This window comes from Homalodisca vitripennis, chromosome 5 (assembly GCF_021130785.1).
Source record: "Homalodisca vitripennis isolate AUS2020 chromosome 5, UT_GWSS_2.1, whole genome shotgun sequence".
NCBI classification, from domain to species: domain Eukaryota; kingdom Metazoa; phylum Arthropoda; class Insecta; order Hemiptera; family Cicadellidae; genus Homalodisca; species Homalodisca vitripennis.
Window position 1 is genome coordinate 66,522,908 of NC_060211.1, and position 221,533 is coordinate 66,744,440.

Sequence of the window (221,533 nt, forward strand, 5' to 3'; positions counted from 1 at the left end):
TTTATAACTGAGTACAATCAAACTAAGTCCATGTTTTCAGAAATTTCTTAATATGGTTAAAATAATTAAATGTTGTAAAGTGTCACAATTATGGAGTTCTTACATGTTTGAAGGCGTTTATGAATATATTAAGCCAGCCATTAAAGAGTTGTTAAAAATCAGTGTTGTGCAATATCTTTTAAAATATTTTGAGATGAAAGTCACATACGACATCTACTTTGCTTTTAATGGTGCTGTAAGAGACTTTTTTATATAATGAAGGTAAAATAAATAACAGCTTCCTAAGGGCAAAGGAACATTCACTTATAAAAAGTAAGTAAACAATTGACAAAGGCTTGAAACTTTAACAGTGTAAATCCATTAATTATTTGGAGAGAAAAGTTGCTTTCAGCCACTGAAGAATAAAGTGAAGTTACCTTGTTAGAGAAACAATTTACTGCATTATTTATGAAGGTCCTAAGCTTTCACAATGCTGGAATGAATATTTTATAATGTAAGGAAAACCTATTGTTCTAATTGAATACTAACTTAATGTCTAACACCAATACCTGCAGAAATAACACATTTCTGGATGCCACATTTTATCCGAAGTTAGTACTTGTTTTGATCAGTTTAAATTAATGAACTGATTACATGATTTTTGGAAAGCTTTAATTAAAATGATTGTTTGGTCACAATTTGTAATGGTTTGATATTTCACTCCACAACTAGTAGTAGAGTTACATAGTTAAACGTGGTCCTGTTATCCAGGACAGGGAAACAATATATTGAGAATGGTTTGAGGTTATGTTGTAGTGAAAAAATTTAATATGTCTAACGAACTTATTGGTTCTTGTCACCAACTCATTTGGTGACATTTACCCTTTGGAGGGTGCCCAGAACATTTTAAAGTGGTGAATAGATGTTGCGAAGATGACTCCATGTAAAACTGTAGGACACCCTTGGTTGACATATTGGGCTATTCATGAAACTTGTTAAGAAAGATCAATCTGTATTGTCAACAAGGCTATACCTCTTATTCACTCATTGAAATTGTTCTTTATTCATTGACTTTAATACAAGTATATGATGGATGTCTTGAGAGTTCCACCAATCCACGGTATCTTTTGAGTTTTTGACAGTTTCAATAATCTCTGTATTGGGAACATGTAACAACATTACCTAAATGTTTCTGATAGTTTTTTAATTACTCCCCACTTTCCCAAAATGAGGGTATGGGGCAAGTAAACATTTTTAAACAGCATGATCCACTGATTAAAATCTAAAATTATGAATCATCAAGAAGAAAATCCAATGTCACAAAAATACAACAAACAAATTTTTTACCAATCTGTTCAAAGTTGACTTCATCAAATATAGCACCTAACTATAGTTAGAATTTTACCTTTGTTAAAATATTACTATTAAGAAAATTACTCTGGATGTACCTTATTGTTTTTTATTTTTATTCATCAAGACTTTTAATTCTTTGGATACCAACGTCTAATTGACCAGACCACCAAGGTTCAAGGTAAAACAGACAACTTCTGATTTGATGAACCGTTTAAGAAAAATATTATTTTAAACTTTATTTACAACCTTTAAAGTTTGTTTTGAAGTAAATAACTACCTTATCAATTTTAAAGTTGGTACCACTAATGACCTTGACACAGCTCTAGGATTTTAGTTATGCTACTCTTTTTTTTTGTACTTCATGCTTATTACAAGAATTTCTTGTCAATCTACTTTAAAAAATTTCTGTAATTTCGTAATGCTGTAAGACATCACCACTTTATCAATTAAAAATATTCCCAATGAGTAAAAATATTTTTAACAGATATTGTATAGGTCTCAAGTGATTATTTTATAATTATACATTTCGGTAATTCTGAGCAATTACTTGGTCAAGCCCAAACTTTTGTATATTTTATTACGGTCATAAGGATGTTCTCAGAAAGCAAGAAACATATAATTCAAGCCCCGCGAGGCCGTCCTACAGGTTGCCAAGCGATAAGAAGGTTCAAAGTCCACGCGATAACAGTGGCTTGCGGGAGACGCGCGGAAGGCCAGTTGTGACAGTACCGTTATGGCTAGTGGTTCCTCCAATAATCCTTTTTTATGTGACGGGTGTGAGAACACGTTACTTACAGTAGTTTCACGGTTTCAAGTGAAGATCAGGAAAAATTAAAACGTTTTTTGTACGAACACGGCATTTTGCAACGCACCGCGCTAATGGCCGGAGGCACTTGTCTCAACTCGATAACAACTAATTGATTTGTAGCTCGAAATTTAAGAAAAGCATTGTTCCTTTGGATCAAAATTATGCTCATTTCAGTATTATTTTTCATTTACGTTAACTTTCCAGGGCCTAAATTATGTTTTTTTAATTTCACATACACCTGTAGATTATCGTAGTAATATATGAAAATGTTTGGGGTTGACCAAGTAGTTGCTCAGAATTACCTACATTTCTTTGCAATTACCAAATACATTATATACATAATACACTTTTAATTTATGCTAATCGATAGCCAATCTAAATATGCTATATAAAAGCAAAAGATCATTTAATTTACATAAAATCTAAAGGCAATACAGAGCGAAGTGTAAAGCATTGTACAAGTGTACAAATAGGTCTTGATAATTTTGGGTAGTACAGGTGTTCAGGGCAGCAGCCTCCAGCACAGGCCTCTAAAGAATTAATATGAGGTATATTACTCAATGGGCTGTTCCATTTTAAAATATTACAATGTATACTCACCATTCTCATTTTTAGAGAGAGATGGTAATTTTTAAGTCCTTCAAAAATGTCCTCAAATAATGTTATTACATGTCATACAAAGGAAACATTAAACATTCTCAACTATTTGAAAGGTAAGATAGGAGAATACGTTTTATACACCTGAAAGTATCAGATTGATAATTTATCGATAATTATATCTGTAAAACATAAGGAAATCAGAAAACAATATTTAGGCAAAGTTTATTTTCATAAAATATTTACAATCATATCTATTAAATACAAAAAATATATAAGCTTCTAGTATAAAAATACACACAAATGTTCATGAAACACTCGATATTATCACTTACACTAATTATATTTTATAAAGCTCTTAAGCACATACTTTCGTTGTAAATTAAACACAATAATATGCTAAAAATAAACACTAATATTTACATACATTGCACACTTTATACGATATTTAATAATAATAATAGAGAATAGTTTTCTCTGATCACAGATAAATATAGAAATTAGACACCTAATCCAAATCAATACATAATTTACATTAGGTTCAGTACAGTACTTATGTTTAAAACCAACTTTATATACTGTTAAGACTCAAATTGCAATTAACAAACTATTTGCTATGGGCTAGTACTTGTTTATTAGTATAATAGTACATAATTAGTTTAAATTTTTTAATCAACTTTGATTTGTATTAAAATTTTACATGTGAACTTCACATTAACAAAACTTAATTGAACCTTTAAAAAGTAATGAATTTAATTTTACTGTAATACATTATTTGTACTTTTAACTCTTATTTTCAAAATAATAAATAATTTACTATGTTGGCTAAAATATCAAAATTAACATTAGTTCTATGATATGTATAAATAAGAAATACAAATAAATATAAACAATTTATAAATATTTAGTAAAGAAAAGAAAATGGAAAAAGAGTAAATAAACATTGAAGACTCAAACAAACTTGGTTTTTTTTATCTAAGCATCGAATATATCTTTATATAAATATAATTTCAGAGATTTGGATTCAATTTTTTTTGTGAACAGTGATTTTTTGTAACTACAGTACAAATTGAATTTACTCAAAATATTTTAGGACATGACACTTTCAAAAATGTAAAGATGTGTTTAATGGTTTTAAAACAATTTAAGATTTAAATATACAATCACATAAAGAACTCCACGTTCATTAGGTTATAACTTACTCCAAGTTGATCAACATTTGTAAAAGTAGGAGGAGATGTGACATATCCAATTTTGTCATGTGTACATTTTTGCAAGAGCCATTAGTAGTTATTGCAAGTGTCCTTTTAGTTTCATTTTATAGTACACATTTACAGTAAAAAAACATTTTAAGTCTGTTAGAATAATTTCATCCAAACTAAGACACAACTTTGCCAAAGTTTGTTTTTCTTAAAACTGGAAACTTTCAATACTTTCCACTATGCCTACCAAATATGAGAGTTTTCCACAACCAAAAAACATTAAATGTATAGCAACCAATCAAAGTGAGGTCCACTAAATTTTTCTTAGCAGCATCTTTTAGCATGTCTTGAATGATGCAATTATCTATTAATCTTGTTTTACTAATTTCAGAAGTTAATGAGTTTTTCATCACATATTTCTTATGGAGGATAACTTTGATACGTACAGTATCTTGCTAATAAAATTTAAAAGTTCACACAAATAAACAAACATTACAGCATTGGGTATAAATTACACAAATGACAGGAATGTACTAAACAGGTTCTAAAATCTAGAAGAGATCAAAGGAAGCTTAAAAAAAGTAAAGAACCTATTTCTATAGCTCTGTTGTTTCCAACTTTTTTGCTATGAGAGGGTTGCTGAGCTTGTCCAGGTGCTGATAGAGGTTCTGATGGTATACACCGCTTTTGCTATTCAGATCGTTTTGTTCCTTGACAGTTCGGCGTTCTGGTTTTATTGTGTTGGTTTGACTGTAACACATTAATAATTACATTCAAAAGAGTATGTTGGCTGTGATTTGTTCCATTGTTCAACTTTATTGGTGAAGAAACTTGAAAATGAACATAGATGAACCTGATTAAACTTGCAATAAATGAGTTATTTTTTATCTAATTTCAACCTTTGAAATATCAGTCAATTTGTTAATAAATTTTCTACAAAATGTTACTATCCTCACTTTTTTGTAAAATTATAAATTTTTTAGATACATTAATTTTGTTTAAACAATTAAATGGCCCTAATTATTAAAATTCTATTGAATTTTTTTATTGATACATCCTGTCAACATAGAGTTTACTACAATTTGGTTAAAGTTGGTTTATTAGTTGGTAAAATGATGACCTTTTATATAGAAACCCCATACGTACAGACAGACTAGGAACAAGATGAGATACACCAATAGATTGATATCCTAAATCTTGTAGTGAGAGTTTTGCACCAATCTGCACATTCTCAAACACTATTGACCATTGTGCTTATTTTTCCTAGAATTCAAACTCACTGTACTCTTTCCCTATATTCCTTTCCTATTACGCTCAAGTACATAATTTATATTTATCATTCAAATTGCTATCGTTTTGACCATAAGCCACTCTGAGCAAAAATTTAAACACGCATCCCATTACAACAAATTGACCGAATTTAAATTTTATATTACATCTTTCCTACCATTTCTAAAGGCACTCTTAAAATATTAATAATGATGTAAAATGAAGCAGAACAGAACCTAGTTTATCTGGAGTTGGTAACATTTATCGAAAAATATTTCATGTGGCAGCACTGCAATATGTTGTTAATACTCTAGCGTGTTTTATGACAATACACCTTATTCCAACTGTGCCACTTCTCATTGTACTGTCAACCCTGTTCTGTTACCAATCTTTTTTACTCTGTTTGATAGGTTCTTTGTACACGGCAGAGTAGAGCTAAAAATGGGATCAGCCTCTCTTTTGTAAATGTTTTCAGTTCATCTCTTGTCTCAACATTAGGGAATTACTTTGTTATGGAGTCATTCAACTCTGACAAGGATGTATAACACTACAAAGAGGGCGAGATGTCACCCATTGGGGAAGGCATACGCGTTGGTTACACGCAAAACAGCCCGGACTAAGTGTTAAACCACACATTGGTTACGTTGTCTATGTTTATTGTTTACTCATTATTGTTATAGGCGGTTGTAGTTCTGAAAATATCCAACAGATATCGTTGCCATGGTCTACTGGGTTCTTTACTAAGAAGATAATACATTTCATTTCTTTCTTTTACTGGCAGTACTGAAAATGACCACCTGTTTGTTGGAAGATTTCATCATTGTTTGTCAGCTGCTAAATGCGAGATTATGACTTGTTTGTTCTTGTTTAGTTGTAAAATTGAATGTAATGGATGTAAAAAAAACTGTGGTTTCTGTTGTTGGTTTGTTATTAGACAGTGATTACGAGTGCAATTCTAGCATCAGTGATAGTGATGGAAGTGTGCAAGACGTAATTATTTCCCATGCGAAAAAATCATTTGCTGACTCATAGTTTGTGCGAGGATGAGGAACTTGAACGTCAATATGATGGTTGTTTGAATTATTTTTCAATTGTGCAGTACGTTTAATTTATTGTATATGGTGTGCACTGAATAAAAAAACAATGAGTTTACTACAAAACAAGAAGTTTAAGTAAACGTCTAGAAAAATTGTAAAAACATTACCTCAATATGTGCCTTTATTTTATTTTAATTATAGATTCATGCATGACAATTTTTATTTATGTAAAAAGCACTATAATATTTTGTGTAAAGTATGTTAAAGTTAGTTACTAAAAATTATAAAAACGTTTATTTTCTAATTTGTTTTTAATGATATAAAAATATTTACAATATTAACAATCTGTCTAATTAATAATTATATTACAAATATATTATTTACTATAATCAACAAAGATTTTGCTGTAAAGACACTGGTAAAATATCAATGGTCTATCGTTTATGGATTTTGTTTTAGAAAGCTTTAACCAAAGTGTTGCATTATTGCCCAATTTAAATGCAGCTACCGATACTGCAGATGCCTCAATAAATGCTTCTTCAAGGGGTTAGCTATTTACACTGCATTATGTTAGAAAATAATCCAGCAGTTATTTGTCAATGGCCTCAACTCACCTGTTACAGGAAGAATTGGCTCCTCCATCTTGAGTCTGGACACTAACAACTGCGTTTTCATCCAGCGAGTCTCTCTCAGACGTTTGACTGAAACAGGAAACTGCGATATATGTCATCCACCACATTCAGAGTTACTCATCAAATACTATTTCATCAGATTTATCTATACTGAATATTAATCACTGAGAGATTTTTATAAATTTACTAATGTAACAAATCATAGCAACACCAGTAACTGCTGTATGATAATGAAGCAAAAATTAAGTAGATTTTATAGATGATTGTCAGTAATAAACTAAGACCTATAAATACGGATATCACGAGTTACATTTTAAAAGTTTATAAATGTATATAATTTTACATGCACTACGTCATTGCAGAGAGGGACATGTATTAATGTTTAAAATGTGACAACCTGCCTTCATGGTATTAGGGGTATCATAGTCTCAGTAGAACAGATAAGAAGAGATAGTTTAGTCTAAAGAACTGCATCAGAAGTATTTTAGAATAATATAAGTTAGTTATAACTTTTCTCTTCGAGTTTTGTAAGATAAGATGGTTTTACTATTTTAAATAGTTTTAATCCTTATTAAATTACCTTTTATAGCCAAGGCCATTGTACTATAAAGTAAAATTTCGTGGCGTAACAAATGATGGGGACAAAACCTCATTCTGCCTAAAGCCTTAAAAATTTTTTTATATATATCTATAATATACAACTTGTTTGAAATACACCATTGGAGAGTTTTACTTTGAATTAGGCCTATATATTAAATTTTTTATTTATTCAGATTTATTCCATAACCCCCATGCAGTGTGCCAATTCGGCTTCAGTCAGATTCATGCCCTCCCAAAGCCAAATCCTAGTTACACCAATGGAAAGCTGCTCAGAATAAATACACAGATCTGGCCGTAGGAAAAATTAGTTAAAAAATATTTTAGAAAATTTTACTTTGAATTTTTCCACATTAACATTCAAAACTAATGTAACTTGAATCTAATGTGTCTGATAATTCAAGGTTGTAGCAGTAAACAAAATGTTCCAATGTTTCAAAATTTGCAAGGGATTTAGCAAATAATTTTCAGTCTTGCTAATACCATATAATGAAACCACACATTGAAAATCATTAAAATAAGAAATAAAACTGTTCCTGCAAAATTGATCGTCAACTGTTTTTACAAGATATGAATACCTCATGGAGTCGTCCTCCTTGTACCACTCGTTCTCGTAGGCCTGCATCCAGATAGGGTTTGAGCCTTCAGTGCTGTGAAGATTGGTGTTGGGCAATCGTCCTGGTCCTGATCCGGTTACTCGTGTCATGTCCGAGTCTGCTGATCCTGCTAGTACACATTCGCTAGTTATAGCTGTATATTTATTATCCCAAAATCATATGATCCAAATGTTTTCAGTATTTCCATAATGTTGTCTATTTGGTTTTATCTTACTTAATACTAAAAGCATATATTTTACACAAGTTTCTTTGTTTTGTAAATAAAAAAGTGCTAAATACCATGGTAAAACACTAAGTAAAACAAAAGAAATAAGATGATGCACCTAACTAACTTTCCAAGAAATTAAGCACGTACTCTTTTTAAGTAGTAACCAATATAATCCTCAGGAGGTTTTACTTCTGGTTGGGTTATACTTTCGTGTTGAACCTACACTGGGTACAACAAAAACTTATGCATCACTTACATCTGGACAATCCCTTGGAAGTCCAGAAGTGGCATGTCAATAATCGCAAATGTCAAGATATTTGTATAAAATGGTTGATCGATAGTTCTGCTTACTGCGGAGAGTGACTGTAGGAGAGGGTGGAGCTCCCTGATTTTTTAAAGTTGGTAATTATACTAAACATGATTGAATAATGTACTCTATTCGCTTTGATTGGAAGAGGCTGGAGTAGATCTAGCCTCCTCTGCTCCTACGGCCAAGGATGGTTTCATATTTTTCTCTACCGGACTTGGATAGTACTACAGTAAATGAAAACAGAACTGGAGCAAGTTCAAGTTTGAAAATTAACATTTAAAATGTTATGAAGAATGATCAGTTGACTTGTTTTAAACCTTCACCAACCAGTTCTATAATTTGAGTTTACTCTGAGGGTGATTTTAACAAATCTTTTTTCACTATATGAATATGCTATTGATAAATGTAATCCGAAACAATACAGAGAATGGTAATATTTGCTTTAAATGAAGATTTATCCTGAGAGTATACGAATCTTATAGCATTACAGTTAGGTAATGTTTAAGAGAGCTAGTGTTTTGAGACTTTTGGCACTAATCCACCTATAACATTACAAACTTTGGTGTCTCCATCAAACGTTACTCACATGTTTATTCTGATATTGAAATAATGTTTATAAAACCAACGCTTTCTCCCAGTGGGGTTCATTTCTGACTTCTGGGGTTATAACTTCCAGTAGAATATACACTACATATAGCAATATCCGATCTGTCACTTACATATAGGCAACTCCATGGATGTTCAGAATCTGTACATGACTCAAGATTCAATATTCAAGATCTTTATTGGTCTTTAAACACATTCAGTAGTGCAATAGACATCGTCAAGTTACTAAAATACTCTAAACTAAAACTAAAACAAACAATTCAGATTCTACCTACTCAATCCAGCCTACCAGTAAATATATAGATCTATATAATTAATAACAACAATAACCAAACAACCAACAGATCTATATAAATTAACAATAATAAATAACTATTAACACATTTAACATGGATAAAATTTTAAAACTTAACAATATTAAAACTGGATAAATAAATACATTAAAAGACAAAATTTTAAATAATTATTGTTGTGGTATCACAATTTAAGAATTCATCAACACAATAAAATATATTAACTTTTAACCAGCACTTCAAAACTGTTTTAAATTTGACTAAAGATACAAATCAAATTTAAGATTTGATTTGATCTAGCATTTAATGGTAACTTATTAAACAATTTAATTTTCATAAAAAGATGACTGCATATTGCTTTTGTTAATTTAACTGGTAAGAGTTGTAACAAATGTTTTTGTTCTAGTAGGATAATCATTAATATCCTGCCTAGTTGTAAATGTTTCAAGTTGTTCCTTTACACTTATAAGTGTAGAATATGTACATATTAGGAGTAGTCATTATTTTTAATTCCTTAAAAATTGGAACACAAGTCTCTCTTTTTGAAACAATTTTCATAACACGTAATGCATTTTTTTGCCATTCCAATACTCTTACTGCACTACTACTGTTCCCCCATAGAGTTATACTATAACTTAAGTGTGAATGGAAAAATGCGTAATAGGAGGCTAGGAGCATATCCATAGTTATACAATGTTTCAATTTACTCAAGAGATAGACTACCCTAGATAATTTTTTACACAATTGATCTATGTGATGTTCCCAACTTAATTTGCTGTCAAGGTATACCCCTAATAGTTTTACAGGTTTACTAACTTCATAATTCCTGTTAAAACGAACAGTATTTTCTCAGTCTTTTGATCATTTACTACTAAGTAGTTTGTCTCAAACCATTCCATAGCCGATTTTACTGCATATTTTTCTTCCATAATAAGATTCTCATAATTTTCACTGAAATTCAAGAGTGTGGTGTCATCTGCATATAATACTGAGGAGAATAGTACATTAAATGAGAAATCATTAACAGCAACAACAAACAAAAAATCGACCTATGACAAAACCTTGTGGGACTACAATTTCAATAGTTTTTAGTTCAGATCTATTTTTATTTTGCACAACTATCTGCTTTCTGTTTTTAGATAGGACATTATTAATTGCAGTTCTTTGCCTCTAATACCATATCTATAGAGTTTGGATAGTAATAACTCATGATCTATGCAGTTAAATGCTCTGGTCAAGTCGATTAATGTTGCAGATGATAACAACCCTCTTTCAAAATTCGCTAAAATTGTATCTACAATATTTTCAACTGCTTTTCTTGTCTTTTGGTTTTGTATGAACCCAAACTGTTCTTTACAAAATAGATTATTATTTACAAAAAATGAATTTAGTTGCCATTTTATACGTGTCTCAAATATTTTACTAAAAATTGGTACTAACGAAATCGGCCTGTAGCTAGATGGGCTAAATTTGTCTCCTTTTTTGCACACAGGAGTTACTTTAGTAACCTTAAGGGCATGAGGGAATAAACCTTGCTTTATTATCATATTAAACAATAATGACAATGAATCAGCAATTTCATTTATAATGTTCTTCACAAGCATATTATAAATACCATTAATAGTCTTCACTACATGATAGGTTTAGATTGGCAACAACTTTTAATACATCAACTTTTGTAATTCTTTGCCATGTTAGAGTGTCACAGTCATTAAAATTAGATAAATAGTTTTCTACCAACTCTATGGCGCGGTTTTGAGGTGGTCTCATATTGGTTGGTTGGATTTAAGATCCAACTCACTTATTAAATTAGTAAAATAGTTATTAAAAGAACTAGAATTTATTACTGAGTCACTGTAATTTCTTCTACTGTCTGATTCACTCTTAAATAACTTTCCATACAGCCTTGCATTTATTAGAAGAGTTTTTAATATATTCTTCATTTGCTACTTTTTTAAGGTAATTTATCCTATTTCTATACAGTTTTTTAACATTTGCATAATCTTTTTTTATAATTACTTTCATTGCTTGTTTCTTTACTATTTTTAAATCTATCATAAAATGTTACGACAAACTTTTTAATTTCTTGTAATTCTGGTGTATACTATTTAATATTAGGCCTTTCAACAGTGTTTATCTTAATTTCCTTTAATTTACAGCACTCATTGAGAGAATTTGTCACTAATAACATAAAATTGTCAAAAGCTAGTTCTGCATGTTTATTCAGTTGTGATAAGCTGGACTGACCTAAATAATCTCTAAACTTAAATATTGCTCCTGGTGTCAGATCTCTTATAGTTCTAGTTTTGTACTTTGGATGGCTATCTAAAAGAGATAATCCATTGAACTTAGCAAAAACTCCAGCATGGTCTGACCAGTGAGGTTCAACGATTTGACACTCGATTTGATCTCTAGATATAGTAGTTATTATATTGCCTAGACATGCATCCCCTCTAGTGGGTTCTTCATTCAGCCAGTAAATATTGTAGGATCTCAATAAATTTAAAAAGGACTCATTGTTTATTGAATTTACACTAATATTTATATTAAAATCTGCAGATATTATATATTCAAAACTATTTTACTTTTTATTGAGAAAACTAAGGAAAGACTCAAATAGTATTAAACATTCCTTTGTATCAGAATCTGGTATTCTATAAAGAGTGACAATAACTGTTTTAATCTTTAGGAGAGTTACTGCTGTAACCTCAAATGTAAGATCAGCATAAAACTTATCCAAATTTATAGTTTCAAATTCAATACCCTCCTTAACATATATTATGCTGCCACCTTCTTTGGTATGTAGACTTTTCCTACAGTAAACAGCAGCTAAATTAAAACCACAAGGAACATAAAATGAGATTTCTCGTTCACACAGCCAATGATTATTAAGTGTTAAAACATTACAATTTATACTACTTATAAATAAATTTATTATATCAAACTTTTTCTTATCGATTGTATATTTAAATGCAGAACACTAAGAGGTATAGCAGGAAGTTCCCCTAGGGGTTTCGGCCTAGAAACGCTGAGCTGGATTTTCCCGATGGAGTCTCAGTGCCTGGTGGTGGAGGCTGCTCATCCGTCAGATTTGGGTGTTGAGACAGCGTCTTTCTTCCTGTTGTTGCTTCCACAATTAGTTTGGCAAGCCAATCCTTTCCTGCATCATGAAGTGTTGCCCATGACGTATATGGAATTGCCTTTCGGCTTTGCTGGCCTCAACAAGAGTAACATTAGGAAACCTGTTACACAGATTTTTTAGATGTCCGTTGGTCTTTAGTATTTCGGTGTTCACCAAGACCACCCTTCTAAGTCCCTTCTTTTAGGCAAATCCATCAAAACAATATTTGGTTGTGTAATACTATTCAGAGTTACTTCTATTTCATTAAGAGCTTCGATAGCCTCGTTTATAGCCACATCATTCGAGCCACACATTATCACTAAAAAATCATTTTCATTCATATTCTCTCGAGCTAAGTTTTCACTATTTAAAACTTGTTTTGCACGCCCTCCTGGCTTAACAAAACCAACAGCTTCACAGGATTTTTGCACTCTATTTATATGCCAGCTTAAGTCCCGACCATGGCTGTCTGCACAAATTAACATTTATTTGAGTTACCCAAACTGTTTCTACTTAATTCACCTAAATCTTAATCTTTCTCCTCAATTGTTGCAAGAGTCTCATAAGGATTTTTATAAATAACACAGTCTATGTTCGTTGTTACATTTCTGGTCTCTTTGCATGATTTTTTCCCTTTAACAACAAGCGAGAACGAATCTAAAAGATTTGTTGTAGAAATCCGCCTTTTGTCTTCTCTACAATTATTTTTTGTAATTGGAGTTGAATTTGATATGTTTATATTTAGGTTTGTTGGTTCACTAAGTTTTGCATTTCACTGATAAATTTTATTTTCTAACAGTATTATTTTTTCTTCTTTTTCTATTACCAGAATTTCAAGTTTAGCAGAGTGATTTCTAAGTTTAATTATTTCTTGATTTGCATTTTTTAGATCGTCATGACTAATCGCAGATGTTGAGATATTGCGGTAACAGGGCTGATCGATAGGTTACTGCAGAGGATGTCTGTTGGAGTGTGTGGAGCTCCCTTAGGTTTAAAGACCGTTGCTAAACATGATTGAGTACCTACCCCTGTACATTTTGACTGGAAGAGGGTGGAACAGTGCTAGCCTCCCCTTTTTCCAAGGTGACATGACTAAGATTTAATTCCTGCTATCATTTCTCATTGGAATAGGACAGGACACTAACCTTGACCATCCTGAATGTCCTAACACTCCAGAAGCAAGCGTAAAGGTACTTTTAGGACAAAGTGCAATGAGGAGTTTCCTTAACTTCTTGTCCTAAGTGAATGAAAAATGTAGTATACAAAGTAATAGCAAGGTATTAATTGAGCCCTTAAATTATGAAACTTCATCACTTAAGGGCATTTTCCTTTTTTAGAACCTGTTTTATTAAATAATGTTAATTTTAGAATGTATTTAGCAAGTTATTGGTTTTGAAACATGTAATTAATTGACATTTATACTTTACAGTGTATTTCACTTGAAAATGTGATTGTTTTGCTTCATCTTTGTATTTTATAAAATGTTTGTTAGTAAGAACTTCACTTTAAAAACAAGTGGGTTTAAAATAAATAAATATAAGTACAAAATTGGCAATAAAAAAGATGGTTTGCTTTCCAAAACTAATAGATAGTTCTGACGCCACGGCTGAAGTAGCTTACTTACCAAATGCAGTAATTGTAGCTGCTTTGAGTTGTCGCTTGTATGAGGCTCGCTGTGACAAGCAGATTGAGATACCACTACCAACATGAGACCCAGGAACACAGTGGTGCCAACCAACCAGAGCCATACAACACTGTCAGGAGTGCCACTGCTTCAGCTGCCTGGGTATCCAGAACGTTAAACTCCTAAGGGGCAATGAGAAACACTTAATTACATTTTAAGGAAACCTATTGATAATTATAGAGTCCTATATTACATACCACAGTTATTGATTTAAAATTGTTACATTGTTAGTATAACATTGTTTTCTTAACATAATAAACTATAAAATGATTTATTTTTACGAACATAACTAAAACATTAAAATTAAATCAAATAAGTTGTGAAAATTGTAAATGCTTACGGATTGTGCTTTTTTATAAAGCTAACCATTCTGGGGTAATTTATTTTGTTACTTTTTTAAAAGACATAATTATTATAAAAACAGTATGTTCTGTTCAATCTTATTACTTTTTTAAGATTTATTTCTTGCTAGGTATTTGATAATCAATATTTGCAAACAGTACAGTCATATTGCCTTACTTAAATATAACATTTTTAATAGATTATACTGGAATAGTCTTTATATTTTGTAGTCCTTTTATAGATAATGAGTATTTGTAGGTTGGATAATGGTATCAAAGTGAAGAATACACCAGTTAATAATAATTTTAATTCATTTGTAAATAATCTAAATATTATTTTTTAAACTTAAGGTAGTAACCTAGTTTTGTTAAAGTTTTAAATTATTATTATGTATTGTATTATATTTTTATGTTTATTTTTCTCGTGCTGTAACAGAAACAGTTAATTTTTACTCAGCCTAATAATGATTTTGTAATTTAGTTTCTTCATATACGTACTTATAGTATATTATATTGTAAATAATTATTATTAACTTGTATTTTCAATATAGTTGTTTTGGGATAATATTCCTGTAGCTATTGTACAAAATAAATAAATAAATAATCCTATTTTACTATAGAAAATCTTGGGAACAATGGCAACAAACTCCAAGTTTCCCTTTTAAAAAAAAAATTATTATTTTATTACTTTATTATTATTTCAAAATGATTTTTGACAGTAATTACTCTCAAGATGAGAGTTTCCTTCTTAGCCTCTAGAAATCTATCTTGCCATGTTATAATGAAATTAATCTATCATCAATGAAATTTAATACATCATAGCAGTGACATATCTGGAAAACTTATCAAGATTTACAATTTGAACAACGCTGTGGTAATAATATTTTTTTAATTTACACATTTGGTTTTTTAAAAGTCTAATGCACAAGAAAACTGCAATTATTGTAAAACAATTGTTTATAAAAAACTAAAGCAATAATTTATAAGTATTCATATACAACAATTGCTTAGCACATTACATTCATTTACTCTAACAGAAACCGTGGAAAACAGTGTCAATATTTCTATTGAACGTCAAGTTCGATGACTAACAGAATACAAAAGAACTGTAGAAAAGAATATGTTATATCAAACTAGCATGCTTACTACATACTATTATATGAAAATTGCAGACAAATATAACAATGAAAGCCTGCACATGAAATCCAACCGGCAGAGAAGAAGATAATATTACAATGACGTTAAATGCTGTTTCAGTACATAGGTTTTTAATGGACAAAGATATGCAAACACCTTTAAATACTGATACTACTATGGATATAATATCTTATGTTAATGTTTTTGCTATTTTGATATTTTTCTATGTTTTAGCAGTATTGCTGCATCCACTCCAAAAAGGGGGTGAGAAACCGGGAACCGGGGATAATAGAACCGTTGAAGCCCTCAATACAGTGTCTCTGGTTAACACGATTTTGATATTGAACCTGCTAACTGTAATGAACAATAAGTCTAACAAAATAGTTTATCCATGAAACTCAGTCAAAGTACTGAGAAGAATTTCGATCAATAAAAATCTCACAATGCCACTTTGGCAACCTTACAGAATTTACTTTCAGTATCAAAGAAAACAACCTTCTCTGAACTGCCTCAACAGATCCATTGGTGTACCCCCTATCCTAGTCCAGATACAGAGGCATATTCAAGATTCATCCCACAAGAGGTTTATGCAGCATCAGACAGTGTATGCTCTTTTGTATAATTCTCTTTTGTATGAAAGTGTGTCTCAATCCACTTAATAAACCCAAGATTGTGTTTTGTTTTAGAAGAGTTGTAGACCAGGACGACCCCTGTCGCACCCACGAGGGAGCAGTGAAACAGTCACATGTCACAACCAAAAACTTTACTCTGAAAAGCTTATGTTAGAATTGTAACTATATCCAAAAACAAGTTCTGGAGAGAAATCAGAAGCAGATAGTTTCTTTAACAATAAACTGTAGTGGGAGGTTATCAAAAGCCCTCTGGAAGTCTAAATATTTGGTATGAACTTGCCTTTGACTTTCAACTACAGGACTAACAGCCTACATAGAAGCCGGATTAAATATTGCACAATACCCACTTGAAAAGACATGTTGATGTGGGGAATGATGATGGAATATTCTCCCATAAATATATTTGAAAATAACTTTCTAAAAGTTACAACAAACACTATTTTATCTACACCTCGGGTTGTACAGCATAGTCAGCTCATGTAAGCTCTGGGAGCTATCACGTTATACGTTAGCAATACTCCAGTTATAGTGTTCACATTTTGGCTTCAAGCAGCATTGTTTAAATTTGGCCTGGTTTGCTTTTGTAGTCTTGGAGTGAACGAGTAAAGTGAGTGGCAAATGCACAATTATAACCTGATTTGAAAACCACGATCAGTAAGTAATCGTCTTAACATATCTCACCTTGAACAGTGAATCCAGATGTTCTATGCTCTGGTCAACCACCCGTAACACCCGGCTGACATCCATGATGGAGTGGTCTGACCGGTCTACAAAATGCAGGTAGAGGTCAGATCGGGTCTTGTCCACTCGGCCATCCATGGTCTCATGCACTTTCACCTCGTCTACATTAACTATGGCTCCAGTCACATTACCCAGTACTCTGTACATTCAGCAAAAACACAGTTTAAGACAAAGTAAACAGACAAAGGAAGAATATAACATGCCCAATGCACAGGGTTAAGAAATCAGGATGAGGTATCAATAATACAAAATGCGGTCACAATCAACACGTATTATGATTTAGTGAAAAAATAACTTCTGCCAATGGCCACCAGACAAATAGTATTTCTAGTTCATTTCCTGTCCGCCAGGTAAATGTCCGATTTGGTTTACACTGGAATTGTTAGAATACCCCATTCTAATTGGTTGACGTTCTCTCGTTTTTAGTACTGAACAGATTTAATCGAAATGTTAAAGAACCATTTAAATTAACTTAACTTAAATGGCATTTAAAATAAATAATAAAGAAGCCGTTACAATTTTTCGTCTTATATTTTATTTACAAATCTATTAGTTGTAAGGTTAAATTTGTTTTTGTAAAAATATGTTTAAAAGAACAACAACTGTAACTTTATTTACAAAAATTCCCGTATCCAGAACTACGTGTAATATCTTTATAAAATTTGACATTTTTCAGACTCACGTACGCGCAACGATGTCTTATGTATTTACTTACAGTTACATATTTTGAAAGCTGTTCTCAGTCATTCTTACCTGAATGCTGAGTTACAGCTCGTACTTATATTAAATAATATATTGAATAATTAATTTTTAATTAGATGTGAACCAGTGAGCTTGTTTAGATAATAACAGTTCACGAACTGGTAATATAATGCCCACAAAACCTCTAAATGAGAAAGCTCTTTTTGTGAGCTCACACTGTTACATCTTCATTTGGTGTCCACCAAATTTACTATGTTAAATGACAGCGGCGTGATATATGAAAATAATAAAGTCAGTGCAATCGTGTCTGAAACAATGCTTTTAGTTTAATAATAGACATGAGTTTTCTTTTTCATCATTTTGTGTATACAATTTTACTAATATAAATATTTTCATCATAGACTAAATGTGTTATAATTTTAACGACGCTTATTTTTTTAATTTTATTTTCTAATATTGATGATCGGATAGAACGGGAATACAAGAAAGAGAGAGTTCAGAAATACAACAGAATACAGATCTTAATTAAAAAGCTCTTGATAGTTTAAACCGATAATCCGCTTTTAGGCAATAAACGAAAAATTATTTGAGAGTTGTACTCATAATCTAGATAGTTGTAACAACACTTGCATGTACTTTTATGCATTTAAACTTCCAAATGAGATGCCAAAAAGTAAATTACAAACTAATAAAACTAATTTTCTACGCTTAGAATTTGATAACTAATATAACACAAAATAACAGTATAGGGGCTTATGGTAAACAATTTGTGCTAAACGTTGATGATCTGAAAAATGAGGAGAGCACTCTTCACTACTCAAATGGCTACTTATTTCGAATTAACATAATTTTAAATAATATTGTTATTTAGTAAAATAAACACATTTCGGAATTAGTAATTATGAATATCTATAGGTCACATGGACATGATCGATATTATAGATATTTCTAACCGATAGTTATTTCGGTTCTCGTTCTCGTGGTAGCCGCTTATTATAGCACAATTCTCATGTATTATTTGTAGTAAACTACGTTCTCTATTTATAAACGTTTCAACTAACTTTAGGAGTTTCATATATTCCAGCAGATTGTCTTGAATTCATCACATAGTAAACTCAGTGGACTCCGAAAGAAGTGGTAACAGTGCGAGCGTTGCCAGAACATCTTCCATAGTTAGTTTAGTTGAATAATTAGTTTAGTATTATTCATTTAATAAAAACAAGAAAGAAACAGTTTTAAAAGGACATAGAACAACCACAAAATAAGTCTTCTTCAGAGGTTTTCAGGGTAAACGGAACTACATTTTAATATAGGTAAACCCACCTTTCATTATATTGCCTATTGTGATTGTACAGGATATGAGCTGCATCTCAGCATTCATGTAACAATGACTGGGTGCAGCTTCCAAATAATGACACAGAGATAAACGATAATCAATACTGTTAAGGAATGTAACTTATTATAAACATATTACAAGTAAACCTGTAAACGGGAATGTTTTTAAGTAACTTAAGAGCTATATTTGTTTTAGTTTTACTTTTTAAAACAAACTAATTATTCTCATAAATTCAAGATGTATAAATACACTGTCATATTAAACATTGTATCAAACAAATGTATTTTATTTTTAATAACAATAATATATTCTTTTAAGGAATAGTAAGTAAACTACAACGGCACACCTACCCGTCACAATGCAAACTAACTCAGCCAGAAACCTAGTGGACAGGAACTGAACTAGCAATACTGTTCACCTGGTGGCCATCAGCTGAAATTATTTTTTATTGCAGTATAATATTACGATCAGTGCACATTGCCTGACTACAGGCTAACGATTAAACTAATCTATCTGTTGATAAAAGTAATTTATTTGATGATTCCAATGACTGGAAAATAACCTGTGGTTATTCTGACATACTCTTACATTCGCGAAGAAGACCTTCCAACATAAGTGAATCATACAATGGGTGCTTTATTGTTCCTACATAGTGTCAAAATCCTCTAATGAGAAAAAAACATTGTGTTTCTAATCTTTGAGGTTCCCTGGATAGTAATGATAGCGATCTTATGGTGAACGTTGTTGTTTTTTTCAGTAAAATTTGCGTTGTATTGATTATTGTATTATATATAACTTAAATAATTTTGACCTGCAAAACACAAATGTACACAGTATGCAGATGATATTATACAACACACATAAAGATTAAAACATAGTGCACTAGTAAATTAAACGAGCCATAATAGGGCAGGCTGACTAGTTAGTATTATAAAATTTGGAATCTAATGATTAGAACATTATTTTAATACTTTTCTCCAAGAGCAAAATTATTGATTCGAACTTACAAAACTTCTTAAAGTATCAAGGTTTACCTAAAGTAGATACTATCTGTGTATTTTTACATTTCAGTTGTATTGGTAACGCAATGCAACAATGCTTGAAGGATTTAAATGTACATAAATACAATCACTGGTTTAAAGGAGCAGAGTCTTAATTTATTTTCCAAATTTATAACAGTGTCATACGAAGTAAATTAACTGTGAATGTCTTCTTTACGGACAAAGCACCAAAGTGGAACTTAACAAAATCATTGTGTTATAATCGCAAATGGGATTATATTATTATTAACTTCCTTTGTTGCTTTACATGCTAAAGCAACAATAGTCCCATTACATTTTATAAAACGTTTATTAACAGGCAGATTAGTTTATAAGATCATTATACAAAGCAACCACCCAACCTACTACACTTTGATCTATCCTAATGTACATGGTAATATACAATATAGGGTATAACAATAAATGTTCCTTTTCTGTACATATCAACAACAATAACCCCGATTTTACCACAACTCATGAACATATGGGTTTTACCTATTTATGATTAGTAATGATAAAAAGCCTAGTTGCATTGCCTTTACAATGGAAGAACCTATTATAATATCTAAAAAATTACATAATGAAGTAATAGCCAAACAAATGGCAAGAAACACAATTAACGTAACCTATACGGGCAACCTTGTTTTAAATAAAAACATGATACTGCTAAATTCTATATCTCAAGGTCACTGTAACATACTCCCTGAGAGTATTTATTGGATTTAGCTACATTGCAAATCCTAAAAAGCCTTATTTATATTAATGACAACATTAACATTGACAGTGTTTGTACGTGTTATTTAACAGCATCTCAAGCAACTTTATTAACTTTAGAGAATAGTTTTCATAGACTTACAAATCATAGTATCATTACAAGTACAAATAACTGCGATTTGTATGAATGAGCTGTACCTCAGCATTCATGTAAGAATGTGGTAAATGTTAAATTTTATAAAGTTACTACAAGTAATTCTAAGTACAAGTAATTGGTGGACAGTTAAATGTTTTATGGCTGTTGCTCAATTAAGATTAGATTTTTTAGCCTTACGAGGCTAATTATTGCAATTAATTAACAGAATATGAAATACCTCAATTTAAGACATCAGTTGACCAAAAGTTTAGGTTAGGCAATATGTATCACTATATCGGTGAAACAGATCTAGTTTATGTGCATGTTAATGAATTCATAAAAAATAACTTAAATTAAAAATGTATAAATGAGCTCCTCGAAAAAGATTTTACTACCAAATAATTAATTTGCATTATTAGCAATAAATATTAATCCTGGTCTGTGATAGGGTTTTATGTAAAATTGTTATTTACCAATAAAAACGTTCCTGGAGGTTTAGAATCATATTCGGAATAGTAGAATGAACATCTCAAAAACAATGACACATTCCAGAATAATTTTTCTATAAACCCTTATAAGAAAACAACACTAAGAGACTTACAAACCAATAACTCTAATTTCATGATTTGCTAAAATCATGAACGCAATTATACATGTTAGATTAAAATGCCAAGTATAAAAATGTAACTAATTCCAGATATCCAATACGGTTTTAGAAAAAGGTGAAGTTGAAGTGATTATCAACTTAGACACTACAACCACGTCAACTTAATGTCAGACACAGTTATTTTAATGCCTTTAAGGACACTACAGCACCTGATATTTCTAGTGCCTAAGACAAAGTTTTTATACTTGTAATGTAACTGAACCCGTAACCTAGTGGACAGGATTTGAACTAGTAGTAGTGTTCGCTTGCGGCTATTGGCAGAACATATTCCTTTACTAAAACAATATTAGGACCAATACGCATTGTGGTAACAGTTTTGAGAGAGCAGTAATTGTCTGTTGTTGATCCTGATTGTGACCTCATCTCGTGTTACTGTAACTACGTCTTGTTGTATTAAATCTGTGTACTGGGAAATTAATAATGTAATATTCTTCCTTTATCTGTTTATTGTGAACTAGTTAAATTTATGCTGTAGTAATGCTCTTTCTCAATTAATATTGTCTTTAATAATGTATGTATACATTATTGTTACAGAAAACTGTCCAGGCCGGATCCGACATGACTGAGAGTCTGGCCGTCAACTTCATTGAAGCGGGATGGGCTATGGATATACAAAAAACATAACAATTTATTCTACTATACCATGATTATACGTCAAATTTAATTTAATACTAAGCTATAAGCCACTAGTAATAAAAACGAAATTTATCAATAGATATTTCACAATTATCAATTAGGGTCCTTTTGAGGTCATAATCCAACATAAAGAGAGGAGAAGGTTAAATTCTTTTTTTAGGGAAACTAATAAAGGCGCACTATGCAGACATTGCATATAGATAGAACTGGGATGAACCTGTCAGTCACATTTAAAAATTATTTAGGGGAAAACAATTAAGTTGATTCCCAAAAATTAGCTCAATATAATGTATTTGTACCATCAGTTAGAGTGGTAATATAATTAGCTTAACATTTGCATAAAATAAAGTTTGTTTATTATTTTTAGCTATTTAAATTATATTTATGTATTTCATATATACCAAAACGTTGTGTTCTGTTGTGTAAAATAAAAATAGCTTAATGAATACGAATCAAACCAAATATTATTATTAAGACACGATATTTCCTTACTTTGGTTTACTACAAACAGTTTTAAGAAACATTTTAGTATCAAAATATGTTACATAATATATTAAACGCATCATTGCATAACTTTAGCTTATCATCAGTAATTTTATATCTATAGGTAGGTAAATTAAATTAAAACGCATTTTCGTAAACATTTAATTTTGTATATGTTCTACTTTAAAATTGTGGTCACGTGTCTACCATAGTTAGGCAACAGCGGATGAAATGAAGGATTTTAAAATCCTACAATCGTCAAACTAAAGGTGTTGTAGTTTCCTTTTTTCGATCCTACTAGCACTGTTGACATTTTACATTAACCAAAGTCACAACAGACAACTAAAGTATATAAAAATAAGAATGATTTTAAAACAGTGTGCTATATAATGATAGTCATTTTGTAATCTATGAATAATAGATTTGCTTAAAAAAAGGATTGGTAACAAAGCAATGAAATTTTACCTGCTATTTTCATTGATTGCAATATAAAAACGGGTAATCGGTCTGGGCCTTCATGTGGGTTTTAATTAAGGTCTGTTTTGCTGAATTTCTGAACTCTAACCTTTCTTATATTCTCGTTGTACTTGATCATCAACATTAGAACACAAATTTTAAAAAAATAGTGTCATTAACATTATAACACATTTAATCTACGATTAAAATATTTAAATTAGTAAATTGTCTATTTTTATTAAACTAAAAGCATTTTTTTCAGACACGATTGCCCTGCCCTCAGTACTTTCATATATCGATGCCGCTGTCATTCAAAATAGTAAACTCAGTGGAAACCAAATTAATGAAGAGGTAACTGAGTGAAAGCTGCCGAAATACCTTCCTTCATTTAGAGGTGTTTTGGGCATAATATTACCAGTTCCGTAACCGTTATTCTAGCAAACTCACTGGTTAACAATTATATAGATATTATATTGAAGAGTTTAATATAAGAACGAGCTGTATCTCAGCATTCAGGTAAGAATGACTGACTACAGCTTTCAAAATATATTAACAGGCGTGACCACGAGTCGTACGTTTAGGAGTCGTAGTATATGAAGAAAATGTCAAATTATATAAAGGTATTACACGTAGTTGAGGGTACGAGATTGTTTGTAAAATAACGTTACATTTGTAATTCTATTTCAATTTATTTTTTACAAAAAACAAATTAACCTTACAAAAACAAATTTGTGAATAAAATTTTATGTGAAAAACTGTAAAAGATTCTTTATTTTAATTTTAAATGCCAGTAATTTTTCAGTACTAAAATAGAGAAAACATCAACACCGCACTCTAACCGCTCTAATATAAACCAACCCAGCCAGTGACCTGGTGGAGAAGACCTGAACTAGCAGCAATACTGTTCGCCTGGTGGCCATTGGCAGACTTGTTTTTTCACTAAATCAAAATATATGTTGGTTACTCCTACCTAATCCTGATTTCTGCATCCTGAGTATTGGGCAAGTTACAATGTAATATTCCTGGTTTATAGTATAGTTACTGTGTTTTAATAATACATGTATAGGTAAATTTTACATAAACATATCCAGGTCAGATCAGACTTGTTGGACGGTCTTGCCATCAAATCTTCTCAAATAATATTAATTTAGAAGCTATTAGTGATGAACATAAGCATAAACACGATTCAGGTCAAAATAAAATCAGGTCAGTATACTCACCACAAATTAATCAGAAATTTGTTTAAGGATATAACAAATCCTTTCACTATAGGAAAAATAATAAAGACTCAATAAGCAGCCTATGTTCAAACTGTACCTACGTAAAATTAAAAATGAAATGAAAAATACCTACGTTTGGATAATCCGTAATTGTTACTCATGATGAAGCAACTTTTATAATTTTTTGTAATACATTTTATTAAGTTATTAGTCGTAATTCTGGGAACAGGGACGTTTGTAAGTAAAGGTAGAGATGTAGTCTTTTTGTGTTTGTATTTAAAAAAAAAAACAAATTAATCTTACAAAAAATACATTTGTAAATACAATATTACTATAAAAATTGTAAAAAACGTCTTTATTATTATTTTAATACCATTGAATGTTCAGTACTAACACAAATGAACAGTAACCAAGCATTCTAACAATTCTAGACTAAACCAACTCAGCCAGTAACCTGGTGGACTAGAACTGAACTAGCGATACTCTTCGCCTAGTAGCCATTGACAGAAGTTATTTTTTTCACTAAATCATAATATTTGTTATTTGTAATAGTATTTAATATATACTCGTATTACTGATATCTTACCGTGATTTTTTAACCCTGTGTATTGGCCTAGCTATAATGTTATATTCTTCCTTTATGTGTTGGCTATTGTGAATTACTGTGTTTTAATAATACATTAATACATAAATATACATAATCAAATCAAGGTCGGTTCCAACTTGCCTTAGAGTCTCGCCATCAACCCTTCTGAATTAATACTAATCTATTAGTGATGGAAATAACCGTAAACACGTTTCAAGTAAAAATAGTCAATGTAAAATTCAGGTCAATATTAAACATTTATCACAATTTAAACAGAAGTTTGTTTAAGAACTTTACTAATCCTTTCACTATAGAAAGAATAATAAAAAAAGAATAAAAATTTAGAATGGACTCAAGTAGTGTATTCAAGACAAGGTACTCGCTTAAATAATCTAGTTAATGATCCTAACGACTAGTAAATAGCCTCTTAGAGTTCTGACATCCGAGCGGATTAGATGACACCTTCCCACCTAAGTGAATCATGCTAGGGGTGTGGTACTGTTTACATAACGTAGTGTTTAACTTCTCAAAGAGGACATAACATGGTACGTTACTATATGTGGCTATGTTAAAGGCGTTATATGTTATTACAATTGGAGTATAGTTACACTGTTGTTATATCTTGAAAAGTAATTGTTTGGTGTTAAATAAGCAACTGTCTAAGCCATGTATATTTATAAAATGTAACAATCAAAACAATGTAACATTTACTATTTTTATGAAATACTTGTCCAACACCTTGTGACACAAACATATGTACATCGCCATTGTACTCTTAGTTGTAGAGATTAATCAAATAACATACACATGATTTTATTAACGTTGACATTAGATTTTAGATTGTACCATAGTAAAGCTATATTTTTATATGTAAAGAAATATAGGTAAATAATTCCAAGTGCCTTCAATATTATTTAAGTTATAATTTTTAACCATACAAAACAAAACTGTGCAAAATTATAGCCAATCTCAATGGTATCCTTACATGAATTAAACACGTCAAACTACACTCATTTATTAGAAAGTTGTACTTGGTTTAGTTCCAACTAAAATAATACATGATAGTTCATATATTCATTAAGCCAAAATCAGAATGCAAAAAAGCGTATTTAATGTGTTTTTTGTTTTAATGTTTCTTCTAATGAAACGCTATTTGATTTTCACCTTTAATTCCAGTTTTCGCCTCCTCACTACAAACAAAACACTTTGAATTTTGAACCAGTAAGATATTTTATCTTGTAGCCATTTGAAATATTGTTTCATGTTTAAAAATACGTTTTGACACAAAAAGCGCATGTTCATCGCTACTGTTCTAGGCGATTTCATTACTCACAATGCAAATAACTAAAATTATAAATCTGAACAGATGTGGAATCCAAGCCTTTTTACACAGGTTTGATATTTCACTCCACAATTAGTAGGTAGTTATTTAGTTAGTACACAGTTTAGACTGAGTTACATAGTTAATAGAAGAAGATATATAATTTGTGAATTATAAAGTACAGCGATTTTATCAGCCCTAGATTTCTTTTATTGTTTTTGATTTGTAATTGATTTATATCTACAGAATATTTTTGATTAAACGTGTTTCTAAGCGATAGATTTGCTCCTAGTGACACAAACGCTCCATTTTGTACTAAGAAAAATCTGTTTTGAATCATCTGTTCAATTGTTTAGTAATGATATTTTTAAATCATTATGAATATAGTACATCAATGTTCATAAATTCATTAAGCCAAAATCAGAATGCTAAAAATGAGTTTTTAATGTGTTTTTTATTTTAATTTTTCTTCCAATGAAACGCTATTTGATTTTCACCATTAATTCCAGTTCTCATCTCTCACTACAAACGAAACACTTTGAATTTTGAACCAGTAAGATATTTTATCTTGTAGCCATTTGAAATATTGTTTCATGTTTAAAAATACGTTTTGACACAAAAAGCGCATGTTCATCACTACTGTTCTAGGCGATTTCATTACTCACAATGCAAATAACTAAAATTATAAATCTGAACAGATGTGGAATCCAAGCCTTTTTACACAGGTTTGATATTTCACTCCACAATTAGTAGGTAGTTATTTAGTTAGTACACAGTTTAGACTGAGTTACATAGTTAATAGAAGAAGATATATAATTTGTGAATTATAAAGTACAGCGATTTTATCAGCCCTAGATTTCTTTTATTGTTTTTGATTTGTAATTGATTTATATCTACAGAATATTTTTGATTAAACGTGTTTCTAAGCGGTAGATTTGCTCCTAGTGACACAAACGCTCCATTTTGTACTAAGAAAAATCTGTTTTGAATCATCTGTTCAATTGTAAAGTAATGATATTTTTAAATCATTATGAATATAGTACATCAATGTTCATAAATTCATTAAGCCAAAATCAGAATGCTAAAAATGAGTTTTTAATGTGTTTTTTATTTTAATTTTTCTTCCAATGAAACGCTATTTGATTTTCACCATTAATTCCAGTTCTCATCTCTCACTACAAACGAAACACTTTGAATTTTGAACCAGTAAGATATTTTATCTTGTAGCCATTTGAAATATTGTTTCATGTTCAAAAATACGTTTTGACACAAAAAGCGCATGTTCATCGCCACAGTTCTAGGCGGTGTCATTACTCACTACACAAATGACTAAAATTATAAATCTGATCAGATGTGGAAACCAAGCCTTTTTACACAGACAACTTAATCAGTTTTAACAATGAACAGAAGCTGAGTATGGAGACTTGCTATTATACAACATGTAAGGTGGTTGAGTGCAGGAAAGTGCATGGAACGGTTATTTGCTATAAGAAAAGACATTCCTGCATTCCTTAACAAATATGTGCCATCTGACACAACTGGACTTGTAAAGAAGAGCCAGAATTTTGGTTAAATTAACTTTTCTAACGGACTGGACCATTTATATTAACATTTGGAACTTAAGTTTTTAAGTCTTCAAGAAAGAATTAAAAATATCAGATTTTTTAAGCTTCATGAATGGATCTCGCAGTAAGTTAAAGTGTTCAAACCAACCTTGGAAAACAGGAGCTTTATACAATTTCCTATATTTTTCAATTAGCTAAAGATTGAAAAATAAGTTTTCGAACTGTAGTTGTCAAATCCAAGAAAGTAGATTACTGCTATAAAATAATGTTTTGACGATACAATTAAAGACCAACCACCTGAACTACAACTTGAATTTTGTGATATGCAAGCTGACATATTTCAAATGACAAGATAGGCAAAAGTTCACGATTCTTCAAATTAATTCCAAAAGAGAGGTTACCAACATTTAGAGATGTTGGACTAAAAATGTCATCAGTGTTTGGCAGTACCTATTTATGTGAAAATGTATTCTCATCCATGAAGTTTATAAAAAAACGAATATAAAAGAACTGAATAGTTTTCTAGTTGCAATTAATATGTTAATTGAAGAGGAAACACTTATCATCATCATACATGCTACATATATGTAATCTGGGAAGGGAACTTTAACTGTGGCCTTCGTTTCAGGATAGAAAAGTGTTTTGGATCCCTGGAGAGAAGAAATCCTAATCATCACTAGATATCCTTTCCCATATTAATTTAAACTCCAGAATTTTAGATATTTCTATTCGATACTTAATTCGCTCGTCGTGGGGGGCGCGTTTATTATAGTACATGTATTTTTTATAGTAAACTACGGACATTATTACAAACACGATTCCACTGACCTCAGTAGGCCCTACTATGTTATATTGCAGCGACTTGTCATGATTTCACATAGTAAACTCAGTGAACACCGACAGAAGAGGTAACAGTATGAGCGTTGCCAGAAGAGCTTCCCTAATTTAATATTATTTATTTAATAAAACAATATAGAACTAGTTTTAATAGAACAACATAATAAGTCTAATTTAGAGGTTTTTACGGCAAAAAGAACTGTCATATAATGCAGGCAGACACACCATTAATAAGATTTTCTTCTAAGATGCCAAAAACGAGCTGCATCTCAGCATTCAGGTTAGATTGACTTACTACAGCTTATCTACTGTAGGTCTAGGTGGGGGTGCCAAATTAAAGTCTTGCCCTGGGTGAAACACAGCCTAGTTACGTCCTGTACGTGGTGACTCACGTGCATGTCTGCCTGTCCGTCTACTTGTTCTGAGTCATCTCCAGGAGTTCTGTGAGTCGGTCTTTATGATGTAGACTGCATTCACACAGCATCCAGATAATTAAAACGGTTTTTTGGTTAGTTCACAAAAATATATTTAAAATTAATAGTTTCTAATTTTTTGTGTAAATGATATTTGTCGGCTATATTATGATAGGTCTAGCCTTTCATTATATTACCTTGTGTTTGAAGCACATAGGTATGAATAGAGTTTCCCTCATTTAAATTGTGCACTAAATAATATGTTTTAACGCATAGAGCCTGTGATTGTGTATGAGGGGTTTCAAAAAAGAATAAATTGTGTTCCAGGGGAAAATGAACATTCCTGTGTAATCATGAAGGAATAATATGCGGATAGGCTATACAATAGATGTGATAAATCCAGTTTTTTCTGTTATATTTAATACACCATGTTCAAATACTCGACTATAATTAAATATGATATTTTTACTCAACAAATATTTTATTTAATAAAATCCATAATTGCGTAATTTAATTTTGGATAAAACGCGGCATAAAAGAAGAATTTTTGTTTGGTCTAAACTGTTATCATCGCAAGCTCACCATCATTATTTAAATTAGAACGCATAATAGAAGTGAATGAGTTGAGTCTCAGAATTCATCTTCTAATATAATTTTACCAGCTGTTACTTGCAATAGAAGAAGAAGATTTTAGTAGCCTCACACACACACACACACACACACACACACACACACACACACACACACACACACACACACACACACACACACACACACACACACACATAGGAGTTTGCTATATAGATATTACTATTACATTGAGGAAGTAATTTAAATTAGGTTATAGTTCTGTTGTTTTTATATTTTTATTGTACAAAACAATATTCCTACCAAAGTTAAATATTTTAATGCAATGCTACTAGTACAAATATTGAGAAAAAGAAAATTGCAACGACGCAGCTACCTGAGTCAGTCCAACCTAACTCACCTTGTCAGTTACCTTGTGGACACAAACTTAACTTACTCGCAATACAGTTCGCCTAGCGGCCATTGGCAGAAGTAATCCTTTTATCAAATATAACAACAGGACCAGTGCACATCACACAATACTTAACTACTGGCTGACGATTATATAACACTTTCTGACAACTACGCCACTATGATAACATAGTATGTAGCTTTAACCGTCAACATTCAACAAACATTACTTGACATCCTGGAAATTGAAATTGGATAAACATTTGAATCAAGTATGTATTTAAATAATGTGTATATAAACTTGTTTTATTCGTAGTTTTTTCCCATATTTTTATTATTATATGTAAATGGGCTACATTTATCGTGAAATGTAGACATGTTTTCAGTGGTGTAACAAATAAACTAAATTTTAATAAATTGCCTGTAATACAAATGAAGAATGGGTTCAAGTTGTGTACTTACTTTCTGCTCCAATAATTTAGTTGACGATCTTATTGACTGGACAATTTTAAGTTTTTATTCTTAGACACCCTGTGAGATTCCAGCGAATTAGACGACACCTTCCAACCTAAGTAATCACAAGGGATGTGGTACTGTTCTCACATAGCGTAAAACTCCTATATTGTAACATAACAAACATTGTGGTTCTACAGTTGGCTATGACTAGGGTTTCATATGTGTCGTGCGCTTCATTTATGGGATCAGTTGCTTGTGTTGTGGGGGAGGTGTTAAAAGCAAACTGGTTTTTATACATTGACATTGTACACGGCTTTGAATTCTCCCAGAGCTTTTGCTCAAAGCAGATGTGCTCTTATTTCATTTTTAAAGGAAATTAGGTAATAAATTATCCAATATAACAAACAGCTACAAAGGAAATACAGTTGACCAATAGGTTAGGTTTGTAGAATTATGTCGATATATCAGTGATAACAGTTCTACATCATGTGCCTGGAACATTGTAATTAAGATAGAAGGTAACAAAAGCAATAAAAGTAATGAAACAGATAGAACCAACAATGAGGAACTGTGTGAATCATTTAAGATACACATTGAACCTGATTCTCATGTTAATGAATTTTATAGAAATGAATGTTATTATTAGAGGCCTATAACTCCTCGAAAAAGATTTTGCAACAAACTAGGTTAAAAGGAACCAATCATACCACAGCGTTACGCTTATTTTAATCTAGTTTATTATTATGTGTTATGTTAGTTATTTACTTGAAGAAGAGATCAGATTGCAGATCTTGAAACGTAGTGTTACTGAACAGAGCGTATCCATACTTTTAACACACACCGTAGGCTATATAAAGGTAATTAGCTTGTCGTGGGAACCGTTTATTATAGCGCAGCTTTCGTGTATTTTTATAGTGTACTTTGTGCATTAATTCAGAGACAATTTCGCTAATCTCAATACTTTCATATATACCAGCGACTCGTCATGAATTCATCACCATAGTACTCAGTGGACTCCAACAGTAGAGGTAACAGTGTGAGTGTTGCCAGCATAGCTTTCTTCTCTTAGTATTAATCATTTATCAAAACAAGTTGATACACACAAAAAACAAGTCCTATGAGAACAAAGAAAGTATTTTTTGGAGGTTATCAGTGCCAAATATTACCAGGTCAGAAACTGAAAGTCCTATCAAAGTAAGCCGATGGAATATCATTTAAGTTAACTGGATAACAAATAATTAGATTAGGGATGTGCCAAAAAAGCATAAGCAGCTTAAAAGCAGCAGCTTAAATGAAGTAAGCAGTTTAGCTACTAAACAGATGTTTGAGAATGCCTGCTTTTCGGCAGCAGTTTAACGCCGCACAGCAGTCACAGTCCACAGACAAGCAGGTTGGCCATAGCAGCAGCAGCAGTTAGCACTGAGCAGTAAGCCTTATTCATATAAGTTGCTGTATGCTGTGATCTGTCGCGGCAAATGTGAACTCACTGCTTACTGCTCAGCTGTCTCTACAATGTTAGTGACTCTCTACAAACTTTGAATTAAACTACTATAAAAAAAAAAGGTAAAAATCAATTTATTTCACCATTTCTAACTAATTGTTAACCTTGTTTTTGTAGTATTTGCTGTAATTACTTGATATTTATGTATAACTTTTGGATCTTATAATTTAATAAAAAGCAGGTTTAAATTTGGTTAAGCAATGAGCAGTCAACAACAGGTAAACAGAAACAACGTGCCAGTATGTGTATTGCTAAGGGTAACTGCTTTTAGTAAGCAGCTTAATGATGGCAACTGCTTTCAGCTAAGCTGCTTGTTTGAAACAGCAGTTTGGCACATCTCTAAATTAGATAATGCAATATAAAGCGATTAATGTAATGAGCTGTATCGCAGCATTCTAGTAAGAATGACTGCTTACAGCTTTCAAAATTAGTGGCACGATTGGATCAACACCCTTCTTCATTCTTCAACTTTGTAACAAACGACACCGTTTATAAAGATAACATGAGTTAATCTGTGAACGAGAACAAATGCAAATAATGTTACTTTTGTTGGTCTATTGCTATTACTATTGTACCACAAACACATTATTCTGCTGAGCACTAAATTATAAAAGATAATATTATGTAAAATATTGTATTAAACGTTCTAATTTTTATTTTATTAAAGATGATTGTTTAGCACTGAGAACGAGAGTACAACAAAGGCGCACCTACCCGTCACAGTGCAAACTGACTCAGCCTGTAACCTGGTGGAGAGGAACTGAACTAGCCATACAGTGCGCCTGAGGGCCATTGGTAGAAGTTATTTTGTTATTGTAATGAGATATTATGACCACTACACATCTCACATTGCTTTGCTATAGGCTAACAATTATACGAACCTTTCCGTCACCAGATCGCCAAAATGAATAGCTTTAAGCATTCTAAAAGTGTAACTTTCCACCTGTGATATTAAAACAAAAGATGAAACGACAGCTATTTTTTTTGTGCTATTTTCTGTGTGATTATATAGCACAATGTTTTAAAATCATGCTTAATTTTATATATTTTAGTTGGCTGTAGTTGTATATTAGTGACTTTGGTTAATGTTAAGTGTCAACAGTACTAGTAGTAGCAAAGAAATGAAAGTACAATGCCTTTTGTTTGACGATTATTTTTAAATTTCAAGTTCAGCTTACAGAGACCTTTAATTAACTCACTAACTCACTTTGTTAATCTCACCTTTTAATTCTAGCCATACCTATATATAGGACATAATTGTGTCGCTTCTTAAGCCAATCCCTTAAAATTTATAACTGTCTTTATTTATTTATATTTTTAACTGTCTATAACGACTTGTATTATAGATATTAATATTCCAGAATAGTATGAATAAAATTATCAATCAGACGTCCAAGACGATATAAAATATTATTGATTAGTAAGCTTCGAGTAAATATTCAGTAAAATTTATCACTAATTTTTTAACTATTAAATATTATCTGGTTTGTCTAAAATAAAAATCACAGTTCTAAAAAAAAGTAATGGATTTATTTAAAATGACAAATTAATTAGTTCAATGCTTCAGAATTTCATCACTCTCTATTTTCCAAAAAAGAATTGATAAACCATTAATAATATTAAAAAGGTCCTTTGGCAAGAAATAAAAACTTCAGTCAAATATATCAAATTAAAAATCAGAGCTCTCTTCTGAAAAAAATAATAAAGTTTTCGAATAAAAATCAAATACCACTTGGATATATCTAAAATAAAAATGTTCACTTCTAAGTTCAATCAAAATCCAAAAATAAAAAACAACCTTCTCTTTCCACTAGTTGTCCTTAACTCTCAAGTCTTTGCAATTCAGATACAACTCTCTCACACAATTATTAATGTTCAATTAATTTTCAATAAAAACATTCACTATAAAAAATCAAATTAAATATTAATAAATTACGAAAATTCCAAAATTCAATCAAAAGTTATTAACTAAGTTCAATTTTTATTCACTTTTTTTGCAAGTTTGAACCAAATGTAACTTGTTTGATTCTATTGTGCTTTATTGTTCATCAAGAATCAGTTATGCAGATTGCTCTGAGGTTTCAATAAATTTAATTTTTCCTATAAAAAAGACAACAAAATTAATTTAATATCAGATCTGGAAGACTATTTCAATATAACGTACAATAAATTTGGTGCTTACCTCAAAATCCATCGCGAAACAATTTAGAAACGTGGTGCGCACTGTCATCAACTAATTCACGATAATTACCAAAAGGCGCTGAAAATTATGAGCTGGCAGTTTTTATAGTTCCCCTTCTACCCCCTTCTCATAGAAATCTCATTGGCCCAGCCGTATCCAACTTGAGAAACAATAGCCCTCTCAGATCTGACGTAACTGCAGTACCCAAGACAAGTTTTCATCAATACAAGGCAGTGAACCGCCTTCCTAATAATTTAAAGTTACCAGCACTAACTTGCCAAAGGATTCCATATTCGTATTTATCCTAACTTTTCACAATCTAGTTCAAATCAAATCTCAATATTTCTTTCCCAAAAATTTCATTTAATTTAAGTTTTAATAAAAAAAAAAAAAACCAATTTACCTTTAAAAACGCTACACTGTCTTAACTTTGTTTTACCTGTATTTTTTGGTGTTCTTATAAAATTTCAACATGTTTCAATCAAATCGTAGAGGATAGAAAAAATGCGACGTTCTGATTTTAATTATATACATCACTATTACATATATTAACAATAAATGTACATATCAATACAACGCAAATTTTACTGAGATAAATCAACAATGTTCAACATAAGATCACTATAATTATTATCCATACAACATCAAATATAATATAATACTGTTCACCAGCTTATCACATTGCTAACTGTGTCAGACAACCCCCCACACAAACATAAAAGTGTAAAATTGCCTATAGTATAATACACTTCATATCCTGATAATGTTAGTCACTAACACCCTCCAAAGAAGGTTCATTTGATGTTTTATTCTCTTAGTGGGTTAATGGTTCTTTCGTATTGTTTTACAACATGATTTTATTAACATGATTTTAGAAGATTTGATGGCAAGACCGTACAGCAAGTCCGACCTGGCTATGTTTATGTAAATTTTATCTGTAAATGAATTATTAAAACACAGTAATTAGATAAAGCATGAATATTACATTATAACTTGCCCCATACTCAGGCTGAAGAACTACAGGTCACAACCAACAAATATTTTGATGTAATGAAAAAATTATTCTGTCAATGACCACCAGGCGAACAATATTGCTGCCAGTTTAGTTCTTGTCCACCAGGTCACTGGCTGGGTTAGTTTAGATTAGAGCTGTTAGAATGCGGTGTTAATGTTTTCTCTATTTTAGTACTGAACAATTAATGAAATTTAAAATATAAATAAAGAATCTTTTACAATTTTCCCCATGACATTTTATTTATAAATCGATTCTTTGTAAGGTTAATTTGTTTAAAAACTAAATTAAAAATGAGCAACAAATGTAACGTTATTTTACAAACAATCTCGTACCCTCAACTACGTGTAATACCTTTATATAATTTGACATTTTCTTCATATACTACGACGCCTGAACGTACGACAGTACGACTAGTTGTTACGCTTGTTAATATATTTTGGAAGCTGTAGTCAGTCATTCTTACCTGAATGCTGAGATACAGCTCGTTCTTATATTAAACTCTTCAATGTAATATCTAAATAATTGTTAACTAGATGTTAACCAGTGAGTTTGCTAGAATAACGGTTACGGAGCTGGTAATATTATGCCCAAAAAAACTCTAAGGAAGGTATTTCGGTAGCACTCACACTGTTACCTCTTCATTTGGTTTCCACTGAGTTTACTACGTTGAATGACAGCAGCATGGATATATGAAAGTACTAAGGTCAGTGCAATCGTGTCTGAAAAAATGCTTTTAATTTAATAAAAATAGACAATTTTACTAATTTAAATACTTTAATCGTAGATGAAATGTGTTATAATGTTAATGATACTATTTTTTTTAAATTTTATGTTCTAATGTTGATGACCAACTACAACAGGAAAACTAGAAAGGTTAGAGTTCAGAAATTCAGCAAAACAGTCCTTAATTAAAACCCACATGATGGCTTAGACCGATTGCCCGTTTTTATATTGCAATCAATGAAAAAATAGCAGGTAAAATTTCATTGCTTTGTTGCCAATTCTTCTTTTAATAAAGCAAATTTATTATTCATAGATTACAAAATGATTATTATTATACAGCACAATGTTTTTAAATCATTCTTATTTTTATATATTTTTATTGGCTTTAGTTGTTTGTTAGTGACTTTGGTTAATGTAAAATGTCAACACTGCTAGTAGTAACTAAAAAAGGAAACTATAAAACCTTTAGTTTGACGATTGTAGGATTTTTAAATCCTTTATTTCATTCGCTGTTGCCTAACTGTGGTAGACACTTCTACCAAAATCTAAGAGTAGGACATACCGTATACTAAATTGTATGTTTATGAAAATGCGTTGTAATTTAATGTTGTTTTGTTTTGTTACTTTTATCTGTTTGGTTCAATACAGTATGTGTATTTTATAAACAAAATAATATTCTTTTTTGTTGATATCTTATTCGAATGATTGAAATTTAAGTAATCTATATTCTGATAAGGTTACTTGATTATTCAGTTTGAACCAACTCGACTAAGGAATCACCGAACGCGATGAAATAATATATCTGAAATAATATATATATTTTATTCTAACAAATTATAATTCTTATCATTTTACTCAGGCAAATTTAATTATAACATTTGGTTATAAAATTTCATGAAAAACGTAAAACCAATATTTAAAACTTTAATTTGTTTTGTGAGGCCTTTCAATAGCGAGGCTATCATCTTCAGACACATCACAAAAGACACACACTTTTGTGATGTGTCTGAAGATGATAGCCTCGCTATTGAAAGGCCTCACAAAACAAATTAAAGTTTTAAATATTGGTTTTACGTTTTTCATGTAATTTAACAGTGACCAATATAAGCTCCATCTACAGCACTTGGTTATTACTTTAAAATATTTACGATTGATGGATTTTGACAAGTAACTTAATAACTTCCTAAAAAGGGACAAAAGTTGTAGAATTTTATTAATTTTGTAGTAATTATTTAAGCCCGTATTATTTTTTTAATTTATTATTATTATACATTCAATACTTTTGGAAAAATAGAAAGATTTAGAAATAGGGAGAATAACTGTGTGACAAATGTAGGCCTATGCTCATGCAAAAAACAATGATTTCTTAGAAATTTTTAGCTGTTGTGGAATATAATTTTCCACAAATTCGTTAAAAATATATTATACTTTATTTTTACTTGTTTTAAACTGGTAACGGTCCGCCGTTCCGCGCTTTGTATGTGGTATTTTACGACAACTGATTTGGATTAATTTAAAATGTTTAAATAAAATTTCTTTATTTCACTTAATAAGTATCATGAGTTAGTATGACTTTGCATCTTTTACCAAGAAAAATTCGGTACATAGTTAATAAAAAAGCATTTATTTGGATTTAGACTTTTGAAGAAGCTGAAGAAATGTCTGCATTCTTAAATTAAATGTTGGAAATATGACACAATTTATTGTATTATGCTGTTTAAAATTATACAACCATCAGATTAACTAGATCCTTCAATAACCTTTAAGGTCTCAAATAGTCTCACCGTACCATGCCTATAGAAGGACGAAATCTATCTTTAATGCCGATTTTAATGGCGTAACTAGGTTTCAGCTTATACAAAAGGTTGAGACGCATTGAGAGAGACTCAACACAGAATCCAATGGTACGAGGCGCTCCCTCTGAAACGGTGATTACGTTTCGTAATAAACTCCCACACAAACACTGATGAAAACAAAGCGGCCCCATCTTAAACAAAAATATATAAGAACCCTTAATGCTACTAAAGTTTGAATGATATTTTTTTATGTTTACATACTTTTAGAGTTATCAGCTGCCAGCACCAACCTTATAATTTACTAATATTTTACATATTTATATGTTGTTATTCAGTTTACTGTAGTTTTTTACTGCCTTCTTGTTTGTTATGGATATTTTATTTTGACCCATGTTTATAATTTTAAAAATAATGTTATATTCTTATCTATTATTATTATTATTACGATTAAATATTTATAATAAAGTTACTGTGAATATTATAATAATCTAAATATTCTATTATTTATTTATTCCATAAAAACTATTATATTTAACAGTTCATTGTATTTTAAACTTTAGTTTTTATTGTGACATTTATATTTATATTGTTACCATTGTAACAATAACTATTATTATTATTCTCAAGAGGATAAGTGCAAAACAATTCGGCATATTGTTTCTTTTGTCGTGAATAATGAATTGAATTAAATTTTATTGTTATTATTATTATAATTATCAAGATAAAAAATAGCCTTAGGCAAAGACGTACAGGATTTTAGGATAAACAAGTATCGTTAAAGAATATTCACCTAGTTGACCCAAAAACTCTGCTTGGTAACCAAGGATACCTTGTTCTACCGACAGAACACAGCCGACGGAGGATGTTTGTATGTATATGGCTCTTCACCCACGTACTGTGGAAATGCAATTTACGCGAATTGTAAGAGGTATATTTGACGATGAGACACAGTATATAAATACAGCTGCTTAAAGGTCCATATCGCAGTAGGTAGCCATACTTTTATCAGTGATATTTATCTCAGACGCAACTATTTCTTATTGGATAGGGCCTGATCAACAGTGTCGTCAAATTCTCTAACGAGTCGCACGTCCGACTTTCCAGCTGATTGGTGGACGTATAAACTACTGAGTAAGGCCCAACCAATCTAAGTTAATCTGCTAATCTAAGTTAGGCTGTTGAGGTGAGACCTGACAAATACACGAATGTCAAACTTGCTGAGATCCTGATCAGATGGATAGAACATCATACTGTATGATAGGAGGACAAACCACTGAGCCAGGCACAAGCAATCTAAGTTAGCCTGCTAGATAAGTTAGGCTGTTGAGGTGAGACCTGACAAATACACGAATGTCAAACTTGCTGAGATCCTGATCAGATGGATAGAATATCATACTGTATGATAGGAGGACAAACCACTGAGCCAGGCACAAGCAATCTAAGTTAGTCTGCTAGCTAAGTTGAGACCTGACAAACACATATGTTCAAGTTGTTGAGATCCTGAACACATGCTGAGTACATTCATTATTGTTAATATTAAAGTTTAAGTTAATTCTAATGTAACAGTATTGTTAGTTTGTATATTAGCCGAGCCTGCACAAAACACATAATTTAGTCGTTATTTGTTTGTCGCATTAGAAAACAAAATGTTTATAAATTTATTTAAAATTATCTACGCAAATTCTTAATAAAGTTCACATATAGTGGAAAATTATTTTTAATTTTATATAATAAAGAAACTTAAAATTTGACTGTGTTTGGCCATACAAATGTATTACTTAGGTTTATGCATTATTATACTTAATTTACAATAGTAAATGACATAACTTTAGAGATACATAAATATTAAGTTGGCAAGATTCTTCAAAGGTAAGTTTGTTTTCATTTATTGCATGTGTATAATCAGCAATAGCTTAATTTAATTTCAATAAAGATTGAATTATAAAGAGTAGGCTGTGTGCGTTGTATACTAGTAGTAGTAGGTGTGTGTCGTTTGGTAGTTAGGCCTATATGGTCTTCCGATCATGTCTTAATTTGGTTATTTAAACACGTTTGCGATATAAACGGTCAATTACAAAATAATTAAATAGTAAAAAGTAAGAGCCATGTGGTTTAATGGTAGCACGCTCACCCGACAAGTGAGAGATCCTGGATCAAGTCCCGATGGAGCAAGTGAATTTTTGTTTTAATTCATTATTATTAGTAGCATAATTTAATTTCTAATTTAAATTAATAGTTAACTATTATTAATGGTATAATACGTTTAGTTGTACCATACTGCGTTTACGTGACATGTAGTTATAATTATTATATTGGTTAGCATGATGGTGCAAGATGGATGCCAAATTGGTGAACTACGTAGTAAACGTTTCGCCGACCCTGGCGCGAACCGCGGATGCATATGTCACTAACTACCCTTCCTACATTCACAGGTACATATCACGTGGTACTGTTCACGCCAAACTTCATACTGTTACAGTCAGTATATTTAACCGAATTTGTATGGTCTCTACCAGTGGAGAGTGGACTTTGAAGAGAGCCGAGCTAGTTCTCGCTCGAGCCGCGAGAGGGGTAGACTATTTGTGAGAGGTAAGGGCCTTATCATATTCTCCTCATCCAGTGGCGGCTTTAGCGGGTGGGCCCGGGCCCACCCATATTTTTAAGAACATGACGTAATCAACAGAAAGTATTATTGAAAAACAAAACAAGAAGTTTTGTTTTGTTCATATTCAGAGCAACTCGAGAAAAAGTTTAAACCTATAATACAGGTTAAACATTTATTTTATGTAATGAGCATCTTGTGAACTGCTAGGTTTTCATTGTGGCTGAAGATAAACTAAACTTAAAGGGGTTACAAAGACCCTAAATTTTAAATAATATAAAATGAAGGGTTTGATAAGAATCAATTCATTTACAACTAGGCTACTGTTGTTTATTCAATTTTTTAATATCTTGAAAGGTTTCCAGACTGTTATAGTAACACATTTTCATAAGTATATAATAACGTTTGACATAAGTGGTTATATTTACTAACACAATTTATAACTGAGTGCAATCAAACTAAATCCATGTTTTCAGAAATTTCTTAATATGGTTAAAATAATTAAATGTTGTAAAGTTTCACAATTATGGAGGTTTTACTTGTTTGAAGGCGTTTATGAGTATAATAGTAAGCCAACCATTAAAGAGTTGTTAAAAAAATCAGTGTTGTGCAATATCTTTTAAAATATTTGAGATGAAAGTCACATACGAAATCTACTTTGCTTTTAATGGTGCTGTAAGAGACTTTTTTATATAATGAAGGTAAAATAAATAACAGCTTCCTAAGGGCAAAGGAACATTCACTTATAAAAAGTAAGTAAACAATTGACAAAGGCTTGAAACTTTAACAGTGTAAATCCATTAATTATTTGGAGAGAAAAGTTGCTTTTAGCCACTGAAGAATAAAGTGAAGTTACCTTGTTAGAGAAACAATTTACTGCATTATTTATGAAGTTCCTAAGCTTTCACAATGCTGGAATGAATATTTTATAATGTAAGGAAAACCTATTGTTCTAATTGAATACTAACTTAACGTCCAACACCAATACCTGCAGAAATAACACGTTTCTGGATGCCACGTTTTATCCGAAGTTAGTACTTGTTTTGATCAGTTTAAATTAATGAACTGATTACATGATTTTTGGAAAGCTTTAATTAAAATGATTGTTTGGTCACAATTAATTGTAATGGTTTGATATTCACTCCACAATTAGTAGTTATTTAGTTAGTACACAGTTTAGACTGAGTTACATAGTTAAACGTGGTCCTGTTATCCACTACAGGGAAAAATGTATTGAGAATGGTTTGAGGTTATGTTGTAGTGAAAAATTCCATATGTCTAACGAACTTATTGGTTCTTGCCACCAACTCATTTGGTGACATGTACCCTTTGGAGGGTGCCCAGAACATTTTAAAGTGGTGAATGGATGTTGCGAAGATGACTCCATGTAAAACTGTAGGACACCCTTGGTTGACATATTGGGCTATTCATGAAACTTGTTAAGAAAGATCAATCTGTATTGTCAACAAGGTTATACCTCTTATTCACTCATTGAAATTGTTCTTTATTCATTGACTTTAATACAAGTATATGATGGATGTCTTGAAAGTTCCACCAATCCACGTTATCTTTTGAGTTTTTGACACTTTCAATAATCTCTGTATTGGGAACATGTAACAACATTACCTAAATGTTTCTGACAGTTTTTTAATTACTCCCCACTTTCCCAAAATGAGGGTATGGGGCAAGTAAACATTTTTAAATAGCATGATCCACTGATTAAAATCTAAAATTATGAATCTTCATGAAGCAAATCCAATGTCACAAAAATACAACAAACCAATTTTTTACCAATCTGTCCAAAGTTGACTTCATCAAATAATATTGCATCTAACTATAGTTAGAATTTTACCTTTGTTAAAATATTAGCTACTATTAAGAAAAGTACTCTGGATGTACCTTATTGTTTTTTATTTTTATTCATCAAGACTTTTGCCAATGGCGCAGTGTAGCGGGTACGGCGGTTATCGCAAGATAACCAGATCAAGCAACGTCGAGCGTGGCCGCTGTTTGGATCGGTGACCGCTGAGCGATCCTGTCCTTGCAAGCGGGCCGCCTACCCGGCCATTGGTGGTGGTTCGGAAGTTACCTTTAAGCCGTTGGTAGGTCTTTTTCGTTTAAGGGCCAGCACAAAAGACCTTATCCTGCCTATTCAAAACTCAGATCACGCGATGCTTACCCGCTGCGCAGCGCTTTGCGCTGCTTGCTCTTTTAGAAAAAAAAAATTAACTCGAGCTTGCAAAGTCCAAGCCCAGATCAACTCACCACTCTCTCAAAACTCAGAACTAACACAGGTTTCATTACAGGCAAAAGATAAGCGGCGCGCGTTTATCACTGATAAGATAAGATGAGTTTATACTATAATTAGTACCTGGACTACTGCCCTACGAACTAATAAAACAAAAAAAAAAAACGATTAAATGTCAATCAGGTATAGTATGTTTGTAAGGTGCTGGCCCTTAAACGAAAAAGACCCCCGTTGGTCCCCAGGTTGTGTTAGAGAGGGCTTCTTAGCCCTAACTTCGCCTGATAAAATAAGACATTCTTTACCTTTTTTTTTTACTTTTAATTCTTTGGATACCAACGTCTAATTGACCAGACCACCAAGGTTCAAGGTAAAACAGACAACTTCTGATTGATGAACCGTTTAAGAAAAATATTATTTTAAACTTTATTTACAACCTTTTAAAGTTTGTTTTGAAGTAAATAACTACCTTATCAATTTTAAAGTTGGTACCACGAATGACATTGACACAGCTGTAGGTTTTTAGTTATGCTACTCTTTTTTTTTGTACTTCATGCTTATTACAAGAATTTCTTGTCAATCTACTTTAAAAAATTTCTGTAATTTTGTAATGCTGTAAGACATAACCACTTTAACAATTAAAAATATTCCCAATGAGTAAAAATATTTTTAACAGATATTGTATTGGTCTCAAGTGATTATTTTATAATTATACATTTCGGTAATTCTGAGCAATTACTTGGGCAAGCCCAAACTTTTTTATATTTTACTACGGTCATAAGGATGTTCTGAGAAAGCAAGAAACATATAATTCAAGCCCTGCAAGGCCGTCCTACAGGTTGCCAAGTGATAAGAAGGTTCAAAGTCAACGCGATAACAGTGGCTTGCGGGAAGGCCAGTTGTGACAGTACCGTTATGGCTAGTGGTTCCTTCAATAATCCTTTTTTACGTGATGGGTGTGAGAACACGTTACTTACAATAGTTTCACGGTTTCAAGTGAAGATCAAGAAAAATTAAAACGTTTTTTGTACGAACACGGCGTTTTGCAACGCACCGCGCTGATGGCCGGAGGCACTCGTATCAACTCGATAACAACTAATTAATTTGTAGCTCGAAATTTAAGAAAAACATTGTTCCTTTGGATCAATATTCTGCTCATTTCAGTATTATTTTTCATTTACGTTAACTTTCCGGGGCCTAAATTATGTTTTTTTTTTATTTCACATACATCTCTAGATTATCATAGTAATATATTAAAAAGTTTGGGGTTGACCAAGTAACTGCTCAGAATTACCTACATTTCTTTGCAATTACCAAATACATTATATACATAATGCACTTTTAATTTATGCTAATCGATAGCCAATCTAAAGTGCTATATAAAAGCAAAAGATCATTTTATTTACATAAAATCTAAAGGCAATACAGAGCGAAGTGTAAAGCATTGTACAAGTGTACAAATAGGTCTTGGTAATTGTGGGTAGTGCCAGGTGTTCAGGGCAGCAGCCTCCAGCACAGGCCTCTAAAGAATTAATATGAGGTATATTACTCAATGGGCTGTTCCATTTTAAAATATTACAATGTATACTCACCATTCTCATTTTTAGAGAGAGATGGTAATTTTTAAGTCCTTCAAAAATGTCCTCAAATAATGTTATTACATGTCATCAAAGGGAACATTAAAAACTCTCAACTATTCGAAAGGTAAGATAGGAGAATACTTTTTATACACCTGATATAAGAGTATCAGATTGATAATTTATTGATAATTATGTCTGTAAAACATAAGGAAATCAGAAAACAATATTTAGGCAAAGTTTATTTTCATAAAATATTTACAATTATATTTATTAAATACAAAAAATATATAAGCTTCAAGTATAAAAATACACACAAATGTTCATGAAACACTCGATATTATCACTTACACTAATTATATTTTATAAAGCTCTTAAGCACATACTTTCGTTGTAAATTAAACACAATAATATGCTAAAAATAAACACTAATATTTACATACATTGCACACTTTATACGATATTTAATAATAATAATAGAGAATAGATTTCTCTGATCACAGATAAATATAGAAATTAGACACCTAATCTAAATCAATACATAATTTACATTAGGTTCAGTACAGTACTTATGTTTAAAACCAACTTTATATACTGTTAAGACTCAAATTGCAATTAACGAACCATTTGCTATTGGCTAGTACTTGTTTATTAGTATAATAGTACATAATTAGTTTACATTTTTTAATCAACTCTGATTTGTATTAAAATTTTACATGTGAACTTCACATTAACAAAACTTAATTGAACCTTTATAAATCAATGAAGTTATTTTTACTGTAATACATTATTTGTACTTTAAACTCTTATTTTCAAAATAATAAATAATTTACTATGTTGGCTAAAATATCAAAATTAACATTAGTTGTATGATATGTATAAATAAGAAATACGTCATATCATATAAACAATTTATAAATATTTAGTAAAGAAAGGAAAATGGAAAAAGAGTGAATAAACATTGGAGACTCAAACAAACTTGGTTTTTTTATCTAAGAATTGAATATATCTTTATATAAATATAATTTCAGAGTTTTGGATTCAATTTTTTGTGTGAACAGTGATTTTTTGTAACTACAGTACAAATTGAATGTACTCAAAATATGTCAGGACATGACACTTTAAAAAAGGTAAAGATGTGTTTAATGGATTCAAAACAATTTAAGATTTAAATATACAATCACATAAAGAACTCCATGTTCATTAGGTTATAACTTACTCCAAGTTGATCAACATTTGTAAAAGTAGGAGGAGATGTGACATATCCAATTTTGTCATGTGTACATTTTTGCAAGAGCCATTAGTAGTTATTGTAAGTGTCCTTTTAATTTCATTTTATAGCACACATTTACAGTAAAAAAACATTTTAGGTCTGTTAGAATAATTTCCTTCTAACTAAGACATAACTTTGCCAAAGTTTGTTTTTCTTAAAACTGGAAACTTTCAATACTTTCCAGTATGCCTACCAAATATGAGAGTTTTCCACAACCAAAAAACATTAAATGTATAGCAACCAATCAAACTGATGTCCACTAAATTTTTCTTAGCAGCATCTTTTAGCATGTCTTGATGCAATTATCTATTAATCTTGTTTTACTAATTTCAGAAGTTAATGAGTTTTTCATCACATATTTCTTATGGAGGATAACTTTTATATGTACAGTATCTAGCTAATAAAATTTAAAAGTTCACACAAATAAACAAACATTACAGCATTGGGTATAAATTACACAAATGACAGGAATGTACTAAACAGGTTCTAAAATCTAGAAGAGATCAAAGGAAGCTTAAAAAAGTAAAGAACCTATTTCTATAGCTCTGTTGTTTCCAACTTTTTTGCTATGAGAGGGTTGCTGAGCTTGTCCAGGTGCTGATAGAGGTTCTGATGGTACACACCGCTTTTGCTATTCAGATCGTTTTGTTCCTTGACAGTTCGGCGTTCTGGTTTTATTATGTTGGTTTGACTGTAACACATTAATTAATACATTCAAAAGAGTATGTTGGCTGTGATTTGTTCCATTGTTCAACTTTATTGGTGAAGAAACTTGAAAATGAACATACATGAACCTGATTAAACTTTCAATAAATGAGTTATTTTTTTCTAATTTCAACCATTGAAATATTAGTTAATTTGTTAATAAATTTTCTACAAAATGTTACTATCCCCATTTTTTTTTTAAATTAGAAATTTTTTAGATACAGTAATTTTGTTTAAATAATTAAATGGCCCTAATTATTAAAATTCGATCGAATTTTTTTATTGATACATCCTGTCAACATAGAGTTTACTACAATTTGGTTAAAGTTGGTTTATTAGTTGGTAAAATGATGACCTTTTATATAAAAACCCCATACGTACAGAAGACTAGGAACAAAATGAGATACACCAATAGATTGATATCCTAAATCTTGTAATGAGAGTTTTGATACACTCTGTACATTATCAAATACTATTGACATTATGCTTATTTATCTTAGAATTCAAACTCACTATACTCTTTCCCTATATTCCTTTCCTATTACGCTCAAGTATATAATTTTATATTTATCATTCAAATTGCTATCGTTTTGACCATAAACCACTCTGAGCAAAAATTTCAACACGCATCCCAGTGCAAAAATTTACTGAATTTAAATTTCATATTACATCTTTACTACCATTTCTAAAGACACTCTTAAAATATTAATAAGGATGTAAAATGAAGCAGAACAGAACCTATTTTATCTGGAGTTCTTTGTACACGGCATAGTAGAGCTAAAAATGGGATCAGCCTCTCTTTTATAAATGTTTTCAGTTCATCTCTTGTCTCAACATTACGGATTACTTTGGTATGGAGTCATTCAACTCTGAAAAGGATGTATAACACTACAAAGAGGGCGAGATGTCACCCATTAGGGAAGGCGTTGGTTACACGCAAAACAGCCCGGACTAAGTGTTAAACCACACATTGGTTACGTTGTCTATCTTTATTGTTTACTCATTATTGTTATAAGCGGTTGTAGTTCTGAAAATATCCAACAGATATCGTTGCCATGCTCTACTGGGCTCTTTACTAAGAAGATAATACATTTTATTCTTTTACTGGCAGTAGTGAAAATGACCACCTGTTTGTTGGATCATTTCATTATTGTTTGTCAGCTGCTAAATGCAAGATTATGACTTGTTTGTTCTTGTTTAGTTGTAAAATTGAATGTAATGGATGTAAAAAAACTGCGGTTTCTGTTATTGGTTTGTTATTAGACTTAGACAGTGATTACGGGTACAATTCTAGTATCAGTGATAGAGATGGAAGTGTGCAAGACGTAATTATTTCACTTGCGAAAAAAGCATTTGCTGACTCATAGTTTGTGCGAGGATGAAGAACTTGAACGTCAATGTGAAGGTTGTTTGAATTATTTTTCAATTGTGCAGTAGGCCTACGTTTAATTTATAGTAAATGGTGTGCACTGAATAAAAAAAGTATGAGTTTACTACAAAACAAGAAGTTTAAGTAAACGTCTAGAAAATTTTTTTAAACATTACCTCAATATGTGCCTTTATTTTATTTTAATTATAGATTCATGCATGACAATTTTTATTTATGTAAAAAGCATTATAATATTTTGTGTAAAGTATGTTAAAGTTAGTTACTAAAAATCATAAAAACGTTTATTTTCTAATTTGTTTTTAATGATATAAAAATATTTACAATATTAACAATTTGTCTAATTAATCATTATATTACAAATATATTATTTACTATAATCAACAAAGATTTTGCTGTAAAGACACTGGTAAAATATCAATGGTCTATCTTTTATGGATTTTGTTTTAGAAAGCTTTAACCAAAGTGTTGCATTATAGCCCAATTTAAATGCAGCTACCGATACTGCAGATACCTCAATAAATGCTTCTTCAAGGGGTTAGCTGTTCACACTGCATTATGTCAGAAAATAATCCAGCAGTTATTTGTCAATGGCCTCAACTCACCTGTTACAGGAAGAATTGGCTCCTCCATCTTGAGTCTGGACACTAACAACTGCGTTTTCATCTAGCGAGTCTCTCTCAGACGTTTGACTGAAACAGGAAACTGCGATATATGTCATCCACCACATTCAGAGTTCCTCATCAAATACTATTTCATCAGATTTATCTATACTGAATATTAATCACTGAGATTTTTATAAATTTACTAATGTAACAAATCATAGCAACAGCAGTAACTGCTGTATGATAATGAAGCAAAAATTAAGTAGATTTTATAGATGATTGTCAATAATAAACTAAGACCTATAAATACGGATATCACTTCATTTTAAAAGTTTATAAATGTATATAGTTTTACATGCACTATGGCATTGCAGAGAGGGACATGTATTAATGTTTAAAATGTGACAACCTGCCTTCATGGTATTAGGGGTATCATAGTCTCAGTAGAACAGATAAGAAGAGATAGTGTAGTCTATAGAACTGCATCAAAAGCATTTTAGAATAATATGTCAATTACAACTTTCTCTTCGAGTTTTGTAAGATAAGTTGGTTTTACTATTTTAATAGTTTTAATCCTTATTAAATTACCTTTTATAGCCAAGGCCATTGTACTATAAAGTAAAATTTCTTGGCGTAACAAATGATGGGGACAAAACCTCATTCCGCCATTCATAAAGCCTTAAAACATTTTGTATATATATATATATATATATATATATATATATATATATATATATATATATATATATATAAAATATACAACTTGTTTTGAAATACACCATTGGAGAGTTTTACTTTGAATTAGGCCTATATATTTAATTTTTTATTTATTTATATTTATTCCATACCCCCCATGCAGTGTGCTAATTCGGCTTTAGTCAGATTCATGCCCTCCCAAAGCCAAATCCTAGTTACATCAATGGAAAGCTGCTCAGAATAAACACACAGATCTGGCCGTAGAAAAAATTAGTTAAAAAATATTTTTGAAAATTTTACTTTGAATTTTTCCACATTAACATTCAAAACTAATGTAACTTGAATCTAATGTGTCTGATAATTCAAGGTTGTAGCAGTAAACAAAATGTTCCAATGTTTCAAAATTTGCAAGGGATTTAGCAAATGATTTTCAGTCTTGCTAATATCATATAATGAAACCAAACATTGAAAATCATTAAAATAAGAAATAAAACTGTTACTGCAAAATTGATCGTCAACTGTTTTTACAAGATATGAATACCTCATGGAGTCGTCCTCCTTGTACCACTCGTTCTCGTAGGCCTGCATCCAGATAGGGTTTGAGCCTTCAGTGCTGTGAAGATTGGTGTTGGGCAAACGTCCTGGTCCTGATCCAGTTACTCGTGTCATGTCCGAGTCTGCTGATCCTGCTAGTACACATTCGCTAGTTATAGCTGTATATTTATTATCCCAAAATCATATGACCCAAATGTTTTCAGTATTTCCATATTGTTGTCCATTTGGTTTTATCTTACTTAATACTAAAAGCATATATTTTACACAAGTTTCTTTGTTTTGTAAATAAAAAAGTGCTAAATACCATGGTAAAACACTAAGTAAAACAAAAGAAATAAGATGATGCACCTAACGAACTTTCCAAGAAATTAAGCACGTACTCTTTTTAATTAAGTAGTAACCAATATAATCCTCAAGAGGTTTTACTTCTGGCTGGGTTATACTTTCGTGTTGAACCTACACTGGGTACAGCAAAAACTTATGCATCACTTACATCTGGACAATCCCTTGGAAGTGACATATCACTAATCGCAAATGTCAAGATATTTGTATAAAATGGTTGATCGATAGTTCTGCTTACTGCGGAGATTGACTGTAGGAGAGGGTGGAGCTCCCTGATTTTTTAAAGTTGGTAATTATAATAAACATGATTGAATAATGTACTCGCTTTGATTGGAAGAGACTGGAGTAGATCTAGCCTCCTCTGCTCCTACGCCAAGGATGGTTTCATATTTTTCTCTACCGGACTTGGATAGTACTACAGTAAATTAAAACAGAACTGGAGCAAGTTAAAGTTTGAAAATTAACATTTAAAATGTTATGAAGAATGATCAGTAGACTTGTTTTAAACCTTCACCAACCAGTTCTATAATTTGATTTTACACTGAGGGTGATTTTAACAAATCATTTTCACTATATGAATATGCTATTGATAAATGTAATCCCAAACATTACAGAGAATGGTAATATTTGTTTTAACTGAAGATTTATCCTGAGAGTATACGAATCTTATAGCATTACAGTTAGGTAATGTTTAAGAAAGCTAGTGTTTTGAGACTTTTGGCACTAATACACCTAGATAATTACAAACTTTGGTGTCTCCATCAAACTTTACCCACATTTTTACTATGATATTGAAATAATGTTTATAAAACCAATGCTTTCTCCCAGTGGGATTCACTTCTGACTGGTTATAACTTCCAATAGAATATACACTACATATAGCAATATCCGATCTGTCACTTACATCTAGGCAACTCCATGAATGTTCAGAATCTGTACATGGCTAATCGCAGATGTTGAGATATTGTGGTAACAGGGCTGATCGATAGATTACTGCAGGGGATGTCTGTTGGAGTGTGTGGAGCTCCCTTAGGTTTAAAGACCGTTGCTAAACATGAATGAGTACCTACCCCTGTACATTTTAACTGGAAGAGGGTGGAACAGTGCTAGCCTCTAACACTCCAGAAGCAAGTGTAAAGGTACTTTTAGGACAAAGTACAATGAGGAGTTTCCTTAACTTCTTGTCCTAAGTGAATGAAAAATGTAGTATACAAAGTAATAGCAAGGGATTGATTGAGCCCTTAAATTATGAATCTTCATCACTTTAAGGCATTTTCCTTTTTTAGAACCTGTTAATTTTAAATTATGTTAATTTTAGAATGTATTTAGCAAGTTATTGGTTTTGAAACATGTAATTAATTGACATTTATACTTTACAGTGTATTTCACTTGAAAATGTCATTGTTTTGCTACATCCTTGTATTTTATAAAATGTTTGTTAGTAAGAACTTCACTTTAAAGACAAGTGGGTTTAAATTAAATAAATATAAGTACAAAATTGGCAATAAAAAAGATGGTTTGCTTTCCAAAACTAATAGATAGTTCTGACGCCACGGCTGAAGTAGCTTACTTACCAAATGCAGTAATTGTAGCTGCTTTGAGTTGTCGCTTGTATGAGGCTCGCTGTGACAAGCAGATTGAGATGACCACTACCAACATGAGACCCAGGAACACAGTGGTGCCAACCAACCAGAGCCATACAACACTGTCAGGAGTGCGGGCATGGACCAATGCCACCGCTTCAGCTGCCTGGGTGTCCAGAACGTTAAACTCCTAAGGGGCAATGAGAAACACTTAATTCAATTTCAAGGAAACCTATTGATAATTATAGAGTCCTATATTACATACTACAGTTATTGATTTAAAATTGTTACATTGTTAGTATAACATTGTTTTCTTAACATAATAAACTATAAAATGATTTATTTTTACGAACATAACTAAAACATTAAAATTAAATCAAATAAGTTGTGAAATTTGTAAATGCTTACGGATTGTGCTTTGTTATAAAGCTAACCATTCTGGGGTAATTTATTTTGTTACTTTTTTAAAAGACATAATTATTATAAAAACAGTATGTTCTGTTAAATCTTATTACTTTTTAAAGATTTATTTCTTGCTAGGTATTTGATAATCAATATTTGCAAACAGTACAGTCATATTGCCTTACTTAAATATTACATTTTTAATAGATTATACTGGAATAGTCTTTATATTTTGTAGTCCTTTTATAGATAATGAGTATTGTGTAGGTTGGATAATGGTATCAAAGTGAAGAATAATCCTATTTTACTATAGAATCTCTCGGGAACAATGGCAACAAACTCCAAGTTTCCCTTTTTATAAAAATATTATTATTTTATTAGTTTATTATTATTTCAAAATGCTTTTTGACAGTAATTACTCTCAAGATGAGAGTTTCCTTCTTAGCCTCTAGAAATCTATCTTGCCATGTTATAATGAAATATTAATCTATCATCAATGAAATTTAATACATCATAGCAGTGACATATCTGGAAAACGTATCAAGATCTACAATTTGAACAACGCTGTGGTAATAATATTTTTTTAATTTACACATTTGGTTTTTTAAAAGTCTAATGCACAAGAAAACTACAATTATTGTAAAACAATTGTTTATAAAAAAACTAAAGCAATAATTTATAAGTATTCATATACAACAATTGCTTAGCACATTACATTCATTTACTCTAACAGAAACCATGGAAAACAGTGTCAATATTTCTATTGAACGTCAAGTTCGATGACTAACAGAATACAAAAGAACTGTAGAAAAGAATATGTTATATCAAACTAGCATACTTACTACATACTATTATATGGAAAATTGCAGACAAATATAACAATGAAAGCCTGCACATGAAATCCAACTGGCAGAGAAGAAGATAATTACAATGACGTTAAATGCTATCTCAGTACATAGGTTTTTAATAGACAACGATATGCAAACACCTTTAAATACTGATACTACTATGGATATAATATATTATGCTAATGTTTTTTGCTGTTTTTGCTATTTTTATATTTTTCTATGTTTTAGCAGTATTGCTGCATCCACTCCAAAAAGGGGGTGAGAAACCGGAAACCGGGGATAATAGAACCGTTGAAGCCCTCAATACAGTGTCTCTGGTTAGCACGATTTTGATATTGAACCTGTTAACTGTTATGAACAATAAGTCTAACAAAATAGTTTATCCATGAAACTCAGTCAAAGTACTGAGAAGAATTTCGATCAATAAAAATCTCACAATGCCACTTTGACAACCTTACAGAATTTACTTTCAGTATCAAAGAAAACAACCTTCTCTGAACTGCCTCAACAGATTCATTGGTGTACCCCCTATCCTAGTCCAGATACAGAGACATATTCAAGATTCATCCCACAAGAGGTTTATGCAGCATCAGACAGTGTATGCTCTTTTGTATAATTCTCTTTTGTATGAAAGTGTGTCTCAATCCACTTAATAAACCCAAGATTGTTTTTTGCTTTAGAAGAGTTGTAGACCAGGACGACCCCTGTCGCACTCACGAGGGAACAGTGAAACAGTCACATGTCACAACCAAAAACTTTACTCTGAAAAGCCTATGTTAGAATTGTAACTATATCCAAAAACAAGTTCTGCAGAGAAATCAAAAGCAGATAGTTTCTTTAATAATAAACGGTGGGGGGAGATTATCAAAAGCCCTCTGGAAGTCTAAATATTTGGTATGAACTTGCCTTTGACTTTCAACTACAGGACTAACAGCCTACATAGAAGCCAGATTAAATATTGTACAATACCCACTTGAAAAGACATGTTGATGTGGGGAATGATGATGGAATATTCTCCCATAAATATATTTGAAAATAACTTTCTAAAAGTTACAACAAACACTATTTTATCTACATCTCGGGTTGTACAGCATAGTCAGCTCCTGTAAGCTCTGGGAGCTATCATGTTATACGTTAGCAATACTCCAGTTATAGTGTTCACATTTTGACTTCAAGCAGCATTGTCCAAATTTGGCCTGGTCAGCTTTTGTAGTCTTGAAGTGAACGAGTAAAGTGAGTGACAAATGCACAATTATAACCTGATTTGAAAACCACAATCAGTAAGTAAGCGTCTTAACATATCTCACCTTGAACAGTGAATCCAGATGTTCTATGCTCTGGTCAACCACCCGTAACACCCGGCTGACATCCATGATGGAGTGGTCTGACCGGTCTACAAAATGCAGGTAGAGGTCAGATCGGGTCTTGTCCACTCGGCCATCCATGGTCTCATGCACTTTCACCTCGTCTACATTAACTATGGCTCCAGTCACATTACCCAGTACTCTGTACATTCAGAAAAAAACACAGTTTAAGATAAATTAAAGGTAGAAGAGAGTAAAAGCATGTATCAACAAACAGACATTTCAAGTATCTATCACTCAATTGAACATTATCATAAGTCCTATTGCTCCCAACTTACCTACATTTAAATTTATAATGAACCAACAGGACCAATAGTACATTTCATAAAAGTACCTCCTTGGTCCAGGAGATTGCAGATGATGGTATTTTATGAATGTTTGTTAAGAAAGTCTTTCAATTGATTAATAATAAATTAGGAACTAAAATATAAAGGCATAATCACAATATATTTTTATATCAAAATGTAATCAGTTCAACTGTCTATTGTATTTTTTAATATATCTTATGACTCACTCTCTGAAAACATCAATCTTTTCTCTCAGCTCTACTGGATGTTGTCGTAGCACAAATCTCACTCTTTGGTCTTCTCGCAATAAGTAGATGAAAACTCTAGCCATATCAGAAAGTCCACCGGTATCATTGGCGACCACCTGGACACATTTTCAAGTTATAAACTTGTATTTTTAATACATAATAGAACATTTGTATAACAGATTTGCTCTATATCATAGTATTAAGAACTAAAAAATAACATATTGCAACAAATGTCACACAATTTGAAAAGTTAATAAATTATGTTAACTGTTATAATATGTATGTATAATAATGTTAAATTATGAGACAAATTTCACTCGTACAGATTATTTATTCATTAACAAGTCTAAGTATGCCTTATGAATAAAAACCTTGTAACTAATCAAACATGAGATATACAAGTAGAAATTTTTCAACCTAGATCTGTGTTAATAGACTAATTAAAATTAGTAGACTGAATAATACCTTAAAGTCAAAGTATCCTTTCATTCCCTTTTGAGGATCAAAGTTGAGAGACACAATTCCAGAGTTGACATCCACTAAGAAAGGTGGCTGCTGAATATTTTCCATCCCTTCGCTCAAGGTCATCTGAGTTTGGCCAATCATATAGTATTGTATTTCTGCATTTCGGCCGAAATCTGCATCTATTGCCTAAACAACATTAAGATTGTGATAATCATAACACGGTAATAAGATTGTTATTTTTTGAAGCTGGACTGAAACAAAAATATAACTGTTGAACAAAAAGATAGCTTTTTACTCACTCGAACTTGCATAAATTCACTGCCAAAATCCGCATCAGTGGTTACTCCTCCAGTGAACACCTCCTTGACGAACTGAGGGGCGTTATCGTTGATGTCATTGACAAAAATGACCACCCTGAGCACTGTACTGTCTTTGTAATCCAAGTAGCTATTGTTGGTCTGTGGGGGAGTGACACAATCTTCACTGGCTTTCACCATGATCAAATGCATCTCAGCTTCTTCCCTGTCAAGTTCTTGAGCCACCTACAAAAGTAAACAGCTTCGATAAACATTTATTCAAATTGCAAGATAGAGTCATTAGATAGTATATTACTAATACCATCCAAATTTTGACGAGTGAGAGTTCCCTACATACCTGATGTGTTCACAATACCATATTGGTGCCAATATTAAAGTGAATAAATTTTTACAATGAAATTGGTGTACTACCAATTTAGGGTGATTGTTTTGTGGCTGCTAAGATATGGTGACAGCTATTGGAAAGCAACATTATCACCTTTCCCTCATCTGTGTATTCCTGGATAAAGCCTTTCTCATGGTAAACCATTTGTATTTTGTGAGCCACACTCTCCTTCTGCGTCTCAGCATTATGGCATTATGGCACTCTCCTTCACTCAGCCATGACCTCTCACAACTATTAGTGTTCTACCATAAGCAGTTCCAAAGCAACTCCTCTAAGGTTCTGCTCTCATGGTTTTTATGAGTTTCATCTTAAAATAAAGTTCCCTTTAAACCCCGCTATTTGCTGCTTGTTGTTCTGGTCAACCTTCCGCTATGAAAAATAGTGGTGTACCAAGAACTCTCTTTATGTGATGTCCACATCAAGCTCCTCTTTACATTGCCATTATGTAGACCTTTCTGTCCAGTCATTCCCAGCATTCAAGGTAAGGATATTTATTTTGACCACAGTTTGATGTTCAATCTATGTAAATGAAACCTATATTAATGCACATAATATTTTAGAATGCTGAAACATGCTGCATTGTTAAAGAGGTAGTAAATACAATGTAGAATTTAATGAGAACAAAAACTAACACTAAAGCTGTGTATGTCTACTTACAGTGATTTCATGGGAAAGCGGCTCAATGTTGAAGAAGCCCTCATCATTCCCAGCAACAATGAAGTAACAGACCGGAGTTCTTGGGTCATCTAGATCATCAACTTCATCTCTGTCCACAGTTTCCGGCAGGAGTCGCCTTTCTTTGCCAGGAGCAATATGTTCTGTAAGACGTAATTTGTTAATTTTTACTGCTTCAACTTTAGCTGATTTCAATTACTAAGTTCCTTTTTAGTAACAAGAAATATTTATTTTCAATCTTCAAAGAGCTTATTTATTTTCGGTTCAAAATTTCCAACAGAGAAATTTTGTGCTCTCCAGGACTCTTTTTCTGAACCAGTTTAAAGGCATCCTCAATTAATTTCAATTCATTGACATTGTATACTTAATTCCAACATATTGATGTCATTGACAAAAATGACCACCCTGAGCACTGTACTGTCTTTGTAATCCAAGTAGCTATATATGTTAATATTGTTTACTGATTATTGAGAGGTTGCAGGGTTAACCATTCATTTCAGGCAATCATTGTTAGAAATGTTGTTTTTTAGATTAATTGTAAAATAGTTTTAAATCATAAAAACAGTAATATTTCAAACAAAGACACTACCATCAACATAACATGAGCATTAATATTCATACTACCACAATATACAAAAAGCAAAACATATTTTCACATCCTTTTTTTGGGAAAAAATAAAGATCATATACTGACATAATATGACAATCATATTATGATTGCTTAGAATTTAAAAACATAGTATGTTTTAAAATAGAAGATGTATTTCATAAGACTAAAAAAATTCTTTTTAAGCATTAATTTATTTGTCTTTAGACATACATGTAATGGACATAGCAAGGGCGTATATAAGGGGGGGGCTCAGGGGGCTCGAGCCCCCCCCGAAATTTGAAACACAAAAAAAAATATTATAACTTATATACGATAATTTATTTTTATTTTCAATAAGCTGTGCTTCTATACTTTCGAACTACATTAGTATTATAGTTTATAGTGGAATTTTAAGAATACATTATGATACCTAACAATATTCAATATTTATTTTTTTCAGAGGTTGAAATTACTAATATTTTGTAAGCATGCAAATAAGCGTTGCAACTGTAAAGAGTGCGAGGTAGCCTGACGCTCCTGACTGTCGCATCGGCCCGCTCGTGTAGTGCCAGCGCCAGGCAATGCGTATATGACGATGACGTGTCGCCGCGGCCCCGCTGCTAGCAACCCTCCTCCTCCTACAACCCCCCACCCACTCCCACCACACCTGACCTCATTCCGCACTACCACGCCATTGTCTGCTGTTGTCTAGTGCGTATCACCCGTGGTGACATTTTAAGTGCTGTATGCATATGTGTGCTGTGATTTGTAGTGACTGTTATCAAGTGATATGTTTTGTTGTCGCGTTATTTAAACATGATCTGATTACTTTATAGTTGACAGTTTACGTGTGAAGTACATAGGCTACATTAAACATTTAAAATGAAGAGACAGAGTTTCGATTCAAGCTTTTTTTCGTGAAGAAAAAACGTGTTTCGTCTGAGATCGATGAGCAGACATCGTTTGAAATAACACCGAGTCCCTCCACTTGTGCTACATCAACTGGCAGCGTTGTTGAGATCAAGGATCACACAGGTGAAATTTGAACATAACCTTAACGAGAGTAATCACACTTTGTTAGTTCACAATATCAATGATATTGGTCATTACTGCTCCTCAACTTCCTTTTCACTTCAAAATGAAGAGAAAAATTTTCAATTATTGAGAAACTGTTGGAAGCCTCAACGTAGTTACGAATTTCCTAAAGTTGAAAATAACAGAAGTTTTCAATATAAGTGGTTGGAAGACTTCAAATGGTTAGCTTATTCGGAAGCAAAGGAAGGGGCCCTGTGTAAATATTGTGTTTTTTTTTCTCACACAACACAGGTGGGGAAAGGAAACCATCAGAGTTTAGGAGTATTAGTATCAAAACCACTTACTACAAAGCTTAAGAAAGCTAGGGAGGTTTTCATGCAACATGAAAATAAACAATATCATAAAACTGCAATGTTAATGGCTGAAGACGTAAAATCCTTAGTACATGGAAAAACAGAAAGTGTGATAAACAGTATCAACATGCAGAGAAAAATGAATGTTCAGGAAAACAAAAATAGAATTATACCGATAATCCAGACAATTAGATTTTGTGGAAGGCAACAAATTGCTCTTAGAGGGCATCGTGATGGTGGAAAGAGTGGATCTTGACGAGCCTATACAAAATGATGGTAATTTTTCGCTCTTTATTAAGGTACAGGGCTAATTACGGGGACAATAATCTTAAAACACAGCTAGAAACTGGTTGGTGGCAAAACTATGTATACTAGTTCTGTTATCCAAAAATGGAAATTATAGGTATTTTTGGTTCCCAAATACAGTCAAAAAATTGTATCCAACGTGAGAAAATCTGTATTTTATTCAGTATTAGCAGATGAGACAACAACATTAGCCAAATTGAACAATTTTCCCTCTGTGTCCGATATTTTGACGAGGAATTGTTTAAAAATTAGGAAGAAGATTTTCTGGCTTTTGTACCCGTGTATGATGTAACAGGTCAAGGTTTAGCCAATACATTAATGTCAAGTCTAACCAGTCTTGGACTTGATTTAAACAATTTACGTGGTCAAGGATATGATGGGGCTTCTGTCATGAGTGGCCAGTTCAGAGGGGGTACAAGCATACATAAGTGAAAAAGTACCCTCAGCCATATACACACATTGTTCCTCTCACTCTCTTAACTTATGTCTATCTGATGCATCAAAAATCCCTATGATAAGGAATTGTATGGGTGTCATCAGTGAGGTGTGTAGTTTCTTTCACAAGTCAGCTAAGAGAACTGCGATACTTAAGTCAAGTATTTCTGAATGCTGCCCTGAGATGAAAAGAAAAAAAACTTATATGTCTGTGTGAGACTCGCTGGGTGCAACGCCACGATTCAGTTATAATGTTTAAAGAAGCTTTGGAGCCTATAATTACCGCTCTATCAACTATTGAAGAAGAATCGACTGCAGAAGCTTCTGTAAAAGCACACACACTAATTGCCCTCCGTGACCAGTTTTTCAGTTTGTTGCATGTCTTTTTATTTTGAACAACTTGCTTTCTTTGACTATCCGCCTTTCAGAGATGCTCCAAAAGAAAGATATAGATCTTGCTCAAGCCAACAAACAGATTTCCAATGTATTGGAACTAGTAAAGGAAAGGCGAAGCAAAGCAGAAGAGACATTCCAGCTTTGTTCAGTGAGCTAAAAGTAAGCACTGACAAATTAGGTATCAAAGAGGAAACCCCCCGTACATGTCGCAAGCAAAACTAATCGCTGCAATACTCCTTATACAAACGTGGAAGAATAACTACCGGCGTGTAGTGTATATACCATACCTTGACGATTCTGCTGTTCACTTCAGGAGCGTTTTAAAAACCACAGGGAAGTAATCGACTCACTACAGAATGTTCTTCCTGAGCACTGCATTAAAACGGAATTTTCATCCCTGGAACCCTGCCCTGACGTTTTATGAAAAATATCTATCTTTCAGAGATGAGGTACGAAGTGAATTTCTACTGTGGAAACAAAAGTGGAATCGTGAAGAAAAAGAAAGTTTGCCAAAAACTGCAATTTCTGCTCTTGAAAAAATGTGATAAAGACTATTTCCCAAACATGTTTAATATTTTGAAATTGTTAGCGGTTTTACCCGTTTCAGTGGCTTCTGCAGAAAGGAGCTTTTCATCTCTCCGAAGACTTAAAACGTTTCTGAGAAACACAACTTCGGAAAACAGGTTTGAATGGTCTTGCACTTTTATCTATTCATAGAGACATTACCATAACTGATGAGGAAGTTTTAAAACAATTTTCACTGAAGTCTAGAAATTTGGATTTTGTTTTGTAAAATGACAATAAACAGTGTTTCATGAATACTTTTTAGCTATATTTCATTTTCTTCCCTTGTAACAGTTCATAAAGTAGGCCTACAATAACTGGTTATTGTAGCTTGGAAGGCTGTTTGAGATTTTAGTTTTTTAACGATATAAATATTTGAATTGTGTGCATACTGAAATTACTATTTCTGATTTCATTAAGGTAAAATTTAAAAAAAAACTAAAATAACAATTTCAATTGCTAAAATAAATATAGTATATAGTCAACATTTATTAGTTTTCAAACTTATAATATTGTGGTGTGTTGTGTTTTAGATACGTAGGACAATATATTTCTTTGTATAACAACTATTTTAAACCAAAGATTTTAAAAATAGGACTTTATAGCCTCTATTATTTTCTATTTTAACAACTGAAAACTACCAAACTAGCAGACACTTAAGTTTTGAATTTTAATTTTATACAAAAATAATATACAAAGGATACAGGTCCTTCTATATAAACATAATAACGCTAAAATGGAAAAGTGAAACCTGCTCGAAAAGAAGGAAACTCGCCATGAAAAACTTAAAAATCTCTCCGAAAGAGTGATTTTCATTCTTTCCATTTTAGCGTTTATACATGCCAAAAACCTTAAAACCTGTGTTTTTAAGACTTAAATTGGCAAAATTTTCCCGGGGGAGGACCCCCGGACCCCCCGGTACTTCAGAGCCCCCCCCAAAATATTTTTCTATATACGCCACTGGGACATAGTTATTATACACAATCACATGCTAACATTTTATAATTAAATTAATACCAACTTGAATTGGTACTAAAATTGAATGTAATAATAAATTGCAGTTACTAAAATTTGATTAAACTTTCGGTTTTGTCAAGTAACTAACTACTTGTATATACAGTGTTCACAAAAGGGTGTTACAAAAGTCTGTGGCTGCTAGTACTTCCAAACAAAAAAAGGCCCCTAAACATAGTTCGTAGAAATATGTGTTGTAGCTGCTAGCCACCATTTTGTATTTTTTATAAAAATTCATTTCTCTTGAGAACTAGTAAAGCTATATATACCAAATTTTGCACATAGGTATTATTAAATACAAGGAAACTTTAAAAAATATTGGTTTGATATGCTTTAACATTAAAAAAATGGCAGCTATATAAAATTTTAAAGTCAAATAACAAATAAAACATTATAGTTTAAAAAAATTTACAAGTTAAAAACTATTTTTCTATTTTTATTACAATTACAACGGTATTTTTCTCACCCGCCAATGCATAGGTGAGTATGATCACTTTTGAGGCATGCTTGTACAAGCCAGGAGCAACAAAGATTTTGTCAGTTGAGAGGTGTCAGCTGTTTTGCATCAGTAATAAATCATTTAGAAAATGCTAACTATTTTGCAATACTTATAAAAATTCCAACAGTACTTTTTTCAAAGATATCCGTTAACACTTAGTGAGCACAACCACTTTAAAGATATCAACAAACAGCTGATGCCTCTCAACTGTGACATTTTTGGAATTCGAAACTTGTGTAATCATATCTTTAAAGTGGTATTGCTCGCTTATGCGTTGACGGATTTCGTTGAAATAAGTACCATTGGAATTTTTATAAATATTGCAAAATAGTTAGTACCTTGTAAAATTTTTATAACTGATAGGCATCAGAAGACAAAATGTTTGCTGCTAGTCCTAATCCAAATAATATTACAAATATGAAAGTGCCTTAATTTGTTTGTTTTGCATTCACGTGTACACTAGTGAATCAATTGTACTGATATTTTACACAAATATTTTCAGGATCTCTCATATGAATATAAGTCTATTCTTGTTAGAAAATCCCTATGGGCTACACCCCACTGGTCTCTAAAATAACAAAAAATTCCATCTTGGTCTCTAAAGTTGTAAAATATTAATTGAAAGAGCATATTAAATGTAATCAACTGTTCTGTGAAAAACATTGTTTTAGGACATCACAACCATATGTTTAATAATTAATTCAAATACTATTTCTAGTTTGTTAACATTTATAGTGTGAAAGCATAACTAAGCAATACTGAGCAGAGAGTAAGAAAAAATATAAGATTAAAAGTTTTGGTACAAATATACTTCAACTGTAAATTTTTAGCCAATATTAAGTATCAGATGTACAAGATAAAGTTAATATATAACTTTAATAAATTTAAGAACTATTATAAAACCCATATTAGATGTCTCTTGACAGATGTAGGCATCTCAGGCCTGTATATGTATGTATAAATAAATAAATAAATATATATATATATATATATATATATATATATATATTTTCCTGATCGGGAAACAAATTAAAATAAACTATGGAATAAAAAAATACTAAGGCTGGAGTAAATTAAAATGGCCCTACATTTACACTTTTTGACATATTTTCTTGGTCATGGCAAAAAGGCAAACTCAACTTTGGCATTGGAAATATAATTCACCTGAACCAGAAGTGTTAAGGCTATGAAACGTTGCATCCATTTTTCACTTCATCATATTATATCATAAATGCTTTCACTAAGGAAGCTAAGAACTCCATCTTTGGGGTATCTTCACATTGGTCTGAAATAGTTCCAGTATTACTGAGATCGCTAGGAGATGCAGAGGAATTGCGAACGAAGCTGCGAGTGACTGCCTGGGGTAAATAATACAATAGGCTAAAAAACTGTGTTTTTAATTTTGGGTGCTATACCCCTAAATAGGGATAGGCTAAGTGTTTATTTTATGTTTGATGGTTGTTCTTGTCAATCTCAAAGAAGTGATTTGTCAAATAATATAGAATTTGATATGCTTAAGCTTTTTTAACGTTCCCAATTTGACAACAACAAAATTAACATAGCTATTTAATTCGCAGAGGAAATTCTTGTATTTTACAAAATATTTTATTGCTTGTTACAGTCAAAACTGGCTCTTATATTCCCATTTCTTAAAGAACATAATATTTAACTTATTGCTTATTATAATCATAAATAAATAAATAAATATGTATACTTTGAGATTTTAAAAGCCTATTATTCTTTGAAAATACAAATTAGCAGGTATTATTGGTAAACTGTATGGGTTTAATGTAACTGTATTGTTTTCAGATTAAATTTACGCTGAGTAAAGCTAATCCCTGCATGGACGTCGTATACAATCTCTTTTTAATATTCCAAACATTTTTTTATATGAATGATGATTATTGTAAGATATAACAATGTTTGAAACCATTGCCAAATCATTGAAAGTATTTAGTTTAAGTACTAGTTGACTGGATCAGTTTAATGGTTCTGAATTTTTTTTAAAGAGCAAGAACATTTTTTAGTGAGCACTTATCATGCAATGAATTAATTGATACGCAACATTTCATTGTATTTGGTTGATTAGCTTTGTGTCACCAAATGATAAGTTATTCAATACACTAAGTGCAACATACATATTCAATAATACTTAACTAAACAATAAATAAGTGTTTTGAGTTATGTACAGGTCCACCTGTACTCAAACTGGTTTTTTGGACAAATTTGGGCAAATTTCAAGTCTTTTCTAAAATTGAAGTAAAAAGTTGAATTTTACAATAAGTTACCTGTAAAGTTCACTGGGAAGTCTTCGATCAAAAACTGAGGCTGGTAATCGTTCACATTTTTCACATAAATTGTCAGATCAAGATCTGATGACAAGGGAGTAGGGGTCCCATGGTCATAGGCTTCCACACGAATCTGAAATCAATATTTTTCTTAGGTTTTACTTGAATACATAGTATGTTGTTACCCATACAGCATGTAAGCCTAAACTTAAATTCAGAGCTTAGTTCAAATTTTAAAACCTCCCTCAAACTTCAAACACACTAGGTTTTTAAGTTTGGAGTACTATATTAAATTCTAAATTGTTTATCTCCCTGCTTGATTTAACCTTCCAAACTTGTGATTTTTACTCTAAGCAAGGTTCAAAAACAAGCTCACATAAATGAGCCTAAAACAACCTTATGCCGTTATTGAATTATGCCAGTGGTTGATAAAGTGTGATGGCATTCTTTTCATGCATAGTTCTGTGTGTTCTGTTCCTCGGCATGGCAGCACCAAGAGGCATTAGGATATTGTCTATTCACCCTCTGAGTATACTGGGTTTTAGTGATGGTTTCAAGAAAGTGCTTAAAAGGTTGGAAGCTAGGTATTCTAAATTGAAGATACTTTTGTACAATTTGTAATAGAAACATTGTTGTTAAAACTTTCTAAAGTCTATAAAGTCTAGATAACTTTTTCAATTCCCCAAAATATATGAATATACTATCTGATGATAAAATGTCTTACAATTTCCTTTTACATAAATCGATTTCCTTCATCAATCAGTTCAAGTTAAATTATATAACATAGTTCAGTGGGATATAAATTTCTTAGCATGTAAACTTCATAAAGCAATATAATTAATTTTTAGTAAGAGAAATAAACCTTTAATTTAATGTATCAGTAACAATCATTTTTACTGATCTATATAATATATCTGTATGGTATATATTTTGATGTGATGTTAAACATGAACTATGTTACCACTATTGTTATTATATTTGTCTAAGTTTCTAACAAGATTGTAGAAATGTGTAGCACACTTTTATGAACTTGAAACAAGCTTAAAATGAATTTCAGTTCAATCACTCGACTTACTTTGAACATACATTTACCAGATCAGAAAAGATTTTATGAAAAAAACAAACAAATGTTGACTTACAAACTTATGTTTGGAATGAGTCTGCTTCCATGCATTAAGTATGTTTAAGATCTGATTTTCAAAGTTTAAATGACCTTGTGGATATAAGCTCATAAGCCAAAGCTTGATTAGGCTTAAAATGAGCCTCCTTCCACAACTACCTCAAATTAGAATAAGTTCCCAATCCAGGCACTATCTAGACATTGACTTATAAATAAAATAAAAACTGCAAAGTTGCTATTAATTTCAAAAAATTTTATTCTAGTGGCTCCTCATGAATTCATCAGTCAAGTAAAACACCTTTCACACAAGAAATTCAAAAGAGGACTGGTCCTAATATTGATCCCTGTGGGACACTGTACATAATTTTGACTTTGCCTGATAAGGCTCTCGCAATCTGCATGCACTGCTCTCTATCTTTCAAATAAGACAAGATTCAATTGTGTGGCAAAGCTTTAGAGACGTCGAAGAATATGCATAGCATCTGCTCTCGCATTTCTAGGCCCTTTGGATAAGTTTGAAAGTACACACTTGGAGAAAGCTCAATAAGTGGCAACTTTGATCTTTAAAACAATCTTAAAACAAGTATGTAAATTTGGCTTTATACAATTGTTTCAAGCTTATTAACTCAGCTAAGGAAGCTTGGTACAAGTTCTAAACAAGCCTAATGTGTTGTTTCCTGATTTTAGGAAATTAAACAATACATTTAAATTTAGGAAACGATTCTTAACCTGATAGAGTTTCTGGGTCTCCCTGTCCAGAGGTAACCTGAGAGAGACGAGGCCAGAGTCCTGATCAACACTGAAAGTGCTCCAGTCTCCAGTATTGTCTTGCTTGAGGCGGTAACGGACAGCAGCATTAGGACCCACATCAGCGTCAATGGCAGTCACAGTTATCACAGGACTTCCAACTGTTGCATTCTTCATACAAAAACAACCAAAGATCAATAATTTATTCATACTAGAGAAATAAATTTTAGTATCATTGTTGAAAAATGATATTTTATTGCTATATTCAATTGTTACTTAGAAAGATATACAGTTTCCAAAAAAATGTAATGGATAATTTTAAACGGCAATGTTTTTTCATTACTATGGTTTTGTAAATAAATCATTGACTGTATTTTAGATATCATCTGGATTGTCCTAGGTCGAAAATAAGAATGGGGAATTTTGTGATTTTATTCCAAATCTATTTAAATTTGAAAATGTTTTATCACTACTCTTAACTCTGAGTTAAATAGCAACTTTTAACACTAAATTGTGTAATATTTACAATTATAACCATTTAATACATGTTTGGCATTACTTTTTTCCATTGATGATCATTATATATTATCATAATATTCCAAAAATTATTCAGAGTTACAGGTAAAACATTAAAATATTTTAATTTTATTCAATTTATTTTTATACCCACTCCATCTTTAATATCTCAATCCACAGCAGAATGCTGTAAACACAGATTTCGGGGAAAGTAGGGGTGGAGCGTTGATGATATCCTCATCAGGAGATGACCTCCACTACTGATTTTGGATAAAATCAGTCTGTAGCAGTTTTCAGTCTGGTATTAATTAAACATTACGTAGAAGACTCTCAGCAGAAGATTGCTAATGTTGTGTGTAGTCCCGGTACAGCACAAAATGTTTACATTTGCAATGTTGGGGAAAATATTTTTTTTATTTAGAAAATTTATTTCCAAACAAAAACCCAAATAAGTTAAAGCTGATGGACTAACAGAGGAGCTTGCTTATTTTTTGGAAAATTACTTGAGTTTTATCATTTTTATAGCCATTTATACAAGATGTCAGCTAACTGTCACAGGGCTTGTACAACAGCAGGCCTGTAATGATGTGTTAATAGGTTTGTGTAGTTTGATGATGACGATAACAACATGCTATAGCAAAATACTTGTGTGCAAAATGGAACCCTCGTTCAGAAACATATTGATTGATAAACTATCAACCTTTCACACAAAATCTGACTATAAAGAACTGCTTGACAGTGCATAGTTTAGCATTTGATACTTAATTAAAACCACATGTTGTTAATAATGTTTAATTCTCTCAAATCATAAAAACGTTAAAAAATGTAGGTTAATCAACAAATAAAATGCTTAGAATTCATAACTGAGATTCAAGGGATTTCAGAACTCCTATGAAATGGAAATGAGTTTGAACTTTACCCTGAGTTGAAAGGTAAGTAATACATTACAATATCTTAGTCCAGATGTTATGAAATCACATAACTTCTGATTTCTGACAAAGGTAAATGTTAAGTAATTATATTAGTATTAACTTAATATCACAAGTGCTTTTACCTCTGGAATGCGGATTGTAATGTTCTGGGGAGGACTGATGAACTGAGGAGCGTTGTCATTGAAGTCTGTCACACAAATGTTTAGGTTGCCAACAACAAAGTTGGGAGGTGCACCTAAATCTTGAACATTTATAGCCTAAAACAGTTGACATGTAACAAGTAAATTATCCAAGTTGAAAAACTGATTTTCAAATCAACTAGTGTATCAACAACACAATTTCCAAATAAAATAGACATCAAGTTTAATGTAATGTAAAAGTAGTTAAGTAAGTCTGATTATTTCAAAATCAATCTAAAACTGTACTCTTAATTTCAGACAATATTAATTTTTCCAAAGAAAATAACAAAAAACTAAGTATGTCCAAAGCACTTACCAAAGTGTAATTCCCATATTTTGCTTTCAGTGAACTTTGAGCATATAGCCTGGCTGTCCAATGATCCAGTGGTTCTATTTCAAACAATTCTGGAAAGATAAACACAGATTTTAGAAAATTATTAAAAAACTCTATTGTGTATAGTTAGTAAATATACTAATATACACTTTAGACATAATAGTTACTATTTTATTTTGTTCATCTTAAAACAGATAGCGAGCGTTGAAGTTCTAGCTTATAATTATTAATAAAAAGAAACAACAGAGAAAAATACATAATGGACCTACTAAGCTAATCCTAAAAATCAACCTCCAGAAAGCTGAATTGTTACGGTTATACCACCAGTCTTTTATTTCGCCTCTACTAAGAGATTCCTCCTTTCAGTTTCTTGAGTATAACAACACTGGGAGGGAAAATATGAGTGTTTTCTGTGTACTCATCTTGCCAAAGATTTTATTTTCCTTCATTCATCTTATTAAACTTTGTAAGATTCTCACCTTGATCGTTCCCTGCAAGAATGGAGAATGAGACCCAGCCATTGGGAGTGTTGGGGTCATCGGCATCAGATGCCTTGAGAGTGTAGACAGTCTCCCCTGGTTCCAGAAACTCTGTTACCATGACACAAGACTCCGGCAGAGGGTTCATCACAGGAGGTTCATCGTTGACATCCAGTATGGTCACTCTGTTCAACAATGGTAGTCTTAGAATATTACTAAGAAAAACAATTTTGTTTAAAATAATGATTATGAATTAGAGGATAGAGCGGGTTCGGTAACTACCCACCCGCAACTAGCCTTGTTCCTTGCCGTACTAAAACTATGTAAATTTTGATAGGTTTTATTGGTTAAAACAAAAAACAAAACAGGCATATATGGGTCAGTGAGATTCTCACCCTATTTGTTTGAAGGCATTTCTACTCTCCCCACTGGAGTATCCAAACTGATAGTTATCCCAGGCCTCCACTATCAGCATATAAGATGACTGCTGCTCTCGGTCCAGCCTATCGGACACGTTCAGCATCCCAGTCTCAGGGTTGATTTGGAATTTACCCTGGAGAAAACAACGGATTAAAACTGTCACAATCTATTACTTTAATAATATTGCTATGAGGTTCCTGAAATTTTAACCCTTTGCACGCCGTAGACGAAATAATCCGCGATGTTGTTTGGTCTTATAACGCCGAAGACGAAATAATCCGCCGATCGATAAAATTATATTTTATTACTGTTTTTGAAGTCTATAAGTTCAATACATAAGCCACAATACAAATTAATGTACTGGCTTGACCAAATAGTCCAGTTGCAGCTGTCAGCTGGCCGCAGTAGGTAAACAGTAAATTGTTTTGTTGCTGGCAGCTGTTCTCCCACTCCCGTCTGTACGCCGATGACGATACTATCCGCCATTACCGACTGTCAGTGGAGCACGCATTGTGCCTTTGGGAAATGTTCTTGCGTTGTCATTCCTTATACAAACAGTTGTAAAAAGTTATTTTTACCATGTTTTAGGTGTTATAATAAAGATTTTATTGTTTCTTTTCTGTTGAGTAATTATGGCTGCAAGTCATGTCCCGAGACCCCATGGCTTCTACCCGATTTTTGTTTTGAAGTTTACCATACAACTGTATAAATCTAATATTATCAGAACTTATAAAACTAATCAAGATCAGCATATTACACTTTATTTGTTTTCTTATCCTTGTACATAGATTTCATATTTTTCATCACATGCATTTGATTACTCTGTAACCTAAATTTGATTTTGATTGAAATATTCCATTATTACGAAAAAATTTGATTGTTTTAATACAAGTATTACATTATTGTAAAATCTACTTTTTTTGTGTGACTATTAGTCATTAGGAATGAATAAAAAATTTAGCTTTAAGGAATTTTCATTTTTATTTTTTCACCTTAAATAAGCGTAATCTAAAAAATTACTAAATTTATATCGGCGTTCAAAGGGTTAAATACTAGTACTAGTAATACCCTATAAAAATTTTGTTACTTATTTTACCCACCAGCACAATACTAATAAGAAAATTTGTTGTGAGTTGTGTTATGCTTTTGTCCATAACAAGTATTTTCATGAGTTTGAAGTATTGAAGCATAATCAAAAGTTACCAGAAATGTAATTTAACAGCCTCAAAATATGTTATTTCTTAACATTAGTACTCGCAATGCAAGCAACTGGATGGTGGGTAAGTTTAAGAATTTTTCAGTGCAATTTCAGGTAAAAATATTTAAAACTTTTTATTCTGAATATGACTTTGAAAACTGAAAAGTTCACTACTATAATTAATTGCTTTCAAATTCAGTTCAGCTAATTTTCTTATACTTTTTGCAACTCATAAAATTAATTCAACTCAGCAAGTTATGTTATTTATATAAAAATAAACTTCTTACCAAAGATGATATCCGATCAAGGAGAAATGTGATTTTGCCATAATCACCGGAATCAGCATCACTGGCTTCAATGACTGTCACCTCAGCACCTGAGAAAAACTTTTCATAATATAAAAGGAGATATTTATATATATATATATATATATATATATATATATATATATATATATATATAAAACATTTTAATTTTCTAAATGCTCAAGATAGATATTTTAATGGCATTATTTAAGAAACTGTAATATTTTCATTGATAACAATATGTATTAATGCCAAGCATTCAAAATTATGAGAATTTTGTAATCATTTAGCAGCAAATACAATGAACATAACCCCTGTTGTAGTTCTTAACTGATTTCAACGAAACCTGAATGATTCTATTTATATCTTCAAGACAAGTTTGTAAGCTACATCCATTAACATTCAACATGAGATTTATTCATATTAATTTGGAAAAAGGACTTCACAGAATGTGTCAAGGTTTTTATACAATATGAGAAATTGAATATTCAGTTTGACTGGTTATATCACTAAATTTTTATATCCAATGGACAATTAGATCAAAGTAACATCGTATGTGGAGCAAAAGCATAGTATTTCATAAACTCAACATTTTTAGGAACCACGTCTGTGCTCATAATTTAATTATATACTGTATCCTGTAAAGTTTCAGTTTCATGAAATCTTCCTGATTATTCTGGAAGAGATTCACAATGATATTTATTGTCATAAAACCCCTTTGTACAGTCTCTTTCTAAATTCAACAGGCAATGAACTTCTAAAGTATACAAAACTACACTTGTAAATTCAAAAGCACTCAAGTTTATTTTTAAATCAGTGATTTATTGACAGCGGGGCATATTATTTGATAAGTTTATTGACAAGAGTGACTATAAAAATCATTAACCTTTTAAAAGTTTAGTACATTATGTATAGAACAAATACAGTTACTAACGGTTGATATGTCCCATGTAACCAATGGCTGAGTCTATTTAGCATCTCAGATAGTCAGCCAAGGGACCCAGGTTTGAATCTTGGTTTGGGCAAAGCATTTTCGCACACTAACAAATAATCATCTGAGACTAGCATGAGGTACAGTTATAAACAGTTGTGGACTGGAGGTTCAGATTTTACACAGAACAAAAATAAATAAAAACCTGTATGGATAAGGTATATTCTTGACCACTATGACCAAGTATTAAACTAACTTAGGGCATTACACTATAGAGCTTACTGTCAGTGTAAACATAAACCAAGAAAAACTTATTTTGGGGATTAATGTAGTTATTGGAATTTACAAATTATTGACAGTGTACAGATATTTTTAGAATTAACAGAGTAAACTCCAAATAGCCAAAATTGAGTAATAAAATTAAATTAAAGTTTGTTGTATAATAACCCTATGGGGAAAATATGGATTCTTTCATGAAAAACTACCTCAAGAGCTAGGTAATTAGTAATTGGTGCAATGTTTTCATTTTCTCTTCTCTGGAACAAGAATGGTTTAAATTGTATAAAATGGTAAATTTAATTTTACACCATTGTTTGTTCCTACTTGATGAGTCTCTCAACAGGAAATTTATACCCTATCCAATTAACTGAAGATTATAGCCAATACATACCAATAGGCGTGTCTTCCCTCAGCGTGACATTTGTGATGTTTCCAACAAAGTAGGGATTGTTGTCGTTCTCATCTATAACTTGTACAAACACATCCACCAATGCCGAGCGAGGAGGAATTCCTGAGTCAGTAGCTCTCACAGTCATGTTGAGCCATGGAGTCTGCTCGTGATCGATTCTGTTCGCAACTACCATCTCCCCTGTTTGCTGGTCCAGATGAACAAGTTCTGTCATCTTTGCAGAACCTGAAATAAATAATGATTCATTGATTTACCAATGAGAACAATAATTAATACTTCCAAACTTATCTCTTACACAATGATCCTTTTTTCATATTTCACAATGTATAAAATACTGTGAACTTCCTTTGGGAGTATCAATAAAAAATAAATAAACAAACTAAAATAAATTGTAATCAAATTTTAAATGAAAATAAATTGTAACAACAGAGGTTGAATTACGAATTTGCGAACTATACATAAAACATAAGTACATAAAACAGTTGAAAGGCAACCAATTTAAACAGGTCAATTATTGATATTTTTGAAAACTACTACTCTCCGGCTGTCTTAAAGTAAGTACATGTTCATGTTGTATTTCAGATATAGCCAACTTTTATAATTAAATGAAAAAGCAAAATAATATATTATACTATATGTAACTATGGTATGGATATAGGTAGTCAATTTTTAAAATAAAGAAGAGAAATAGAATGAAGTTGGCTTCTGAGAGAAAATATTAAAGTGAATTTGCACCCCATTGTAAAACATTAGCTTATTTCAAATCATCATCATCATCGTCATCATCGTCAGACGTTTCCGTTCTCACGGGTCGTCGTCGTACACAGCCTCCTCCACTTTAGTCTATCCTTCCAGGTCTCCTCTTCATCCACCTGTATTTTCTGTAGTCCCCTTCTCTCTATGTCTTTCCACACTTGGTCCTCCCATCTTCCTCTCGGTCTTCCTCTTGGTCTTCTTCCTCCTTCCTCCTTCTCCAGTGCTATTCTAGGCATTCTATTATCTCCCATCCTCTTCACATGCCCCATCCACTGTATTCTTCTTCCTTCCATTGTCTCTTGCAGTGAAACTACCTTCAATCTTTCTCTGGTTATTTCGTTCCTTATTCTATCTCTTCTTGTAGTCTTCTCTATCCCTCTTAAAAATCTCATTTCTGCAGCTTGCAATCTGCTTAAATCATTTTTAGTCCACGTCCACGTCTCTGCTCCATATAATAAAATTGGTTGGAAATAAGATTTATACATCAATACTTTTGATTCTTTCCCAATGTTCCAACTCCACACAATCTTCTTCACCATATTGAAAAACTTTCCACTCTTCCATATTCTGTTTCCTATCTCTTCTCTTATTGTGCCCCTATCTGTTATGATACTTCCTAAATAACAGAATTCCTTCACCTTTTCAAGTCTTTTTCCTTCAACTAACACGTCTTTGTTATTTCCATCCCTTCTCTCTACTTTCATTACTTTACATTTTTGTATGTTCATCTCTAAACCATATTTCTTCGCCACTTTTGCCCATTTGTTTAACTCTCGTTCTAACTCTTCTTCCCTATTTTCCCATATCATTATGTCATCCGCATATGCTATTGTCTTAAGTTCTTCTGCTCCTCTGTTTCCTTGTACTTCTAGAATAATTTCATCCATTATAATATTGAAAAGGAAAGGTGACAATATGCTTCCCTGCCTTACTCCTCTCTCTGTTTTAAAAGTATCTGTATATTTTTCTTCAATTCTTACCCTGTTTTTACATATGCCGTACAGGTTCTTTATTCTTTCTACTATTCCCTCACGCAATCCTCTCTTTCTCATACTCTCCCATATCCTTTCTCTCAGTACCTTATCATATGCCTTCTGTAGGTCTATAAACGCTACCATTGTATCTTTTCCGTATTCCCACCTCTTTTCTAACACTTGTCTCATCACAAAAATAGCATCCACCGTTGACCTACCTTTCCTAAAACCACATTGCTCCTCTCTTCCTGTTTCTTCCAGTACTGGTCTAATTTTCTGCAACAGTATTTTTTCATAAATTTTTTGTGTATGGCACAACAAAGTTATTCCCCTGTAATTCTCGCATTTTTGCTTATTGCCTTTCTTATTCTATTTTAGGCTATTTCAAATCAATTGAACTAAATACCTTTGACTTCTACCGAATAGATAGGGATTAAATAAATGTATGATTAATTCTATATCTACAAGTCCAAATTATTAAGTCAGAACATAATAAACTGCTTCACATGATTAATAACACTTTCCCAAGCGTTTTAAGATTTATTTCCTCGATTTAGGAATATCTTAACAGGACATCACACTTAATATCTGCAAAACATTTGTCAAATCAGATATATGTTATACATCTTTTAATATTGGTATTTATTTGTTTTCTTTTTCATAAATGTAAAAATTCATACTGTAATTTCCTACGAAATTTGACATTGCAATATCATCTCAGCTCTGAAAATGTATAAACAATCTTTACATATCCAAGTGAAGTGAGGAATGCTAGGTAAAAACAATTTGTAACTTACTTTGACTGGATTTTTTGCATATAGTGTATAATGGATGTTCAATTAGATCATTTTTAAAATTTATCTTAAAATGGTTTGTTCCTCTTTTATTTTTTATTCTGGTAATTTATTAAAAAATCTATATCATCGACTTTATCAATGTTTTCAGTGTAGAGGTCATTGTAATTTTAGTTTCAGCTGTTAGGAATAATACCCAGAATAATTATTTTTCAAGACAGCCAGAAGAAGTTTATTAGGAACAATGGCAAAAAGTATCCATCCACCTATTTCACATGTGAGAAATGGGTAATTAAAAAAATTTAAGTACCAATGTTCTTCTTTCCATTTCTTCCTCTTGTATTTATATACTCCCTTTGATTGTTTTTTTTTGCATTGCCAGTGAACAAAAAGAAAGATTTGACTAACGCCCTTTCCTTCCTACATTGCTTTTCTGGTGCTGCATAATAAGACTCTGTACACTGCATAGTATGAATAAATCTTCAATTGACCTAACTACAATACGCCCTAGTCTCAAAATTCTCGTATAACAATAAGGTAATTTTAAATCTGGGAAAAAATTAAAAGAAACTTTTTTTATCTTAGTTTACCTTCCAATGAGTAAGTAATAGTCCGGTTCTTGTCTGCGTCATCTGCTACCACATTGACAATCAACACTCCTAACTGGCTGTTTTCAGTGATGAATCTTCGATAAAAGGGCTTCCTGAACATTGGGTTGTTGTCATTTTCATCCTCAACAATAATGGTCAATACACCTGAAAAATTAAAAAAACTTAAAACATTTTTAAGGAAAATTATTCATAACAAGTTATAAAGATCTAATTTAGACTATTTATTGCCTGTATCAAGATTATATTAGAGATTTGTTCATGGAAAAAACTTGATGTTGAATGAACACTAATAATTGTGTTTGATATAATAGTAAAAAAAATATTGGTTTGACATATTAAAATACTATTTTTCTATTCAATCCCAACCAAATTTTACAATTGATAAATAAATATTTTATTGCTTCTCAGTATTGAGTTTTTTAATAAGAACATGATATTTTTGGTTTCCTCTAATAATAGATTGCTTAAAAGATTACTTAGTTATACAGATGAGGTAGAAGTCACAAACTATTGCTTTAGGTACTATTGCATTTCCCATTTGTGACATGTTTAATAAAATTAAGAAAGCTATACTGAAACAAATACCTGAAGTGATCTGTTTCCCGCTGACGGATGCCGTGTCTTCCACCCTGATGGCTAACCGAATCACTTCGACTCTCTCTCGATCCAGGAGTCTCACCACTCGCAACAGTCCGTCGACAGCATTCAGTTCGAAGGCAGAGAGAAAGTCAAACTCAGATGGTTTTATGATAGTCCCTTCTTCACTTCTGGCCTCACAGTTGTCCCGGTCTATTGAGAACCTTAGCGATGATTTTTCATCAGGATCAGTAGCCACCACTCTGTGTACAAACTGTCCAACCTGGAATTGTTAAAATGAGTTTAAAGGTGTTAAAGGAAGAATTTGCAACTGAATATTACAAATGTTTTAAATCTGTTCAGATATGGACATATAAGATGGCAAATTTTCTCCGTTTTAAGGATATAAAAACATTTAACATAAATTTTTCAAATATTTTAAGTTCAACACCTACAACAGAAATAGGTCTAAAATTAGTGAAAGTTTGGGATTAGGATCCCTTTTTTTAAATGGCGTGTCGACCACAGCGTTACAAATATAAAGGAAATTCAACAAATACTAAAAATATGTAAATACTTGATTTACCTCCATACTATACATGAAGTTGTGGCACAATAATATGCCTTTCAATACGAGCAAATAAAGATGCAAGGTGCAAAAGAATCACAGACAATGATCTTCTGACTAAAATTTATTTTCCCTATACAAACAGGACATGAATGGCTAAAGAGTCATGATTCATGATTAAAATAAATAATAAACACAAAATTACACACACAATCTATGTCAATAATAATAATAATAAAATAAACCAATTAATCATCTTTATTTATTGTTAACCCTTCACATGTAATAGCTGTCACCAAAGGTCACAAGATCTAAATAAATATTGATACATATGATTGATTTAATTTTGCCTTTTATAATTAATCCATCAGATGTTTTTTGTTTATGTTTTAAAAAATGTGGTTCTGAAAATACAATTCAATGTTATGGCAGATTACAGTGTATTTCTTATTTTTATAAGTTTAGTAATTTAACAGTGGCGACGAGGTAAAAAGAAGGAGAAATGACTAAAGAAGAAGAAGAGTTACAAAAACTAAAAAAATTTCGATCTATTATTAAGGGCCAATTTTCAAAGGGCAAAAGACTTGCTGAAGGTAACCCTACATTAACCGAACTAAATATAAAAATCAAGGCTGTGGACTGAATACTGGGAACGTTACAAGCAGGTTCAGAATGGCATTGATTGTTTGACAGATGAAAACTATTTAGAACATGAAATAGAATACAGATGTAATGTGGAGGATGAGTATTTAAACCTTACAAACAAAATTACAAGAAATGGTACACAATCTCAAAGACACAAACATTTACATCTACTTCATCTCCAAGTGAAGCTGTTTGTACGGTTTTCAAACTACAACTACACTTCAGGGAATATAAATATTTCAATCCCTACCACCCTGATGAAACCATTTCAAATTTTGTGAGAAGATTAGAAGTATTTTTACAACTAAAGAATCAAAGAGCTGATGATAAAACTAAAGTTTACACATTGCTACATGCTCTCACTCCCCAACTGCACCAACAACTGTACGATATTTGTGCTCCCAACGACCCGTTAGATAAAGATTACGACGAGTTGGTACAGCTTCTTAAGGATTTATATCGACCCGCAACCAAGCCAGTGGGCCTTGCAGCATAAATTCATTTCACGGACTCAACAAGAACATGAATCAGTTTAGTGAATTCTCGGTGGCTCTCAAGAAGATGACAATTAACTGTAACTTCAATTGTGGTTGCGGTAAATCAGTTGCAGACATTATTTCTCAAGTTACAGTTTATTCGTGGATTGAAAGACATAGATATTCGGACTAAATTACTCCAAGACCGCGAGAAACACACCTATCAGGACATTTGTGAACATAGCTTCGGCTATAGAGCTTGCCAAAGCAGAAAGTATGACTGTTAGCCGAACACGTACTGAACACATTGAATTAAATCAGGTTCAGCAAAGACATTCAAATAAAGAAAACATATCTAAGAGAGTCTCACCTCGGCCAAAACCTCTACTTAGTCCACGTTCAACAAATTCAGCCATTGAAAAGCTCAAAGGGAAAATGCTATCGTTGTGGTTCACCCTCCCATCGTGCTAATAGCTGCAGATTCATAGATGCAACTTGTCGAAAATGTGGAAAAGTTGGACACATAGCTAGTGTTTGTTTGCAAAGTAAATCTCAATTACAAATGAAACCTGGACAACATCAAACTGAAAACAAAAGTGACTTGAATAGTGAGAATGAATATGAGATTAATGTAATTAGTGACAGAAATAATGACAAATTTATGGTTAACATCAACATCGAAGGCAGGACATTACCCATGGAATTAGACACTGGTGCAGCTCTTAGTACAATGTCTTACAACGAGTTTAAAAAGCTTGCCATCCCACAGAAAATATTTTCTACTAACATTGAACTTCGAACTTATACAGGAGAAACCATAAAACCGAAAGGAGTAACATTTGTTAAATGCACGTACAAGACTCAGAAGTTTGTTGGAAAACTTTACCTAATTGATCAAAACGTTGACGCCATATTCGAAGGGACTGGTTGAGAGAAGTTAAATTAGATTGGGGTGAGATTAAAAGTCTTACAACGAGTCCAGACTTCAAATCTAGGAAGCTTGTTAAGTGAATTTAGTGACTTTTTGATGGAAAAATTGGTGTTATACCTGAATATCTGGGACATTTTAGACTTACTGATGGCGCGACGCCAATATTTGTAAAACCAAGACAAGTACCGTTTTTCCCTAAGAAGTAAAGTAGAAAATGAACTTACGAGACTAGAAGAATGTGGAATCATAACAAAAGTAGATCATTCAGACTGGGGAACACCCATCGTACCTGTTGTCAAGCCGAACGGTTCAAACACGGATTTGTGCTGACTATAAAGTGAACTTTAAACAAGGTGATCAAAGACGAAAACCATCCATTACCCAGGATTGAAGAAATCTTCTCTCAAATGAACGGAGGAAAATTATTTTGTACCTTGGATATTTTTAATGCTTACCTCCACATGAAAATGGACGAAGAAAGTGCACACATGCAGACACTCAGCACCCATAAAGGGTATGTACAAAGTAAATCGTTTGATGTTTGGGGTGAAGGTAGCACCATCTCTCTGGCAACAATTCATGGACAAAACCTTGCAGGGACTTTCTGGTGTACAATGTTTCTTTGACGATATTATCGTTCAGGGTAAAACAGCTGAAGAATTATTGGCTAGATTACGTAAAGTTCTAGAACGATTAAGAAACAATAACTTAAAGATGAACCGAGATAAATGCAAGTTTTTTCAAACGAGTATCCAATATCTTGGGCATGTCATTGATGCTCAAGGACTTCACAAAACCAAAGACAAAGTCTTGTCTATCATGAACAGCAAAAGACCGGAAAACATAAGTGAACTTAGAACATTTCTCGGTCTGGCAAACTATTACAACAAGTTCAATCAAAGATTTAGCAACAATCCTCCACCCACTCAATAATTTACTGAAGAAAGGCAACCGTTATATGTGGACTTCAAAATGTGAAGAAAGCTTTCAGAAGGTTAAGTCGGAAATAACCAGTAACAATGTACTTGTCCACTACAATCCAGAACTCCCATTAGTGCTTGCAACCGATGCGTCTCCAGTGGGCCTTGGAGCCTGTCTTTCACATCGATTACAGCGATGGAAGTGAGAGGCCAATTAGTTTTGCCTCACGCACTTTGACCAAATGTGAACAAAAATACAGTCAAATTGATAAGGAAGCAACAGGTATTTACTGGGGACTCAAGAAATTTTTTCCCTTACTGCTACGGGCGAAAGTTCATTTTAGTGACTGACCATAAAACCGTTAGTGTCAATATTCAGTCCCACCAAAAACCCTTCCAACAATATCTGCTACAAGACTGTTCAATTATGCACACTTTTTATCAGGTTTTGACTACTCAATTGAATATAGAAGAACCTCTGACCATGCCAACGTTGACTTTTTGTCTCGTTTTCCTACTGAACATAGCACTACAAACTTTGTGGACGATTGCAGCCTTTTTCAACTTAATCAACTTGATTCATTGCAGATTGACAGTATGCTTATATCCAGAACAACTGCTCAAGATAAATATTTACAACCAGTACTACATGCCCTTGAAACAGGAGAGACGGTCGAACCTTTTGGTTTCCACGACAACGAACTAACACTACAAAATGGTTGCATATTCAAGGGCTACAGGATAATGATTCCAGAAGCTTACAACACTCAGTGTTAAATGAACTACATGTTGGACATCTAGGCATGGAGAAGATGAAAATCCTTGCTAGAAGTTTTTGCACGTGGAAAAGTATTGACAGAGATATTGAGCAAATGGTACGTACATGTAAACAATGTCGACTAAACAAAATCAACCTGCAAAAGAACCGAATCATCCATGGCCTGACCCCTCAAGGACCATGGGAGAGATTACACATAGATTTTGCTGGCCCGATACAAGGTCAGTGGTATTTCATTGTTGTGGACGCCATTACCAAGTGGGTTGAAGTAATCCCTACTAAAAACACGTCAGCAGAATGGTGTATGAAGGAGCTAAGAAAAATGTTTTCTACATTCGGCCTTCCTTTGGTCTTAGTTTCAGACAATGGAAGCCAATTTACATCTACAATATTTCGCCAGTTCTTATCTGCTAATGGTGTTGTACACAAAACTACAGCTCCCTACCATCCTTCGTCTAATGGACAAGCTGAGCGTTATGTCCAAACAGTAAAAAAATCACTGAGGGCAATGAAGATGAGGGGGGAAAGATTGAGCTAAAATTATACAGGCTTTTGATGCAACTTCGACAATCTCCAAACACAACTGGCTCAAACTCATACAACTTAATGTTTGGAAGAAGTGTTCGAACTCATTTGAGCCTATTACTACCAGATAGCAAAAATGCACAAGAAGTTACACGAATCGTACGCAGACAATTTCAGGTGGGGTGACAGAGTACAGGCTCGAGATTACACCAACTCAAGATACAAGTGGAGTTTTGGAACAATTATGGAAAAAGAAAGTTCGCTACTGTACAAAGTTAAAATGGACGATGGAAGTGTTTGGAGGAGGCATGTTGACCAGCTATTGAAATGTGAAGTTTAGGGGGGGAGAATTGATACATATGATTGATTTAATTTTGCCTTTTATAATTAATCCATCAGATGTTTTTTTGTTTATGTTTTTAAAAAAATGTGGTTCTGAAAATACAATTCAATGTTATGGCAGATTACAGTTTATTTCTTATTTTTATAAGTTTAGTAATTTAACAAATATACATAGAATTATGTATTTTGTCAAAATTGGCACAAGAAGTACTGGCACTGGAAAATCACTTGACTAGATGTTGTTGTAGGGATGGCTTAACACTTTTCAGGAATACTTTTTGTTATTAAGTAATGAATGGGAGAAAGTTTGTGTCAGTTGCGTGGCACCATTTACTACTGTACGTTCCTGAACTGTTTTAAAATTGAAAGTTAAAGATAAGAGAAACAACTAGTCCATATAAGCATAGCATCAATACTATTAAAATGTTCCATCGGATAGAAAATATGATAATAATTTATTTCTGACTATTCTAATATAAGACTAAATGCTATTGCAACAAGTCCTGATTGCACCAAGAACAACAATCCAAGCCAATCCATGAACAATTAATTTTGGTCTATCATATCTTTAGGTAGGGTAGGGGTAGATAGGCTTAAACATTGAGCAAAGAATGAAATTGACTATGGCTTTATATTAATTGCATGCTTGCAATAATTAATATAAATAATAATAAATATAAATATAAATATAAATAATATACTTGCATTTTCCATCAATTAGAACATTAAACGATAAATAATTTTCCACCTTCTTAAGATGAATATCCATACCTTGGTGTTTTCCAGCACTCTGACAGTCCCTGGATCAACCAAAACTGGAAGTTTGTTGTTGACATCTTGTATGTCTATCTGCACCTGTGTAGTTGCCGTCATTTGGTTCCCGCCTATACCTCCATCCAAGGCGACTACCACCATGCTATAATGAGTGGTCCGGGGCTCTGTGCCGTCAGGGTCCAGACTCGCTCCGTTCGCCACACTCAGTATCCCAGATGTTGGATCTATCACAAACTTGTCCCCAGCTCCTGACTGTATCCTGTAGACCACTTGGTTGTTTGGGGCAGAAGCATCTTCATCTGTGGCTTTCACCTACCCATAAAAATTATTCTGAATAAAAGACTGTTTAAAAGAGTAATAAGTATATCATTATACAGAATGGTATCTTCTAAGTAAATAGTTGATCATTTTTTTACTTATACATTTTCTAAACCACTAACCACACACAAAAATAAAACTTTAACTGAGAAAAGTTATGAGATATGGAGATGAGAATATATAATATACATTAGTCCAAAATATGTTATAAGTTTGAGAGCAGGCTGTTATAAAATAACCTTGAGTTTTCCCCAAGAACAATGTTAAACTTTGTTGTATTTAATTGTTTACTCAAAAAGTATACACTTAACACAAAATTTTTAAAGCTTTTGGATGCGTGATAATAATTATTGTTTTTAAAAAGAGACGTCTCCCATATAATGCTATGATCAAAATAATCGCTTAAAACTGCACTAGTCTTAATATTGCTGTTATGTGGATATACCAAAGGTCATTTTACTATAGCTGGGTCTTGAGTTATAGAAAAATTAATTTTATATTTGCACAGCAATAAAAATGTGTGTAGAACAAGAATGCACATATTTTTTATTAGTTACATTGACACATTTTTGAACATTACAAAATATTGATTTATAAAACAAGACAAAATCACATATTTTATATATTGCTACATTATTTTATCTGTTGTACAAGGTAGGAGAGCCACACCACTTTTCACATAACAGGTTTCACTGAGGTTGAATGCAAAATTACTAATCTATAACTCATTTATAAAATGTGCTTTGGGCAAATAGGCCTAGAGACAATCATACAGAAAATAAATGGGCATAAATATTACGTTCAGCCAAATTCCATAGCTGAACACGCACCGTCATAGAACACAACCTCGTCTATGTAGAAATAAAGTTTCATGCAAAATTTTAATTCTACAGATATATTTCTCGAGATATCTTGCCCCAAGATATACTCAAGTTTTTATTGATTAATTTGGGTTTCCAAGCAATTTTCAAATAATAAAAGTTGAGAACACAACAGTGCACTGAAATTAAATGTTGTTGTAAACTTTTAATATTGACTTTCCAATCTATTACTTTTTTTTTCGTTTTACTCTCTAAAATAAAAATTCACATGCTCAAATCACATATGATTTTAACAGTTTGTTTGAGTTATTGTGAAATTTTCTTGTTGCTATTATGGTTACCCATAAGACCGATGTAAGGATATTTGCTAACACTCAGACAAATCCCATGAAATTCAGTGCTACTCACATAGATATGTAAGTAAAGAAACTTCATGCAAAGTTTCAAGTCTGGAGGTAATTTTGTTTTTCAAATATTGTGTGGACAGACATAGAGAAATGAAGTCTTTGCAGCCTCTTGAATGATAGGCTTTGCTAATAACCTCAGCCAATAAATTACATATTTTTAACATAGTTTTTAAACGTTCATGATTATAGCAGTTTAAGTTATAAGAAATGTTGATTACTTATTTTAGGTGCCTTTCTCATAGTGTTGGAATATTTATGTGTTTGTTTTGTTATTTTTTCATTTTCTGTTATTGATAAGAAATCTTAAATGGAACATTAATAAAAAATTACAATTATTAGTGCTATTGGTTACAATAGTATTTTCCTTAATTGTCTGTCTACATGTTAAAGCTAACATACGCTTCTACCAATAACAAATTTTCTTTTTCACTGTAACAATTATTTTAGAGTAACCAATTTGTTGTTTTTATTATAGCCTTATATTAGGTAAATAATACACACCATTTCATAGACAAAATTAATGTGATCATTAGGTTTTTGTCATCACATTTTATGGTTTTCTTACACTCTGAGATAATCTAAAACAGTAACAAAAGGAGAGCTGGCAACCAATGCGCAAATATTGTGAAATCCAAGGACCCAGTTATTTGTGTTCATATTTTTTATATGGAGCTTTAAGTATAATGTAACTACTAAACTACATTATAAAAGTATACTATAATCAAAACTAATAAAATAACTTTCAAAAATTAGCAAACCACACCTGCAAGACAGTGCTGCCACCTCTCAGGTCCTCTGGAATAGTCTGCTCATAGACCTCGTGCTCGAAGTAGGGCTGGTTGTCATTGATGTCCTGAACGTACACCAGGAGTGGGACCTCTGCATATAGGGAGGGTGAGCCAAGGTCATGAGCCCTGAGGATAAGGCGAAGAGTCCTAACCCCGACATCTGGTGGCCCACCCTGGATCCTAGCCAACGTCTCAAAGTCGATATGTGACGAGGGTCGGACCAATCCCAGTGTCGGGTCTACTGTGAAATTGGTGATCGAGGCATCCCACTCTACTATACTGTAATGCACCTGGCTGTTCATAGTTCCTGTATGAAAGTCAAAGTAACAATATTACTGATGGGATCATTTGTCATAAGAATTAGTAATGTGATGGCATATAATCTCTGTAGCCACACAGCCCAGCTCTGTGTTTATTAAGTAAGTATCTGGAAATACATTTTACATAATTGGAACTTACTTTTCATCCACCTAATAAACTAATTTTTCCATAACTATTGACCTTAGCTATTTGATTTTAACATGATGGAAAAATTGCTACCATATTTCATTTAGTAGTTAAAAATAGTTTTCTTGCATTTATTTTGGTTTGTTCACATAAAAAAACTTGCATTTAATTATTCAAAAACTCTATTTCTTCCAACAGAATGAAACTTCTGTAATTATAGACTAAAAAATTAAAGACATTAATTTTTCTTTGTGTTTTTAGTTTTGTTTATCAACAATTTATTAAATTTTATTTTTAAGAATGAAGTATTTTCAAAGATATGACATTTGACATTGTAAATAGTGATATGAAACATAACACTTTTTTCACAAACAAAAGGACTTAGAATCTCACCAACCATTGTAAGTGACACAACAATGTATAATAAGACAGTGTTGGTAATGGTTTTACAAAAAATCTTAAATAAACTGTATTCATAAAGAAAAATTGTCTCATCTTACCATTGAGATCTAAGTCCCTCGCTTCCACAATCAGAGGAGAATCAAAGTCTGACTGGTTCTCGAGTAGCCGGGCTTCGTACTTGTTGTGGACAAACTGTGGTGTGTTGTCATTCACATCTTCAATGTTTAGGATGAGTTGTACAGAATTCCTGTTAATCAAACATATTTTTCAGATAAAAACAGTAATCTTTAAACCGTTCATCAAAATAAAAGATAATCTTCATAACCAACAAACAATTGTGCGATGATTTACTAATAATTATATGTTTTAGTTTTTAATGAACTTAGTAAAGCACCTTCACAAATGTAGTAAGAGTGATATTAGATTATTTAAAAATAAATTTATTATAATTTTAATAAACTATGAAATTACAAATTATTCACCCTTAACACCTTCACCACAACAGCTCTATAATGAGTGATCATAAGTACTCTTAAAACCACAAACCGAAGAAAGAAATAGACTGGACATTCTTAAATAACGCCATTACGGAAAATTAAGACTAACCACGCCCCTTATTGCTGAAGCATTGAACCAATGTCAAAAAATGAAATCAGTATTAATTCACTGTGTTTCGTTAACACTTGCATAAAGCATAGTTGAAGTTGTAATAAAATTCTGATATTTTTTACTCTTTTCCAAAGTTGTATATTGGCATGATGATAATAAGCATTTTAGTGAGAATAGTTTGCTTTCTATTTTTATAACAATAAATAATAATAATTAGTAACAAAAGTTTTCTTTACTAAAAAAGTATCAGTAAGTCTTTTTGTGAGAAGTCTTTGTTTATATGGCAGGTGATTTTCGTCTTAACCTACCTGTTGTGGTGAATTCATTAAGTATTGATGTGGTTCATCAGTGTTATGTCATGTTTACTTTTTCGCTTCTTATAAAAAAAACATATATTTTGTGCTTGTGGTAGCAGTGTGTGTTACCTGTTTCCTTGGCCTCTATTGTCTCTGGCCTCGATGGTGAGATAGTGTCTAGACACCAGTTCCCGGTCAAACGCAGGACTCTCTTCCTTTATGGTTATCACCCCACTGATGGGGTCCAGGGACAATCTACCAACATTGCTATACATTTACCACCTTTCCAATTTTGCCAAAATATTATACCTTTGTGAAGTATAAGGTCAATAGTCACAATATTAAAATAATTGTATAACCTGAATTGGTTTTATAAGGATTAGTTACTCGAAATAGAATTTCCATAGTAAAATTAAATACTACAATAGTAGATTCAAGGTTCATTATTTAAAGCACTTTTGCCATTTAATTGAGCAGTAATCTTAATACAATTCCACAGGTTATAATTGCAAGGCTGAGTGGTAAGTAAAATAGGGTTGCATGAACATAGTTTTACTTTCTATTCAAATGACACATTTTAAACTATTTGCTTACTTCGTTTCCATCATTACTGACAATCATATTGAAAAGATCCTTGGAAAATCCTCTTGGTAAATTCTACCAACAGTGGTGAAATCATATTGATTAATTATATCATGTGGCATTGGTGCTTTAACAATAATGATCACCTCAGAAAACCACTTCATACAAAAAGTTGTTAGTATCAATTTGAAATGCTTCCATCTCTAGGTTGAGGTTGAGTTGTAGAGAGGGCTTTACACACCAACTCCGCCTTTTTAATGAGGGAATTTTTTATTTCATTCCATTTCACTTGTAACATTACCACAACAAATTGTATGGATTTGATTAGTAATGCTGTTGGTCTCTCCATAAAAAATAACATTTTGGTCCATTGTGACAAATTTTTTAACACTTTTCGTACAACAGTTTTTGAAATTATAAAACCATGAATATATCCCATGGTGACCACCTTCAAGAACAAGAGTGGTTCTCACTTCTTTTAATTTATGATGTCTTCAGAACTATTGGAGATCCTCAGTGAAACTTCAGAGAAGTCACGAAAACATTTCAGATCTGATATGGAGGCCATTGCTTTTTATCTATAGACAGTGCACTCAGAGCTTCTGATTAATAGGTAGCCTAAGTTTATATTTAGTTATTTGATCATTTATTTATAAATTGTTGCTGATGACCACCATTGGTCTTCACTATGTAGGAATATAAACTTTACTACCACAGTATATGATATTTTTGTCTTGGTGTACTATGTTACATGAATAAGATAGAAAATGTATAATATGCTTTTGCAAAAATGTAGGTTGGTCCTTTTAGTAGTAAAGTTGAGCTATATTTCATTTTGTATTACAAGATGTTTTAGCAAAGCTCCTCAAACAGGAAGCAACTGACAAACATAAACCAAATTTGAACCGGTTGGAATATTTTGCATTTTATAATATCTCTAACTTATGTTACATAATATTAAATATTAAAAAATTACAGCTACTATAGACGTTTGTTCATTTTACTATTCAATATTTTTTTTCTAAAAAGGCAATGGATAATTTCAAAACTGAAAATTATGGGTTGGTCCACTTTGCATTTTGGCCATTCATATTATAACATTGCTTCAGTAGGCCCACATTTAGCCTAGAAATATATGTCTTAATTTGTGTAAGTGCCCTTACTTCTGTCGCAATTTAACATTTCATCAATTCTACAATACTATATTTTATAGTCTAGGTGTCTCTGATGTTGAAACAAAGCATAGAGTTCGTTTTGAGCTTTGGCGTCTTTAGATAGGGTTTTTTAAATCTCTTCTAAAGAGCTGTTTTTAGATCTCTTCAAATGAACATAACCCAGATTTCAGCACTCAAGTTTGTGATAGTATCAGATTCCAGACATTGCACCAACAGGAAGGTGAACTAGAGCTAAACTCAACTTTCACATTGAATCAATCTTTCCAACCTACGTTATTTGTACATGTTACAGCTGATCACTTGATTGATATCAGATTTTAGGACAGTAATACACATTATCTCTTTAGTTACATTTTGATATTTTATATAAGACTTTCTGTATAATTCCAAATAGTTGGTCAGAGCTCAGTGTGCTTTTGTTGATTGCTATGATTGTACTCCTTTAAAAAAGGGTGTTATAAAAACATAACTTTATTGCACCCTTGAATCCAAATTGTCCAATATTGTTGTATTATATGCCAGTACATAAAATGTGTAAGACTTCAATTTCTTCAGTAGTATTTATGTCTACAGAAACTATTGTTAAACATGTATTACATTATATTTTTAATAAAACAAACTTTAGTAACTGAACAGTTTTAAGGTATTTAAATAACTAGTGAAGAATATCACTGGAAACAATTCTTGAAATTATTATCACATCTTGTAAGAAAATATCTTTCAGTCATGTATTTTTCAGTAAAATACTTACAAGTCTGCTACACTTCCTCCAAGGTTGGTATATCTTATCCCTTTGGTACCCAAATCACCAGAGTCAGGATCATGAGCCTGCACTTTGACCACCACTGTACCCACTCTGGAGTTCTCTGGCAGCCACACCTGTCATAAACAATTTAATAACACATTATAGCAACACAAACTTTTACACTCCTTCTAAGTTTGATGTAATCTGGTTGGTTATCTTTACATATAAAATTAGTGGACCAGTCAGTTAGACAACCATCTGGAGAAATTTAGGACCTTTTTCCTACATATACATATTAAAATTATGGCAAGGAAGCCTAATAAATTAAACAGAACAAAAAAATCCAAATAAAACATCACTTTATCACAGGAAAGTTCAAGAATATCGCTTAGAAGAATATTGTATGACAATAAATGGCATTTCTCTTTCACCTTACCTTAGAAACATATTTTTCACTTTTAACCATTTCCATGGGCATTTGCCCAGTTGCTTTCTAGTGAACAATAACATGGAAACATGCTGTGGAGCATTTTTATTATATCTATTGTAGTTTTAGCTGTGTATTTTTTGGTGGTGATTTATATGAACTTGACATACAACTTACATATTGTGTTTTATAACTTTTGCATAGCACATTACTTTTGCTTCATTTGCCTATTTTAATTTGATATCTCATACGTTGGTTAATGCTTTCATCTGAAGAAAAGTCAGATACAGGTCTTAAAATGTAATATTTTTGTAACTCTTAATAAAGAGATCTAAGCATATCAAGAACTACATCACAAAGAGTCTTTGCACACCAATTTAATTTACCACCACTTAACAAAGTACTGGTAACCAGATGATTTGTTGTTATATTACTGTAACTAACTTAGTAAAAGGTATCCCTTAAGACAGGAAATCAAAACACTACTAAAATCAGACAACAGATTTGGGGCCGTTCAAGTATTACGTAAGCAGATTTATTGCAATTATTTACCCCCCCATCCCCCTTGTCAGCAAAAGTAAGCAAAGCTCTTACCCCCTCCCCCCATGCTTACGTAAACATTTGTCAATTAATGTATTGTTTTTTTAATTTTATAACGTTATAATTATAATTTGAAAAATAAGAAAATAGATTTAGGATAGAGATTATATTTTACTGAAACGGTATTCAACATAGAGTAAAGGACAAAAATATTATATCTTACTAACATAACAAACTTTATTTTAAATTTTTGGTACATATATTAAATTCAAATTAACAGTCTTCAGTCCATGAAACCCGAATCCATGATTCTAAGTTTTCGATGACATTGGATTGCTTCGATTGCTGCTCAGTGTTGTGAGTCTGCTCGCTTTCATCCGATTTTGGAATGTCTACGTCATTCTCATCGAGCCATTCAACATCATGGGGCTCTAAATTTTGAATAATGCACATCAGTTCATTAGCACGACGAGCAGCGACTCTTACAGGTCTAACTTTCCTATCAGTGTGCGTGTTTACTTTCTTATGGATCTTTTCGATGTGACGATTTAGTGACTTGACGGAAGCATGATAAAGACCACACGTTTTGCATGTTTGACTTGATAGCCTCAATTGTACCGTCGGACAAAAATAATCGTATGGCATTTGCAGGAAATCTTTGAGTGAAGCACTTAAGCGTAGAGCTAAATTGACTGGAAGATTAAGAAATTGCCCTCCTTCATCTAAAACCAAGTCATCAACTGTTTGTTTTACTTTTACAGGTGGTAGAATAAACTTGTTGTCTAGTAATCTAAATAGGCCACTTCTTGGACGACAGCATTCTGTATTTCTACATTTTACAATTTGGAGCAAGTATTGGCTTTCACGCACATGTTCTGAATACCATTTAATGTCTGGAAAATCAGGAAGATCTTGTTAACCTGCCCCAACATATTTTCCATTAACATTATAGCCATAAATTTCCATTGAACTCCATACTTCAGCTAATACATTTCCTGCGAATTCGAAATTAGATCTTTCTAAATGTTCATCAATTGTAACGCCACGTTCATCCAAATGAGACCCAAAATGGTCATGAGGCAATATTAAACCAGCCAGTTCCCGACTAAGAGGAGCCATTCTGCGCTCTACTCTGTTATACGCACTTCTTCCGGTAGCATTGGTAGCTAAAAACAATGCATCGAGATCATGTCGCTTAAAGTGTTGTATAGCAAACCCTATGACTTTTTGATAACGCGGATTTTCATCTGGCCCTCCATCAACCGTCATGATTACCACTGGTTTTAATAGTCCTTGGTCAGTTTTAGCTAATGGTCGAAACGTAGGGGAATTACCGTGCACTGTTCACTAAACGTATGTATTACTTGCGGGAATCCCCGAAAATGCGTTTCGTTTTCAAGCAAAGACAATGTGTGGGTTGCCATTCGTGTAAAAAAGAAAATAACTACCGATGACGTAATCATCATCTAGACTCCCCTACCCCCCATGTCATCCAAAATAAGCAAAGCAAAGACCCCCCCCGCCCCCCCATAGTGCTTACGTAATACTTGAACGGCCCCTTTCCAGGAGATTGTAATGTACGTAGCTCAATAAATCAACTAACGTTCACTTTACAAATTCTTGATCTACAACACAGCTAACCTAACATTCAGCTATTCATTTGTGTGTGTTTTTTTTAATATTGAAAACTAAGGCTATGGAATCGTTCAAGAGAACACAAACACATTTTTCAATAAATTTGTATTAAATATAGAAATTTAAATCAAAGAATTAACTAATATCATTTATGTTTTTTTTACATTTATTACTGTATGAAAACATTTACAATATTATGGTAAATCCCCAAAGTGGAGTAGATCTTATAATAAACATAATGTAGTAAGACATTTTTATGCAAAGACTTTTTCACCCTAGTGATATCTCCTTTCAAAGGTTAAATTCTTACCTCGTAGATTGGTTTTGTGAATTCTGGAAAATTATCATTCATGTCTCGAATAAACACAGTAACAGGCACTCTGCTTGACTTGGGGCTTTCTTCAACAGTTTCCTTGGCAACTAGGGTGAAGTTTATCACTGGAACATGGAAACAATACAATTACATAGTTTTTAACTGCAAAGAAGTCTACTCAGTGTTGAAACCAATTTTCCTCAGATTTGTATAATTCTTATAGATTTGTAGTTTATCTCCGAATATCACCTTGTTCAGTGGACCAAATAAGTGAAATTAAAGGATGATAAATCAGGACAATATTGGGATGAAAAAGTAGCTTGGTGAACTCAATTTCTTGTCCTTGTATTGCTGCGATAACTGCTTAAGAACTTTTGGAAATGTTAAAACATTTTCCTATACTAAACTGAACTTACTGTAATATACTAATAAGCAAATTTGATGTTAATGACACGAATGTCAAGTTAAAGAGTTGAAACTTTAATAAAAGATTACTGAAAGCTGATACCAATATTTTACCCAAATTTCATATTTTGATTACAAATATGAAAAAAATTCTATGGGGCAAAACTTTAAAGTCAATGATAATGTAATATAAAAATCTACCTTCCAACATAACCTCAAAATTGCAAAACCTAATCACTTCCTCTGTCAGTTTTAAGAATAACGTATTCATGATGAATGGATAGTATCACACATTCTTACCGTAATGAAATGAATTTTTAAATAAATATTCAATTAACTACAAGCATGGTATAATAAATTTATTTGTACCTTAATGGGCACGAGAGTAAAACTATTTTTAATTTTTTTAAGTATTGGAGTTGTTCTTTAAGAGTTTATTTTCAGTTGAATAGTTTACTCAATAAGATGCCAAACAAAATGAGTTTCTTAACAGCTGTGCTGAAAAATAAACAAAATGCATGAGCAACAGCATGCATGGTGACACGCAATTCATGCATGATGACAGCCTAGTTCTCATCTCATTTATAGCCAAATTACACAGTTTATGAAAAACATTGATAATGTAAGAATAAATAGTCCTAGGGTGACTTATCAGCTAGTGAACTGTGTAGAAATAAAAAATAAACTTTATACATGACCAAAAAAGACCTTACGATATTACTTTTAAAAATTATCATAATGATTATAAAAAGAAACTTACTGCAGAAATCATATCTAGAACAAATCAGTACAGTATTATGTAGAGTTGCTAAAAAGTTTTGGAAATAGACTTTTGGTGGCATTTAGTCAATAATATTAGGGGTACTCAGGATAGTAAAACCATCGACAGAATATTGTTGGAGAATGGATCTGAAATAGCTGAGCTTATATAGCCCACAGCTATGGCCAATAACTTAAACATGTGTTTTGTGAACTTTGCACCTAATCTTCTTCTTGCCAATAGAATCTCAACATTAATCTGTAGCCAAAGGAATTCTATATTTTAAAGTCCAGTAGAAAGTGAAGAAGTAGAGAACATTGATATATAAATCCAAAATAAGAAATTATCTGGTTTGGATTATTTTTGTTTAAAGTGTGTAAAACAAAGACAGTTAACAATATCTAAAGCCCTACCATTAATTAACAGTAGTTTCAAAAACAGTATATTTCCATCAATAAAAAGAGTGATAATTAATTGTGTCAATCTTTAAAAAAGGGAATAATTTTTGCTAACAGTAGTTCGGATTCTGAAAGGACGCAAGCACCGAATATGCGACAGCTGAGCTCATGAGTGAGGTTTATTCAAACAAGAACAAAAATATAAAAAGTATCTGATTTGTCTATTAATTTTAGTAAAGCTTGCGACTCAGTTGATCATGATATTTTGTTTGAACCTTATTAGAAAATCATTTGTTTCAATTTTTATGGAAGTTCCTTACCAGACATTTTCTCGAAGTCGATCCTTGATGAATCCTTGACTCTGATTAAAAACGAAGCTTCGTTGATACCTTGACGAGGAGTTACTTCAAAAATTCCTTCATCATCTTCTATCAGCATATCAAAAGTTCCATTGTTACCCTAAAAAAACTTATTTGAAGTGGACTCACAGTCATATCAAACATTTAATTCACAACATATAGTGTATAAATTTCTATTTATCAAATCTTTCATAAGAGTATAAGGAGCAGCTCATGGGGCTCAAAGCTCCCAGAATTTTGTGAGCTAAATATTATAATTGCTTACATTATGAGCAAGCACGTTGTTCATTGCTCTTGTTATTTGGATGGTAAGCCAACACCGATTTTAATTAATAACTGGTATCTTTGTTAACAAATTCTATCATATAGAATTGTTTTTTTTTCCTCATAAAATTAAATGTTGTTGATTACTTAGCTTCGATTATGAGTAATTACTGCAATATTTTAAAGTAGTGTAGGTGTCAGTTATGTGTATACAGAATTTTGTAATCTTCATATTTACAACCGGTCTCATCTCAGTGGCACAGTCCATCTCAAAAGAAGTATATAAAAATGTTGTATAAAAAATGTATTAAATATTGTTAAAAACATACAGTCATGTTCAACTATATACGTTTTTATTGTGTTAACCGGTTTAGGCTTTCTGCTTGCATAACGTGGATAAAATAATATTTTGTATTCTAATTCTGATCTGCACTCCATTATATAGTTTGAGGTAATTGATTAGTGATAGTTTCAATTCAAAGAAATTATAATGTCTGCAAGTTTCTGGCATATGACTGTGAGACTGCCCAATTGGCTAACTTGACTTCAAAGCTGAGCCTGGGAGTAAATAAACAAATAAATATTGGTGAGTGAATGTACATATTTGTATGTCTGCATGGAGAAAACTGTGGTGAACTTGTCAAAATTAATAGTATCCCTTACTTTTGCAATGCAATAGATATTACTTTTGACGGTAATAAAGATATTTGAATTTTTTTATTCTTAACTTTTTAATTTTTTATAGAGCTCTAACTTTACTTTCTGAAAATGTGAATGCAACTAACATTGTTATTTCAGGCAGTTTAAGTTTATTTGTCATAATGTGTTAGGTTACATCAAAAACCCATTTCGTTCAATATGTACAAAATTATCACTTATCACACAACACTAAAAATGTTTTGTCTACATAAGTATATTATTTCTCCATGTTGTAATATAATAAAATGTGGAGTGGATGATTTTTTCACTAGTTATAATTCAGAAAATTTGATTAACTACTATGTTTTCTATGTCATCCATACTTTGCAATTATTGGGCACAAGCAACAGCTGCCAAGGTGTTAACAAGCTTAGCTTAAGACCCTCATAATTTCAAAGATTTCTTTCAAAATTTTAAAGGCATAGCATAAAATAATTTGACCAATTTTGTTGTAGGGGACCTAAATACGAGTCGCACGTTGGTGAGATTGGGTTGGCCCATCTACAGTATTTATCCACCTACCCATTTCTCTACCCATTAGAGAAAGTTGAATTACCATCTCTTTGAGTTTGCTACAAGACCTAGCTGAAACATAATTATGATTTTAATTTTATCTCAGTAAAATGTTGAACTTTCAAAGTAAAGCATGTTGCTATCAAATTACCAAAAGACAATGTTCATTAAAGTTTTCTATTCATATAATTTAGCTTCCTATGACTTCTATGTAATTTTCAATATTTAGCTGTATATTAAAAAGCCTAAAATTCTCATGGTGTCTTGTAAAATAAGACCAGTATGAATTTTGTGAAAATTTATTTCTATTAAATAGTAATATCCCATAATATTGCACACATTTACAGACATCAACAACACTTACCTGATCGAAATCATAGACTTGTGGGACAACATGTCCCAGAAACGTTAATGGTGTATTGGCAGGAGCATTTTCATTCACTTCACAAGCATACATTTTACTTCTAAAAGTCGGAGTCTCGTCGTTAACATCCATTAATATAATGGTAACTTCAGTCCGCACTGAAGGTGCGGGATACACAGCTCTTGACTCCTCTTGAGCCTGTAACAGTCACCATACTCTATGGTTCATTTGTAAATTTTATTTTATTTAAATTTTTTTGCCATATTATTTTATTAAATACTAGTAGTTACTTGTGGCTTCACACCCAGTTTCATAGGCTGTATAACCACTTCTGGTTTGCATATTGAGTCTTAGTATTTATTTGTGCCATAGTTGGTTTCGCCTTGTTTCCCTAAACAAGAAAATGTACACAGGTTTCAGAAACCAAATTCTGTCAGAAGACAAATAAGATGGGTTTTATAACAGTCTAAATTTATAGTAAAAGTTATATAGTAAATTTGTTTTTGATATCTGCATTACAGTACTGACCAAGCACTGCACACTTAATATTTGCTAAAACGTACAATTAAAAATATATTTTTACTATAACTTTTAATTTTCTTATCTGTATATTTTATTAATCTGTGCTCAACAGCAGTTACAGAAAAGGTTGAAATAAAAGGTGTTGTTACTATCAAGCTTACTGTATGTTGTTAAGACTATAAATCTAAACAAATTGAAAATATTAGTTAAATTAAATAAACTAATGGTTGTGCTGTCATAAAACAATATTTACACAGAATAATTGATTACATTTAACAGGCTCTTTCAATTAGTAACATTTGTTTGCTGTAAATGCAACTTTAGAGACCAAGATGGGATTTTTCGTAACTATAGAGACCAGTGGGGCGTAGCCCAGTGGGATTATATTTTTTAAATAGGAATATGCCTATATGATAAACAGAGACTCTAAGGATGGCCATATAAAATTTCAGTCCAATCAGTCCATTAGTTTTTACATGATTGGGTAAAACACACACAGAGATAACAGTATAGATTCCACTCTACACAATAGTAATAAACAAGACACAATCCTGTTCATTTCATAGATCAATTCAACTACGCTGAGCTTGCTAATTCTCCTGGCTTAGGCATTCAAATTTTGTTGTATAAAGATGGATAGACCTTTTTTATTGTGAAGTATTGTAAACATTTCAGAAAAAGAAGTTGTCTTAGTAGCATTAACACAAAGCTTTATCTGAATACTGAGATGTCCATAAGCACCTCTGAGACTAGTAATTACGAGTATGAAAGGAAGAAATCTATAATTTCATACATTTACAAACTATTTGGCAATTAACTAGATCTAATAATTTCCAATATTTACGTAATTGGAGCTCTTTAAAAATCCAAAGCAACCCTGGATAAACTAAAATATATTCTCACACTTCATTTCAACATCGTCTGGATATCAAATCCAGAAGTTGATAGATTAATGGGAGAGAATCCCTTGACATATTGCTACTATAAAGTGTATTCATACCATTTCAAATGTGAATAAGTAGAATCTAATTAGAAATGCAATCTATAGAACTTTACATTCCTCCTTATTTTTAATTGGAAATTAAGGTATGATTCTGATGATTCTGGCCATAGAATTTAAAACTGATAAGAAATATGTATAGTTTCTGAGACAACCAAATTCTATGCTAAATGATCAAATACAAAAAAACCTAACCTGACCTCATCTAATAATATATGACATTTGGCAACTTTTGGACACGTGAGCTCAGTATTAGATACTCTTTATACTTACCATGATTTCAATAATATAAGCGCCATTGCTATTTGTTGTGGATTCTCTGTCCAGCTTCGTTGTAGTATAGAGAAAGCCTGAGTGTGCATCGATGTCAAAAACTCCCTCACCGCCTTTAGTAACTGAGTAGAGTATCCGGTTATTGACACCCCTATCTCCGTCAACTGCTCTCACTGAAAATAATTACAAACTTCAGGTGCAAGTGTCCCATTAATTATTTACTCTACTACCTATCACTGAGAAAAGAGTAATGTTGACATTACTATTAAAATGTGACTGTGAACTTTAAGCCAGTTAGGTTTTGGTATCTCTTTTTTGTGAATAGTTGACACTCTAGCGTGAAATTGTTAGTCACATTACTTCAAATTAGGCTAAGATGACAATTTTTGTGCGTGTGGAAAAGGTGTTCCCATACCAGGATTTGAATTCAGTTTTTTTGAGGTGATAAACTCAGGTTTAATGAGACAACAGCATCCTTTATTAGACAAACATGATTTTCAATAATTAATTAATCAAAAAGTAAACTAAAAATGCCTATTACTAACAAACACTCTGGTATTATTTGAATTCCAAACAACACCAGTAACAAGATTAAAAATAAATTTTAACACTAATAACACTAACTATGTTATTGTTATTACTTACCTTTGTCAATCAGTTCAAACTGTAGTCATAACACTACCATAGTTTTGACTTCTAATAAGTCATCTTCTGGTGTCTGTGTCAATAAATATTAAAAACAAGGATTATCCATCTGGATGTTCATGTGTGAAATCTTTCTAATTTTGGGTTTCTCGTTATTACATATTTATTATTTGAGTTTTGTCCTTCAATTTTAAACTATGATGGCTCCAGATGGATAATCCACGCTTTTAATATTTATCGACACCAACATCAGAACATGACTTCTTTGAGGGCAATACTAAAGTAGTGATAATATTACATTTTGAACTGTATGACGAAGGTACATTGTTATTGTTATTAGTCGATCCGTAGTTCAGGACTACATAATAAACAATTTTATTTTGTAAATGTAATATAAATACCTTGAAGGACAGAAGTTCCAACTGGAGCATCTTCACTGACTCGAGTGACTGGAGAAACCACAACAAATTCTGGTGGCTGATCCTCCACATCTTGTACTTTCACCAGGATTGCGGCAGTTGCAGTGTTTATCTGTGGGAATCAATCAGTTGTTAATCAGTTTAGAGGATGATGTACTGATATATTCAACTACTGGATTACTCTGGTACTTGAAGTGACATCATAGAAGATTTTTCTGGCTTTCTCGTCCATTTATGGATACCTTGTATACTCTCTATACTACTTGACTATTGTAACTGTTAGCTTTACTACAGACTCACAAGAAGAACTTTATGGTAAGGATCAAAACAATGTAATTTTTATTGATGATAATATTGATTTAATGTATCAATGGAAATCAGTGGCGATGATTGTCAGTAAAGTTATCCCGATGTATGGACACGTTTGTGATGCATGTACTATTTAAAGCATAAAAATACTCACTATAAAAATACTAAACAATCGTTCATGTGTTGCGGTCCAGTCGGGGTCTGATAAAGCCACCACCACCACATACAGCATCGTAACAATATTCATGCATTCTTTGTGAACCAATAGACAGTAAACATATAAATGCCATTCCCTTATATCCCATATTTTTCTTAGGCACTTAATTCAAACATGAGCAGATTGCACATTGTCTAGATTTTATTCATGCTGCTAAATTAGCAAGCAGCACTAGGGCCCTTCATGAGTTCAAAACTTTACATTAAATTGTACCTATGTTCTGGCCCACTACTTTTGAGCAGGTAAGTAGCTTGTCACCACTAGCATAGATGTAAGATTTTAAAACCTATGTGTCTTCAACTCACCTGGACAGAAGACACAACTGGAGATGGTAGTTTATGTAACTCTACTGACCACCAAACTAAGGATGGAAAAGCATACCTTTAGGCAGCTGGATCCTTAATTAAACTGAAGAATAAACAGAGCGTTATAACAATAACAACAGGTGCTCAATGTTACTTTATCAAGTACAAAGGTCCAACAGTCAGAATTGGATAAGAATCAAAACATTTTGAAACCCTATTGGTAACTATAAATCAGGAATTATTATTTTGGCCCTTTGTTATCCAGCCAGGATATGATCCCCACCTTTAAGACTTGTATCACCACCTTTGTTCCATTTTTATTGCTAGTGTGCCACTTTTTTATTGAGGCAAAACTATGCAACTGAAATTTGTACTGTATTTTGAAGGTTAAGCTAGTTATTTTCTACTTAATTCAAACTAATCGTTTTTGAAGAAAAGATCAAGAGATGAATAAAACATAATGATTTTTATAAGGATTATAACAAGACCTGTTTTTTTAATTGGATGAAAAACAATAGAGCTACATTAGTTTAGCGCTATGTTAGCTGTAGATACTTTGTGTCTCATTGTACTTTGAAAAAAACAAGGTATCAATATAATGTTCATAAGAAACAATAACCTCTACCTCTCTTCGTAAAATCATTAGTTTTCTTAACATTTGATTTAAAAGTATTTAAATGGCTACAATTTTAAAATTTGATGAAAGAAAATTTTTTTTATTATAGATATTTGAGTTATTAGAACAGCTTGTTTTATAAAAACTATTGAAAGGTTATTCTTTAAATAGTAATCTAAAAAATTGTGGATTATTTTAACTTTTGTAAGATTTTGTCTGAAGCTCTTAATTTTTCATCTACTGTGAAGTAGTATTCTACGATTGAAAAACGTCAACAAAATTGTCCTTTGTAAATGCTTCTGTTTTAAACCCACTTAAAAGAAAAAGCCTAAAAATTAATGTCTGGTAGATTACAAAGCTTTTTTAACGGCTTTTAGTGGTCTTGACAAGGCGAGAGGGGAAACATCTAAAGAGCTTTCTTCATACAGCAAGTGTTTCATTACAATCATTGAAAAACTGAATTATTTTACTTATTTAAAAATGTTTAAGATTGATTAGAGAATTTATGAGTAAAACCTACCCTTTCGTTGTTGGATCTGTCTGTAGCAAGTACTCTCAGTTGGTAGAGAAACTTCTTCTCGTAATCTAAACGACCAACTAAACGAATCACTCCTTTCCCATTGATAGTTGAGACAGAGAACAAATCGGTCTCTCCATCCAACTCCTGTAGACTGTAGACAACCTGTTGCAAAGTTTATTTTTAGTCTCCTGCAAAGTATATTTGCTAAAAGAAATAGACAATTATTTTAAAATGGAGTTCATTCACACAATTGAAAAATTTTTAATGTTGTCCTTTACTGTAATAGCCATTTTGTTTAAAACTTTCTTATTATCTGAAGGAGGTATTTTGAAAAGGGAGGTGAAAAAGGAACACATTTTAGGTCAAATTCAGCAACAACTGTACCTATTTTGATCAGGACCGTGACATGACTTTCAAAAATTGTTCACATATTTTTGCTTCATATCAGTGAAAAGTTTCAATACACATATCACTGTATTATTAGAACATAAGAAATAATGAATTTAAAGATATATAACAAAATTTAATACATTGTCTTAGGCCTAAAACCTCATTCGAGTTTGCTTATCAGCAAAATCAAGCCAGGGGAAGCAGGGTCTGAAGGATAGTTACAAATTCAAAAATTTTATCTGCCAGCTTGTGTACAACAGTTTAGTGGAAATGAAGGAAATAATTATCAGTTTTTCATAACCATGTCATGTTGGGTGTCATTGGAAAAGCCTAAATAAGCACTGTAACATTCATTGGCTTTTTTTATATCACAAAACATTCAAGATTAAGACCCGAGAGGAGCTGAGGAGGAATTGCTTAGATAAGTAGAAGTCTTTTCATTTAAGTATTTAATAACATCCACCATTCAGAAGTGACATTAATGGAAATGTGAAGGGTGAGAAATAGACATTCCTGAAGCATGGTATGTGAGGTGTTATTAGACCTTAATAAGCATTTAATACATTACTGACTGATTAATTATTTGTATTGAGCAAACCATTCAAGACTAGTAAAGCTTGATTCTTGAGAACGGGGGGGATAATTCCCATGTTATAATGCAAAGTACACCTACAAAGGTTTCTGCTTGGACTATTAAAATTAGGATTTCTGGTCCTCAGAACTCAATTGGTTTGATTCTTTACACCAGAAAAACTTTTATTTTCAGATAATAACACATAAAATTTGAAGTTTTACAGTAGTCTTATTAATAATGACAAGAAGAAAAAATGGGAAAATAAATGTACAAACAAATGTATTATGAGGATCACATGACTTTGTTTAGTCAGTTATAAATAAATAATATGATGAAGTTAGTCTTTGGGATTGATTTATAAAATAAAAACCCCTACATTTTTGTTAACAGAACATACATATCAAATGGAGCACTAATATTTTTTGGCTGGGATTGTTGACTATGATGGCTGATGAAGGAGTCTTGTAAATAAATGTAATAAAACCAATTAAATGATTAATCAGAAGCATAGCTCATATTGTAGATCTACTGATCTAACAAAAACTAACGTAGATATTTGACCCCATGATGAACGAAAATATCTGTAGTCATCAACTTAAAGATAGATATATGCTTTTGTAAGAAATTCAAGATAACAAATCCAGGATACTTTGGTAGAGTTTGTAGATGGAATTGTATCAATATAGAATATCCTGCAGAAGGCATACCTGGCCATAGGGTCCTTCATCTGAATCAGTGGCCTCAACGGTGGTAAGAATTCCAGGCCCACTGTCCTCCAAGACCACCAGTGAGCTCTGGTAGGGCTTGAAGATGGGCTCGTTGTCGTTGACATCTTCCACCAATAGCAGTAGACTTTGGGTGATGAAGTTTCCATCTCCCAGGTGTCCATCGGTCAGTGTCAACACCAGAGCATACTCGTCACGCACCTACAACAGTACACAAGTCAACAGAGAGCAGTGTTTATGTACTGTACCCAACATTTTCATGTATACTGGAAGTATGACATTGAGAAAAGTCATTGGAGGTCAAAACAAAAATAGTTTGTAATATTTCTAATGATAACTTAGTAATATTTTTAACCAAACAATCTAAGCCGGATATCATCACCCTGTGTTAAATATTTTCCATTTGTTATAAAAATCAAGCTCCAAAATCAAATCAGTATTTAAAATTCCTTAATGACAGAAGGTTCCACTAAAAAACAGTCTGCTTCATGAGCTTACCCAGGATTTCTTTGTAGGTACAGTGGACAAGACTTTTGTGTGACTTCAAAATGTTTCTAACAAAGTAGGCATATTAAACAAAACGGAAACTCAGGTATTTTTCAAGCAACGGAGCTATTCGCACTAAATGATTTTTCAAAGACAAAATGTTGTCAACGAGAGTCCGTTGCATTCTATAAGCACACAACCTGGTTTTTTTATCGATAGAGAATTTATCCTAAGAAACAAATGGATCACCAACCATGCTAGTGGAGGTTTAATTGATGGGTGGGGAGAATTGTGTATCAAAAGGAGTAAAGATATGAATTTTTTATTGTTGTCTCAGGTAATGTTTTTTCAGCTTGACAGTCTTCTATCATTAGACATGAAACTAATTTTAAATCAGTGTCAGCTAACTATATAGGCCTACATGTTGGTATTTCTTTTCTATTTTTATCAATTTGTAAAGATTTCTTTAAACTACTTTGTTAATTGTGATGGTTCAGAGTTCAGGCAGTGCGGATCGCTCAGCTCTTATCTCTCTCTGTGTCCCTTTGCAGGGTTTTAAGTTCGCGATACTGGAGTTGTGTGTGCGTTAACTATCGTAGTTAGTGGATCACTTGGTGGAGTTTTAATTTCGCAATTTGTCTATATTTTTATTAATTTGTTTGTTTATTTGTTAATTATGTCGAGTTGTGGCGTTTGTGTGAAGGCCGTCACGGTAAACACCTAAAGTTGTTGTGTGCTGACTGTGGGCGTTTGTTTCATGGAAACTGTGTTAACATGAGCAAAGTGGATATCGAGACTCTCACTAATGAGGACATCGCCTGGAGGTGCAACCCATGTGCTGCAATCCGACGTCGCAGTATGAGACTGGAAGTACAGGCTGAGCAAGGTAAACTGTCACTTGAAGATGTCATGCAGGCAATCAATGAAATAAAATCTGACCAGAAAGTAATAATTGCTGACTTCAATAAATCACATGAGAGCCTTGACACCAAGCTCGCCGAAACTGCTGCTATTTTGAGGAGCCAGGTGGATGAAATGAAGAAGTATAGGGAAGGGATGGAGAAGTTGGAGGCGGAGAATAAAGCGTTGAGGAATGAGATTGCTGCTTTGGAGACCCGCGTAGAGGAAACAAGAGATGTACTCCAGGAGGAAACTGCATCGAGATCCAGGGCATCCCTGAGGAGCCTACAGAGACTGTCGACGACGTGGTTGACATCGTGGTTAAAGTTGGGAAAGCGGTTAACATGGACATCAACGCCACGATGATCGACGCTTGTCACCGTCTGGGGAAGAAGAATGATTGCGGCTCGCAGAGGACCCCGTGGCATCATTGTGAAGTTTGTCCGTCGGCTTGACAAGGAGGAACTCCAGAAGAGGAAGCATCAGAAGAGGGATCTCTCAACGCGGCATCTTGGAATGGCTATGGACTCCACAATCTACCTCAACGAGTCACTGACACCTTCAAGGAGGAGGTTGTATGCGCTCGCTCGTCAGGCGAAAAAGGACAAAGGGTACAAGTATGTGTGGCACCGGGGAGGAAAAGTTTTTCCTAAGAAAAGAGGACAATGCACCTGTCATACAAGTATGTAACCAGGCTGACCTTGAAAGGCTTTAGTACTATTCTTGTATTGTAAGTATGTATTTTAATTATTGATTCCATAACTTTAATTTGCTGTGTAATTGATGAAATTAATTATGAATTTTTTGTGACATGTATTGTAATATTTTAGTTTAATTTTTCTCTAAAGGCAGTCCAAAATTTTATTAATAATAAAAAAAAATTGAACTTAATTAATGATACTAGTTTTGAAGAGATAAAATTGTTTCGATAGAACTTTTATGGTTATTCATCAAAATATTCGCAGCATGAGGCATAACTTTGATAGCCTGCTAGTACACCTATCTTCTTATAAAAGACGACCCGTTTTTTATATTCCTTTCCGAGATATGGATTAAAGATTCCGAAGCGAATCTGTACCAAATTAATGGCTATACCCTATTTTTAAAATGTAATAATAAATATAGAGCTGGTGGAGTCGCTGTCTATGTTCATGACTCGTTTGTTAAAAGTGTAAATTTTATTTCAACTACTAATTATTTTCAAACAGCAGATGTTTTATCGTTCTCCGTTTTAAAATTGATTCATATGAATTGGTTTTTTATGGCTATATACAGGTTGCAACATTATTCTATTCCTGCGTTTTTATCTGAGCTACAAACATTTTTAGAAAATGAACTAAAATTAAAAAGAAGTGCTTGTATAATTGGTGACATGAACATTAATTTACTAATCAATAGTAGTGCAGTAGACGATTACGAAATGTTGATGGCTAGTCATGGATTTGAGTCGATGATCAATGAGCCTACAAGAATTGCAGAGCGTTCTGAGACATGCATTGATCATGTTTATGTTAAACTTGCCTGCAAAGACAAGACAATGATCAGTGCTGCGGTAGAGCATGCTCACATAACCGACCACTCGCTGACAGCCGTGTGGGGGGTGGGTTGAGGGGGGGCACCCCTCCTCACCCGGTCCTCGAACAGCTGATAGCACAAGTAAAACAATACCGCATCAACTATAAATATCTTAACGATGTTCTCGACCAAACTGACTGGGCACCAAGTGTATGGAACGGAAAACGCGTCTGATGCTTTTGATAAGTTTTATGATTTGTTGCAAGTTGCGATTAGTGCAAGTAAAGCTGAAATTGAACTAAGAAATAAATGTGTTAAGTTGAAACCTTGGATCAACGATGGAATCTGTAAGCGTATCATATTTAGAAATAAACTGTTTAAGAGATTTAAAAAGCACAGAAACCAACAAGGTGACAGGTTTAATATTTTTTTCATTCGCTTTCGAAATAAACTGAACAAAGAACATAAAAGATCTAAAAAAATGCTTATTATAAAAATCTGTTTGAAAAAAGCAAAGGAAACCCAAAACAAACTTGGAATATTTTAAATGAAATAACTGGTCAAAAAAGTAAACAAATGGATTATTCATTGGAAATAGGACAAAATGAAATTACTAGAGATCCTAAAATAATAGCTGATAAATTCAACAACTATTTCCTAACGGTTGTTGATAGCTTAGCCGACAGTATTGAAGAACCGACAAATTGTGAATTTTTGCCTTATGCCGGGTCATTCCCTAAGAATTACGAAATGCGTTCTATGTTTCTGGAACCTGTACTCTTACAGGACCTGCAAGACGCTGTCAACTCATTAAAGAATGGCCAAGTCTCCCGGATTAGACGGAATTAGTTCAACTTTAATTAAACACACATTTCCTAAAATTTGTTATGTTCTTTTATTTATAGTAAATTTAAGTTTTCAAACAGGAGTTTTTCCGGAAAAATTGAAGTCAGCAGTTGTTATTCCGATTCACAAGAAAGGCCCCTCAACAATTTGTAGCAACTTCCTCCGCCCTATCTCTTTGGTTTCTACCATATCTAAGGTCTTAGAGAAAATTATGAAGCGAAAATTGATTAATTTCCTCACTTTGACGGAGTTTTTTAGTCGCAATCAGTATGGGTTCAGAGAGGGCGTGAGCACCGAAAACTACACTTTTAAATTTCATTGGATTGATATCTGAGGGACTTGACCCAAAAACAAACATGTTAGTGGGCTGTTTTTTGGACATAAAAAAAGCCATTTGACACTGTTGATCACGGAATATTATTGGGAAAAATGTTTGACTGTGGATATAAGGGGAGTTGTTTTTAAATTGGTTTCAAGATTAATTTAAAATCTAGAAGACAGTGTGTAAAAATTAATGGAGTTTTCAGTGCAATGGGTGAAATTAAGTGTGGTGTACACTCAAGGATCAGTTTTAGGCCCTACTCTTTTCTTAATTTACATCAATGATCTTTGTAATGCTAGTCTTCAGGGGTAGTATAACTGTTTTGCTGACGACACTGCTTTGTGTTATTCCAGCTCCAGCTGGGTGTTGATATAGAGCTTGCTATGAATGTTGATCTCAAAGCGCTAAAGTGGTGGTTTTGTAAAAACAGAATGGTTCTTAGCCCTGAGAAGACAAGTTATATTAATTTTAGTTTAAGAGGTCAAGTGTCTTTTGACGCCGGTTGCAATTATTTATAAATGTTTTAATTGTCTTTGCAATAATTCTATTTGCAATTTATCTTGTAAACCGGTTGCAGAAGCAAGTGAAGTTAAATATCTAGGCGTAGTGTTAGACAGAGAATTAAACTGGAATATAACCACATATAAGTATTGAAATCTAAATTAAAAAATTATTTACGAGTTTTTTATTTTCTGAGGAATTTTTGTGACAAAGAGATATTACGTCTTTTTTATTTTTCATTGGTAAACAGTCGGTTAGACTATGGTATTTCGTGTTGGGGAGGCACTTACAAGACAAAGCTACAGCCTATTTTGAAACTTCAAAAACATTTTATTAGAATTATAGTAAACAAACCTAAAACTGAAACCTCATTCCCTCTATTTGTCAGCCTTAATATTTTACCTCTAAGATTTATGTTTGTGTACAAAACTTTAAAGTTGTTCTATGATAAGAGTGGAAACCTACCGGATGTTGACATTAATGAGTATAGGTTTAAACTTCGCAATGCAAATAACTTTAGAACACCTAAACCACAAAAAACATTTTTTACTAAAACTTACTTTTTTTTTAGCCCCAAGAATATTTAACAAAATTCCTAATGAAATAAAATTTAAAAAGTCAAAATTCTGTGTTTTTTGAAGACATTAAAACAATGGTTGTTTTCTTTCTGCGACATTGAGGTTTTAATTGAGGTTCAGGAATAAATGAATTAAATTTTCATTAATTTTCCAAGCATGGTCCACAAAATTTACCCTGAAATAGATTCCAGTAGCATGTATTATCTTACACATGATTACAAAATTTTCAATAAAATAGCTTATAGGGACTTTTTTTCTTTTTAAATTTAACTGTCTGAACTTTTTATTTTTTTTAGTTTTTAATAATATAATTACACGGTGTCCTCTAAACAGGCTTGCCTTGGAGGCCCTAAATTTTCTCAGGATTTAAAATATTGTTTTATATGTACATATTAAAAATGTTATTAGTTTTTCTTCCTCTAGTTGTGTATTTTGTTAGCATTTATCTGATGTATACTTTAATTAACATTCATATTGTAGTTGCTGTAATGTACATAGTAGTTAAGACTTAACAATTTGGACAAAGGTTTTTTTTAGTTTGTATAATTTGATATTTTTTTTCTTCATTAAGGTCAGCCCTGGGAGAGTTTTTGTTTTGTTTTGTTTTTTTTTTTTCACGCTCTGTAACTACTGTATATATTTATGTTATCCTGAGAAAATAAATTTATTCTTCTTCTTCTTCTTAAAAAAAAAATTGTGTTTTTACTCCAAAGTTTACTATTTATAAATGTGATTTTTATAGCATGAAATAGTAAATTTTATTGTGTTAAGACTGTAAAAACTTTAAAATTTCTAATAGAACAAAATAACTACAGTAAAATGATATGTATTACAGTATAGTTATTGTTATAACGCTTTTTGTAAATCTTCAACTTTTGGGTTCTCTATTTCTCTAAAAAATATAATTGTAGCATAAATAAAGATAGCCATATAACAGCAAACTATCTATAAGCAAAAAATTGTAACACATGTTATAAAAATATTATTTAATACCATACAAAAACTTGTAGAAAAGTTGCCAATTGACAGAAAACTAGTGACTTTTTTCTTATTCTATAAAAATAGAGTAGCTTGTACCAAAAAAATTAGAAATAATATTAAAAATCTAGGTAGTTATTTAGTTGTAACAACATTATATAATATGTAATTATTCATCAAAATATATATTAACAGTACACATATTTATAGCACAGATTATGCACATTTAATTGATATACAACACTTGTTGAGTACTTTTATTTTTATCTGTATTTAGGTTAAAATATTGAACTAATGCATAATCATGATTGATTCTACTCATTGACTTTATGCTTTATAAAATTTCACCAAGAACTTTGAAAAACTACCTCATTTTGAATGATAGTATAACTCTTTATGATCACACAGATAACAAATTTATTACTGTTAATCTTTGAATTGATTGTTTAGTGTGTTGTGAAAACATCGGAATTGGTCAGAGAGAGGGTTAAGGGGTTAAGGTTGGGACTTTCAGTCTTTTGATTTAGATTTCTGAGGGTTTTATATATATATATATATATATATATATATATATACCATAATCGATATGCCTGATAGTGGGTTTTCGTTTTAGGTAGTTTGGTTTTGAATTTATATATACAAAATATATATAAATTCTTCAACACCCTCTCATTTTGACTTCTGCCAAAACTTGGGTGGGGACTGATTCTTTCACAGACAAACCAATTTCAAGAAAAACTAGGTTGTGTGCATACACAGTGCTAATTGGCTCTCAGCTCTTATACTGCAATAAAACAATTTTAAGGAAGATAATTATACTGTTCTTGGAAATTTTTGTTACTAGTATAAATTGTTTTACAAAGCTGTGAAAAGGGCAGCATTTATATTGGGAATTGTAGTTGTAAGCGGTTCAGATACTCTTCTAGGAAAGATTTTGAAAGTGTAAAAATTAGGTGACCAAGGATGTGGAAGAATATTATACAATGGCAGCCTACTTTTAATAGCCAACACAACACCAGAACTAATCATGGTTTAATTACTGGGTTAATTAGATACCAAGGTAATTAGAACAAAATACAAAGCGCTACTAATTACTTCCTGGAAGGTAAGAAATTAAATTAACAGAATTTGTGAAACTTTTTTAAACTAATTTACTCATAGAGTGTTTAAATTAAACTATTAGATAAAAGTGAAACCACTTTTTTCACTTACCTCTCTGTCCAATTCTTTTTTCAGATAGACATTTGCTTCGTTGACACCAATAGTTTCAATCCTCAAAACATCATGTCCGATTTGTTCCCTGACTCCAAATGTCAATGTGTCCCCATCGGGGTCAACACCTCGTAGTCTGTATATCAGGCTTCCTAAAATTGAGTGAAAATTAACATAGTCAAATTGCCTAAAAAATCTATTAAAGGTAAGACAACTTAAATTACAATAGCGGTGTAACTAGGTCTTGACTTTAGGAGGGGACGAATCTGATTGAATAGCACATGATACAAGTGGGGATTTTAGGGGTTTAAAAAAATGTGAATAAATCAAAATTTAAACAAATTAGATAAGCTCAGTTAAAAGTAAAAGAATTAATATTTTCAAAACAGTGCTATACAAATTTTCTTTTTATTTTAAGACTCTTGGAGATCTATCCTCCTCATTCCTTCCTATAGTTACGCCACTGTAATACACTCGCTTTATAATGTAACTTGCTGTTATATTTTTGTTCTATAAACATAAATACTTAGAAAAAGCAGTGTTAAAATATATTAAAAATATGTGAAAAAGAGGCTAATTACAATAGTATTGAGCTTACATTACAATATGTATTACTTGTTGTCGGCTCCTTTTTCACTTAATGCAGAAAAACTATTTTGTTTATCAGTTAAGGAATTGCATAAAATGTTGCTGTGTAAAATGAAAAATGATTCTTGGTCCCTGTTCTATTTTGTATGTAGTTATTAACCCTAGAACGGCAACAGGGATTACGCGTAACCCCACACAGAATAATTATTTTGTTGTTGTTGTGGCAATCTTGCTAATACGATCTTGATATTTTATCTATTCTACAAGCAGTCCAGTCTGTGCCCGCACGCGAGATAACAAGTGTTTTGATCAGTTCAAAGTGACTATAAATAATTGCTTGGGGTGACGTATAACCCCTGTTGCCTTCGGTGTATGTCCAATTGCAGAGTGCTGTGTGTTTAAAGTTTTAAAGTTTTATTATAATATGGCAAGTACAATAGACCCAAACTTTAGTGATATAGTTTAGAGATATGTTAGATGAAGACAGTGTGATAATTGATGAAGATCAAAGTTCCATAACTTCTGTGGAAGACAACACTGAATACCCAACCGACTATGATTCTTCAGCTGCTTCTGACTCGGAACCGGATAATCCTGCGTCTCAAGTACAAGGACCTATAGTAAAAGGTAAAATTGGTTATACTTGGTCACTTGTACCACCTCCTACTACTAGAACAGCTAATAGAAATATAATTCGTATACCTCATGCAAGGGGAACAGCTCTAAATATAACAACTGAAGAGGATGCTTTTAAAATATTGCTAGACCAGTCAGCCATAAATATGATTGTCATTCATACAAACACAGAGATAGCTAAGCGTAGAGAAAAATTTACCTCTCCTCAAAGGTATTTATGTGATACTGATTCAACTGAAATTTGCTTGGCTTTGATTGGCTTGCTATACACAGCAGGATCACAGAAAGATGGACACCTTAGCACTTCTGAAATGTGGTCTCCTTATGGATCACAGTTTTATAAGTGTGTTATGACTGAAAATCGATTTAGGTTTTTACTGATATGCTTAAGATTCGACAACAAAGACGTGCGAAATACAAAAGACAATTTTGCCCCCATTAGAGAGCTTTGGATGAACTTCATTGATAAATGCAAATCAGTTTATGAGCCCCATGCTGTTTATGTTACTATTGATGAGCAATTGCTGGCATTTCGTGGCCGATGTCCATTTAAGGTTTATATCGCTAAGAAACCAGATAAGTATGGAATTAAAATAGTGACTATGTGTGATGCACGCACTTACTACATGATTGATGCAATTTCCGTACATTGGTAAAGACCCAGGTAAAACTTCAGCTGATTATTATGTAAACAATCTGACAAAAACAATACATGGTACGGTTCGCAACATAAACATGTGATAACTGGTTTATGTCTGTGCCTCTTGTTGAGCAAATGGCCAAAGATCACAACTTAACACTTGTAGGGAAACTGTAAGGCGCAACAAAAGAGAAATTCCTACCTCATTTTTGGCAGACAAACAAAAGCCTGTTCAACACAACACAATTTGGATTTTCTGGTCAAGTGATGCTTACATCATTTACTCCTAAAAAGAACAAATGCGTTTTGATTCTGTCAACTATGCATAACCAACCTGATGTAAATAAAGACTCCCAAAAGCCTGAATTCATAGAGTTTTACAACTCGACTAAAGGAGGAGTAGATACATTTGATAAAATGGTACACGCATACAGTGTAATCAAGAGGTACTAGAACGATGGCCCCTCCGCATGTTCTATGGAATGTTGGACCAAGCAGGCGTTAATGCAATGGTCCTGTTCAAAAAAACTGTACCATTAGAGAATATGAAGCGAAGGCAATTTTTTAAAGGAGCTGGGACTGCAGTTGGCAAGACCTCACATAGTAAAGAAGACTGGAAACAAATCTTCCCAAAGGAGCTGAAGGCTACATCAAGGCAATTCTACACATAGAGGATCCTCAGCTACCCCTCAACCCACCGGCAAAGCTAGCTAAACAAGCTAGATGTCACTTGTGTCCACGTTTTGTAAGGACAAAAAAGTGAAAACTGTGTGTTCAAAATGCAGGAAACCAACTTGTGGTGACCATCGCAAAGAAGTCTGTGATGAATGTTTTTAAGACAAAAGGTAAATTTATTACAAATTAATATGTTGCCTTAGCTACAATAATATGTTATAATTTTATATTTCATTTGTATTATATTTTTTTTTAGTCAAAAACATTAATTTATACTAGTGTGGTCTATAAACACTCGTATTGTTTTTTTTTTATTATTCATGATTTTAAACTATATTATATGAACATAATTATACATTTACAAAAGTATTTTAACTACTCAAAAATGCTATTTTTCACTAACATGTATCTTATCATTAAAATATGTTGAGTAAGCGTATTTTTTCTCATTCTTTTATGTAACTATCATTGTTTTGAATGCATTTTGAATATAGAAAACTTGTTTCAATTAAGTCTTCCTTGAAATACATTTCTTAATACTTTATTAGGAAAATAAGAAAAACAAATATAACAGTATTTTGTGTATTTTATAATCGGTTTATTAAATAATGAAGTTAGAAGCACTTTTAATGTATATTTAATATGCTTTATTATACTTTTAAGCAAAATGGGGTGGACGCGTCACCCCATGTTGCCTTTCAACGTTGTCCATTCAATGTTGCTATCGTAGGGTTAAAAAAAAGAAAATATGTTAATGCTGATAGCAAAGTATTGCTATTAGTGAAGTCCTAAAATAATTTAGTATCCTGCAGTGAAATTATAATGGCTTTAAAACTTTAAAACCCATAACAACTGTATGATATTATCACATACCCTAACAGCTGACTATTACCTGCAGGGGTATCTGCACCTTCCTTCAGTCTCAACACTATTTCTGTTTGTCCGTCTATGAGAAATTTCGGTGGTCTGTTCGCGAGTGTAGGGTCACTAACGAAGATATTTACAAGGGCAAAATAAACAACAGTCTTGCCAACCGCGCACATCCACTGAACACTCCCGGAACAACTCACTGGCCTCTCTCGCAACGATGTCACCATTTTCCCTCCTTGGGCTTCCTGAACACTTTGTGGTGCAGTCTATTGAGGCACATGTTTTGGGTTCATCCGCAGCGCACATTTGTCGTGGAAGAGATGAAACCACCCCAGCCAGTCAGCTGTCACCTCAGCTTGTGGGATAGAGCCTTACTGCAATAGGGCTGTTCAGACAGTGACATTCTGTGAACTGATGATGGCTTCCTGGAACAACAGAGAGAAGTTTGAAAAAACCTAAAATTTAAGTTTAAAGATATAAAATATGTACAGGAGGAATAAATAAGCTCACTAAAAACTAAATAGATATTGAATCAAGTACTACATTTTCCCCTAACGAAAATACTTGTACAGTAAATTACTTATTACACTTATTTATTACTTAGTATTAACTTGTATGGTTTATTTTTGCTCTAAACACAAACAAGTAAACAACATTTTAGGGTAGTTTTTTTTTTAATAAAAATAATATTTAATGTATTCAACTTAAATTTTACTTTCTTCTGAACAAATAAAAATAAGCACTACCTGGCTGGTTTTTCTTTTGACCAAAGAGTCTAAAATGTGGTACTATAATGGTACATCATAAAAATGTTTAGATGACACTGTTCTAGCATAATATGTGTGAGCATTTTGTTAATTTTGAAATTTGAACACTGCAAAACAACTTCTTCATAAATAGGCTATAGAAATTATTTATGAAAAAATACAAAAGCAAGTTATATTTTCAATTTAAATTTGTATAGACTAGAAATAATTTGTTTATTGTATTGTTTTCATAAGATACTAAATTGATTGTATCTTAATCATGTGATAAGTATGTGAAATTATTTTAAAGTGACACATAAGTACTGATAATAGATTGATTACTGTAAGTACATAATAGTGGATAGTTTAATTATTGTGTGAGTAAAAAAATTGGAGGTCGGCCATGATAAATTAAAAATAAATAGAACCAAACTAAATATATATTAAACTGTGATGAAGAATACTACGATTGGTGTATTATACGCATCAGCGGGCGCAAAAAGTTAACAGGTCCCACCGAGATTTGAACTCGGATCGCTGGATTCAGAGTCCAGAGTGCTAACCATTACACCATGGGACCGCGGTGGGAGAGCAGAGAATTTTTTGTCTCCTAGCCCTGTACTTTGTAAGTGGTAAGGTTACATTGTTTATTATTAGTTGCATGTTGTTGACATCAGTCTGGAACTGCTAGTAAAAGAATCGTATATTACTGTGTCCTATCAATACCAATAAATGTATAATAAACAAACTGAAAAAAATAATTCTTTCACCATACAAGCTATACAATCTGTTATATAACAAAAACGTACTTACGGACAACTACTACCTACAATCAAATTAAACTTTATTTTATAGCACCATACGAGCATATTTGTAATACTTGAAGCACATTTTTGAGCATTTGTAATTCATAGAGTATAGTTCAACATCACAAAATGATTGATTTTTTTTCTCCGTGGATAAATAAAAGGGATAGAAATATTAGCTACGTCAGAGTCGCCAAATTTTACACACAGATAACATAACAACTGAAGGGACATCCTATGATAATGTTATACATACAAAGTAATGAATATATAACGTTGGGAGAGTTTGATCAATCATCAGCTGTTTTGTGTTGTAATAAAAGTGTACCTCTTGTAATATCCCAACACTGCAATTAGAGTAAAATGTGTTTTAAGATAAGTTAAATTTATGTAGATTTAATGCAGCTGTTACAGAGATATACAAGAATAATCTTGGGAAGATGTTACAAATGTTCAATTAACACTGTTGCATTTTACATTTAAAGAATGATATGGTTGCACTCCATAAAATAACACGGTTATGAGCACGCTAGTGTGAACTTGAAACAGAGCTTATTTTTATTACGTAATCAAATTTACAATGTCAAATTGTTTAAAATACTATGAACACGAATCTTTAATTGTTTTGAAATTGCCTCTCAGGTATGTATAGTTTTGTGAACAAGTTTTGGATCTTTAAAAATAAAATCAGTCTCCATCGTATATAAAAACTTTTCTATTTCTTACGAAATAAAATTGAAACCCAGATAATATTAAGAGCTAGATAATTCGGTCTTTGAATTTTCAGCACACTAGATATTAGAGTAACGGAGTTTGTTACCTATAGAATTTATATATTTTTATATAATACTTAAAAAACAATCAAATTTAACACCAATTTGATGTATTACAATCAGTTAGTACACATTTTGAAGCCTGAAGTAGTATCTTTCTGCCTGTAATCGGAATTTTGTATTTATCTTATTTAATAAGGAACAATTCCTGTCTACATTGGCGAGAAGAGAAGGAGATTATTAATTGAAGACTTATTGTAACATAAATTGCTGGACCTGTGCATTTATTTGTCTGAGCTGACTGTTAGTATGGAATATTTATTTCAGTGTAATAATCTTGTTATCAATACGGCAAAACTTACAACAAAATACTTATAATGCATGCTTAAACCTTTATGTGCTTAAACTAATAAACTCGTGTTTCAGATTTTACACTTGAAAAAGAGAGCGGATACCAGTTTTCGAAACGCCGTTTATCGCTGTCGATCTTGTTATCCCTACAAACCATACATAGCCAATAACGAAATTAACAAAAAAACGTGAAATCTACCTTAAAATTAATATTTTTTTGTAAATATAAGGTTTTAGTAACAGATTATGTATCGTTATACAAATATTATTACGAACAATAGTCAATATCATATTAAGTTATTGTCACCAGTATGAACTCAATCAATACTATAATATTTAGCGCCGGCAATTTTGTGGTGGCAATTGTTACAAAGTAATGTACTGCAAAGTTGCTGTACAATATATGCAGGCGCTTCTACTCAATCTGTATTCATTGCGTATGCAGTTATCGGTATTTACAAATCTGATAGACAAGATTAAAATGGTTGAAAACTTTTAATCTGTTGTTATTTTGGGAAGAGGGTTTCCGTTAACAAAAAATATACGATGTTTTAATCTAATAAACATTTTCATTGACTTTCAATCGACCTGAAATATTGAGTTTTTATGTTTAGTAAGAAAAGCAGCGCTCATAAAATTATTGTTTTCAAGTTTTCATTGAAATCGGTTATAGTTTGCAAATAAAGCGAAATTGCTGTTATTATATAGAATGCAGTAAACAGAGGTAACAGTCACCAACTACAACCTAGGGCTTTTTGATACTTCTACTGGACAATATATGGGGTAAATATGTAGAAGGAAGGCCTTATCACTTTTAGATACTGAGTGCGTAGTCACTCTCTGGATACGCTTTGAACAATAATGTTCCTTGGGTAGAGTTAAACATATTTCATAACATAAATCTGAAACAATTAAAACAGCCTAACTTTATTTATTGTTGATGAACAAAAAAACAAAGCTCCGCCACAGCTCAATCCAAAATTTTCATTTGATAGGCGAAAATGTTGACCGCAAACTTTTGTGTTCACTAATTACAAGACCTTTGTATTTCACAATTTCTGTCACACGTTTGTTTAAATAACTAAACTAACATGTCATTTTATGATTAATTTAAAATACCTATCAATCTCAATACTTATTTTATTTGAAAAATCGCAATAATCTCGTGAATTCCATTCGCTCGTTAAGTGAGCGATAATGCTCAAGGCACGGCACGGAGCGGTACATTTTATATATAGAAATTTATTGGTATTAAATTAAGCAATTGTATTCATACAAATCCAGGGACGTAGCCAGCGAGGGAGTCCAAGGGGTCGGGACAATCCAAATTTTCAATCACTTTTTTATCAAACGATGATTATTATTTAAATAATTCAGTATTACTGAAATGTACTGTTGAAAAACCGTTTTCAACAAAGAAATGGGTCAAAAACCTTCTAAGGAAAAAAATGGAGCTTTAGTCTCTGTCCACTTCGGGAAAATATAAGTTGGCTGTACCCTCCTTCCCAAATCTTTTCCTGGCTAAGTTCGTGTACAAATCCAATGTATATGCCCAGAGCTTAAGGCAGATAAGCAGATACACTCACATACTATTGTACGACTAGAGGATCGATACTCACCCCGTGGGCTTACACAGGCTAAACATAGTTAGAGAGGGGATTAGTATCATATGCTAGTTTTGTAATTCCAACACATAAGACAGAAAGGAGTAGAAAATGATACATCATATATCGCACCGTATATTATAACCATCTGAACTAATAACTAGTATTGCCACCATGTAAGTAAAATAATTTTTTTAACGTCAGAAAATAAGTAATAGAGTTTGGACTTACATCTTTTGTGCACAAACGCGTTTTTAAAAACAAACAATGCATTTATATTCAAATATTCAAACGAATAATACTCTTAGTATCAGATGTTATTATGAGTACTAATTGTACAATCAAACAGTACAAATATCTAGTTTTGTTTTGTCTCAATCTTTCAGGCGTTGTACTTTTAACACTGATGTACTATAACAAACTCTTTAATCTTTGTTTAAAAATGGTTTTTGGAAGAAGGCACGGAACCACTTTGTGTGAACAGTCGATGAAAACTTAGAAAAAAACAACAACCAAAACAAATATTGCATTACACATTATTTCATGTAACCATTACCGTATTGTGACGTCATATGACGCAAGTACAACAAGCTGGCACAGTACTTAGCAAATTTCAGAATATAGCTGATCTAAGAGATTAGTAAATCACTCACGTACTCGGAGGATGCCAGATGGGTATTTATTGATTCTTAACCAGTTTTGCATGAAACAGCTTGACGGCCTTCTCTCTATCAGCTGTTTACCTGTAGAAGCTTACAGACTGTATCTCCGATATCAAGATCATCGTGGGTAATACTGTTATTAGGTGTACCTAGTATTTTAAGCTCTATAATTATTATCTATTATATCCAACGACCATCTTTATTGTATTGATGTCGATAGGGTAGAATTAAATTGCCTTGTAAAAATTATGTATTTGGTGTGGAATTCATTCGATTAGTCGAACGTTTGGAATGTCTATCATATTTGTAAATCTAAAATGTCAATATTATTTATTTTCGGAGGCGCTTTTCGTGACAACTAGATAGACCAATTATACTACATATATATATATATACATATATATATATATACATATATATATATATACATAATAACTAATTTTTTGATAATGTATGGTTAGTAGTGGTGTATTCCGATTTAGATTGGTAATTAGATTATATCGATACGAAAACATAAATATTCACATAATTTGTCATTCGGTGGTGTGAATCGGATTGGAGTACTAAGGGTTAGCAATAAGTAGGTATCAATACTAAATATAAATATTAGAAATAATTATCATTCGGTGGTGTATAACGATTTGTTTGTTAGTTGTAATAGTTAGAATATATCGATACGAAAACATATATATATATATATATATATATATATATATATATATATATATATATCGATAGAATATATTCCGATAATTTTTCATTCGGTAGTGTGAGTCGGATTGGAGTAATAAGGGTTAGCAATAAGAAGGTATCAATACAAATTGTTCAGCCCATTCGGTGGCTTAAGTCGATTTGTTTACTAGTGGTGACAGAATGTAATACCAAAGCTATATTCCGTCCAGTTAATATTCTGGTACATATTATTTGTAGAATTAATAGGTGATTATTTATATGTTATAATTATTATTTAGGAAATTATAAAGAGCTTTTAATGTGATAGTATAATTATTCTCAATATAACATCATGCTTACACCATTCTGATGTTAAAGAATCATTTGTAATAGCATTTTTTGATATTGAAGTTTTAATAGATACATAGTTTTTTCCGAATTCGGAGGTAATTCTAAGACGGCTGGCAGATCCTTGTTTCCTGACCGGTGATTTCCGTCGTTTGAAACTGGCATCTCGACTTGGCTGACCTCTAGATTACATCCCCGCCCATTGTTTGGTTTGGGAGACCGAGCCGTTCATTTCCCTGTAGTAATTGGGCAGGCCGTGGTTTGGTTACATGAGGAGTCAATCATCAGGAGTTTAGTGGCTTTTAGGAGTTAAGCCACAGACTCGACTACAGGATACTCTGCTGCGCTGCCGTAGAGGTTGCTGACACATCTGTTACCTCCATCGCTATTACTGTACTTGCATCACACTATTTCACAAGTTTCTATCTTCTCTGATATAACCTTTTAGGAGTGTCTTGGTTACCAACGGACAAGTATATTTGGAGTGAATGAAAAATATTAACTTCAATAATTATTTAAATATATATTGAATTTTGAAATCCAGTCATGGCCATGCATATAATATTTTATTCATTTTTATATGAAATTAAAAAAATTAATTTGCTAGAATTACAGTAACAATTGTTTTATTAATGAACTAAAAGTGTGAAAACAATACAACAAAAATACAGCCTTACATTTCTTCAGAACTTTAAAATTTCTATATCCAGCATTAGGAGAGAAAAATAGTGAGTTAAAAAACAAAAACCGTCTTTTTAATTTTTCAAATACTCTTCCTAATAAGACATTAAAGTGGTATAAGATTTAGGTTGTCTCTCAAGGGGCAGAAGTAAAAATCATTACGGTACCAGGAAAGCCGTCTCGTACTTAACACCTTATTTTTATTTTGAGAAAGTTTTAAGTTTCAGAGATTTCATCTCCATAATGAAGAAGATGCCAATAAATTAATGATTAGATGGTATAAGGATGTTCTAATGATTGGAGGCCATGCACTGTTCAATAGAACAATTAATTCTTAATTGGTTATTATTAACAATGGTGATCCATTAAATTCCCTTGAAAGTATCATTAATCCAGACGGCCTATTACTTGTACATAATTTTAAATCACTAATGAGAACTAAATAAAGGCTCTAAAATTCATCAGTGTATTTACAGTTCTAAGATAACAGTTTAATGTTTTTTTACTGTCATAAAAACGGAAATCATTTCCTTAACCATTTTCAACGCTAGTTAACGTAGAGCCTTTGATGGCGGATAAGAAGTCTCCATTCAATACTCTGAGCAATACTTTCATATAGTTGAGTCGTTTTCTTTGGTGAGGTCAAATCGGCTTTTGGATTTTTACGGCTTTTTAAAATAACGTCGCAGTCAATGAAGATATAAGGAGGAGTTCCTTATCGCTATCACAAATCTCTCACGCCGCGCTGGGCGCCCGTCTATTGTATGGACGAAGTGATAATGGCCTCGTGACATGCTTGCTGTCGCCACCGCCTCATATTTAATGAGGGAAAGCTACTTCTTATCACAAAATCCCATCTTTCCACATTATATAATAGTTCAAACATGCACTATCAGAACTTTATTATCTTCCTGACAATTTCTTGTTTGCTGATTTCAAAGTGTAGTTCGCAACTTATCAGTGTAAAATAATGAACGACTCATAGTTATGATATAATATTAGCTGAGATTGTTTTTAATCGGGTTTTGAAATACTTATATTTCAGGAGCCGAGAGCCAATTTACTTTATATAAGCACAAAATTGGATTTTTCTTGAAGTACAAAGAGGAATTTCCTACGAAATGTTTGTCAAGCGCGCTAATTTCAATGGTGGTTGAATTAGATTGGCATCCAAAGGGTTAAAAGTACTAAATGATAATTTCGTTCGCCGATTATATTTTCCTCATCTTGACACACTTAAAACTGAACGTCAGACACATAAATCATAGTTATATATCTCTCAGACATATAGATGAAGAAACTGAAAGGTACCCACTTTAAGAGTCAATAAATATTTAACATTTTATTTGACTGAAGGTGGGTTTTAAGTCTGTCGAACTGCCAACATGGTGGACTAGTATGTTTAATGCGTGTCACCTTCTGTTTACTTTGCAATTTTCTCACAATAATTTTCATGTTACAGTTGTAAGTAACTAAATCCTAACTTTCACGTTTTTTAGTTTGTATATTTTATTACATTAGCCATTCGCGATTATCCCCAATATAATTCTAGCAACGAGCATGGCTTCGCTTCTTATATAGATAATGCCTACGCCTGAACGACATCCTCCATCGAAAACTCTGCCGGTTCGGTTATGGTGGTATTGCGGTTATGTGTCCTTTAATCTGATTGTACGTAAGTCACCGTTATTTTCCAGAACGTTAAAGAAGGTTTCTTTGCGTTACCTTAACTGTTTAACTTTTAGAAATCTTATATTTAACATTCGTTTGTGCCTGCAAACAGATTGAAAGAACTGAAACTAATAATACTGAATGATTTACTTATCGTTCTTTGGAATCAATCACAAATCTTTTTTCCACAATGCAATTTTATTTATTTAATACACAAATGAACTATTTAAATAGGTTTAAATGATCACAGGAACTGCAATTGTTAATTGGAACACGATCTTCGATGTTGAAATCAGGACTTATCACTTTGAAGAGTACTGACAATTTATAAAAACCAACGTTTTATCAAAATGCAAAGATTTATTTAATTATATTATATACTATAGGTACTAGAAGTTAAACTTCAAATAAAGAAGAGTTAAGGCCTTTTGGGTTGAGGCAAACAATTGTTTTCACACAAGTCCTCGAATCGTGATCAAGATTACTTAACCTCAAACAAACAACTCAAGGAACAAGATTTCAACCTTGAGCTGCTAATTGCGGCATTATCTCCCGCCTTATCAGCCGTACTATCTCTTTCGCGCCCTTTCACCTCATTAACTTAGCGATGTTCGAACTACTCCAACTGTTAGGTTCAAGACGCTGCCGTCGGGATTGCCTTCGTGTTCAGTCGATCCACTGACCTACTTCGCCTCTCCTCATCCGACATCCGCGCATTTTTACCGCCTTCTCCATTCCGCCGGGCGTCATTTCCCTCTCCACGAGACCACGTATGATACGAGGTAGCCTCTCACCTCCCTGATTAGATCGTGAGCTGACGGAATGTCGTCCATTTGGTTCAACTGACTTCATTGTGGTTTTGTTATTTTTTCTGATTGGTTAAATTGATGTCTAATGTGGATTGGTGTTTCTCTCCGCAACTTTTTGAACCTTCACTATATTTTAGGAATCACTGGGATAACAGCAATAAAATATAAAACAGTATCATAAAACTATGTAGCTTTCGTAAATTTACTTCGATCAAAAAGTGTCTATTTCCGGCTCTTGTAATCTACTTTAGGTCTACTTATTTTTTTATTATTTTCTCAACGGACACTCCATTTATACATAACAATCTTGACAACGTAAATAACAAACGGTTTTTTCTGATGCAATGAAAAACGTGCAAGTGACAAAATCATAATCAAAAATGAAAACCTTACGCATGACTGAAAAGTTCAAAAAGAGTCACTTCTAGCAGTTAAAATTTACTTCTGGTCTTATTTATTTACGCTTCCACAGTTGATGTTGCCGTAATCAAAACAAATGTATACATTTGTTGGTTTTTAATATTTACTTTGGTCAAAAAGCGTCTACCACCAGCTCTTTCATGATATTTCAAGTGACACAGTCAGTGTTAGCCGTGTTTCCATTGAAAAATATACAAATATAGCCTATATATTTACATACGACTAAAAACTTACTGTGATCAAAAAGTACCAGTTCCGGCTTAAAAGAATGTAGTCAAAATTTAATAGTAACTTCGTCCTCTTTACAGTCTGTATTACACTACTGATCAAGTATTGTATGTTTAATGCCTTATAAAATTTTAATGTAAACAAATGTTTCTGTCTCTTTGGTAAACTACAGCTGAATGTGTCAACAGTTGTTTAGTGTCAGCTGACTTTAAATTATTTTTTCTAAATTATATAATTATTTTCTCAAATACTTAAATATTCAGAGAAACTTTTAATATTTTTCTCTTCATCAAAATCCTTCCTTGGACATAAAAGAAAATTTTTGTAATAGTCAAATTAGTCCAGCCATTCTCAAAATTAGCGCTTAACAACACATTTAGTGATTCATCTTTATTTATAAAACGCTGTCACCTGTGATTCGCACGCAATTTTCAAAATAGAAGGTCGTAGCCTTCTTAGTGAAAGCTTCTACAGTACTCTATGTAAAATAAAAGTATGAAACATAAAATACCTCCAGATATTTAATCTCTTATTTTAAAGAAAAGTTTTACACTTTTAATATAGGAACATATTATTTGGTATGAAAAAAAGTAAAAATTCGAAAATGGAACATTATTACAAATCTCTTCAGATTTGTTCTCCAAACAGTTGTAACGTAGTAATCTTCGATAACACACCGAAATGTTCGTGTGCTAACACGATTACTATGGTAATTGGGCACCAAACAGAGCGCGAGTGTATGACCGGAGCATGGAGCATGCGCCGTGGTGCTGTCCACATAACGCAGTACGCCGCGGCTGCGCTCGACTTCACGCAAGACAATGCGCCTGCGCTCTGTGCTCAGAGACTCTGGTGAACATTGCGCAAGACAACAGCGGCTAATAAGAGCACGACTCCTCTTCCACAGCCGTTTACATTCGCCTCAGTCATGGCTCGAGAACACGCGCGAATATTAATCAGAGCCTGTGTCTCCTGGGGGGCTGCTCCACCTGATCACACCTTGAGTATATCCGTGGTACATGCAGAGCTTATCAAATATATTCATATACAGAGAATGCCATAACAATTATTGAGTCAAGCAGGAAGAAAAGGACGATGTAATACATTTCACCATTCATGGTGTTGCTCAATGGCTCAAGTAAATCGAATTTTTAGAATTCTTAGGAAGAACGGTTGATTGTGTTTTATTAGACACAAATAATGATTTTAAATGATTCTATAACAATTTTATCACTCACCAACTCAAACGTACGAGAGTATAACAGCTATCACTAAAAATGTCCTAAATTACGTAGTTTTAATATAAGCGCAGATTGATTAGAATATAACAAAAGCTATTCGCTAAATAAAGTAAAACACTATTTGTTAGCTTTATCTATTTTAATTGCAATAATAAAAGTTATGTGGGGTTATATTTCGATCACTGAACTCGGTGAGATACATATGCAGTGTATAAGCCTAGGCAGTTCAAATTGATTAAATCTATGAAATAAAATAAAATGTGTTTATTTCTTTCGTTTATATTTCTGGACGGAATTAACTGTACTACTTTGTAATATTTCTTAATCCTTAGAAAACGTACACGTAATAAAATATATGTTTGTGCAAGATAGTTACAAATTTTCAACAAATTATATTTTATTGTAATCAGCAATTCATTGTGTGTGCGTGAGCGCGCGTGTGGCTAAGCCAGATTGTTGTGCTGAAAGCAAAGCCGTAAAAATAATAACGATCTCGTGAAATTCCGCTAGAATATGATTTAATGTACAATTTTTAAATTCTCTAAAAATTCTGTTGAGCACAAATGATTCATATAACAACCCTCCACCACAACTGCCACAGCCACAGTACCATTTAATTTGAGTGCTACAGGTAAGCGTAAGTCCCTGAGTTCGAGGTAAAGCACGCCAGTTATAGTCGTGTACCGGCCAGAGGTGCCCTATTTGCCCAGTTTGTCTACCATCACTCAACGATACATTACTTTCTAGATCGGAGATTGTCAGCTGATGTGCGGTCTGAACTACTTTGGCGATCATAACGACAAGCGCGTGTGGATAGTGATATATGCTTGCGTTTGAGAATAAACACAATAAAAAAACAATGGCAATTTATGGCAAAATAAGTTTGGCAAGACTGAATAAGTCATTATAAATTATTTACGTTTCAAGAGAGAGAGTGTGTGTCTCTTTGTCACACGAGTTTAACAAGTCTACTCTGTGTTACAAGGATGCCCCCCTCCCCTAGATCTGCACACATTTCTCGCCACCAACAATATGAATAAATAAACTGCGAATTCAGACTTGCCTATATAAATCACTATTAATGAAATATAAAACTTTGACTCTTCCATAACTGCAGTAGGCAAGAATATATCTTTTTTATAAGCAGTTATTAGTAATATTTAATCAAAATTATTACATAATGTAAAATAATGTAATGTAAAGGAGCATAAAATTACAAGGTATTAGTACGACACACCATTTGTCGCGTAACCCGCTTCACTGAGGTTACATGTCAAATTTGTTATCTTTAATTCTCAATATGTCCTGCGGCTAGTCATACAGGCAGAAAATCAGACAGAAAAAATTGGTACAAAAATTACGCTCAGCCAAATTCAATCGTTGAACATGCGCCATCATATGACACATTCTTGTTTATGTCGAAATGAACTTTCATGCAAAACTTAAAATTAAGTTTAGTAACACTGCGTTTATATTGTACTCGGGTGTGGTATATTACGATAAAACGATCTTAACTGAACACCCAATTTTTTATACGTGACTGAGTTAGACATGAAATTCCCATATAAAAAGTAATTAAGGTCTTAACTTTTTTTGTTTTTGTAGTAAGAGCCAGCAATGAAGTTGCACGTGCTTAACCTTTCTAGTGAAACAGTTATTGTTTTATTAATTAATACCTAAGTTAATTACTTAGGGATTTTTTCATGCAGGTTCGTGGCTAAGGATTTCATGGTCAACATCCGTGGCATCATCTTTACGTGGTCGTCCAACATATTTTGTTAACTATGCAAACTTTGTGGAGCTAAGATTTGTGGTCGTCAAGTTAAAGGTAAGTATTTTATTAGCTAATGTCTTTGGGAACTCTGCGTTAACACACAGGAAGTACTCAGGGCTACAGGTTTATGTATTGAAAGGCTATCTAGTTTTAAAGTCAGTCTGCGATTCTTCCCAGGCAAAGTGGCATTATGTTGTATCAGAGAGTTACAAAAAATTATTATTGTCAGCTCTGAAGGCTAAGTTCTTTATTGGTGTAAATTCTCCTGTGCTTTGGAATATAGTCAGAAGGTTTTGCGAAATAGGTAACGCATTTTCTACATGAATCAATAAAACCACCGGCTATATAATCAGAAAACTATAGTAATTTCCTAGTTCCCATTTTGTTACTCAACGCTTTCACCCTAATCATTTCTTCATGACCTGATCCTCCTCTCGAGATTCCAAGTCCATAAGTGATGGATTTTGCAATATTTGTAGGTGGATTGACTGAGGAGCCTCTAGGCTAGAGCAGACGGAGAAAGTTGGGCGATCAAAATTTGAATACATTAAATGTGTAATTGGACGCTTGGCGCGCATTCTCACGACTCTGAACCGAGCGACGCGACGGAAGCGTGTGAGGTGCTCCGGGACAAGCGTAAATGCCAAGTGATTCGAGCGCAGTCGCAGTCGCTAAACCGGCTTTCTACGAGAATTATTCGAGAAGAGTTCTAATTAACCTGTCATTCCCTGTTTTGCCAAGAAAATTTATTAGTATTTATGAACCAGCGACGTCAAGTTTATCGACTCAATAACTTATCGTCTCGGGCGGATCGACAGTCCAAATTTCAAGTTAAATTAAATCAAAATATTTTTTATTGCAGCGACAATATGTACATTGTATGGAAAACGTCAAAACGGGTTTTCTAAAATTCCAGGAATTCATACACACAATATACATTCATACATGCAATTTTACAATCACGCCTCTTTCATTCATTGCCAATGCAACCCACTTAGTACAAGAGAGCCAGTCTTCTAATTGGGCGTTCTCCAGTCGAATGCCAAAAACTCAACCGTATTATGGAATGCTTGAGATACCAAGAAGCGTTTGAGGCGAATCTTTAACGCCTCAAACGTAATTTTTTAATTGAATTAGTCAGTCTGTTGAGGAAATGCACACCCGCTTGCGAGGGTAGGCGTTCATAAACCACCGTTCTGTGCCTCCCAGACCGATAGTTTGCTCTGCCACGTGTCTCATACATGTGTATGTCTTGGCCTCTAGTTAAGGCACATTTACTCATACAAAACAAAGTCGTTTCCAAAATGTAGAGGCACAGCAGAGTCAACAGCTGCAATTTATTGAAAGCTTCCCTGTACGACTCTCTAAATTTGATTTTGGCGATTAATGGAATTGTTTTTTTTTTTTTGTTTTTTTTTTTAAGTCTGAACCAGTGACTCTCATAAGAATACACCAGACGGAAACACTTTCTAACATCAGGTGTGGAAATGGAACCAGACTCCAATGCTAACTCCTGCGTCCAAGAGTAGCGCGTTAAACCACAAGTTCACCCTGACTTAATGTTGATGGATGTACAGATACTCGTAGCTCACTTGTGATGTTGCTGTGTCCCGATTCTTAATTCATCATCTGTCGAACCACTGACAATATGGTTGGATGACGTTTAGTGTCCATCAAACCATCTTGAAGGTTTAATATACTGTTAAGAATTATTGGAATGGAGAATATGGAAAATATATGTTTAATAATGCAGTAAAGCAACCGAGATAAAATTGATTTTAAATAAAATGAATGATGAATTGAGACCAGAATTTGTTTATACCAGATGATGATGTACCAGTGTACGAAGGTATTTTTGTACTACAGTAAATATTTGAATGGAATGACTAATGATTTGATATTCATAAACGTTAGTCCTCAAAGTCAAAGGTCAATGTCAATGTTAACGTTTCTTTTTACCTGTTTTTAGACCTATTTCCCATCTTGTCCCAACAGCACAAACTCATCTTTATTTGCTCAGTGAGATTAACAGTGGAAATGTTAGACAGGTACCAAGCACAAGACTTTAGTGGCCAACTGCCTGGTCAGCTATGAAAGCTTCCAGACCCGCCTATGCCCCTCTCTTTACCAACCAGTTCAATCATGGGACGTCATCGTTCAAACCTATCAAGGTAAGATATGAGATAGTCTAGTGCGTAAGTTGGGTCTTTTTAACACTTACCCGGCAACTGGTTTTCAGGGTGTAATTATTGAAATAATTATTGCATATTGCATATTGGTCTTCTAAGTTAAGGGGGGTCTACGGAACTAGATTCACAGCAATGGACAGTCCAAGTTAGAAGAATGATCAAAATAATGACATTGAGATGGGATGTACCCAAAAATACTTCAGTATCATCCTATCATGGCAACCCTTAAATTTTTATAGTTTATACAATTCGAAATGTAAGTTAAACGTACATGAATTAAACACATTCGACACCAAAGACTTACACTACTTAGTGTTGTGAGTGCTAACTTTAGACACTGCGTCGCTCGGTAGTCTAAGCGTTACTTAATACGCTATTATCTAATACTGTACGGCACCAATAAACTAATGGTGGAATTATTGTATGTAAATAACATTAAGTGACGGTAAATCATGTGTATGTTCCTCCATACCTAAAGTTGGGAATATGATTTTCACTAGTTACATTTATTTTGGAAAATAAAACTTATCCATGAGAAGTAAAACTGTCTATCCAACTATAGACGATATGCACCCAGATAAAACAACCACCACAATGGAGGAATCTATGGAAACACAAGTTCAAAGTCCTGAATAATAGCGCTGGAGATGGTCATCAGATCGTGACCAGGAGTACAATGATGGCCAAACTGAATCTAAGATAGCATCCGCCTTCTGTTCTAGACACAGGGCTTGGCGGATGTTCCTATTCACAATAGCAATCTGTTTCAGATCACTGTAACGGCTGCGTTTAATTCATTATTAATAGTTATTCATTTAAATTAATAACTGGTAGTTTACTAGTAGAATAGGCCTATATGACCTAAAACGAAATGGTTGCTTGTTAGGTTCCGCCCAAAAATTGTTCTACTGGCTTTAGCTCTTATACTTGCTGCTATTCAAAAAATCCTAATTGAATAATTACCGTAGAATTTAATTACAATGATTATTTCGGGAAAATATGATGAAACCCTATATACTGTATATGAAACTCTTTTTAAATTATCCAATTGTATTTTAAAGTACTTGTCCCTATTCAAAAAATCTGAATTGGATAACTACCATAGAATTTAATTTCAATGATTGTTTCGAGACAAAATTATGAAACTTCCTACACAGTGCGTGTGGCTACAAAGAGATTGTTAGTATGACCTCTGTTTACATAATGCCACAGAAAGGTCAAGGGGATCTCTTTCTCCAGAGGGATTTTGCAATTAGTTGCACAGAGATGTACTTGAACTAAAAGCCATTTCCTCGCTTTGCTACGATCCGTTACTCAAAATACTATTCCAACTGTCGTGTCACAGATTGGATCACCTGACACACCTCCTCCGTTTGTCAAGGTTGAAAAGTTCACTCAATATTAATCTGTTTTGATAAAAGTGATTTAGAGTCCGACGTTCTCGATCGATAAATTAATTTTATCAAGGTAATGAGATGTATTTCTGGTAATATTCCAATTGTAATCTTTCAAAAATCCTAAGTGATTTAAGATGATTTATGGGATAGGTCATGGTAGTTTTGCAGAATTTCCTTGATATATCTCGACAAATAATACTGTATAATGTTAACTCTAATCTCAAAAAAATAGTTTAAAAGCCAACGTGCATATTATTTATTGATTAATATAAATAATTTCAGATCTTTTGCTTGGCAATTAAGGACATAACAAAACATATCTCACTGACCAATAAAGTATGTGAAGAAAAGATGCGTTACAAACAAGGAAATTGCAACTCCAGGAACTGTAGGAACTCAACTCAATTAAACACTGTAGGAATTCTTCAGCTGTTTATGGCAAATTTACTGATCTAGACCTCATTATTTTACCAGCCTAGCCGGGTTAGAAAGAAGAAAGTGTCTTCGCCATCGTCAATGTCAGAATAACGAAGGTTCTGCTGATCAACTCCAAGAAGCGGCTAAGAGCTGCTTTGTCCGAGCCTCACGATCTGTTCGCTTTCCCCTGGTGACGCAAGCGAGAGGCAGGTCGTGGATACTTTGAATGTGCAATAGAATGGAACAGCCGTCCCGGTGTCAAGAACAAAGATGCGCTCAAGATCACTTTCCCTGCCGTTTCGTAAACATCACTTGACCAGCGTGACCTGCCCAAGTGAGAATAAACACTTGCATCATTTCACTGTATAATCGCTCTCGGGATGATGTCCATGTCACACACTACAGCACGCCCTCGTCCTGCCAGTTGTGCTTGCCTTGGATGAACATGTTCCGAACTGAATCATGCTCAGATGTCATGCATCATTGTTAGTTAGTTGATAATACTCTCAATCTCAATAATTCAAATCTACTTTTCTATAATCCCATGGAATCCAAAGCTGCTGAGAAACTTATAAATTTAAAATTACTATATCAATGAGTCCTGATGCATCATGGCAATATATTTTATTGGCTTAAGCCAGCTTGTAATCTTCGAATCCAATCATGAAGATTCTAAGTTAATTTGACTTGTTCAATGGCACGAGACGACTGACGACACAGTTTCCACGGTATCGTCGGTCACAAAAAGTGGAAAGAAAAGCGCTGGTCGAACTCAAGAGTGCCAATCAAACAACAACGCTATTACAACCTACACGTTAATACGTCATGATCTTGCGATACTAAGCAAAACGTACAGTGTCTATTATTCCCTACTTAGAAAAATGCTTGGCAAAGCGTAAACGGTTCGTCTCGTTTTCGCATAATGTATATTTACATATATCTATTACACTTTAGTTCGTTACAAATTATGAGTTTTATTATATGCAGATTTTTGTATCAGTATCATTATTATTTATTTTCGTAAAACCTCTTTCTTAAACCGATTACTCCGTACCGTCACCTAAAATCATCAATGTCTGTCGCAATCATTGGAATTTCAATAAAAAGAAAATATTAGAGTTTGCTTCTTAGTTTAGCAATCATTTGAATAAATACATATTTTTCAGTTATAGGAATGCAAAATCACTAGCTAAAGTTGACTTTTTCATAATACAGAAACTTTTGATAAATTTAATTCAATCTTTATTCTTAAATCTCTAAATTGCCTTACAATAAACATTGTATGTTGGGCAAAAATAAAGTGTAAGGGGAAACAATTGTTTTATAACTAAATAACAATAACATGTTATGGGGCCCAGGTGTGGGGGATTCATGGACCTAGAGTCGGTCCAGAAAAACTTTGCTAAGAAATTGCTTTAACTGCCCTATAACACACCTTATTATGATGTACACTTAGAATCCGGACAACATAAAAAATTGTATTATTACACTTTGAATTTAAATCTATCTATATTTTGAAAGCCTGCACATTGCCTGAAAATCGCTTACCTTGAACTTTATTTCAACAAATAATAAATAGGAGTATATTTTGGTACAGGGGGTGGAAATTTCTGGGTAAAAAATACGGAGTTACAGTTGATATAAATCTAGATGAAATTGATATCCTGCGATCACAACTGAGAAGTGTCCTGTAAGGGATGACATGTCGGGAGACTGTAAAGGGCGGACCCGTACGTCACGAGAACTACCTGACCTTCGATCTCGCCGGGGTGGTGGTGTCTTCAGTGACAACTTCAACATTATACTATCTCTTGGGTAATCAAAGCGAGAGCGGAATTGATAATCTAAATTATAAACCCTAGATGAGAGATAAAAATGTTAAGCGCTCGTAATGCCACCACACACAGTACGAGAGGAGTAAACTGTATTTTTTAGTTTTATTACCAAATTCACAAAATTAATTTTTTTAGAAAATATTGATTTTAAAAATAGGCATTGGACGAGATTGAATTTTTAACTACTTAAGTGGGAAGCTTTAGCGGACTTGAGCATTAAAGTAGAAACTGGTAGAGGAGTTAAATTTTAATTTGCAAGTGTGGATCTGCCAAATCTGAGTTTGTATATATGTGTTCTGATCTTTAGTGGCTCTGAAGGGATTAATTTATATCGTGTAAATTTTTATTGTATGTATGTAAGTTATGTGTAGTTATGTATGTATGTAAGTATATGCAAGCAGCGATGTGTGAGTTGAGAGACTGACTGACATATAGCAGCTGTCGAGGTATCGATCAATTAATCCTTCTATATATATATTCGTACCATTGGCGTAGCTACCTTGGGTGGCACTCGGTGCGGAGTTGGTGGTGTCACCCCATCGAAAGTAAAAAGCAGTAAATTTTATACGATAAAGGTCATGGATATAATATTTTTCTTTTCTTTTTATTATCTATAACTATAGAATAATACACGTTTAACAATTCACACCACCCAAACACAACACACTTCATGAAACAAAATGTTGCAACTAAAATGTCAAAGTTTTAGACGACAGCGTCAGCGGGAATCCCCGAATTATGTATAGAGCTGAGCTAGTGCTAGTGGATGAATCCCCGAATTATGCATAGAGCTGAGCTAGTGCTAGTGGAGGAATCCCAGAACAAGGAATTTTTGTGCTAGCGATTTTTTTATTTATTTATTATTTTTTTATTGTACATTGTTCTTAAAGTTGAGAGACCGGGTGGATGTCACTAAAAAAAGGTGACACCCGGTGGATCCCGCCCCCGCCGCCACCATTTTCTACGCCACTGATACGCACGCACTTGCAGCTGAGGCCGTCACTTTCACATGCTATGAACTTTGAAAACCGGGAATGCACTCGTTAAAGTTTTTGCTTGATGGAAACTCTCCGAATACCGACCTGATAGAGAGATATCGAGGATATAATCATGATAAGGAAACGTTTCTAGGTTATTGCGGTAACCAGAGCGATGACGGGCGGCGAGACGAATGGCGCGCGTTGTAGTTCAATGTATGTAACGAGGCGGGTGCGCGTGTGACCTTGACGGCGCGCAGCCACTGCTGTTGCTGTTACCGTGTCGAGTCCGGACTTCCGGTGCTGCAGTGTGCGGCATCGGGCCGCTCGGCGGGCTGTGACCCCAGCGCCGGTAATTGGTTCATTGCCACCGGCCGGCATCGGGATATCCGGCAATGCAGATGTTGATCTTACCCAAAATGAGATACTAGGAATTTTATCTACGAGTGATACTCTTGTTTTCTTGATGAAGTCATATAATATTAAAAAATGAAGGTAATCAAACTTTGAAAGGGGCCACTGATGTCTGGACTTTACACTATAAACGTTACCCAGTATGTTGTATAATATCTCATACAAACCAATTGACTCATATTAGATTTTTTCTTTTTTGACGTGACAACGTCTTAAATTAGGTTGCGGCTCGGAGTCACTCATGAAAAAGTGTAACGCCCGGTAACGTTACGATGCCCGTCCAGTGGGTCCGCCGCACGGGATCCGCACGGGATAAAGCAGATAACTGTGGGTCCGCCGCACGGGATAAAGCAGATAACTATGTTTATTCGTGAAAATGTGGAATGCTTAGATTCGTCATTTACAACAACTACAACAATAAAGGTAAATAATTGTACACTGATATTTCATTATCGTAAACTATGATTGATTGATTAATTGTTAGATTGACACAAAAGTTGAGAAACTGAGTTTATAGGTTATGTCATACTATTGACAAATGTTGATAGTGATAAGTAAATTATTAGTTTAAATCACTCTGCAATCAATCGTAATTCAGTCGATTGAGAAGAAACAGCGCGTATTGCTAGTCAAACATTTAAAATAACAAATTATAACCTCTAACCTGTCATAACAGTGCGACCAAACAAACGAACTAAACCGACCAATCACCACGCGCGGAGTTAGAATTTAACTGTGTTTAGCAAGAATTTCAAATTCCAATTTTAGTAAATGTTTTATTCAACTTTACCATTTACAATAACAAATTTTAATTAATTTCAAATTATGTACAATGTTTTAGTAAACAAAATATATTTCTATAGTTAAAATTTGTGCAATTCTTATTTTCATTCAATTCCTTGTTCCTATTGTGCAATTTAATAATATTCATATCAATAAATATTCTACCGAGAAAAAGACGTTGTCACGTAAAATCTTCGCCCGTAAAACCGACTTTACAGGCAACCATAATTTTTTTCTCTTAGGACAAGAAGCTTATAAATTGCACTTAGTCCTGTAAAAACCTTTGCGCTGCTTCCGGAGTGACAGATATTCAGGATGGGTAAGGTTAGTGAGTAGGGGCCGCTTCCTATCGAGATCCATGAGGAAGAATTAGGGCACTACATCTCAAAATCATGTCTTCACGGAAGAAGGGGAGGCCAGCTTTGAACCAGCCTCTCCAATCTAAGTAGGCAGGGGGTGGCACACCCTTGTTGAGGCTAGCAAGAACTTCTCAGGATAGGGAACAAACCCCACCAACTCCAACAGTCATCTCCCACAGTAGACTGGACCTATCGAATTGCCCATGAACCCCAGAATCTCGACATTTGCGGTTAGTGAAGTGCCGCTCCTGGACATTCATAAGGTTGCCCAGATTTAAGTGACACATCGGTTTTTGCTGTGCCCAGTAGTGGGTTCAACTGAAAAGTATAAACCAGCCAGAAGTGATCCCTGCTGAGTTCTCATATTAGGTAGCATGTTCTAATCAATGGGTGCTGGTGGTTGAATCTGTATGAACAGGTTTGAAGACATATTTAAATCTACCTGCCGCGCTAGCGTTATTTTTAAATCGTTAAAAATGAGATTATAAATATATTGTACATATCGTAACTATTGCTGTCAGATCCGAGCTATTACAGTGTTAGTTCAGTCGCACGAGAGAGCAGGTAGTGAAATCGTGGTTCCATGCCCCAAGGTGACGTGCAGGGCGGGAGTGACTGGAGGGGGAGAGGGACCGGAAGTCCTAGCCTTATCTCACATCGGACCTGTTGATAATAATTGGAATCAAGCATTGCGTGGAAGCGCTGGGTTCCCCAATTAATGAAAATTACACAATGATATAGTGAACTTTCACTATTTCATAAAATCGTTGTTCAATATTACACTGAGGTCAATATTTTTTTTTATTTGAAAATAAAATAAAATTTTTGTTTTTAAAATAATTAAGAAACACACTCGTAGCCGGTCACTTTCACATGCAGATGTCCTCATGATGCTCCATCATTTACGAGGAAGATCTCGAGACCGAAAGTAGCAGAACAGTTTACGACAGTTTTACAGCGCCTCATTACGATGGATGATGTTTTTATTAAAGCTCTCGAGCCATCCAACGAACAACCTACTGGCTGCAGGGCACGCGTAGTCATTCTTCTCTGGGATTGTTACAGTAGAAGATGTATAATTTTATCCCCTGGAATGTTAGATGAAGACACGGCGGATTCAGATTGGAGTGTGAAATGGTTGAACATTTTTACGAGGTAGTGAGCAATCAGTATTTTATATAGTATTTCATGATTTTGTATGACATTTGGAGTTTATTTAGAATTTCTCTGAGAAAAGGAACTTTCATTTTAAGGGAATTCAAAAGAGAGTTGAAATAAATTTAAAATAGGGAGTTCACTTAGTTAATGGTATTGTTTGAATCAGTTGATAAGTGGTTAACGAGATGAAGCTCACTACAAGTAGGACATGAGAAAGTGATGTGACATAATAAAGGCCTTATTTTAAATTTTAACTTGTTACCATGTTATGAGGGAAGATATAGCTACCAATTCTTTAAACTTTAAGCCTACTGTTTAAACTTTTTAAATAGAGTAGTTTACTTGAAGGACTTTTCTTTAATACCTTTTTCGCCGTCTGATATAGAAAAACATTATAGAAGGATTCGCTCTTTGCTTAAATACAGTAGTATTTACATTGCATATTTTATACGTCCGAGAATATTAAAATGTAATTCTAATAAAGACTTTAGAAATAATTTAAAACCGTTGAACGTAGAAAAATAGAGTGGACAGTTATGTAAAGCTAAGTAACATAAAACAGGTTATAAAACTCTTTATCCTCACTCAACATCCTGATGCTTATCATGATGATATGTTATCAATTTATCGTTATACTCTTAGCGTACCTCTTATTATTGAATTAGTTTTACTTTATATCAGAGCCTTCTTCTTACAACATTTATTGCGAGTTTATTAAGACTTATGATCGAAGCAGAGTTAGGTAGTTTATGAATATGTCATTTTTTGCAAATGGAATGTTACAAGGAAACATTGGGTCTTTTTCGTTTAAGGGCCAGCACCTTACAATCATACTATACCTGACTGACAGTGCATTCAATCGTTTTTTTGGTGTTATTAGTTCGTAGGGCAGTAGTCCAGGTACTACTTCTAGTATAAACTCGTCTTATCTTATCAGTGATAAACGCGCGCCGCTTATCTTTTGCCTGTAATGAAACCTGCGTTAGTTCTGTCTGAGTTTTGTGTCAATAAAGCGTGGTGAGTTGATCTGGGCTTGGACTTTGCAAGCTCGAGTTAATTTTTTTTTCTAAAAGAGCAAGCAGCGCAAAGCGCTGCGCAGCGGGCAAGCATCGCGTGATCTGAGTTTTGAATAGGCAAGCTAGGGTCTTTTGTGCTGGCCCTTAAACGAAAAAGACCCGAAACATTTCTTTCCATCAGGGACAAGTACAGTCTGTTATATGTAAACTTACTAAATATGAATCTAATCAATGATTTAATGGCTTCGCATCACAACCCAGTGGGTGGTGTATTTCAAAAAGTACTTTCTATTTGAAAGTAGAAACGGGATGAACTAAATCGTGTCGAATGCCTTGGTTCCAGGACCGATAGCTAGCGGCCGCGTCATGTTTCTGTTGTTCTCAGTTTCTCCACTCCCCCCCCCCCCACCAATCTCCCACAGCATCCCATCCAAGACTCTATGTACAGAGTGTCCTTGTTAAATGCGACGTTGTATGAGAGCAGAAACCAATCGATGTAAAAAAATTATTAATATTCTAATAATACGACTATTTACGATCCCCAGTTCTTCTGTTATTCAAGGTATTTTAAACCATCCCACCATTAGGATGTTATAAACTATGATAGAAATGAAAAAAAACCCATTGATTGGAAACTGAAGTTTAATACACAAGCTGTGTAAAATGTGTAGAAACGCTTTAATATGTTTTTAAACATAGGAAATAAAATCCAAAAACTTGGCACAATGTCGTATGGCTATCTTAACTAGGTACCTTTTTGTATGCTATAACCCATACTCGCCTACATTGGGGAGACGTCCCCTGGAAAGTGTCATGAAAATCTTAAATGCTAGTTTAGACTTGATTTAGTTATAAGTGATCCCAAATTGTTTTTTTAAACATATTCACCTATAACGGTTTGATTGAACACATATAACTTTAAACGGTCACTATATTTAAACCTAAAAGCTATCGAAACATAAGCAGAAATAAATGTTCCTTGAAATTATTTTAAAATTTTTTTAAAAAGAGGTGATTTTGATTTATGTTGTGGAATACTAGAGATGAATTTTGCCCGAATACGACTGAACTTGTTTTACACATGGCGACAATCATTATTGTAAATTACCTGATAATCGTGACACATTTTCCCCTATTATGTATAATAACTTGTATACGTTGCTTTTCCAAACTTTGAAATCTAGAAACCTTAAGAGATATCGATATGACTAGTGAACTCACCCAAGCTGTCTTAAATACTGTCTTTGCACAAAGTTCGTCCTGAATTTATTAACAAATCAGGTAGTTGTTGTTTTCACAACTATCCCACCAATGCTTTACTAGTTAATACTTTGTACGCCCGCTATGTGGAAAGCATACGTTTTATATCAATACAAAAACACGTCATTATTATAAATGATCTTTAAATAAAAAAATATAAAAAAAACACATTTTCCCCTATTATGTATAATAACTTGTATACGTTGCTTTTCCAAACTTTGAAATCTAGAAACCTTAAGAGATATCGATATGAATAGTGAACTCACCCAAGCTGTCTTAAATACTGTCTTTGCACAAAGTTCGTCCTGAATTTATTAACAAATCAGGTAGTTGTTGTTTTCACAATATTATCCCACCAATGCTGTTTACTAGTTAATACTTTGTACGCCCGCTATGTGGAAAGCATACGTTTTATATCAATACAAAAACACGTCATTATTATAAATGATCTTTAAATAAAAAAAAATTTAAAAAACGGGGTAGTAATCGCAGAAAATCCTAAAAAAACTTCCGGAAATTCTGTCATACTGGAGATTGCAATAGACCTCCCATGAAATCTGCCTAATGGTGAAATGTTTATTCTATTCAAGTTTTGCAAGTATTGAAAGATTAAGAAATTAAGTTTACCTATCAGGTTTGCACTCCACAGTATATCAGTATACTTAAAAACGAATTCAACCATAAACAAAGTATATTATATTTGCAAAAGGATTTTGTGTAAAGAGTTGCTCTTGTTCCAACAACTTGTCTAATAGATGGACAATACAGTTTTTAATTCGAGTTACAGAATAATGATACTCTATCTATAATTAAAATATGATGATGTTTATAATATAATACGTAAAATGACAGACTGCAAACACTTTGTATTTAACGGCCACAGTAAAACCGTCTCCTCTCTCAGCATATTATGCAACTACAGATGTAAATGATCTCGTAATTTTAACTCTTTCCCCGCTATTAGTTCATTACAAAACTCTAGTTCTCTGGTAAGGTGTTCAAGAACATTTAAGAAGGATAAATGACGACACAATTAGATAAAGTTACAGTTTCTTGGTTATTCTAAGAATAATTTAATCTATTGCATTACTCATATCAATTGGGCGCTCTTCATAAAATCAGGCGGTCATGGTTCAAGGTAATAAGTCCACCAAACAAGTTTAGAACATTGATAAAGCGATTCCGCAGAACGGAGGGATAAAATGAGAAATGTTATCAATACAGAATTGAGGAGTGAAAGATTACAGGTTAAAGGGCGAGTTATGATATTTCAAAACTACTCGTTTATTAGTTTGGGACTTGTGAACCAGTTTACATTTTATTTGAACACAACCGTTTTACGTGAAATACACGAACTGAGACTTCCACTCAGACTAAGATCAGAATTGATGGTCAGCCGTGCTAATTTTTTGTGTCTAGCGAATAAGGTAATAATACTAAATAATACTTTGTCTTTTATTTTTTTATTTCATCTTTATGTACAAAAATCTCTTGTCACAATGTTCGTTTACGCTATTCTCCGAAACCACTTAACCAATTACAGAGAAACTTTGTAGATAAATATTTTTGGTCCAACTTAAAAGATAGGATAGTTTTATATCAAAAATCCCTCCGAGCTACATGGTCACGAAAGTGGCGAAAATCCCTTCTTGGTCTCTATAGTTATGGGAATATTAGTCGAAATATCTTGTTAAATGCAATAAACTGTTTTGTGTTCACATATTTTGACAGCACAGCCATACGTTTATTTAATTTAACCACTATTGTAATGATAATATGTATGTTTCATGATAAATGTGAATGTATATGTGCAAGAATTTCTACATACTCAAGAGACTGGTTGGCTTCCTTGACATTGTAATCTGTCAATTTTACATTAACAGCCATCTTTTCCCCAGTCTACAGTCCCAAAACAAACTTCTATAACTCAATACCTGTCATAAATGGTCACTGAGAGTTTGCATAAACTTGTTAAGGATTTGACCAATTCCTTAGGGTTTAGATGTTTTTTTGACGGTAGACAGTCACAGCCTCAGTATAAATTTATATTATCTTCAAGGCAACAAGTAAAAGACAACTATGGCACTGGAAATATCTTAAACCGATAGAAGATCGCAAGAGATATAAGTAAGCCCTTTTTATCAGAAGTAGGTTTCTGTGATATACATATGTATATATCTTCTTGGTCGGGACAATAAATTCAGACTTGGCACTGTAAAAAATTAAACAGGAAGTAAATCAAAACTGCCTAAAATCGACGCTTTTTAGCCAAGGAAGTCACCCTAGTCGTAAGTAGATAAATATATATCATTCATCGGGACAACGAGGCAAAGTCAACTATGGCACTAGAAATATATTAGACCGGAAGTTGATCACAAGAGCTGGAAATAAATATGGTATTTTAACCAAAGTACATTTTTTAGAACTTTACATATACTATATGGGGTCATCAAAACAAAAATAAGCTGTGGCATTGTAATAATTTCATTTGAACCAGAAATGTTCTTATTCGCCTTAAAAGTTTATATAGTTAGCTGTCAGACAAGTAAATAAAAGTTAAACTAGCGTCATTTAAATAGATAAAAACATATTATTTGGTTGTAAATGGAAATTAATTTAACTGACACGCCGATATTTACATAACTTAGGCTACGTTCAAGGTAAGAGATACGACCTTTGAAATAGTTAACATTCAGAGTTTTTGAACCCTTTAGCTGATCTCCTATTTGAATTCATGCCAAAATCAGCGTGACTGACGGTTGATTCGGCGTTACGTTGTGTTCATTAAAGTGGAAATTTACTGTCATCTCCAGAACTATTGTTTGTTTGTTGTTTTTGTGAATGCAGATAAGTTTTAGATTCACAACTATTTGGTTTATAATCGACCCCTTGTATTTCTAACATACGTCAGGAATGTTGTTGGTATTTCGTTTTTGGACTATATTTTCAAGATATAATATGGAGAATTAAAAAGTAAAAAATCATTAACATAAAGTAAAAAACATAAAAATGAGCAGTTTTCCAGACTAAATTCTAGTGTGCGCATTATCGAAACGACAAGTAGGCCGCGCTACGCGTTGACGTACGTGTGTTCGCGTAGGGGCGCGAGGTTCACCTAATCATGTAAGGCCCTTGAGGCTCCGGACAAACTATGAGTAAGTTGGCCAGTTTCAATACCATTAAAATTTACAGAAATGAATTTATGTCCTGTAAGGAGCAACGTGGAAATACAGCAAATATTTTTATTTGCTGTATTTCTTTTTGGCTTGGCAAACTCAGGTAGTTAAACAACCTTATCCTATTTGTCTATTTGTGAGTAAATGTGAAGCCATATTTTTAGAATTGGTCAAATTTATTAAATTATCTTTCACGTTTTCCACAACTATAAATCATCCATGTCATTCCATTCGAACCTTATACATTGAAAAATATTTCTTTTCTTAGTTAGCATTCCGGGAAAATCCCGAATCCTAAGTAAGTCCTTCCAATTCAAGTACCGGTACTGGAATAATTTGAAAAATCACTGGAACACTTAGCTTATTTGAATAATGTTGAATAATGTAATTAATGATTAAATACTGTTAGGAAAATACAGTATACATAATGATTTATACTGAATAGAATCCAAAAGCGAAGTGACTTTTTAGGTAATTGGTGTTTTTTGATTTTAAAGAATGAACGTAGCGCTTTTATCTTAAACAAAAAGTCGCCGTTATCTTGATAATGAATTGTTAAATTGTACTATTTATGCTAATTAATGTTTACAACAGATGGATTTTTATGTACTCTATTTTCTTTTCTGAATTATGGACAAATCATTGACTTATTAGAGTGAACATAAAATCTTTATCTAAGAATATAAATTAATATGTATAAATTTTAATTCTACTCAACGTTCGTTCTACTTGGTTATTTATACTAAACCGAAATGATATGGGTATAAAGCACTCAATAAATATTCTGTTGAGCTGGCAGACGTTTATGGGAAGAATGAGTCGTACACTTGCTCGAATTTCATCGTTTGAATCACGATCCTCTGAGCATTCGAACCTAAACTTTCATCGTTATAAGAAGTTTGATCTCATGGAAACATAAAATAAGCAATGCAAACGTAACTGGACTCGAGGCAAATAATATTATTCTCATTATTCTTATTAAAATTTTAACACTAATTGTGTTTTGTCTTATCTTTGAAACAGTCGAGCTAGCGGTGCTACGCTTGAAGAAATGTATACACGTCGTAAGTCGAGATTTGTATTTACCCACAAAATATTTTATTGGTACGTTTAAAACAAATTTCTATCAATAAACGTTGAACCTGCACTTCACAATCTATTTCATCCTCACTTATTGTTTCTAACCACAGTAACCCACTTGGCCACTGGTTGCATTGCCATCTAAGTGGCGCAATGTAACCACAGCTCGGTTTCGTGAAAAGCGGTCACTGGTCACCGCAATGAAAATACGTTGTGCGATGTGCTGCACCAACAGTAGATGGTAGTATCGTGTATAATCGCCTGAATCTATGTTGCGGAGTGTGCTGCACCAACAGTAGATGGTAGTATCGTGTATTATCGCCTGAATCTATGTTGCGGAGTGTGCTGCACCAACAGTAGATGGTAGTATCGTGTATTATCGTCTGAATCTATGTTGCGGAGTGTGCTGCACCAACAGTAGATGGTAGTATCGTGTATTATCGCCTGAATCTATGTTGCGGAGTGTGCTGCACCAACAGTAGATGGTAGTATCGTGTATTATCGTCTGAATCTATGTTGCGGAGTGTGCTGCACCAACAGTAGATGGTAGTATCGTGTATTATCGCCTGAATCTATGTTGCGAAGTGTGCTGCACCAACAGTAGATGGTAGTTTCTTGTATCATCGTCCGAATGTACGTTGTGAGGTGAGCAAACCAGCAGTAGATGGCAGTATCGCCTGAATCTATGTTGCGGAGTGTGCTGCACCAACAGTAGATGGTAGTATCGTGTATTATCGTCTGAATCTATGTTGCGGAGTGTGCTGCACCAACAGTAGATGGTAGTATCGTGTATTATCGTCTGAATCTATGTTGCGGAGTGTGCTGCACCAACAGTAGATGGTAGTATCGTGTATTATCGCCTGAATCTATGTTGCGGAGTGTGCTGCACCAACAGTAGATGGTAGTATCGTGTATAATCGCCTGAATCTATGTTGCGGAGTGTGCTGCACCAACAGTAGATGGTAGTATCGTGTATTATCGTCTGAATCTATGTTGCGGAGTGTGCTGCACCAACAGTAGATGGTAGTATCGTGTATTATCGCCTGAATCTATGTTGCGGAGTGTGCTGCACCAACAGTAGATGGTAGTATCGTGTATTATCGCCTGAATCTATGTTGCGAAGTGTGCTGCACCAACAGTAGATGGTAGTTTCTTGTATCATCGTCCGAATGTACGTTGTGAGGTGAGCAAACCAGCAGTAGATGGCAGTATCGTGTATTATCGCCTCTGAATCTATGTTGCGAAGTGTGTTGCACCAACAGTAGGTGGTAGTGTCTTATATTATCATCCTAAAACTATGTTGTGATGTGTGCTGCACCAGCAGTAGATATACAGTTATGGTAGTATCTTGTACAGTGATCTTTGTACAGCACTGTGTTTATTATAAATAGAGGGAAATTTTGGAAACTGCTGCATTCTATGTGACATAAGCGTTAAGCATATTCGTTCAGAAAATATTCATTTTGTAACTACAATTTTGAAAAAATTGAATCAGCCATATTATTTCAAATAAATTATAAACACTCAAAAAACAAAATATTTGTTTTTACCTTTATTTTTATTTCCTTAAGGCCGCCTCACATCGCACGTCTATCCATCCACTGGACGGATGGTTGGATGTCCGGTAAAGATCGCTCGTCCGCTTATTAAATGGAATGCCTCATACTGGCATCCGTCGAACCGCTGGACGAAAAATTGTCCAGTGGATGAATGGATGTTTTGGCTTTATACATACGTCCGGGTGAACGTTTTCAGCTGCGCATACGCACAGCATCACTTCAACAGACACCACTCAACTAGTTCCTTTCCGCGTGGTGTCTATTGGTCGCTGAACCGTGTTATCCGTGTTATTTGAACCTAAAAAATCAGTTTTTCGCTACCTAATTCCTCATTTTAAAGCTCCTTGTCGAATTGTCAGCCTAAAAGGAGATGCTTTCTTCGTTTACGTACACTTTAGGCTGTGTTTGTAATGTTTCACGCATTACATTAAAATACGTCTATTCATTTTACCAAACACCTAAAAGAACATGAAAAATGTACAACATTTGAAGTGATAAACCACTTATTATTGGGAAGATAAACCGCATGTAATGAATCAGATAAATGTAAATTTTTGAGAAAACTGTATTTAAGCACTAAAACAACAATGCAGTGACAACCCATTGTGCGGATGTAGTACACCTAAAAAGGAAAAGGCATGCCTTTACAAAATGGGGAATAAGTACAAAAGTATTGATGGAATATTGTTAGTTTGTGGACGATGTTTTAAAATTGGATAAAACAAGACCTTTCTGATTATGGCCAAAAGTTTCTGGTAGATTTTTCTTTCAGTTCATAAGATTGGTATATCAGAACAGAAAAATTGAGCAATCTCTTTCCTGGAACATTTACAAATTAAATGACACCAACTGTGAAACAATATATTATCCCAGCTTCTAGGAGCACTCTGCTTCTAGGAGGTCCTGGTCTCTGACACCTTCTGGTATTTGGGAGTACCAGACCCTGAGAAATCTCATCATGTAGAAGCTCTCAGTCTCTGATAACTTCCTACTTTCGCAGCCTATTTGGGCTCTGAGCCTTAGGTATATTCCGGCTTCCAACAACGTTATTTGAAAGAAGGTCATGACCCTGAGGCTCGGCCACAATAAAAACTTTACCTTCCCATTTATATCATCAACGTTTTGTTAAATTTTGCGTTAAAAACTGTGCCGGCCATAAATTTGATGTTCCTTTAAATACATACTTACAATACATTGAAAATTCTTTACACATTGCTATAGTTGCAAGTCCGTTATCTTTACAGCGACAAGATGTTGACTAGAATAGTTTCATCGATAACGTCATGAAACCGGTTGTTAGTCAATCATATAAAGTATTGTATTAAATTGTTTTATCATTAAATACTGTATAGAAAAGTATTTAACCTTTGCTAGCAGGTGACTGAATGAGAGCCATCCGGATTTATTACGAAACAAATATTTACAACATGAGAGCCCGATTCCCTGTAAGACCCCGTGTTGCCTTAGTTCCGATTTTTCTGAGAAGGCAAAAGACTTGTAAGTGTGCTCATCAAAATCAAGTTCGGTTCAATTAGCCCAATGAAACAACACTGTTGCTAGTTAATGTGTTGTTAACGGGCTGTAGCTACGTAATGACGCCTTGTTTGGTGATGTGTATAATCTACACAAGAACATCTGCATAGTACGGCGGTATTAATGACATAATATCCCGTAATGGCCGAGACCTGCCTCATGTGATTACCTATAAGGGATAATGCCGGCCTGGAACAAAGCAGCCATTGTTTGTGTACACGTAGGAAATGTCTGCTTGCCTTTCTCCCCAGGATCAGAACATCCTTTCATCTCTCAAGGTGAGGAACCGCCCAGATCGTGTACTCGTCGCGTTATACTTCACCCGTCGTCTCCTTGTACCTCCAACATTTACAGCTTTTATAGACCACGTTACACTGATCTGTAACATTGATGTCGTGATACTGCGTGCCCTTGATGTAAGCGTTATCTTTGCAAATAGAACAAGAGTGCCAGCCTAAGACCACCGTGGAAGAATTTCCTTCTAAGAGTTTATGTATGACTTAAAGTGTCTTTATTTACGCTATCAGTACTGAAGTTGTAAACGTATACGTTAAGAAAATGAAATAATGCGAAATAACAAACAATAAACTTAATAAAAAATAACTAAACACTTATATACTTTGGCCTTGGTTAAAATTTGTTAGGAGAAACTACATAATTTAACATAATTATAAATTATTAACTATACTGAACTTTGAATATTTTTTACGATTTTCCCGCGAGACGAAAAGCATTCTGGTTGCACTCAGTGTTTGGGTTGCACAATTTGTTGGGTTGCGAGAATTCCTCCCGGAACTACGGTCTCTCGCTCAGGTAGTGTAACTCTAAAGATCTAAAGCATTTTTCCTGGAAAACCTGATTAGTGAAATGTAATAAATAGAATGTACAGATAACGTTTAATTTGGAGAAATCTTTAACGAAGAGTTATAATTATCTAACTAATTATAAAAAGTATTTACTTCTTGTGATTACTACGTTACGATTACCATTGAAACAAAAACTGAGTAATTTTACGTTGTGATGAAATAACAGTAATTTTGTCAGTCGGTGGCAAGAGAACTCAATGAAATATGTCAAGGCATAGAGCTTATACACTATCCGACATGTGTTTTAGTTCCATCCCTTTCGTCGGGTGTCTTTTGCCGCTGTAAATGTTTTAACTGTGGACGTACCATATTATAACCCTATGCGGTCGACCAGGTTTGATTGGTATGATCCAGCCATGTTAATATAGTCGATAAGAAGGTTTGGAAAGGATAATACGACATTTTCACTTTATATCTATTTAGATTATTAACCGGACAAAAATAAGAGTTTTGTGGTTTATTTATTAAGTTATGAATAACAAATAATACCTTGAACTAACGAATTTGTTTCAGTGGTTTACAACATTAATCTGTCAGACTTAATTAACGTTACTTTGAAGGCGGGAAACAAGCTAGCCGTGTGTCGTCCTCTGGTATCAGTTAATAGCATCAGTAGTAAACATCACACCAAGGAGCACAAACTGCAATTTCTTCAATGATCATTCTAAAATTTAAAACCTGAACGCGGAAGACGTATGCAGAGATTTAAGTTATACCAGCAGAAAACTATGCACGTTACCTTGGAGTCCAGCGTGAAGTGAAAGGCGGACTTAAGGAGTGAGCTACACAGAATTGCGCAATGGAATTGCGAAGCTTACTGATACCCCAATGTGTAATTTAAGATCCTTCACACATGTGACGCTCAAAAACGTTGCACAAAGAGAAGCTTTTGAAGAGCTTTTTCAGTGTTGCATCACATCCTACATCAATTTCCCTCTACGGATCAGAACGTGAGCACCGAGAGATGTCCCGTTAGTTACGAACGACAATAATATGTTTCCAGTGAATCTAGATGGCTCAGCTGGATGGTCGGAATGAATAGAGTGCCCAGCCCGACCTCGAGGAGTTGACTGACCGAGGGGCTATCGCTTTGGTTCTTCACACTCCAGTGCCGGTGTTTCCTGAACACTGTCTTCGCCAGAGTCTACTTCACCAGCGTGCATAATGTTACAGGCAACTCCTTCTCTAGACCGACTTGGGTGTCTCCCCCTACCTTCATCGCGGATCTTGTGGTAATAGCCATACAGGATGGCATATTAGTGTTAAACAGTCCACTGGTGTCTGTACACCACCGACTGCTATACCATAGCGGTAGTGGTTGTATTCCATGGTCATCATACCGTTAGTAGTGACTGTGAATACTGAGGCAGTTGATCTACGATATATTAGGATGTGTCGCGGAAACTGTGTTGGTGAGTGAAGTCACTGGGTTTGTGCGCCAACTATGAGGACACTTAGGTATATGAGGCGGTTACGTCTCAATATGCAAGCTAAAATACAATATAAATGTTTTTATTCTTGGACACCATCAAGTTGCGTGTACCGTAGTCTTAAAATACGAAATCCTTGAGCAGTTTGGACCTAACTCGGAGATGAATATGTGAATCGCGTGTATGACCATATGAACTTAAATTGGTAAAATATCGTGATCAATATTTACCGTTAGAGCAGCAGGTGATGTAGTGCTACCTGAAAAGAGTCCTTCCCATATCATTATTTTCCGACTATCTATCTTATTACACTCTTTAACATTTAATGACTGATAGTGTGAAAAGTAATGCTATATACTTATTACCTAAAGAAGACAGGATTAATTGCCAAAGTCCGAAAAAATAAAACAATTTATATGATTTTTCTATGTATAGGACATAAGAATTCATCTGTGCCCAAAATTATTACTTCAAGAAGTATGAACGGGTTTTTACAATTAATATAGTCTTTTTAGTTATTATACAACTGGAACAACCGATGTCATATTACAAGCATATACAAGCTCCATAATTTTAATCACATTACAGCCTCTTAATCCGGTTAATTTTCAGCCTCCGGTTTCATGATCACGTTTCTTCTTTTCGTGACGCTGCTCAAATGCTCCCTATGGAAGTAGTATGTAAATAGTTGACGTGCTGCATGATTCACGAGGCACTCATGATTAGAGAAACACAGTTCATAGTCGAGAGGCTCTTCTGAACGAAGCACCCGCCAATACGGAAAGATTCACTTCCCTAAGGAGGGGCTGGAAGTTGAGTAGGGACTTCTCGTATTTCGGCTTTCATTTGTTTAATGTCCTTTCTAAACACATCAGGAATGTTATATCTTGTACTAGTTTTAAAACTAAGCATTAATAAGATAATTATTACGAACAGCATTCTCTAAATAGGACTAAACTAATCCGTGTAATGTTATAGTGTGAATATATGCGGTTTTATTGTTGTTTTAGAAATAGATCTGGATTTGATAGGAGTAAATTTGCAAAACGATGATGTATCGTTGAACTAAGCTCCTAAATTGAAAACATTTTTATTTATTATTGGAATCAAAATATTGACTTTAAAGTTGTGTAATTTTTCTTTGTTTTTAAACCCGCTGTTAAAATGAACAGTCAACTCAAAATAAAAAAAATATAAGGCAAAGTTAAAGAGATTAAGAAATATGGTTAGGCCTATTTTTCTGTTTATAAAACCCACCTTCATTGTAAGGGTTGATATGTCAACATGGAAATCACTGCTAACTAAAAATTTAAAATAGGTATTTTCCTCGTTATAATCTTGTATTATGATCACAACTCTATGATTCTCCATTTAAAATATACGCTTACAACTGTTCGTTGTTTTTATTTTTACCTATCCTAAAGAATATGTATGAAGGAGGGAAAATCAATAAAAGCTTAAAATAACCCATTGTACACATATAGTTAGGAACAACACCCCGAGTTCTGTTTGAGTTTACTTTCATTGCAAGACCTTTAAGCCCGAGAATGAGCCAATAAAGACACTGGAGAGATATCCTCACCATCACCTTTGCTTAAAAGGATGATTGTCGATTCGAATGTTCAATTTCTTGTCTTGCATAACACACCACTTTCCATCGTATCAATTGGTGTCTGTGTGGCATCAGTTGGGGCGACGTGGGGTCACGGATGGCCTGGGGAAGGTCATGTCGGACATTGTTCTGAAGGTTGGTTACCGTACTCTGCCCATCAACAAGCCGTGACTGCGCAAACTGTTAGGCTATTGTTCCAGGGTCCCTCTAATCACCGACCTTTACAAGATCTCAGTGGCATTGGTGGAACGGGTTTTCTTCTGTTAATTTCTTCTGTTCTGCCCAAAATGCGGAAATTTTTTTGCGAAAGTACTTTTAAATTTTGTAAAGCCGTTGAGTAAAATACCACTATCAGAAGTGGAGACTGTTTCTTAACTCTGTTTTTATGTTTTCAGGTTGTCTAAGAGGTAAAATATTATCTACTGAAACACTCACCTTACAAAATATACCTTGAAGCACGAAACCATCAGATAAGTGTTTCTATCATCGACTTTCTTCCAGCCTGTTGCAAAAACTGCCGACAGTCAGGTGTGTGGTGCGGACGCTTGCATAACCTAAACGTCCGCGATCAGCCGTGATTAAACAGATCGTGCGTGACCCTTCCCACCCAATTGTATAACGTATGAGCTCGCCCGACACATGCACACGCGCCAATCCGTGGATGTATAAAAGTCACAATTAGTTTCCGTTTCCGTCCCTGGCGTAGATAACGGCAGGATAATTGCTGTCCCGTGTCTGTGTTCCAGGTCTTCATCGGACATCCGCCTCCTCCTCGAAAGCGCGTTTAGATAGTACGGATTGATTTTAGAAAGGGTTGAACTATGCATTAAAACTCAATGGCCTAAGTAGAAACTTTCTATTGATAACGTGTTGACACTATCTTTACGTAAAGTGTTTTGTGCTGGGGTACAATGGCTTATTGGATTTCTATTATGGCTAGATTTCAATCAGTAAGGGTAACGTGACATAATGGCTATCACTTTGGTGATTCAGGTACATGTAGCTGAAATTAAATTTCCAGGAGCATTTGATTACCCGTCCCCCGAATATTCGATATTATTAGTAAATTGCTGGAACGAGTATTTATTTATAATAGTAGGGAGGGGAGTTTATAAATCATAGTTTGCCTGGATACTCAGGAGCTCCAGAGATTTAGGGGAACCTCGCGCCCCGACGCGCATACACCGTCACACGCGCAGCCCCTGCCCACCTGCCGTTACTTTTGCTTCGATGACGCTCACACTAGACTATCAAAATAAAATCTAAGTGACTAATATTACAAAGGCGAGGTAATCAATGACCCCTTTATTTATAGGATACGTCAGGAATGTCGTAGTCATTTCGTAGTCAGGCCGGGCTGCCCTTGTGACTTCAGGGCTCGAGGATCGCCTATACTTCTGGTATTCTAGAATATTCGGTCAATCTGTAGTCCTAAATGGAGCTGAAAAAGTGTGACTGAGAAGGGAACTCTTCATATTTCTTAATATACCAGCAGGACAGCTAAGCAAAGATTACCTACGAGTTAATACCCGAAATTCCAGCAACATATATCTTATTTCTTGGATAGTGTTTTGTGACTAGAAAATAACCTATGAAACAAAGTTACTTCAAATTTTAAAATTTTTCTTATTTTTTATTGAATAACTCATCAGTTACTTTAAAAAATTGTTTGGTTAATATAACCTTCGGGGCTCTAGTCTCAAAAATTGCATTAAAAAAATAATAAATGCTCAGGAGTGAAACAGTATTTTCGGTATCTAGAGAACGTTATAGACTATGAATAGTCACACCATGTTAACTACTTAGAATCGATAACAATTCCTAGTATTCTAGGATGAAAACTGGTATCAGAGCAAATGCAGTCTCTCACGACGTTTAACGAGCTCTAAACGCTCGATATCGCCGAGCCTGTGACATCATTCACTGATTAGTACAGTTTTTGGCAAAATTCCTTAGGTTCAGGTAGCATACATACGGGTTGTTTGGACCAATTTAACAAGAAATCTTCTTCAATACCAAGTTAATTGTGAACGACTTTGCCTCTGTCCCCTTAATATTAGTTTTCATCTTATCGTGACGCAAACCTAGTATAACCCCTAATCAATAACAGAAACCGGTTCATGCAAGATATATCAGCGATATATTTCAACTACTCACTTTCATTTTGCTCTGCCCTATTATTAACGCATTTACACCGATACTTTCTTAGTTATTCCAATACATATCCAATATGATGCACTCCGCTGCTTACAAGTAGGTATGAAATGAATGTGTTATTCCTACTCATCCCACATCTCTAATTTTAAGAACACGCAAAAATACAATAACATACGCTTGTTTTATGATGTTATCAATCACATCATTCTGACCTACTGTGTAAATACAATACTTTCGTAGCACCGGTCTTTTAGAAAACGGTTTGGAGGTATTCATATGATAACTGAATAATCACTACCATTTGGTGAACATGGGCGGATTATCGACGTTTATAACCAAATTCTGATATTGACTATATTCTAGTAATTTCACAAAAATCTCATAATGGATTTTATTCGCCATCACAATAAACTGCTCTACACAGTCCGTATGGGGGAGGGGGAAGTAAAACATAAAGTTCTAAATGATGAATAAAACTGACAATGCGCTTTATAAAGACCCTGTTGGGACATATTATTGAGGTCTAGAATGCTCCACTTTACTGTACAATTCCTAATCTTCTACGTAGAAAGAAAAGTAAATTGTTAGCTGATTATTAGCTGTATTTTTATTGAAGTTGTATTTGTAATAATGTTACAAATGGTTCCAAATGCCTAATTCAAACATTTCTAGTTTATAACTTAAATTGTTTAGAGCATAAAGTGCACCTTTAATGGGCAACGCATAACATCCGTTGTGGGCAATTGGGGTATTTACAGTTTATATGATAGTTCATCTGTACTCTGATGGTGGTGGGTTGATCACATCGGATTTAGATAATTACTATTTTGGCGCACCCTTTGTAATATATTGTGTACTGTTTACAGGAATATGTAAGAGGACACGGATTAGCTAAAACTCATCATCAGTTCATTGACCCAGATGTATCCGGTGAACGAGGATAATTCTAGGACTGTGGGACGGATATTCAGAAGCTGGACGATAATTGCTCTAACGGGAGTAATTTGTTGATTGTTGAACAATGAAGACACTACGACCACGGCTGATGATGTTGACGGAGTGACCGTTACACTAATAGCTAACTGCGACGTCGCGGTGCAGATGATAGGGTATCGTACAATGGCCGGAATGGACGAATGGCACCAGCAGAACCGTCAATTTGTGTCCCGTTTCTCTGTTTGTTACTCAGGCTCTGGTTACTCTGGTCAACCATTGTACTGAACAATGTGTCACGAGTTGTATCCTTGTATCCTTCATTATCATTTGGAAATTTTTTACAAAAAATGCATCTGTATATTCCACGTTTGGATTGCTGTACCGGTAAATTTGATCTATAACTTGTGAAACCACCCAAAGGCAGTGAATTTTCAAAGACTATTTCTTATATGGTCTGTACACTTATTGAAAAAATTGACCAAGATTAATTATTTTATATTTTACGAAATATTGGATATGAGCAATCTGCATTCCGAATGAAATAAGAAACAAAAACGTAGCCAGAAAAATTGGGGGGGGGTCTAGACAACTTTAATTTCCCGTAGTGGGCAGAAATAAAATCCCCAATTTGTTCCTTAAAATGTTATTGGCCGTTTCTATGTTGATAACGATCTTTCACCAGTACATGTCAATAGTACAGAATTATTTATATAATAATAATCGTTTATAAGAAAAGTAATTATTGAAAAATTGAAAATTCGGGGTGTCCGGACCCCTTGGGCTCCATCGCTGGCTACGTCCTTGGTAAGAAGCTTTAAAGAATTGGTGTAATTGGCGGGCTGTGATAGTTACATTGGCTTACTCGCTACATCTATGTACCATTAGTTTGTGAGCAAGATGGCTACTATACAGAACATGATTTTCTACGTTTATTAGTTTCAAAGAAACGAGTCGGTATTTACAGTATTGCTGGCATTTTGTCTCCGTTTTAGCTTAGTGCAACTAGAAAATACATAAGACGTTCTGTGACTTATCAAACACAAAAGCGTATGAACCATTCTTTCTTTGCGGAATGTAAGTAGAATAACGTATCTGGATATATTAAAACCATTGCTTTTCTTCAACTTTCCGGAGATTAACAAGATATAACTTTTCAAGAAGATGGAGCTTCGCTCCATAGAAACTGTAACGTCCGAAGATGTTATATTAATTCTCTTTTTGAGCACAAGATAGATCACATGGAAATCAAGACCTGGCTGTAAAGTTTTCGCCACTGAGATGTACTTTGTGTCTTTCACTTGTGAGGTTATGTTAAGAAGGTTTTTTAGTCTCTACTTACTAATAAATCAAGCCGATCTACGGAACCGTATCATTGCTGCAGTGCACACATTGACACAATAAATGCTTTTGTTCCTCTTAAAGGAGTTTTTCTACCGTTTGTATATTACTGTACAGCAAATAAATATCTCATTATATATTCGTAACTTGCCTACAATTTTGAAAATTCTTCTTGTTTAGTAAGTGGATGGATTATGTCCAATTAATCCTTAATTAAATCCAAATTAATCAACCTGGATAAATTTTTCATTGGTCTTGTATCTTTTGTATGTCATTGTGGCTTAGCAGCTTGTAGCAATTCGATTTTGGATTTGAGCAGCACACGCAATTATTCTAAGTTGGCGTACCATCGTCGTAATAAAGATATATTATCATACTGCTGGAATTGTACATTCAAATTGTAGAGGTAACCTTCAAAAGACTAATGCTGCAATGATGCTTCTGATACCTTAGGTAAATCTGAGTGCTTTTTGTATTATTAGAGTTAAGGTCCATCGGAATTTAAGTTTCTTCGCCCGTTCCTTGGTATTTTCTTAAAAATGTATTTTCATAGTGATATACTAATCTAGATAAGTTTTTTTAATTTTATATATTTCACTTTTAATTTGGAATGGGGAGAAGAGATACACTCACGCTTCCCCTTAAAGACGTGCCCCGGTCCATCCAAATCAGTCAACTGATGGCAAAAGCACAAAAAGTGTATCGAATCTCGCTTCAGATGTCGTCTTGTTGCGACGTGACCAGTGTATTGAATCCTCTAGCCTCTATGCTCTTCAGTAGACTGATGGAAGATCTCGTATCCAATCCTCAGTTCACCAATAGGTATCCCGAATAACATCAAGAAGAATACAGCCACCGACTGATAACATTTCCATAAATTCCCTATCAATCGCTAAACACAAAATATTGCAATGGACAACGAAAATCATAAAATCCCTGCTTAAGCTTATATCTGAGTCTATTTTAGATTCCTTATTTCAAATATTGGGGTACTAGAAACTGAAAATATAGATATCCAGGGTGGAATGATACAACATTTCTAATTACACAGCTTCCGTAAATTACTACTGTTAATTAAATTCTAAAATTGTTTTATAATAAATAATGCAGTATTTCCATTAACAAACTGAGAATATACATTATATGTTCCCAAACCTTTCATAAACTGTACAAAACAAACACTCCTGCAGCCTGCAATCCTAACGATTAAATCAACAAAACCATTAGTTCACATTCCTGCTCTTCAATCAGAATTTAATCTATCCAGCTCGGACCATACAGCAAGATGTCGTAATTATTGTCTCAGGGCAGTCGTGACCGTGGTCCGTGGTCTCTGTCCATCATGGTTTGGGTTCGGTACCACGGTAATGGTTCCTCTAATGGTCCAGACCACCATTAGCGGGTTCTCAGGACGCTAATAGTTTCTGCACGCCAAACATTGCGGAATAAACTGCATGATTGTTTATTAGTCTTTGGCTTTGACGAACGTAGCTCAGCAGTGACGTATCCTGGGATGGATACGGGATGAGGTGAAGCCCCTCATTCTCTAAAAACCTAAACTTCACATTTTCTGTTCAACCGACAGAAACCTTGTCATAACCCAAGCAGCAACTAATTCCATTATATATGTCATTACCAATTCAATGTAACATGTGTATTACACAACTTTTAACAAAAAGTAATGTGTGAATTTAATTAAATCTGTTGTTTTACTTTCTGAAATGTATCTTTTGTCATTATCGTCACCCTCCTTTTCAACATAATATAATGAAATCATGTAATTAATATATTCCTTTATTATTAAATATATTTTAACGTTTATTCTAATATTGTAACTTCAATTGGTCAATATTTGATTTCCTATGTATGTTATTTAATCTACTAATATGTTTAGTTACAACATATTATTTATATCATAGATAATATTTACTTAATATTCACCATTAATTTAAAAATCAAGTCATCTCATAGCATATTTTATTTTCGTGAGACCTTTCTCTTTTATAACCACTTTGTATTTAGTTATGTGGGTCTTATGATGCTTTTCTTGAAAGCAAAACACTTCACATATTATTCGATTACTTGATGGTTTGATTATTAAATTAATGAACTATTTACAGTCTAGTGTAAAACACACATTGACAGTATTTTAATGCATAGTGAATTTAATAATAATATTCACTCTCATCATCTGACATTACGAAAATTGTCAAAACCGAGATACCTTGCAAGAAAATCATCAATTTCTCTCAACATGACGAAAATAATTTTTGCCAGAGCTAAACATAATTTTTGAAAATCTTTTTCTTATAAGAATACTTCACTTTTTGGACAATACAATTAGCTCTCAAGTGAACAATTTGGTTTCAGAAATGGCAAATCGACAACAGATGAGTGTGTTCTTAGACCTGTCCAAAGCATTCGACTGCGTTGATCACGGTACACTACTCGATAAACTTCAGTCCCACGGCATTCGAGGCGTGCCTCAAATGGCTTAGCTCGTTCCTAAGTCAGAGATCCCAAGTTTTCCAAATATCAAATAAATTACCCAAACCGATAGACCTGAGATATGGAGTCCCTGAAGGGTCTATCCGCAGTCATGTGCTTTTCCTCCTTTACGTGAACGATATAAAATCATCGCTTCCGCATGGAAAATTGGTGCAGTTTGCCGATGATACGCCTCTTTTTTTCAATGCAATGTCAAGCGAAGTTTTGAAACAACAGGCTTTTTTTACTTCAAAAACTGTGTCCAATACTTCCACAACCTCAATCTAACAACAAACTCTTCAAAGACCAACGTTTGAATTTTGTCTTGCGCACTGAGGGCAACCAGTGTGGGTCTGTCATCTTGTTAGATGACTCCACACTGGAAGAAGTCAGCTCTTCAAAGTTCCTAGGAACGCACCTTGATCGAGGGCTGACTTGGAATGAGCACATTTACCACGAATGCGCAAAATTCTGCTCAGGCATTTTTGTTTTGAGATACTGTCCGAGTCAGTTTCTGATTACGGCTTGATTTACGCCCATCTGGAGTGGTCCTTTGGGGAGCATGCGCAAACACTCAGTTTCAAAGAGCATTCAGATAAAGATTTTAAAGTGCCTTTGATTGTTTTAGTCTATTTTACATGCGGAATAATATTTTTGTATATTTTTACAGCTCGTCCACCTTTGATGGAGAAATATTTTATGACTCCTTTTCTCTTTAAGGGGAACAGCATGCATTAAGTTCATACAGTGGCATTCCATTTATCGCTGGAATTGTCGGATAAATAACAACCCTCTATATTGCATACTCTCTGAGATTCTTGTTATCGGAAGACGACCAGCGTGGCGCTTCGGGGATCTATACGATCACGGACTGTGTTGTGTGGGCGGGAAGATGCGCAAATGTCGGCAGGATCACGACACGACCCGCCAAGGCCCTCCGCTCTCTTGCAAATGTCAGTGGAGTGGAGGATTACTGGGATTGTTGCGCAATCGCCCGGGTCTACCACCCATAACGGTGCTTACACCTGCTGTCCATTGTCGATACCAATACATACATCGAAGTGAAGTCTAATTGCTTGATACGTTTGACACAATTAGTTAAATGTAAATTTAACACTTTTCACTATGTTATTCTCTAATTGGTGTTAATACTAATTGGTGTAATACTACTATGTTAATACTCAACAATAAAAGTATGTCACTGTTCAATTACACTCATAGCCAAAATATTACGTTGCTAGAAGTTTAACAGATTGTACGTAGTTGTTATTTTAACTAATAATCGGCAGGCTTCATACTGAGGGAAAAAGGCTGCAATTTTTTACTTTAAGTCGATGCTGGTCAATACTTACAAAGTGTTATAGATGATCAACTGCCGTTTAATGGACAATCTGAAACAGATAGATATAATACAAATTTAAAATGAATTTTAAAAATTTCAAATCCTTTATTATAAAATCATATTCAATAATTATTCATCAATTATGCCCAATTAAAAATCGTAATCTGGCCACTGACAGTATAAGGGTAAGAATATTTTACTGATACTTTGGAACTATTGAGTATCCGCACGGTTATTAATACTGTACATAGTACTGTACGTTATCTATAGGTTTCTAGAACTATTTTGAAATAAACTTTGTTAAAAGTGTAGCGAGCATTAGAAGATTTCGTAACTACAAAGGCTCAACAGGTGTTACTGTAATTATCTGAAATTATTTGTTTTCAAGTAACATGGTCCTTTGCTGTTTGGGTTCTTGGAACTCCATTGTTCCATCCAATTACACCTCCTTGGGTTGCCTAACATTGATCAAGATACATTCAGCTAATTGCTGAATCTAGAAGTCCATCGGCCCTAATGATTGTTGTCAGTCAAGATTGTTATAATAATTAAATCTCTTAATATCCAGAGAATACACTAATTCCTTACTCATTATGATACCTTTGAATTTTGAAGGGTAATCACTTTACTCTTTTGAAAAGTTCCGCTCGTTCACCACCTGTGCTTCTTTACATCGGCATCTAAAACTGCTCTGCTGCCGTCACTACTCTTACTCTCTGCCTGTTCAAAGTTTAATTTCTTTGATATTATTAATTTTTCTCTTATTGAGAAAGTAGGTTTGAGTAATTTTTATACAATGTATTCTTCCTCGTACGATAGTTCTTCGTTTGTACTGAATAATCTTAAAAAGTTGATCTCTTTTATGCAATTATGCGTTTGTAGCATTTATCATCATCACCCCATTGTTATAATTTTGGACTGATCTCAAACAGTTTTGCTGTAGATTATTTCAATAAATTATACGGTATGTAACAAATAATTCAGTAACGGAAAAATACCCAATTCGAAACTGACAATTCACTAACAATTGCAAACGTAAATAATTTATAAACAAGTCCGGATTACCAGTACAGTGTGCTTGTCCATATAGATGCCCGTCAAAGTCAATTATAGACATCTTGAATCTTTTGTCATTGAATATATTGACCCTTGAAAGCATGAGATCTCTGAGTGTACAGAATAAAACTGGTCTAGAAGCATTCAACAAATATGCTTATGGGTCAACTGGAGTAGTGCAGTGGAGTACCGTGGTTCATTCTCGTTTTTAACACTCTAAAAAGATTTATTGAGTTAAAGTAACAAAAAAGTTATGATTAAAATATTTATTTTTTTTCTAAAAAATACAGTATTATACTCTACTATATACATAATATATTCGAATTCACACAACCCGGTAATGGTATGGTACCAATACGAGTGGTGGAATGTGTCAACTACGGACTAGCTCATTACATTTTCACCGAATACCAGGCCGGTTGGCCGGCGCTAACCACGGGGTCGGAATCGGTGAATGGGGCCGTGGCTAATTGAGAAGGAAATCCGAGATCAGTTGGAGAAGGTGTGACAGCCAGTGACACACAACTCGGACACAGTCTAGGAGCGATAATACTTAGGAGAAGGTGTGACAGCCAGTGACACACAACTTGGACACAGTCTAGGGGCGATAATACTTAGGAGAAGGTGTGACAGCCAGTGACACACAACTCGGACACAGTCTAGGAGCGATAATACTTAGGAGAAGGTGTGACAGCCAGTGACACACAACTTGGACACAGTCTAGGGGCGATAATACTTAGGAGAAGGTGTGACAACCAGTGATACAAAAACTTGGACACAGTCTATGAGCAATAATACTTATAGTGATAGAGAATTTCGGTAAGAAATTGTGTTTTTTTAAAGTGGTCTTGGGGGTAATTACGGTGGGTTAGGGAGACAAGAACCCCGCAAGAAATTGTTTGCAGGACAAATTACTCTTGATGATGGCTGTCTGGATGATATCTTTGTAAACTAAGTTGCAGATTTTCGACTACAATGGAAAACTTTACCAGAACAATGCCTCGACATCAGGACTGAACATATGGATGCTTATAAAAGACTCATACTGCTATGTCTACACTGGATTTTCTGACAGCCTACAATGAAATATTAAACTCGATGCTGTTCCTAAAGAATTGTAGTTTGTGACTGGATTTAAAGGAATTACTATTGTTTCAGAGATCCCTACATTATCGACATAAAACTTCTTTGTAGTACAATAAGCTTGCTTGTGACATGTTTTAAGGACTTTATATCCAATAAATTTGCGGTAATCTAATGCAAAAAAGTAAAATAGCCAATTCAATACGCCAAAACCAAAACGTTGAAGTATCGGTTACACTTTTTAGGAATTTTAAAACCTCGTTATTAAAAAATATTGCTGCTATTAAATAAAAAGCCTTTAAAATTGTTGGCAATTTGATTTGAGCTACCAAAATTTTCCATTCATTCACAGCAGACTTGATTAGTACTGCAGATTTATTAGATAAGCATGGATTATTAGATTCCACAATGATGTGCTGGGTATCACTTTTATAAGTTAAAATCCTAATCGGAATACTGTATGATATGATATACATGACAAATACAGACTCTCCTTGGGACAACTCTGTTTCTCACAAACAATCAAAGGTTCCAGCTCAGTAATTTGAGAGAGTACATTTGGAATCCATTTCTTATAGGAGAGCATTCAATTCAATAATCTTTTCTCTTACGATGTCAATAATTAACTCAATTGAACATAATTTCAATTTGCAGCAAATTAGAAGCACCAAGAGAGAATTCTGCATTGAATAGTGTGGGTAAAACCGCAGGCTGCGATTTGCTACATAATTGCATGCTGTTACAGAACCAACACACTTTCTTGTAATCATCCGATGATTGGTCGAGGGCAGGAGCACCGGCAATAGCAGCGACCTTGGTCGGGGTAACGAAGTAGTTTGTGCCCGTTAATCGCCTGCCTCAACTTCGCCTAATTGCTACTTCCCAGACGGCGGTGTGTACGCGCAAGGAAAGCAAGATCGGCTGCTTTCACTAATCCAGACAATGAACTTCACCTCTAACGCTTTTTCTCACACTTTTACTCGCTGATATACACCAGTTTTATATCGAAGTATTTCCTGGAAGGTGGAATGTCTGGGCAGATCCACGTGCTCACGGAAGAACCACTTGGTGTGAAGTTCACACATGGTAATGGACCAGGTGTCAGGGAACTCCCCCAAAAATTACAAAGACGTTTCTTTATTCAATTGTATAAATATAATGAATTAGGAACTCACATTGTTAAAACAGGTAAATGATCTTCAGTTACAGCTAAAATACAGTAAAGATGTTCAAGAACCTTATGGCCTGCACCCATCATATCGAACCCTACAAAATCTCTCTTTTTTGGGGTGTCACTTGAGTTTTGAAGTGTCTAATTTTAAAGGTATCATTTATAGACATCTAACTTTCTTTAGTTTTCCGCAGTTGCTGTTGGTTATTAAGAACAATATCTTAAAAATGTAATTAATACACTGTAAAGTTAAACATATGTTAAAACATCCCTTATGGCATAAATATGCTTCATATCTTTGAAATGGGGTATCTTGGTAGTATTCTCTGCTAAAGAGAGAAGGTAACATGGGTTGAGATTTAAAATTGTTATCATAAGGTCCGTAGATAAAATTATGTTGTGTAAAAATACCTTTTTAATGAATAGATTCTTCGGGAGAGCTGGTTCTTTGAAGTTGCGAATGTTCCTGAAATGAACTTTTACAAGGCGAGGTGGTTCTCCGTTATTTAGATCATTGTATGTGGAAAGCTTTATAAAATATCCTTACCTCAAGAAGGTTTTGGATTTAGTTTCAAAATACATACCACTAGAACCGATATAATAGGATACAAATTTTAAGGAACACTTTTTTGGAGTGACTTTTTGTCATTATTGAATAACAAATGTGTATTGTGTAAGTAGAATCATAAGTTCCAAGATTTAAATAATTCAAAATAGAGATATATTTGAATTTATTGTTTATCTCCCACCCTAAAATATTCCAATAAAAGTTTTAGGATTTCCGTTAAATTTTCAGTAAAGTAAACATACACAAAGTTATGCGTTAGATAATTTATATATTCATAAATATTTGGAGGTTTAAAAAGTCATATGGAACGTTTTTTTTAGAATGTTTGCTAGAGCTATGTGGCGTTGCAATTAAATAAAGCCTATTTAACTTATTTAGTTACAGTTAAAAATATAACACTAATTTTAAGTAGTAATTATAAGTAGTAATTAAGTAGTAATCAATAAACCAAATTGTATATTTTTACGGAAACGATGTACGTTTTATTTTGGTTGATCTTGTAAATGAAAATTGTGCAATCTATGATGTCACTTAATAGACCGAACGAATAATCTAAAGTATACATCACTCTAAAGGCACAGAGGTCATAAAATTAAATACTTATGTTGCTATACCTTATTTAATAGTCGTGTCAAAATCCATTAAAAATATAATCTATCAGATAGAAATGTGTGTTATAGTTTATTTAACAAAGGTAATAGTACATAGTACATCAGCTGTAATACTCATGTTCTAATGACATGTCAGGGCTGAGGCATAAGCCAAAGAATGTCTTTACCAATTTAATTTCACAAAGGGGTACAGCCTCATCAGCTGTAATACTCATGTTCTAATGACATGTCAGGGCTGAGGCATAAGCCAAAGAATGTCTTTACCAATTCAATTTCACAAAGGGGTACAGTCTCATCAGCTGTAATATTCATGTTCTAATGACATGTCAGGGATGCGGCATAAGCCAAAAACTGTCTTCATCAATAAATCTTAGTTCAAGATTCTTAAACTAAAGCAATTAAGGCATTTCTCGGTATAAACAAAACACACCCGTAATAACAACCGTTGACCATATAACTTATATTTACAAAAATTTAATGGTCTTAAAACCAAATAATAATCCAAAACTGGACTTGAAGAAGATGATCTACTACTTTGAGTTTCCTTAGGTGATACACGGCTGAAACTTATTCTCAGCTTGATTAAAGTATTGTCCTGTCCTCAACTTCAAAATACAACAGTTTTCACGCTGTTCCTCTCCCCCTTGGCTTCAATATTGTTCAGTAATAATTTTGGATTAAAATGTATCAAAATGTTTTTGCCTAACATGGACCATATTCTTGAATAACAAAATTATTTGTTGGTAGTTTAACCATATAACTAACACTCGCCATACATCAACTGTATTAAACAACAAAGTGATTGTCTAAAACAGCGAGAAAAAGTTTAATACTAGACTCGAAGCAGAGATGCTTCTGGTTAAAAAAGAGTGTAAACAACGAAATTTGTTTTAAAACGAGATATACTTGGTTAAACCCGTGTCTTTATTTCCAGGTAAAGCACAAGAAAAGTAAAAATACCAAAATATGCACAATATCAAGTTCTTTAGTAAAGTTGTGTATACAAATTGAAAACTTTTTTCCATTCTGAAGCTTTGCCTCTTTGCTTCCAAACGTGTTCAGTACATATCAGCAAAATCTTGGTTTGAACCGTAAACAAAACGCTTGTACAGTTCATGATTAACTCCACGCCAAATTTTATAAAGATTGGTAAATATTTTGCTAAGACCTTCAGTCACAAAATAATTTTAACCACAAAAAAGGGAAATAGATTTAAATGGCCTGAGATTTATCATATACAGAACAGCACAGCCGAGATGTGAGAAGTTTTTAAGCCAATTCCAACACGATATCTCATAAAGATGGAACTTCTTAAGTTGTTGCAATATGAGACTAAGATTAAAGCCGCTGAGATTAAAGCCACTATTATAATACACATACCAAAAAGCCGAATGTGTTAGCGGCCATTTTAACTTTAGTCCCACAAGAACAGTATTACACTTCAAACAATTTTACGCCCTTACTTTAAGGTGCAATATTTATGGAAGAGGTCTCAATTTACAGGTATGATTATTACGCATAAAAACGCTTTTCAGTTTGTTCCATATGTTTATTAGTTATTCAGATACGCATCCAGTATTGGCAGATCTAAAATGAGACATATTTCGTTAATCTACGACCATAAGAGCGTTACGTTTTAACTAAAGCTGGCTCTTAATAGTATTTTTATTTCCAATTTCGCACACATTGTCGTCTAAAAAATATATAAATAATGAAACTTTGAAAGTAATCTATGATGGACTCTGGCCGGCTCGCCGCGGCGCACAATATCTATTAGTCACGCACTACATGCAGGTTTTCCGTGCCGACCTCAATTGAGGTAACTGTTTTCAAAACAATTACCCGACACGTTGCTGCGTCTTCATTGAACTGATTGCCCACAAAAAGTTGATGATAAAGGTTTGGTTGCAGTGGTGAAGCGTCATCCACGGCCACTACGGACGTGCAACGGCCAACGAGATCGCCGAGTCACGTGCTTCTTCTGCTCCATAGCCACGGTCGCTACACTTTTACTCACGTACGCTAAACCTCCTTTGTAAGGAAAAATGTGTGAAACCCACCTTGGCCGATTGATATTAGGAAAGTCTCTTTCCTGCTTTCTAAACTTTGTTAGAATAATGTGCTTCCATTCGGACACCCATTCCAGCAATTTATATGTGCTGCACGGTGGTCGTAGTGATGGATTAATAGGAAATGGTGAAATGGTCACCCATAGGTCGTGTTAATGGCAATACCTTTCTTTAGTAACAATGATCGAATATTATTTCAATACTTGTTGCTATCGATTATTATACAACATATTAATGGCACTTCCTTAGACTCACTCGCCCAATACACCTTACATACTCATCCTTATATCTTGAGGTTTTTAAGTAAAATGTGGCTAATTTAACACTACTAATAAATTAACATAATGCTCCTCTTTATGTAGAGCGTGGAACTTCCTGAAGCGCTCCACTGCTTTATCGAGCGTAGGTAAAATTATATCTTTCGAAATTCGATATCTAACTATAACAATTACTCAATTGCTTTAGATTAATTTTATTTACGATTTTGGTATCACATCTAATTTTAGATCTAAAATTGGGTATGAGATAATTCATTTTTACAGTGTTTTTAATTGTGGTGACCTGATTTTACTCCGTTTATGAGGCGAAAATGGTTGGTGATGGTTTTACCAGGTACTGATAATTTTTTTCTGGTTGCGATGTAGCTGAAGGCTAAACTCTAATTCCCCCTTAATGAAAATTTAACTTGTTGGAATGTAGAGCATTATCCCTTAACGTTTCGAAGTCTCAGTAACTAACTGGTTTAGTACACACAAGATAACATTCATTGTTTACAAATAACTTAAATGGTGGGAAGGGTTGGTTAAATGTGAATGTTGAGTTTATTTCCAGTTCACCTTCCTCAGACGTTGCACTAAGAGGAAGGTGAACTGGGGCCAAATTCAATATTTACATTAAATTAACCCTTCCCAACTTTAGCAACGTTATGTTTACAAAACCATGTTGCTCCACTGTGTTTTGGGAATGTGTTTCCAACATTGTAGAGCACTCAGTTGTGCACCTGATGAGACAATGAGAATACCGCTGCACCTAGATTACACTATATCTTGTATATGAATGTGAACTTTGAGCCAAACTCAATACTCGCATTCATTGTCTGTGAGACAAAGACAATTCATGTAATTTCTAGCACTTATATAACTTCTTGGGACTAATTCTTAAATAATTAAAAATTGAATAGGATTTCCTACATTGACAGGCTACTTTTTAAGACTTAAAAGAGAAGTAACTATAATATCACAGCTTATTAAAAAAGGCGCAAAATCTTCATTCTATCTTACCTTACTGCACCATATGTTCCAGAACTTATTCATATGTGCTGATTAATAAGCAATGCTATTCGCATTTCAAGATCGGCGGTACTTGAGATTTTTAATTTGTGATCTTGAATCTAGGGATGTTAAAAGCCATACCGGAATACAAAGCTATACCTCTTTAAGAACATTCTAGACTGTATAAAATATACAACCCAGGTTCTTTTACTTTATACTTTTTCACTTGTCTCTTCATATATCATAGTTTTGCAATATTCTGTATACGTATATTATGTGTGCAATAGAGAATTTTAAGATAAGGCAGGCAGACCAGTAGAAACAATTAATTGGTTATTTATTATTTGTTAGCGTAATTCTAAAACTTACCTGAAAATCTTTCGATTCGATTTATGACTTGTAAGTATAAACCTGTTGGTATTTTTGTCTACAATGGCAGTTTATCAGTATGCATCTACCACAACCAGCTGGGGGCTTTTTTCTTCCCCGAAAGCGTTGTAGTTTACATATCATTAAAAGTACTCTTCCTGTGTTGACTGAAAGTTACTATTTTCATCGTCCCGTCAAGTATTGTTTCCACAATTACTTTCTAACCGTTAAGTGATCATTATTTACCATAGTTCTCTCCATTCCTCAGTCCACATGAAGTATCATAGACTATATACACTAGACTATGTACATAGACTAGTGCGGAGGACGTGCACCTCCACACATTATTTGCTGAGGTTTTTACGATACAAATATGGTTGTAAAAAGTTAAATGCCAACGTAATTTCACCTAGGTGTAAACAAACGTGAAAGGGTAAACGGCTTAATACATAAACAAAGAGCACAACATGTCAGTGGACATAATATGTGATAGGAATATGAAGATGATGCCCGTTGAAGTTTCCGGGCATATACATCCTGCGGATATATATCCTATATATATCCTGGATCAGTGAGATAGAATAGACTATAGTCAGAACAAATATCTCTGGCTACTATTCATCTGTTTTAATTATTGGATAATACATATGTGACAAACCCTTTTCTTTCAAGAAGATGTGAATAGCTTCTCCGGCTTAGTCGGAAGAAGTATGTAGATTTTGTGACAACTAATTTTTATTGCATTATTCTCATGGAATCTACATGTACTTGACACATCTGAAACTGTTCAAGATCAAAACATTGCTTTTACAAAAGGCTTAGGACACTTCATAAGCATTTCAGAACACGTTTTGCTTTTAGGTCTACAAATAACGGAGGCGTAATTTTGATCCAACACACATGATGTAGTTCCTGATTGTGGCTTTGCAGTTAAAGAGACGTATACATTTTATTATATTTATTGGATTCTGTAACTGTATTTTTATTTGAACATTCATTATACAGTTATTGAATTTAGAAGTTTATTATTTTTTATTGTTGTTGTTATGAATTTAGATGTTTATTGTTAGTTGTTGTTGATCTTGTTGTTGTTATTTGTTTATTTTATTTAATACGCAATTACGTACACATCTAGGTGTACACTCATATCAGAACTTACATGCGCTTGGAATCACTTATAGTAGCTTTTAGAGAAATGTATTATTTTTGGTGTAGTTGTAAAAGTATTTATTCTGTTTGTTGGATATAGTTTCATTTTTAAAATGGTGTATTTATTAATTTTAAATGATTATTGTGATTATTGGTTCTAAACGTAATTTAATAATAGAGTAGACTTTTTCCTGGCATAACAGAGGAGGACTATTGCACTGTATAGTAGCCACATGACAATTATTTTAAAAAGTTTATTAATAATGTATGCGTTTTCTGAATCCCGCACGTGTCTTTTGAGGCACATGGGATCATGTATAAATATATGTATTGTAATAATAAGCAAACGTATTTGAACAGCAATAGGCTGATTTTTTAATAACAAAACCTACCTAAAAATCGTATATTTCTCTAAACTAATGTTAATCTTATCAAGATAAAATGCACACCAAGTGTAGAGCTTGTTTAATTCAACATACACAATAACAACTTCTTCAATTTATAACATTGTCGATATAAGCGCTAAACGATTTTCTTGGATTCATCAAGATATACCACAATATACTTATTTTCGCACGTAGTTTAGTAGTGTATGAAGATGCGGTTAGGGGGTTATTTTCTCAATACTTCTCAGATATAAAGTACCTCCATAGTCTGCCGCAATGTTGACCGTACTAGACTTAAGCCGCTATTAAGTTTTCAGTAGCAATTAATCACATTAATGTATTTGTCAAAACTGCAGCTGACGCTAGTAATACACTTTCCTGTTACACCTCTCCAAACATATTCCTCTTCCTTCATTGATTGGGTCCTTATTGTAAAATCATAGATTTGCCATATGTGGAACTTTCTAATTCTTCCTTCCACAGTCCCACAGAACTAAGGGCTCTAGGAAGAAAGTCCATAGTCCTATAGGGATAAAACACTGACAAACTGATGGTCATACTCGGCCTAGATCCCAGCGGTAAGCCGTGGCGAGGAGTGGCGCGGTGGTGGTAGGCGGGAAACTGCACATGTCACGGTGTATAATTGACAAAAAACGCACAGTTATCGAGGAAGTGGGCCGTGTAGAAAGTGGAAACCTTGGAAACTACTCTTCCCGCCGGTAGAGTACTCCCGACAGCGACGTCGGGAATTTTACAATGAGGCCTATTAGCGGATAATCACTTGAGGACTGCAAGATACAGTTGGATCTCACGGAGACATCTGGTTCTTGGTGAAACTCCTAAGTGGCCTTTGTTGTTCAATAGTTTCAGGACAAATAAAAAAACAGTACATTAAATACTGTATCTACACAGATGGTCTCACATGATTCCAACGAATTAGAAATTTGAGACAACAAATAAACCTAAACTTCCAATGTAAGATTATTTAAAATGAATTTTAGGAGAAATAAGAATAAATGTGTTCCTTACAAAAGTTGCTGTTGAACTTAAAAAACGAATTAAATACATCAGCATTCTAAAAACATGTAGATGTGGTATTACTAGTATCTAACACTAGTCTTTTAGAAAGAGGAGTTGAATTTATTCGGATTCAGGCAAGCTCTCCAGCTGTCCTTGACATGAATGGTGGATAGCATGAATGAGTTGACACGCTAAAGAATCGAAGATGGGTATGATAGTAACAATAATTGCGAATCTAAAGATATGTGTCACAGTTAACATTACGGTATTTCATCAGCTTTGTCCGTTATGAAACGATGATGATGAGACAGAAGTGCGAGGGGCGAAGGCCGACAGAGCAATGGCCATGGGGGCAGGAAGCACGGTCGGTGGCCCCAGGTGCACGCACATCACGCAGATGATCAATACAACCACCCCGCGCTCGAACCCCGCCATGTCTATGTCATGTTCATGATAACAATTAACGACCGTCACGGTCAGTGTCGGCAGTGCTACCAACATTATTCCAGGTAACTCTTACGGTGCCAACGTTTGGACTCAAATTCTACATTAGAACAGCTTCTATGAAATGATCATAAAACTGAACAAGTTGTACCGAGTGGACAAACCCCATAGGATTGGATACCGCTGATGTCGTGAATTCATATACTCGATTTGCAAAGTTTACTTATATGTTTAATTTTAGCAAATAAACTTAAAAGCTCTACTTCTGGACTTTAAAAATAAAATAATGTATTGCCACGTTGCTGTCAAATAGAGTGATAAAGAACTAAATGATATCATGGGTGTGGGCCCAATGATTCCAATTTTCTATGGGAATTTTGTATATACGAACTTAAAAATTGTTTAAAACTTTAAAATTAACTTCCCTTCACGTTGATGTCGACTTAAAAGCGCGGGCATCACCATCTTGGCTCGACATTGCAGCTGTAGTCGGAAAAAGTGAAGATTAGTTGATTAAATGTCTAAAAGGTAAAAAATCAGAAATCAGAGACTCGAAGTTTAAATAAGAGACTCGATTGAACTCGCGGACAAGGTGCGCGAGATGTATTCGGCAGCTAGATGGTTAGCTACAAAGTTCTCGGAAGAAAACAATTGATAAGCGTGCCAATTAGGTTATTAATCCGCCAAGAATTTAGTTCCAAGAACTTCGGATGTAACTTATGTTAACCAGTAACGAGAAACAGGGTTGCGAAAATATTTATTATATAAAATACAACTAAATAACAGTACAAAGTAAGATAAGTCGATGGATGTATTAAGATGAGTTTGAAAACTTTAAAACATATAGTACAGTGAAGTACCAATAGTCTTCTTCTCAATCTTTCTCGAAAGAAAAGAAAATTATAGAGGAATTCTGGGTACTTTGGGATTATACCGACCACACCAGTATGAAGAACACAAAAATAGAAATTTATAGAAACAAACATGATAGAACGAAAAAACAACTCTTCAATTACAAAATTACAAACTTACAAGCATTTCCAGGTATTGTGATCGGTATTGTTGTCGCTGTTATCTTATCTTTCTCGAGAATCCTGATTACGGCAGGCCGCGCGGCATCACGTGATTTGCACGGTACATCATTGCCTTTCCATTACAATTCAATTTATATTTCTGATTAGGCCCTCTAGAATTTGATATTTTACTGATAGGTACTATCTCGAGGGATGTTTTTCTTTCGTCGACATCAGCGCGGGGCAGCACCGAAGGTGCTGCCGAAGCCCGCGCTGATGGCCGGAGGCACTCGCATTTTGGGTGGCGGAATGTGATCAAGAATAAAAACAAGTTTTGAGTGTTTTTTTAATAAAAAGTTTAGTTTTTTAAATGTTTGTTTTTGTTGAATTTTTGTGTTTGGAGAAATGTAGAGGTAAGTAAAACACGGAAGTACAACAAAGCGATGCACCAGCTGAACGGGCGGCGAGACTCTGCAATCACGTTATCTACTAGACGCTCGACTTTGACCTCTGTCTGAGGATGGGGAGGTGTTTGCGATAAGACAATTCCTGTTTTATATTGACGAAATATTGTTCTACGCTAATCTAGTAATCAGTAGAAACGAAATGTGAAATAACGATTCATGTCTGGGTGTGGTCGGTATAATCCCAAAGTACCGAATTCTGTATGGAACCAATAAATAGTCATGTCTATCAAATCTAAAGAAATGCCTGAGAAGTTCATGAAGAGTATGGTAGCTCCTAAAACGCCAAAACGAGATAGTGTTGAAATGCATGTTTTGATTGCCATTTAACCACTTTATTTTGAAGAAAATTCCAAAGAAAAATTATTTTCCTGAATATAGAAAAAATGCTAGTTTTAATAATCCATGTTTAGACTTTCTGACAAGCGAAGTACTCATAATATTGAAGATGGAAAACTCTAATAACTGTAATCCCTAAAAGTTGAATTAAATGTGAATTCCCGATTACATGTCAAAAATATCTCTCAATATTTCCTTCTCTTATTGCACACCTAAGGACCTGTGAATCAATCCATCTTTCGGAGAAAAAGTTTTATAGAAGAGGTTGAAGAACAGAGGGGTGCGCCTGAATTAGCACCCCTGGACATAGCACCCCCTCGCTACTGACGTCATTTTGACGTCACGAAAGGGGGTGCTAAATCAGCGCAGTGACCGCGTCCAGGCCCTGAATAAGCACCCCCTTCGAATACGGGGGGTCCTAATTCAGCGCCTTGACCGTGTTCATGTGCTGATTTAGCACCCCCTTCGAATAGGGGGGTCCTAATTCAGCGCCTTGACCGTGCTCATGTGCTGATTTAGCACCCCCTTGAATCTGGGGGCTGCTAAAATCAGCGCCGTATTGATGAGATGAATAATTACCCCAACGGAATAGAATAATAAACGTTTAACCATATTGCGATTTATTTTTCAATAAAATAAAATAATTTATTATATATATATATATATATATATCTAATAATTTAAATATATTGCAATGAGTATATTTACTGCATTGCTGTGGTTTACTTAATATGTCAAAAACAAACAGTTCATTACCAATTTGTAAAAAATACTATGCATCAAATATACTTACGTAAAAAACTAGGTTCTAGGCATTCAAAATACAGGTTTATTTCATAGTAAAATTAATTTGAAATCATGGCACGAACAACGCAGAGGAACTGATATTGCGTAAATCCGGCATGTGTAATAAATATAAATGGTCAGAGATTATATCAACCTATTAACCACTTTAAAAAACAATTATTTATTTATTTTAATTTTTCGAATACCAATCAAAAGCGGGGAAAATTTAGAAACCGTTAATTTGTAATTTTGCGACGGCTAAGAGCCAATTATTTTTAAGGACGCATCATAAACTAAATTATACTATTTAAACTGAATAGTATAATTCAAACACACTTGACAAACAATTCAAATATTATTTTATATCTACAGGAATCAATATCATTTAGTTATATCCATATCAGTTAGTTCAACTATAATTTTTTTTTAAAGCGTTGAGGAAAAATGTTAAAACACGTAGCAATAAATATATTACCGTATTTTTCAAAAGCGTTATTGCTTACGTCAAAACATACATTTATATACTGAGTATTATGGATCTACATTGCTTAATTTCCCCTCTGTCGGTTAGTGTAACGCTTTTTTGTTGTTGTTAAAAATGGATATCTTGGAAAATCTAAAAGGAAAACCTAATAAATTTAATCTACCAAGTCTTGGTTCAAAATTTTATGGCGGCTAAAAATTATATTATGATGTTATCTTTTATACTTTCTAAATAGTGGCTATAAAAATATTTTACCTTTTACCTTTCACCTTCTTAAAATATGCAATTATTATTCTAAAATATTGCAAGAAAATGAATTTTAGAGGGTTCTATCACAAATATAATGACCAAATATATAAAATATTATATGCACAGATTTACTTTAACAAAAACACTGTCGACATTGAGGTTCTCAACGAGTAGGTCACAATACGAAAATCGAATAAACGGCAGCTCCAGAATATCTTATATGCCAATTGTGCTCACATCTTAGTCCCTTCATTTAAAGTACAGGAAATACATTAATATCTGTTGTCAAGCAACTTTTTTTCTAATAAATTAAAAACTACTAGAGATATTGCAAATTTATCAACAATGAACGCCTTTATGAACAATGAAGGACAAAAAACAAACGTCTAATTAACAATAATAAACTGTTGTATTTATCATAAAGCTTAAATTTATTCACAATATATGTTAAAAATTTTAAATAAAGTGACTAGGTTATCTGTTATATATAAAGAATAATAAACAACAAGAAAATTCATACAGTAATATTCAGACAATAATGCTGTTATAGATGACAAATCAAAGGTATGCGGTTTTATTGGAAATTACATCTGATTGTCGCTTGACTAAAATTTTTGTAAATAAATATGTCCTAAAACGACAGATATTTAAATAAATTCATTAAACATCAAATATATGATTCTATCTATCCTTAGATAGGCCTGAAACATGTATTTAAATTGTTTTGCAAAATAAATGACAAAAATAAAAAATAGGGATAAGATACTCTAAAGCTGATGTTAATTTATTTTCACGGACCATGTTTTTTTACAGTAAAGATGCGCTTAATGAGTTTATTTTCAGTTTGAATTAGATTTACTTTTAGTTTGAAATAGTATTTGAGTAATTAGAATTTGTGATACAATCCACGATCAGATTTATTTTTGTATACCTGCTAGATTTTAAGACATTCAAAGTTAATCAGATTTAATGGCCTCTATTTCGAAAGTATTAATGAATATTTTTTATACCTGGCCTTATTACCACAAAATATTTTATCCAAATTATGTAGGATTTTGTTTATTCGTTTTAAGATATTAGAGCGAATTTGTCTATAAAAAACACATACAGACTGAAGGATAGGAAACTAAGTACCAAAGGTCTATTTCCATATTCTGAAATGCGTTTTGCCATGACCTGAGCAGTTGCGTTATATAGACATGTCCTAAGAATTACAGGACACTCTGTATATAAAAGTATTAAACAGAGTGTTCCACAACCTCTACCAATATTTTCCAGACATTACTCATGGACCAATGGCAAAAAACAATCATATTCACCTTTCTAAAACTCAATAATTACTTAAAATAACCACATTTTGTTTTGTTTTGTCTTTTTTACTTTACTATTTATATTTCATGGATTGTTTAGGTTAAAATTTTGTATATACCTTTATAACCTTAAGTAATAATTACATAAAAAATTTTAATTTCTTAGAAGCTTTGTTTTCAAAATAGTGATTTCTAAAAAATCTTTAAGCGTAAATATCTTAAAAGCGATATATGGTAAAAAAGGTTACACAATTTAATTAAAAATCCAAACGATCCGAAGTTTTAAAATTGGTTGTGAAATAAGGGAGATAGTTTGTTTCCAATTACTGTTTTTTAAAACCAATTACCAAACAATATCGCTTTTATTATCTGACAGCACTGAATGTGGGCTGCAACAATCAGCTGTTTTGATTTTAGCTGCTCTAATCAGGTGATTTTAACATTATATTGCTGAAACTGTGGTCATTAATATTCTTAATTATTTCTGAATATAAGTTTCTTTTGATTACGACATAAAAATAAAACACTCTATACATGTTGATTACCTAGACCAAAAATTAAAAATGTCTTTATATTTCTATTTAAATATTTTTGTTTTTTAAATAGAAGACCTCAGACCTACTTCTGGCTTGTAAATTTATACGGAGTTTGTAGATATGCTATTGATTACGGTGGTAAACGTATATGCTTAAATGCACCAGTAAAGATTGCTATTTGTTGCAATTGTTAAGTTTGCTTTAACCGAGGTTTGAAGATTTTGTTCTCCCCGAAAATAAAACATTAAAACACATAAAAGTTTACTGTATACAAAATGAAATATTATGTAAATATGTATACTATTCTTTTATTATTAATGAAGTAATATTTATGCTTCTATACATCTGTTGGACTACCTAGTTTACAAATCAGTTATAAAAATTACAACGAATTGAAAATTAGAGTGTAACAACATTTCATTAGGCTTTCCGATATAAATACCCTTAAAATAAAAGTACAGACAATGTGCAGTGTAATTTTAAATTTTTACCTTTTTATAGACGCTTTATTAAAGAGTTCACTGAGATTTCACTCTTCATTTTACAATATTGTAAGAATGTTCATCCTTAAGTTTGACAGTTCCAGATACATGGGGTTAGAAGTGCACATGTGACTAATGTAACACACAATAGTTAAAGATTCTTTAACTGCATACAAAAAGGCGATTATTTTAAGTTTTTGTCCATACATCATTACCGTGTTCTAGTTTATCTTTTCTCTTTACTCGTGTAAAAGTGTTCGTTACCTAGAGAGTATAACATGCCACACCTTGGGGCCTGTACACTCAAACATTGTTTGATTTCTTCTTATATGTTTTACGAAATTTCATCAAACAAAATTCACTATACATAATAAGTTATGTATTAATATAGGAATAACAACTGAGAATAACATCGATATTATTACTCGACCACACGATACGGCACATCAGTTCTGAACAGTGGGGTCGGTAGTGGACGGACAGGTTTTCGTCAGCTTCGTCAAAATTATGGACATACAGTCCTACAAATCGATATTTGCAGGTTGATTTTACTCTGTATATTTCATATTTTGGTAGACGGCCGATATATAACGAGCAACGATGTTAAGGCACAAATAAGGAGTTTCAAGTTTTTATATGTTTACTAGCTGATACCCTCCCCTTCGTACGGAATTTTTGTAGAATAACTGGTACGCCATACATCTCCTTCATGTCTTTAAAAAAATGGCATACTACTGATGAAATAAATTATGGTCATTGAAATATTCCCAATTTTAATTTCAATGCGACATTCCATGATTTTTTTGAACTGATGTTTCTAAAGTAATTACAAATCACATCCCTCCTTTCCTAAAGTTACTGTAGGTAATAAAAGACTTATGATCCACATTTGAAAATAGGGTTACTCATAAAAGGAGGTACAAAACATATATGTGAGAATATTTTACATGTAATAGTTTATATCACTTAATATGAAAGTCCCAATATATGAATTCGATTATTCATTCTCGTAATATGACACCTAATTATCATCGATACCGTTTAGAAAAAGTAATATAATCGAGGGTATAATCCTTTATCAGAGGGATATATCGGCTAGAGGTAAGATGGACAGAAGTCGACCAAACATTCTTTTTTACATTAACTAGTTAGGAAGAAACCTTTGCGGATTAATATACTTCATCCTTAGCTACCAATGCCTCATCCATAAATTTTTTATCACAGTGTTAAGTTCATAAACTAATAATGTATATTCAATTTGTAGCCTCATGTGAAATATACCCTTCTTCCGACTCATCCAGAAGGGATATTGTGTATTTGATGTTTCTATATATTCCTTTAATTATGAAAAATAGTTAGGCATGATTTCTATAGGAGATATTTTACACGTAAGCAATAGTAATACTTATGGGCGTAACCTTGAGATATTTTTGTGAATACCATTCTACGGATTTTGTGTAGTGTTAAGTCTATGGAGCTGATCCATTGTGCAGATGATTCACGGTACGCCTAATAGTGCATAAGATAATAAGTTACAATCTAGTTTCTTACTGCAGATGGTTACGAGTAATTATTTAAGGGCAGGTATTGAAAAAATTATTTCTGTAATAAATGACAAGTCAAAAACTGTAATTATCATGCTTCATCTGTTTCATTCCAGTAAAATGTAATTAACGTAATGAAATTTAATTAAAATTACATATGAAACAAAAATGCCACAAAGAAAAGTTTTATACTGTGTGACCAGTGAACTATTTTGCCTAAAATACGAGCCTAAATTGTTTACAAAATTGTATTAGTTTTTTTTTTTAATTTGAGTTAATTAAACTAAAAAAATAAGATTCCATTTCCATGAAGCTATTAAATGTAAATATATAGTTTAATTATGGACTCATATACAAATTACATAGTTTTAAATTATATCTATAAACATGTTTCATTGAGTTTTCACGATTGGATTAAGCTTGAAACTGTTAATGCTCAGTGAATACCCTTAACTAGACTATGAGTAGATCTTCCATTGGTATGGACGCCCAGTACTCAATACCTGTACAATAAAAATGACACAGCATAGATACTAGGAGTAATTGTGTATAAAAACCATAATTATATTTTACCTTCCGTAATATTCCAAAATCGACTCAAAAATAGCATTTACTTTCACAAAAATGTATAACTGTATATACAGCTGTAAATATCTTATATTCGAGAGGAAAACAAATGATGGTAATTTTTATAGTATTCTTATAGTTGATATGAAAGAATATTTAACATACAATAATACAAATCTTATATCTCAAAAGAATGAATCTATACATCTAAATTAGGACAGTTAATTAAAATTAAAAACAAGGGCAGCATTTATCATTAGTTTAAATTTGTCTCTAATTACTGTCTACTCGTAATTAAAAAAACGTAAATGGAAAAGAGCCTACATGGGCTTTAATGAACTGTGCGTAGAGAATTTTGTGTTTTATTAAATATATATTTAGCAGTGCGTTAATTTAATTTACACAACGTATTAACTGAAATAATAAACTGAAATTAGAAATAAATGAAGGATATGATTTTAATTAATTATTTTAATAGGTGATTTTAGAAAAAAAATAAGGAAGCAAAGTCACGAGTGAAAAATCTATATAAAGAAATGCGAATGTTTGTTTTGTATGTTCCGTTATATAACTCTGGAACCAATGCACGAAACATCGTGAAATTTTGTACAGTGATTCTACACGTTCCTGGAAGTAACATAGGCATACTTTTAATGGTTTAGAATTATGATTTGGTCCGATTTAAATAGTTTATTTAATTAATTTTTTATTTATGAATTGTTTTTTTGTTGTTTGAGTGTTTTTATATTGGATCCAGCAGATTGCGCTACGACACATAATACAAAGTGAACTGATACTTTCTCCCGTTAACACTTTCAGCTGAAGTTCATCAAAGACACAGAAATATTTGTTTACATTGACATTTTTTGAAAATTATTCTTGTAAAATTGCTTGATCAGTAGTATAAGTATAGTATAGTATAGATCGCATAGAAGAAGTTTTTGCCTAATTTTAAATTTAAATTGCACCAATGATCAATAAACTATCTAATGCAATGAAAATACTATTAAAACGCTGTTTTAAAAACCCACCTCTACGTACAAAGCCGTGAGTTTTTTGCACGTAGGGTAATCGAATTCGGTTAGATCGAAGGTAAATGAAAAGAGCTGAAACAGCACGCTTTATGATCGAAATTGGTTTTCGTTGATACATTTTCTTGATCGGGGCACAAGGCAAAACTCCACAATAATACGGTATATATCTTAGACAGAAATTAATTTTAACAGACCGAATTTGATTCTTTATAACCAAATTAGTTCATCGAGATTCATCCATATAAATTAATTGTACTGAATAACTGATCAACACCTAGCAAAACCACGAAAGAGAGATGAAGGGAAATATGGTACATACCTTCATAATGCGCCCAAGAGGCTCACGAAGGAACGGACTATCAATTATATTAGGAGTGTTCAAAATGTGATAGAATAAGAATACGTGAATATAGTGTACTGTTTTTCAACAGGAAATTGCGGGCAACTGCTAGTTATTACACAAATATGGCAATGAGTGTGAGAGGGAGGAGTACTAAGGTCTATTAGCCTTGTTAGTCGGAGCATTATTATGTAATATTAAGTCTATGGTAATTTTGAAGAGAAAGTAGCCATATTTTATTATTATATTATTTAATCGTTTATCGAAAATTGCAAAACAATCGAAGATAGTAGCTTATAAGTGGCAGGCGTCACAAAAATCCAGATAACAACTAGTATATTTATGATTAAATTGAATATGTAAAAAGATAAATATCCTTTTTGCTGGTTTAAATGCTAGGGGGTGCTAATTCAGTGACTGAGCCATGTCCATGCGCTGAATAAGCACCCCCTTGGAAACAGGGGGGTGTTAATTCAGGGCCTCGACCATGTTTCATGCGCTGAATTTAGCACCCCCTTGTAGTCGGGGGGTGCTAATTCAGTGCCTGGTCCGTGTCCGTGCGCTGAATTAGCACCCCCCTGCCCGTGACGTCAGAGCCCGAGGGGGTGCTTATTCCAGGGGGTGCTAAAGCAGCGTCCCCGAACAGAGGTGGTCGGCTTATCTGATGTGGTGTTAGATGCAAGATAGACAAAGCAAATATTACACCAGCTGTTGTAAACGAATAGCCACTCTTGATGTACGCAGGATAAGATCGACAGGATGACATCCCAACGCCGCGCCGCCTGGAGGTTGAAGGCCGACGGAGCCATATCCTGTTAGACCAATCTCCGATCCGAGTCTCTTGTTCCGGTCCGGAGCCTCTGCTAACTCACGCCGTTGCTCCGACACTTCAGAGATTATAAATTGCAGTCAATTTAATGACAATGGTTTGTTTTTACTACCTGAAGGCTTCAACCCATCGCAAGAAGCAGTACAACAAGGTCTTGTTCAATCATACATATTTTCTTTTCTCCTTGTTTAGAATATAAGAATTCCTGTGTTTTAAATAATTACAGTGATCTAGTATATTGATGTAGTTTATAAAATTTCAAGTAATATACCATATTAGAGTCCAGGTACTTTCTACTTATAATGGAAGTAGCAATTGTACTTCATCCACTTCTATATCTCTACATCTCTGTTTGTGAAGAGTTTGGGCACGACTAAACAGTAGAGAAAACAGATTATTTTCTAGAGAATATCCTGTTGGTAAGATCAGTTTAGCACTTTTAGGACATTACGTTGCCATCAGAGGGATAAGGCCTTATGAAGCAACATTGTTTTAGTCATAACCTCAAAATTAAATTTCACGATTTTCCGTTTTGTAAATTGTTTCTTACAATAAGCAGTCCAAAAATAGACGGAAATAAATGATGATCAATAAAGTAAAAACATAATGAAACATTATTGAATTGGCAAGCTGTTCTGATTGACTCATGATTCCCTCATTTGCTCATGACATTTCAATTTATAAAATTATTCATGCGTACATTCAACGAAAATAGTACTCATATAAGAGTAGTTTTAAAAACGAGAGAAAATAGTAATAAAAGAATTGTTCTCATGCTGCTCGATCCTTGTAAAATGAAATGAGAGTTATTATCCTACAACCCTAGATTGAGAGCAATTGATTTTCACTTCAAGATAGAGACAACACCAAGCCAAATATTGTTTTTATAGGATATTTATTTACTGGAATAAGCAAATCAATATCAATGGGGATTATGTAGAATGGATACAAAGTAGGAAGCGTAGGAAACAAAGTAAATTGATTCCATACATATTTTTAACACTAAAGTACATTGCACTTCTATTGCCACCACAGTTTTCTGCGTGATCCGTTGAACGTCGGCGTATGGTTCGCAGGACTGTTGCGCCAAACTAAAGGTTCCGTGACGGGGAAGTGATATTTTCAGCAAAGCGTAACAGTCAGGAAGGACAATCTCTAGACGTTTACGGCACAGCTTCCACCAGCTGGACATAATTCACCAGCGGTTCGAGTCACAATGGAAAATTACTGTATTTGAGGTTTCTTTCGTTATGGGAGTTTAGGACTGTTAGGACGCTGGCGGCGATGTTACATTTCTAGATTATTCAAGCATTACAACACTCAGCTCTCGGTACTTTCTGAAAACGTATTGAATATGCTGTTGGTATAATACTGATTCAATAACGAAAATTCTATTGTAGAATTTAATTCATGCATTATTAGTAGCGCGCTTTTTCATCCTTACTAGACTAATATTCTTCTTCCATTAACTGCTTTAAACACAAGCTTGACAAAACAGGTTGATTTTATTTATAGTAGTTTCATCCTCAAATGTTTTAGCAAATGTACAATAGGTGTACATTTTTGCAACTCACGTGGGCAGAGAGTTTTAAATCATTATTCAACCTTGTAATCCAATTATATCCAGCTGATATGACTTTAATAGGCTCTCAAACATTTAGAAATATAATTTAAAAATAGAGAGGAATATTGAAACGTCCGTAAATGATGACATTATTCGCCTTATTTAAATGATTTGCACTGTTAAAGTTCTTCATTACTTTTCAAATCTTTATAACAAAATAAAACATACGCCACACCACCTATCGTAAAAGGTTTCACTGAGGTTACATGCTAAATTTAAAATATATAGACAGACAATCATACACAAACGACGTTGACTTTAAAATTACCGATCATAAAACTCATTCTTGTAAAAATAAAGTTTAATACAAAATTTAAAGTTTACATATTAAATCTTTCTCGACATGTCTAGTCACATGGTACATTCAGATTTTTTTCTCACTAAACTGAGTTTCACATCAGTGTTTAAATAACGAAGATTTGGCCATCATTCAAGATATCGCTTCCAAAAGATTTTGTGAAAACACGAGCTAGCTTAAGATATACTGTTAATTGAACTGTTATTCCATTAAATATTATTCTTAGCTTAAATTATTAAAAATTTTTCTAAGTTCGCATCTCTTTTCCAACGTATTAAATATATGAAGAAATGTTGCCCAGGCTTACAAAGATCCTCCCTTCCTCCAACTTATCAAAACAACGACTGAATACATCGCTTGTCTCAGGTACTTCTTAGCCAACCATACAGATCAGTGACTTCTCCATCCTCGTTTTATCTCTGAATTCCTCAGGCTGACTTTCTTTTCACCACCATAAGTTGTAAATAGGGGTGAACAATGCTTGAGTAGAGACCAGCCTCTTCTAGATACAACTTCAATAAGTGATAAAGAGCAATTTCATTGTTATCAGCATTAAGCAAACATGTTGAGAAACATTGTGACCGATTGGGGCGGGTCAGATATGAGATATATCTATTAAACTACAGCGAAATCCTGAGTCTTCTGAGCAGTTTGGTTGCTGGCATTGTCCCGATATGTCGATAGTTTCTCAAGCAGGGTTCACAACCTCGGTGTCGGCGCAACTCGAGCAGAGGCCAAGTCAAGTGTGTAACAGTCATCTAGGATTACAACTCCCCTGGCAGGCCTGTAATCGCTTGGAAGTGTTTACTGGGGTATCAGGTTCGGCTCAACCACGATGACTTGCGGTTCTCTCGCGGGGCTCAGAGCGCAGGCTTTCCTCCATTACGACTCAATCTAGCGGTGAGTTTGCGCCTTTAGAAGTTTACTCAACACCTTTACGAAGGACTTAGCAAATGTCTCGGCCATTTCAAGGTGAATAGTGTCTTGATTGTGTTTCGAAGATTAACTCTAACAAGGGACACCAGAGCTCGCTTCGTGAAAAAACCCAACTCGCAGTGGTCACATTTGATACCCCAAAGTTCATTACGTCCTTAGAGGTTGGCGACCAATTTTTGTTTCAACACCTAGAAATTTCATGTTAATATATGGTTTATGGATTTATATAGAAGATAAATATAGAAGAATCCTAAGTTTCTCGGTTAACAGACAGTTACATTTTTAAAATAAATTCAATTCTTCAATTTACATTCTTAAAATATTACCTTCTTTATACCCTCGCGTTATGATCTCTACTAAAACTGACTGACGGACAATCGTTTTCTTTCTTAGAGGAAATACATATATTAAAAAAATGCAGATTTGTTCTTGGCCCCTGCACTGCATGTATTTCTATAAATGTACCAGTAAACAAAAAATTACACCCATTTCCTACGATATAATTGATCATATTCAACATTAAAATTACTCCAGTAATCATCCATACACGAACATACCTCGAGCCGTTGGCATGCTCATCCCACCCTTCCGTGCTGTGAAGGGGCGAGCTCGCTAGCGTGACATGTAAGACCTAGTTCAACATCGCGAACTGTTAATCGTTCCACTTTAGAACAGTTCCAGATTACTTTAATGATTATAAGTCACGGTCGAGCCACTGAGCAGCTTAAGACCCGTTATTAGCCAAAAAGAGCGCAGGGAATTCGAAGCAAACTAACACAAAATCACCGGCAAATTTAAAAACTTGTGGATAACGAGTAAACCTCAGTCTATCGAACGTTAGTCTATCTATACAGCGTTGACAACTTCACATTTTTGCCATGTGTAATTATTAATAATTAATAATCAATTATTGATTGTGAAATGTAAACAAGTGTTGTTTTTAATACAATTCAAAATGATTTTCTGAGAAAAAAATAACTTAAATAATTATACCAATAAAAAATAACTTTTGACAACAGTGATGAAATTCTTAATGATTTTCGTTATTGAATATTATATAACATTCTACATTTTATATGTTATAGGAAATGTGTCCAATTTTAAAAGTGTGTTTTACGAAAATACATATTTAGAGTAATGAATAATAAATTACTCAACTGAATCCAGTAGCACAAAATAAGTTAACTTGTCCTCGGTGGGTTTGATAGTACGTGGTATTGTCTTGATATACCAGCATTTTTTCTCTTTCAGATTTAAATTCTCGAAATTAATTATTGGGTAGTTAAACTTTTGTTCCATCACGCAGAACGTTTTTGGGGACATATTTTAAAAACGGCAAGCGAAAGTAGATCATTTAACTTCCTCCAGATCTAAGAAAACATCTGGTAATCCGTACGCAAGGGGGTTTCTAACTCAGCAGCTGTTTGCTGTTTGTTTATTAACCAGTCACAATCCTTCTCCCGTGTGCTTAAGCCAGCCCACCATTATTGGTTTTAAAAGTTGTATTAAAGCCGAAAACTTAATTTTAATAAGATACTATAGAAGCGTTTCAGTATTTTTACTCCCCAAAATTATGTTTTATTCATTTAAATTAGTTGTATTATTTAATTCCCACTTTATTTGTGAGGGCTACGAATAACATTATACGAGAAATCATTTTTAAAGCATAATGACTTTTATTTTTTACGTGCACAAGCAGTTTAAGAAATGTATTGTTTTCTGAAACGTACCATAGACTGTACATCTAAAATAACATTCCAGTAACAATTCATCACTTAAAAGGATAACAGGATTTCGGGCGTTTGCCATCGTTATATGTTACACAATGTGACAAATATAACATATAACGATGGCAAATGTCAGAAATCCTGTTATTCTTTCAAAACTTCCATCGTCAATTCAAAAACTTTAAACAAAGAGTTTTACATTACTTTTTTTTTAACATTTATTATATATTTGAAAATGTCTAAAATATTTTCTAGATATGTCGCTTGCGTCATTAGCAGTGGGTATTTATAACCACATTATTTTCTTATTGACGTGCAGTTATACTTATTTGTTATACTTATTTGTTTCTTGCATTATACTTGCTTATTTGTTATTGTTAGAATTACACTCAAATGTATGTATTCAAAATTATTATTGAAGCTATATTAAACGGATTTATTACTAAAAAAAATCATTATTTTATACAACCCCAGATAAAATACTAACATCGTGCGATTGAAAGGAATCAGTAGTGTTATTACTTTATGAAATTCTGGAAATCTAAAAACGTGTTTTACTTCTATACATTTGTATAGTTTTCGTAGAAAACGTTTTTTCCATTACAGTATCCTTTTGGTATGGATATTGTCAGTAAAATAGATTGGCATATGCCTCGTTAATAAAATAAATTCGTGTGAAATTCCAAGCTTTTAATCCAACACGTATAAACGCCCAAGAATCTATGTATACATCTCAGAAATAACGTTAAATCACAAAATGCTCGTTCCCATGAAGATATTCTTTCATAACTTACATCACACATTCAGTTGGTTGTTGCTCTATCTGGCCCTACACCGATGTGGAATCATTGTGGTGTCGGTGAATACAAGAGCGAAAGCGTGAGAACGCGAGGCTCTAAAGAAGTCACGTATTTGGGCACAAAAGATAAACAATCGTAAAAGTGTGTAATCGTTATTCGGTGGTGTAGTGCTAGCAAAGATACCTTAAACACCACGAGCCCTATTGTGTAAGAGTGGTTACAAATGTAGAGAAGATTCGGCAGAATACAGATTTAATTTTTGAAATCTTGATCTTAGCATTGCGTTTAATAAACTTGACTTTGAATTTTTGACCAGATAACCAAAATTTTGACTTTGTACATAATGATATAGCAAGAAGAAAATGCGTAATCAATATCTAATGAGAAGGTTGGGCGTACATAGACGAAAAAGTATTGTCAATTTAAAACGATAGGCAACATTAAGCAATTTAATTACAGTCGATTCTAACGGAAATGCTGGTAACTTGTTAAAAGTTTTGGAATTTTTAAAATATTTGCGTAAATTTTAGATTAAAAACTAATCTTGTAGATAAACTCGTAGCTTTAAACTGTAGAAGCATATTCTACTAAATAATTGTATTACGAAAATTCACTTTCTTTTCTTCCTACTTTGGATTTTATTTCTAAAAGTTGTTATTTGTACCCATTTCAAAAACAAAAACAAAAAAAATGTAGAATCACATGTTTTTGGAAATTGTCAGTTTTATGAAATTGTATTATAAGAATAAACAAAGATATGGTTGTACAGTAACAACCTATTCACGACCGGTAATCTAACCGCCCTTCAATAGCCTATTATCATCAAAGTTGGCCAAAACAAAATAAACTTTTATAAGGCTTTCAACTTTACCCAACTCGTACAATTACTTAACCAAACTTAGATATCTTGTTATGAAAAGCATTCTAGATTAGTTTGTCAACAGTTTGTCCAAGTGATTGTTAATACAATTATGTTTTATAGCAACACGAGATATATCATTCAAATTTAGCACAGTTTTGATGTTATAGAGTTTTATATCTTAAAACGACTCAAAATATATAAAAAGATATATCAATTAAAGTTTAAAAATGGTAAGCATTTTGGAACTTCCCTGAGTATTTAATGAAAAACGGGATAAGAGCTAAATAAAATGCAAAGAGGCAAAACCAGCACATAATCTTTTTTACAAAAACTTTTCTTTAAATTAAAATTGTAATGTTCAATAACAAAATACACTGTAAATGTAACCAAATTTAATTGAGTAGAAACCGTAAAAATGCATTACCTAGTTAATTTTTTATCAATTCTGAAAAATAGGTCTAAACATGTTTGCCTTTTGGGGTGTTTGTTCTTCTAAAATTTAGTTACAGTTATAAGTATTAGAATTACCACTATTTAGTTTATGTTACATAAATTAAATAATGGATATAACTAATGTAATTAATGTTTCATTTATACTAACAACTGTGCCTAGTTTTAATATTATAAACTGAGCTTCTTAAAAACAATTACTTATGAAAACAGGATTGTTGAGTAAAATATCTGGATGAATAATAATGTTTACGTGATCTATCACTGAAAAAATGCGAAAAAAACTCTACGTACGTTTTGAGGGAAAGAGTAACTAACTCCGTGCTCTCTGTAAGTTGTAGTAAATTCCACAACAGACAATCATGTATTTCGTAAACATTATGTTTGCTGGTCTCCACAAAGTACTTTAATGAGAGACTTTAATGATCGTAATCACAGGTAACTTTCTATATTTGATCGGTAAAAGTGTGCAAGCCACGTAACGCAGGTTCTCTCACACCGGGTAATAACGTATCTTTACCGGTTCTTCTGAGGATTTTTGTCACGATCATTCTTAAGACGGCGTGTTGTAGAGTGCGTGACCGTCGTTCTTATGATGCCGGGTCGGGGAGGGGAGATCTAGGAGAGAAATCAAATTGTTATTGTACTCAGATCTACAAAACAAGTTAAAAGACGTTTAATGAATTTGAGTAGCCTAAGTGTAAGACCTACGTGACCGAATATGTCGCAGCTTCTATTCTCGGAAAGATTGAGTGTTCTTTCAAGATCACTAATAAAACCCTAATTTCGTAAATAGAACTCCGAAATCAAAATAAAATACATACAAAATAAAAATAGAACATAATTAAATATTGCTTTTTCGTGTTTTTAAATGTAGTAATATTTAAAAATTCAATCAACATAAGCTCCATCTTCAAGATCACATGTAATTAACGCTGCTCTAAACTATTTCTTATATAGCGAACTTGTCTAAAGACCGAATATAATTCAATCACACATTGCCTAGTTGTTTTGGATTGTAGGACTCCGCCCCAGATTCATGGCCCGGCCCGGCCCCTTGCGTCTTGCCGGCCTACTTCTCACCCGTGATAATTAGCTTACATGCCCACATTGCACTGATTCCGCCAATATACCCTGTGCGAGTATCAACAAAACGAACCCTGTTATGACTCTATACGTATATCCTGATTGTTGGGAACGAGTTGAGTTTCCCTAGTTGCGCGTGAGGACATTTTCCATTACTTTTTCAGGAAACTAAAAACTAACTACAGCAAGAAATGTATAGATTCTGATTAAGTGGAATTTGATTGTCAATAATTATAACATTTCTTTGACTAAAATGCTCAGAAAATAAATTAAACGTTATATTAATAAATATAGGCGATGTTCACGAAACAACCAGATTACACACCAGATAATAACAATATAGCAATGTTAGCTTTTCAAAAACAGTAGGCGGTTATGAAAATGTATTAAAAGCCCCACTCTTCTTATTATTAGCAGTTATTCATTGGATAAAAATAAAGAATTTCTTTTTTGTAGAGTTTTTAATAGCGCTCTGACCAGGTAGATGTATTATATATATATAACCCAGTGGAACTACACATAAAACTTGTGTTTTTACTCTTATTTAAAATAAAACTAAGTTTTTATTGTACTACACATTTTAGAATATTTCAGATACTTTTAAAGTTCTGCGTGTAATGTAACAAAAAAGTAGGATAGTCATAAATGGAATTTAATAGTAATATTCATTGTTAGATTTTCAAATAATCTTATCAATTCGACGATTTAAAAAAATGTATCAATCACAAAAACTATTAATAAAATAACAATTAGATTACTCGTCTGTTACGGGGCGTGACGGGGAAGTGTGGTGTAGAAACCGTTTAATAATTTGTTAGCTGAGCTTTAGCGAAATCTATCAGTCATGGGACTGACCAAATCTCTCTTCTATGGTTTTGTCTGCCTCTCTGCCCGCAGGATATTAAAAAAATTAAATCAGCTTTACATTTTAAATTTTGCATGAACATGAACTTCAGCGACGTCTGTTACATGAGACGAGGCCTGCCGAACTTCTGACTATTGAAATCTGAACTACAGGGAATATTAAGATTCGCGTACTAGAACATGTGGCTGTTGTAAAAAATGTTTACTTTAATGAAATACTTTTAAATATTAAATTGCAGATTGAATAGTTTGATTTCGACACTCAACTTGTATTCATTAATTTGACACTTGGTTCTATATATTATGATAAAGAGTATGAATGAAAATTAAAAACACATAACTAACAAGTGAACAACAAAGAGCAAGACGATTTAACTCGCCATACGCATTGTAATGAAGATAAGAATCTAATATTACCGAATGGTATTCTGATAGAAAGCATATATTTGAAGATCATTGCATTTTTAGTGTATTGTTACAAAAAGTAAAATATTTTACATTACTAAACATGAAAATTAGTCCCTTTGTTTATGATCAAAAGAACGGTTTATAGATCATGTGAAACGGTTACAGGAAGTAATGCTCCTACATTGTATGAAATACTGATGGTGAACACGTGACAAATTTATTCTGACCTGTTCAACAAACATACTGTGTTTTATAGCCAAGTATTTTGAGACAAACCCCACAATCCAGACTCTCCTCCTGTCGTCCTCCTAACACTCCGTACTTATCTCCTCGGCATTATCAGTTTTTTGTGTTATATTGAACAATATTTCTAATTCAGTATGAAATATCCACTGTATATTGTAACATAGGAAATAATCCCTTCTTTGATGTAAGTTTGGATGAATAATGCCCTCTTACCCCTTCATCTATGCTACTACATCATATGATAGAGTGTTCGGTTCTTGCATCATGGTCCCATAAAGGTGTTAATCGTGGCATGATTGGATCTACCGGATAGGAAGAACATATGTACCCTATTCTGGAGACCGTCGTTATACTCTTCCAATTTATTTAGGCCCCAGAATTTGTTTTGTAGTATTAAGTGAAAAATTAAAAGCATTCGAAGCCAATATATTTTAGAAAAAAGGATACCATAGCGTTGTCCGAGTATTTCTCCATTCGTCCTCTTAACACGCTTTATTTATGTGATATCTTCGACAGTTTTTAAATTTTTCGACCACAGCATAATTTCCACTGTTGTCTATGCTACTTTTTTAACAGGGAGAAGTATGTTCCGTAAGTACTCCCCTCTTGCCCCTCCATATAACTATAATATTTAAACCATTTGTAAGAGTGCTCGGTTCTTGTATAATGGCCCCGCAACGTTTCAACCGTTAAAATGTCCAGTTAAACAGAGTTCTCTTGGGAAATATCTATTCTCTGTTTTGGGAACCATTGTAAGATTTTTCCAACTTCTTTAGGTCCCATATTTTGTTTCATAGTTGTTTTCATCAATTATGAAAAACAGCCAAAACCAGTGTTACGTATATTATAATTTAACTAAATATTTTAGAATCTTGAGGATATTCGCACAGAGATTGGTGGTAGTAAAGATGAAGGTAGAGTTGGCATTGCATAGTAGATTAGGTATCATGCTAATTAAAATCACCCAACCAATCAGTTTGTCGCATGAAGAAGTAGCCTACATTTCCTTCTATTATTAACATTTTTCTTCAGTAATAATAGTGGTGACATGAATTTCACATATATGTAGTAGCTGAATAAAACTTTAAGTAACTTTAAGACCAGTGCTTACTCCATTAACCGTAGGCGTCAATACCAGAACGAATATAATCTTTTTACTAAGTTTACCCAGAAAATTTTCAGAAATACTTACTAGAATAACTTCTGAAACGTTCGCGAACGTGTGTATTGCATACAAAAATGACAGACGTGATGGATAGGGGTTGCGTAATTTTGAACTGTCCAATCAGAAAGAAGCGAGCAAAACCGCTAGCGAAGTTGTGAGATAAAACAAAGCAATTGGTTTTCAAAACTTTTAAAACATAATGGATTACTCCACCTCGCGGTTACAGCAATCTTCCTCTACAGTTACACATAAACCCCAACTTCCTCACTATTCGACTCCCAAGTGAAGATCCTTCAAGTAAGGAAATCGTGGTTCAGACATGTCTAAATGATATCCATTGTTAGATCTAGTAGTCGACCTATGCCTCTCGATTGTTATGGTGTTGGAAAGTAGCAAATCGATGTTACTAAAATCGCTAGGGTTGTCCATAGCGACTCTCACTGGTTCTCTAATTTATTGCTTCAGTTTCACGGTCACTTTCCTCCTGCAATAACCGTAACATTGACCCTCCTGCACTGTCACTTTCGGTATCACGGTCGCACTCCTATTATAGATCATCTCATTTTTAATATCCCACGGAACTGTGAAAAGGAAAGCTAATATTGGTGAATTAGATATACCACTCTCTCTTTAACACTCTGACTTGAGTCGTCGTCGGGGGTTACCTTACGAAAAGTATCTTCAGATTTTAACGATTTTAAGTTTGATCTACTTGCTAACGAAAAAGTTACACAGTTTACTGTAAGACTTCTATTTATTTTTTGCCTAGTAATTCTGGCATAAACTAATTTGTTATCAGGTGAAATCATTCTAATATAGTTCACATATGTTCTAAAAACTTGTATTTTACAAACATTGTGTGTCTGAGACTAAGCAAGTTTATTTTGCACTTAAAGTCCAGTGAAAATAAAACTTGTAATAATTTAGAGCCAAAAGCAATATAACAATAAATATACACCAATTTGAGATATAATAAACTTCAAAATATGTTAATGTGATTATTTATGGGTTCTTTACTACATACTTATTAAATTCTTGACTACCATTATAAATCAGCGAAATATGATATGAAGATAAAAATTTACGAAATATTTCATTCAATATTTTTATCATATATGATCCCTGGTTTTAGAAGAGATTCAACCAGACATTGTGGTCAGTTATAAAAAATATAATCAACACTTTTTTGTAAAAGATTATTCCTATTCACTACAAATAATCTGTATCCTGTTTGGAGAGCAGTTGTTTCTGATAACTTGGAGAATTGAGAACTTAACCATTACACACGCTTCCACAGCTACTGCAATCGCTAGTAGATACGCTTGCTGTATTGTAAACTGATATCATGGCGTACAGAGCTGTATGTCTCTATACTGCCACGTATTAAGATAATGTTATAAACTATATCTACGAAACAATGAATAAAATGAGTCTAAATATGGCATGAATGTTATATATTACAGTAGTGGAAAAATATTTCCGTAATATAACAAAATACATTTAAAATTTTAATCTCAGCCTTCCCCTATAATCATTTTATTTTATTTATTTTCGTATGAATATTATATATTTAGTTTAAATTATTAAATTAAATAACAAATTATAAAAACCTGTAGATGCACCGAGTTCACCCATAAGGGCTGGTAATGCGCATGCGAGAGCGCTTAGGTCGACAAGGATAATGCATGCTTGTATTCATTTTTATGTGTTTAAAAATGTTATTTACACTATACAATATTTGTAGTCGATAAGGAAATAACCCTCTAGTTGGTCAATTCAAAAAATAATTGTATGGCGTCATCTGTAGCACTTATAAATATAAAAAAATCCTTTCAGTAATGCAGATTTTAACTGGTAGATAAGTGCTCAGTTTGGTAGTTAAAAAGTCTATAAAAATATTCAAAAGATTTTAACAAGGAATTAGATTGGAAAAGAAGACACATCCTTTTTCCGATTCCTGCTGATTTCCAAAAATACTCTCAAGAATGCTGACCAACCCTGAAAAGGTCCATTATAACATGGCTTAAATTGCATCTAGTATACAATAGATATATGTAAAATACAGAAGCAAATTATTTTCTTCATCATTGACACAAAGTTAGGGCATTTTATCTGTAACCCCTTAAGAGGTACAGGTTCTCCTTCTCTGTACATCCTTAAATTGTAGACACCTGAGAAATCCTTGAGGCAAAACGGCTACGTCGAAGACATTGTCTGCCAGGAACGACAGGCACTACTAGTTTAAATGACAAGGGACGGGAAAAAGTGAACGGTTGTTAAGTGGATGGAGCACGGAAATCGGTGGTAAACCTTGCAGCGGTCTGCAGATGACGACCATTCGCCGCACGACTGCAGCCGCCCTGGCGCGAACACCGCGTGGGTGCTGCAGACCTGGGTGGTACTGGATACATCGACGGTTCCAGAAATCTCCAAATTTAATCGAGGATGATTACTGTCAAATTCAATCGAGGATGCTTACTGTCAAATTTAATCGTGGAGGAATCCAGAACTCTCCTATTAGAGGCTGGCAATCTATCGGGTAACTCAAACTTTGCATAGATTTATAACAGTGATCCGTGAACACGAGGGTGAGCAAGATATTAGTGATTATCTTCAATACTAGTAGTTGCTAGTAAAATCCTCCCCATCTCCATGAGTCAGAACAGTACATGTCATCCACAGTTGTTCTTGAGCTTGGACACATATATATATTTTTAAATCGATTTAAAACAGAGAGTTTTGTAGTTATAAACACAGTTTGGGTTCTAATACTGTATATTTATAGAGTACACAGTTCAGATATTGTAAGGATAATTCTGACAAATTAAGTTGATCATTGTTGTAGACGACTTAAAACGTGTAATATAACGTGTTATTCTTTCTGTAATTTCGTTTGACAACAACCGAATTAGATGGAGTTATTGAGTTTCGGGCAACTGTACTCACGTTATGTTTTTCCAGTCATAGCAAATATGGCAATAATTTGCTTTGTCTATATTGAACTATATTTTTTAGTTTTTTAGGGTCAGTCTTTTGTGCACTTCAAGAAGAGAGTGTTTTAATCCTCGAAACGTAATATTATACTATTTTGTTACATATAACGATGGCAAATTTTATTATCCTTTCAAACCTTCTATCGTCAGTAATAGACTTCAATCAAAGTGAATAAATATGTTATTTTGCTGCCTCAGCACTCAACTAGACATGAGACTTTCTTTCTGCATAAAAGTAATCCAGGTATTTGAGCTATTAAGATTTAAGAATAATATTTTCTCTTATTGAAAACATAGAATTAGATAATTCTGAAGGAGAGTGAGTAGGTTTTATATATACCTAAGAAATACAGGGAGTTTCACGAAGATATGCAGAAACTGTGGTAGGTCATGTTAAATGTAAAAATAATGAAAAAGTTTAAATAAACATGAGTCTGGAAATGTTTCGTTAGCGAGTTACGCTAGCGAAATATTTCGCCCAGATTTAGCTCACCATGTAAAACGAGGTCTCCTTGAAGTTCTGGTGTGGTATATTACGGGGCGAATTCACTCGTTTCTTATAATTTTTAACCTGATAAATGGAATAAAATAGGTCCCAGAATAATTTAAGTATTTTTAAAGAAAATCAGTATCAGCAAAAAATAAAATGATAAAACATAACTTGTTCTTTCACCAAGAAAAATTAAAACTTACGATAAATCCTGTAGGAATTTTTATTCTGAACAAAACTGTGTACATAAAGTATACAGAAAGCGAATATATTATTTGATTAAATTTTACTGAAAATAAATTTGTTAATTACCCATTAAACAAATTAAATTTCTACCAAAAAATTTTAAATTTCGATACTTAAAAACTATTTCATAGATTAGATTGATTTTAGCAGTGAATTCAGGTGCTACTGGCATAATGTTGATTTAATTTGATTTAAAACACAGAATTATATTTTGCGGGAATTTTTATTTCATAAGTTGGCAATAAAAGACGCTTTTACAATTAATTTTCTTACGAACATTCTTGCTAAGTAAACATATGTTTTTACAGTACAAACGATGCATGAAGCAAAGTTTGCCATGTTTTACTAAAATAATGAAAACAATGTCAATAAAACTAAAAATCCTTTTGGGTATTGATTTCACCATAAAAATAAAACACCTCCCATAGTTCTACAACGAAAAATCAGAGCAAAAGTGGCTTATATTAAACATAATTAAGGGTTTCATTTAAGCTTATACAGTTGAATCTTCAGATGTTAACTGTATATACAGATCGAGGGTTTTAGGTTACATTCCCCACGGATAGCAGAACTAATAGGGGAGAGTAACTGTCAGATATACCGAATATCAGCTGTTTTATGGTAAATAATGTCATCTGTTGACACTTGGTGTAACGGTTGATGTATCATCCGTCCACCGGGAACAGGTGTAACGAATGGATGTAATGGTTCACGATGTAGGTTAAACTGATTTTATACAAATCTATAAGAGAAATAGAAGTCACTTTACCTTACCAAAGTGTATTTTTTAACCAAAATAGAGTGCGAGGTGTGAAAAGAACCATTAAATCAGCAGTAATCATGCGCTGCATTGTTTGTATTCTAAAGACTATGGAATAATATAAGAAATATATGAAGGGTTTATTTTAAAACTCTCAGTAATAAAGCTGCTTTCATAACATAGCAGGATATAGTAACAAATATAAAACAGGAAACATAATAATAACCCCATAGGTACTCATATATGTAACCAGATTTTGAACAATAATTCAAAACCCAAAATGTAAAATTATTTTCATGACTTATTTTTGTGCCTGCCGAGATAAATGTAACAAAATTATTGATTACACACTGAGGTATATAGAAGTATTTATAACATTATGTCCCTCTTACCGTTTTCGAAGGTTTTCTGAATCACTGGATTGTTATTATCACTGTTGAGATAATTATCAAAGAATATTATGTACTACGAAATAGGGCACAAAGAATGGTATGGAGTCTTTGATCGATTAAAGTTATTATGAAAATTTCCGGTCGTTTAATGTGTTAAATTTGCCTTAACTTTTAATATAACATACTGATTTTTCTTGTATCCATAAAAACTTTAAATTGATACAGAAATTTTAATTGGCAAGTATAAGCAAGACATAACTCACAATTCTAGTTCTCAATAGTTCTCAAAATAATTTATGATTTATATCACAATAAGTTATGTTTTCAAACACCACGTTTTACATCACATCCCCCCAGAAATAAAACTTGTAGCTAATATTTCAAGAGTTAAGACAGTACGGTTTATCTGTTTTTCTATTGCTTGAGGAATTTATAAGTTCGTGCAACTTACTAATTTGAAATCCCTATAACTGCAATGTTTAGTATGATTTCTTGCTATGTTTTATCAAAGTTAATTACGAATTTAATTTATAAGTAGGTCTATAACGTTTTTATTGGCCAATTTTTATGTACCGTGTGATATTAGTTTAATAAGAAATATTTTATACTATGACAAACCTTAAGATTTGGAAAAACTTTAAATAAATTGATTACCAAAAAGTCACGTTACAAATTTCTCACTTGGTTTCTGGACGCAATTAAAAAAAACAATCCGTTTTAGCTTATTAATTAATTTATTTAGCTTATCCCCCTTAAATAAAACTTGCAGCTAATATTTCAAGAGTTAAGACAATACGGCATATCTGTTCTTTCCATTGCTTGAAGAAATTAGAAGTTCGTACAACTTAGTAATTTAACATCTCAATAAATGCAAATTAGTCCATTTTCGTGCAAGGTTTTATCGAAGTTAATTACGAATTTGATTTTATAAGTATAAGATTTTTATTGGCCAATGTTTATGTACCGTGTAATATTTGTTTAGTAAGAAGTGTTTTATACTATGAAAAACCTCAAGATTAAGAAAAAGCTTAAATTGATTGCGAAAAAGTGTTGTCTTTTACAAATTTCTCACTTGGTTTCTGGGCGCAATTAAAAAAACAATCCGTTAATGTTATACACACTACCTTAGGTTATACACACACCTGAAAAATAAAGCTCACTTTAGAAGTTTAGGGAACTATATAAAACGTGACTAAGGAACTAAGAATATTGAAGTTGTTTATCTGTTACCTAGCAACAGCGCGGCGTGGCGCGGTGCTCCGCTGGAACAGTGATGTCCACACACTGAGTCAGGCTCGCGAGTACTGGAGCGCTAGGACCTTCACCTGACGGGAGACTGGCGACTGGCGAGGGGAACACGCCCGGCTTCCTGTCCGCTGTCCCCCACTTCATTACCCTTCATTCACACCTGCCCAGGACACCGTTCCACAGATCACGGGGTAAAAACTAACCTGGAATGTTTCCTTTGTTGACTGTGTCAATCGTAGAACCCTATTGCTTTTGTTGTAAAGATTAGGTTTTGTTTTAATTTTTTTAAATTTCGTAATCTGAATGGTGAGCGGTTGATCGCAATATTTTTAATTTCCACAAGCGGAGGTATGTATCTGACTGGGTAGTTAATACGTCCTGTAATTTATAAGAAATACTTATTGCTAAAGATTTTTTGACTTACAATGAATGGTTAATCAAGTTGGAAACACAATAAGGCTGTATTGTTTCGAGTTTTGAATTATGTCATATTATACCAAAATGAATCCTACTAATAATCCACATTCACTGGTTATGTCGTGTTAACCAATTGAGCACATGATCAGTCCGTAATTTTCCCGTTATATATTACCAAAACAATAAACGAGAGTCTTGTTATTTTATTTAAAACAATGTTACCTGTTATTTCATGTCAGCGAGTAACGGTGCCTCAACTAACACTGACATACTATAGTTATACCGTTGTTGTATATTATGTTTTGTCGATAGTGTTATAACAGCAGAAAAAATTACATGGTTATTCAAAAAGAATGGTGCAAATATAAGGTTAGTTTATTTGCAGACAAAGAATCTCATAATCATAAAAACTGCTTAAAACAATTAAATATATTAACTAGTTTAATGTACATTACAAACATTTTATTATTTACTAGAAATGCTCGATAAGGGTGCCGTTAGAATCTCAGTAAGTTTACCCTAGGAGCTGATGTACCAAGGATGAAAAGACTGTTGTAAAACAGCAGGGCCCCTCATTCCTTGAGTTGACCTTGCGATGAATCCCTACATCCTGTTTGGACGTCTGCATAAATCATAAACATGCTCATTTAAGGTGAGATCAGATACAATGTAAAACATAAATCCTTTATGGTGGAGGCCCTATCTAGTAGTTCACTATCTAAAGCGTATTAGTAATAGCTCGGATCGTGCAGTCGTCCGAAAGTTTTGACAGAGCAGTTAGAAAGGTTAAGTTTCATGTTGTTTCTGTTACACAACTGTAGCAGAACAACAAACAATGCGATGGTCATCTTGGTTGGAGACCTTTGCAAAAATCTTGACGCCATCGGCGAAGAGTTGAGCTTCCACTGGTAAGATGAAAGATATCATTGATGAAAACAATAAATAAGAATGGGCCCAGTAAGGAGTTTTGAGGAACGTCCGAGATTTTATGGAACTCATTGAGTAGTGAACCTGGCAATTTCACCCTCAGGCGTCAACCCTGCAGGTAGTCAGTGAGCCAAGGGAGTAGTTAAACCTTGGATCCCATAAGCCTGTGGTTTACATATAAGAATGGAGTGGTTTAATCTGTCGCGGGTCTTGGAAAATTCATCAAAGGCGACATCCAGCTTTTTTCCTGCCTTGAAGACTGATAATACACTTTTTTCAAATAACAGCAAATTTGTGAGTGTTGATCTACAGGAGGCAAAGTCATGTTGACTTTGGTAAACTAGAGGATTGAAAAGAATATATAAAACAGTCAAGACAGTACAGGCATTTCAAGTACCTTCCCAACAGATGGAAGGATATTTATGGGACGGTATTTATCAACCTTCGGTGGATCACCACACTTCAGTATAGGGACGATAACGATATGACCCATTTTGAGGGTCTCAGGAAGTAATCCATGTAGAATGTAGAATGGATAAGATGTAAAGAACGTCAGGGATAGGACTGGGCCAGGATATCACTTTAATGTCGGAGGAAAGATAGTGAAATTTTTGTCGGGAACAGCACCTTTCTTAACATCTAGCTGTTTAAGTGCTTCCAAGGCTTCTGATATAGAGAAGGAGATCCTCACCAAAGCAAGAGAAAGTATCAAAATTATTGAAGGGCGATGATGAAGTCACGGGCTGCGAAAAGACGGATACGAATAATTCAGAGAACATATATGCCTTCTCCTGCAGATCCTCTGAGGAGCGATCACCAAGAAACCTTAGGTGGTATTCCAGGAGATTCATCAATAGAACGAACAAAGTTCCAGAAGCTATTGGGGTTATGTGGGATAGAATATTCAATGTTGTTTAGGTAGCTTCAATAATACGTGAGACTAAGTTTAGATCAGATAACGCCAATAACTCTCAAGGTAGCCTGATTAAGAAACTGTTTCCACCGCAGACGTGTGGTTCACTGCAATTAATTTATGTGTTCTATCTCCGTTGGTACTAGTAATTTAATATATAATTTAGGTGTTATATCGAGGGATGTTTTTCTTTTTTTTCGCACGAACAGGATGGCGCCAAATGTGCCGCCGAAGCTCACACTTCTGGCCAGTGGCATTTATGATCGGTATTTTCCGTACCAAATCATATACGTGGTCTGAGCACGGAAAAGGTACCGATCGGAAATATTCCTAACCAAAAGTGTGGGCTAAGGCGACACCGCACACTTTAGGCGAAGAAAGAAAAACTTGAACTTACTATCTAGTAACTAAATTCAAGTTCAGACGATTTCGCGAACACTCCACAAGTCAATAGGATGTGAGGATCGGCGAAGTGAGGGATAAGCAATTCCGTGGAACGGCACTGCACCATCTGGAAAGTTATCTCGCAGAGTGCATGTGGCGGTGTGATGTGGCGCGGGACGACGACGCATGCTCAGCGCTCTTGGCAGACATTGTGGGATTTTGGGTGACACTGGGAGGAGAGTAAATACATGTATTAATTTATATTACTATCTATAAAGTCATTTAATCTATGAATTTGCCTTTTAAAATCAACCGTGCATCTTTATAATTAACAAGTATTGCTGTTTGTACTCTTTAAGTCTCATTTACCATAGCACGTACAGCCTCGTCATATTATAGACTAAGGCATCTGTTAGTTCCCTAATAACTTTGCGAGTAGATATTTTATGACTAAGTACATGCTTAGAATCAATTATCTTCACAGCGTAATTGGCACACAGACATTCTGTTGTCTCAAACCAACGCGCTCATCGTGCTGTGGGTTTTAGTTGGGGAGGGCCTCCGAAGGTTCAGTTAAACATAACAATGACACGAGTTTGAGCGAATTCCAAAACACAAAACGCTTTTTCTTGCGTTTGAGTTACCGAATAGAGACATGATTTACTGTTAATCAACCAAGCATCCAAGACGAGAAATAATCTTATTAACCAACTATATAACCAACTAAACATGCTCTTTCGATTCTGCAACAATCATCTGTTTCACCATTGTTCAATGACGACTGAATATATTGCTAACGACACGCATATCGAGTATTTTTAGTGTATATACATTAATTAATCATGTATAGCAAATTAAAACTTAACATACTGAATTGTTTTATGCTATTCGGTATATTGCAAAAAATAAACCTTACCTTTGCACCTACCTTTTTAATAACCCTGTATAATGCTTTCGTGACCTAAGTAATAACTTTACACTGTTCAGCCATTTGGGCAACAAAGATTTTACAGTTTTTACCTAAAAAGCTTTGACAACCGTCTATACTGGCTCTCTATGTCGTCTTTTAAATAACAAGAAAAAATATCTTATTAATTTAGACACGAAGGTAGTTGTAACACATGTTACTTTAACTACATTGTTTGTGTTTGGTTTCTTTATATTTACCATATATAATAAAAAATTAATTTAAATTGTGAAATACATATGAAATAATCCTGTATAACTGAAATCCACTCCACTTAAGACTGGAGTAGATGAGAGACGCTTTGTGGCAGGTGTGGTAATTCTGGACATTGCGTTTTTTTTTTTTTTTTAATAAAGATAACTATAGATACAACTGCCATGGTCATGTGAATGTGTAAATCTGGCAGCCAATTCAGTCACAAATAAGATTGAATAACACGGAAAGTTATTCATACAAATGTGACGTATTCCGTGTTTTAGTGTTATTGTTCTAGCTATTAAGTACGTAAGAGATGTGTTATGTGTTAGATGTGCATGCGTCAGAGCATAGTGTAATCTCCAAAGGTATACACGGTGGCGAGGAGTAGAAATCAAGACGATGAATTTCATATTCGAGTGTTGGACGAGGAATTTAGGTACAGTGAACTGTGGTATATCCGTAACTCAGGATGCAAAAAGATAACTATGCTGCCATCGTTTGAATATAACAAATAAGAATGCTAGGAAAGGTTTTTGGAAGCTACCCCTGTAAACCAATAAAGTACATGATTTCCGGAACTGAAAGCTTCTAACAGGTGGAAAGACCAATCCATATAACCAAATCTTATATAGAATAGTACACATGCATATGCATATATTACAGTAACGTGACAAATCGTTCGTAAAGTTTATATTGGAGAGTTTAGTTTTGATTGAATATTTCAGAAATAATCATTCTCATTATTATTTTAAGTATTACATCGTAATGTTAAATATCATAGCGTTGATACTCGCTCAATCTGGTAATATTGAATTATTACTTCACCAGCCAATCAGGAAATTTAGTCAGTTATGTTAAAGTGGGTAAAATAAAAAATAAAAATTGATTTTATTGTATTTTATTACATAAATTATGTCTATATTAATAATTTACATGGCTATTTCAGTTCTTTACATACTTTATGTAATATCAGTCGTTATGGGATAAAGTTTACATCCAAATAAACAATAGAAATGGCAGTGGTTAGAATAACCACAAGGCAATCTTGCATTTATACAACATATGAAATCACACAACGGACTAACCTAATCCAAGTAAACCTCCAGCCAGTCCACCCCCAGAAGTTCCAGAACGAGAATTGTATGATCCATAACTTCCGCCACTTGTTCTGTAAGACGAAGTTGACTGACTACCTTCTTCATAACCCTGTACTCCACTTCTTCCACCATATGAATGTCCCAATCCTACCTGTTGCAGGACACCAGTTCCATGAGATGTAAACCGATTTATTCCTCCAAGTCCTAATCCTCCGACCCCACGAGAATGACCCAGACCAACATTTTCTAATACAGTGCTTCCCTGTCGGGTCACTTCTTGGACCACTTGCATATGTCCTGATCCACTGCCTCCTTGGCCAAGTCCAACATTTCCTAGAACATTACCTCCATGACTACTTATTACCTCTTGGACTACTCTCATGTGCCCAGATCCACTACCTCCTTGTTGCTGACCCATTCCAACATTTCCCAGTAAACCACCTCCATGACTAGATACTATTTCCTGGACTACACCAGCATGACCTAAGCCACTGCCTCCTTGCACCTGACCTAATCCTACGTTTTCCAACACACTGCTACCTTGACGAGTTACCCCCTGGACTACCTGGCCGTGTCCTGACCCTCCACCTACATGTCCCACAACGGTTTCCACCACTTCATGGACCACACCTCCAAACCCAGATGAGCTGCTGCCTTGAGTGTTATCTAGATTGGGATTACCGCCCAGTCTACCTACTTGAGATACTTGCTGTGAATAACCTTGTTGCTGACCCAATCCAACATTTTCCAGTACACCACCTCCATGACTAGATATTATTTGGTGGACTACACCAGCCTGACCTAACCCACCACCTCTTTGTACCTGACCTAATCCTACGTTTTCCAATACTCTGCTTCCTTGACGAGTTACCTCCTGGACTACCTGGCCGTGCCCTTTTTCTCCACGTACATGTCCTACAACGGTTTCCACCACTTCATGGACCACACCTCCAAACCCTGATGAGCTGCCACTTTGGGTGCTATCTAGATTAGGGTTACCTACCAGTCTACCGCCTTGAGCTACTTGCTGTGAATACGTCGTTGTAACTTCTTTTTGTGTTATTTCACCATTATCACGTACTTGATTAAGCCCATCTTGACCAATGTTTTCACCTCCCTGAGTTCCATCTCCAGGACTATATTTATCATTTCCATATACCTCTTCAACTACTCTAGAGCCGCCATAACCTGGTTTGTCATTATTTCGAACATATTCTATTGTAGTTACTGTATGCCGTGTCGTTGTACTGCTTCCAGTAGTTCCTTGTACAGGCTTTTGCCCACTACCACTAGGGTTGTAGCTTTCAAAAACCTGTTTATCATTGCTAATTTTTTGTGGATCTTTTTCATCGCTATCATGTGGATGGCCAATCTCTGTACTTTCATCTGGACTTGATTCATAACTACCTTTATTTTCATGAATTGATTCTACTTTAGTAACTTTCTGGTTTAATTCGTCACTTTCTTGGCTATGTCCGGGGTCACGGCTTTCTTCGTATATCCATGTATCCGAACTTACGCTTTGTTGATCCTGATCAGAATCAGGAACATGTTCCAATCCACTGTTTCCTTCAGTTTTTGGGTCATGATCAATGTCCTCTTCATTTGTTGGTTTTTGGCTTGGCTCCACATTGTATTGCTGCGAGTCAATGCTTTCTTGAATATGTTCAGGTGCACCGGTTTCAACATTCGGTAATGTGTTACTTCCATCGGTCGATCCCACTCCCTCATCTCCATGAAGATCGTCATGTACAGGCCTTTGTTCAGTTCCATCATGTGGTTTATTGTCATCACTCTCGTCGATAGGGTTAACCTCACTTATAGTTTGTTGTTCCGTATCACTATTTTCATGTATTTGTTCGTGATCTACAGGTTCTATAGGATTTTCTATTTCCTCCGTTGGTTGTACTTTACTAAGTTTTTGAGGCTTAGAACTGTCTCCTTCAGGGTCAAGCGCACTGCTTCCATCAGGTTCTAATCCACTAGTTTTATCAACAGGAAATTCCTTATCGTTTTCTTCATATTGAGTTTCATATGTACTTTCAAATTTCCGATGTTTGTTTTCCTCCCAATTGTCCAACTTCATCAGGTTTATCTTCATCTACTAAAGTTTGTTCAAGTTCATCTTGTCCATGAACTAATTCTTGCCCGTCACTACCTTGTAGTTCTTGATTATCGTCTCCGACTTCCGAAGGTTTGCTTGATCTGTGTCCTTGCGTTACTGTATGATAAGATACTGTTCGTACGTAGTTACGAACGTCTTGTTGACCAACATCTTGATCGTCCCCAGTCTCCAATTCAACATCGTGGTTATTATTTTCTACTTCGTTGACTCTTGTAGGTTCGGACTTGTCATTTTCTTCATCAAGGACTTGTCCACCACTTTCGTGCACTTCTTGAACATCATCTTTATCAGGAGACGACCCATCTTGTGTTACTCCATGATACGATACTCTATGAACGTAAGTGCGAACTCCGTGCTGAACTTGACTAGCATCCTGATCTTGGTCAACCCCAGTAGTTAATTTATCGCCTTCAAGATCATGATCTACTCCGTTAACATTTGTAGATTCGGCATCAGTAATATCTTGTACAATAATCTGCCCTCCACTTTCATCCACTTGTTCTTGAGTGATTTCCTTATCACTAGGGGAGCCATTTCCTGGTTTTACACTATGATATGTTACTCTATGGATTTGAGTGCGAACTCCTTGCTGTACCCGACTAACTTCTTGGCCACTTCCAGTTCCAAAATCATCACCTTCACCAACATGTTCTACTCCGTTGATACTCGTTGGCTTAGAAACAGTGTCATCGTCAACAAGGACCTGTCCCTCACTTTCGTGCACTTGTTCTTGAACACTGTCCTTATCATAAGGTGATACACCTTCTTGCGTTACTCCTTGGTAATGTACTGTATGAGTATATGTGCGAACTCCTTGCTGGATATCTTGGTCATCCGTAGTATCTAATTCACCGCCTTCGTGATCGTGTTCTTGAACTAAGACCTGTCCCCCACTTTCTTGCACTTGCCCTTGGACGTTGTCCATGGCACCTCCTTGGTTTACTCCTTGATAGTGTACTGTATGAGTATACGTGCGAACTCCTTGTACTTGTCCATCGTCTCGGTCACCTCCAGTTCCTACTACAGTGCCATCTTGGCCATGTTCTACTACACTGAACCCTTCTTGTACTGAACCAGCTTGCCCCAAGTTCTCACCACCATGCATATGGCCATGACCACCCTCGTAGTGACCAGATCCGTGTCCATGTGACATTCCGTGATACCAGTCACTATGGGTGGATCCACGACCTCCTTGATGTGTATGTCCATGACCACTTCCGAGTCCATAATTCCAACTTTGGTGACTATGTCTATGGCCACCTAATATACCACCTAATAAGCCACTACTTCCATGTACATGCTCGTGTCCACCGCCTATTCCACGTCCGACTCCACTTTCATATACCGTTTCGCCCCCTTGTCCAACTCCACGATAACCATGATAACTATGGTGTTGTACAGATGATACCCCGCTGGCTCCTTGTTGCCATCCGCTACTGCCAAGACTTTGTCTGCCGCTTCCTCCATATCCTCCACCAGTTCCGTACGCTGACCCTACTTCGCTGACTTGTTGATCCACATGGCTTCCTTGAGATGAACCGTAGTCATGACGAGAACTGCCGCCTCCAAGGATTCCAAGTAATCCACTACCGTAGCTGCGCTCAAATCTTTCATGGGGCGAACCAAGAGTAAGTCCGCATATTAATCCTATCACAATCTGGAACAAATAAACCAATATATTAAATAATATTAACAAACATTATTGATAAAAAATATGCTATTGTAACAAAAATAATATTGATGTAACTTCCCATTGAATTTTTTACAATATAAAGGTATACAATTTAATCCATAGTTTTGCATTAGCATAAAGCGATTCCTATATTTGATCACTGACCTTCAAATACGGTAAACAATCAACTATTAAGCTAGCAAAGGTTTTGTATAATTGTATGTGAATATATATATATATATATATATATATATATATATATATATATATATATATATATATATACATTAAACTGTATAAATGGCAATAGCCTTATTTAATTTCAATAAACATTGAATCACAAAAAGTACTTGCTCCGCCGGGAGTCGAACCCGGATCTCTCACTTGCCGGGTGAATGTGCTACCATTACACCACAGAGCGCTCACTTTTTCCGATTCAATTATTTTGTATTTGGCCCTATCTGTAACATATGCGTTTAAATAAGCAAACTAACGTATGATCGGAAGACCAAATACCTGTCAAACGACTTTTATTTACATTAAACTGTATAAATGGCAATAGCCTTATTTAATTTCAATAAACATTGAATCACAAAAAGTACTTGCTCCGCCGGGAGTCGAACCCGGATCTCTCACTTGCCGGGTGAATGTGCTACCATTACACCACAGAGCGCTCACTTTTTCCGATTCAATTATTTTGTATTTGGCCGTATCTGTCAGTGTTAAGTATTATTGAAAGTGTTCAACACAATGTATGTGGAAATATATATATATATATATATATATATATATATATATATATATATATATATTTCCACATACATTGTGTTGAACACTTTCAATAATACTTAACACTAAACATTGATTTGACCAAGACACACAATTCGATAGCATATGATAAAATTCCAGTATGCTAAAAATGTTAATAATTTATTGATGCAATCTCAATTCCCCTTGATCCATCCTGATGTGCACGACATAACTGTTGGTTCTTGCCCAATAATAATGCACGGAAATTAATCTAACTTTCTTCAAAACTTGTTTGAACTGTACATAATGTTTGACAACTGTACTCTTCCGACAGCGTATCATCTTTATTGATTATCACAGAGATTAGTAGGAATGGGTAATAACTGATAAGACTTATGAGTTATGTAGTTAACCGAGTCCTTTGTATATTCGCCATGGCCAATACCACTGAATTATTTGCCTAATTTTTTTATGTTCAGGTTTATGTTAAAAACTAAATTTTTAGAATGTTTAAATATTTGATAGTATTATGAAAATGATGTATAATATTTACTTATCGTAACAAAAGACAAAATATTTTTAAATAACTCTTGATTAATAACTTCAATGTTTATGTATATGATATACCAGTATTCACCACAGTAGATTTGAAAATACTACATTAAAGACTTAAACATAATAGAATGCAGTTATGTGTCGTAATAGTATTAGAATGAAGTTATATAATTATAAGTTTCCGCCGACAAGTATTGTAATGTAATATTTCTGGAATATATGCAATTCAATTCTATATATTTTTGTGTGTGTGTGTGTGTGTGTGTGTGTGTGTGTGTGTGTGTGTGTGTGTGTGTGTGTGTGTGTGTGTGTGTGTGTGTGTGTGTGTGTGTTTGTGTTTCATTCAATAAATAACTATACAAATAAATTTTTTTGAAATATATAGAACACTGTCAATATAAATTAATCGCAAAGTGAAAGATCCGGGCTCAAGTATCGCCGGCGCAAGTACTTTTTGTGAATCAACATTCAGTTTAGTTAGGCTACAAATTAACTGTTCATAATTTAGTTTATAATTGTTTATAATTTTTATATAGATATGATACATGAGATAGATAGGATAAAACTACTAATTTACTATGTATATACTTGAGCCCGGATCTTTAACTTTTCTTGGAAACGTGCATTGCACCACAAACCCCTGTTTGTGATTCAGTTATATTGGCCGTTTCTGATTGTTTAAAATTAACGTATTTAAATGACCAAATTGACATGTCATTTGAGAATCAAATACTTTTAAATCTACGTTTTGCAATATCAACCGATTTTCATTGTCCTTCTGGTAGTACTTAGGAAAAATTACCACACAACTTTACCGAATATGAAATACAGAGCCCAAAACTACCTCTTGTTCCAAAGTCTATACAAATATATGTTGTCCATTCTATCTGTGCCACAATAATTGGTATCTAAAGAAAAAACTAAATTTAGCATTTAAATGGAAGAATTAAGCTAGTTTTAAGTAACAATAGAGTATTTTTTTAATCTAGGCTCTCATTTTCTTATATGGTTAGCAATTTATTAAAGTTTTTAAACAAAACATTTTTATATTTGATGGAATCTTTGTGGGAGTAATTTAAGACGAAATACAAATAGAAAATAACGTATTTCGCAAGTGGAATATTATCATCGCGAGTACGCTCAGTAATAAACCGTTAGTGTAATTTTAATAAAATGCCAACACGAATATCAAAATTAATACTACAAAAATAATGAGCAACATAGCCGACAATCAAACCTGGTCGTATAGGGACATTAGAATCTACTGTTTCACGCAAATATGTTAGTTTTCATCATATCGCAGTCAGCCTACAATGAAACAGAACAAAATCCTACATTAAAATATCGCTTCCGCTCAGTCGGAAGAAACGTAGATTTCACTTGAGGCCTTCATCTCGAAAATTGAAACTGAAGCTGCATTATTAGTTAAGATTTTTATTTGCACAACACTGATGGAACAATAACTCTCGATGTTGGCAAGTTAATATAATAGTAACTTGACAAATGTTCAGAAACTACATAACCTTGAAACCTTACAAGATAAATTATATTTTAACTTTTAAGCTCTTTGTGAAAACGTGGGCTTTATTTAGTCACAACTATTTCACAATTATGATTGTAAACATATTCACTTATAACGTTTCAATTGTAATACTTCTATAACTTTAATCGCCCAAAATATTTAAGATAACGAAAGATAAGTAAGAATAAATGTTGCTTTACATTGCTTGACAAATTTAGGAAAAGTGTAAATTTTGATTTATGTTGTAAAATACCCACGATAAATTTAGGAGAGTGATCGCTATCTTGACACGTTTTAGTCGTTAATACTGGCAAACAGACTCACCCAAGCTATTTAAAAATAATGCATCTGTACCAAATGGGTAATTTCCATGTTGAAGCAAAGTTGTAGCCTACATACTTAAAACTTAATTACGTCCGTTATCTGAAAATGTTATAAGAGGTAACAAAAAACACGTAAGATGATCCTCCGAGAATTATAAAACGCGTACTGTTTTACTAGATAAGAATAACAGTTTTTTACAATTCCTTAATATATTTTAAAAATAGTTTTTGGTCTCTGTTGTAAATTAATTGACACAAAATGTTTGCTGGAATGTTAATATCCACCATCTTGAAACTTTTCACTACTTAAGACATATTCCATATATGTGCATGTAAATATATATAAATAAATAGGCATTAATTAAATGTGTATAAAAGGCAATAGCCGAATTTAATTTGAATAAAAATTGAATCACAAAAAGTACTTGCTCCACCGGGACTCAAACCCGGATCTCTCACTTGCCAGATGAATGTGGTACCATTACATATTTCCAACGTCATACCAAAGTTTGCCTTGCTTCCCCGATCAAAAATACAAACACATAAGTCTCGAAACCCTGCTTCGGTCAAAAAGTGTTTAGGTACTTCAATCCTTCTATTGTACTTACAGGTCTAAGATATTTCTAGCGGCATATAAATGTTTGAATTGTTGTACAAAGAAACAATATACATATATATATATATATATATATATATATATATATATATATATATATATACGTAGGTCTGAGAGGCCTACTTCGGTTAAAAGATGTCTACTTCCGACCGTACAAAATCACTCGGTGCCACAGTTGGTTTTGCCTTATTGCCCCAATCAAGAAACTAAATACTATATAGGTATGTAGCTCTAAAAAATCTACGTCGGCCCAAAAGCGGCTATCGTAAGTGTGTATATATTCTTGCTCAGCAGGGCTAACTCTACTATCACAACTTGAATGAATTAGACCAGAAGTGAATTTAAACAGCCGAAATGAACACTTTTGACTGTAGTAGACTTTAGTCTTACGTATGTATATATCTTCATCATGGGCACAAAAACTCAACTATAAAACAAATATCTTATGTATATCGGAAGTAGATTATAAGGACCAGAAGTAAGCTCATTTTGAACTAAGTATGTTTGCGAGACTTATATATGTAATTATTCTCTTAATCGGGGTAACAAGGCAAACTTATCTGTGTTCCCATAAATGCAATAACAGCATTAATACATATTTAAACGCATATGTTACAGATACGGCCAATTACATAATAATTGAATCGTAAAAAGTAAGGGCTCTGTGGTGTAGTGATACAACTCTTACCCGGCAAGTGAGAGATCCAGTTTCGAGTCCCCTTTTCGAGTACTTTTTGTGATTCAATGTTTATTGGAAAATTAAATTACGCTACTGTCATCTATAAAAATTTAAGTAATGTATATTTCTATAAGGTATTTCCACTTCTATATAGTTAATTGTTTGCCCTAGTGAATAAATTACACACACAAATACATACATACATATATACATATATATATATATATATATATATATATATATATATATATATATATATATATATATATATATTTGTATGTATGTATTTTCTTCATTAGCTCAAGAAAAAATCAACTGGGCTATATGAAACTCGATATTTATTTTTCGGGAGTGAGCAAATTGTATTAAATATGTTTATATGTAATAGGAATTTATACGTGTTAAGACTCGATTTTATATAATTGAAACCCTGCAATTAGTTTAAAGCTTTAAGCATTACTTGTTATAACATCATTGATTCTTAACTTATAATTTATAATTAATTATCAGGAGTTTATGAAATTTCTGACATAAACTTCGCTCCAGTACTGAGGTGAGAAAAAGTATATGAGGGTAATGTACGATCCTTACCGAACTGCTGGCAATATACAGTTCTCAAGTTTAATTAAAAATATTTATTAGTAAAGTGCCTCATATCGATTGTGAGAATGATCCTACAACAGTGAATTAAACGGGTTTTCGACAAAAACAAGCATTGAGAATTGAAATAGTTTTATGAATTGTTAATCACAGATTAGATGCCTATGCAGCATAGGCTATACTAAGATTCGTATCTCTTGTGTTCGATTTTAGGGTTTCAATTGTATTAAATTAATAAATATAAAGAAATTTACAGCATGAACTAGGGTAAGAATGTTTGTTTGTAGTGGTAAACAATATCATTTATTAATATTAAAATATATTGTTCGTATTCAGATGCTATATTTATTTACCATAACTTTAATGTTAATATTAAACATTTTTGTATTAATTTACCAAAGTCCATTTGTTCTAGCTTATTATTGTGATATTAACGATTTGGTTATAACGTGGATGATAATGGAACTAAAAAATTGAATTACACAATACTTGATTGGTTTACAGAGTGTTACAACATACGTAACGTTTGTTATGCAACATTTAAATACTGGAAGTAGCTTTTACAAATTTTGGGATATGATAATTTAGAATTTTTGACTTTTTTTTATAAAGCTATCAGGTTGATCACCAACATAAACCTGAGTGTATTATGACCGTAAATGTTATGAAAAGACACAATTTTTATCGTCACACCAGCAATCAATTTAGTATGATAGGTACACTTATATTCACTGTTTCAAATGCCATTTTAAAGAAAATTGATAATTATGTTTCATTCTAACCAAGCGTTTACTAAAGAATTACAAAAACCTTTACAATTACTTTTAAAATTAAATATGTTCTTATAGAAAAAAATACAAAAGTCAAACCTATGGATTTAACCACATACTGCACCTAAAAATTCTCAATGTTCAGCGATTAGTACACTGTTCTAAGTTAATCCGTTATTAAACATCTATTTGAGATATCTTGTATGAAACACTCTGTATATAATCCAGAACACATTTGATCCAGAAATAGATATTGTACAACACTATGATGGGTTAGAAATGGAATTTTATAAATAAAATATTTAAAAATCTTGTACACATAAGCTTTTGGAACCTTTAAGGTTTTAATGAACCTCAATTTTTGAAACCTGATTAATTTTCGAAAATATATAAATTTGTACTTTATAAATCTCTTAATATTTTAAATTTAATCGCTGTTTTGTGTGTTTTTATGTTTCTCTATAAATTCATTTGCTTAATGCAAGATCTAAGATTCACAACCTTACTATTAAGTTAGTATACAATATACTTTCTTTACTCACAAACTTACTATTACTATACTGGAACCAACTTCTAAATAGTGTACATTTAGAATTTCCACCAAATAATCACAGTACATCCATCTAAATATTGTGAATTAAGTACCATTGATGGCACAAAATAGTAGTTCAATACCTAAGTTGGTGTATAAACTCTCCTCTAAAGGTTTAACCTGCAAATACATTTTCGTACAAAATTAAAATCCTGTAACTACCATAGTCATCAACTTTCTTGTGGGTCAGAACGAACTGAATAATTGTCATGAACATGATTACTATTTCCCTCTAGATGTGATTAAAAAAGCCTCTTAAGAGAATAAAAAATTAATCCTTTATGAATGGAAATTCAAAAGTTATGAATGGAGAACTTACGATCTGGGCGCAGCACTTCACCATGTTTGGATTGAGATTGCCTCAGCACAGACGGAGCCAGACATAATACAATAACTGACCTTACTATCTGGCCTTGTATGATACTGTGCCACGAGGGTCAAGAAATTTTAACAGATTGACAAGCAAAATGAGTACATATCTGGGCCTCGCTGTTGTTAGGGAAAATATATAAAAACTATACTTGACCCTTAAACACTGATAGTCTGTTCGGCACGTAAACAGTCGTTTTTTAATTGACGAATAAATAAACGAGATACGGTTTCAAGAATGCTATGAAGATCATTTTCCCAGCCTATCAAATGTTTTGAAACAAACAGATATTCCGGGATTTATCAGTTACGCATTGTTATAAATCTGGAAGTAACATGTTGGGAGCATGCACAATTAAAATAAGAGATGGAAAACACAATTACTCAATTTTTGGTTGACCACGTAGCAATATGTGGTCTGAAGTAGGTGAAAAGAATCCACGGATACCGATTTGTACAAAAAAGCCTTATCTAGTTCTGGTATATGTATGAAACAATATTAAAAAAAAAACATACAAATCTGGTATCACATCAACTAGTCCACTACCTGTACGTAATACTGCTGTTCTAACAGTTCTTTTTTCAAACAGATTCGGTTTATTTTGAGCCATTCCCTGATCGGTATTGATTGATTACATTACATTATATATTCTACATTTTCGTCTCCAGACACCACACAATTTATTTAATAAATGAAATACCGTAATTATGTATTATGTAATTTGTAATACTTTATTTTTATTAAAATGTATTGTGAAGTAAAATGTAATGTTTTACCACTCAAATTATTATTAGTCAAACGATATTCAGGACTACTGGTAATACGATTCCTTCTGTAAAATACGATACGTAGGAAGCTGTTCACCAATTATATTCCAAAATGACAACTTCTACAAAGATAGCTGAAATTGAAAACTGATAGATAGTGGAACCATAAAAACTGTAGACACAAGAGCAAATACAAAATTGGTTTAATTCTTCAGAACTTTTAACTTGCTAATTAAATATAAAATATCTCATACTTGGCTTTATCTGAATATGACTGAAAACTGAAAATAATTTGTTGTCTAAAAAACGAATCCATTTTGGTGATCATACTTTCTTTATTCTTAAACATTTCCTGATCTTTAATTCAGCTAGAGCAGTATATCTTTTCACTTGTTGTTGGTAGTTCTAGGTATAACTTATTTGTCAAAAATTTATCATTTATAGTAGCTTCTGCGTGACAAAAGCACAAAAATTCAAGTTATATAATCAAACTTATTATAAATTAAAGTCGCTTTTTGTGTTGATCTGTTTGTGCATCGATATTTTCTAACGGACTGAACGGATTTTGATACTGTTTTAGCTGTAGGCTTCAGTATGAACTAGGACATAGAAAGTACAGAAAAGTTTGTATAATGCGAAAATTGATATTTTCGTTGTTAATACTGACTAAACCATATGACTATTAACAAAATAATGTACTACGCAATTATACATTTCAAAAAAACCTAAAAAAGTCCGCAGCGGCATACATCTATCTTCAAAGACTAGCCCACCAAATCTTTTTCATTTAAATTTTGCATTTTTAGTAATATTTTTGAAGCTAAAAAAGAGATAAATAAATCCATATCAATGCATTAATACGTACAGATTAGGACAATTTTACTCTTTAAGCAAATAATTTGAAAAATTTTTTGGTAGCTACCTAGGTATTGCATTTAAAAGCCAGTGTGGTTTGACTTATGACCAAAGAACGGAGCTTGTGCTCAGATTGACCAAGCGGGCGTCATACAACACTTCATTGCGAAGTATAGTAATGAAATCCAAGATTAAATCATCTTTAAGTAAAGTTAAGTAAACCCTAGTAGTAGAGTTACTATCTTAGTAGGCATATACTTTTAGGTCCTAAAATTTAACAATTATTGTTATTTTATTTGTTGTAGTAAACATTTTATTTTTCAAAAAATTAATTCTTAGCTAGTGTTGGTTTTAGTAGGTATAGTAATTTATTTGGTAGTTAAGTTAACTAATTTCGAAAGACTATAGCTTGGTTCAGGGAGAGAGCAATTATATGACTTAGAAATGAATAAGTAGACAAAGTCTTTGATTTGTTCAAAAACTGATTACCATATGCAAATATATTACTTCTTAGATGCTGTACTTGGCCTTGATGAGGCAGTTCATTTTCCTTCAGAATTCCTGAATTCCTTGTATCCCTCTGGGGTACCTCCACATAAATTAGTATTCAAAGTAGGTTGTTCTATCATTTTACTACTAACCGTAGTCCCCCTAAATTTTGCAATGATACACGATTACTGGCAGAATTTAAAAAAAAACCTACATAATTCACGATACTGACTGGATGTGGAACTAGAGTCAATTTCCTACTGACTTACCTTTCCCATTTAAGTGCCTGCAATTTCCTGTTAAATTTTCTCTTTCAATAACCATTAATAAGTCACTGGGCTAAAAATTCAGTGTTGCAGGATCAGATTTCAGCGGAGTGTTTTTCATATGGACTATGGAGCAACTATATGTTGCTCTTTCACAGATAACTTCCAAGAATAATCTATTTGTGTTGTCCAATGAAATAACTGCTGTAAATATTGTATATGAAGATATTTTGTAGTTATTAGTAATAATGATAGCCTGATGTAAGATAAATGAGTATACATTGATCTAATTTCATATCATTTGATTGGTAAGGCGATTGGTTATTATTAGCCAGATTAGTAAACTATATTATTTTGAGGAGTTATGGGAAGATTCTGTTCAATATCAGAATCTTGAAGACAAAGATCAATTATGTTCATAATTGAATGTATAAATATTTAAAATACTTAAAAAAATTGTATTGGACCCATGTGAAGCTGGACCGGGTCGCTAGTCTTTGATATTTGCGATTAGAGTGAGCATTGGCTGTAGTGAAACAATCTTGAGTGTTACTCCTTAAGAGCAATGTAAACCTTAAACGCCCTTACCTTTGGCATAGAGCTTTGGGAGATGCCTCATTTTAAATATGAAAATTTCTCTAATAGAAAATCATTTCTGAATGAAAAATAAAAATATTTTAAAATTAAAAAAGCGTTTGGATGAATATTAATATCTTTAAATTAGTACACTTAAAATTAGGGTGTAAAGGTGTTTGAGGCTTAACATAGTTCCTGTGGATGAAAATTTAAAAAAATCATGAAAGTCGCCAGTACAGCCAGGATGCATCTGCCTGCTAACCGTATTTGGAAAGTATGAATATTTATAAACATGATAATACAGTATACTTCCATGCTATATCATTCTATTTCCTCGGTTCATTCTATGAAGTATATGAGTTTTAATATACATAATCACTCTCGTATTCCTCGCCAGTGCAAATCAGACTCACTGCCTCCTCAATAGTTTTCTCGACCCTCTAAATATTGCAATTTTTCTGGTGCATTGCTTTCTGAATCTATTTACAGTGGTCACGTGCTCACTGCGCTCTCGTTTCCTCAAATTTTAGTTACTGAGGGAATAGCTCTAGAGATCGGTCTCCCTGTTTTTATTTCTGAGCTACTGTTAACAGGACTCTGTACCACAATGTTAGATTAACCCAATTTCAAGTTCATTAGATTAAATGTTATAGCTATATTAAAATAACATTAGGATATAGTTAGATAATATTATGTTCACTGTTGTTTGCTCTATACTACTACTCTTCGTTACGCTTGGAATTCCACAATCCAGTGAGACTCCAAAATTTAGTATATATATATTTACAAATTCTAACTTTTTCCTTACTTAAAAACCTCGCATGAATGATAAGAAACTTTTCGAAACAAAATGTACGAGCATAGGTAAGTGATAAGCTTATCGACGACAAACAACCATTTTTATTTATATTGATGTCTAGAAACTGAGATCTACGAAAGTAAAAAAATATCCCTTTAATGGGCAACAATTTATGTCACCTCTTAGTGGTTAATTAGGCACAGTTATAACTTACTCTTCAATTTCAGGGTTCAAATTCCCCTAATTCCTAAAATTTCAAAATGGTATATAAATATATAAAAAACTGTGTTTATAAATATTTCATATTTTTCAAGTTCTTTTGTTTATGTATTATAATTAGCAATATTTTTTAGGTTTTGTTATTGACTGCTTAAAAGAACAAACCTAGAGACTTTTTAAGAACCTTTTCAAATCATAAAAAGTTACTGTATCTCTATTTCATTCAAAGAATTAAAGATGTAGGATTCCAAGATTAAAATGTAGAATGAAACATTTTTATTTACAAACATTATACAAAATACATTTGTTATAAAATAACATACCGATTAATAAAAACGAACAGTTACACACGAATTCTGACACAATTTCATTTAATAAAACAGGGACCCCATGAGCATATTATTTTGTAATGGCATTCCAAACAATCCTGTAATTTATATTCACTGCAAGATATTCCAATTTCTTGATACATTTTAGATTTAAGTTTAAAGGGGGCCCTGAAGTATAAAAGTGAAACTGTTTTTCATAAGTATTTCTGAAACGTCTGGGATTTCTCTTCAATATTTCATTAAATAGCTCCAATAATTTCAGTAACAATTGAACTATTTTAAGCCAGAGTGGAGAAATCCTAACTCTAAATGAAAACTAAAACCAAAGAACTTAGCTTTGCAGATAACACATTTATGATGTAATATGCTAAAAGGTGGAATTTTAAAGTTGATCAAAATCTCTATAAAAACATACCCAGACAAAGAAAAGCTTCTGCATGTAACATGACATTTTAAAGAGTAATTGAGTTTGACGACTATGACCTACATTATTATGCTTATTATTTTTGATTTTTTGAACCAGTAATTTGCACATTTCCTATAAGTAAATAGAAATATAATGGTCTAGCAGTTTACCTATGGCTTTGCACTCAATTTTGTGTTGAAAAACATAAGCATATTATTTTTAAATGACATTCTAAACACTCCAGGGATAATTGATAGTCACTGGGGGATATTCCAATCTCCCAGACTCATTTTAGATTTAAGTTTAAAGAACAGTGCTTTGGGCCTCTTAAGTCGGAGAGTGAAACAATTTTTGTAAGTACCTGTGAAATAACTCCATGATATTTTATTGGATAACTCTAGCGATTTTAGTTTAACACACTTACAATATAATAAATGGTGGAGCTCTATGTAGCTTAGAAACAGAAGAAGGCATATTTTAGGTACATATTATGTTAGTGTTCATGGTTAACAACTTTAGATGGCGAAATTGATAATGGCTATTATTTCAGGCTTCAGTGCATGAGAACTTTTGGTTGAAGCGAATTATATTTCTGACACCAATGTTGAACTTCTCTTGTTGCCAAAATCAAGAAAATGTCAAAGGATGTATATTTATGGCCATTATAATTCACTCCAGTCTTATTATTTTCTGTCATAACTTAGTCGATTTTGTCTTGTTTCCCCGATCAAGAAAATTATTTATATTTTCACACACACAACACACACACACACACACACACCACACACACACACACACACACACACACACACACACAGATCTGATAAGTATAATTATGTAAAAAGAAACTAATATTGGTTTCTTTAAAGTACAAAAACAAGTTAGATAGTAACTTTGTCTTAATATCTGCATTACAGAAAAACAGCATACTTAATATTCGCTAAAACTCACAGTCAAACATATATTTACCCTAAAACTTATATTGTTCTTATCTAGATAAACTTTATGCTTAACAGCTATTGCTGAAAACATTTAAATTAGAAGAACTGTTGCTATCAAGCCTACTATTTGATATCAAGACATAAATAAAAACAAATTTATAATAATAGTTAAATTAATTAAACATATGGTGGTGCTGTCACATAATAATTTTTACACAGAGCAGTTGATTTCATTTAACAGACTATTTCAATTACTAAAATATGTTTGTTGTAGAGGCCAGTGGGGCATAACGCAGGAGATTTTTGAAATAAGAATATACCTATATATTAACTAAGGACCCTAAGAATATCCATAAAAAATGTCAGTACAATCAGTCCAGTAGTTTTTACATGATTAAGTAAACCACCCACAAACCCACAGATAGACACATTAGGTTTGTATATAATGCTGTAGTATAAATGTTCATAAAACATGTTTTCACTAATAACAACAGTAAATGCAAATAAATTATCTTATTCGTATTTATTATAAATATAATTTGTCTTGCAGTTGCTAATTGACCATGCCTTAACTTATATCTTTGGATGAGTTATGATGAACTTTCAGCAAGTTCTATACTCCAGAACAATACAATTGTTAACAATATATAAAAGGGACATTAGTTACGTATGGATGATATCACAAAGTACCATACATTTTTCTCTGTGGTAACACTTTCCTAATCAGCTTGTTTTAGTGAGGTCTCACTTATCTCGAGTGATGCAAGTTTGGGTCTAAAGGCTGTTACAGACACTTTATCTTTCGAGAGGCATAACTAGCCAGTGTGATGATATAAGACATTGTTTAAATATAATACATATTGTACAATTATTCCAACATACCAAATATAATATCGGTATAATGATATTGGTGACATTTATACCACACACTCTCTCTCTCTACACATTGGGGCTGTAGGACTATTGTAGGTACTGATTTGACTGTATTTTTTTATATACCATGCATTTAAAGAAAGGTACACAATCCATTAAATGACTTCAAAATTAAGAAATAGATTAGCTGATTGAATCCGAACATTCTTGCCGTTCCAGAACTCATTGAATTTAATGTATCTTTACCTGAAACTATATACAATGTTGCATTAATAATGTTTATTTTTTGAGTGAAGAGTGTTGAAGGTATTTTTAGAAAATTAATTCGGTTTATGATTGATATGGGTATAGGGACTCATTTTTTTCCAAATAAAGATTTTAGTATTTTTTTTAAATTAATAATTGTAGCAATACATCTAGTTAATAATACAATTTAATTTGTAGCTATAGGAACTCATTATGCATTTTTAGGTGCATGTGAATATGTATGGGAATTCATAATGATATAGAAGTTGTTACAAAAATGATTTAAGGGGAGTCTCAGGTAAATTTTTTAAAGCATACAAAAAACTACAAATCTATATTTTTTTATATTTATCAATTATTTATTTATTACAATTTTAAATTGTTTATCTTTAATATGGATGTAATTCATACTTTAATTCCCAAGCAAGTAACTACTGAGCCCCTGCCCTGACATGCATTGCAGCTGTGTTCTGGTATGGTATCATTATATTTTGAAGGCACTCAAACTTATGACATGAACATAATTATGATCTTAATTGTTTCCAGATACTATTTCATTCATTGTAACTCTTACAGAACAATGCATTATTTATTGCTTATTTAATCAACAATAATTAATATCATATTTATCAAACTATGCTAGGTAAGATAAAACTAATGGGATGTTATACATTATGTCTTTTAGGGTAAAGTTTTCACCAATAATGACCAAACTCCCAGAATCCAAAAAGACCATAATCCGGATTTGTATAGCCTATATGGCCAAAAATGTGTACAAATATGCAAGGGTTTAGGCATAACATGAGCTTGTGAATACAATAACTGTCGTAATTTTTAAAATATCCAAACTAAACTTGGTACATAGGCAGTACTTGCAGAGGATGAATTAATTATTCCCTCTTAATCAATGACAAGTTTCAAGATACTGCCCATTCACATTTGAGCAACATTTTTAACCCAAATAATTCCTAACACTGTCGAAACCAATAAATTTCTAAAACAAATTAAGTAATTATAAACCTCTTTTATTCCTTAATTTGTTTCGATACCTCTTTAGGTTTTAAGATGACCATTGAAATTGGAAAATATTATACATCAGTTATCACGCATTAAAATGCAATAGAAATTGATTTTAAAATTCTCATTTTGATTACAATAATGTTTGTTTTAGGGTGTTTTGATACCTTGTATTAGTTTCAAAAAGCGGGCTTACATAGTTTTCCTTAGTATACAACATTGTGAGAATAATTTAAAACACAATAACTACAGTAGTTAGTAGTTCCTAATAGATTCAGACCAAATTTGGCACAAAGACAGTATATGTCTGTAGTTTGGATGACTTCGTTAGCTAGACTTAATCAATAAACCATTTCAAGATGGTGGTCATTCGCATCGAGCTAAAATTTTAACTTGACTAAGGCCTAACATAGACCCAAAACGATATTATTTTAAATAAATTAGACAGTTTTAAACAACTTTTATTTTATTTTGCTTGAAAATTTTAAAATTTAAAGATGGCAACAATTTAAAGTTTGGAAAAGAATGGTTATGTATTGAGGTATGAGTCATTATACATTATAGGTCAAGAAAGGTATTTAATTCTAAGGCCATTTACAATAATGTTTGATCTTGCATATTTTTTATATCTTGTAGGATTTCCAGACACCGGGCGTACAAAGTGTTAAGTGGTATACAACCTTACAAGAACAATTGTGAACCACTGAAGTTATTTATAGATTCAGACTATACTATGTACAGAAGCAATCCTAATAATATTATAAATGTAAAAGTGCCTGTGCTTGTTTTGTTTTACGCATAAGCTATTCAACCGCTCGTACTCAAATTTTACATGGACATTCATAGCGTAGATGGGATAAGTGTAGGCCTATTCTTATATAAACAATTTTCCAGGCTAAGCTCCACTGGTCTCTAAAACAGTTAAAAATCCCATCTTAGTCTTTAAAGTTGCAAAATATTAATTTAAAGAGCCTATTAAATGTAATTGACTGTACTGGTCCTCCTCCGTAGACTAATGGTTATAGTCTCGGCTCTCTAACTGAGAGATCACGGGTTCAACTCCCGGGGAGGGCCAATCATGAATAAAAAAAAAAAAAAACAAGATAAACCAGTGAACATCGAAGCCTACATAGCTGTAACTGAGGATAAAAAAAAAAAAAAAAAAAAAAAAAAAAAAAAACTGTACTGTGTAAACATTGTAAAATGTCAACATGATCATGTTATTAATTTAACCATTAGTTTAAATTTGTTTACATTTATAAGTAAAACCATAACAAGAGTAAAAAAATCCCATTTCAACATCGTGGCAACAAGTCAAACCAATTCATTTATTTTACTTAATCAACTAAATTGTGAATGTGTACATGTGATGTTATTGAATTATGTTTCCTTACATTGTGGGGCGGCATATTCACATTAGCTGAAGGACAAAATCTGAGGACAACCATTCGCTCTATGAAAACAAGCGAGCACAATGATTCACTGATTTATAGCCAGTGGAATCACAAAGCAATACACAAGATTCTAAATGCAATTTTTATGACAGAAAATCGTTGAGTGAACATTGTACCCTTTTCTCACTGAAGAGGTTTACAATACTGGTAAGGTATATCAATACTTATATAATTCCTAGACTGGACTGAGGAAATACTATGATATAGCATACATGGATTGAGGAGCAAGAACATGTTCTTTACTGTATCATGTCTTCTTTACATATGGATGACAACAATCATAATGTAAGTATTGATATGTGTTAGTATTATTGGTGTTGATTTACCTTTTTAGTTTTCAATAAGAATATCTATATTTTTAAAGTTTAGAAAACTGTACTGTTTTGAATCCAACCGCATTACAAAATCGGTTTATATATATTATATACTGGAGGATATAGATATTTACCACGGTTATAATATTACTTTCAGACTTTTGAAGATTGGCTGGTATCTATTTTGCACTTTCAATCCTTTCATGGTTCGGATGGCTCTCTTCTGTGAGATTAAAACTCGTAAGTTATATGCAGGAGTCCCACCCCATATATAAATTCCATAGGATATGAGGCTCTCAGGAAGGGCGTGGTAGGCTGTTAAAGCTGTCGCCTCTGTGCTGAAAGATACTGTTTGTCTAATGGCGAAGACGGCTGCGTACAGCTTACGACAGAGCAAGTCAAAGTGCTCATTCTAGTTAAGATCTTCATCCAAGTGTAATCCTAGATGTTTAATTGAAGTGACAGCATCGATATCAGGTAGGTTTGTTACTTCATGCCTCTTGCTGCCAGAGATAACTTGCTTAGTTTTGGAGGTATTGAACACAAGAACATGCCTCACACAGTAGTACACCACCAAAATCAAGCCAATTTACATGTCTATCTCGAGGCTTTCAATAGACTTCTGAGTCATGAATAGGACGGTGTCATCAGCGTACATGATATCTCTACAATAAGGCTCCGTCACTGCAGGCATGTCATTGGTGGACAGCACAAACAGAGTGGGCCTAAGACCAAGCTCTGAGGAATCCCCCTCACCATGGGCTGAGAGTCTGATCTGGTCAAAGAACCTGATGCCTTTGATGGACAGAGCTTCCAAAAATCTAATATAGCCAACTATTAAAATGTAGTAGGTAGTAGGAGTGGTATCATACAATGTTGCAGGCACTTACAGTCATATCATGTAGATATTATTCTACTTATTTTCAGATACTACCTCATTATTTGTAACTTTAAGAAACAATAAATTGGTATGCTAATTATTAAATTGATAATATAATTAATTTCAAATTTAACTATTTACCATGACATATAATTAATGAAATGTGAAACATTTTATTTTATGAATCTGGACAATTTACTGAACCAAATTTTGTGAAATAAAGGATAAAATTGTAATATAGCAGTCATTTCATAAAAGGTAATTTATTAACAATTCTTTCCAGTTATTTACTTTATAAAAGTAAGTAATCACTGTAATTTTATTCCTTAGCCTAATTTTAGTTCTGCATGTTAAATCATTTTCTAAAAATGATTGAGACACATTAATTGAATCAATCAGCACTCCAATATTTTTTTTCCAAATTACTCAACATATTTAAATTTTTTTCAAAATGGCAAAAAAGTAAATACTTTTATATACAACCACGTAATTTTTATACTTTACTTTGGATTTTTAAATGTATTACACTATTTTTGTCTTCAAAATAAGTAAAGCTTGTGATGAGAACTGATATTACTCGTATAATTATTGTATAGGATTTATATTGGGTTTACAAATAATGTGTGTAATAATTTAGTCCATATAGAATGATAAATAACCAAAGAGAGGCAGTTCACACTTTTTAATTTTCATCATGATGCACACAATTGATTGTTGTCATCATCACTAAAAAAGGCAGAGATTTAAAACTTTGACAGAAAATGTACATCATTCATATATTATTGGTGGTTTGGATAAAAATACATTTTATGTACAAACAGAGACCAGACATAGGGAGTTGATCAAGTTGATGTGGTTCGCCTTATAGTTGTTTTGTAAATATTTCCGTAATGCCTTATCATTTCTATTTCAAAATTTTACATTATGCCATTGAACTACATTTTACTTAACGTAGGGCACTTACAATGTGCCTAATAGTTGCAGAAAAAAATTATTATGATTTTAAACTATACTATTTCAACAATGGACATGCTACAGCTTAGATACTAATGGGTCTAGAATCAGACTTTTGTTATCTATAATCAGTCTGTAGACTCTGTCAGGCATGAAAAGTTATGCCCTTTCATAATCAGATCATAGAAACTTGTGTTGCATGAGGAATAATAAAGTAGTGTTAGACATTCTATGTGCACTATTAGAGATCATGAGTGTAAAGTTGAGACATAACTGATGAGTTTTTGAAAGCTTGTGCCGCTCGAAAAGTAGGGTTAGTCATTCTACATATATGCAGTGGTGCACCTAGAAATCTTCTCTGGGGGTGTCCGAAACACAGGAGAGTCGGGGATATGGAAAACCCTCCCTCATACTAGCAGGGGGATTCGGAGTTCCTTTTCCAGGAAATTTTTGAAAGACTAGGTCCTAAAATCATTAAATATAGTACTTCTGAACTAATAAAAGGATGTTAAAGAACAAATCAGAGTGTTTAAAGTTTACAATATAACCCTCTAGGGTGCGAAGTGGCACGGTCTTTATACCCCAACACATGAGCCAAGTCAGAGCGTCCCCAAAGCACAACCACACACAGCCCCTTCTCTCTTCATGTCTGTTTCACTTGTCTTCTAACAAACTCCAATCAGGCTGAGCTGAACTGACTGGCTTCCTTTCTATCATCTATCACACTCTCATTTTGTTGCAGTCTATCCTAAGCTTTCGGTAAAATCTTCTTCCAAAAAT

The 221,533-nt window shown here is 33.3% G+C and overlaps 2 protein-coding genes and 1 non-coding gene across 5 annotated transcripts; all 3 read right to left on the reverse strand.

The window, feature by feature from the left end:
* Window positions 1–45,917: 45,917 nt before the first annotated feature.
* On the reverse strand, window positions 45,918–193,968 carry LOC124362311 (cadherin-23). 3 transcript variants are annotated; one of them, XM_046816706.1, is made up of 35 exons: window positions 193,874–193,968; window positions 156,133–156,171; window positions 112,038–112,440; window positions 108,607–108,758; window positions 101,251–101,469; window positions 99,580–99,741; window positions 97,595–97,724; window positions 96,549–96,721; window positions 94,754–94,951; window positions 92,875–93,013; window positions 90,989–91,116; window positions 88,083–88,210; window positions 85,704–85,829; window positions 84,768–84,916; window positions 83,796–84,127; window positions 81,484–81,798; window positions 75,537–75,810; window positions 74,931–75,095; window positions 71,799–72,041; window positions 70,180–70,268; window positions 68,670–68,827; window positions 68,275–68,459; window positions 67,778–67,866; window positions 67,405–67,539; window positions 65,817–66,005; window positions 63,968–64,100; window positions 56,471–56,631; window positions 55,411–55,653; window positions 55,112–55,297; window positions 54,626–54,762; window positions 54,055–54,253; window positions 51,489–51,687; window positions 49,559–49,703; window positions 48,322–48,408; window positions 45,918–46,315 (listed from the first exon to the last, which is right to left on the reverse strand). In XM_046816706.1, the coding sequence occupies exons 3-35, from the start codon at window positions 112,240–112,242 to the stop codon at window positions 46,162–46,164; spliced, it is 5,727 nt and encodes a 1,908-aa protein (XP_046672662.1). In that variant the 5' UTR covers window positions 112,243–112,440; window positions 156,133–156,171; window positions 193,874–193,968; the 3' UTR covers window positions 45,918–46,161. The 3 variants fall into 3 exon arrangements, 2 of the variants coding, with proteins under 2 accessions (XP_046672662.1, XP_046672661.1); XM_046816705.1 differs by having other exon boundaries at window positions 49,559–49,706; XR_006922453.1 differs by having other exon boundaries at window positions 46,185–46,315; window positions 48,322–48,421; window positions 49,559–49,706.
* Window positions 113,270–113,341, reverse strand: Trnaq-cug. The gene has a single exon. It is a non-coding gene; the product is annotated as a tRNA-Gln (tRNA).
* Window positions 193,969–200,635: 6,667 nt separating the features above from the next.
* LOC124362312 (filaggrin-2-like) lies at window positions 200,636–209,464 on the reverse strand. Its single transcript, XM_046816708.1, has 2 exons — window positions 209,318–209,464; window positions 200,636–202,576 (listed from the first exon to the last, which is right to left on the reverse strand). Exons 1-2 carry the CDS (start codon window positions 209,339–209,341, stop codon window positions 200,837–200,839), a joined length of 1,764 nt encoding a protein of 587 aa, XP_046672664.1. The 5' UTR covers window positions 209,342–209,464; the 3' UTR covers window positions 200,636–200,836.
* Between the last annotated feature and the right edge of the window lie 12,069 nt (window positions 209,465–221,533).

Bases quoted from the DNA above. Each gene is read 5' to 3' on its own strand.
- LOC124362312 (XM_046816708.1), bottom strand. From the start codon at position 209,341: ATGGTGAAGTGCTGCGCCCAGATC. The intron at 202,577-209,317 runs GTAAGTTCTCCA...TATTTGTTCCAG, and splicing joins TGAAGTGCTGCGCCCAGATC to ATTGTGATAGGATTAATATG.
- LOC124362311 (XM_046816705.1), bottom strand. From the start codon at position 112,242: ATGGTGACATCGTTGCGAGAGAGGCCAGTGAGTTGTTCCGGGAGTGTT. The intron at 101,470-108,606 runs GTAAGTGAAAAA...GTACTGTTGTAG, and splicing joins AAAAAGAATTGGACAGAGAG to GTGCGTGACGAGTATGCTCT. The intron at 96,722-97,594 runs GTATTTATATTA...AATTATTTTCAG, and splicing joins TGGAACTTCTGTCCTTCAAG to TGAGAGCAGTTGACGGAGAT.